Source organism: Pteronotus mesoamericanus, unplaced genomic scaffold (genome assembly GCF_021234165.1).
Source record: "Pteronotus mesoamericanus isolate MK-2021 breed Mesoamerican mustached bat unplaced genomic scaffold, CSHL_Meso_final contig_164, whole genome shotgun sequence".
In the NCBI taxonomy this organism is placed as follows: domain Eukaryota; kingdom Metazoa; phylum Chordata; class Mammalia; order Chiroptera; family Mormoopidae; genus Pteronotus; species Pteronotus mesoamericanus.
Genome location: NW_026555065.1, coordinates 2,685,057 through 2,947,073, shown reverse-complemented (window position 1 = coordinate 2,947,073; position 262,017 = coordinate 2,685,057). Strand labels below are relative to the sequence as shown.

Genomic DNA, 262,017 nt, shown 5'->3' with positions numbered 1-262,017 from the left:
AAGTTCCAAATTCCAGGTTTAATTATAAAATATTATATTCTTAACAGTATTTTAAAATTAAGAGTGGTTAAAAACACAAGCTCTGGGTCAGACTACATAGATTCAAATCTCAATCCTACCTCTTTACAGTTGTGACTGAACAAATGACTCCTCTGTGCTTTCTTCATCATGGATAAAATGAGAATGATAATATATGTAACTCACTGGGTTGTTATGAAGATTAAGTAATTCATGTTAAAGTATCTGACTCAAAGTGAGCACTCAAATGTTGGCAATTACTATTGTTATTTACTCTTATCTAAGAAGTCAATGGTTAAGACAATCAACTCTACCAATAGCTAAATATGCACTACTGAAGAGTGTAATGTCATCATTCTCATTCTGATAAGATAAAAGTTATTTTCTTTAAAGATTTTATTTATTTATTTTAAACAAACGGGAAGAGAGGGAGAGAAACATCAATGTGTGGTTGCCTCTCATGCACTCCTTACTGGGGACCTGGCCCACAACCCAGGTATGTGCCCTGACTGGGAATTGAACCTGCGATGCTTTGGTTCATAGGCCAGCATTCAATCCAATGAATCACACCAGCCAGAGCAAAAGTTATTTTTTAAAGAACTTTTTAAAAAGATTTTATTCATTTATTTTTAGAGAGGGGGAGGGGAGGGAGAGAGGGAGAGAAGAATCAATTGGTTGCCTCTCATATGCACCCAGACCAGGGACTGAACCCACAACCCAGGCCTGTGCCCTGACCAGGAATCAAACTGGTGACCTTTTGCTTGGCAGGATGATGCCCACCCAACCAAGTCACACCAGTCAGGGTAGATAAAAGTCCTTTTAGAAATTCAATCACTTAATCTCATTTTCCAGTTGTTGGGGGTAGCTGGCTAGCCACCTCTTGGGGTCTTTTTAGACCCAAGGAATACAAGAGAACCATCTAAATACAATGGGGAGGCTCTGTGAGAAAATACTGAAAGTTTTCAAGGGCAAAGTACAGAAAACTAGATAAACCCTTTCAGAGCCCACTCTCACCCAGCAAAATGCAAAATAATTATCCTTCGTATAAATCTTACTGTGAAAATGATGAAGACTTCATAAATTCAAAGCACCAATTCATCATTACTACCTAAAAATTTCAACAAAGGCAATGAATTAAGAGCTGGGTATGGCTGATTTATATTTAGTTTTATGGCAAAACAGGACATACAGGCTTATATTCTCTTCCTGTCCACTGAAGTCGAGCAAATGCACAAGTTTTCAGCGTTCCAGGTTTGAAATCTGGGGATTGTTCTTGACTCCTTTTCCACTCCTTTAAGTCAAATCAACTATAAGTACTATATGCTGATCTCTACTACTACCCCATCCAATCTATTTTCACCTTATTCCACTGGTAGTATAGCAGCCTCTCAATTGCTGTCTGCCTCCAGTCTCTTCTCCCTTTCCAATTATCCTGTATACCACATCAAGATGGTGCTCACTTTTGTAACATTATTCTAACTGGGCTAAGAAGTGGGAAATCTAGGCTCTGCCCCAACTGTTGTCATTGGACACTTACAACTCTAAAACTCAAGTCTCCTTAATTAGATAATGGGACCAACACTTATCCCAGGTAGCTCAGTTGGTGAGAGCATCATCCAGATATGGCAAAGTTGAGGGTTCCATCCCTTGTCAGGGCACATAAAAGAAGCAACCAATGAAGGAATGCATAAATAAGTGGAACAACAAATCAATGTTTCTTTCTCTCTTTCTTGCTCCCTCTGAAAAATCAATAAATAAAAGATTAAGAATATGTTTGAAAATACTTCATAAACTGCAAAAAAATATATCTGCATGATTCACAGAAAAATTTTAAATGGCCCTGGCCAGGTAGCTCATTTGGTTAGAACATCGTCCCAATAGCCAAGATTGCAGGTTCAATCTCTGGTCAGGGCACATACAAGACACAACCAATGAATGCATAAACTTAAGTGTAAAAACAAGTCGATATTTCTCTCTCTATCCTTTCTTCTCTCGAAAATCAATTTAAAAATAAAGAAAAAATTTAAATGTATGTTTGTCCAGTGATTGACAGTTCTTAAATGTCTCCATTTTTTGACAAAACTTAACTCATACCTATTACGAACCAGGCATGGCACCACACCTTGGGGACACGTAAATGATCAATATAGGTAAAGTCTTTGTTCTCATAAAACTTAAAACCACTCTCTGAAGTAGACAAAGTAAACATTGTTCCTCAAAATTATAAAGTACAAACTCAGGTTTACTGACTTGAATATGATTTTACTAAAGCCATACTGTGGCAAAACCAAGACTATTAAGACATGTTTTCTGATTTTTCTAAAAGTGCCTCTCCACATTATAATTCCTCAGAAGAGACGATGATGAATGATTTATCTGTGAAACATTCTAAGATTCCTAACAACATGATAACACTCAGTTTTATAGCTAGTCAACACTACATACAGTGGGTTCTGCATCTGTGGATTCAACCAACTGTGGATTGAAAATATTCAGGAAAAAAATGTTACACTGTTGCTCACGTGTGCTATGTAATTAGGCCTACAATGGTTGCTGCATCTATATTGAACATGTACAGACTTTTTTCTTGTCATTACTCCTTAAACAATGTAACAGCTATTTACTTCACATTTACATTGCATTAGGTATTACAAGTAATCTAGAGATGATTTAAAGTAGCTGATATAGAAATACTACTCTATTTTATATAAGGGACTTGAGCATCTGTGGATTGGACATCTGCAGGGGTCCTGGAACCAATAATCCAGAGCAACTTAGGGATGGATGGCTGTATTTTAAAAAGCAAAGGTCTAAAATAAAAACCAGACATTTCTTACCTCATGACCTTTACCTTTGAATTTTGCCTTATCAAACACATGCCTTAATGCTGGAAGCCCTCTCTCTGAAATTAATCTGTGAACAGAAATATGTTCTTAATTCCAAGTTTTCTAGAGCCATCAAGGCCAAACCATGACCATAAGAAATTACCGGAACTGAAAAAAAACAAATTTTCTATAAATATCTGATCTCCAAATACTCCCAACCAAAAGCTTGTAACATGAGAGGAAAAAAAGATGTAAAGTACAAACATTTAAGGAAATAATATACCTCTGAGCATCCAGCTTGGGTATATTCCTTTTAACTGCTCTCTTTGGAGGTACAGGAATAGGTGCTTCTCTTTCTGACTCTGGTGAAATATTGGAAGATTTAATATTACTTAAATAATTTAAGCCTCACCTATAAAATGTATCATCTCTGAGCTGATAAATGGATAAGTGAGTACAGATCCTTTTTTGGAGCTCTATACAGACCATCATCAGGTTCAGCTCCTTCACCACCTTCTCTCTCTGGAGAAGCTGGAGGTGGGAAAGGAGGAAAAGTTTCATCTTCTACATGCTCATAATCTGGTAGGTCAATCAAGCCATTCTCCTGTGGTTCCAGCATCTTCTTCTCTGGGGGAGAAAAAAGTAAACACTTTTATTCATCCAAGTAGTCTTCCTATTATCCGGTTAAGATCCACCTGCAGCAAAATTCATGTGTTTCAGTTAGTTAAACCATATTTCAAACTCACAAATGATGAAAAGTGTGGATAGTTATGGAACAAAGAACTGGGCTGAAAACCAGAAGAAACAAGTTCTAATGTATACTGTACCACGAAATAACAATATAATTTTGAACACATCATTTTACCTCAACTGTTGAGTTTCTTCTATCATAAAACAACTTGGATTTTCAGAAAGTTCCAAGCAATGGTCCAAATAGCTGTGAAATATACAGGGGATAGGTACCACACCAGCAACTTCAACCAGAGCAGCTTGTAACAGAAATCTGTTTACATATTGATCTTCTAGGTAAGGTTTCCTTTGAAGAAAGAGAAATAATCCTCAGGTCGGAAAATTGAAAGAATGCTTCTCAGTACCATCTTACCTCACCTCTCAGCAACATCTGACACTTTTGGTTAGTTTCTTTTTCCGGAAAAGTCTATTTGCACTGACTTCTGAAACGTAGTATTCACCTGATCTTCCTCCCTTTGGACACTCCTCCTGGATCTTCTTTGAAGATTCATCTTCCTCTAACCTGGTAAGTATCCAAGACTCCATCCTAGGCCCTCTTCACTCATTTACGCACATCGTTTCAATAAGCATTCACAGATTACTAATTTTTTTTACGTTCATCCTCGGCATCAAATCTGAGTTCCATATCCCAACTTTTCATTCTACAGCTCTCAAATTTCTCAAAAGCACCTATAACACATCATGTTCAAAACCAAACTTCTCATTTTCCCAATTCACTGAATGACATCTATCCAGCTATGCAAGTCAGAAACCTACACGTCATCCTTGACACTTCCTTCCCTCTACCCCACATACCCTGTCCACTTTACCTCCTAAATATCCCTTGAATCCATCCATTTCTCCCTGTCTCCACAACCACTTCCCAACACTGCTACTTGGATTACTCCATTACTCCTACTTTTGGCTTTTCCAATCCATTCTCTGTATTACAGCAAAGTTGAACCTTTAGAAATGGAAAGCTGATCACTTTACCACTTGGCTTAAATACTTCAATGGTTTCCTTCTGCTCTTAGAATTTAGTGATGAAACTCCAAGGCTCTGCATGGTTTGGCACCCTCCTAGTCCTCCAATCTCACTTCACACGACTTGTACCTGCTCTTTTCTTTGAGTTCTTTCAAAGAGCCATAAGAGCTTCCTCAGGCCACTAGACTTTTGCAAAGGACATTTCTTATCTTTTTGTTTGTTTGTTTTACTGACTCTAGAAAGAGAGCAAGGGAGGGAGAAAGAGAGGGAAAGAATCGAAAGAGAGAAACATCAACCGGAGCAGCTGCCTCTTACATGGGCCCTGACCTGACCCGGACTCCAAAGCGCCACCTTTCAGTTAGCAGGACAACACTCAACCAACTGAACCACACAGGCCAGGGCAGGACATTTCCTATCTTGAAGGCTCTGCCTCAATTCCTCATCTCTTTCAGATATCTACTATGACCTCCACAGAAAAGTCTGCCCCAATTTCCCTAAACTAAATCCTCCTATAATAAGTATTCAAAGTATCAAGTACAAGTTTCAGTATTTAAGTTCTCTTTGTTTATTTGATTAATGTTTCTCTCCCATACTAGACCGTAGCTCCAAGGACAAAGATGAAGACCCTGGCCAGGTCGCTCAGTGGGTTGCAGTGTCGTCCTGCACACTAAAAGGTGGCGGGTTCAATCCCCATTCAGGAGGGAGGCAACCAATCGATGTCTCTCTCTCTCTCTCTCTCTCCCCTTCCTGTTTCTCTAAAATCAATGAACATAATCTGGGGTGAGGATTAAATTAGGGGGGTGGGGGTGGGCAAGACCAGGTAGGTCTCTTTGTGCTTCAACATTGCATAACTAAAGCTGGTATACAGTAGATGCTCAATATATATTTGTTGACTGAAGGAATGAAGAAAAGAATTTCCAAAGCTTCCCCAAAACCATGGAACTACTGGAGCTGATGATCTCTAGTCTCTCCAACTCTAAATTTCCATATTATGGTATCATAACCATATTTCCATATTATGGTATCATAACTAAATTTCCATATTATGGTATCATAACCATAATACATAAAAACAAAATAAATATCAACTCGATGATGACCCACTGTTATCTTCAAGTAAGGTTCAAGAACCATCATTTTCAAAATTGTAAGAAAGGTGGCTGGAGATCATAACCTCACAAGTAGCAAGGTTAGCTCTACCAGACTGACTCGATGTCCCTCTTTGCCAACCATTCCTGCCCACACTAAATTCCCCAGCCCATCCGTTCTCTAATACTTTCATCCTCGCTCTCCTGTCTTTCTCTCATTTCAATTTCATTCATTCAACCAACCAATCTTCAAGGGATGCCCTCTATGTTTAAAGCCCATGAACAGAAGCTGGCTATGTGAAGATGTATATGTTACACGTTCCCTCCCGCCAAGACTAGTTTTAGTGAGAGGCGGATCCGAAACATAAACAAAAAGTAAATGTGCCCGCCCTTGCCCCGCCGGTCTCCTCGCCCCATAGGTCGCAGATCAGGCCTGTCCCGTTCCCCTCAGTCCACCCCAGTCCTGTACTCCACTCTCACTCTCCCCTTGCGACTTCCTAACACCTCGGCTTCTCCGCCTTAACTCCTCGGCTTTTTCTCCCCTCAGCGACTTCACTCTCCCATCAACCCGCTCTCACCTCACGCAGAAAGCAGCAGCCACAGCGCCGTGCTTGGCGGGGAAAGCAAGCCGCACTTCTCGCGAGACTAAAGATAGCGCCGCTGACGTGCCTTCGGCGTTTGGCGCCAAATCGGCGCACTGCCGGGTTATTGCTGCCAGATCCTCCTCCCTCCGGTCCCGCCCACCCACCTCCGACTCCGCCTTTCCGGGGGATCTCCCACATCCCACAGGTCCCGCCTACCCACTTCCGACTCCGTCCTTTCACCGGGTACCGCCTATCCCACCGTTCCACTCCCTACAGCTTCCTTCCTCCTAAATTCCTCACAGGAGTTAAGCCTTTTTATTTGCGTAAAGTTCACCTTTGTAACACTCTAGGCATTTTTGACTCTGGAACTAGTTATCAGTTTTTTAGAAAACAGAATTGTGGATGGAATAGAAAGGATAGAGACAATTAAAGAAACCACTGATTCTTCAGAGTTAACAATTCCTAAACATGGAAGTTTATTACTTGTTCATTGAATAATAAGCTGAGGTGAATCAGAGACAGTAAAGAGTGTTGGGAGTGTGGACACAAATAAGAATGTTAAAGATTTGTAACCCTTAATCTTTTTTTAAGTGAGTCCAGATATATTCATATTTGTTTCTATGTACACATGAGCACTCACACAGAAAACTGGAGGGAAATAAATATAGTAACACCTGTGGGGGTGGGAACTGGGCACATGGAACAAGGTGGGATGAGGACTTAACTCCACATTTTTTGAACATACAAATGTATAAACTATTCAAAAAAGTTATCTGCAGCAAATTTAGCATCAAGATCTGACAAACCAACAGCATGAGTGGTGTGCAACATTTTTCTATAGCTTGAAATATTTTATTAAAAATATAAAAGAATAAGTCAAGTGTGTAAAAATCTAAAATAAACTAAGCTCTATCTCTCTAAAATTATGTGTGCAAGTATGTATATATACTACATTTTCTTTAGTTTTATGGTTTACTTCTATACATGCAAGGTAACATTAATATTAAACAATGAACTAAATTTATTAACTTGAACAGGAAATATGTCAGCCTTAAGAGTCTGAATAGCCCTGACCTGTGTGGCTCATTTAGTTGGGCATCATCCTTCAAAGCAAAAGGTCACTGGTCCAATTCCCAGTCAGGGAACATGCCTGCATTGCAGATTTGGTCCCATTTGGGGTGTGTACAAGAGGTGGCCCATAGATATTTTTTGCCCTCTATCCCTCCCTTCCTCTCTAAAAATAAATAAATAAAATCCTTTAAAAAAAAAAGAGTCTGAATAACTGAGGCATGAGGAATTCTTCTAATTATCCAGATAGTCTATATTCTCTACTTTATGTCTATTAAAGGAAATATAAAAGCACTTTGAGAAATTAAAAAGTTATATACCACCCTTCCCCACTCAAAAAAATAAATAAATAAAAAGTCTAGAGCAGGAGCTCTGAGGCTTTGAATCTCAGTTCCATCATTTACTACTTGATGACTTTTGACTATGCTTCAGTTTCCTTATTATTAATAACAGTACCTACTTTGTAGGGTTATAAGGAGGATTAAATGGTAGTACTTAATAAATGTTACCTATTATTATCCATATAACTTTTAGAATGTTTGACCCTTCTAAGAAAATGTGAATATCTTAGTAATTGTTTGCAGGCATGGTTGTTAGGCATTGACATACTATTGTCAAAGACTAATAATTGTTTTTTTTTATTAGGTGAGGAATACTAGAAATATATTTTTCTTAGCAATTTCATCAGGGATATCAAAGGCAGCTTTTCCAGAGACTATATTATTAAAACTTTTAAACAATTTAATATTCTTTAAAAATGAATAGTGCTAATAAAAATAAACTAATAAAAACCAAAGATTGAGTATGGTGTGTAAAAGTTATTCTGGCAAGTAGGGAACCCAGTCTAGAGATGAGGTTTGAAAGAAGACAAAATGGGGTAAATCTTTTAAAACAAAAAGACCATAAACTATCTCTATACCACATTTAAAAAGCAGTCTATGAATCTTGTTGATTGGCTGGTATTATTTGGGGTTATCACTTAGGTAAGCACTGAACTGGCTGGTGGAAGTGATCTGCTGGGTGCTTGAGGACTCCGTCTCAAGGTTATGATATCTATTTGCCCCTGCCTTGTACATGGCAGTTGAGATCATATCACCCAGTCAGGTCTGCCTCAGCATTAGCAGTCAAGGTGGGTAGGCCAGGAATTATGACTTAGGATCTGGTTCAGCTACAAATAACAGAAAAAGTAAACTAAAATAACAAACAGGATAGAAAGTTTGTATTTTGTAAGTCCACAGTTGGCATGTTGCTCCATAGTGTTAGGAATCCAGTCTCCTGTCTTCCTGCTTTATCATGTTAGCATTCCATTCTCAAGATCACCTCATTGTCCAAGAGAGCTCCTAGAGCTCCTAGAGCTCCAACTGCATTCCAGTGAGCAGGAAGGAGGAAGGAGAGGATACAGTCCCACACTTACAGAACATTTGCCAAAGGTTGCACACAACAATTCTGGTTACATCCAGAGTATAATCCTACATAGCTGCAAAAGAAGCTGGGTTTATAGTCTTTATTCTTGGTGGTCATGGCCCAGTAAAAATGTCAGTGTTTCTATTACTGTGGAAGAAGGAGTAAAAAGGATGTTGAGGGACAAATAACAGACTGCCACAAATAACAATATAGAAAAAATTAAACTAATATTAATTCTGCAAACCTATAATCTTGGAGAGTTTCCGAAAATAAATATTAAGAAAGTGAATAGCTAGTACCTTCTCAATAATGCACACAAGCAATTCTTAGCACAAGAGGACTATAACATCACTGTACATTGTATCATGCCTTTTGAAATCTTTCCTAGAATATATCTTCAAACTATAATATCAGCTCTACTAAGAACTAAAATTCTGACCATGATCAAATCAATTTATTGCTCTGTTTTCTTCTTTGTAATATAATAGGTATGGGTTAGATGATCCCAAAGGTACTGTTTTAATGGAGGATAATGAAGAGCAGCAAATCAATAGGCATTTATTGAGTGTTATGTGTTTTAAGTAGTAGATCAAATTGGTCAGATAAGGTAACTTTTTAATACCCTTTCTATGTTTGAGAACTCCCACAATCTTAGGAGTTCATCCCTATGATAGAAGTGAAAATTCAGCCTCGTAGGTTCCATATGGCTGGGTGTATACTGGGTACCCCCACTGCCACAACTGAATGAGATTTCAGGTGAGAAGAGGGTGAAGTAAAGATGGAGGCACTGTTTGCAATCCATTCGAGGGAAAAAACACAAAAACAAAACAACAAAAACGCCCACCACCACCACCACCACCACCACCACCAATAACAAAACCCAGCTTCCGGGGCAGTGGGGCTAGAGGTACCGGTGGTCATGTTCTTGTTCGGCGCCTGGTGTCGGCGGTGAGAGTGGCAGCCCGCTTCTCCCCAATGGGGTTACCAGTAGGGTTTCCGCAAGAGCAGCAGAACAGCACAATTTTGGTATCAGGCCTATATCGCTGCCTACCCTCATTTTCTGCTCGCTTAGAGATCATAGGAGCTATATATATTCTTTAATAAATATATTTTTTGTTTAAACTAGTAATGAGACTAGATTCTGTTATTTGCAATGAAGAAAACTGACATACACTGACTGGTTATAAATTGTATAAGTCAATATAGAATTAAATGCTGATTTGCTTGGAACCCAAAAGTTGATAAACATTAGAAGAAAGAAAGATGAACAAGAGCTGGAGTAGTAAGGGAAGGCTTTTGGAAAGATCTGGAACTTGAGCAGAACCTTGGAATTAGGTATGATTTGGATAAACGTATGGGAAGGTGCTCTAAGATAAGAGAAATAACAGAAGCATAAAAAATGATTAAGCTTCCACCTGGCCGAGTAGCTCAGTTAGCTAGAGCATCATCCCAACGTGCCAAGGTTGCAGGTTCAATCTCCGGTCAGAACACATACAAGAATCAACCAATGAATGCATAAATGGGCAGAACAACAAATCAATATTTCTCTCTCTCTCAAAATCAATTGAAAAAAGTAAAGAAAAAAATGATTAAGCTTCAATAAGGAGACTGATCTAATTATCTCAGATTGCGTTCCCAGGAAAAATGAAAAATAAGGTTAGGACAGCTATTTTGAACTGGGGGCGGGGGGTTCATAGTAAGATTCTTTCTTTTTCCATAGCCCCTTCTAAAAGGTTTTAAATGTTTTACATAATATTTGACACCAACAAAATAGTATATGTAATATTTTTGTATGTTATAAAGCACAATAAAATATACACAACTGAGAATATACCATCCAACCTGAGAACTAGCCAGTATTTTACTTCTAGCTATATGTTTATCCCTCTCCCATTCCCCTGAATCTCCCATCCTACTGCAATCAGCACTATACTGAATTTTGTGTTCGTCATTCTTTTTAAAAATAGCTTTAGTATATATATATACAGGCCTAAACAACATAAGCAACGTGTTGTTTAATATTACTTGTTTTTGAGCTTTAAAAAATGCTATCAAATTGTATGCAATCTGCTTGGGCTTGCTTTTCTCATTCAATATTTTTTCTATGATTTTTCCATGTTTTTTCATACAGCAGTGGTATTGAAATCTGACAGTGTTATATACTTTTTTTTAGATTTTATTTATTTTTAGAGAGAGGGGAAGGGAAGGAGACAGAGAACGAGAGAAATATCATTGTGTAGGAAAGAAACCTTACTGTGCAAGAGAGAAACAGTTGCCTCTCACATGCCCCCAGCTGGGGACCTGGCTTGCAATCCAGGCTTATGTCCTGACCAGGAATCAAACCGGCAACCCTTCAGTTTGCAGGCAGGCACTCAATCCACTGAGCAACACCAGCCAGGGCTACTATATACTATTTTATTATTGAATATACTACAGTTTAACCATTCTCTTGTCGATAAACATTTGGAATGGTTTGAAGTTTTCTGCAACTGTGAACAGTGCTGCTATTAGGCATTCTTATATGTGTATTTTCTATATGATTGTTATGCAAGTTATATGTACAGGGTGGGGCAAAAGTAGGTTTACAGTTGTTTATATAAAAACAATACAATTAATAATAATACAAGAATAAACTCTGTTTTCTGTACTCACAGCTGTAAACATATTTTTGTCCCACCTTTTACTGATTGGTATATATAAATCAAAGGAGCAAAGGCCTTAAAAAGATGGGGGGAATGGGATCCAGGTCACAGGTGGAAGGGATAGCCTTTGATAGGATGATGCAGCCCTTCCTTCCACTCTAATGTGAAGGATGAAGAGTTTAGCTGTTAAGTGTGTTATTAGGTTTGTTATAAGAAAGGATCAGAGAAGGTGACTGGGTCATTGCAGCACTGAAGTTTGCCCAGATAAGCACAATAGGAAAAAAAAAAACCACACACACACACAAGGAGGAATTTGAAGTATTTGCAGGAAGTGAACCTTGGAATCTGAACTGGTTGGAGTAATAACAGGAGGAGACTGAATGAAGGAGGAGAAGTAAATGAAGGAAACGAATCTGAGCACTGGATGGTTCTAAGGTTTGTTTCCAGGAGAGCACTTGAGCAAGTAAGCTCATCGTGGTCAAAAGCTACTGTTAAACTTGTGATATTGGAGGTTGCACCATTTCAGAATCATTCAAAGGTCCAGGATAAAAACAATTGACTCAAATCTCCATCACTTCACTGCCTGGGGAAATTAAGGGCCCTCCCAAGATTTTGTAAATACTCAGACCTAGAATTCCAGGTTTATCTGGGCCTCAGATCTTCTAAATCTCACATATTATTTTTGTCTTGAATCGCTTCAGGGTAGACCATTTCTTAACTTTCAACAATGAATGTCTCTTGTTCAGTAGATGTAGCTCCTTTGTGGGGTTCCTGGAAATCGGGTTATATCATACCTGGCAAAGCCTTCATCTTCAAGCCACTTTTCCCACTCTTCTCTCTCTTTCCCATCTCCTCTGTTACTGAGACCACTTTTCTGTTTCTGTAAGCTTGGAGCAATTGACACCCTCAGAAGAGGAGGAGGAGGCAATGAATGTGGGTGCTCACCAACTTTAAGCACTTATTAAAATGTAGTATTCTTCCTAACAAGAACATTTCTCTCCCTTGGAGGACATTAGTGCTATTTGTTAAGGTAGTAAAATGTTCTTTACCTCCATCCAAATAGAATTTAATGAAAATGAAGGGTGATAAGAAAGTATAGTCTTGCACTTCATAATGATGTTTCACTCAACAAAATATACAATGGTGGTTTGATAAGATTATAATGAAGCCGAAATATTCTTATCACCTAGTGATGTCCTAAAGTTGTAGCATCAGCAGGACCTGGAGTGTGGCTATGAGGTTGGCTTAAAGTTGGCCTTGCACATCCTACCTGACTTTCTTCTGGGACTCACCCCTCTCTCCTTCCTTCCCTCCTTCCTCCTCTTCCCCTTTCTGTTTCTCCCCCAATGTACGCAAGTACAGCTGGGGAGAAGCCGCTGCAAAGCCACACCCCTCCCCTCAGGGCCTTGTATACCATTTTAGGAACTTGATAGTCTTAGCCCAAGACATTACTCATGTGTTTGTGGTGATGCTGGTATAACCAAAGCTAACTGTGCCAGCAGTCATATAAAAGTACTATACTTACCATTGTATTACAATTGCCTCTGGTACTATATAGTAACATGCTGTCGAGGTTTGTGGCCTAGGAACAATAAGCTATACCATAGCCTAGGTGTGTAGTAGACTAATACCATCCAGGTTTGTGTAAGTACATTTTATGATGTTTGCACAAGCTGGAAATCACATATTTCGCAGAACATATTCCCATCAGTATGCAGCACATGACTATATTTCCAAGATGGGGTGGAGTCAGAAGCAAGCAAGCATTCACCATCTGACAGATTGAGACCAGCACTATTTGAATTTCATGTCTCACATTTTCTAATTATTTCTTCTGCGTTCCCAAAAATAAGAAATTTTGCAATTCTGAAAAATATTTGGAAAAAAAGAAAAACACATTAGGTAATTTCTGACTCACAATTTAAAAGTGTTTTATGTTCAGATGTTTTATAAGAGCATTGTCACCAGATGAGGGAGCTGGGGAGCGGTTCCTTAAGCATTTTCATGACCAAAGAGCATGTTTTAAAGATTCAAAGTTTAATAGATATTATTCAAAATATGGAAGAAAATTTCCCTCGTAGCATTAAAATGGCAAAAGTTTCTTAACTGAAACATTAAAAAACATAAACTACAAAAGAAAAAGATCAATAAATTGGACTTCACCAAAATTAAAAACTTGTTCTTCAAAGAAAATGAAAATACAAATCACAAGTTAGGGAGAATATAGTTGCAAATCATATATTTAACAAAGAATTTTTATCTAGAGTGTATAAAGAACTCTTAGAACTCAATAATAAGACAAACATCCCAATTCAAAAAGGGCAGAAGATTTAAACACTCACTTTACCAAAAAAGATAAATGGATGCCAAATAAGCACGTAAAAGATGCTCAATATCATTAGTCAGTAGGAAAATGCAAATTAAAACCACAATGACATACCACCACACCTCTGCTAGAATGGCTAAAATTTAAAAAACTGATCAGACCAGATATTGGCAAAGATGTACAACATTGCTGATGGGAATGTAAAATAGTTTAAATAGCTTGGAAGTTTCTTATAAATATACCTACCATATAAGTAAGGCATTTTACTCTTAGGTGTCTACCCAAGAGAAATGAAAACATAGCCATGTAAAGACTTGTACACAGATATTGATAGTAGCTTTATTTGGCATAGCTAAAAAACTAAAAAAACAAAGAGAGAAAAAAAGAGAGAAAGAGAGAAAGAAAGAAAGAAAGAAAGAAAGAAAGAAAGAAAGAAAGAAAGAAAGAAAGAAAGAAAGAAAACTGGAAAGGACATAAATATTCATCAAAAAGTGAAAAAACAAATTGTGCTAAAACCATAAAATGACATATTACTCAGCAATCAATAGACTATGGAAATACACAACAATATGGGTGAGCCCCAGCAATGATGCTGAGTGAAAGAAGCCTGACTAAAAAAGAGCAAATTAAAGAGTACATACTGACCTGGCCAGTGTGGCTGAGTTGGTTGGAGCTTTGTCCCATAAATGAAGGGTTACAGGTTCAATTTCAGGTCAGGACACATACCTAGGTTGCAGGTTCGTTCCCCTGTTCGAGGGCCTACGGGAGGCAACTGATCGATGCTTCTCCCTCACATCGGTACTCCTGTCTCTCCCTTCCTTTCTCTCTCAAAAGCAATGAAAAAATGTCCTCAGGTGAGGATTATAAAAGAAAGAGTGTATAGCATACAATTCCAGTTATATAAAATTCTAGAAAATGCAAACTATTATGGGAGCAATAGGCAGATGAGAGAGGGATTCAAAAGGGGCCCGAGGAAATGACTGGAGGTGATGCATGTGTTCATTATCTTGATTGTGGTGATGGCTCCTCCAAAAATGTCAAAACTTTTCAAATTTTACAGTTTCAATGTGTGCCATTTAACTTATGTGATTATGCCTCAAGAAAGCTGTAAAAAAGATTCAAAGTGTAAGCAATGTTTTTAAAATATAGAGGAAAATTCCCTCAATAGTGTTTAAATTAGTTTGATTATATTTATTGGGCTCCCAGTTACTGATACACAGCACTGATTTTGGGACCTGTTACTTTATAGAAACTGAATGAGTAATCATTTTTTGTCTTTAACTTCTTTACAGTAAAAAGCGAACAAAAACAAAACAATAAAAGTATTTTAATTTTAAGTAGAGGAATAAAAAGGGCCATGGGAATTAGCTGATTATTTTATTTTATAAGTGTTTCTTCCAATGGTCTTAACCCTTTAAGGTGAGACTGTTTCTTTTTATGTTTACATTGCAAACTGGCTAAATGGCTTGAAATAAAACAAAATAATTTCATATGAAAAGAAACCATAAATGTATGTGTGTGTATATATTTTTTATCACCAATGAGGGTGAAAAGCTGTGACAAAGAGTTTTGAGTAAAAGCCTTGGAATACTTTTTTAATGAGAGCACTACAGCACATCACAGAGTTTGTTTTAGAAACTTACTAAAATTTTTTCCTTCTCTAAAATTGTACAATTGTATATTTTTACAAGGAGTATAGAAAAACCCATGAGGAGGATGGATTCTTTGGCTTAAGTGAGTTCTCAGGTTGCTGTGCTGTGGAAGGAGCCTGGGGCTAGTGAGACGCTAGACTGGGATCCTGTCCAGTCTTTGCTAATGATTTACAGTGTAACCCAACCTTTCCTGGCAACCAGCATCTTCAATAAAACAGAGATCACATTGGATCATATTAATGTGCCTAAAGATGTTGTTTACAGGATCTGATCAGAAGGAGAAGGGAGAGAATTATTCATTTGACAAATATTTACTGTCTATATGCCAGGTGTGGTTCTTGGAGCCGGTGATGAGACGGGAAACAAGAGAGATCAGATCCCTCTCTTACAACATGGAACCAGAAAATAAATAAGTAAATAAATAAAGAAGATAATAAAAGAGGAAAATAAAATGGCAATGTGACAGAAAGGGATTGGAGGAACAATGTAGAAAGGGTGAGAATGTGATATTTGGCACAGTCCTTTATTGCAAGAAGTGGGCAGCCAAGCCAAGGGCTAAGGGAAGACTACTCCAAACTGAGCAAACAGGAAGAAGCCCACAGACTCTGAGGTGAGAACAAGCAGGAGTGTTCAGAGAGAGGAAAGAAGGTCATGGTGGCTAGTTTGGTGACTGGGGGGAAAGTAGGATGAGATGAGACATGGAGGAGGCAGAGCTGGAAAGTTCTGATAAGGGGTTTGAAGATGGATCCACTGGGGGACCTTAAGCAGTATATTAATGTTTGTTTGGCTTTTTTTTTTCCCTCCAGGGAGAGGGGAAGGGAGAAAGAGGGAGAGAAACATCATGTGTGAGAGACATATCGATCGGTTGCCTCCTGCATGGCCCAGAGATGAGGACCTGGCCCATAACCCAGGCATGTGGCCTGCTCAGGAATCAAACTGGTGACCGTTTGGTTAGCTGGCTGGCACTCAATCCACTGAGCCACACCAGCCAGGGCTGTTTGGTTTTTATTTTTGTTTTCGCTTTTTTGTCTTCCTATCAGAATAAATGGATAAAATGAAATAGCGACACCACTGTACGCTGGTTGGTGGTGGTAGGAGAAAAAGGCACCAGGTGTTACATCAGTGGCGTTATACTGGACTTTGGTTCAGCAACCTTGGCACTTGAGTTCTGGCTAAGAAAGAATTCAGAGCCAAAACTCAAACTATAAGAGAAAGTTTATTTAGAAAGTCACAGAGGTAGAAGCGGGCTGCAGAAGAAATGGGCTTAGGAAACAAGTTACAGAAGCAAAAGAAGGGCCCTTGGAGTTTAAGAGAGAAGAAGGTAAAGGTAATGTGCCTGGTGGGGGGAAGAAGAAGGGCAGGGGAAAGACTCTGGCGTGCTCCCTGGGAGGGAGAGCCACCCTAATGTTTGTTTGTTTTTTAAGATCTTCTAATTGTCCTATTGAGAATGGACTATCAGGAGGCCAGCAGGAAAGCAGAGGGCCAGTTAAAATTATATATTTGGAAGATAAAACTTAAAGGCAACCTCAACACTGATGGCTGCAGGGTTTAAGGCAAGAGAACAAATGGAAGCCCAAACCCAAATGCTTATTTATGTAAAAATTATAAATTAAGCTGAAGACCATGAAATAACATATGCTCTATCCTCCTACCTTGAAATATATACTTTCATAACAATGTGGAAGTTTAGGTTGGAATTTAGATTTCTCAGATTCCCTGGAATGCTGTAATGGAACATGGGGAGAGCTGGCCCCTTACCTTCCTTCCTCTGTCTGTTCCCTCTTCTCTTTTCACCTCGAACTCCATCCCATACTGCAAGGCCCTTCACCCATAGGTGCATGGAAATCCAGCTCACCAGCCAAGCTCTGCCCATACATTCTTAGCAAAAATGTCCTTTGCTCACCTCTCGGGGCTAGACAAGTCTATGCCCGAGTGCAATGTGCCACTCCGCCCTCAGGAGGATGGACCAGGGGAAGAGGCCTCTGCAGGCCCTGGGAGCAAGCTTTGCACTGTTTGGACAGGGAATTCTGGAATCTTGGGTGGCAAGAGAATGGTCTGGAAGAGAGGCCACAGGCTCTGTGCAAGCATGACCTGTTGGCCCTGTGGACTTCACAATGTGAGCAGGGGTGTGAGAAGATAAGGACCAGAGTGGAGCCTCAGAAGCCACCACCCAGAACAACGCCTCAGAATTTTGTGACAGGTTGGATGTGGATAGTGCTGGTTAGAGAAGAATCCAGGCGGTCACAGTGGGTAAGGGAGTGGAATCAAGTGCTCTAGTTCAGATGTTTTGAGTTTGAGACATCCATTGATATATCTAAGTAGAAATTCCAAGGAGCCAGTTGACTTTGTGTATCTGAAACTTAGGAGGAGAAGTCTAGCCAGAAATAATAAAATTGGGAGCTCATCAACATGTATTGTAGATGGTAGAGATCACCTAAGCAGGGAGTGTAGACAAAAAAAGGGACTAATAAATGTCCAGTAATGAAAAATACTGAAAAGCACAAAATAAAAAATAAAAATCTCACTTATATTTTCACCTTCTAGATAGACATAAACACTGTCAACATTTTGAGTTATTTCCTTTGCCTTTTCTCTCAATTTCTCTGTCATGCATGTTTACATTGTATTTTAATAATATAATGGTGCTCATATGTAATACATACCTTTTTTTAGAGAGAGAGAGGGCAAGGTGGGGAGAAGGAGAGGGAGCGAAACACCGATGTGAGAAACATAGATCAGTTGGCTCTTGTACGTACCCTGACCAGGAATTGAACCAATGACCTTTCACTTTGCAGGATGATGCTCAACCAACTGAACCACACAGGTCAGTTATTATATGTACTTTTTGCAAGTGCTTTTTTCATGTACTGTTTTCAGACCATTTACCCATGCTATTACCATTACACTTTTAAAGAGAGATTTTTTAAACTGATGCATTGAATTTCATCACAGAGATAATTATAAAATCTTCTATTTTTGGACATTAATTTTTAAGATAATATAATTTATTATTTTTTCAACATAGAGAACTCCAAAGAAGGAAACCAAAAATTGTCCATCTTCTTCCCACCTAGGAAATATCTGTTGATGTCTTTGAAGAAAATAAAATAAAGTAGTACATATTCAGGGTAGGGTAAAAGTAGGTTTACAGTTGTATGTGAAACAGAGAGTTTATTCTGCATTATTATTTATTAATTATTGTATTATTTTTCATATGTACAACTGTAAACCTACTTTTACCCTACCCTGTCTGTATATGGGCATAAAAATCAAACAATGAAAAAAAGCACAAAATGAAAGCTTTTCTTTCCGCACAGCAATTCTTTCTTTCTAAAGGTAATTACTGTTAACAAATTCTTGTAGTTACTTCCAACAACAACAACAAAAACATAGTGAATTTAATAAAAGAGAGTAAACAAGTTGAGTATAAAATTAATCTGTGTCTACATCTTACTATGAGTAATGCTGAAATAAATATCCCTATTGTATATAAATCTTTGTACATATCTCTAATTATTTTCCTAAAATAAATTCCTAACTTTGAACTGTATGCATTATGGAATTATATAAAATTGCTCTAAAAAAACAGTTTATAAACTAAATTTGAATGGCAAGAATCTAGATTTATCAGTTTCTAAGTTTGACCCCAAATTCACAGAACTCAAAGGAAGTGTGGGCTATGAGCTATCTAACTCTATTGAACTTATGCCAAGTATGGTTTGATATTACTTGAAATTGATGGTAAGTATCAAAATTAGAGAAAAGGATTATAGATAAAGGAAAAATAATTATATTATTCTTATTTATGGTATTACCAAGATTTTAGTGTCTTTATAATTAAAGATACATGAAAATATAATGGCCAAACTAATCTACCCGATGGCTATTGAACAAAGTAAGTTTACTTACCTACTATTTGGCAAAGTACCAAGACTTTTTAAATGCTCACCAGCTTGGGAATTGGAGAATATATCCCTCTTCTACCCCTAACTAGCTGTGTGGTGTCAAAGGATACCACTGAACCCTTTGAGTCTCAGTTTTCCCATTTATAAAATGGGGTGATTGGATACCATGGTATCTCTAGTTCAAGTCTAAAATTCTAAAATGAACAGTCTGTCTTTCTCTACATGCTGAAGCCCCACATCAGGTGCCATTCCCTGATCTAGTTATAAAGGTCTCTCTATTCAGAGAAAGCACACACAGAAGCAAGGATAAATAACCATATGGTTCAGCGGTAATCACAATTACATAACAAAGCTATCATTATCATAAAAAATTTTTATGAGGCTATACAACTAAAACAATCTGGCACATTGCAAAGAAGAGGTTCCTGACCCCTAGGAGTATGTAAAACTACAAAACACACCAATGTATCAATAATTATAGTTTATAATATCTTAAAGTTTACAAAAACCCAGATCTATGTGTCATTTACAGTTCATTGTTGGAGATGAAACTCTTTCAGGCAAATTTTCAGCTCTCTACAAGCTGTCCTGGCCTCTAAACAAGTGTGAATTATACAAATGATTGATAGATTTAAGATGGCTCTGTATGTGTACGTCCCATATGCTCTTATCATAGCTCCCAGCCCACTGTGTAGTTCAAATGGTCAGTCTCATTTTAAATTTCCTGCTTGTCATCTTTGCAAAGCACTTGGCAGGAAAAAGATGATGCAGGGGTTTTCCATTGAATCAAGAAAGCATTAAAATTTTTTAAAAAGATCAATGATAACAAGAATTCAAATGAATGTCCTGGGAAAGAGATTTGTTTAATCTCAGACCAGATATGAGAATAAGAATATCCGGGATCCTGTACTGTGATTCAAAAGAAAGTCAAGACTTCCCTGGTTACAGCTGCTGTCCAGGGAGCTGGTATGTCCAAGTATATCTTCTTTCAAGGGTCAAAAACAAAGTACCACATCTCCTCTTTGGAATGCCAAGCCAGGGCGAGGTCCCTACCCTTCACTCCCTTCCAGAAAAAGGAGCTCTATCTGCATCCTGTCTGGTTGAAGCCACATCCTTAGAAAGCAATTGAAACTGCATCATTCCTCACCTTGTTGAGGCATCTTTTCCTTTAAACAAAGGGCAAGTGACCATTAAAAGTGGCTCCCAAAATAACCTAGTGGTTTCACTGCATTCAGAACGTATGACATCCAGAACAGAGGAAGCGGATGTACTTCCTCTGAAGGGGAAAAAGGGGTAGTGTTACCCTCCACACAGTTACTCAACAGAAACAGCTGCCAAACTCACAAGAGCTTAAAAATCTAGATATGGGATCCTTAGCTATTTATTTAAACATTTAAAAAATTAGCCCCACCCTGAACAGAATGAATTATAGGCATACGGAGTTAATGATAGTAAAGCATTTAATAAAGAATCAGAGTTCTCTCATGACTAGAGATTTGGAAAATATAGTATTAAGAAGTAGAAATATGAAATAACTCTGTTTACAATAACTAGACAGTTTTTTATTTTGAATATCTCAACTTAATGTTTCATAATAAGAGAATAAAAGATCTTAATTTTAAGGAGCAAATATGGACTTGTCTCTAAAATAAAGCTCATAAATTGATAATATAAAATGAAATGATATAATATCAACTGTGTTTGAGTATGGCTAAGGTAAATGCAGGACTACATATTGCAAACAGAGGTGATCATTGAGTAGTGTATCAAGAATGGTTTTCATGATCTTTTGTAGTTTCCTCCCACATAATAAGCTGATATTATTTATATAATTTTTCAAAAATGAGCAAAATTGGAAACAAAAACAAAATGTTCAGAAGACGAAAATGTTTTAATGTAAGAAGGTCCTGTATTATTCTTTCCCTTTAAAAAAAGCAGAACAAATAAAAATTCATTGTGGTTATTCTGTCCTGTTTTCTGAGGAAAAAAATGTCTTACTGTAAATTTATTTCTCTTTTCTATAGTAATTGTTTTATTGAAAGGGTAACACATATCCAGAAAAGTACATAAATAATAATGGAACACACCTGTGTTTATTTATATATAAAGTCATATTGCTTTCTTGCATGTAGCTTCTTCTAATCAAGAGGATGTTTGTGAGATTTGTTCATATTATTGGAAGTAGTTATTGAATATTTTTCACAATGCTATAAAATATTCCATTGTATGAATTTACCACAATTTATCTATTTACTACTGATGGACATTTGGGTTGTTTTCCTAACAACTATTATATATTGTGTTGCTATGAACATTCATATTTTTAAATTGTTTATTGGGGCAACATTAGTTAATAAGACCCTATAGGTTTTGATTGTACATTTCTGTGATACTATATCTGTATATTGTACTGTATGCCTACCACCTAAAGTTAAACTATCTTCTGGCACCATATATTAGCCCCCCAACATCCCCACCCCCCACCCTTTCCCTCAGGCAGCCACCACATTGCTGTCTGTGTCCATGAGTTTCAGTTTTATATCTCATGTACGAGTGAAATCATATGGCTCTTAGCTTTTTCTGACTAATTTATTTCACTTAGCATAATGTTCTAAAGGTCCATCCATGTTGTCAAAAATAGCAGTATTTTGTCTTTCCTTATGGCTTAGTAGTATTCCATGTATATATACCACATATTCTTTATCCAATCCTCTATCAAAGGACACATCAGTTATTTCCATTGTACATGTTTTTTGGTGAACAAATGTTCATATGTTTGGTGAACATACTGATTTATAAAAGTAGAATTCCTGAGTCTTGGGTAGGTGTTAAGTTCAATCTTAGGAAATATTTCCAGTTTTCCAAGCTAGTTGCATAAATTTATACTTCCACCACAGTGTGCATTTCATTTTGGTAAAATATTCATAACAAAAAAACCTATCACTTTGACCATTTTTAGATGTACAATTTAATGACATTAAGTACTCACATGGTGGTTCTAATTTTCCTTTCTCTGATAACTAAGGAAGTTCAGCACCTTCTCAAGATTATTGACCACATGGATATCTTCTTTTATGAAGTGCTTGTTCTAGTCTTTTGCCCATTTTTGTATTGGACTGTCTTTTTCTTGTTAATGTGTAGTTCTTTATACATTTTGGATATGAGTTCTTTCTTCAATATATACTGTGAAAATTTCTCTTTTTACCTTTTTTAAAGGTCAGAAATCACTAACTTTAATGTAGTCCAATTTACCATATTTTCCTTTATTTTTTTCCATATGCATATGTAATTGACCCAGAACCATTTATATAAAAGAACTTTCCATCACTGCACTGTATTGTCATATTTGTCATAAACTGGGTGATCAAATACATATGGGTTTGTTTTCAGATTCTCTGTTATACTCCCTTGGGTCTATCTGTCTGTCCTTGTGCCAGTGCCATATTGCCTTAAATACACAATCTTTAGATGGACCTTGATATCTGGTGATGTATCTTGAGCTTTGTTCTTCAACCCTGTTGTGGCTACTCGCTATTTTATTTTTCCCTTAAATTTCCTTGTTCATATAGTTGTTTTAAAGTATTTTCTATTTTAGAAATAAAAAATAGAACCAAGTTTTCTATTCCTCCACGCTGCCCTTCCTTTGGATGAGAGAAGGGGTCCTTTTCCAGATTTTATTTTGTTATTTCATCTCTGTCAACGTAAAGTAGCCCGGAGGACTCCAGTCACCCTAGAGGAGAAGGCAGCATGGTAACGCCAGCCGGGACAAATTCACCCCTGCTCCCTGTGGGAACGAGGATGCACGCAAGACCTCCTTTCCCGGTGGGTACACCTGGACGCCTCCGGCTAGTAGAGGGCGCTGTGGAGACCCAGCCAGACTCCGCCTTCAGGGCTGTGCGCCGCGCCCCCGTGACGTATTTCCGCGTCATCTGCCGCCGAGGCTTGCTCGCATTGGCTGTCTGAGAGGCAATTGGGGCGGAGCCTAGTGGGTTCGAGGAGAAGGCAGCGGTCCCTTTCCCCGCCCCTCCCCCACCCTCCACTCCCTCCCAGGGACCGCTGCGCCGAGCTGCTGGGGAGGGCGGCGGCGGCGGCGGCGGTAGCTGTACTTTTCTGGGCTCTGGTTGGAGCAAGATTCTGGTGTGCGCGCGGTGGAGCCGCTGGAGCCCGAGGGACCGGTTGGCTAAGGGAGAGAGGGAGGAGGGAATCCCGGGCTGCCGAGCTGCGCCTGCTGGGAAGTCCTTGCGTTCCTTGCGCGTCGAACTGAGCCCTGGGCGAGTAGGGCGGGGGTCCCACCAGGCGGCCACCGGTCCCTTGGCGCTGACTGGACCGCGAGGGGCGCACCGTCGCCCAAAGGCAGCGCCTGGCTCGCGGCCCCGAATTGGTTGCGCGCGACGGGCGCGGGACGCTGCACAGGGAGGAAGCCAGAGGGGCCGCCTTCCCCTCGGAGTTGGAAGCGCCTTTACGGGGTTCAAAATGCCCAAGAAGAAGCCGACGCCCATTCAGCTGAACCCGGCCCCAGACGGCTCCGCGGTTAACGGGACCAGCTCGGCGGAGTAAGTACGGGGAGGGTGGCGAACGCGGGGCACGACTGGGGAGGCCCCCGCTGGGGCGCAGAAAACAGCGGGTGTGCGCCGCGCGCTTGTCTCCGCTCGAGTTAGTCACGTACGTCTCGGGCTGGCAGGGGCGAAGAACTGGCCGCCGAGGTATTGGTGACTAAGCACTGGTTGTGCTCCTGACTCAGACCAGTTAGTGAACCTAGCGAGTCTCGATATTTCCCCCTTTTCCGACCCTTTCAGTCACCCCTAGCCATGAGAAAGTAAAAACTAGCTCTTCCACCGCCCTTCCTCAGAGGTTTTATAAATGCTATCCTGTGGGATTCTGGCCTGTAATGGGGAGAAGGGACAAATGTCATGGAAAGAATGAAGATCGCATCTGCTTCTTTGAGACCGGCTCAGTATGGAGTGGAGTTGGGACCAGCTAACCGCATCCTCACCTTGGTGCCTGACACCTGTGAGCCGGGAGTGCGTCGTTGCTGGACCCCTGCCTGGCCAGCGGGGGCGAGTGTACACCGGCATCCCGATGGCTCTGCCATTGCCGACTTTGGGGGCTCCCGGACCTTGCCAGTAATCCTGGAAACGATCTGATGTTATAGGGAGCGGCTTCCTCTTCATTTGAGTTCATTCATTTATTCAGTCATTCATCAAATCACTCCTCACCTTGCCCTTGAACCCTAAACTCCTGACCTGAGACATGATCACTACTGCCATGGAAACTTCACACAAGGTGCTCCGTCTTTGTATCTTCCAGTGTTGCTCAGTACATTAAATAATGATGAGATTGTTTCCGGGGGCTTCTGAGCTCCCACAACTCTTTGGAGTTTTGGGTAAGAGACAAGAAAGGCTGTGAGGAAGAGAGACCCTGCTAACTGGAGGATTTGGCTCTTAATCTTTTACCCAAACACTGGAGACCTTAGGAAGGTACCTAATGAAATGCATAGAGTAGGCCTGGACCTTCTGCTCTTTGGTGACATCTATAACTTTCCTCTTTGGATTTTAATATTCCAGGGACCTGTTGGCTTGGTGAATGCCCATTCTTTTAATGATCATAAGTCCATTGGTGAACCTGTGGTGTGAGCTCAGCCAATTTCCTAACACCTGCTCCCAACAAACCCTCTTTGATACTGTAGTGTCTATTTTGCATGTTACTGACTTCTACAGGTCATTGTATTGCTTTGCAGATATTTGTTCAGTTTTAGTTTGCAAGAATTTTATCTCCTTAAAATAGACTGAAAACCCCCAGAGATGGGGATTAGTAACCATCACTATTTTTAGGTCAAACTTTTGACTTTTTGTTTTACCACAGTAGATTCTGGCTAAATGATGTGACCTATCATCCTGCTCATACTTGGTTTGGAAGAAGGATTTAAGTGGAAGTATCTGTTGTCATCATGTTAATTGTGACACCCGCTGTTTTCTTGTAAAGGGGAGAAATTTCATTAACAGAAAACAGGACAGGAAGGAAAAGAAGAAAGTGCCCTGGAGTTGGTGGCAGGAAAATTTGGGTGGGACTGGGAGAATTCTAAAATTTGGGTGGATAAGAAGTTGAACTCTGAAGTCAGGTTAAGTTGGAAAACTTGCTGTTACTTGTGGTTTTTTTTGACTTGGGACAGATGTTTCTCTCTAAGGCTTAGGTTTAGTTTTTTCATCTGTGAAAATAGGTCTAATGATAAAACTGATTTAGGGTAGTTTTGAAGATTAATAAGTTAATACATAGTAAATCTTCCATAGATGTTAGCTGTTGGTACCTTTGTTACTGGGTGAATGTTGAGAAAGCTGAAGGAAACTGGAAGGTAATTTTCATTCTTGGTGGTGGATATGTGTATTAAGGTGCCTTTGCTTCTAGATAAATGACTCTCTCTTGCTTAGTTTTCTGTGCCATATGCATCTACCTCCATGACTCATTACTGTGTTACAGTAGGAGGCATCTTTGTGTAGGCTGCCTGATACAAACAGGGACTGTCCCACTACATTTCCTGGTACTAAGAGGAAAGCTGTACACATCTTCATCTTTTACCTTCAAGAGTGTTTCTCAAGCAAAGCTACTGTTCTCATGATTTCTGTGATTAGACCAGGGCATAATTCTGAATCTATCATACAGTGTAAACTAAAGAAGAAAAAAAAAACCATTGACAGTAGAGAACTCTTGATACTAAGTTGGCAAAGTTCATTCTCCTCTGTGGATCCCTTGTACCTTGGGATTTACCTCTGATGTAGCACTTACCCCCTTCAGATTGAGCTGAGTTATATGGGACCTGAAGTTTACGCAAGTTCTGGGAGGTCCTTGAAAAAAAATGAATGCAAAAATGTGTGATCATATTGCAAGGGTACTAAGTTTTAGAACGAAATAAATTGGAAATGAGATCATATTTCCCTGTTTAATGTTTTCATGGTCCTATTGCAGGTAGAATAAAGTCCAAGCTTCTTATATTGGGATGTGAGACTAGGAGTGATTTGCCCACTCCCTCCTCCCCCTACTAGTCTCTTTATTCACATTTCCTGCTGCTTTTTTTTTCCCCCACCACACTGGTCCTCTTTCACTTCCTCCAGGGGATGGGCCATACTTCCACCAGGCCCATGCCCATGCTGTTCCTTTTGCCTGGACCAGATCATCCCTTCCTCTTCCCAAGCTAGGAACGAAGCAATCTTTACCTCTCTGAAATGTCATTTCCTCAGAGGTGTTCACAGAAAACCTAGTTTAAAGTAGATCCCTTTTTCTCATGTCACCTCATCTTTATTTTTTTATTTTTTATTTTTAAAGATTTTATTTTATTTATTTTTAGACAAAGGGAAAGGGAAGGAGAAAGGGAGAGAAACATCAATGAGTGGTTGCCTCTTGCACACCCCCTACTGGGGACCTGGCCCGCAATCTGGCATGTGCCCTGACTGGGAATCGAACCAGTGACCCTTTGGTTCTCAGGCCGGCACTCAATCCACTGAGCCACACCAGCCAGGGAGCACCTCATTTTTAAATGACACTCATTCACTGTCTATAATATTTTACTAGGGTATTTTAAATATCTGTCGTTTCTGTACACCATAAACTATAAGCATAGGGCTGCCATTTTTTGATTCACAGCTCTGTAAGTAGTATTTAGAATACAGTACCTGGCACATAATAACTGCAGTGTTTGTGGAGTGAATCAGTGAGTGAATGAAGTCTGTAATGTTTGTACAATATGGTTAACAAAACTGTCTATACCTTTTCATTTTTTCTTTTATTTTACCTTTTACTAATTTCCCTATCCCCACTTTCTTTTCTTTCATAGTTACCACTCACCTACTCTAGGGTATTTAATAGATCCTTAAAATTCCACACATTTGTTGGGGATATGGGTACCTTTGGGAGGTAGATAATACTGTTTTGTGTATTTCTGTGCATAGATTGCTGAATGCTCTTGTGCTACTATTCAGCCTTAAAAAAGAAGAAGGTCCTGCCATTTGTGAAGCATGGATAAACCTGGAGGACATTATGCTAGGTGAAATAAGCTGGGAACAAAAGAAAAATGTTGCATGTTATCACTTAATATATGGAATCTAAAAAAGTGGAACACATAGATGCAGAGAGTAGAAAGATAGTTATCAGGGGAGGAGAGGTGGGGGAAATAGAGAGATGTTGGTCAAGGTGTACAAAGTTGCAGTTATGTAGAATGAAGAAGTCTAGAGATCTAATATAGAGCATGATGACTAGTTAATATACTGTATTGAATACTGAAAATTAGCTAAGAATAGATTTTAGATGTTCTTACTACATACAAAAAAATGGTTATGTGAGGAGATGGATATGGCTAATTAGCTTGACTCTAGTAATCCCTTCACTATATATGTGTATATCAAATCACCATATTGTATATCTTAAATATATTAATTTTTTATTAAAAATGCTATAAGTCTGCATTAGTCAGAGTAAACTAGGTTATGTTGAGGTAACAACCACAAAATCTTATTAATTTAACACATTTGTAGGTCAGTGGGAAACTTTGTTTATTGAATTCCATTAAGGACCAGACCGATGGCAGCAGCATCTCTGAAATACACTTACATGAGAAGGGAATCTTGAGAATCACATTTTGGCTCTTCAGGTTTCTGGCCGAAAGTGTCACATGTCACTGCATATAACATGGCTGCATATAACATGGCCGCACTGATCTTCAGGTGGGGGTCTTCTTGGAATCAGGATGTTTGAACAGGAGCAGCAATCACCCCAAACTTTTATTTGATTGTCTTACTTTTTAATTTTAAAAACCAAACAGCATGTTTCTGAGCTCTATTCATAATGCTTTTTTGTATCTAGTTTATTATTTCTCTCAGCTGCAGAGCAGTAAGTCATGTGCATGTACCATATTATACTTATTCCCCTAGAATTAGACCACTTTGTTGTTTCCAACTCCTTGCTGCCTCAACAGTGCAGCCATGACGGTCTTTGTACCATAGCTCCTTTTGGATCCTGTGAGAGTTCCCTGTGGAAGGCACTCAGAAATAGGATTGCTGGGTTGTAAGGTACCTTGCCTCTCCTTTCAAGATGAAGCACATACTTATTCTCTTTCTTTGTTTTTTAAAGAACATTTTTAATTTCACCAAGAGAAGCCTGAGACCTGAGGAGAAATCTCAGTCGTAACACAGTGTACTTTTCAAGACCTCACTTTTTCTTTGACCTTAGGCAGCTCCTCTGTATCCTGACTTTTAGTTTTCTTGTCTGTAAAGTGGAGATGATAGTTTACAAAATCTTTACCTTAATGGTTTGTAATGTCCTACCTAATCAGGTCCTTTGTTTTCTTCCACTGTTCCCTTCACTCATGCACTCCATCTAGCCACACTGTTCTCTGTGCTGTTCCACGCTAGGCTGGGCCCATTCCCATCTCAGAGCCTTTGCAATTCCATACCGTCTATGTAGAATGCTCTTCCAGATACTCACATGACTTGCTTCCTCACTTCATTCAGACCTCTGCTCTAATGTTTCCACAAACAGAATAACCTGATGGCTATTTAACACTTCCTGTCATTCTCTACTCTTGTTTTGCTGTATATTTCTTCATAGCACTTGCCACTAACATTGCATTGTGTACAAGTATTTATCTGCCCTACCCCAACTAAAATGTGAGCTTCATGAGGGTGGAGACTTGGCCTTGTTTCTTGCTCAGTGTGTAGAACATAGAACAGTATCTGGCCCCTGGGAGGTACTCAGCAGGTATCTGTTGATTAAGTAGTCCTGTCTTAATATGGAGTATTGTGAAGATTAAATACTCTAAGCACTTTGACAACTGTAAGGTGCTGAATAAATAGGAGGGTTGCATTACTTGGCTTTGGTGTCATCTACAAATATTGGATTTTCAACTGTTTCAGGGTAACCCTGAAACACTCACACTTAATTTTCATATTCAGAGTATAGTTTATAACATGAGCAGTTCTGCTATGCTTGTAAGGGACACACCTCTGTTAGTGTGTGAGGCCCTTAAGGAAGGGAACACAAAGGCTGTGATAGGTTGATGTTCTTTTTGGGGGGATTGTTCTCTTATGGTCTTTTCAGGGATGTGCACTATCATAACTAGGAGCTTTTGAAGCGGTTGTAACTGATTTTGTAGTTTTGAACTTAGATGGTTCTGTCGGTTTGTTGCTGCAATAACTAGTGGTGGTGGTGTCTTTTGAGGACAGTTTTGGTGAAAAGAAAGGAAAGCTGAAGTCCATGTCCTTGGGAAGAGCATCTCTCCTTGCAGCAGATAGAGGAATGGCAAATGATTCATAAAGATGACCTAGCCCATGACAAGAAGATGTGTGTGGAGCTCTTGTCTGAATATAGAAGACTTACAAAATTCTACTTTCATTTATTTACACATTTTGGAAGAAAGGGAGAAAATACTTCAGGAGTAGAGTAGCTGTACCCATCTAGTTTAATGTTTCTCTCTTTCCCAGTTCACCTGCTTTTGTCCATACTGAGTAGTTCCTTTACTGTCCTCCCCCTGGTCTCAGCATACTGCTTCTTACCTCTCTTTAGTTTTGCACACAGCATTTCCTTTGTTTAGAATGCCCTCCTCTGCTTTCCTGTGTGATTTTATTTTTGTTTTGTACTTTCCACCACACTTTAGTTTCTGTGAGGGCAGGGACCATGACTGTCTTGTGTACTGGTAGTTCCTCGGCATCTAGCAGTGTCTGGAATGAATGAATGTGACCCAGCTTTCAAGACACAGCATGAATTCTGTCTGAATCTCCATTGTCCTCATTAGTAAAGTAAGAATGATTATATTGGGTTGGCCAAAAAGTTCCTTTGGTTTCAGTAAGGTAGCTCTAGTAGTGCTTAGTTGTCTTAAACTTCATTTGAAACAATTTTTTTAGATTTTATTGTGACAGCTGTCATATGAGCGTGCATTTAAAAAAAACTCACTAAAATTGGTGAATTTTTGTGTAGCCATTTTAATATTGAAGATGGAAGAAAATATGCAACATTATTGGCATGTTATGCTTTATTATTTCAAGAAAGGTAAAAATGCAACTGAAACACAAAGAGAGATTTGTGCAGTGTATGGATAAGGTGCTGTGACTGATCAAATGTGTCAAAAGTGGTTTGCAAAGTTTAGTGCTGGAGATTTCTTACTGGATGATGCTCCACAGTTGAGTAAACCAGTTGAAATTCAAATGGAGAGATCAAATGGAGACACTAATTGAGAACAATCAATGACATCCCATGCAGGAGATAGTGGACATACTCAAAACATGCAAATCAATAGAGCTGTTGGTGAAAATGAAAAATGTGTCTTTTATTTTACAGAAAAAAAATAAATGGACTTTTTGGCCAACCCAATAAAACACACTTGTGAGGGAAGGTGGGCAGGTGAGCATCATCTGAAATAATGTATAAGAAAGCACTTTATGATTATTGGAGTGCTATGCAAATGGGAAGTGTTATTAAGGATGCCAGCTCTATTTTCCTTCTGAGAAAACTGACTCTTATACTTTGTTCTTTATACCAAATTGCAAATGTTGATAAATCACATTAATTTGGATATTTTATATGCTGTCCATCCTTTTAAAATCTAACCCAGTCCTGCATCTAATCAAGCCTTGAGACCTCACTTCCTATTTATGGCAAATACAGGGACAGAGAAACAAGTTAAATGATACCAGGAGGACACAATCAAGACAAATCCAGGATGTGGAACATTCACAGTCTCTTTAAAAAGTCAATGTCATAAGGAAAAAGGAGTAGGTAGGGAATAGGTAGAGGTACTCTTCTAGAATAAGAGACTAAGGAACATGCCAACTAAATGGAATGCATGAACCTCAATTGGGTACTGGGTGGAAAAATGAAATAGCTATAAAATGCAGTCTTGCAACAATTAGAGAAATTTGAATATAGAGTTTTTGCTATTTTTAAAACAATAGTATCATGATTACGTAGGAGAGTGTTGTGGTAAGTGGTGCATAAAACTTTAAATGGTTTAGCAAAAAATACATATACACACAGTGGATAAAGCAAATGGGGCAAATGTTCACAATCATTTACTTTAATTGGTTAGTTTATGAGCCTCACTGTTTTAGCCTTTGCATTTTTCTGTGTTTGGAAAAATTCTTTTTCCAAAAAAAAGTAATACTTTTTTTTAAGTAACCAAAGAACAAAATTCATCTTAAGTGTTATACCATTTTTAATGCTAACTCACATTTCTCTCCTTTTGAAGTTTGGGGCTAATGTTGCATAATAAACATCACAGTAAATGCAATATCATTTTTAATCATAATCCTTTCTTGATTATTAGGAACCATACTGTTTTGGACCCTGAGTCTTATAATACTGTTGATACCAAATAAATAATTTTTGGTAGAATGGGCAAAACCAAAATAATGTTTAAGCAAACAACTTCTTGCTAGGTTTCGTCTATATCAATTGGTAGTTATTTCCAACATATCCACAGGAAGCCCAGGTCAAGCAATGGTGAATCTTTCTGGCATGCTGAGAAAACAAATCCAGAGAACCCACAGGCTGGGAAGATGAGGTGAGCCAAAGAAGAAAGCTTAGGGTTTTGTTTCTGTTGTTTTCCTTCCAGAAGCTGCCAATTTTGAAAAATCATCGTGGTCTCTTACTGACACTTGATTGTGGTTTTACTTTATGTCCTGTGTCCTGCTTCTGTTGCCTGAAACCCCGAACTGTTTGGAGGCTCACAAACCTATTTGCAAAGTTAACACCTCCCACAATGAATGGTGTTTTGTTTTAAAGTAGCAGGTGTTCTCTGAATCCTGGTGCGGGGCGACTGCTAAAAATGCTGATCCTGCCTCCAGTTTCTTTGGTGTAGATCCCAGGGGCATCCTGCTTTGATGTCAGCAAGGGAGTCAGATTTAGAATAGGTTACACGGGAGTTGAAGAAAAAGTGGCCAAGATAGAGTGACCTCTTTCCCCCTCACTCTTTCTCTGAATATTTGCCGGCTTACGCAGAGCTTTAAAAAAATTTGTATGTATAAATACCTTTTAAAGAAAGAACTTACAGACATTAAGTTTCCTAGTTTAACTTTTGGCTTTTCCATTATGCACATATTTAAAGTTGTGATCAGCTGATGAGTCTTCTACTCCCCTTCCCCCATCCCGTTTGCCAGTTTTTACACAGGGACATAATCCTCATGCTTCTTATTTATTTTTGGCTGAAGAGTAGATTTTGATGGGGTCTGGTTTCACAAATGATACTTTGTTAATTATTTTGGTGGCTTCCAGATTTTTATTATTTATTGATACTTTTGTAAATGTTTTGAATCTATTTTGTTCTGCTTTCAGATTACTTCCTATACAGAATCAGAGGCCATGAACCATGTTACCATTGTTGTTACACATTAACAGAATATGTTCCAAAAAATATACAGCTAACTTACAATGTAGATTTCAACCCTTTCCTCAAGAATCAGGAAGTATTTTATTCTTTTTTTTAAGTTTAGTGATCTCTGATAGTTTAATAGGCAGTACAAGGGCTCCTTTAAAGGTCACTCTGCTTTACTTTAATAGTTAGCCAGGCTGTGTTTTTGAAATGGGATTATTTTTCTGTATTTTACCAGTTCAGTTTCATATGTAGTGACTGCTTACGGAATGTAATTTACTGTGCTGGAAGCTGTAGGTAGGTAAGCCTGTTTGTGCCTCCAAGGATCTTAAAATCTCACATAGGAGGAAGAGGTTGCAGGGGCACCAGAAGGAAACAAGTGGCTGTAGAGTAAGAAAAGTGCCCTAAAAGAAGAGGTACAAAGAAAGTACTGTCGGAGCTCATTGAGAGGAGGAAGACGCACATGCAGTGGAAGAGATTAGGAGAGCCTTCATGGAGGAGATGACATTTGAGCTGGGTCTTGAAGGATGGCTAGGATTTCCATGGGAATGGCTGGGGAGGGAGGAGGCAGGAAGAGAGTGAAAATGAGCCAGTTTATACCAGTGGGAAAGCTTGGGATGCGTGGAAGAGCCGGTTAGTATAGTTCAGCGTGCCTGGAGCATCAGTGCAGGTCGCGGGAGATGAAGTTAGAGAGGTAGGTGGGATGGTTTTGTGGTGCCAGCTGGACATTTTGAACTTACATGAAAACTTTCCTCACCCGCTAACTATATTTAAAAATATGTTTGAATAGTTTTTATATGCTTCGTATTTATTTTTTTCTTAGGTATGCCTTTTGTTAACCTGTGTACTCTGTAATTACTTACCTTCTGACTTACTGAAGCAATAGGTCAGTGTGCTTTGTATTTTAAAGTTTTATATATTATGTGGTTACTACATTGCCCCGTTGTGATGTTTTCCTTTCATGTTGTATTAAGAAAAAAAGTATTTTAATCTTCAAAAGCATGTCTTTTTTAACCTTAATATTTAGACATCCATCATCTCTTCATAACTAGCAAGAGCATGTGGCCTCATTTTCTTCCAGCCTTTTCTTTCTCTTAAATGGTTAACTTTTTGTCCCATGTGGAATTAATGAATTAATGTGTTTGACAATTAATGTGTTTGAGGTATGGATCTAAGTTAATTTTCCCCACAGTGAGTTCTAGTATTTTACTGGAGTTTATTAAATATGATTTATTTACCCATCTGTTATAGTTTCAAGTTTGTCTTTATTTGGTCTTTATGATATCTTGTTCTATTTCTAAAATTTCCTTTTAACTCTGATGCAGTTTTGATAATATTGTTTTTAAAATTTGATAAAGTTAAAATTTTAAACATTTTCATGGTATGCCTTCCTATTTATTAATGTTTCCTGTGATGGTGTTACAGTTTCTTCTGAATATTTCTCTTGAGTCTTGAGTTAATATTTCAAATACTTAACATTTTGATGCTGTTGTGATCGAACCTTTTAAAATTTGTTTTTCTGGCCTGACTCAGTCAGTCATCGCATGGACTGAAAGGTCACTGGTTCAGTTCCTGGTCAGGGCACATACCCAGGTTGTGGGTTCTATCCTCAGTTGCGGCATGTATGAGAAGGCAACCAATTGAGCGTCTCTCTCACATCGATGTCTCTCTCTTTCCCTTCTCTAAAAGCAATGGAAACAAAATGTCCTTAGGTAAAGATAAAATTTGTCTTTCCATCTTCACTGTGGTTTGATTGTATGAATTGTTTATTTCCTACAGCTTTGTTAAATTTACATGTTATATCTAGTAATTTTTTTATTGAATATATATGCATTTCTAGATTTACTAGTGTCATCTGCAAAACACAATCTTTCCTCTCAACACCTTTTATAGTTTACAGCCGTCTCGTCTCATCTTTCATTGCTCTCAGCTGCAGTTTTTGTATTCCAAGGGAACACTATTAAGTATAATGAAGCTTCCCAAGGACCTTGTGGGCCAGGGACTTTTCTCCTCTTTCGAAGGAGCCATGAAAATAGGACGCAGCTGCTCAGCTTTAGAGAAGTAGAGCCTGTAAGGGCTAGATGGGAACTTACAGGCCCTCTAGCCCAATGCCTTTGTTCATGAGACCATTCCCAGAGAGGGAAGGAACTTCCTGGGAGTTCACAAAGCTGTAGTGGAAAGATTTGGTTGCGCTTTCATCCCCACTTATTTTTCTTAAGGTATTTATATTACATGTTTTAATTTTGGACATTTACTTGGTTTGAAAATTTTCCCAGTTTACCCAACCCTGAATTTTGGTAGCCTTATCCAATAGCCTAAAGATTTTTTTTTTTTAAACTTCTTTTCTTTATTTAAAAAATTTTTTAATTTAATTTATTTATTTTTAGAGAGAAGGGAAGGAAGGGAAAACGAGAGAAATGTTGATGTGTGAGAGATACATCAATTGGTTGCCTCTTGCATGCCCCCAACTGGGGACCTGGCCCACAACCCAGGCATGTTTTCAGACTGGGAATCAAACCGGCAACATTTCAGTTCTCAGACCAGCACTCAATCCACTGAGCCACACCAGCCAGGACTTAAGATGTCTTTTCAAGTAATAATTTGAAGCTATGGAGAAGATACCTATCTATTACCACTCTCACAGGTGTTGGAAGGGAAAGGGAAATAAGGAAATGGGGGGAGGAAAGAGTATGTTAGTCCAGGATCCTTAGTAGGGGGGCCTATTTTTAAGCTTCATAATGTTAGTTTTAAAAGCAGTGGTTTTCAGAATAACCACAGACAAAAGTCCCCTTGAAATGAATGTCTTTCTGGAATTGACCTATTTTGAGTTTTACCTGTACCAAGAAAGGTTCAGAATCTTGAAAGCTTTTAAGTGCACAATTGAGTTAGGTGAATGATCTTGGGCTCTAGATTCAGGTGAAATCTTGAAATTTGGGGAGTTGGGAGTTAGAAGAAGACATGACTAAATAGCCAGCCATTTTGGTGTATTCATAGGTTTGTCTTGATCCAGGTGGTTTTCTTTTTTATTAAGTTATAACTTACATATCCCAGATAGTTTTAAAAAATTAGATGAAAACTTCATTATATATGACAGTCCAGAGTCAAAATTTTTTGCCCTATTTGATTTCATACCATCCTTCAATAAATGATCATTCAAGAATGACTTTGTTGGGGGAGGCCTCAGAAGTTAGCACGAATTCCAGCCTACATGTAAACCTTTGTTTAATGGCTTACTCAAGTCTAGATTGAAATCCTGCCAAATGCCAGTCTATATTTCAGTCCACCTCTCCTGGCCCCTCTTTTCTGTTCCTTCTGCTCTCCATGCCCTGCCTCAGTGTGGAATGATGGGGCAACTAGAGCAGCTTAACTTTCCAACAGTTATTAATAAAAGAAAATTTATCCTGCTTACCTTAGCCATTTGTGTTCACTTGTGTAAACCTGGTCATTTAAACCAAGGAAAGGTCCCATTTACCACAGGAAGGACCTGTGGAACATTTGGACCAGGCTCTTAACACATTATATTAATTTAGGTAGAGATTGTAATTCCTACTATTTTACTGGAACACTCCTTCTAAAACAGTCTCCTTTGCTTTGTTTTAATTTTGGTAACTAAACTAATGTTGGGTTAGCCATAAATGTAGTTTGCTGCATTTCTTTTTCTGAGTGAACTGAACAATTACAGAAAGAAAGAAAATAAAATAGTTGTAAGCATTTCTAAATTTTAAGAAGGCAATAAAATATTTATGAGGGGAAGTCAAAGGCAGAGTTAGTGAGGAAAGTACCAGAAACCACCAACAGGTGTTTTAGTTGCATTGAATAAAGTTTTGGCTTGATAGGCAATCACAGGGAGGAGTTTTGTGAATTCCTGAATGCTGATACGAGGCGGAGGGGATGCACAGGGTAAGCGGAAATCAGCAGTTCCGGAGGCGCAGAGAACTTGGGTTACAGAAGGCTCACCCATAGCTGAGGACCTGGAATGATTCCTGGATAAGTTGCTTTCTTTTTGAAAGACAAGGGCTGCAGCTGTAGGACCACAGCTGTTAATCTGTAGGCTAATAATTAAGTATGGGTCCTAGATTAGGAAGGAATGGCAGAATGAAGTCAAAGGACATGAAATTTTTCTCCCTGAAGGACATCATAACTGGAAAAATAACTATTATTTATTGAGGGTCTGTCCAGTCTATTTACAGCCATTATCTTGAATTTGTGCTTAAATATCTGCAAGAAAGGTCATAATATTCTATTGTACAAATAAGGAAAATGAAGTTCAGGGAAGTTAAGTAATTTGTACAAGGCTGCACACTAGTAATTTGTGGAACTAAGTTTCGAACTCAGGTCTGTCCTACTCTAACACCCATGCTTTTCCCATATGCCCTCCAGAGACTGTATAAAATGCTAGAGGTCTTTTGAGAGCTCTACCTTCCAAACTGTAGCTACTAGACATATGTAACTATTTAAATTTAAATTAATTAAAATTAAATAAAGATTAAAAATAATTTCTTAAGTTGCATAGCACACTTCGGGGGCCCAGTGGCCAGTGGCTACTATATTGGTGAGCACAGATTAGAACATTTCCATCATTGCAGAAAATTCAATTAGTGCCTAAGAGGTTATTTAATTTTAACCTTTAAAAAAAAATTATTGATTTTTGAGAGAGAGAGGAAGGAAGAAAGGCAGAGAGAGAAACATTGATTTGTTGTTTTACTTATTTCTACAAATTCCTTGGTTTCTTCTTGTATGTGCCCTGATCTAGGATGGAACTTGCAACCTTGTCTTATTGGGGACAATGCTCTAATTGAGCTAGCCAGGGCTAATTTCACTGCCCACCCCGGCCGTCCCCTTTTTAAGCGAACATATCCTCAGGATTTTATTATCACATAATGAAACGAAATACAAAGCTTAGACCTGTATTACTTGGCCCTTTCTCTTCTTTTCTCCTCCTAGATCAAAATGCTTGCATCTCTTAATAGCCAGCATTCTCTTAGATCTACAGTTAGGCTCAGTGCATTCAACCCTCAGCACAGTCTTCTTTGTAGTTTTAACTTCTTTGTGAACAGCTTAGTCTGCCCACCATAGCCATTGCACTTCTTGTCATAATGCTGCTTTCCCTGCGCATACAGGGAATCCTTGCCCTTATTACTGTATTACTTCGTGGGGCTGATGCTTGCCACACTACAGAAAGTCCAGCAGGTTTTAGGAATGTTCACAATGTTTGCGAGAGTGCTATCAGCAAGGAAAAGGCCAATTTTATTTTGTGAAGGAGAAAATGAAGGACTATGTCAGGAAGGAACTTGTTCATTGTCATACATCTAATTAATCCACGTCTTTGGACTGGTGGTTTTCCCTTGCTCCACACTCCTTTAAAGAAAACAACAACAAAAAACCCAGAATGGAGATACAAATGCAGAAGGAGTGACTCCCCTACTCTCTCAGCTTTGCTTGGCCTTCAAACTAGGTTTTTCCCAAAGGACAGCCCTGTGTTTTCCTAAGTTCAAAGGGCATGTCTGGATTGGTTTTCCCTAGGGAAATGAAAGATGTTTGTTGGAAAGAAATTCTACACTTAATATATAAAATAGCACTTTGATTTTGTCTGGTTCTTCCTCTGCCTTCCTACCAAACACTTTGTAATAGAGCTTGCAGCTGCTAACCATTTGTCTTCTGAATAAGAAGACAACTTCAACACAGGTCAAGTGACAGAGGTATGTATACTTTGAATGCAAGCAGCTGCTTGTTATTTGCTGTTGATTTGAATGACATTTGTGTTGAGGTCAAATAGATTTAGATTATGACAAAAATTTCTGTAGATTTCTAACTTATGTGTTAAGAAGATAAAGATGTATTTACATTGATTTAACTGATAATTTAGCACATACCTAGTATATACCAGGCAGTGAGCCGAGAGATGGACAAAAAGGGCTTTTGCTCAAAAATGAAAAGGATGCCAATGTTATGGGCAAACTGAATGCATTTTAAAATCTTGTCTGAATTTTGTCAGCTTTTGCCATCCACATATTTATTTAGTCCTGAAATTAAGTAACAGCTCCATTTTGGATCATAGCTTTAAAGTAAAGCGAAGAATCATGTACAAATGTCCTTTTATTAGATGCTATTAAAGACACTTAAATTACACACTCCAGTATCTAAATGACAGTCTAAAGTATATGTGTGTGTTTGGGGGATAGGCATGTGGGAACAAAAAGGAGGCATTGTGCTGGGGTAATATTTTTAGGAAACCTAAATGTGATGTTTGATTTCATTATAATAGACTCATGATTTAGAAAGTTGTCTTTCAGAAACTGAGAAATTAAAGTTTTGGGGTTTTTCCTGAAGAATTGTTACAGTCATGTGTATGAATATGCTCAGAGAGTAAAAACAGGATATCTAGGGAAGTGCCTGTCTTTCCTACAATCCTCTCTTCCAGAGGGGCCTGAAAGTCTACAGGCTTTAGAATTTTTAGGCTGCATTGCTTTTGAATAACAGTGCCTAGTGTAGGGGAAAAGTGTGTGATCTGAGCTCCTTCGCTGGTGCAACTGTTATCTCACCACATGACCACTCTGTGCCTGCTGCTTCTCTGCAAAATGGGGGTGATGGCAGTGCTTTGCTACCTTTGGGTTTATGTAATGAACTCCACATGATCACATGTCACCACTGAGCACACGTTCAAGCTCTACGATACTAAGTAGATTAAATTTTATTGTTGAAAGGAATTTTGGAGATCTTTTGGCAGCTAAAATAATCCAAGACTGCAAAGAAGTGTTAAAAGAAGCTGTCCTTATCACACAGCAGGTTCTATTTGAATAGTGATTGTGACTTTTGAGAAAGTGTAGCCTGGAGATGGTGTGGCACAGCGGAAAGGCTTTGGAGCCAGCAGACTGGGGTTTGATTTCCAACCCGATCTCTTACTGAGTGATCTTGTCCAAGTTCTTTCAGATCCTTGAGTCTATTTCCACATTTATAAAATGGGAGTAACAACACCTGCCCAGCAGAAAGGACTTATAGACATTGTGTAAACTGCCTTTTTTGATTAATTGGACTAATGGTAGGGTCCAAGACCAGATTCCCAGGCCAGGGTGCCTTATTCTCTATGAGGTGAAAAGGAGAGAAAACTCTTAACCTCCCAAGAACTTCAGTGATGGGGCTCTTCACCTGTTCTTTATCTGTGCAGACTTAGAATGGAGACAATGCTGGGCATACTTGGAATATTTGGGGACGTGCAGGAGGCAAAATAATTATTTTAAGTGAACAGGAGGCTGCTGAAGGTGACTGAGAAACAACTGTCACACATTACATCCCATTGTAGACTCCTTCCAGCTTCTTTAGGACCGCAAGCACCACCCAGGAAACTCAGCTTTCCTCTTCAAGAGTTTAAAGAGGATTTCCTGGTCTGTGCATGTGTGTGTGTGTAGGAAGGAATAGGGAGGGGTAATCACTGACATAAGGAGAAGATAACACTCCCTTCCTGGGGCTCTAGCCAGATTTGGGGATCAGTTCTAGGTAGACCTTGGATTCAGCTTCTCCATGGTTTATCCACACATCTTCCCCAGTGGGCTTTGGCCTCTGTTCATACAGTGTCATCTTCTGGAATTTCTCTCTCCACCCTCAGTGCATGTTGAAATCCTAATCTTATGTTGGAGCTCAACTTGTAGGTTGCCACTTCTGTAAATCTGTCACAGACCCCTCTTCCATCCCATTTCAGGCACTGGTCATGTGCTCCTTCCACAGCACTCTGTATATATCCCACCACACTTAAGTTGTTTGTGTGACTCTATCTAGTTGGACTGGGTCTTAATCTTCATTATCTCCAGTACATAGACTGTTCCTTGGCATCTGATTTGGTAAAATTTAGTTGAATGACTAAACAAGTCTTGAGATGGCAGTAAAGGCAAGACAGAAGATGGTCCACTCCTAAGATCAAGGCTCTGCTAATCCCTGCAAAGGCTTTGACTTTACTGGTGGTTGATTATTTTCAGTTTATAGTATTTTGGCACAAAAGGGTCCAGTGTTGGTGGTAATCACATCATTTGTTCTTCAAGGCTCTGTATACTCTTCATTGTTTTTACATCCATTTATTTCCTAATTTAACCACATGAGACATGTGGGATGTGTGTTTATTCCATAGATAGGAAACTGATTTTGGTTAAGGGCCTTGTACAAGTCATACAGGCAGCTAAGAGTGCCTGTAGACCTCTTTATTGCCTTTTTAGCCAACAGTCAGTCTCTTACGAGCCCAGAGGGGGAACTGGCGGTGACATTCTGTGGTGTTCTCTCAGCCCCATGCCTGGCACAGAGAAGGCTCAGGGAATGTTTGGAACCGGATAGAGGATGGATGACAGAGCCTCTTTTGCACGCCGAGCTGAATACTTATCCCCAGCACATGCTGGCTCCTTGATGGATATGTGACATCCGTGGCTGAGTATGCCTGGCACCTGTGGCTTTTCACACTTTCCCCCCACGCCTCTCTAGGGACTCAGATAGGACAGATGGCCAGAGACATGGGATTGTGAGCTCTGCATCCTCTCTGCAAATCACATTTGGGAAAAAGTTAAGTTTGTATGGTAACACAATTTCAGTATCATACTGCTGGTAGTTGTTTAACACTGGATAAATCACACTTCAGCAGAACTCATTTGGGAACAGAGTTTAATTTCACTGTAGGTGGCCGTGAAATTCCCACCCACCAGTCCTCCTACACCCCTCCCCCTTCTCAATAAATCTAGGCTGATAAGGTGAATGTAGCATTAAGTGAGGCAGGCTATTCCTGGGCCCAAGATTGCATTAAATTTTATTAGTCATCCTTTTCACCACCACCACCTTTCATTCCTTCTTGCCTGAGTATAGCTGCCTGTCTTTAAATGTTAGGAATGGAAAAGATCTTGATAGTTCAACCTGCTGGAAGTATCATGAAGAGGTTGATACCCAGAGAGGTGGGGCAGCTTACTTGGTGTTAAATGGCTAGTGAAGGCCTGGATTGAGGTCCAGGGCCCCTGACTTCTTCTTAGCTCCTGTTTTCTCCCCTGCCCTTCTCCCCACCCTTTGATCTAGCTTACAAAAAAGGAAGAATTTGTACGTTCAGTTTAAAATGAATAAAGGGGACCAGTTTTTGTTGTTGTTGTTGTTGTTTTATTCAGTTGGTCATTGTTAAAGGCCCCCAGCACAGAGTGAATTTGTGCTGTTAACCTCACAGACCTTCTTTGACATATCTTTGGTAAGGGTTATTTAAGTCTTGACATATTTCTGTACAGTCAGCTGCAGCCTAGGGGTAACACTGTATGGATCTGACTGATAGGATTTAACTTTTAGGGAAAAAAAGAAAAAGAGGGAAGGATAATATGTACATATAAAGGGAGAGAAAAAGTATTGTTAATTTTTTTTCTTTGTAGTATACCTTTAGCTCTTTGGCCTTGAAAATCAACAGATTTTGGTGTTCAGACTGCTGTAGATTATTTAAATGTAGTGATAGGTCCAAGCTTGGAGCTTGAAAAAAACAATACTTCTCATTTGTCATAGAAGCTTCAGTGTTCTACGTTTCCCAGCTAATGGACTTGGGGAGGCTTGGGAGCTCAGGAATTATTATGCCATGGACTGGTCTCTGGTCCTCCTTTATTGGGGGTGGGCATACTCTTTGTTCAGGTGGGGACTTTTGGGAGGGGCACACAAGCCTGGCCATCCAGAGGGGCCCCATTAACCTGCACTGGGGTGATGACTGTAGCAGGAAGTCCAGTCGTAACAGTAGATGATGATAATTCTTTGCACAGTATCTCATAGATAGTAGTAGTCAGTGTTGACTGATTTCTTGATTTAAAAAATCTTTCTTTCTTGATTACAAAGATCTTAGTCTCTTTAAGGGGAAGAGAGGAGTAATTATGCCCTGCTCCTCTTCAAGTACCAGCTCCCCCATAGACACAAACTCTGTTCTGGCTCTTAGTGTTATAGGAGTGATCTGTGGAGGCAGGCAGCTGAGGTTGGAGTCCTGGCTTCACCCCTAAACAAGTTGTGTCAGTAGGGCTCATTACTTAACCTCTCTCATACCTAGCTTCCTCATTAGTAAATATGAAGGTGATAATATTTAACTTGTAGGGTTGTTTTGAGGGTTAAAGGTCTTTGGCATAACACCTAAATCACTCACTGTAAACACTCAGTAAAATGTTACCCACTATTTACAATTCATTTGGGGTTTCTCCTTCAAGTTTAGTGCCAGTGTTTGAGAATCACCTCTCCTTTAATGTTGAAGCTGGATATTATCTTGACCACGAAACTGCCTGGCCTCCCTTGGAAAGGCTCCACTGGGATTGTCCATGAACTACTCAGGAGACAAACCACTTGTGAATGTATGTGTGTGGTGATCTTCATACATATCTGTGTGTTTCACCACCGGAGATGTTCTGGAGATCAAGTGTTCAGTCTCTATGCCCTGTCCCTAGTCCAGGTATGGCATGGTGATCTGTAAATGTAGAATGAATGAATGTTGGTGTCAATATGCAGACCTCACATGGGACAGGAGATTTGCTCTATAGGCATACTTTAGAGATATAGTGGATTTGGCTCCAGTCAACAACAATTATGGGAGTATTACAATAAAGTGAGTTGTAATTGTTTTTGCTGGTGCAGGGTCTTGCCTTCAATTTGTAAAAAACATGTCATAGAACCGCAATAAAGTGAAGTGCAATAAAACAAGATATGCCTGTATTGGATTTTCACTGATATCAAATACAATGTTATGTGCATTGATTTTTTTGATAACTGTTCTTAAGTCATTTCTCCTTTATGTTTTTATTTTTATGTCTTAATAATTAAGCAAAAGCTGGGCTAGTTGCAGCCCCAGATGGAACCGAGATGTAGCTTCTACCTGACTTTGTTGTAGGTGAAGTGCTTAATTCAGTGCCTGCATGAAGGAAGTTGGGAGTATATTTTTTTAAGGATTTTTATTTATTTATTTTTAGAGAGAGGAGAAAGGAAGGAGAAAGAGAGAGAGAAACATCAATGTGAGACATCAGTTGGTTCCCTGTCACACGCCTCCAATTGTGGACCTGGCTCACAATCCAGGCATGTGCCCTGACTGGGAATCAAACTGGCGACCTTTTGGTTGGCAAGCCAGTGCTCAATCCGCTGACCCACAGCAGTCAGGGTGGAAGTTGGGAGTGTTAGTTGGCCAAGTAGAGAAAGTCTAGTTACTAGACTGTATGAGTATGGTGGGTGGTAGGGATGTCATAAATATACTAGTGGTTTAGGGCAGCGATTTTCAACCTTTTTCTTCTGATGGCACACATAAATTAATTACTAAAATTCTGCAGCACACCAAAAAATATATATTTGACAATCTGACAAAAAATACGTATAATTTTGATTGATTTAAAATGATAACAACAACAATAATATTTACCTACTGTTTTTTCTCCAAAGTGATTTTCAAAAAAAAATCAGGTGCCGCCCTGGCTGATGTGGCTCAGTGGATTGGGCATTGACCTGCGATCTGAAAGGTGATTGGATCTATTCCCAGTCAGGGCACATGCCTAGCTTGTGGGTCGAGTCCCAGTTAGGGGTGTGTGAGAGGCAACTGATAGATGTTTCTCTCACACATTGATGTGTTTCTCCCTCTCTTTCGCCCTCCCTTCCCTTCTTTCTAAAATAAATAGAGAAAAATAAACTGCTCCTAAAAAGTATTAAAAAAAATCAGGTGGCTATACTTCTATATAAGGATTTCTGGTATCAAGAATTAATCAGACACAATCTTATTATGTGACACAACCATTAAGATGCAGCTCTATTATATATCCTATATATTTATGGTTCAAGACAGGGTATTCACACTGGAGAGCTATTGTTGTATTGGCTGTTATCATTTTTTAACTTGACAGTCTAAGGGAAAAGAGGTCAGTGTCCCTGACTAAATTATTCAGGTATTGAGTATTTTAAAAATTCTTGCGGTACACTGGTTGAAAATTGCTGGTCTAGGGCATAAAAGTGCTAAAAGCGCCTCTCAGAATAGCCCAAGCAGCTCCTAGGAAGTAGCTTTAGAGGCAGGATGTGGCAAACCAGTGGGTAAATGAGAGCCTGCCTCCTTTGGAAGAAAAGGAGGTGGGTGGGGAAAGGTGAAGAGGAAGAACTTGGCAGACAAATCTTTTTATGTACTGCTCTAAGAACATGTATCCCTGATGAATGCCAGGCAGAGCCTGTAGATTTTTGACTCAGAGTGACCAAGGTCCAGCGAATACTTAATAATGCTGGTTTTGCAGTTTTCTTCTTTTTCCTTCACAGCTCAATTTTAATACATTTGTTTAATATGCAGTGGAGTATTCTCTTGGTAGATTTTGTTTGTGACCTTGATCATTGGTTTATTCTTTAATGCTCTTTGAGGATTCACAGTTAATGTGAGATGTCATTCACAATTGCACTCTTTTCTAACCAAGAATAAGTTAGAAGAAAGGCTGTTGGTTTTTTTTTGTTTGTTTTTTGTTTTTTGTTTTTTTTAGGGAAAGTATATCGTCAGCTCTGGCTAGTGTGGCTCAGTGGACTGAGTGCTGGCCTGCAAACCAGAAGGTCCCAGTTTGATTCCCAGTCAAGGCACATGCCTGGGCTGTGGGCCTGGTCCTCAGTTGGGGGCGTGCGAGAGGCAACTGATCGATGTATCTCTTGCACATTGATGTTTCTCTCCTTTCTCCCTCCCTTCCCCTCTCTCTAAATAAAGAAAATCTTAAAAAAAACAAACAAACATATATATATATATCTTCAGTGTGTGTTATCTGTGTACCTGTTTCAGAACACATCCTCACCCATTCTCTGTCCAGGTGCTCCTAACAGTCCCTTGCGATACAGGATAAGAGTGTGCCTCCATTGGTTTATTTTTTTCCCAGTTTTTCAAAGATAGTTTTTGCTTTATTCATACCCTTTCCCCCACTTTTGTGGGATGATCTCAACAAGTTTCAGAAGAATCAAGAAGACTGATTTCTAAATCATCTGGAGTGATTCCAGAGGTTGGAATTAATTATGATGAGGCAATTCATAAAATATACAGTAGGAAAAAGCAGAAATTGATGAGACTTCATTTGCAGTGGGATTTTTTTTCATAGCATTTTTCTGGCAATGCCTTTCAAAGTTAAATGTGTATGCTTTAATGGTGTGAAAATAGTTTGTGGGGTTATTAGGTATGGGTATGAATTATGTGCAAATAGCCCTATGTATATTTTTGCAGATAGGCTATAGGTTTAATTGGTGTATAAATGGGAGACTTAATGACTATAGCAGAGACCTCAACTTCATCATGTTTTTTAATGTAAAAACTACCATATATTTACAAAAAATCCATTAATGTCATGGTATTATGAAATGTTAATATCAATATAGAAAAATAACAGGAATATATTGAGTATAAAAATGACATTTTTGGAAGGAGTGCTTCCATTTAGTGCAGATGAGGGATGTTCAAGATTAGATAACCAATTATCAGCATAGTTGATGGAGGGTACCAGATCTCCTGACTAAGTTCAGGGTTATTTCCTTGGACCAGTTAATGAGAGGTTAATTACCTAAAAGAGAAGACCCCTGTGGGCTTCTAAGTATCTGGAAAGCTGAGCTCAGCAGCTTTTAGATTTCAGATTTTTATACACTCTTTGTTCCCAGAGTTATGTATCTCTTGACTCCATTTGAATGAAAGTTTCAAATTAGAATTTTATCACTTATCCAAATGTCTACGTTGCATAAGCACATCATGCGTGATTTGACCCCAAAACTTCATACTTAAATTGCATCCTAGTCAAATTGTGATATCTTGCATGAATTTTGGGTTTTTAAATATAGCAGTAGGCAAAGGTAAGTTTACAGTTGTGAGTATGTGAAACACGGAGTTTATTCTTTTATTATTAATTAATTGTATTATTTTCAATAAGAACAACTATAAATGTACTTTTTCCCATTCCTGTATTAAAACAAGTACTCTTAGGACATTTTTTAGAAGCCAAAATGTCAAGCTGCTCTTTGCTGAACCCTAACTATTTTGAGGCATTCTAGGCTATGACCATCCTTTTTTTTTCTCCCACTAAAGATTTTAATTTATTTTTTTTTTATTGAGGTATAATTGACATAAAACACTGTGTAAGTTTAAGGTGTCCAATGTTGATTTGACACATTTATGTATTGCAATCTGATTACCGCCTTAGCACAAGCTAACACCTCCATTGTGCCACATAATTATCATTTCTCTTATGTGATGAGAACATTTAAGATCTAGTTTCTTAGCAACTTTGAAGTATATAATTCAGTATTGTTGACTATAATTACTATGTTGTGCATTAGACCTCCAGAACCTGTCTGTTTCTCTTCTAACTCTCAAGTTTGTACCCTTCAACCAACATCTAATCAAAACCTAACTTTTTGGCATGGTGTACCACGCCCTTTATGGTCCAGCCCCAGCTTACCCTCCAGCCTCATCTGGGCTCTCTTCTGGATACATCTACTTTCTGGCCACTCGGTAAAGCTTGTAACTTTCAGTACCTTTTTGTTCATGCTGATGCTCAAGCCTAGGTGCTTTTTTCTCTGCTGCAAAAACTGATATACTTCAGGACTAAACTTGGGCATTACTTATTCTGATTTTCGTTTTCGCTTCCTCATCTTAGATGGAATTGGGGTCTTTTGTCTGTTCCCATAGCCCCTTGTGCCCACCTTCCACATTATGATCTACTTTACCCTGCAGTTGTTGCTATACTTCTTAGTATCCTCTGTGTTTCTCTTTTTCATCTCTGTGTTTCTGTCTCTCTATTAATACACATAAACCAAGATTGGCTGGTAAGAGCAGGGACCTTGTCTTCCTCTGCATCTTTCTGGCCTCCAGCATAGATAGTGCTTGTCACATAGGGGATGCTCTATAATAAATCTGCATTGCATTTTCACAGCTACAAGCATAAATGGGTGTAAACCAGATGTCTGCTCCAGTTCCCTATCCGTTGCCCTTCTCTAGTTTGGAGCAGTTTTAGAGGTTTATATTCTCATGGTTACTTCTGTTTCTGTGGGACTTACAGTTCCCTTTCTGTGGTTTTTCTCTTCTTTTTGCTCTGCATTTAACCACCTTGGAGTTTGGTCCCCTTTTCTTGGTTTCCACCAAGCAACAATAAGAACAAAATATATGCAAAGTGATTAGTGTGCATGACAAATTGGATTTAAAGTCTGGATGAGGAGAATTATAGCAATAAAGACAACTTAAAATCTAGCAGTATTAGGTATTTTTGGTCTTAAACAACCTTTGCCACTCTGCCATGGTAAGTTTTTTTCTTCCTCTCTTGCTATCTCACAGCCACTTATAAAGCAAGCTTCTTCCATTTTATTCTGCAACATAATTCAGCTCTCCAGCTCTAACTAGAGATTTTGCTGCTCAGGCCTGCTTCTGCACATGCCAAAGCTCAGGACCAGGCCCTTCATGGACAAGCCTCCTGGTCCTCTGGTAGCTTCTGCTATGAGAGGGTTAGTTAGCACACTTATTTTTCCACCCTGCACTTTATTTCAGAAGACAGAAGCAAGCACTTTCAGTTTTGGTTTCAATTACATTTTGTTTTCTCTGGTTCATAGTATTACTCCTACCAGGTAGGTTTTGACCCTACCAAGCCAACTGTTATTGATTTAAAGGCCTGACTAGTAGTTTTCCACACTGTAGATTAAGGAGTTGAGTTGCCTAGATGAGCACTTACTTGTATGGAATCTTGAGATCAGGATTCCCTGGGCATTGCTAGAGAGTGATCTAGGGAGTGGGATTTTCCCCATAGGTGACATATGCTCAGAGACAAGGTTTGCTCACCCCTCCTCTGTGTACTTTGGGCAAAGGGGAAGGGCCAAACATGTTGGTTTTGTATTTCAGGAGGAAACAGTTCTGGGAAATTAAGAAACCTCAATGTTGACTAGAATTGGAGAGGTTTTGAGTGCTGCGATTCTTCTGACTACATGTCCTGCCCTTCGCTGTGCTTTTGGGCACTTCCTAGTGGTTGATCTTTTTGTCTTGATTTGATTGTTCCCATGGTTTTGGGTTATGAGGTGTAAGATTATGGTCACATTGCGTCCTGTATCTTCCCCCTTATTGAAGAGCAACTTGCATCTTTGATTTACAGAGCAGTATGGGCCACTATTATATAAGGTGATTCTAAAAGGTTAGGTTTTCAAGAACAGGGAACACATGGTGTCAAATGTTTCTAAGGCCGCAGTCAGTCAGCTTGTCTTTTCTTGAATGGCCAGCCACACCCATTCTGTGGCCACCACCAGACCCAAGGCTCTCTTTGTTTTCCTGATGATGACTGCACATTTATTGGACTTTCTGCCTGGGTTGTCCTTGGTGCTTTCTTCCTTTTAACATTCCCTGCCCTTTCTCCTTACCCTTCCTTACTGCGGCAGTGTCCTGTTTCTCTCCTTTCTACCCCAGTCAAAATATGTCAGCTTTGGATGTTCCTCTGAAGGGAGTTCCTCTTTGGGTAGATGTAATTTGTTGTCCTTCCAGGACCTTTTAGCAGAACACAGTTCTTTACCTCAGAATAGTAGGTCACTAATGGGTAAATACTTGGTGTTAGGGATGAGCTGGTGGGGGATTTGTTTGAAGGACACGAGCTCTTCAGCCAAGTGTGGAGAAAAAAAATCAAGCTTTTGGAGTTCCAGCTCTCACCTTGGGTGACTTACTTAATTGTCTCTGGCCTCCATTTCCATATCTGTAGACTGGGAACAACATACCTTTTTTTTAATGTTGTTGTGAGGGTTAAATGTGTTAATGGGTGGCATTTAGGAAGCTCATCTCCTAAATGCATCTATATTTCATTCTTTGCCAGCTTGTTATGTCCCTCTTTTGCTCCTATCAAGTGAACGTGATATTCTGTTTTGTCCTTTTTTGATGTTTTTTTTCTTCTCCCTCCAAATTCCTTTTCATAGTGCTAGAAAGATTGATCCTGTATGAATTAATTCATAGGTGGCTAATATGAAACAAAATTTGCCCACTGGAGCAAAAAGAACATAGGCTATAAGTTCTTTTTAGGCAACAATATGACACCATCTCTCTGATTCAGGATATTGTTCAGTATTAAGAAGAGTCTATGTGAGTTGGTGGTACTGTCATTCCAGAGGTTCCTCTGTGTGTGTGTGTGTGTGTGTGTGTGTGTGTGTGTGTGTGTGTTTTAGTGAGTCTGTGTTTTAGTGAGTCTGTGTGGAAACATGGCATGGGAAGGTAATTTATATGATTTCAGAAGTCTGTTTGATTCCAAGGGGTAAGTTGATTTTATTTTTTTAAGGATAGGAATACGTGATTCTTATTTGTCTCTTTTTAATTAAGCCAATTTTCTTGACTTTTAAAAATATTTGTTCATTGGCTTGGAAGTCACTTCCAAGTGACTTTTGATTTAAAGTGAAATTAAAGATAAACTTCTGTCGTAATGCTTATCTTTATTTTTACTTTTTGCTTTATTCCCCCAATCCTTACTCTTTGCTTCTAATATTCAAACCCCAGTCGTATACCATTGTCTACAGAGTGGACCTTACTAGAGTGCCCTTTTTACTTTCTCTGATATAGAAAATTTTTAAAAATGTTAAATTTGTTGGGGATAATTTTGGTTGATAACATAATTTTCAACTGTACAAGATTATAATTTCACATCTGTTTAAATTTTGGGTATTGTCTAGACCAACTCAGGTCTCATTTTCCTACAAAACTTAGTCTGATTACTTTAGCATATCTTGAACTACAGAGCCATCTGTGTCCTAGGTACCTTGTGAGAATTAGGGGAACTGTGGGACAATCTTTGTTCCACAGTCATTTTTGGGAGTGGTGGTGAAAACCAATTAAAAGTAATAAAGGTAGTATATAACTAAATTGTACATTTTTTTCAGATTACTTATTTATTGCATGAAAATTAGGAATTTCATCAGTAAAATGGGGCTAACAGTAGTAATCACATCATAGTAGTGTTAGGCAATTAAAAGAACTCATCCACATTTAGCAGAATACCTGGCATAGTGCATATCAATGGTAGGTACTATTAAATGTTATACTTATTAACTAATAATTAGCTGACAATAGAATAACAATATTAAGAACTTTTCAGCATTTAAAATGATTCTACCTTTTTTTTTACATTATAATCTCATTTAACCTCTACAACCACCTTTTTATCATCACATCATCGTCTTAATCTGTACTCTTTTCATTTCACGGAGGGCCTACTCATTGAAATGCATGCATTCTCAGAGAAGATCAGGGAGGATGAAGCGATCGATTTAGTCTCAAAGGAAAATGCAGTAAGGATGAGATAACTGTCAGTGGGGTTTATATTTGGACAAAAAATAATGACCGAGGCCTCAAACTGTACAACATGGGAAGCTAACCACTGTGTTTGCAGAAATATGTGGTACTTAGCAATAGAGTTCTATCTTTGGAATGTTACAGGAAGAATCTGATACTAGGATTAGAGAATTTTAGCACTAAAGAGTACCTTAAAGACCACATAGTTTAACTCCCCTATTTCACCTATGAGAAAAATTGAGAGGACTTGCACAAGTTCACAGAGCAAGTAACTATCAAAGTTGAACCCAGGTCTTGAATCCCAAGGCCTTCACACCTATTTCCTGAGTATCTGGCAGCCACATGCATGTTTTTCTATTTTCTAGTGGTTTCACTTGCCATTCGTTATAAAGACCAACTCTTTTATAATGACCCAGAAACAGTTGATTTCCTGCATATATCTACAGCCCTGGAAGTGGGTCAGGGCACTGCTTTCAAGAGTGATGTCTGTGAGACTCTTCTCATCTACACATCTGTCGCAGGCAGAGAAGAGTAGGCAACCAACATGTGAGCAGCCTGTACCAAGGAAAAGGAAACAAATACCTCTGCTAAATTCAATGAAGTACGTGATGAACCATGCCAAAGAATGCTCACACTGAAGCATGGCTTTCCACAGTTGCTTAAGAATGTAAGCCCAAAGGTGGGCTCAGCACCCACAAGTAGAGGTCTACAGAGGTCTGTCATAGCTGGAGGAGGTATTGGAAACTTTCTTCTGCCCAAGAATTACCACAGATACAAGATAGAATTTAGCTGCCATGGAGAGGAGGGGAAGCCCATGCTCACAGGGCCTGCTTAAGGCTGAGACAGAACCAGGACAAGAGAGAATCTAGTACTGTCTTCCTATTCCTGCCACAAGCTTAGCACCAGATGAAAGTAATTTCAATCTACCCCTGGAGGAGGGACAAGAGCATGGAGAAATACCCCACTCTGTGAGCAGGCATTAAGAAACAGTTCAAAGCGGATGGAAGAATAGGAACACTGAGGAAAAAAACCTATGCAGTTCAGGCACTGTTCTTAGCACAAGATGAAACTCGGTGCTGAAGAAATTTGCAGCCTTTGATATGTTAACGCTAACAAGAAAACCCAAACCTAGCTCTACTCCTGAGTAATACACACTAACAGCATGACAGAAGAATATGCCCATTATTAAGCATAAAAACAAATTACTTCAGTCTCTTTTCTTCTGTAATAATGCCCAGCATTCAGTCAAAAATTACAAGACACAAAAACCAAGTGAGAGGGGGGGGGAAAAACCCACCCAGCCTATTATCAAGAGATAAGGTAGTCAACAAAACTAGGCCTAGAGATGTCTCAGATTTTGGAATTATCACACAGGGGCTTTAAAAACCATGATTAATATGTGAAAAGTGGATAACATGCATGAACAAATGAGGAATTTTAGAAGAGATGCAAGCTAAAAATAGATTCTAGGGGAAATGTTAGAAATTAAACAAAAAAAAAGATATCAAAGGTCAACAGACTTACCAGACTGAATGGAGCTGAGGAGAGAATCAGAGACCCTGAAGGTGGGTCAATGGAAATTATCCAGAATGAATTACATAAAGGGGGAAAAAAAAAGAATTAATAGATACCAGAACACTGCATCTAAGATCCAGATACCTACCTACCTACCTACCTGCTTACCTCCATGCATCCATCCATCTATCAGTCTGTTTATCCATGGGGAGGGAGAGAATGAGATAGAGGAAACAGATACTGACTGGGACTTTTAAAAAAATTGGTTTATGTGCTTGTAGAAGCCTGGACAAGTCCAAAATTTCCAGTGTAGTTGGCAGGCTAGAAATCTATGGAAGAGTTGTAGTTTGAGTCCAAAGGCAGTCTGCTGGCAGAGTTCCTCTTTCTTCAGAGAGGTCAGTCTTTTTTCTCTTAGGGGCTTCAGCTGATTGGATGAGGCCCACTCACACTATGGAGGGTAACCTACTGCTTTACTTAGTGTACCAATTTGAATGTTAATCTCACCACCCTCAGCAAAAAAAAATGCTTTCATAGAAACATTCAGAATAATGTTTGACTAAACATCTCAGAACTGTGGCGTAGCCAAATAGACAGAAAATTAACCATCACATGGCTCCTTCTAGTTACTACCCTTCCCTACAAAAGGTTATCCCTTTTCTACTTTATAATTGCATAGATTAGTTTTGGCTTTCTTTGAATTTTATGTAGATGGAACAACATAATATGTATTCTTTGGCATCAGGCTTCTTTCACAGAGCCTGTACATATGTATATTCTTGGAATTTTATTACCTAATTAGTTGACCAGCCCTTCCCAGAGTGGCCTACAGAATTGAGGTGTGAGCAGGCATAGCGGCCCTTCTTTATGTTGTCTGAGGCTGGCCCTAGCTGGCCCATCTGCATCCTCTAACAGAGATGGGCTAGCCTAGAGTAGACTGTGAAAGTTGGTTAGTGGTGCCTTTGGCATTCTTTGCCTTCCTCCTTCAGGACCATTCTCCTTTCATCTCTTACTACTCTGTAACCACCCCCACGCCCTGCTGTCTTTGGGGTAACTCTGCCAGTTTTCTTTTTTCCTCCCATTTCCCCACTGCCTGTTGAAGCTCCTCAGCCCCTCAACCTGAACACACCTCAGCCTTATTCTGCAGCTATTCAGCTGTTTGTCACATCAACAGGCTTGGACCTCAAAGGTATTTAGACAACTGTTTCCTCCCTCCTCTTGTCCTCCCCATATAGTTTTATTAATGGGTATGGAAACTGATAACCAGAAAGGGATGTAACTTGCCCAAGATCTCACAAATGAGGAGTGATACAGGGATTGTAGCCTTAATTTCTGGGTACTGTTACCTCTTAGCTTGGGTCTTTCTGCCTTTCCTTCCCTCCCCCTGCCCCAGTAGCATTCCTACTTGCCAAATGCCACGGAGGAGAAAGAACTTTACATATTGGGCTCTCTGGTAAGGACAGCCACCTGCACTGGGACCCTTTCTCTCCTTCCAGAACAGTGATTGGTTGTCATCCTTTGCTCTATACCCTCTGTGCTTCTTCCTGGCAGAGAGAGACAGGCCTGCCACCTAGAGCAACCTTGTTCTGACGGACTAGAGCGAGGCTTAGGTTGGTGACGGTTGGTGTTTGGCATGCAATTGTGGCCCATTTCTGTTTAGTGTGTGGCAGTTTGAGGACCCCATTACTTTCCTGGACATCACCTCCATCCCCTATCAGCCTCTTCTCCTCCTCCTCCTCCTCCTCCTCCTCCTCCCCCTCCCCCTCCCCCCTCCCCCCTCCCCCCCCTCCTCCTCCTCCTTTTTTAAAGCTTTTACTTACTATTTTTAGAGAGAGGAAGGGAGGGAGAAAGAGAAACATCGATGTGCAAGAGAAACACCGATTGGTTGCCTTTTGCAGGCCCCCAACTGGGGACCTGTCCTGCAACCCAGGCACGTGCCCTGACTAGGAATCAAACCCAATGGTGACCTTTTGGTTCCCTGGCCAGGACTCAGTCCACTGAGCCACACCAGCTAGGGCTCAGTCACTTCTTTAAGTCAGCTTCCCATTTCAATGACTGTGGGAGCTGAAGGTGGCAGTACGGGGCCTTGAAAGGAGCTCTGTTCCAGGAGTTGGGAGACCTGCTGCCAATAAGTTGTATGACTTGTCCTCTCTGGACCTCAGTTTTATAACCTGTAAAATGAGTTAGATCAGGCTGTCTTTAAGGTCCCTTTCTGTACTACATTTTATACTGTTTCTTGATTTAAACCACTGAGCCACAAATGAAAGATTCCAGTTGTGATAGTGTAATTAGGCTTAGTAAATGGGTGAGATGAGAGGGAAGGAGATATTCTTGCCCATAGGATTATTTTTTCCCTATCCACTTCCTTGTGCCTCCCGTGGTGTTTTCAGAACACAAATAACAACCCTTGTTTTTCTCCACGTTCCTTGTTTTTCTCTGTGTTCCCATTTCAAACCTATAATCTCCTTTTATTTCAGTGAACTTGTGTTCACTGTAAGACAACAGTGGTGCAAAATTCATGTAGCAGTGTTTGGTTTTCTCTCTGCTGTGGTGAACTTGATAGGGGTTAGAGCTCATCACAGCTGATCCCTGGAGGGCTTTCTGTGTGTGAGAGAGATTTATTGTGCTGGACTCCAGTGTCTTTTCTCAAACCCCAGTTCTGATTTTGCTGTTTTTCAGTTAAAACCAAAAATTATGAAGGAAGTAGGTTCTTGCCCTCTGAGGTTTTGGAGATTTGTGGTATAGCTTAGGGGTGAGGAGCCCCTCTCTTTTTATTTCTATTTCCTTTGCTTGGGGCGTTTCCTCTTGAGAAGGTAGAAATGATCTTTGTTGAACATCATTGACTCCCTGTGCAAGAGAGAGTAATACTGAATACTGGTGACTTACTGAGTGATTTCTTTTTAATGAGTGCTGAAAGCCATTTTGATGCCAGAATTTGTTTTCGCCTTCAGATAAAATCGTGTGTCTTTCATTCTCTGAAACCATTTAAAAAACTTTTAGAGGGTTTTAATAATTATTAAATTAAAGGAAAGGCAGGATTTCTGGATCCTTCTGTTGCTGCCTTGGCACCTGCTACTTATCCAGCCTACCCCCACATTAATGTAGAAACAAGTTAAAATTCCAGTGTTTCTTCCCATTAGTTTTCTATTTTGATCCACCCCGGTAATGTAGGCATGAGTTGTTACTCCATTTTACGGAAGAGAAAACTGAGATGTGTCAAGGTTAAATGACTTGTCTGTGGTCACACAATTAGTTAATGACCACCATTTCAGGATAAGAATCCAGAATTTTTAGATTTCTAATGACTTGTTTATTTAGCAACACTATTCCACCTCTAGTCATTAGGAGAGTCTTGTAACCTCAGCTTATAATACAGTCTTTGCCATGTCTTACCCTGGCCCCATCTTCTGAAAGCAAAAAGCAGGAGTCATTTCCTTACTAGTGGGGTGTAGGTGTTTAGACAGTACAGCATAGGAGGCAGAGGAGGGAGGAAGGTGGCACAATGCCCAGATTTAGTTTTTTTCCCTAAAGGTGGGAGAATCACTTTTTTCTACAGAGAACTGGGAAAATGAACAGAGTCGTTATTCCCCTCCCCTTATTTCTTTTCTCCTCTAAATGAGTGGTGTCCCACTGTGGAGTAAAGGTGTAATGGCCACTGTAAATGAGAAGATATCTTAAGACCAACAAACCAAGCAGGCAACTCCACAGAATGTAACAGAGTTTATGATAGGGTAATTTATGGGAAGATTGGGTCCGAAGGGAAGCAGATTATTCTCCATCAACAGACCCCTACTACTCTTTTTAATAGTATAACTCAGGTGTTAGATCGACAGGACAAAGGGAAAAAGAATGCAGTAGTTCCAGGGGCCATCCCTCCTGGTGGTCTCATGACAGATAGTTGTTTATAATTGATATTATCATCAGTTTGTTATTTATCTCAGTTGTCGTGCCATTCTGGCTATTACTAACAAAAATATTCATGGCTACATCTTAAGGAATACAGATAATCATCAACTAGAAAGCTTTGATATGCTTTACTAATAAGGTCAGTGAAGTTGGTCAAAGGTCACAGGAAACTTAAAAAATGAAATTAAATCCAGGACACAGAGATGGAGTTAGTTTTGTTCACAGCTACATCTATCTAGATGGGATTTCTTGTGGCAACTGTTACTTGCAAGGCAATGTTCAGATGACGTTCAGGGGAAACTAGATTGCATCTGAGGCAACAGGCTTTTCATGTAGGTACACTGTCTTCATGTCTGATTGAGACTGGTATGTTAAATGTACTACACTAGGATCTTAAACATGTTTGCAACTTGCCTCCCTTGAAAGTACTGAATTTTTTGAAGAGGTTGTATAGCATCATGGTTAAGGTTAGAGATTCTTTCTGCCCAGGTTTGAATCCTGGCTCTGCCACCTACTTGCTTTGTGATCTTAGACAAGTTATTTCACCTGCCTATGCTTGAGTTTGCTATCTTTTGTAATTGTCAGGAGTGAGTTGAAAGTGTTAATACATACAAAACAGAAGAATACACAATGTTGTGAGGAGAGTGGTTTTCCTTCGATCCAGCTCTCAGTCCTCTCTCATATCTATGGGGCGGGGGGGGGGGAGAGGGAGGGAGAGGGAGGGAGAAGGAGGGAGAGGGAGAGGGAGAGGGAGAGGGAGAGGGAGAGGGAGAGGGAGTTGTAAAAGGAAAATTCTACCTTTTAGAATTGCATTTCCAGCTGGCCTGATGAATCCTCCAGGCAACTGTAACCTCAACCAAGTTATAGCTATGAGGTCTGTCTGCATTTGAAGTGTTTCTAAATGTTGTCATCAATGGATTTATTTGTGGAGAGACCTGAAAGAAAGGAAACCAGAGGTGTGTACTTGTGCATTCTAGTCACACTGTTTTGGGTCCCCAAACCTGAGGGTGTAGGGGCAGCTGAGACTTAGTTGAGCCTTTTAGCGAGATGAGAATATTATCCAGCTGTCTTAGCCCACCTGGGCTGAATAATAAAATACCACAGACTGAGTTGCTTAAACAACAGAAATTTGTTTTCTCACAGTTCTGGAGTCTTGAATTCCAAGATAAGGGTGCCAGTGTGGGTAGAGGTGTAGGGGGAGGAGGCCACCTCTCTTCTTATAAGGCCACCAATCTGGTCTGGTTAGGACTCTACTTGTATGACCTAATTTAACCTTAATTACCTCCTGAAAGTCTTATCTCTAAACATAGTTACATTTGGTGGGGTTAGGGCTTCAACATATGAAAGGGGGGGCCCAATTCAGTCCATAGCATCAGCTTTCCTCTCCCCAGAGTTATTACCCAGTGAGGAAAATGGGTAAAATCAGCCTTGTGTCCTCTTTGGCTCCATGTGCTGTGTTATTTGTAAGACAGTGTTGGATCTTCCCACACACTGGGGAGGCATTAGATCTCCATCTTACTGCTGTCTTGAAGATTGGAATAGAGTGCGAATGAAGAGTAGGTTATGCTTACTCCTACCCTTCAAACTCAGAAATGGTGTGTATATGTGTGTGGGGGGGACCAACATTCTGGTGTGGGATGAAGGCCTGTCCTGTCACCTTTGTTGTTTGTTTAGACTAGGGACTGAAATAAAATGAAACACAGTGGAAGTTCTTTTTACCACCCTCCTCGTAACAAACTCCCAGGAGTAATGAACACTTTTCAGTTCTCTGTGTAAAACACACTTAATAATGCTCACAGCATGCTGAGTGCACAGCTAGCAGGCTGTTCTCTGCCTTACCCACTCGCTTCAGCACCCACTGGTTGAATTATGTGCTTACCAAGGGCCAGTTTGTTCCCAAAGCCATTTGTGCAGTTTTAGCTGTTATTGTAATTAAATAATGATATATTTAAATATTAGACAAAACTGATGAAATATGACTGCAAATGAGGTGGTTTTCATTTTTTCCGTCTGTGAACACTAGTTAAAAGCTTTGGAAAGGCTCAAGTTCAAGTTACTAAAAAACATTACTACTGTCGAATTGGATGAGCATTAAGATTGGGGGAATTATAAAATTCTTAGAATTTTATTCTGATACAACTCTGTGCCTGCATTTTTACTTCACTTTAAAGAATCAGAAATTGGAAATGATAGACAATGTATTATGTTTTGGTTCATGTAAGAAAGATGATGCGAGGCTCTTATCAGTGTGCCCTTACTCAGAGAGAGGGCCTTGCTCTATGTTAGAAGATGGGTGAATGAGTGTATATTTATATGTATCATGCAGGAATAAAAAATTTTAGGTATATCTTTTTAAGATTTCTTGCTTTATTTTGATTAACCTGGTTCTTGGCTTGATCATATTGGAAAAGAGAGTTTCTGTTCTTGAGATTCTGTTTAGATCAACATTTACATGGTGATGTCCTGATGATTTGATTTGGTTCCAGTTTAGTGGTTTTTGGTAATAAGTTTTATTTTGTATATGGTGTCAACTTAATACAACCGACACTAGTGGGGCTTTTGAAATTGGGGTTTTAAAGCAAATTAAGGAGGCTCATCCTGGAGCCACCTCCATTTTTTAGTAGATTCTCTGGCTCCCCTTGTAGACTCACAGCATATTGAGAGAGACCTGATACCCTTGTTTTACAAATGAGGAAACCAAGGCCTTATCAATGGTGAATTGTATGGGGTAGTGGAGTGAAGAGGGCATAACCATAGTGATGGAACCCTTCTCCCCAGCCTTTCTTTGGATGGACTCCTCTGGTGACAGCATTGACTTGTGCTCCCCTCTTTGGGACAGGACCAACCTGGAGGCTTTGCAGAAGAAGCTGGAGGAGCTGGAGCTCGATGAGCAGCAGCGGAAGCGCCTTGAGGCCTTTCTTACCCAGAAGCAGAAGGTGGGGGAACTGAAGGATGATGACTTTGAGAAGATCAGTGAGCTGGGTGCTGGCAATGGTGGTGTGGTGTTCAAGGTCTCCCACAAGCCATCCGGCCTGGTTATGGCCAGAAAGGTGAGGCTGCTTAAAAAAACGGATTGAATCAAGTTGACTTGAGTAACAGATAATTGGTTTATCTCTTAGAAGATGTGGCACGAGCTCAGCTGGCAGAGGCATTTCCTGGGTTGCAGCACCTAGCTGAATTTGGGTGGTGGTGAGTGACATTCTCTGTGCGAGCATCCGGAATTATAAGGCCATGTACAGAGATATGAAAAATGGCAATAAATGAAAGTGATACCATCTTTAGTTCAGCGTCCTTGGCTGTGGAATATGTAGATTCACTTGAGAATCCTGAGAATACCAGAGAATCCTCTGCAGCAACCATTTAAAAATGCTTGGAACTGTATGGTGAGCAGTTATACAGGGTTCCAGATTCCAACATGGGGGTCCTGATAGTTCATGAGGTTCTTTATTTCTTGTTCTGTTTACCTGGGTTTTTGTTTAAATTTATATCTTACATGAAAAAGTACAAAATTCAAAAGGATAAACCAGAAACATGGGAAAACCACTGGAAATTGGTTTTAAAGAGTACTTTAAAGTACTCTTCTTTAATCAGTTTTGTATCCAGCAGCCTTCCTTTGATTTGTAGAACTTATTATTTTTTAAAGATTTTATTTATTTATTTTTAGAGGGGAGGGGAAGGAGAAAGGGAGAGAAACAGCGATGTGCGAGAGATCAGCTGCCTCTTGTGCGCCCCCAAGCGGGGACCTAGCCTGCAACCCAGGCATGTCCCCTGACTGGGAATCGAACTGGTGACCTTTTGGTTCTCAGGCTGGCGATCAGTCTACTGAATCACACCAGCCAGGGCTGATTTGTAGAACTTACTATTTTATAGAGTATTTCAATATTTCTTATGGTTGGAAAAGTATGCCAGGATGGTATATGCTTTTGGCAAGGTGCTTTGGTTGTGTGGTGATTGAGGGTACCTGGCACTATTTCCTATATAGATTCTTATACCACAAAAAATATATATCTATAAATATATTCACAATGTTCATTATCAGTTTCAGGCTCCATTTGGAATGGAAGCTGAATATGCACATCCCCTGGAAACCCTAACTCTTGGAACTAGATTTTTTCCAGTGGAATCATTCTTGTATATGATCATATAGTTCTTTGGGCATGGGTGACCATTTGTTTGCTGGAAATTATTGATGTCCGTAGTGGTTATGATATTCCTTTCAACCCTTTAAATTTCATCCCTTTAAATTTCACCCCTTTCTATGCTGGTCCTCAGCATCGTGATTTTCATCACATGAACTTCATTGGGTGCTTCAACATTTACATGGTGGGATGGAATTTTTGGACCAGACCCTCAATCTATGGCCTGTACTAAAAGGACGAAGGAGATTGAGAAAAAATCTGAACAAATATTTATGTAACAGTTTAAAAAAAAAAAAAAAAAGACCTGGTGGCCTGAGGACAAGAATAGAAGGAAGACTGACTTTTCACTTAGTACCTTTTGTGCTGTGTGAATGTGAAGCTCATATTATTTATCAGATTATAGGTAAACACATTAATAATGTGTTAGTGTCTTTATCCCATTCCCAAATTGGAAATAATACCAGGTGACCCTTTGTTAGCATTCTCTATGTACTGGAAATAATACTAGGGTGCATGTTTATTATTTATCAAGTGCAGGAGAAGCTGCTCTCATTTACCCAGCCATAATGATGCATAAAACACTCATTTCATGTTGTTTCCCTGTGCCCCAGCCCTGCCAGTAGTTTCCCTCATTTCCCTTCAGTATAACATCTCAGCTCCCCACCATATGGCATGTCATCTTTAAGCTGCACTTCCTCCCTTTCTCCCCTGGGTTCTTTTCTTTCTGAACAACAGCCCCCTGCTTCAGTGAAGTTGGGCTCTTTCAGCACACCATGTTCACTCCTGTCTATATATTTTCATTTGTGCTGTTCCTTTTGTGATTTCAAAGAGTCTGCATCTTTAAGGCCCACCTCTTGTCTGGCTTGCACTAGCTGCAGCAGCCCACACTGATAACCAGTGCATCCATGTCCTCTGGCACTCCTTGTCTGTGGCTCTTTTTAGAAGTTCAGTTTTATTCAGAAACATTTTCATGTATGCCATCTGTCTCCACAGCTGAAACAAGGGACAAATTCAGATAAAACCTGAGGGCTTCACTAAATCTCAACCAAATTAGGCTCCTGAGTTCAAAGAGTAATCTCTTGGGCAGCTTAGCATATCCAGTTCCTCATTTCTTTCTACTCCTACAACCCTTTAGTATCAACCAAGTTCTCATGGCCACTTTCCCTTCATCTCTCAGCCTCACAGGTTTTGGAGGAAACACTTCATTTAACTTTTTTTTTGGGGGGGGGGTGATTTTTTTCCTACCTCAGTCTTGGCTCCTAGTTGCAGAGGCGTAGCTGGCCCTCTCCTGGTTATAGGTCCTTAAGTGCTAATACCTGCCTTGGAGTGTTGGCACTTAGTGCTTTGGTTGGGCAGAAACTTGTTTCTTAAAACTTGCCTGTTTCTTCTTACCCTACCTTTAAGAGCTTAAGCATTTAAGAAAGCTTCTATCCATCCATCTCTCCATCAATTTATATATTTCTAAAGTCTCTCTTTCTCCCAACTTTCTTTCCCCAGCTAATTCACCTGGAGATCAAACCTGCGATCCGGAACCAGATTATAAGGGAGCTGCAGGTTCTACATGAATGTAACTCCCCATACATTGTGGGCTTCTATGGTGCATTTTACAGCGATGGCGAGATCAGCATCTGCATGGAGCACATGGTATGTGACCATCTGTTGGCCTCTGGAGCCTGGGATTTGGGTGACTCTTGGCTGATACTTAGTCTGAGAGGCAACGAGCTGCTTTCTGCTTTTTCCTGGATCCCCACACTCTTTTGGGCATCTGGGAAACCTGACTATAGAATTTATAATAGTCAAAAGATGAAAGCTTCCTTCTAGATCCCTGCCTCGCTTCAAAGAGAGGTGGCAGCACCCAGTTATCCCTTGTGGGTGTTCTAGAGCACATCTCCCAGTCTTCTTGACCCCAAGATTTTGATGTGGGTAAGTTTGGTTAATATAGTTCAAATCCATTTATATATGCAATGCTATGTGCTAGGTACATGGTTCTGGGATTATGAAGATGAGTGAAACAGTCCCTGCCCTCAGAGAGACTATAATTTGCTTTAAGGGAAGCCCGAAAGGGTTCTTAGGGTGAGTAGAGAAGCAATCCCACCTCATACACAGTATAGCATGTGGGAGGGCATTTATGGGCTAATCATGTGTTTGAGCTGCCAGTCTTCTTACCATTAGTTGCCTGGAGTTGCTTTTTTCTCTTCCCAGTGACTAATAGTAATAATAACAAAAATAATGTTAGCAATACTAACAGTGATAAACACAATTTATTGGATGTATATCAGGTACCACCCTAAGAAAATTACTATTTTATTACATTTTCACAACAATCTTATTGTGTGGGTATGTTATCCCTATTTTACAAATGAGAAAACAAGCTCAGAGAAATGAAATAACTTACCCAAGGTCATACAGCTAGTAAGTGGTATTGTAGATTTTAAACTTATGTAGCCTGACCTCAGTGCCTGTATTTTGATGAATCCACTGGGTAGTGATTGGGGCTCTGTTTCCTTCTTGATGCCTAGAACTTCAAAGAGAGAAGCTGGCTTCATGGTTACTTTTTCCTCTGTCCCCATTAGGCGGCATGGCATGGGAGGCTTTGGAATCTGAGGTATTTAGTTCTATCTTCCTTCTTCACAAAAATCCAAGTAGGCACTTTCTTTTGTTTGCCACTGTGCCTCCAAAGCCCAGAATATTCCTGGCACACAGCAGGTACTCAGTAATTATTTGTTTACTGGTTGTCACTGCTACATCCATGTCCTTGGGCAAGTTATCATTCTGATTCTCAGTTTCCTGGTTTGTAAAATTGCCATTATTACACCGGCCTTGTTATGGTGAGGATTAATTATAATAACAGATGTATGGCTTCCAGCACACTGTCTGACTCGGAATGTGTCTTTTGCAAACATTAGCCTTTCCTTTATTCTCACTGGGGCCTTTATTCTTTTCCTTTATTCTTCAGAGATACAGGCTGACATGATTGACCTCCATACTCTGTGACTGCCGTGCTTTCAGTCCAGCAGTAGTGTCCCTCAGCAACTTCTTTACTTCCTTCCTGACTCTCTAGACCTGCCCTGGCCTCTGGAATTAGAGCCCGGTGTCTGGTCTTAATGAACTCCAGGAGAACATTTGTGTCCCTTGCCCTGTGTTTCCCCCATCCCCTCCTGCCTTCCCTTCCAGGAGGAAAAGATGACATGGGACATGACAAGAGATGTCGTCTTATTCTCTTGGCCCATTTCCAGTATCTGCAGGTCATTCTCCCCCCTGCCCCCCATGGACCTCGCTCTGTGGAAATAATGGGATCATCCCACACAAGTCCCTGAAACAGAAGGTATCTCTGGAATTATCCTGGGGAGCCTGAGCCTGAAAAACAACTGGCTCTCAGAGGCTGCGAGGGTTAAAACATTTTGAGGGCCAAGCAAGTGTCTGGCACCTTTTAGGTGGTATGTGTTGAATGACTGAATGAGGGAGGCCAGGATGGGGGAAGGAATGGTCAAGCTGGGGGCTCAGTGTGGGAGAGGCTTTGGAGTCAGCAATAGGGCAGTGTGTTCCTGGGTATACATAGGGTCAGGGGGCAGCTAGAACAGTCTCTTTATACTAAGAGAGAGACAGGACCCTATGGGGAAGCAGTTGTGACCTGAAGTTCAAGCAGCCGTGAGTACCGGAGTAGCTTTCTGCTCCAGCCCTGGACACTCTTATCCTTTTGTTGGTCCCTGAGGAGGTTCTCCTGCAGGAGAGTTCCTGCACCCGCTGCCCCTGATGGGAAGACTCTGACTGCTGGCTGCTGCTTGGGATTTCTGCTTTGCATCAGATTCTGCATTTCAAAGGTGTTGACATGTAGAGCTCTGTTCATTAGTCATATCCCAACTTTTGAGGTTCTTTGGTCCTCTCTGTGGTCCCAGTCTTTGCATGGTATTTGTTGTCATTAACATTTTCCCCCATGCTTACTATGAAAATTTGAAAACAAAATTGAAGGAATTGTATAAGGTGCACCGTAAACCCATCACCTAGATTCTTCAGTGAACATTTTGCCATATTTGCTTTACCACATGTTTTTCATCTATTCATTGCTTAAACTGGTGTTTTTGGATGTATTTTAAAGTAAATTGTGTCATTAACATTCATTGAGCCCATTCTTCTAAAGCACTTGGCTAGAGTCTGACCTCTCCTAGAAATAAATTGTGTGTGCACTGCCCAGTCTGAATTTTGAGACCCAAGGGATAAATGAGTTCTCCCTGAACAGAACAGGAATGCTCTTGTCTTTGGGGAAGTAATTTTCTGCTTGGGTGGTAGCTGGGCAACCAGAGGACTGGGGTCTCAGAGTTGATGGCTCTCTTGCAGGAGTAAAAGCTTCTGAGCTCTTTCTTTTCCCCGCCCCATAAATCATTTATCTCTTCTATAGAAAACCTTCACAAAAGCACCATTGACTTAGTTGATAATCAGCTTCTAAAAATAAGCACTGTTGCAGCAGCTTTAGTCAGTAAAGGCAAGTCCTTGGCAACAGTGAAGTAGAATTTAAAGGTTGTGAGGTGAGTTGCAGGCATCTCTGGGTAATCCTGACTGTGGTTCATGCGTCTTAAATCTTGTTAATTCCATTGTTCACACTATAACTCTGTTTATAGTTTAGAAGGAGGTTAAAGGGAAGAGAGCCAAGGTTTCTTCCTTTTTATTAGAAATATTTACCACAACTCCCAGAGAAAGTGTAAACCAAGACAGTTGGCTGGGCTGCCCTCTGTCCTAGGCTGTGGAACCTGAGCACCACAGAGTTAGCTTTTCTACTTCACTTGAATCAGATTTTGACAGACTTGTTTAATTATCTTAAGTCCTCCCTGAAAATTAGGCAAAGCCGTTCAAACAAAGGATCTGAAACCACATTCAGTCGGAAGCAAAACAGAAAAGATCGGGAAACTTTGGCACTGGAGCTTCTCTTCCCATCAGTAAAGGAAATTCAGAGGTGCTGGCTGACTTGGGTGTGGTTACCTGGATGATTATGTTGCTCCGATTTGGTCACCAGGACCCTGTGGCATTTCAAAGGCAGCCAGGCTCACAGGATGAGCCTGAGTTGGGCTCTTCTAAGTGCTCTTGGAAAATAAATGTGCTTACAGGGAGTTCTTTTGGTTCTAGATTACTAATTCCACTGTTGTATCTGTGTGGAGATTATGCACATTTGATTTTTAGGTTGAATTTCAGAATCGTCTACCATGCTCTTTGGTGGACTGACCCACTGTTAGATAGTTGTACTAGGGAGTTTATTATTATTAGAAGTAAAACATATTTAAGGGTGTTAGTGTGCTTTTGAGAGTCCACACCTGACTACTTTCTTTTTCCATCTGCATGTGTGATCCAGAGTTGACGTGACAGGAAGTGATTGGTCCAAACTGTCTCTTTTTATAAATGAGCTCAGCACTTAGAAAAGGTAAAATATTTATTCATTGTAGAAAATTTGTCAGCAATAGAAAAGCGCAAAGGAAGAAACTGTCATGCAACACAAATCCCCAATAATCTTACTATGTTGATTGGAAATAACCATTGATAACATTTTTGATGTTCTGGTTTTGTGTGAGTGTACAGAGACTTTTTTACTTCTTTAGTATATCATGTTATGCATGCTCTGTGACTTCGCATTCCATGGCTGCATCATAGACACTTGGTGATTTTGGAGAGAACATCTCTTTGGTCTTGCCCACCTTCAAGCTCAGCTTCTGTGTAACTCCTGTTGGGAGTCCTTCCCTTGGCCACTCTGAGGAATCATTTCCCCCTCTGAACACCTGTAGCAATGTCTGTTCTTTTCATTCAGCTATTTGTTCCCTGCCTTGTTTCAGAGGAGGATTTAAGGTGCTTTGCCTCTTTATGATTTGTCCTATCTCCACAAGCAGAGTGGTTTTTTTTTTTTCTCTGTATAGTTTTTTCATCCCTAGTTTCTTACATCTCCCTGTGCCTTACTCAGAGGTGATTAATAAATGATAGGTGATGATACTCAGTGTAGACATGATACTTTAGAAAATTAGTCTGAGTTTACAGGAATTATTTTGCCTTCTGAGGGTAATTTTAAATTGTGGCTGATAATTGGCTACCCCTGAAGCCATAGGGGCACAGACTATTTGTCTTGACATGAGGTTTCTCTGAGTGAAGCTTTTCCTTAAGATCTCAGGTTAAAATGTAGGATCCATAAACAGAAAGGCCCTGCCTGGTGTGTGAGCCTTGCAGAGGCTGGCTTCACACCATGCTCGTAGCCTCTCTTACACTTTCCCTTTCCGCTACCTCTGTCCAGGGTCCAGCTCATGTCATCTTCCCATGATATGCTCCTTGCTGATTGCCTTGCCTCTTTCTCTCAAATGAAGTTCTTGCCATTCTTAAAACACCCTTGTGGGATTCCTATCCATCTGCCTCCGTCAAGTCAAGTCTTGGTTCCTTAGTGGGGCTCTGTGATCTGGCCACAGCTCGACATTTCCAGCCAGATCATCACTGCTTTCTTCATGCACCCACTGTGAAATGAACCGCATGTCATTCCAGCAGTACAATGCAATTTAATGCTACTGTGCTTTTGATCTTATTGAAATACCTGTTTTTTCCTCCCCTTGTTCCTCACCTGTTCCTGGTATGGAAATCATGCTTATTCTTCAAGTAAGATTTCAGCTCAAATGCCATTCTTCAAAGTGAAATCAAAATTACTTCTCCTTTTTCTGCACATCTACAGCACTTTTCTATACATTTATTTCATTTTTAAAAATTACTTTATTAGGAGATGTATATTTTCTGTTAGTTTGTAAATTTATTGAAAACAGGAACTAGGTCTTTTTCATATCTCTATTTGCCATAGAACCTAATATAGTCCCTGGGACTTGGTAGGATTTGTGAAATGAATTTATTGCATTCTCTAACATTTTTAAAATTTTTATTAATTATGATTTATTAGGATAATACCAAATGCAAGTTGTGACATACGGTGATAAAATGGCTGATATTGATTGAGCACTTACTTTATGCTAGAGATTGTTAATGTTCATGCTGTGTATTAGCTCATTTAATACTTATAATAGTGCTATGATTATTTTAATAGCCTTATAATTATTATAATCCCCAATTTATAAGTTGGATAACTTGGTCAGATTCCCCTGGATAGTCAGCAGCACAGTTGGGATTCAAATTTAGACAGTTTGCCTCTGTCTACAATACAGTGCAGATCAAGCCCTTTTCTTGACCACTGAATTAGTAATTTGTTTGATTATTCATAGGATCTAAGTTACTAATTATTTGATATCCCCCACAATATTTTGCATTCATATAATATTTGATGTCTGGAACAGACAAAAGGGTACCCTTTTAGGAGTCTTCGCTGTGTGAGATTCACTTTCCTCATGAAGTTTAACACTTGAAAGGTAGAAACATTGTCACTAAATGGGCTGGTATTCTTATTCTTAGGATGGGGGTTCCTTGGATCAAGTCCTGAAGAAAGCTGGAAGAATTCCAGAACAAATTTTAGGAAAAGTTAGCATTGCTGTGAGTATATCATTAAGTTTTTTTTTTCCCAAGTCCCCTTATTGATAAGTTAATGAGTTAGTAGGAAATAGACAAGGGAGGAAGCTAGGAAGTCAGTAAGGGAAAGTTTGTGAGAAAATGGGGTTTACTCACTAGCGTATTACCTATCTAGATTCTCTCTCATTAAAACTGGAAAAGCGACTTACTCTATATTAAAATCTGTCTTGAAGAATATGATAGAGTATCCAAATAATTCCCATTTGTGGCATCAAAAAGCCTCTTTTTAGATTGCAGATTTAGTAAGAAATGGATGCAAGTGTTTTTTAAATGTTGTTTAAACTTGCAATAATCAGTTTTACTTAAAAATAATACCCTATATGCCATGTGAAAAAGATGGTTTCTTGGTAAGGGAGGTTAAACAAAAACAAAAGAAAATAAAAAATAAGAGAAGGGGCAAATTGATGATGTGAGATAAAATAGTTTTTAGATTATTTTAAATTACAGACATTGAATGTTTTCTAAACACCACTGTTTCCATTTCCTAACTTTTTACATTCTTTTTCCTCTAGGTAATAAAAGGCCTGACATATCTGAGGGAGAAGCACAAGATTATGCATAGAGGTAAGAAATTACTTGCTAGTGCCCTGGCCAGTGGGGCTCGGTTGGTTGGAGCATTGTCCCGTAAACCTAAAGGTTGCAGGTTTTGTCCCTATACTGGGCATGTGCAAGAGGCAACTGATTGATGTTTCTCACATTGATGTTTCTCTCCCTTTCTCTTGCCCTTTGTCCCCCTCTGTAAAATCAATAAACATTTCCTTGGGTGAGGATTGAAAAAGAAAAGAAATTACTTAGTTGTTATTTTTTAAATCTTAAATTTTAGTGGAAATCTAAAAGTTGCTGTACCCTCTTTTGTGTTTTGGTGTAGAAGTTGATTAATACTATTTTAAATTTTTATTACGAGTCTTCGGCTGTTTAGCTTGTTGGCTGGAGCAAGTTCCACCCTCTTCTTGGTCTGTGGTACGCATGTCACCTGGAGCTGTAACAGGCATAGATGGCAGGCAGCCCAGGCCAGAGGCTCTGCTAGAATTTAGTTACCCAGCGCCCTGTGTCACTGTCTGTCTGCTGGACTAGATTGTCCAAAGCCATGACAAACCTCCTGGATGTGAGATTGACTATAAAAGAAACTCTCTTTTTTTTAAAAATAAAGGTACATATGCATTTGCTATATGACCATACCACTCTTAGGTATTTGTCAAAGATCTGTAAACAGATGTCCACATAGACTCATGTGCAAATGCTTAAAGCAACTATAGTTATCATAGAAACAATCAAAATGTTCTTTAGCAGGCAAAGAGATAAATTGTAGTATCTCCATATAGTAGAATACTATTTAGCAGTGCAGTGAAAACAAATAGCTACTGATACATGTAATTTTGATTAATCTCAAAAACATTTATTCTGGATGAAAGCACAAAATAAAATAGTACAAACTGTTTCCATTTATATAAAATTATAAACAAAACAACAACAAATTTATAGTGACAGAAAGTAGATCAGTGGTTACCTGAGGGTTTAGAGAGTAACTTTGAAGGGATGTGAGGGGCTCTGGCTGGTGTGGCTTGGTTGGTTGGAACATGGTCCTGTACACTGAGATTATGGTTGTGGGTTCGATTCCCAGTCACGGCACATAGCTATGTTGCGGGTTCTCTCCCTGGTTGAGGTATGTAAGGGAGGGAACCAGTCGATGTTTCTCTCTTGCATCCATTCTCTCTGTCTCTGTCACACTCTCTCTCTTTCTGCCTCTCTGTCTTTCTCTCTCCAAAAGCAATGAAAAAATGTCCTCAGGTGAGGTTTAAAAAATAAGTAAAGGGTGTGAGATAACTTTTTGGGGTGATGGAAATGTTGTATTTTGATTGTGGTGGTAGAGACATGGGAATATGCATTTATCAAAAGTCAAACTTTCCATTAAAGTAGGTGCATTTGACAGTACATAAATTATACCTCAATAAACAAAAAAAGATGAAGAAGCTAGAAGAGGGAAGACTGGAAAGTGCTGTAGACCATGACCCTTCAGCTACAGTGTGCCAACAGAGGAGGAAAAGCAGGGAAGACTGAGGAGGGTGAAGTGGAGTGGAGCCAGACCGGTGGAATCGAATGGCTATCTTAGGAATAATTATATTTTTAGGTGATAAATTCTAAACTTTTAAGTAGGCAGTTTTTTTAATTCAAATTTTTTAAAATTGTGGTAAAATATACATAAAATTTGCCATTTTAAACAGTTTTAAGTGTACAGTTCAATGGCATTAAATACATTTTATATTGTTGTGCAACCACCACCACCGTTAGTGTTGTTAAGGTGCCCGTTTTGCTTTAGATTGAAAGTCATACCATCAAGAATCCCAGCAGCACTTTTTTTGTAGAAGTGACAAATTGTGTCTAAAATGTATATGGAAATGCAAAGGGCGTGAAACAACCAGAACAACTTTGAAAAAGAAAAATTTGTTGACTTACACTACCTAATTTCCAGATTTGTTACAAAGCTACAGTAATAAATAGAGTGTTGTATAGGTGTAAAGCTAAAAGTAATAGCTCAAATAGAACAGAATGGAAGAATTCAGAAATAGACATATATAGTCATTTGAGTTATGACAAATATCACAAGGTAGTTTAGTAGGGGAAGAATAATCTTTTCAAGAAATGATGCTGGAACAATTGGATATCCAGTGCACAAAAATGAAACTTTATTACACCCTATAAAGATGAACTGTCAGTAGATCCTAAGTCTAACTGCAAGAGTTAAAACTATAAAACTTCTAAAAGAAAGCATAGGAAACTCTTAGTGACCTGTGTTGTAACAAAGTTTTTAAATAGGACAAAAGAGGTACAAACTATCAAAAATCAATAAACTGAACTTCAAATTAAAAACACTTGCTTTTCAAAAGACACTGTGATAAAAATGAAAGGACAAGCCACAGACTGAGAAAAAATATTGGCAAAACATATATCTGTCAAAGGACTTTATCTAGGATATATAAAGACCTCTTACAACTTAATAATAAAAAGATAAATAGCCCAATTTAAAAATGGGTAAAAGATTTGAACAGAAACTTTACTAAAGATACGGCAAATAAGCACATGAAAAGCTATTTCAACATCATTAGTTATGAAGGAAATGTAAATTAAAATCCCAGGGAGATTGTGGTTTTAACTACATTAGAAAACACCCAGATTTTAAAGAAACTGACTTACATGTTTTGAGGATGTAGAGTAACTAGCACTCTCAGAAGCTGCTGGTAGGAATGTAAAATAGTACAATTATGTTGGAAAATTGCTTATCAGTTTCATAAATGTTAAACATGTTCCTACTGTACATTCAGCTGTTTCATTCCCAGGATTTACCCTAAAGAAATGAAAGCACATACCCAGTCAGGAACTTGCACACAAATGTTCATAGTGGTTTTATATATAATAGCCGAAAACCAGAAACAACCCAGATGTCCGTCAACAGTTGAATGGATACACAAATTATGTTATATCCATATATAGCATACTACTTATCAATAAAAAGGATAAGTTGTTGATACATGGAACAGTACAGATTAATCTTGAATGATACTGGGTGAGTCAGACAAAAAGCACATACTATGTGATTCTATTTATATAATTCTAGAAATTGCAAACTAATTTGTAATGACAAAATGCAAATCAGTAGTTACATGGGGAATGAGGGAAAAAGGAGGAAGGGAAGAATTACAAGGGAGCATGAGGGACATTTTGGGTGGTAGATATGTTTATAATCTCAGTTGTGGTGATGGTCATATGTATTTATCAAGTGATATACTTTAAGTATATGGATTTATTTTATAAAAATTATATACCAATAAAGCTATAAAAAACCAAAAAGAAAAAAAAGGTCAAGTTACTGAAAACCAGTGATAAAGAGAGATTCTTAAAAGCAGCCATGGAAAGGGACAACCACTTTGGAAAACAGTTTGTTAGTTTCTTTACAAGTTAAACCATGGAATTGATCACCCCCACTGTTTAGCATTCACTTAAGAGAACATGAAAACATTTGTTCACACAAAGGCTTGTGCACAAATGTTCATAGCATCTTTATTCCTAATATACCCAAACTAGAAACAACCAAAATGTTTATCACCAGATGAGTAGGTAAACACTTTGATATATTCAAACAACAGATAACAGCTCAACAATAAAAAAGAACACTATTGATAAACACAGATTGGATAAATCTCAAAAACATGTTAAGTGAAAGAGGCCTGACTCAAAAGAGTACATATTTTATGATTCCATTTATATAACATTCCAGAACAGACAAAAGTAATCCACAGTAACAAAGTAAATCAGTGATTGCCTGAGAGTCTTGAGGGTAGGGATGGTAGTGTAGGCATGGCAGAGGGAACTTTCTTGGAGTAATCAAAATATAAATGTTGATTTTGGCGGTGGGTTTGCAGATATATACATTTTTCCCAAAATGCATCAAATTATACACTTAAAACACAGAAATATAGAAAGCCTTCTGCTTTTCTAACCTCACTAGCTGGTTATCATTTGGTCCTCTTTCCACTGATAATTTAAAAAGTGTCAGTAGGAGATATGTTAAGGCTTAAGCTTGCCTTTAGAGGAAAGCAATTTTCCAGCAGTTTGTGGCCCTTAATCTGTGGTTAAGATCTGAGTTCCACGTTAGACTATTGTAGTGTATTAATTTCTAGGAAATAGAAGCAGCTGAAAGGAGAGGAAAGATGAACATTTCTTGAGCATGGGGCTGTGTTCCAGGGCTGTGATTGACATATGTAATCTCACTGAGAGGGATCCATGAAGTCAGTGTTAGAGGGATCTGGTGGAGCAAAGCCATTACGTTATCGATAAAATGGAATCTCCATGCCTACTTCTAGGTTGCTGTGAGGATTAATGATACTATAAGAAGAAGCACCTGGCAAAGTATTTTGCATGTGGAAGGTCCTAACAAATACTAATTGCCTTTCTTATTCTTTTATATAATTTGTGAGGAAATGGAAAGTGAGATTAAATTCCTTTTTTGGGCTCTACCTCTGTGTGTGTTTGCCTCACCTTTGTTCTTACTACTACTTTTCTAGGGAGTACTTCCTTCCACATCCCCACCCGACCCCCTCGTGCTAACCTTTGCTAGACTGAGACTGCTCGTCCTTTAAATAACAGCACTCAGGCTGGGGAACAGCCAGTTGAAGTTCAAATCCTGACTCACTTATATAAAAGGGTATATGAACTCTGAGTTATTTATTCATCTGTAAAATGAGAATAATTCATGCCAAAGAGCAATGATTGTGAAATACATATTTTTATTTCACATAGTTGTGAGAATTAGTTTCCCTCATAAGTCATTAATAAATTTTAGCTATTAGTAATATTAGTATTATTTAGCTCAGGCATCTTCTGAGAAGCTTTCCCACGAACCATCCCCTGCCCAGAATGGATTAAATATGCTGCCTCTGTATTCCTTTGGCACAGTATCCATTTCACTCTTATTGTAATAAATAACGATCATTATTTATTGAGGACCTGTTATGTACCAAGTGCTCTGTTATGTGCTTTATGCTACTTATCTCATATATTGTTCATAATAACCTTGTGAAATATATTTTTCTTAATACTACACATGTGGAAAACAAAGCTCACAGAGTTTATAGGTCTCTCACTAGTCTTTGAGTTCCTTTAAATCAGGAAACATGTCTAATCTGCCTTTGTATCCCCAGTCCCTAACAATTGCAGAAAAGAGCTTCTCCTTTAAAGAGTTGTTAGTCTGAACACACAGGAATCAACAGTGAAACTGGGCTAAGAGCCCATCCATGTCGTCTTCTCCTAAGAGTCATTAAGCTAGTCCTGTGTTTTTTTCCTACCGTGTGCCTTCCCTGTGGTTTTGATAGAAAGCTCTGAGTCTAACTCATGTTTCCATTCTGGAGAGAGGAAGGTTTCAGCTTTTTCCTGGAATAATGAGCTTGGTTTCTCCTTTAGCCTCGGCGCTGCCCCAACTTTCCTAGGAATTTCTTTTCTGGATTCACTAGTTATTGCTCTTTGGCATAAAGAGCTGCGTAGTTAACTAGACAGGTGTCTGGATAGATGTCTTTGATGCAGAGTTCACTGCTTGCCCAACCGAAAAAGGAGAAGTCACTAGAAGGATTTCTGCCCCAATGAGCAGTGTGTGCAGGCTGGCCTGGCTGCTCAGCTGTTCAGACTCCTGCTCTTTGTGGGTCTTCTCCAGAAGTTGTGAAAGAATTTTTTGTAAGGCCTGGCCTCTTCTACAACTCGAGTCCTGAGCAAGAAGCACCATGAGTGGATGATTCCTGGAAACCTGAGTTAGGATGAGAATGAGAGAGAGTGAATCCTCCTGCCTCTGTATTTAGGTGTCCTCACGGCCACTAAGTTCTTCCTTTGTTCCAAATACAGGGTCCAGCAATAATTGATAGTTTTAATTTGAACATTTCACCTAAAATGTCATGTGGTATGCCTGAGTGTGATATTGTTATGCTACAGAATTACATGCTTATGATTTTGTAATAAAAGATTTTGTAGTAAAAAAGGGGTGTTATTTGTGCCAGAGTGTATATTCATTCCTGATTAAATATAAACTCTGGTCTTCTCATTCTGTCCATAAGGAAAGATGAAGAATAAAGAGGTTTTTCTCTGCCTCAAATTTTTACTAACTCCTACTTGATGCTATTGATTTGCTTGTGATAGCTTAGTGATAATCAATTAGTTTTTGCTATCTAATAAACCACTTCAAAACTTAGTAGTTTAAAACAACAGTTTATTTCTTTCTATAATTCTTTGAGTTGGCATGGCCTTTCACCCCATGTTTTCACTCATCCTCTGAGAGGGTGAAGCCCTTGTTTCTTCCCCCAATGGTTTTAGGGTTTTAGGAGCAAGAGTGGATAACCCCAGTAGTCACCCACCATGTGAGTGTCTGCTTGCATCGGGTTCATTACTGCCCTCTTGGCTAAAGCAAGTCTAGCGGTCAAGCCAAGAGTCAAAGAATAGTGTGATAGACTCTTACCTTGTTGGGAGGAGCTACAAAATATTATGGCCAGTTTTTCCACTCTGTCACAGTGATGAAAACTCAGGGTTTGAATCTTGACCATGTAACCTTGGGTGGGTATTTAACTTTTCCAGACTTCAAGAAAATGAAGAAAATAGAGCCTACTTAAAGGGTTGTGAGGATTATTTTAGATAATACCTACAAAGCACTTGAATAGTAGTTGACACATAGTAAACACTTAATAAACATTAGCTGCAGCTTAGCAGATGAATTGGTAGAGGTTTTTATGATTACCAGCAACAGAAACCAATGTAACTTGGTGTAAGCTTCTCAAAACTTACTCCTTGGAAGGACCCTGGGAAAGATCAGAGAATTCTTTGAAAAACTGAACGCATAGACTTCGGTAGGGCAAGAACCAGGGCTGCTGTGGTTGTGAAGCTGGGTCACTCAAGCAGAACAGCAGCTGCCCCAAGGCAACACCTACCACAGGGGGCTGCTGCTGGGCCGTTTGGTTCTTCTAAGCCTCAGTGGGGAGTGGGCTGTGGGCTTGGTCACTTCCCAGAGGGGTCAGGGGTCAGTGCCTGTGAAGCATACACTCCCACAACAATCAGGAAGTTAATGGTGTCAAGGGATACCATCCCCTCCTGTTGAGTGTTGGAGGCAGGTTGGCACCCCGTTACCTAATTTAACGTGCAGTGGTGACACTTGGGATTTTAAATTATTAGGTTGAAAGTGATTTATCAGTGTGCCCTGTTCTAAGTAAAACTAATGTACAAAAATAGCTTATAACACTAGTTGCTCCAGGGGCAATTCCTTGCTTTTTAAAAACATTGACTATAGGATCTTTCAAATATAATAAGTTTTCATAGAATATTCACAAAGGCAGACAAATTAATTTGATTCAGACATTTCTTTTTACCATGTGGCCCTCAAAGCCTAAATTTTTGCTTTCTGGTAGTTTGCAGAAAAAGCTTCCCAACCACTGAGTTAAGGGGAAGAAGAATCCCCTACTTGAGGAAACTTTAGAATTTAACCACAAAACTCAGCTTTAAGTTCATCAGCTCTAAGTTCTTGATGAAAACATGATGGATGACATAGGTAGGAGAGAGGGTTTTCCCCCTGACCCTGGAGCTCTGGAAGAAATTAGCTACAAAGGTTTCTGTGTAGTTTTTCCTCTTATTATGGCAGGAGGTTGCAGGTCCACTTCATCTAAAGCTGAACCCCAAGTGGTTAGGTTCTGAGTTAAAAAGAGAGAGAGAGAGAGAGAGAAAGAGAGTTGGGGTAGTTGGGGGGGTGGGGAGGGGGTGGAGATTAGGATACAGCTCTGTTTCCTGCCATTTAAAGCAGTGATTTGCATTGTTAGCCTGCCATTCTTCTTAGTCCACTCTAATTATCAAGATTTTATTTTGGTCAAGACCCTAAAGAGAAGCATTACATGATTTAGGTCAATACAGAGTTCATACAACTTAGCCCGTAAATTATTTCTGCCTTGGAATTGCTGGCTGATGATCAATAAATGGCCAAGAACATTGTTAAATTGTGCCTCAAGTTGTTTTTCTTTCCCTTTTATCCAATGAAGCAGTGTGTAACCTGCCTGATGCTTATGCCCAGTATTGAATTAGTGGCTTGAGCCTGTCAACTACTGAGAAAGCCAGCTTAGGTTTTTGAGCTGTAATTGGAGCAAGCTGTATGGCTTTCTTCAGAGCTAGAGTAGTTTGAATCTTGGGGCCATTCTGCTTGAAATCCACTCCAAAAGAGTCCTTGTTGCTTAGAATAAAGAATTTTATAGAAACAGGGAGCTCTCACTTCAGAAAGAAATTCAAAGGTTCTTCAGAGACTGTATGAGTGTTTTTGGATCCTAGTCCTGGGGACAGTTGGGCATCTCAAAAGTACCTCATCAGTATCCCAGCAGCAGTCTTCAGAGGAGCTGGGTCCTCAGCCACAGCCAAGGTTTCAACTTCTGAAGTCTTCTCACTTCAGTCAGGCTTGCTGTTGGAACTTATAGGCAAGGCCTGCAGTGGCCTGAGACTGTTTTTGTTTTGTTACTGTTTTACAAGCTGTTGGTAGCAGACTCGTATGTATTGTGTTTCTGAGTAGCTTCTGCAACCCTTAAAGGCACTTTACTGTGCATGCCAGGCTTTTCCTGGGGTATTGCCAGGCTTCCCTGAGCGGAGGCTGTACACAGGGTTCTGCCCTGAGTAGTGTCCTCACGCAGTTCTGCGCGCGCGTGTGTGTAGATATTGACTGTGCCTTGATCCGTAAATTGGTCCATAGTATTCTGAGGGTGGTCGTGGCTGCACCTCTTCTTCCTTTGCCCACCTGTCTCCTTAGCCATGTGGTGACAGCCTCAAGGTGACAGTGAATCGACCGGGAGACCAGTTTCTTTGGACTCTGACTAGACTGCCCCACCTTACAGATGGAGAGAAACAGTGGCTAGTTAGTAGCTGGAATCCAGCATGCTGGTCTCTTGGTTAGAAATGAGAGTCACGTTCTCTCTAGAATTACCTCAGCTGCTAGACCCATAGCAATGATTATGGCTGCAGAGGAGTTTGTCTCTAGCTCTTCAAATGAGGCAGGGGGGAGTTGGAGGAGGGGGAATGTTTCCTCGGGTCCTTTAAGTTTTCTACCTGAAGCATTGGCTGGAGTGAGGAAGGAGCACTTTTTCCAAAAAAGTGTGTGTGGGGAGAGGGTTCTCTCAGTAAACTACACAAGGAATGTCCATTACGTTTGGCTTACATTTGTCCTGAAATTGGCAGACACATTTGTCTAGTGCTTTTCTTTAGGGGTTTGTCCCAAACTGAGGTACAAATGACTGGTGAGTAGCCTCCTAACCTCTCCAGACTTCTGCGGTGAATCATGTTGAGTCACGACCCAGGCACAAGTGGTAATGCCGTACTTCAGTGGAGCCTGGATTGCCATAAATAGAATGATGTTACTAGGAATGTTCTCCCACTGTGTTTAAAAATGAACAGATTTTTGATTTGTCTCTGCCTTTGCTTTTCCATTGTCTTCATTTTCCCTCTCTTCCTGCAGAGCAAAGTAAGTCTTTAGCAGGTCAAAACAGGTGTTTAGTTAATTTTCCTTTCATGAATAGCAGATGATGAATGTCCAATTTAGCCAACATTGTATTCCTGCCCACTTGGGTTGATTGGCTTTGTGATAGATTACATATCTACATGTCTTCTGAAGTAGCCTATAGTCTGGAGGGGGAAATATACTACATTAAGCACGTTCTTTTAACTGGAAAGGTTATTTTATGATTTTTGGCAAAAAACTTCACTTGAGCCTTAATTTCTGTGTCTGTAAAGTGGGGCTGCTCTGCCATGTATTATAGATTATTAGAAATGAGAGATCAGGGAATCTAGGAGCCATGAGCATTTTCCTTTAGTGTGCCTCTTTCCTTCCCCTCTTTAGTGTAACCTCTATATGTTTTGCTCTTGCTTTTGTTACATCCTATTTTAAAACGTTAGGCCATTTCTTAGAATGGTGTGTGTTAATGAAAACCAAATCCTGACTTACAACATCCTCTTCTGTTTAATTGTCAGCATTTGTGCTCCGTATGAAATGAGCAGTAAATTTGCAGAGAGGGGTGTACAAAGGTAGAGAATGAAAGCACTTCAAAGCTAATGAACCTTGGGAGGGAAGAAAAAGATTTTAAATGCAGTTACTAGATTTGGTTGCAAAAATCTTGAAAGTGAAGAGAGAGAAAAATAGCTGCTTGTTAGGACCTGGCATGCATGCTTTGAGGGCTCCTTGTTGAACTAGGTTGTTAATCAGAAGGAGGTGGGAAACAATCTTTAGCTTTGCTTTTCTTTTTTGCGGTTTGACTTGTCAAGGAGGATAATGAGCTGGGGCTGAGAAGGAAACACGTGCTCACTAAACCAGAGTAGAGAATTTTTTTCTCTCACAACCAGATTTTAAGGATTTCAACCTACCCCAAGTCAGATCCTATTCCCTATTATGAGAGTGATCCCCTTCCCCAACCACAACTTTTAAAAAGTTGAGATACAATTGACATATAACATTGTCTTGGTTTTATATGTACAGCATGGTTTGATACGTGTATATATTGTGAAATGATACCACAGTAAGTTTAGTTAACATCCGTCACCATATTATAATTACTGTTGTTTTTTCTTGTGATGAGAACTTTTAGGATCTATTCTTCTTAGTAAGTTTCAAATATACAATATACTATTGTTAACTAGTTACCATGCTGTATGTTACATCCCTGGGACTTGTTTATCTTATAACTGGAGGTTTGTACCCTTTGACCACCTTCACCCTCTTAATAATGGCTTTTCTGAAACTTCTGAGTGCAACTCACTAAGATTAGCCATTTGATCTGTTGCCTAAACCCAGATTATTTAGGCTCTGGATAATCAGTCTAGAGTCTATGAGTTCTACTCTAGCCTCTGACATTAGTTCACAGTAATTTTGACAAGTAAAACTCCTGGACTCTGGGCCTCAGTGTTTCTCATCCCCCCTCATGCTTACTTCACGTTATTGTGAGAATTAAAGCAGACAGTATATTTAAAGGGCCTGGGTAGTAGGTGCTCAGTGACGCAGAGCTGTTGTGGCGCCTTCCTAGGTCTGCTAGGTTTGCCGGCCCCCACCCTCCCACCCCAGTCCTTCAGCTGCATTTGTTTTCCTTAGCTGGGGGAGGACAGCGAGGGGAGAAGGCTGGGGCCTCTTTTTAATGCTCTTGGGGAAGGTTGGGTGGGAAAAAGAGGTTACAGTTCATGGCTAATTGAAGGGTTTGGGATTTTCTCTGAATTTTAATTATATTTGCTGCTTAAGTAGCTCCCTCAGGCCATGAACTGGAGGTGGCTCCGTGGAGACTTGTTAAATGACTTCTCAGGGTCAGCTACCTTTCCCTTCTGTTTCTTCATCTTTAGAGAAGGGTTATTAAGGCTCTGCCAGGGTTGCTAAGAAGAGGTCATTTAACGCCTAGAGTCACCATTTGAAAATTTCATTTGCCTTTTTTCCTTTAACCTTTAACTCTCACTTATCCAATATTATCTTACATTTGGATTCAGCCTTTGTCACAGATGAGCCAGAGCCTGGTGTCTAAGTGTCCTCAGCTTCTCTGGGGCCCTCATTTCTTTCCTCCAAGAGCTCTTCTCTGTTTCTCTTCTCATTTGCCTTTCCTGCTCCTCTGCCCTTTTGTTCTTCATGTTTTACCTTTTTCCGTCTTGCCTTCCTTCCTCTCCCCCCACAATAAGTGATGCATTTTGTAATATTAGCCTAAACCAAGCATAATGAGGTTACTCAAACGTAGTAGTGTATAGGGGCTGATGTTCACCTGCTTCATCCGCCTGACAGGGCCTTGCCACCTAGGCAGGCTGGCATCGATCCTGGCTGGTGGGAAGAATTTAGACTAGCTGAGACTACAGTGCCCTGACCATTTCTTTTTTTGCCCTTACTGTCACCCATGTGTGCACATGTTCTTGTTATTTGTTTGATTCTCCCTCCTGCAGTGGTAGTGGCTTTGAGGGCAGGGACAGGGACTGTGTCCTTTTTACTCATATCTCAGTACAGACATTTTATAAATGTTTATAGAATAAAACAAATGACCCACTGACTTAATTCAGACTTCAAAGATGATCTTAGAGAGGTAGAACATGTTCAGAAATTAAGTTAAAATCATGTGCTCTTGTGGGTAAGAACAGGGGTTTTCAAACAGTGGTTATTTCTGGGGCAAAAAATATCAGAGAAGAACATACTTTCTTCTACTTAGTTTTTCCAAAAAGCTCATTGTTCATTTTTGTAGAAGGGGTGTTTATGTGTCTTCATTGTTGCAGAGGCTGAGCAGCATGGGACTATTAATAAACCTTAGCATCTTGTGGATTCCCTAGGGGGGCTTGTAGCCTGGGAGCCTAGCAGGGTGGTGGGTGCTCCCCTCAGAATGCAGCATAGCTGACCAGGCACTGGGGTTCCTCCTAGCCTCACCCTCTTAATATTGAAGGGTTAGGAAGAGAACTTAAGGCACAGAAGGCCTGAGGAAGCAGGGAGAGACCAGGGCTGTGATTTGAAAAATGTATGAAGTTGCTGCTAAGAAAGATATGGGAGGAAGTCAGTTAACTCTGGACTCCAGGAGTAGGACATTATTCCACATCGGGAAAGGAACTCAGAAGAACTAGGCACCTGGAAGTAGAGATGAAAAGGGTGGGTGGTAAAGTAGGATGCTTTAGATGCAGGTACCAGTACAAGACCAGCACAGTAAGAGAGGCAGGCAGGCCTGAGCCAGGAGGATGTGGACATGGAGACATGTTGGAGAGGTAGGGAGGGACAGTGGAAGGCTTGGAAAGGCAGGCCAAGAGGCTTGGACTGTTACCTAAGGCAGACAGGAGCCATTGCAGGCTCTGTGCAGGGGCTGTACCACTGAAGGGGGAAGACATTGGGAGTAGGAACAGAGGAGGGAGGGGTCGCGATTGTAGAAAGCAAATGTGGATGCTGACAGTTAGAGGGAACACTCTCTCTCTCTCTCTCTGGTTTTATCAGACATGCATCTCTTTTGTGTCCCCAGAGAAGAGCCCGACTTGGCTGGGGCTGCCAGGGAGGAGCTTGCTTCAGCCACATGCTATGGAGTTGCCAGGTCTCAAAGCAACTTATCAGGCTTCCCCGGTCATCAGGGGCAGCCATGTGTAGTACATCTGGCACCCAGAATATATGTGGTCTGAGCAAGGAAATGCCCCTCAGGATTTCCCTCTGCTCCTCTCTCACCCTGCCACCATCATGGGTCTTTGCAGCCTCCCAAGCAGTGCTGTTCCCTGGAGTGGGTGGGGGAAGCGGAGCTGACAGTCAGGGATAGAGGAAAATGTGTTACATAAGTTTGAGAAAAAGGCTTGCTTGCCATGTGAATAGAAATCAGATACAAGGACACCTACAGAGGCAGTGCAGCCACTCCTGAGCAACAGCTACAGCCTGGAGAGATGTGTCTGAGCCAGCAGGGGAGGCGTCCCCAGGCCCTGGGGAGGGGAAGGGACTGCTGCTGTCTTGTCTTGGAGGGCAGCCTGTGAAAGAATCATTGTGTTCCTGTAACATGATGTGCTTCTATTATTTTAAAGATTTTATTGATTTATTTTTAGAGAGAGGGGAAGGGAGGGAGAAAGAGGGAAACATCAATGTGAGAAACAGCGATCAGCGCCTCTCACCTGCCCCCAACTGTGGACCTGGCCCACAACCCAGGTGTGCGCCCTGACCAGGAATTGAACCAGTTACCTTCTGGTTTGCAGGACGACACCCAGACCACTGAGCCACATCAGCCAGGGCTGGTGTGCTTTTTAAATGCCCGCACTTCATAACATTGATCCTGGTCTCCATCTGGTGAGGTGGCAAGAGCTGCGATTGCTCTCAACAAGAGCTGCTTTACTGCTAGGCAAATCACAGACCAGAGAAATGAAGTGACTTGCTCAATGCCTCATGTATAGCAGGTGGTAGGCCAAGGATTTGAATCCAAGTGCATTGTTGCTTTAGTTTCTTCCACTCTTTTGCTTAAAAACAAACCCTAACTGGCCATTTCTAAATAGGCCATGGGAGCATTTGGAAGGTGAGGCAGCTGAGGGCTTCATGTCCAGGCTCAGGGATGAAGGGCTGGGGCGTTTGGTGGGAATGTGGGGGAGAGAGGCGCATGTTGGCAGGCCCCGCGTGTGCCCTCCCCGCCAGGCCCCAGCAAGCACTGTCACACGCCTAGCTCTTCCAGTTCTGTCCTGTGACTCAGCATCACTTTCCACATACTAAACACTGACTTCCAGGTGCTAGTCCTCTGTCCTCTGCTTGAGAAGGGCCACAGTACTGTAGAGAGAAGGACCTCCTCGGCTGAATGGGTTTGCCTGGGCTTGTCCTAGTGTTAGGCTTGGGAAAGAAACAAAAGGAAAATTAGTCTCTGACCTCCTAAAGTTTATAATCTTCCCTTGTGCTTAAATTCTCCAAAAGGTCACACAGGATGTTGCTCAAGGGTCATCCCCACAGCGAGGCCTTCTCTCATTGTGTTGTCACAGCAGCAACCCCACCCCCACCCATCTGTGCTCTTTCATGGTTTTGTCATCATTGGTGCTTGAGACCATCTGATGTTGCACGTTGGTTTGTCAGTTTGCTTTTGTATCCTCACACTAAAATGTAAGCTTCATTTTACACTGCACACTTGATCGGTTTGCTTGCTATTGTCTCCCTGGCACCTGCATGGTGCCTGGCATATAGTAGGTGCTCAGGGAACACAGGTGGATGAGTGAACCAGTTGAGTAATGTGGCAGTAAGTTAAGTGGGAAGAGGACAGGGGCAGGCATCAGAAGGCCTGAGTTCTAATTCCAACTTTACTCAGTTTTTGCTGTGTAGCCTCAGGCAAGTCCCTGGACCCCTCTGGGTCTTAGACATTTAATCACCGCCATGAAGGGGAGGAACCAGATGCTCTCTAAGGCCATTTCTGATGCCGATGTTCTGGAAAATTGTATGTAGGAGACACCAGGTTGCTGAGGGGTTTGGAAAGGTCTCATATTGTATGTTCTTTTATCCTGTGACATTATGAGAGTGAGTCTTACAAAGACTGCACAGATAGCTTGGAATGTGTGCATTGGTACACCACGAGTTTAGATCCATCATTCACAGTGTTTTGGAGTGCCTGCTGTGTGCCAGGTCTTGTCCTCACTCGGGAGTTGCAGTGGTGAGGCAGATAGCCAACATTCCTCTCCCTTGGAGCGGATGGTAAGTGGAGAGAGTCTGGAGTTGGCCAGGAGCTGGGGTCGTGACCCCCCTGGGCTGAAGATGAGGGACTAGGTAGAGGTTGGGCAGGGGGAGGACTTACTGGAATATGAAAGGGTGGGTTGTGGTTTTTGGGTTTTTTTCCCCAATTTACTCTTGGAAAGATTCTTAAATAGGCCTGTTAGAATCTCTTTAAAAATAAATGCTTTCACATGAGAGAATCAAAGGGAAAAATAAAATGTTAATACCAGTTCTGCTAGGTTGGAATTACGGGAATTTGTTGTTTACTCTATGATTTTACAGACGTTCTATATAGTGTCTATATTACTTATGTCAAAGATTCCCTGTCATGGTTTATGACTTTGTTCCTGGGTGCGACCTGCTTGAGTGGGTCTCATGTTTGCTGATGTCCACAAAGTCCTGGCCTGGGGACATTTACTGAGTCCCAGCCTCAGTTTTCCTACCTATAAATGAGCATAGTACTTGGCCCTGGCCTGCCCACTTTGCAGGGCAGCTGTCTGAATCAGAGGGGACTGTGAAAGAAAATATTTGGAAGTTTACCTCTCTCTGCAAAGGGAAGGGCCAGTGGACTAGCAGTGGTGACAGCAGCTAGGACACGATGTGAGGAGAGTCTGTGTGCAGGGAAGGGGGACGGGGCTGGTATTAGGAGAACTGCCTTGGCCACAATGAGGAGCAGTTTTTCAGGCCGTCCTAGTTCTCCGGCTCTCCTTGACTAACAGGTGGACACAACTCTGTAGGCTGTTAGGGAAATGACTTCAGTGAAAGACTCCTGTCAGCTCCTAACTACTGCCACACAGAGGGGTCTGTCCAGAAAGTATCAAGCCATGTACTATGAAAAACAGACATTTACCTAAGAAGATAAAAGAAACATTGTAGATAGAACAATGATGCTTCAGTCCCCTTCAAAGTAGGCACCTTGGGACTTCACAGATTTTTCCCAATCACCATCTGCTGCCCCATCATATTTTCCTGAATCTCATCAATGGTCTGAAATCTCTTCCCTTTCAAAGGTGATTTTAGTTTTGGGGAAGCCAAAAGTTGCAGGGCGCCAGGTTTGGGCTGTAGGGAGGCTGACTCACTTGGGTGATTTGATATTTTGCCAAAAAACTCTGCACGAGATGTGATGCATGAGGGGGTGCATTGTCGTGATGACGTTCCCAATCATCAGTTGCCCATAGCTGCCGACTTCTGAGTCATCTGAATAGTTTCTGCAAAGGAGTGTTCAGGCTTAATACAAAATTTAATGCAGATTTGTTGCTTTACTTATTTTGAATACAGTGGCCACACAGTACATGTGCTCAACGGTGTCTACTGACCCCCACTGACTAATACACTGAAGTTGTCATTGTTCACACATGCACATTCCAGTCCACTCTCTTTGGTTGCCAGGTTACATGGATGTCGCGCAAACTGTCCTTGTGATATTAACAATGGTTGGACTTTTTCCAGGCATACCTCATATTCATGAAACCCACATGCTCTGTGCTTGTAACCAAGGTCAAAAACAGGAAGTACAACCCCATTCCATTCCTCTTTAGTCTTTGGTCTATAGCCTCAGCAAGTGTTTGAAGCAACAGAGTTTGAAATCTTTTTTCTTTTTTTTAAAAAAAGATTTATTTTTATAGAGAGGGGAAGGGAGAGAGAAAGGGAGAGAAACATTGATCAGTTGCCTCTTACATATACCCAGCTGGGGACCTGGCCCACAACCCAGGCATGTGCCCTGACCAGGAATTGAACCAGTGACCTTTCAGTTTGCAGGCCTACAGTCAATCCACTGAGCCACGCCAACCAGGGCAGACTTTGAAATCTTGATTATTCATGGTAACTGACTCCTTCCATGGGTCATCTTGCCAAGTCTGGATTCCTAAAGAGTTGAAATTTACTGTCCCACTGTTCTTCTTTGACAGCAGCTTGTCATTTCCTCTCTTTCCTTGAACCCTGAACAAGGGGGAATATGGGGTCTTAGTGTCAAGTTGTAACTGAAAGTAAGTTCAGCTGCCTGCCACTACAAAAACCAACACTCAAGAGGCAGGTGCTGATGTGAAGAAAAGTTGTTTATTCAGATGCTGGCCATCTGGAAGATGGGGGACTCGTGTCTCAAAGCCCATCTCCACGTCTCAGTGGAGGCAGAGGTTTTTATAAGAGGGAGAGGGGACCAGAACAAAGAGATCAAGGGAAGGGGCTGAAAAGTTCTCAATGTGCAAATGAGCACAGACCATTCTGATAAGGCCAGTGGTGGTCCAATGTGTGTCATCCTGGTTTAGTCATCCTGGTTTTACATCTTCCAGCTTCACATCATCCTGGCTTCATGGTTGAAGGTCAACAAAACTCCCAGAGCTGGGATGCCTGAAGGTCAGAGTCTATCTTCTGAAGTTAGTTCCTAGGATTCTTATACAAACATACTGTTTACCTGCAAGCTACATATTAGAGTTAACACTTACAGGAACAATGTCAAAAGAATGGTGGGGTGGGTAACAATTTCCTAGTGTTACAATTTTCCACAATTCACAAAGTATTTGCAAACTGTGGGCTGGCTCTGTGATGGAGGAGGGTGTATGTCAGGTGACTCATGACCTAGTTTGTCTGTAGGGCACTGACTCTTCTCCCAGTCAGAGCTGTGTCAATTCCCTACTTTTCAATTTTCTTTTCCCTGCAGATGTCAAGCCTTCCAACATCCTAGTGAACTCCCGTGGGGAGATCAAGCTCTGTGACTTTGGGGTCAGTGGGCAGCTCATCGACTCCATGGCCAACTCCTTCGTGGGCACAAGGTCCTACATGTCGGTATGAACAGCGGGTTCCATTTTTTGAGCTTCAAGTCTGGACAGGGACAGGAGCTAAGTGGCTGGGTGCCTTTCCTGCGGAGCCAGAGCCTGGTTAAGGGATATGGGAGAATGATCGGTGAAGACCTGTGATCCCACCCTGAGGAGATGGTCTCCTCCTTTCATAGGGCTTGGAACATAATTGGGGTTCTGGGCCTCTTCTCACTAGAAGAGATTGTCCAATCACAGCCTGATCTATTGCTAGTACTCGGATTTTCCCAGAGCTTGGCTTCCATTCTGAAGAGATTGTGAGCTCCAGCTACTCTCTGGACACCTCTCTCTGATTGTCTTCAGAACTTCGAACCCGACAGACCTAGACATGGCCGCACCCCATATTGCCCCATCTTTCCTATTAGCAGTAAATGGCATTACTCTTTCCTTGGTTTCTCAAAGTAGAGACCTGAGCATCAGCCATTAACCTCCCTTCCCAGCTCTCCAGCTGCTGTGAGTCTATTAAGAATTGTTTCCTCAGGCCAGCCTCTTTTCTCCCTCTTCACTGCATGTCTCCCAGTTAACTGCTCCTACCTCTCACTGCAGCACACCTGGCATGTCTCCTGGCTGGAGTCTGTGCCCTAGCTGAGCTGATACCCCATCACGAAGGTCTACCCTCCTGCTTCCAGCTCTGGTGGTTCCCACTGCCACCAGAGCTCTGTGTGTGGCTGTGCCCATGCCATGGTAATAGTAGCTTGCTCTCTTCCCATTTCCATACACTGAGGTCTTTGGGGGAAGGGATAGGACCATAGGTGTCTGTTGTCCCTGGGGTCTGGCTCAGGGCCTGGCACATGGTGGGTGCTCAGGGAATGGTTGGTGAGTGGGTGAATATTTGGTTGACTGAATGGGTGGGAAATGGCTAGCATACTCCTCAGGGTGATTCAGAAAGGGGAGACTTGACTGGATGAATGCTGAGCAGGGCAGAGTAGAGGAGCGGTAGAGGGAGCCGGAGGTCCCTATGGAGGTGGATGTGCGTGCAGGCCTGGATTGCAGGGGCCGGGCACAGAGGCTCCGGGCATTTTGCATATGGGATGTTTTATGGGTTGTCTTTCAAGCATTTTCACATCTTGGAGTGACCGCATTTGATCTATGTAGTTATCCCAGGAAGTAAAGACTATTGTTCCCATTTTAGAGATGAGGAGATCTACTTTGAGGGAGGTTAAGTGAGCTGCTCACTTAACCTTGCACAGCCAAAATTGTAAGCTAGATCTCCTTCTTGCCGGCCAGTCTCTCTTTCCACAGCATGCCCTCACTCACTTCTTAGGGTGGAGGTCAGCTGCTCCTGGCCTCACTGCGTGGAAGTGCATGTCCGCATCTTCATTCCTTCTTGCCTGCTGCCTACGCCACCATGACTCTGGTCACTGTCAGTGTCACTCAGCCAATGCTGACCCACTTCTCCACCCTCCACTCCAGTGACTCACGATCTTAAGAAATGTGAAACCCCTGGGCCCTTCAGAACTTCTACTCTTTCCCTGCCATGCCCTCATTGCTTCTTTGCATGTCTAAAAACCGGGCTACTCAACTGCCAACTCTCAAATTCAAAATCAATTGACAGGCTCTGGGACTTACTGAATCCAGGGGTTTGTTAGTGGTTTGGGTTTTTGTGGTCATATGGTCAATTCCAAATAGTCCAGTTTTGGAGTTAGGGGAAAATCCTACAGGAGAAGTCATTGATGTCTAAATAAATGTGTGATGGTCAGAATAAAGATTTTTAAAATATAGTCCTTGAAATACCTGTGCTGTTTAGAATAATGCTTTTATATACACTATATATTTTTTCCTTCGCCTCTTCCCACCAACAACTACTCATATTTGTATAGCATTTTGCAACACACAACATACATTTTCATTTGCTTTGACCTTTCTAATAACCCTACTAAGAAGAGTGGGTATTTTGTTATTATTGTTGTTACCATCATCAGCATCCCCATTTTATAGGTGAAGAAATGGAGGCTCAGGATCAGGTAGCTTAGAAGTCCCAGAGTTTAGATATGAACCCAGGTCTTCTGACCCCATATCCTCTGCCTTCTCTGCCATTCATGTTATCCAAGAACAGTGAGTCAGTGGTAGAGCTGGGCTTAGAACTTCTTTCTGTCCACAGCACCATCTTATTCATGATCCATCTACCAGAAGCTTCATGCTTCAGACTCAAGTAACAAGATGAGTCTCGTCCTGGGCTCTGGACAGGCTACCCCACACATGCAAGACACTGGCCAGGCTGGCAAAGCTGGAACCACAGCTGAGGCGACAGCCAGGGTTCAGATGGGCTGGATGCTGTTTAGGTTACAGGGGAGACAGAGAACTGAGGAGGGATCAGAGCCATGGGACCAGCTAGGACTTGGTAAACATATTATTTGGGGATAGGCAAGAGGCCAAATTTAAGAGGTTAGTGGAAATCTTAAAAAGGGATTTGAATTCTGGAGAGAGAAAATGAAATCTATCAGCAGATCCAGGGATGGGAACTGTGGGGAAGCCCACTCCCCTGCAGTGCAAGCAAGTCTCAATGTGGCAGGAAGTCCTGAGATTTCCTTTGAGCATCCGTGGGGACTCATCCATCCTCCTTTTGTGTGGGCCCAGGTTAGCTCACAGGTGATTGTAACCATTTCTGTCTCTCCCGCAGCCAGAAAGACTCCAGGGGACTCATTACTCAGTGCAGTCGGACATCTGGAGCATGGGGCTCTCTCTGGTGGAGATGGCGATTGGGAGGTATCCCATCCCTCCTCCAGATGCCAAGGAGCTGGAGCTGATGTTTGGGTGCCAAGTGGAGGGAGATGCGGCTGAGACACCACCCAGGCCAAGGACCCCTGGGAGGCCCCTTAGCTGTGAGTGTCCTGGTGTGCCTCAGCTTGGAATGTGGGGGTCCCTTACTTACTGTTGGGCATTTCTGAAGAGCTCATACTCTGTACCCTCTCCCAAGACTGGTTCCCTTTCTCTGGGTGCCAGGCTGGGACTGGGGGAAGCAGAGCTGAAGTCTCCAGGTAGGTGTAGGAAATTACTGTTACAATTGACACTTCTACCGTTTGTTGCGTGCCTACTGTGTTCCTGGCACTACACTTCGCACTTACACGCATTATTTAATTTTTGAAAATCATGACATTTTCCTTCTTTTTCTTTTAAGTACTTATTTTTAATGAGATAAAATTCAAGTAACTTAAGATGCACATTTTAAAGTGTTCAGTTCAGTGGTTTTTAGGATATTCCTCCATGTATCACAGCTATTGCCACTATGTAATTCCAGAACATTTCCATCACCCCAGAAAGGAACCTCATCTCCATTAGCATGCACTCAGAGGTCCCACCACCCCATCCCAGGCAACCACTAATCTGTTTTGTATCTCCATGCATTCGCCTATGATTATAATCTCCATTTTAGATATGAGGAAACTGAGGCACAGAGCACTTGACTTGCTGGGGCCACATATACTTGTAAGTGTCAAGCTTGATTCCAAGGTGGTGAGCTCTGTGCAGCCCTGCCCACCTCTGAATGTAAATACTGTGAAACAAAGCACACACTCAGAAGCTTCTGACCCAGCTGTCTTCTTTTAATATAGTCCCTGCGAGGACAACCCTGTCTGATCTGGGAGACATGGCTGGCCTTCACCCTTCTGAGGCCCGCATGGGAGAGAGCATGTATGAAAAGAGAAGCATTGAAGGGGCTGGTGGCTGTGGCCCGTGACTCTGGGGTGTAAAAGGAAAAAACCCAAGTTCAGGGAGATTTAAAACTAAGTTTTTTAGTTGGTTAGTATCATCTCATTTGTTTCTCTCAATATAAGGAAGGGAGAAAGGGCACATGTAATTATTATCTCTACTTTATACAACTCAAAACTAGGCCCAGTGGCAATTGATTTGCCCAAGGTCAAAAACTTTGGATGCGGCAGAGCCCAGATTAATACCACAGCCGGCTTACTCTGGCCTTTGGTGTCCCCTCTGTTCTGGCCTGATCTGTGGCTGCTCTGCCTCCATCATCCACTACCCTATTCTGGTCCCTGGGGTCCATGCTCAACATCTAGCCTCTTATTGGCAAATACCATCCTTTCTATTTCTGAGAAGTGTGTTCTTCTTTCTTTTTATAAAAACTGTAGCTTATGGAATGGACAGCCGACCTCCCATGGCAATTTTTGAGTTGTTGGATTACATAGTCAATGAGGTAAGTACTGCATGGCTTCCTTCACTGTAGAATCTGTTTGCTCCTCATAAGAAAAAACTCAGAGCTGATTTGATTGGGAAACCCATGGGTTGTTCCCACAGTGTGGGCTGCTAGGGCCTCAGGATTCGTGGGTTCTACTTTGTGCATCATGCTTTTGGAATCAAGTGGCTGGTTTAGAGACTGCAGCAATTGTCTAGGGATTCCCCAGAGTTCATCTTCAGGTAACTCTGAGTCCCTCCTCTTTTCGCAGATTCAGCAGCCTCCACTTTATCCACTTAAATTCTCATTCCTTCATTCACCAAGTATTTCTTGTGCACTTACTATGTGCTGAGCATTGTAGGAATGAGCTGGGGCTCCAAAGATGGAAAATCCAAAGTCCTTAGTCTTGAAGACTCTTAGGTTGTGTAGGGGAGGCAAGGCAAATGCATTTTTAACTGCAATATTAGGTTTTGTCTTGTGCCATTAAAAAGCAACAAACATAAAAAAGCGATAGTGTAGAAATAATGTATGCATATATAAAGTCTGGAAAGTAATACACTACAGATGGAATTATAGGTGATTAAAGGTTGGTTTTTTTTTTTTTTTACTTATTGCTGTTAACTGACTTTCATACAAGGAACACGTATTATTTGTAAATATGTATAACAGTTATGTTTAAATTTAAAAAAGGGATCAAGGGAGGAAGACACTGATAAACATTCATCAAATTTGGGTGGGTTTGAGGGGAATGGGAAGCTGTGGACAAGCTCCATGGTTGCTCAGAGAGGGTAGGGCAGGGCTGGAGGAGCTGGGCTGGGGCTCAGGACAGGATTTCAGATGACAGGGCCAGCACCCCTGGTCTCAGGAGCAGCATGGTTAGTGGACCAGGGTAAGCTGCTGGCATGTTTGGGTGGCAGTTGAAGGCCCCCACTCAGCCAGGATGCATGGTAGAGGGCATCACCCTGTTCTCGTCCTCCTTCTCAGGAGACTAGTGGAGTAGCTTTTCGTACTTCCTTACTGCTCTCTAAAACCAGATCCCAAAAGGCTCAAAAAGGTCCCCTTTTCTATTACAAACTCAACGGGGAAGATTCTGGTAACCACCGACTAAACCACTGGGTCACTGTCTGCCGGGGAGGTTAGCGACCTCTCTCTTCTGACTGTACAGTGTTAGGCTAAGCACCATGGGCCATAGAAAAGAAGGTCAGGATCTGATCGTGGCTGCTTTTGGACTTGAGGAAGGCCCTGTGTGTTGCATTTGTGGTAGTCAGGAAAGCCATCCCCTACTGCTGGGACCTAAGCTGAGGGATGCTGGGTGGGAGCCACAGTAAAGGAAGAAATGGCCTGAGGTTATATATGCAGCTGCCAGTCACTTAGTGTGCACTGCTTCCATATTTTCACATTTTCCTAACCAGGTCTCAGCACTGCTCAGGTAGGTCAAATTGGTTTTGTTATGCTCTTCATACAGGTGAGGAAACTGAGGCTCCAGGATGAAATCTCAGGTTCTTCCCACCTACTGCTATTCCTTCCTTTCCACCTACTTCTCCCAACTCACAGCCCTCTGCCTGGGCTTCCCAGGAGGCTGGGACACATGGTGACCGGCGCAAGCACCTCACACTCTGCTGGCACACAGTCTCTCCTTTGCCTGGCCCCCTCCTACTCAGGGCTAGCCTGGCCTCTGGAGGCCAACCTGCTGGTTTTGCCCTTGAATGTTCCCTTCATATTCCCTGAGCAGCAGGGATGATCTGCAGGGTGGGCCTAAGATCTTGGTTTTAGTCGTAGACCTCAGATCAGGCTTATGCACCTGCTATTCTCATAAGGTATCAGGGGAAGAGAGTTAGGCTGGGCTTTTTTGATAGTGTCAGTATTTAATTTTTAGTCTCAAATTACTTGTTTATTTGGGCAACACATCAAAGCAATGGCATCCTGGGCAGGGTCTGGAGGTAAGCTCACAAGGAAGCTGCACACAGCCCCAGCACAGGTCACAGGGGCGGTCACGTTTCCTGAGGAGCTGTGTGGAACACAGGATACTGCAGGGCCTTGTCCTGTGTAGCCCTGTGTGATGTCCACCGTGCACCCTGGGAAGGTGAGAGCTGTGGCCAGTGTTCTTGCTCTGATGCCTGCAAACAGCTTCATTCCTGGAGTGTAAGTGCAGCTAACATTATTCCAGACCCAGCCCTCTGCCAGTTAATGTTTTATTAACTTTGCTCTTTCCTTCGGGGCTCAGAAAGGGGATATATATTTTATTAGTTAGCTAGTTAGCCTTATGTGACTTCCACAAGTGCTGTCTGGGCTGGGCTATACCTGGTGGTTTGCATATGCCTGTAGCTGCTGCTCTGAGTAACTGCTGGTTGTTTGCATGCCACACTATCTGTTGTAGAGTGTGAGCTGGAAAGGGTCATTAAGCCTTCCTCATTTCATAGAAAGGTAAACTGAGGCTTAAGAGGAACAGTGATCTGTTCAGAAATTAGCTGAGTGGTAGAACACTGACCTGGCTCCCGTTCTAACTGTGGTTTGAGACCAGCGGTTCTACCAGAGAGACCCAGCAGCCAGCCACTGGCCTCCCACCCCTGGCCTTTACTGGACTGGGTAAGAGCAGCACTCCTCAGAAGGGGTTGGGGAGGAGAGACGGCTGGGGCAGGAAGCCCAGTGTTTATGTGTTGACATGTATTTGCAGCCTCCTCCGAAACTGCCCAGTGGAGTATTCAGTCTGGAATTTCAAGATTTTGTGAATAAGTGGTAAGTTGGCTCCTTGTTATATGGAAGAGTACCCCATTTTTATCAGGCTTCCCACCCCATCTTGGGGAGCATGTCTTTGCTCTTTCCCCTCCTCTGATCCTGTTGGCTGCTGCACTTCTTAGGTGACCTGACAATTGCAGTTGGTACAGTAGCTGCTGCTCTTGGCCCTTGCTCTACAGGGACTGGTATATTGCCTTTTGATCTTACTTAGTTCAGCAGGCATTTACGGACCTGCTGTGGGCATGGCATTGTGCTAAGAACAGGAAGGTGAATAAGGCTCAGGCACTCCTCAGAGCCTGCAGGGTTTGGGGAGAACAGGCAGGTAAACATAAGTAATTGGAGTTAGAAGCAGCTTCAGGCAATAGCTCTCATGTTATCTTTTTTTCTTTAAGCTTAATAAAAAACCCTGCAGAGAGAGCAGATTTGAAGCAACTCATGGTAAGTCCACTTATTTCAGATTCTGCTTCATCTGTTTATCTCCTCTCTCTGTCATCCATCTAGTACTTCCTGAGTCCATTCCCTGCTCTGCCTTGACCAGGGCAGTGCAGCTGACCCTTCTACAGGATCCCAGATATCTGTCTCCTCTGTCCTCCCATCAGTTTAAAGGAAAACCTGGGGTGGCCCTGCAGCCCTGGTTCCAGGCAAAGAAGGGGCCAGCCCACCCCTTCACAGGGACAGGGTCTTTTTCTCATACTGACCAGCTCACTTTACATTTTGCGCCCTCCCCACGCTACTCTCCACTTGCTTCCTCGTTTGGTGGTGGTGATAGAGGGCAGTTGGGAAGTAATGCTATAAATACCTGCGCTTATGTCTCCTGTAGAGCCTGTACAGTGTAGCATGCACTTTGAAGCCCATCAGTTCCTCTGTTCCATCTAACAGTTGGAGGCACTGACGGCAGAGCCACTGTCCCCGTGTCACAGCTGGAGAGAGCAGGCCCAGGGAAGTGAGCCAGTTGCCCACGGCCTCACAGCTGGTGTAATTGGCAGAGCCAGGCAGAGGTGGTCTTTTGTCCAGCAGCTCGTTCTGCTTTCCTGGTCCCCACTGCTGCTCAAGAGCAGGCTCCAGGAGCTACTTCCAAGTGGCACAAGCTCTAGACCTACAGGATTCTTGAATTGTCCTTCATGGTGATTTTTTAACATTATTTCCTCTTTCCTCACATGTAGGTTCATGCTTTTATCAAGAGATCTGATGCTGAGGAAGTGGATTTTGCAGGTTGGCTCTGCTCCACCATTGGCCTTAACCAGCCCAGCACACCAACCCACGCAGCTGGTGTCTAAGTGTTTGGGAAACAGCAAAGAGCAAGTCCCCTGCCCAGTGGCGTGTCACGTTGCTTTTGGGCCTATTTCCCATGCCTCTGTTCAGACATGCATTTTACATATGACAAAGGATGAAGAACACAGCATGTGCCAAAATCCTATTCGTGTCATTTTTAATACAACTGTCTTTATTCTTATTATTATTCCCCTAAGTGGATTGGCTTTGTGCTTGGGGCTATTTTTGTGTATGTTGATGATCAAATCATGCGCAACATTGAATTACAGTGAAACTTTGGTGACTGTGGGTAGTCATTTTTACTTAAAATTGCACTGCTCTCCCCTCACCGTGATTGGCTGGCCAGCCACCTGTATTTTGGGGATTCTTTGACACTTGGTGGTACTTCATTCTTGCCAGGCGTACTTTCTCTACTTGAGGAAGGAGCCTTGTAAGATCCTTCACAGGCAGTGCATGTGAAGCATGCTTTGCTGCTATGAAAATGAGCATCAGAAAGTGTATATCATGTTATTTTATTATGTTTTTGCCTTTGGTGTAGAATTCAGCAATTTCCATCAAAATCCAGTCAGAGCCCTTCACTGCCATGATAATTGGGGCTTCACCAGTCTATCTACTCTGATGATTTGTAGACTTCTGGTTGTATTTCTATATTTATTTTTAAATATTCTGTGTGGGATATTTAGTGGTATATGTCTCTTTAAGTTAGGATTAGTGTTTCTAAAATGGTGGAGTTACTTTGAACATTACAAGTGTATCAAGGCATTAAAATGTATGAGATTTATCTTTCCCCAAATCCAAATACTGATGCTATTGTAAACAACAGTGTGTATAGTGCCTAAAAATTGTATGGAAATCCTTTCAACAACTTTAATCCAAATGTTTAACAAATCTAATCTCTTATTCTAATAAATATACTACCAAGTTAAAAGGCTGAAAGATATTTCTACTTTTGAGTTAGGATATTCAGTGTTTCTAATACACAAGAAATCAGATGATTTAACCAAGCATTATTGTGAAGGGAAAAGATAAAGACAGGAAGGCGGCTGGAAGGTGGAAATGCCACTGTGAGGACAAATTTGGTGCTTTGGACTAATGAGGCTTCCTGAAATTCCAGCCTTGGACTTTGTCCAGTTCTTCTCAGCAAACACCCTTATCTGTGAATCTTCTAACCACCTTTCCTGTGGACCTGTGAACAGATCCTACCTATTATATATGGGAAAAGCAGTAGGTGGGGGTAGCCAGCATGCTCACAGGAGCACCTTGCTGGTGGTCAGCACTGCCTGGCTGGCATTGCAGCCTCCCCTGCGACAGTATGTCTGTGCTGCTTTACTCCACTGTGCACTGGTTTCTCCTTTCACTAGTTACACTGAACTACTCCTTTCTGGAGAGGAGGAATGTGCCTGATGCCAGTTTTGTTATGGCTATGAGGTGGCAATGAGGTCACAAAAAACAAAGCCAGGTCTCAGCTGGCCACTGATACCCTTTCCTTCTTTGCAAAGTGACTTGGAATTTCAGGTCTGTGTCAGGCTGCCTGGTCAGCACCTCTTCAGACTTCTTCTTTGAAAGGACAGATTATAGAAAGCCAAAGTAAATATGTATTAAAAAAATAAAAGGCCTACTTTCAAATTACAAAGAGAATTTGGTGCCCTGGCTGGTGTGGCTCAGCTGATTGAGTGCCAGCCTGCAAACCGAGAGGTTGCCGGTTTGATTCCCAGTCAGGGCATGGGCCTGGGTTGTAGGCCAGGTCCCTAGTTGAGAGCGAGTGACTCTCGCACGTTGATGTTCCTCTTCCTCTCTTTCTCCCTCCTTTCCCCTCTCTCTAAAAGTAAATAAAATCTTTATTAAAAAAATAAAAAGAAAATTTGTGTAAATCTGAGCAGGTAGGTCCACTCTGGATCTACCAGAGCTTGGAATATAGCCAAGATTTTTCAAACTGGTCAGTGTTGTAGATACTGCTGCTTCAGTTAGTCAATTTTTTCTTGTTGTGAGGCTAGAAAGGACAGATATTAATCTGTCCTAAGTCAACAGTCTTAACATACTTTTTGGTACACATTCACGCTAAGGTTTAACACCCACACCTTCCTGATCCTATCTTTTGCTAACAGAAAATGCAACCACTACTGAGAATGTCTCATTAAACTGGGCAAATTCCCCCTAAGGAAGGAAGGAATGGTGTAACCTGGAGTCTAAAATCTAGATCTGAACGTTTTCATACTCATTATCTTTTGAGGGCTGCTTTTAAATTCTCTCTTCACATCCAAAGATACAACATTTTGAGAGGCAGATTTTTCCCCCCAGTAATTACTTAGAATTATCTCATTCTCAAGAAAGATGTTCTCTGAATCATTCTTGCTGTGTTTTAAGTCCCTCATGCCAAATTCCTTCCTCAAACTTCTGAGACAGTAGTTGGATTTTTCAGTATCTCATTAGCATCTCACAGAGTAACCTGTAAAAATTAGTAGAGCAGGTACGAATACCCTCATTTAACAGAAAAGCAAGAATTCAAAGATGTGAGAGGGCAAGTGAACGGACAGTGGAGCTAGGATTCATAGCCGGTTTTCTAGCTCTTACAAAACCCTTGCTTGTATTTTAAATTAGACCCCAAAATATATACCTTGATGCTTTTCCTTGATGCAAAACTATCTTCACACTGTGTTTTCCAAGAAACATGTTCATTTAAACTTCCTGTGAGACTAGCTCAAAATAACATCAATGAAACGTTGATTAACATACCCATGTTCTCTTCTGGAATAGTTACATTCTCTTCTGGAACAGTTACATAAGAAGTTCTGCTTGAGGAGGTTCTTTGTGTTTGGCTTTTCTGTTGCATGGACAGGGCAAGTTACTTTTATAAAGTTAAATATCTAACCAGTACATTCAGTGAGAAAGAGTATGCAGAAATCTCAACTTCAAAAACCAAGTTTCAACAACACTTATTCTGTAACTATCATCTCTTTATTATAAAAATCCAGTCTCCCAAGCATAGTGATTCCTTCATTAATGACACATTTCCTTCTAAGTCCAGAAGTGGGTCTTAAACCATCCTGCTGCACTGTTTTCCCCAGGTGAGGAACTGATCTGTTTCCTTGTTGCTATCTGGAAACCAGCAGCTGCATGATGGCTACTCATCTAATTCATTTCTAAGCACGTTATCAGTGATGTTGCAACCCAGATGTGATGACAGCCACATGAAACAGTCTGTAGTGGGCAGTGTTTTAGAACGTCATTGAGAGATGTCAGCTTGTGCTCTCAAGTGACCTTCTGTCCTCCTGTCATCTTTCTTTCCTAGACTTTGTCTATGCTTACAAGGATTAAAGGGTATGCAAACAGCCTTAAATTGGTTTGCTTACAAGAGGCATTGTTGATTGCAAAGGCTGGCTTGTACTTACACTCTGCCCTTTTGGCAAATGTCAGACTTTCTCAATAGCACTTCAGAGGAAATCTTCTGTTTTGAATACAATTACTGGATCTGAGCAGAATACAGACACAGCACCACCCATATTGCTCAATGCTAAGACATTGCATCTTTGCTTTTCTATGTGTTACTAATTTTTGTTAAAGCATTCTGAAACTTGAATTATTGATGGTACCATTTTTACAAGTACACATCCTTCTAAAGTTCTTGCTTCTCTTTAAAGCAGACCATAGAGGGCCCATTGCAAGAATTTTTGCAAGAAAGTTTCAGAGACTTGGAAATTTAATTTGTACAACTTATCCTGGCTCTTTCCCCACTTCAGGAATCTGATGATTCTTCTTCCTCTTCCTCCTCCTCCTCTTCTGTCACATGGCTCCTTGTGCCCAACTCCAGTGCAGTTTGGTTGATTGATGCTTCATTGTCTACATGCACCAACATCTGCTTAAGCCAAGGACATTATGGATTAGTAGGAAGGACACTGGCCTCAAAACAGCAAATTTTAAAAAATGGTTTAAACCCAAATTTCAATTGTGTATTCATTCCCAGTATTTACCACTAAGAGGTATGACCACATTCCTGTTTCTCTAAATTCTACCTCAGCCTCCCCTCCAACCTGCACTGCTAAAATGGGAGGTTAAATGCCCAAGATTTGACAGAATGTTACCTGATTTACAAACATGGTCCTCACATAAGAATTACACTGGCTTAGATGTACTTCCAAATGGATTTAAAAGGCTTCACACACAACTGGGAGAACTGTTCAAATATGGTATATTTAGAAAGATGATGATTTTACTGATTTAAGTGAGTGCATTTGGCAAGATGATGATACGATAAAGCCTAGAACTCAACTTTTCAGCATCATGTTTTGTAGTTGAAGCCACATTATTTCTGAACCCCAAACTAACTTATTCACAGAGCAAGAGGTCTGACATGTTCCTGCAAAGATCTCTACTCTCCTGTGTTCATTAAAATAACTTGAGAAGAGAGATGGCTAGGATGGTATAGGCAATATAAGTACCTAATTAATAAATCAATCAAGGTGTAATCAGCTGGGCTGTTCTTGCCTAAAACAGTAATACTGAAGAGCCAGTTTATCAAACTAGAAAATTCTTATCAGTACTTCCCAGAGTCCTTTGGGCTTCATAATATTATAATTTACAACAATTTTTTATTTCCAAGCAGCATGACAGCAGAATGGATCTTGCATTCTCTCCCTACTCCAACATTTTATTAAGCTTACATCATGTGGCTGTTCTTGAGCAGCTTGAGAAGACAGCAACTCATCCCCTCTTCTAGAACTAATCATTGATTGGAGGGCCAGTTCTTCAACCTAGAAAAGAAGAGTTAAGGACATGTTCCTTACTATTTCACTAGGCTACTGATGTGGGACAATTTTACGGCCCATGCTTTAAAAAGTTGGCATCATGAGAGGAAGTAAAAGCAGTGTGCTCTCTCTGCAGCTCTAGAGAGCAGGGTAGAGCTCTTAAGCTTTCCCTGGTTTCTAAGGACATAAGCAAAGAAAGCCTCCAATCCCCTTCCCCTGAGTATAGAGGTGCTGCAACTGAGCCAAGGCTTCCACTCCCCCAGACCTCGAGGCTCTGGGAAGACAACAAAAGTTGAGTCCTTAAAAAAAACCAAGTGTCATCTTCTGATTCCACAGAGGGCAGATGCCTTAGGTTTGAGCTCATCTGTCTAATAATGAGAAACTGAAGGCGGGAATGAAAAATAGAAATGTTCTCAGAAACATAAAGAAATTTAGGCTTTGGAGTTCATTATCAAAAGACACACGTTAGGTACCTGTATAGGTACTGTGGTGCGATGAGAACGTGAATAAGTGTGGGCAACACAACTGTCCTGAGAAAAAGTGCTTATTATTTTGATATGTCATAGTTGTGTTCAATGCTTTTCAGCTTACAATGGGCTTCCATAACCCTCATCTCATTTGGACTTAAAGATCCTGAAGAAGGGTGCTGAGCACGAAGTATCAGGATCATCGCACTGGGGCTGAAGGGAGTGAATGGTAACGCACAGGCCTGGGTAATGGTCCTGGTGGGCCTGACTCTCTAGTCCCAGTCAAGGCTGTGGAGTCAGTAATGGCTCCGGAAAGAAAAACTACTGCGAACTCTGCGACAAGTCGCTTCTCCTGGGCCTCGTTGCCCTTCTTTGCACAACGGGAGAATGTGCGAGTCTCTCTTCTACTTTTGCAATACTAGAGCTGTTTCAAGTGGCAACACAAGCCAGGACACAGTGGCTAGCAAAAGCTGCAGGAGCTTGAGAGGAAGAGGTCGGTGGGCGGGGAAGGTCGACCTTCTTGTGAGAACCGCCTGCATTTCCCGGAGGTCTGGTGTGGGAATGAACTCAGCAAACGTGCAGATTAGATGGCTGGGCCTCAACCTACTACGTGATCAAGGTTCAGAGCTGGGCCCATAACCTCAAAACAAGTTCACCCGGGGCTTGTAAGCCACCAAGTCAGTGCCCCAACCGCCAGGTGAGAGAGACCGCCAGGTAGAGCCAGGCTCGGCGCAGTGGCAGGGGGGCAAAATGATGGGGCGGGTGGGGGCTGTGGGGTCACCTTGAGCCGATTCAACTGGTCGTGCAGTGCCGCCTTCAACCGGAGCAGGGTCTCCTCCTCCTTGCGCAGCTCCTGGAGCCTGCTGAGCATCGCGTCTTCTCACGCAGCCCAGTCAGCTGGGCGCTCGGTGATGATGTCACCAGCCCGGTGCTCCGGAAACGGAACCATAGGCTGACTGCACGTGGGGCAGGGCACTTCCTGCCCGCTCCGGCCCAAGGACTCCGACGTTTTCAGTAGCTAAACCTAGATTAGAATCAAAATTCCTAGAGCGCAGGCTGTTGGTACCGTACAGAATTGGGAAATGAAAATGCTGTATTGTTTCCAATGCCTCAGCTGAACAGTACGCGCTGTAGCGCACTTTTAGTATGTTGCAGTGGTTTTTAAAAATTGATTTGGGAAACGTTAACCTATTGTTCCACTTAATCATGCATTCAATGGTTGATTCTGGTATGTGCCCCAAGGACCACCGGCAACCTTGGTGTATGGGAACCACACTCGAACTGAGTAACTGACCTAAGGTTAAGTGGTTAGCATTCAGCACAGGCAGACTCCCTACAAGTTGGTTTTTGGGAGCAATAACTCCTAGTTCCATCAACTTCCCGAGGACAACTTAAGTGAGCATGAAAATAAAGCCTCCAACAAACTGGGAGATAGTGCCTTCACATGCTAGAACGCTATCTCTTGAATATGCAATTAGATTATACATCACCCTTGCTATGGATTTGACTATCAATAGGAAGGGAGGGGGGGAAGTCCTGACTTGAAGTCAACTCTAGGATGACATTCAATGATAAAAGCTTTAGGAAAAAAACATGCTGTGAGTACATTCTTGACCAATATATTCCCTAGTAAAACTGAAAAATACTGGCACTCTTTTGTTTCTAAGAGCCAAAATATCAAGGGTGGCAAGCATATCCTCCAACAGCATTGTCACAGGTTCAACAAGAACACTTCTCTGAGGAAACCATGTTTCTTACTGCTGCATCTCAAAATATGCATTGATTACACCCTTGTATTTCCTTAAGGTTTTTTTTTGGGGGGGGGGGAAGCTAAATTCTAACAGTTTCTGTGTATTTCTGAGACAAGTCTTTTAACCATCATCTTTCCCAAAACACTGCTTACAAAATGCATTGGACTTTGTATCTGGATATATGAAGCATCCCTCCTTCCATTCAACAGCATGGATTTTGTATAAATCCAATGATCCATTTTAGACCAGACTGTAACAAATGAATGGCTAGGGTTATGGAGAACAAAGTGTCATCAAAAACAATTGTAACCAAGATTCACACAACAGATGCAACAAGCCATGTTTCTCACTGCCTCTGACATATTTATTCAAAACTAGCTGTCCATAGTGATTTGACCTTTATGGAATAAACATTAAGTTTATGCTGCAGGCTTCTTTTCTTCTGTGGTGGGTTTCTTTTCCGCAGGCTTCTTCTCAGCTGCTGGTTTCTTGGTAGCTGCAGCCTTTTTCCCCACCAAAGGCTTCTTCTGCTTCTTAACGCCAACAACCTTCTTTCCTTTCTTCCCTACCACAGGCTTCTTGCCTGGAACCCCCTTCTCATCTGATTTGGCTTTTAGTGCCGCCGCTGCTCTATCCACCCGGAGCTTGTGCTGCAACAAATCAGGAAGAAAATTTTAAAAAATCACATCTTTCTAAAAACTTACTGTATCTGCAAAACCCAAATTATTGCTTACATTCCTGGCCTGGCGAAGAATAGTGTTCCGGCGCATGGTCTTTGCATATGGGTTTAACTTCAACATGATTCTCAGATTTTTCAGTGGATTCTTCTTTAGCACTCTACGATGAATCTTCTTGCTATAAAAAGATAGACACTGTATTAACATTTTATTCCATTAGCCACATTTTAAAAAATTCTCACTCAGGGGTATGCTTTAAAAACAAAATGACTTGAGGAGAGAAAAAGCAACTGGCTGCCGCCTCCCATACACACCCCGACCAGGGATCAGACCTGCAACCTTTTGGTGTATGGACTGACACTCGATTAACTGAGCCACCCATCTGGGGCTAAGTTATCCACATTTAAAAAACCAATTATACTGAGGTTGGGGCAAGAATTATTACAAATAGTACAACTTTACCGTGGTGCTCGGAGGGCTCTTTGGATCTCTGGGCTTTTCAAGATTCTGCTAAGGTCTGTATTGAGCATCTTGTGCATGGGAAGGCTGGAAAAAAAAATCAAGAAAATGTTGGAAACAGATGCCCAATTCTTATTTCTTATGTGATTAAAAAGAACCTCAACACAAGTTAAATGGTTAACCATTTGAAGCTCCCCAAATTAAATTAAAATTTCCAACTACACTATCACTCCTCAGAGCATCTCACCATTTCAGCATATTGCATCTGTATATAAAGGGAAATAGCAATAAAACACAATCCATTATTTTGAAAACATGAAAACCAATTCTGAATATAAAGACACTCACTTGTAGTTACTCTTCAGGGAGGCCGCTTTACGCCAAGTGCCATACAGATCATCTAACTTGCGGAAAGCACTTTCAGTCCAAATGCAGAAACGGCCCACATGCCCACCAGGAGCAAGTTTCAAAATGTTCAGTTTGCTTACATTAAGCAGAGTAATTCCTTTGAAAGGGAAAGGAGTTAGGGCATGTGTATTTCAACAGAAGAAATACAAATTGTCTTGATAGCGTATGTATCACATAAGATAACTGAGAACTACCATTAATAATTATGAAGTTCCAACCATTGATAGTGTACTCATTCAGCCAAGAATCAGACATTCCACAAATCATGTGTTTCAGAAACACGGACCATGAAGTGGAATCTCATCATGGTAAAAGTTGAGTAAGTTTGCATAGTTTGGGCTATCAAACATGTAAAAGTAAAAGCATTACCAGGAATGTTTCTGAAGGCTTTGATGATACCATTGTCCTCATTATAAATGATGCAGGGTCCCCTGCGCTGGATACGACGACGGTTTCTCATTTTGCCCTTGCCAGCTCTCATTCGCTGAGAGGCATAGACCTACAAAATGAGGTTTAGTATTCTGATTAAGATGATCCCTGTAATAGATCTTCAGATTTAAAAACGACTTATAGGCATTGGTATACCATATAGCCTAGGTGTGCAGTTAAGTAGGCTACATTTCATCTTTGTTTAAGCAGAGTCACATGATGATGAAACCACCAAACAATTCCTTTCTCAGACTGTACCTATCGCTAAAGCAGCTCATGACTATAATATGGTTCCTGAGTACTTGTTCTCATATGTAATAATATCTAAGACTTGTAGTTAATACTGCCCTTCAATCTTTTTAAAAAAGAAACTGATATTTTAAAAAGAAAGAATCAGAAATATCAATCTGTTGTTCTGCTTATGGATGCATTCATTGGTTGATTCTTGTATGTGCTGACTGGGTAGTGAACGTGCAAACTTGCAGGAGTATCAGGGCAACATTCCAACAGAGTTAACCCAGACATGACAGCAATGTTTTAAAAATCAAATTCTGACAAATTTGTGTGAAGGACTAACAAATTGCCAATGTGTTCATTAAACCTACCTTTTTGATATCATTCCAGGCCTTTAGCTTCTTAAGAAGCAAAACAGCCTCCTTGGTTTTCTTGTAGCTTTCAACTTTATCTTCAACTACCAAGGGAAGTTCAGGAACTTCCTCAATACGATGACCTGACAAAGCCAATTAACACTGACCTGGTTACTCTGAACCTTTTGAAAAATTGAGAAACATTTTACATAACCCACAAAAACAAAATGGCATACAATTTGCCAAATCAGAACTTCCACAAATATCATGTGTTTCAGAAACACGGACCAATTAAGTGGAATCTCATCATTTTGAAAGTTGAAAATATAATAGGCAACATGAAGTTTAAGTGAAAGTTTTCCAATATACTAAATCATTGTATTTGAATTACTTCCATGTTACACAGCATTCACTAATGACTGATTTGTCAGACTGAAACACAACTAATATTTAGTAGTAGGACACTCAGACACTCTAGGATGAACACAATTTACACAGGTTATTATTAACATGAATGAAAAGGTTCAGGTGAAGGAAAAAAGGGTATTCTGTATCACTCCTGTAATACAAAATATATCACAAACCTTTAGACATGACCAGTGCTGGTAAGGCCGAGGCAGCTAGAGCAGAGCATATGGCATATCGCTTCTGGGTTGTGTTCACTCTGCGGTGCCAACGGCGCCAGATTTTGGTTGGTGCAAACATGCGGCCCCCACGACACATCTATTTTTCTTAGTTAAGAATCACATTTCTCAAATGTTAGAAATTTAAAAAGGTTATGTCTTGCTCAGTAAGAATTTTCGTCACCCTTCTGAACCAGCTTACTGACAGCAGGCAACTGTCGCTGAGAACAGAGTAAGACGCAAATTACGACATCATTGCAAGTTAAACTTTCTAATGTCAAGCTCCTGTTAGATTCTTCCATATTTCTAATCTGCCTACAGTTACCTGGACACTACTAGTATTTTGGACAAAAATATTTTCAAACTAACATGAATAAACCAGGCCCAGCCTGCTAAATTCTGTGCCAAGTGACAAGTAGTTAATGACAAAAAAAAAAAAAAAAAAAGAAAAAGAAAAAAAAAAGGATACGTTTCCAAAAGCACCCTGGCCAGAACGATGAGTTCCACCACCTCGAACTCTGGGAATTCGAGCCACAGCTCTGCCAGTACCCCAAGACTCAGCACTGGTTTGATGTCCTGAAATTGCAAAGAAATAAAAAGTTTTAGCTACCCAACCATATCAATGTGACAATTGTGCATGGTTGCAAACAGCATCAGAACATCCAGGAAAATCATCTGATTCAGAAACACGGACCAATGGAGTGGAATTTCATCACTGCTGTCAAGCAGCTCTTAAAACATTAAACCATGAAAGATCTAAAACCATACCTGCCAATTCACTGACAGCATAGGGCTGTCTATTGTTTTTGCGCAAATTGGTGTGAACGAAGTTCACAATATCTGGTCGAATGGGAGCCTTGAACACAGCAGGCAAAGTGACATTTTTGCCAGACGATTCCCCCTTTTCGGAGTACACTGATATCAGTGGACGAGCACACGCCTGGGAACAAGGAAAAAACATTTATATGGACAAGAAATGTCAGAAGTACTCCTCATATGCAATCAATGCCATTAAATGCTCAGTTACAAGAGTATAGAGTGTGGTGAGATAGACATTGCTTAAAGCTGAAACAAAGGCTACTTTACAAACACAGCAAGTCTATTAATTTCAATAATTCTTACCTGGAAGAACACTTACAATCAAGTTCTGCCACATAATTTTCTGAGAATAGTTTATCATTAAGCTTTCAAACCAGGGTTTAAAGTGTAGTGATCAAAACACTTCAATGTTTGAGAATGCAGGTTAAAACTACTATTTAAACTTTCACCCCAAATGTCGGCAAATCCTGTCTACCACAACTCTTTCTTCTCCAAACTTCTCTCCTTGCCCCGTTCACCCCATTCTAAACACATTTGCCAAAACTTACTAGTAAAAACGCTGGTTGTTACTTTTTGCTCAACCTTGTCCAAAGACTTACCACCTGAAAATAAAACTTACAAAGTTCGGAGGATGGCCTACCCAATCTGCTCAACCTCCTGCCCACTTGCTTCAGGTACTCAGGCTAATCATCACCCTCCTCCATCAGTGTTACCAAGTGTTCTCCCAAGACACTCTCAAGTGGGCTGCTTCACCTCCTTCAAGCTACCTTCTTTAGGTTTCTGATCATTGTTTAAAGCCCAACTACCGCATTCTTTCCAATTCCGTATGTGAACAAGCACTCATTACCACCAAACGTTACTGTGAATTTTTGTATCTAACTCAATTACGATCCAAACACCAGAAGCAGTTTTTTGTCCATTTTGTTCATTAGCGGTACTATGAGCTGGCTAAATTCTAAAAGACTTAGGAGACACCAATAGCAAAATTCTTCAGAGAAGCTTTTGATAGATGAGATTCTTAAGGTCAAGAGACGAAAATTCAGGTAAAATGTGGGAAAACAAGTATTTTAAAACAAATCTTCCTCTTAAGACTAAGTATTCTTTACCAATCGGCACTTGGAGACTCACCACGACTCTTGGGACTCAAGAACTTTTAAGTCTTCGGTAGAGCTCGTGCCTTCTAAGATCAAGGAAAACGAGAATTCCAAAAGACCCTCTGCGCCTGAGAACCATCTGGCGTCTCGTGCTGTTTCCAGGAGCAGGAGTGCCCTGTGCGTAGAGGCCCACGTTGCCTCTAAAATGGCGGCCGTATACCGCACTATCTAAGTCCCCTCGACAAACAGACGCATTTGGCCCTCATCTCCTTTTTCTTGCTTCCCCTCCTAAAGACTTTATGCTCTCAACCCCTGCAATCCACTCCTGCCGGCCCAACAGCAGGGCAAAGACCAGCTGAGAGAAGTTCTACTCACCATGGCGTGGAGAGGGGAAAGCACACTCCTCTCTGTCCGGTGACTGCCACAGGAAAAGGAAATACTCAGCACTTCCTCGTTCTATATGTAACCTTCAAATCGTCTCCCATCCTGTGCCGCCTCAGAACCAATCCAGAGACACAAAGTATCTGTCTCCCACTCGAAAAAAATAAAAAATACAGTATTATTTATTCATCTGCGTCAAATCATGGTATCTACTGACATCCAAAATAAAAAATAGCGCTTAGAAACGAGGGACTCCTTTTCGCGGAATAATTCTTAAGTAGGAGTGGCCAACTCTCGCGAGATGAGGTGTCTTCCCTTCAACTAATATAACGTATTATAACTTTTTGTGACGGAAAAGAAAAATAATTGGGACAGGAAGAATCGCTGTGTGCTATAAAACAAAAACTTAACTTGTGAACAAACGGGACCTCTTGTGGTGTGGAAGTAGTCCCGGCGGGGGTGGGGTCATGACTTCGGACGTCAGCATCCGGCGCGCAGTTTAGTTTGGCGGCACTGGATCTGCTGTCCGACTGAAACGGGATGTGGTCTCAAATGAACAGAGCTGCTGAGGAGTTTTACAGTCGTCTCCTGCAGTGAGTTGTAGCCCCTCTTGTAGGCTAGGGTGTGCAGACAGCGTTACTCCCTCGCGGTATATTGAGTCACCCCACCCCACCCTTCGCCCCCAAGCCTCTAGTCGCAGCCTTGGGCGTTAGCGCCTTTGTCAGTTGTTAGTAGCGCGTATGTTATAGACTAAGTCAGTTTACCTGGGTCCGGGAATTGGGGAGAGGCCGGTTATCAGCTCCAGTGTGGAGCTGGCCCCGTGGAGGTTTGGTTGTAGTCTAGTTTAAAATGTATATATATACGTTATCGATCGCGATGGAGGGTGAGAAGATTTCCAAGAGACACTTGATTCATTCTGAAAATGCACCCAAGTTGCAATGTTAGAGACACCTTACAGTATATGGAATACTAGATGTTGGCATCCTTCATCTGTTTAAAGCCTTGTTGGTGTGAACCGTATTGTTATAGTCTATTCAAGAAAGTTATCATATGAGCTACAGTTATAATGATAACGTGATGGTGTGTTAGCTTTTTAAAGCACCTTTATTTCACTTTGCTCTAAGATTGCGTTTTATTCTCATAGTTAGGTATTAGTACCAAAGGGGATTCTGCCTAGTCCTGCATCCAAGTAAAAATTGAATCTGGTAGTTCTCAAATTTGAGTGTGCATCGGAATCACCTCGGGGCTGTCAAAACACAGTTTGCTGGGCCCCATCTCCAGGGTTTCTAATTTAGTAGGTTTGGATGGGGCCAAACAATTTGCCTTTCTAACAAATTACAGGTGAAGAAGATGCTGCTGTCTTGACACCACACTTTGAGAACCACTGATATAATCTAATCCCTCATTTTCTAAATGCTATAAATTTTCATTGTTTATTGCTTTTCTTCTGCTTACAAAAGTGGTCGTTCTTGTCAATTTTTTGATCTTTGTGTGTGTGTGTGTGTGTGTGTGTTTTTAACTAACAATGTCTTGGATAGCTTTAGTATGAGAGCCTACAGGTCTGTTTATTTTTTTTGTTAACTGCTGTATAGTTATTTCATTCTATAGTTTGAGAAATATACACATGCTTGAGAAATGATTGTTGAGTGATTGACTAACATCCCTTAGTTATACATTAAAGACAAACATCTTTAAGAATAAGGCACAATCTTGTCCAAAAGGGCAAAAATGAATTAGTCTCAAGCCTTTGTCTCCTGTTTTTATTTTAATAAGTCATAGAAAAGACACAATAATAAATGGTATCCTGAAACAGTTCCTTTGGGTTCCTTTGGTCTCTGAAGATTCTTCTTTCAGAGTGTAGAGCAGGCTGATGTGCATTTTGGTATGTTAATGGTTTATAGTTCTACATGCTTTGGGATCACTGTTTTAAAACTTTCTTGACTGAAATGATAATTGTTAAATGATATTCTAGAGATTTTTGCTTACATTTTTAAGAGAAAATTGTTTAAAATTATCAAATTTACTAATAGTAACAGCTCATAAATGTAGAGGGAGGATAGATGCTTTGATTTTAGCCGTGAAAGTCTAGGACCTGGGACCCTTAAATAACTTCTCCGTGGTGGCTCACTGATTCATTGGCAGGTCAGAATCCAGTAATTTTCACTTCCTAAAAGTCATGTGGTAAATTACCTTTTAGTGGTAACTAGTAATGTGTTTTAAAAAATTGAAGAGTAAAGGTAGATACTCTAATTTACTCCTCTCTCTTAGCAGTTGTACCCAGTTGTGGGCTGCAATCTATTGATCTCTACTACATCTCCTTTTTCTCTCTTTTTCTTAACCTAATACTCTTTTTCTGCTTTTTTTTTCCCCTCTCTTCCCAACTTAGGACTGCCATGACTACTTTGCATTTTGCTTTCCTCACTGTTGTCACATAGAAATGAAATGATGACTAACTCCTGAGTTGAAATGACAGTACTGTAGCTCTATTTTTCACATGTGGTTCTGCATTACAGGGAATTTGATGAAGAAAAGAAAGGAATCTGTAAAGACCCATTTATCTATGAGGTATGAAAAACTTGGTTTTTCAACACAACTCAATAATCCTAAAATTGTGAGTTTTAAATAGTAGGGTTTATTGAAGTTAATTTACATATAGTAAACTTCACCTTTTTAGAGTATAGTTCTATGAGCTTTTACAAATACATTCAGTCATATAATCAAGATATAGAACATTTCTAATGCCTCCAAAAATTTCCTCATGTCCCTTTATAGTTAACCCTTTCTTCTGTTCCCAGTCCCTGGCAACCACTAATCTGTTTTTTATCTCTGTTTTCTGTCTTCTATTTTGCCTTTTTCAGAATTTCATGTAAATAAAATCATACAAAATGTAGACTTTTGGATTTGACTTCTATCAATGAGTATAATGCATTTAAGATTCATCTATGTTGTTGTATATATTAATAGTTCATTCCCTTACATTGCTGAAAAGTTTTCCATTGTGTTGATGCACTACAATGTGGTTATCCATTTACCAGTTGATGGACACTTGGATTGTTCCCAGGTTTTGATAGTTTGACTATAAACATGTATGGATTTATTAAGCATATAATATATGCCAACCATTTCATAGGTAAACTCCCCATAGAGTTTAATCCATAAAAAAATTAGTAAAGTAAATTATATACTAAAAGAGAAATAAGCTGAGAAAAAATAGTCATAAATAATGAGGGTTAATATCCATATATAAAACACATATGATTTCAGTTAAGATGGAGGCATAAGTAAACATGGCTTGCCTCCTCACACAACCACATCAAAATTGCAACAAAAATATAGAACAACCATCACTCAGAACAGTTAGAAATTGAGTTGAATGGAAGTCTGACAACTACAGAATTAAAGAAACCACATCCATCCAGATTGGTAGGAGGGGCAGAGACACAGAATGGGTTGGTCCCACATCCATGTGTGGTGGATAAAAATTTGGGAGTGAGGATTCCACCCAGCCCAAGGTTCTAGTGCCAGGAAGATAAATCCCCATAACATCTGGCTGCAAAAACCAGCAAGATTGAGTCAGTGGAAGAAACTGCTGAAGTCCTAAGCAGTTCCCCTTAAAAAATCCACCCATGGACTTAGTCAGGCTCACTCCCTCTGAGCTCCAGCACTAGGGTTGCAGGTTGAAAGGCAAGGCACCAGTGACATATAGGGAAGAACTGAAGTGTCTGGCATCAAGATGGGAGCTGGAAGACAGCTTTCTTCCAGGAAAAAAAGGCAGGCAGAGGCTCTTGTCCCTTTTCAGAGCCTGCACCCCACAGAGCCACAGAGCCAGCAGGCAGGTGCCAAATCTGAGACTCCATCAACCTGGCTAACACTATTTGCCCTACCATGGAGATCCCAAGACTCCATTCACCCAACTTATGAGTTTACCCAAAATGTTAACTGTTACTTTTCCATATGAATGGCTGATCTTGGCCCATGTTTCACAACTTCCTAAATCCTATCAAACAAGCAACAGCCAACCTCAGTAAGCACCAAGCCCCTGTACCTCTTGCTAGGTGTCCCAAGACCTGGCTGGCACTAGCAGCAGCCAGCCAGTCTTCACAGCCTGGCTTTGCCTGGGAATCTCCAAGCCCAGCACAAGTATAGCAGCCATCTCAGATTTCTTTATAGCTCAGGGAATGTGGCCCTGACAGGAACACAGGTGAGGGCTGACCTTGGATTGCACCACGTGGGAGACCCCAGAGCCTGCACACTCTGTGGACAGCTACAGACCATGTTGGAGCGCAAACACCCTGCCCCTGCACAGCTGATACTCCATGGAGGGCGGAGATATGTGGTCAGTGGTCATGGCCAGTCCTTACAGCTGACTGGCCTGGGTAAATCCCTTCCGTTGACCTGCCAACAACAACCAAGGCTCAACTATAAGAGGAGGTGTACTCAGCCTACACAAAGGGCACACCTCGAGTACCCAGGTTGGGGGATGGGGGATGCTGTGCTGCTGGACCCTACAGGACACCTACTACTTTGAGCCACGCTACCAAGACAGGGAGTCATAGCAGCTCTATCTAATACATAGAAACAAACACAGGAAGGCTGTGAAAATGATGAGACAAACATGGCCCAAATGAAGAACAGGTTAAAACTCCATGAAAGGGCTCCATGAAATGGAGATAAGCAACCTATCAGATGCAGAGTTCAAAACACTGGTTATAAGGATGCTCAAGGAACTCAGTGAGGACCTCAGCAGCATAAAAAAGATCCAGTCAGAAACAAAGGAAACACTAATTGAAATAAAGAAAAATTTACAGGGAGACAACAGCAGAGAGGATGAAGCTGAGAATCAAATCAATGATTTGGAACATAAGGAGGCAAGAAACAACCAATCTGAACAACAAGAATAAAGAATGCAAAAAAATGAGGATAGTGTAAGCAGCTTCTGGGAGAACATCAAGAGGTCCAACATTCACATCATAGGGGTGCCAGAAGGAGGAGAGAAAGGGCAAGGAATTGTAAATCTATTTGAAAAAATAATGAAAGAAAACTTCCCTAATTTGGTGAAGGAAATAGACATGCAAGTCCAGGGAGCACAGAGAGTCCCAAACAAGATGGATGCAAAGCAGTCCATTCCAAGACACATCATAATTGAAATGCCAAAGGTTAAAGATACAGAGAAACTCTTAAAAGCAGCAGGAACAAAGCAGTTAGTTACCTACAGGGGAGTTCCTATAAGACTGTCTGATTTCTCAGACGAAACTTTGCAGGCCAGAAGGGATTGGCAAGAAATATTCGAAGTCATGAAAAGCAGGGACCTACAGCCAAGATTGCTCTACCCAGCAAAGCTATCATTTAGAATTGAAGAGTAGATAAAGAGCTTCCCAAACAAAAACCGAAGGAGTTCATAGTCACCAAACCATTATTATATGAAATGTTAAAGGGACTTATTTAAAGAAAAAAAGGTCAAAACTATGAACAATAAAATGGCAAAAATACATATCTATCAACAATTGAATCTAAAAGACAAACTAAGCAAACAAGAAGAACAGAGACAGAATCATGGATACAGAGAGCGTTTTGATGATTGCCAGATGGAAGGGGGGAGTGTGGGGAAATGGGTGAAGTGGTGAGGGGATTAAGAATTATAAATTGGTAGTCACAGAATAGCCATGGGGAGGTGAAGTACAGTATAGGAAATGGAGTAGCCAAAGAACTTATACACATAACCCATGGACATGAACAATGGTGTGTGGATTGCTTGAGGGAGTGGGGAGTACTGTGTGGAGGGAGGCAAAGGGGTTAAAATTGGGACAACTGTAATAGCATAACCAATAAAACAATTTAAAAGAAATATTCAGTCATCATTCATTCAGTATATATTCTGTGACTGTATAATATGTGTTAGACCAAAACAAACAAACAAACCATACAAAAAGCTCTTTAAAATCAATAAGAAAAAAAGACAAGTATAATAGAAGGACACATGTAAGCACAGGAAGAAAAATACAAATATAGTTATCTTTTACTATCTGAATCCTCACTAATCAAACTCAGAAGTTCATTATATCCAGGTAAATGTATTAATCCCTCCCTATATGAGTTCTTGCCTCTTGATACCTACATTAATTTCCTAGGGCTACTGTAACAAAGTACCACAAATTGGTTTGCTTAAAACATCAGAAATATATTCTCTTAATAGTTTAGGAGACTAGAAGTCTGATGTCAAGGTGTCAGCAGGGCCATGTTCCCACTAAAGGCTCTTGGAAATGTTCTTTCCTTGCTTCCTCCTAGCTTTTGATGCTTTCTATCTGCCCTTTGCTCTCTGAACTTGGTATCAAAATACTTCAATATCCAAAATAAATTAAATATTTAAATAATGAAAGATACTTGTCAATAATAAGCGTATTAAAAACTGTTCACCTCCATTAGTAATCAAATAAATGAAAATTAAAACAATAACAGCATACTTTTTTTTGCAATGAGATGGTAAAAATAATGAAAATACTTAAGAGTGTTGATGTAAGTGATAGGAATGCAAATGTGTGGGTATGGTATATATGAAAGGCAATTTGACAATATCAGTATGATTTATATATTCATCTGAAGAAAGTAATCCAAGATGATCATGACCAATTGTTTATTATAGCAAATAACTTGAAACTACCTAAACGTCAAACTGTGTGAAATTAGTTATATGATGGTAGACCCGTGATACTGGACAGCCAAAGACCATTTAATGGCATGAAATTTCATGGAATATCTTCTTTTTTTATTTTTTTATCCTCACCCAAGGACATTTTTCATTGATTTTAGGAAGAGGGAAAGGGAGAGAGAGAGAGGCATTGATTGGTTGCCTCCCATATGCACCCAGTTCAGGGATCATATGTACCTGGACTGGGGACCTAGCACACAACCTTTCAGTTATGGGACGATGTTCCAACCAACTGAGCCACACTAGCCAGGGCAGGAATATCCTTTTTTTATTATGCAAAATCCTATCTAGGTATCTAAGTAATGGATACATTTCTATTTACACAGATTCATTTACATGCCTGGAAAAAGTGCTGGCAAAATATGTACCAATAAGACTAATAACAGTACCTGGCTAGTGGAATTATAGGTGAGATTTTAAAAATCTTTTAGCTTTCTATTTTCAAACTTTTCTACAAAAACTTCCAGCCAAGATGGAAGCGAAGGTAGATACACTTAGCCTCTCCACACAACCAAAAGAAGGACAATAAATTTAAAAACAAAAAATAAGAACTCCCAGAAAATCAAACTGTATGGAAGTCCAACAACCAAGGAGTTAAAAGAGAAACATTCATCCAGACTGGTAGGAGGAGCAGAGACCAGCAGCTGTGGCAGAGAGGACATGCAGCAAGGCAGTGGCTGGAGGACCAGGTGGGTTAAGCAGAGGATGGCAGACCAAGTGGTTCCACATTTGTGTGTGGATAAACTGGGAGGAACAGCTGGGGAGTGAGAAGGACCACACAACCCATTGTTCCAGAGCTGGAAAAGGAAGCCTCAAAACCTCTGGCTATAAAAATCTGTGGGGGATGCAGCGACGGGAGAAACTCCCAGCCTCATAGGAAAGTTCGTTGGAGAGACCCACAGGGTCCCGGAACATACACAAACCCACCCACAGGGGAATCAGCACTAGAAGGGCCCAATTTGCTTGTGGGTAGTGGGGGAAGTGACTGAAAGCTGGCCATGAGCTGAGAAAGTGACATTATTCCCTCTCTTACCCAACCCCCTCATACAGCATCACAAAGCAGCAACGTGGGTTGTCCTGCCCTGAGGAATACCTAAGGGTTCCACCGCTTCTAATGTAACAGGTGTGCTGAGACAAAAAAAATGTAGCCCAAATGAAAGAACAGATCAAAGCTCAAAAAATAACTGAGCAATGAACAGATATCCAGCCTATCATATGCACAGTTCGAAACACTGGTAATCAGGATGCTCATAGAAACGGTTGAGCATGGTCGCAAAATGGAGGAAAAGGTGAAGGCTACGCAAAGTGAAATAAAGAAGAATATACAGGGAAACTGCAGTAAAGGGAAAGAAACCGGGACTCAAACCAATGATTTGGAGCAGAAGGAAGAGATAAACATTCAACCAGGTGGAGGGGAATAAAGGGGAGGAAAAAAATGGGACAACTGTAATAGCAAACTCAATAAAATATACATATAAAAAACACTTCTATAATAAACGTGTATTTGTAATTGGAATGAAAGACTGCATTTCCTATAAACTGATAAATTCCATATTCTAATCGGAAGAAAGGATAATATTTTGTAAAGGGTTAGTTTTATGGTGCATAACAAATTCAGAAATGATTAGAGGAAAAGGCTATCAGCGTGATCCTAATTTTAAAAAAAAGGGGAAGGATCCTCAAGGAACATGTATAAAGCCAAAAGGGGGTGGTATCAAGAGTGGGAGGAGTGGTGGGTTGGGAATGAAGACAACTGTAGTTGAACAACAAAATAATAAATAAAAATGAAAAACGAAAGGCTTTACACGGCAGGGTGTACTTTAGGTGGGCCTTGAAGAATGTGTAAAGATATGAGCTATATTTTTTAAACAAGAAAAATAATATTGGAAAAAAATTACTTGCGTAGAATTGGTCTGTATATATTTAAATATTTGTACAAATATTAAAACGCATAAAACATTGCTTGACATAATCTGTTTTTAATAGGCTGATGTTCAAGTGCAGTTGATCAGCAAAGGCCGACCAAATCCTTTGAAAAATATTCTAAATGAAAATGATGTAGTATTCATCCTGGAAAGAGTGGTAAGTAGTACTTGGGCTTTGTGATTGTTTTATTGTTAATTTGGTTTTGTGGGAATAATCTCAAGTATATACATATTTTTCAGCATATTTCAAAGCAGATTCTAATTTTCTTAGGAATAAGTACAGTGATGTTCAATAGAAATATGTGAAACACATGTAATTTAAAATTTCCTAGTAGCCTCATTAAAAAGTAAATAAGAGATATTATCATATGGTAATATTTACTTTTAAGAATGTTATAAATGGAATCGTATCTTGTTTAACTTTTTGAGTCTGGCTTTCACTCATTATAATACCTTTGAGATTCTTCCAAGTTGTGTGTATCAGTGATTCATTTCTTTTAACAGTGGAGTGGTTTCTCATGGTATATACATACCGCAGTTTTCTTATCCATTCACCCTTTGAAGGACATTTGGTTGTTTTCAGTCTTCAGTGATCCTGAAAAGAGCTACTATGATAATTTTTATTCAGATTTTTGTGTGCACATAACTTTACAATAAATACTCAGGTGTGGGAATGCTGGGTCTGAAATTAGGTTTAGTAATTAAAAAAAAATTTAATCTAATATATCTGAGATAATTTCAACATCTAATTAATGTAAAAGTCATTAACGAGATGTTTTCAAGTTCTTTTTTTCCATACTATGTCTTTAAAAGATGGTGTGTATTTTACACTTATATCCCATTTCAAGTGCTCAATAGTCACATGTGGCTAGTGGCTACTGTATATTAAACAGCACAACACAAATAGCTATGACTCATGAAGTTCTATTTTAATTTTTTTAACTGTAACAAAAGGGAACCTCTTATTTTGTATCACTTTATAATTACAACCATAAACCTTTTTATTCTAATTATGGTAACTGTTTTGGCAGTTTTTATTGAGGGCTGATAATGCTGTCACATTACAAGTTTGCTTGGAGCAACCATTCCTTTGGTTATATCATTTCTTGAAGTGGGTAGGAACAGGCTCTAAAAAGGGAAAGTGGATGTTCCTTTAGAAGGAACACCTCCATCTGCTTTAGGACCCTCTTGCTGTCTGGACAGGTATTGTGGTAAATGAACAAGCTTTTTATTTTAAATACACTCACATGAAAACTGTTCGAGGAGGGGACCTACTTTATCTTTTATGTTAATAAATGGGTGTTACTAGTTTTTATCTGTGGTGGACAAATGCTTGGAAAAATAAGTTAATTATGTGGTTAAATTTAGGCTTCTGTTATGGGGAGAAGAGGCAATGTATGTATGTAGAGTAAAAGCTGAAAAAAAATGAAGTTGGTCAGATGAGAATAAATTATCTTGAAGAAGGTAAAGATGAACAGAGGGCATTTATGGAAATCTGGGCTAGGATACTAGGGAGAATGCAGCTTGGAGTTAGGAGTTACCTGGAATTCATTGAGACCTTGGCATTTTTGGGTGGGGAACAACTAAAATGGCCTTTGTTTCTGCAAAGATCAGTAGGGCTTAATGCATGAATATTAGATACACAACTGTTGAAAAGTAGAACAGAGGAAAAAATGGTGTCTCTTGGGTACCTCTAGTTTTAGGTACCTATAGTTTTAGGAAAGCCAGGACTGGAAGGGAATGATATCTAGAATATGGCAAAAGAAATTCAAAGTTGAGGAAGCATCTAGGTCTGATTCCTATTAAATTGGCAGAAGACTTACAGCTAGAAGAGACTACCTAGATTCAAATGTTGGCTTTGCATTTAGCAGTTCTGTTATGTTAGGCAAGTTATTTAGCCATTCATTACCTGTTTTCTCATCTCTAAAACAGGATTAGTAATAGTATCTATCTCAGGGCTTTTATGAAGAATAAAAGAAAACAGAGTGGTAGCTTTGTTGTTATTATTGGCAAGACTAAGCTAGTTATCTAGTTAAACACATAGGTATCAGAACCATGTAACGCAAATGAGAGTTGATAGCCCTAAGAATAGCTTTAAGGAATCTTTGCATTTTGAGAACGAAGAATCTGACAAAATCAGAGAGTTTTCCATGGGTTTCCCTTGGTTTTTGGTCTTTAGCTCATCATTATGTACATGTTAGAGCACTTTTTTTCTAATGGCATCAGATGATTCCTTCATCAGTAGCAACTCAGAACAGTATCTCCAGATAGGAAGTACTTCTGATGGCAAGATATGTTGGTACCAAACTGGTTTGTAGCCATGACTTTTGCCATAGCCAAATCATTGTGCTTCAAGTTTTAGATATCAATGAATTACATTCTAGCTTAATGAAGAGTTGACCATTGTTTTCTTTTTTACCTGGTTAAATAATTTTAAAACATGTTTTAAAGCCTTTAGAGAAGGAAGAAACAAGTCATTTTGAAGAGCTACAATCTGAAGAAACTTCTATTTCTGATTTCTCTACTGGTGAGAATGTTGGACCACTTGCTTTACCAGTTGGGAGGGCAAGGTAAGTCTTTTTCTTAGTATCAGGGTAGGAATAGAGGTGGAGGATAGGAATTTAAATTGAAGCATTCTTATAAACATTGGGGGAAAAGATGTATCTAGCACAGATCCCTCTCTCCTTCCTTCCTCCTCCGCCAGATATGTATATCCAGCTCTCTACTTAATATCCCATTGACCATCTCAAACATGACCAAGAAGGCTGCAGTGATCTTCCTTTCTCCAGTCTCCTATATTTCTAAAATGTTGTTGCTTATTAAATGTTTTCCTTGTGTCTAATCTGGTTCCCCTCCAGTCTTTCTCCCTCAGTGCTGCCAGGAAAGTCTGATCTAGTTTCTTCCCTGCTTATAAATCCCTCAGCGGTTCATATTGCCTCATAATAACATCCAGATTCCTTTTGAGTGACACATAGGAGCCTTCCTTGTCTAGTCAAGAGGTCTTTCACCAGGGGTACCATGCCCACTGGGCATTGGAAACTTCAGGGGTACTCTTTGGTCATCATAATGATTGAGGGAAGCTACTGGCCTGGGCCATGGATTGTAAACGTCCTGCAATGTATGGGGTTCTCCTGTCCAAAGAGGAATGATCCTACCCTGATAGAAAGCCTACTGCCTCACTGCCTTGCCAGCTTCACTTCCCGCCTCCTCCCTGTGTAGCCATATGCAGTTCTCTCTGCTTAGTCTCCCCCATCTCCAAAACCAAAAAGTCCTTGCCATCAAGGAGTTCTGGAGAATATAGTCATAAAAATAACATTTAGAGAATAATGACTATAATAACAATATTCACAAAGTGACCTTTGTGGTGGTTTTCTTTTTGTTTTGCTCTGTGAAGCTTTTAACGTTTTTATATAGTTAAATTAATCAGCATTTTCTTTCATGACATCTTGATTTTGAGTCACATTTGACCTTTTTTTTCTTTTCTCTCCCACAACTTCAACATTATTTATTTATATTGTTTTCTCCAGCCAGTGTTTGTTGGGATTTACCCATATGCTTATCATTTCTTTGCTCTCCATTTCTTCTTGCATTTCAGACCTTCCTTCTGGGATTATTGTATTTCCCTTTTGAAGTTCAGTCCCTTAGAAATTCCTTTCCTGAACATCTGTTGGTAATAAATTCGGTTTTCATCTGTTTAAAAAAAAACTAAGCCATATTTTCAGTAACTTGATTTTGATATACTTGCAAATTTACAGAACAGTTATAAGAATAATATGAGAACTTCTGTATGTCCTTAACCCAGTTTCACCAGTTGTTTACATTTTGCTGTATCTGCTTTGTCATTCTTTTATTCTTTTTCCTCCTCCTCCTCCCCTATTCCCACATCTATATAATGTATACATCTTACATACACAATTTTTTTTAGTATGTTGGAGATATTGTCCTTCTTTATCCCTAAATGTTTCACTATATATTTCCTAAGAACAAGTACGTTCTCTTATATAACCACAAAAACAATGCTCAAAATCTAGAAATTTAACATTGTTACAATACTATTATTTAATTCCATTTAATTTCCTTAAAGTGTCCCAATGACTAATAACTTGGAGTATCTTTTCATGTGCTTAATTGGCTCCTACTTTCTTTTCCCCCCAACTTTATTGAGATAGAGTGACATATTGTACTTATTTCCTTAGCTTAATCTCACATCATACTTTTATCCTTACTGTATTGAACGCCCTGCTTCAATAGCTCCAAACCTGTTATTTTGTCACTCTCTGGTGTATGAATCTTGATCTGCCTTGTGTGCCTCTCACTTCTTCATTGGTTGAAATATTTATGTGCATTCTGCCACTTAATTTTCAGATTTTTGTTTCTGGGAGACCCTTCATGATATCTTTGGAAAAGGAAAATTCTTGACTAATTGGCAATCTCTACCTATAACTAATACTTTCTACTCTTGTTTACAAGGCAGTTAATTGGACTTTACACCATGGCTCACAATCCTAATATGACCCATTTGAAGATTAATCGGCCAGTTACTGCCCTTCCTCCCCTTTGGGTAAGGTGTGACAGTTCAGATCCTGAAGGGACCTGTTGGCTAGGAGCGGAGCTTATCACAACAAATAACAGCATTACAGGAATAGTCTTATATGTGGTCAGTTGTAAAGGTGAGAGCTCACTCTTTCTATTCTTATGGGTGTATGTATGTATATTCATTTGATAGTTATTGTTTTGTGGTTTTTACTAAAAGTTAATATCATTAAGAGAAATGCACATAGTAGGACTTGTGTTAGCCACCATGAATCTACTCCAATATATAATTTGCAGCATGAAAGCAATATTCCAGAAACACAAGAAACAGATTTCCAAAAGTCTGGACAGGAGTTTATGGCTGTTTTGTTTGGGTTTCATTTGATTTGTATGATATATTTTTTGGAATTTTCATTACAGGATAAAAATATTAAATATCATGACAATATAATTCTGGTCTCATAATAGGCATACAGTTGTATTTTTAGTGGTAGTATTGACCTTTGATCCACTTTTATTCTTTTATAAACGTTTCTTTCATCTATGATTTAAAATTTAATTTCAACTATTATTAGTGTTAAGTTGTGGTACCTTGAAAGCTTGAATTTTCTATCACTAAGATGTAATTTTGAATCGTACCTTTAATTTTTTTTCTTTCTTTCATGTCCCATAGCTGATAAAAATTATTCTATAAATCTTGAAGAGTTAAAAAGTTCACATAAGAAAAGACATCACTTGTCTACTGTAAGTATTTCTCTTCTCTTATTACTTTCTTCAAACTGTTATTGACCTACCTTCTAGTTTAAAGAGTCTTTTTACTCCTACTATGACTGCGTATTTTTCTGTAGTATCAAAATTTTTGTATGTATTTTCACATCAGCTAATGACTATAATTAAAATATGTGTCTTCTTGCCTTTTAGCTAATCTTTGTGATTAAAAATAATTGTCTTATTTTTCCATTTGAGATGAAAGTATGGCACTTTTTCTTTCTTGGGGAAAAGAATCAAAGTAGTTTTGGAAATGGGCCCTTGGTTATGTGAAAACATAGTTGCTGGTTTGCTGGATGCACTTTTCCAGGTTATAGCCAGGGGCTTTGCCCAGTATGAGCTCCTGAAGTCTACTGCCTTGGATGATACAGTCCCCGCATCACAAACTACGATCACTTTGGACATTTCCTGGAGTCCTGTGGATGAGATTCTTCAAATCCCTCCACTCTCTTCAACTGCAACTCTGGTAGGCATGAGCCCAGTTTTTTGTTGAGTTTACTCAGTGTAGGTTTACTTTTAACTTGCTTGTTGCTTGTGCTGCATGTTTCCAGTCCCAGCGCTTCTCTGACAGCTTGCCCCTGAAGTATCCAGAGAAGCCAGTGGAGGTTTTGCCAAGTGATCTGATATATTGGTTGCCCACAGTACTGCAATTATATATATAACTTAAGAATTTTCCATCGTACTGATTAATAAAATCCTTTTAGTTGAGACAAGTAAAATGATCAAAATGACTCATCTCTGCTATTCTTTTTATTATTTCTTTTTATTTTTATATTACAGCAGGCATTCAATATTATATTAGTTTCAGGTGTACAGCATAATTGTTAGACATTTATAAAACTTATGAAGTGATTTTCTGGTAAGTCTAGTACCCACCTGGCACCATACACAGTTATTACAATATTATTTACTGTGTTCTTTATGTTGTACTTTACATCCCTGTCATCTCTGCTAGTCTTAAAAGAGTGTCTATATTGGCAATATATCAAGAATTATTACACTGTTAAGCCTTTTCACCCTATAAAATTTCTAGGAATCTACCTTAGGAAAGTAATCAGAATTACTAACAAAAATATATGTATAAAGCTATTCACAGTGATATAGCTTTATTTCCAAAATATTAAAAACAAAACCTGAACGTTCAATAGAGAAGAGACTAAAGTAGATTCCTATGATAAATATTACACATTCTTTAGAAATCATTATTTAAAATGCCTTTAATAATAATAGGAAATGCTTAGTATTAAGCAGACAACAGCAGAAAGTACAAAATTGAATCTATAGTAGAATCTCAACTATGTTTTTTAAAAATGTGCACAGCAGCCTGGATAGTGTTAATAGCGGTTCCTGCAGGGTAGTATGGTTATGGATGATCATATTTTTAATGCTTTTCATTTCCTTCAGTAGGCATTTACATACAACAGAATTTAATTTTTTCTTTCTTTTTTTTCACTCCCCTCCTTTTTAAATAATATTTTAGGGTTGTAAAAATTGACCTCCAGGTAGGACAGTACATTGTTGGTTTAGTTAGACGTAGTCTAATGAACATATTTATTAGGAAGATTTTATTTTTAGTTTGTGGTAATGCTAAGTTTATCATTAAGTCTTGAGCTATATTTATATTTCTCCTACTTATCCTTTGGAAGTTCAGTGGGAAAGAGCAGGAGAATGTGTAAAGAGAGCAGTTGTTCCATGGAGGTACAATTGTGGTAAAGAAACAGGATTTGATGGCCTGAATTTAGGTTACTATATTGGGATGGACAGGATCTGTGTTATTCTGAGTGAGATGTTCTAAATGAAGTTTTTGCCATACGTTTTCAATTTATTCATGCTTTATGAAATACATTTTTTAATATGTGGATAGTTTGAAATGCAAGTAACTATGACCTTTATGCTGAGAAGATGCAATTACTGGTGGAAACTGACTTTGGGAACTTTTTAGAATATTAAGGTGGAATCGGGAGATCCCAGAAGTCCTTTGAGTCACCTTCACAGAGAACTGAAATTTCTCCTTGTGAGTATCCTTCAGGAATTTGTAACTTGCATTAAATCTCATGTTTTCATAAAAATGTTTGCTAATATCATTGTTATTAAATTTTGCATTCCTCAAAATTTATTCCAAATGTCATGTATGCATTGGATACTCTTAGCAATTTGGGCAGTTTAATATTTCTATGTAGTAATTGTCCTTACATTTAAAGGGAGCATTAGTTAGATAATTAATAGCTATAGTTCTTCGGCATTTTTTACTGGAGTGTTTGCTTTTATTTATATGATTCCTCTCTTTACAGGTGGGTTAGCTGCCAGTTTATTTCAAATGCATATATAATCTGCTTGTTAATAACTTGAGGTTTTTAAAAATACATATACATACGTGTGTGTGTGTATTTAAATTCTCACCTAAGATGTGTCTGTTGATTTTTAGAGAGAGAGAGAGAGAAATACTGATGTGAGAAACATTGATAGACTGCCTCCTATATGTGCTCCAACCTGCACATAAGTTGCAGGGATCAAACCTGCAACTTAGGTATGTGCCCTGACTGGGAATCAAACCCTCAACCTTTTGGTGTATGGGACAATGCTCTAACTAAGTGAGCCACCTGGCCAGGGCAATAACTTTGGGTTTTGATTGATGCTAAAGATCAATGAACATATGTTTCAAGAATTTTGTTTCAGTAACTTTAGCTCTACTCTACAAATTGATTCTCAGGGAGGTGCCTCATTTTAATGCAGTAGAAATTCCAAGTGTCTTCCTGGCATACAAAGTCAGTTATAGCTAATCACTGCCCTACTTCTTTCTTTTTTTTTTTTTTTTTAAAAAAAGCTATATTGTGATATACGTTACATCCCATAAAATTCACTTGTTCATTGGTTTTTAGTATACTTACAGAGTTGTATAATCATGACCATCTTTAATTTTAGACCATTTTTATCACCTCCAAAAGAAACCCCATATCCATTAGCAATTACCTTCCACACCCACCAACCCCTGGCAACCACTAATGTGTTTTCTGTAGTACTTTGTTCCTTTTTATTGCTGAATAGCTCCCATTGTATAGATATATCACATTTTGTTTATCCACTTATCAACTGATGAACATTTCAGTTGTTTCTGCTTTTTGACTACTCTGAGTAATGCTGCCATGAACAGTCATGTACATGTTTTTGTGTGACATCTTTTCATATCTCTTGGTTGGATTTGCTGTGTCATATGGTAACTCTAACCTTTTGAGGAACTGCCAGATTGTAACTGTTTTCCAAAGTGGCTGCACCACCTTACATTCCTACTAGCAGAGTATGAGGACTCAATTTCTGTGTATCCTTGCCAACACTTAATATTATCTGCTTTTGTTTTTGTTTATAATCATAGTGGGGATAAAGTGGTATCTTGTTATGTGGTATTGCCCTGTTGGCGAATGACTTGCAGTATCTTTTCAGGTTCCTATTGGCAGCTATCTTTTTCTTTAGCTTAATTTAACATCCTACTTCCACTCCCACTGAACCCCTCACCCTCACCATATTGAGCCCCCTGCATGTAGTACCTTCAATCCTGTCATACTTTGTCACTTTCTGGTATGTCTTGATCCACCGGGTGTGCTCTTCTCTTACCTCTTTCTGTGTGAGCTCTCTGTGACATCTTTTTCTTAGGATGATTGCACTGATCCCCTAGAATGGCTTGTGGTGCCTTGCCTTGTGCTGCTATAGAACTCCAACATCTCTTGTCAGAATGTTTATCAATCACAGTGATTTGTCTACTTACCTGTCTTCCTTACTAGACTTCAATGCCAAGTACCCTGTTTTGCCTTCAGCATCTACTGTAGTACCAAGCATTCTAAATAGCTTGGTATTATAATTATTTATTCCTATTATTATTTCTCTGTTTGTGCAAAACTTGGTACTTTTTCTGTCTTTCTCACTTTTCTTCTTGAAAGCTCCTCATCCAGGACCGTTACTGTGAGCCACCATGATATATCTACCTTCATGTCTCCGCCCTTCTCTCTCCACCCTGGTGAAAAAGCTTGTATATTCAGTGATTTGACTAATACCTTTACGAGGGAACTCCAGATCCCTTGTTTAAGCTGATACTAGTTCCTGTCTTCCCTACTCCCACCAAATTACTTACAACTTGAGTAGAGGGCTATTGCCTCAAATTCAGTATGTCCAAAATGAAACATGAAATCTTCTCCAGACTAGATCCAGACTAGGAACCCCTGTATGGTTCCACCATTCCTTCAATTTCATTTATATATTGACCCTTGAACAACTTGGGGTTAGGGGCACATACCCTTCCACCCCCAGCATGATTGGCAATTAATACATAACTTTTTACTCCTCCAAAACTTAACTAATAGCCTTTTGTTGACTGGAAGCCTTACCGATAACATAAACTGTTGATTAACACGTTTTATGTACTATATATATTATACTCTATTCTCACAATAAAGTAAACTATAGAGAAAAGGAAATTTTTAGAAAATTATAAGGAAAAGAATATACATTTGCCGTATTAATGGGAGGGGGGAATCTGCATATAAGTGGACCTGTGCAGTTCAAACCTCTATTGTTCTTGGGTCAACTGTATTTTAATTTAGTAAGAACTATTTATGCCACCACCACTTACTACCACAGCTGGTATCTGCCACTCTACTGTGTACCAAACTATCATGCTAGGTGGTTTAGTTTTTTTTCCTGAGACATCAGCAACTGGTAAGTGGAAGAGCTGGTTTAAAACTCATTCAAATATATGTCTGCGTATCTGACTTGAAAGTCCATGCTTTGTTATAATCTCTCTTATAAATTCACAGAATCTTAGATATGCATAGGGACATAGTCTCTCCAAATTCAGTCTTAGTATTTTTATAAAAGGGTAGGATTTTTTCGTTTCTTTTATTCCACATACATATTTATCTTTCTCTCTCTTCCTGGAATATACTACTTTTTTCTCCCTTTGAAGTTTCACTCACTGTGCCCATCTTAGTTAAAGCTCTTTCACCTCCCTCCTGGACCACTCTAATGATCATTTATTGTTTTTCAACAGGGACATTATCAGCATTTTGGGCAGGACCATGCTTTGTGGTTTGGGACCTTTGTGCACGTTGCAAATTGTTTAACATCTTTGGTCTGTATCAAATTAAATGCTCAAGATGCTCCTGTACCCCCAGATATTGTGACACCAAAAATAATCTGCATATTTTTCCAAATGCCCCTTAGGAGTAGAGGATGAGATCAGTTCTGCTGAGAAATATTTTACCTTCTCTTTTCTTTTGGATCCATCCTGGATGTTTCTGATGGAGGAATTCTTAACTACTTGATTGTGTCATTTTCTTGCCAAAAAATTAAGCAGCTGTTGTCTTCCACATGAAATAAGAAAATATTTTTAAGTGTAGGGTCACTGTTTCTCTGTAGCTGCTTTTCTTTGTAATCTAGTGTTCTCTAGGTGTTCTCTCCACCTTGGCTGGAACCATCCCACCCTCTTCATCTCATTCCATGCTCCTCCCCTGCTCTGTAGCCGGGAGCTCTCACATTTGGAGCTGAGCTGAGGTTTCACATTGTTCCCCTGGCTATTCCAGCGTATCCTGACTTTCTTTCCTTAGTACTTCAGTTTAAATATTGTACGTATGGACATGTACATTTATATTATTTTTATGTAAACTTCCAGTTTGCTTTGCATTTGTTGTTCCAAGTTATTTCATCTGTATTATCAGTCCTTCTTTACCAAAATTACAAGCATCCTCAGGGGAGGCTTATCAGTCTTGAATCCTGTAGCATTTATGCACATGGCATCATGGTTTAGAATACCATCTTTAGATGTATGTTCTCGCACTGTCAGTTACTAATTGTCCTTAAGCAAGTTACCTTAGCCTCTCTTGGCTATAATAAAATGAAGGTAAATAGTAGTATCTGCCTCATAGGGTTTTTTTCAGAATTAAAATGTACTACAGAGTCAGCTTTAGCTCAAGCAGTTACTCCGTCATGGCAGACACTGAACAACATACTGCATATGAAACACTTAGAACAGTTCCTGGACTGTGATTAAACACTTAAGAAATACTAGTATTATTAAATATATCCTTACTGATTAAATTGCTTTCTGCTAACAAGCTTTTGTGTTTTTTGAATCTCCCATAGGTCTTGGCTGATGGGTTGAAGACTGGTATAACTGAATGGCCTGCACCTCTGGAAGCAAAATCTGCTGTTGATCTTGTGCAGGAATTTCTGAATGGTGTTTATTTTCCTAATTCATGCTTCTACATTGTTTATTTTTCTTAATTGGGAATATATACTTGCTATATTTAAATATAAGTTGTCTTTTAGGCTTAATATTCTTTTTGGTTGGGATGTATAAACTATGAAGTCTGTCATGGTGAGAAGGATGGCTTTCATTTTGAATTGCTAATGGTAACAGCTTAAGTAATTTTAACAATAAGATTTAATTTAAAATTTATGTACCATAACCATGTTTTAGATTGTCGGAAAAGAGCGACGGAACAGTAACCTGAACACCTACCACATATGCAACATTGTGTGTCAGGGGCTTTCACTATACCTCAGTTCATCCTCACACTCCTACCCAATGGGTATCTATTATGACTTCCCTTGGAGAGTTAAGTAATTTGCTAAAATCACCCATTATCCTTTTACTGTCCTCATTTACCATTTGGAAATAGGATTAGGATGGAAATAATTTTGAAAGCAGAAAAATAATACCCAGAATTAATAAGCTTTTGCCACTTTCTAGACTTAAACAAGCTGGATGGATTTGGTGATTCCACAAAAAAAGACACAGAGGTAAGTGTTCATTAGTTAGCATTTAGAAATGTACACTGAATATCTTTTAAAATGGGGTTGTACGGTTATCTTTCATGCTGTACGATCCATGTCAAATGGACCTGGTATAGCAGAGGCAGTGTTTTAGTCTTTAATGGCAGTACTGGGGATTGTTCTTATTAAGGACTGACCAATATTTTTAAACAGAACTAATACATGTGTATTATTAATTTTGCAACTGCAAAGAGAAGTAGACATGAATATGTTAAAATACTATAACATGGTATTACTTTAGTATATTAATGTAAGACAGCATGTTAATATGCCAGAAGTGGTATTATTAAATTAAGCTAATTGTGTTGTCATTTGATGAATAGGAAAATGGAAACAACAGTACTTTAACTAAATATTTTTACATGAAGGAAAGTTGATGCTTATTTTTAGGCATTACAAACAATTGTCTATTGGTTTGTAGCTCCTCATAGTGAATGAAATTGTAGAGAATTTATTTACATTTTTCTTTGTACATGTTCATGGGTCCACATTTTCTCAGAGCAGCATTTGAAAGCTTATTGGACTTAAACTATTTCACTTAAAAAAAAAAATTAAACCTAGTATTCTCTGACTCTTTTTCAGATAGTGAAGCCTGACAGTGCTGCATTTGATCGTTCCATCGAGTGCCTTTTCACAGTACGTTGTGATCTCGATTTTGCTGAGCAGCTGTGGTGCAAAATGAGTAGTAGTAGGTGTCCATCATGATTGTAAAATTTTTTTTTTTTCTTTTACTTCTTAGGTTTCCTTTTCTATTTCAAACTATAGGAGAATGTTTATTTACAAAGTCACAGAGGTAAAAAAGGGCCAGCTGTAGAAGAAACGGGCTCAGGGAACAAGTTACAGAGGCAAAAGTAGGGCCCTTCGAGCTTAGAGAGAGAAAGGTGAAGGTAACTGCCTGCAAGGGGGGCACGCAGAAAGGAGGAGGGGAAAGCAAGAGCATGCCCCTGGGAGGGAGAGTGCACCAAGGTTTACTTTTAATTAAGCCTTTTGGAAAGAATACAGTGTGTACTACTACTTTTGTGTCTGAGTCCAGTTCCTGTTTTACAAACCTAGGATGTACTGGCACATTCTACTTAAGAATTGTGCTAATAATGTAAGACAGGTGGTACAATCTATTCTTTTCTTCTTCCTCAAGTGCAAAACTTAGGTGGTTTCTAAGCTGTGTTTACATGAACCAAAACATATGCTTTAGTGCAATTATAATTATTAGAGAAAGGAAAAGATATTCCTCAATCTTTTACTAAGTGTGTTATTTTGTGGCAAGAAGTTTAATTTCTTTCTTTAGAAATGCATTGTCTTTTTGCCATTTTCTTTCCATTCCCCATCCATACAGTACTGATATTTCTTCATTTGTGTAGCCTTAAGATGAATGACATATTTGATTTGCAGAAATACCATGAAAATAATATTACTGACTTGTTTTTCAAGGTGTGATTTCATATCAAGACTTGGTGAAGTGTTTCACATTGATCTACCAGAGTCTACAGCGTGGCGATATACAGCCATGGGTAGGTTTAGTAGTGTGTGTTGCATATTTTCTCAGCAGTATGGCATGATGGTTAAGGACACAGACTCGGGAGCATACTGCCTGTCGTTGGATTTCAGTTCTGTGACTGACTTACTAGCTGCATAAACTTGCACAGATTCCTGTTTCGCTCGGTGCGCTAGTTTCCTAAAATCTGTAAAGTAGTAACAGGAATAATATCTACCTCATAGTGTTGTTTTAGGATTAAATAATTTATGTAAAGCTCTTAGGACCCAGCTAATAGTAAGTGCTCAGTATTTGTAAACTACTAATACTGTCATTGTTACTATTGCTATGAATAACATTCATATACTACTGATAAAGGTACAATTTGGAATACTCTCTGAAAAGCAGTTTTCATAATGATCCTGAAAGTGTGTCATGCCCTTTGAATCAATAATTTTTTTGTTCAGATCCATCCTAAGCTCATACACAGTAATGTGAATTGAGATTTTATGTATCAGAATAGTCATTAGAGCTTTATTTAGGGTCGCGAAAAATTGTGAATAACCTAAATTTCCACTATTTGTGAAATGACTAAATAAATAATAATATAATCACATAATGGCACATGTAATATGTGCTAAAAATGACGCTGACAGCCCTGGCCCAGTGGGTCAGTTGGTTAGTGTCGTCCCAATATGTCAAGGTTACAGACTTGCACCCTGGTCAGGGCGCATACAAGGATCAACCAAAGAATGCGTGGATAAATGGCACAACAAAACTATGTTTCTCTCTCTCACTAATTTTTTAAAAAAGAATAAAAAGAAAGATGCTGACAGATGATGTGAACAAATGCTTATAATGTTCAGTAAAGATAGGAGTATATACTATTGTATTTTAAAAATGTAAATTTTGGAGAGAAAAACCTGGAAGCAGATATGTTAAAATGTTTTAGCAGTTACTTCTGGTATTAAGGTTACAAGTACATTTTTCTAACTGTATTACACATTTCTATGCTTTATGAGTTTTCCGTAATGAATTTATGCTTTTATAATCAAGAAAAAGCTAAGTAAAAAAACTAGATACAAAAAGATTTAATAGAATTATTTTAAATAATGTGGCGGCTGATTCATGGCTATAAAACTTTGAAACTTTCATAGATGTGAACAAAGATACACTCCAAAGCAAAGACATACAAACTCTGCCCCTAACTGGGCATTAGTGATTCTAGGCATTGTTGTTTTGGCCCATGAGTTTTTTCTTGAGAGTTTCTTTGTTTGTGAAATGTTTACACGTATATCCCTGCGATGTGCAATGAGTGCAAATGAAGTAAAAATAGTTTAGAAAAAAGAAAATGTGGACTTGCCTGGAGAGCTCAGTTTGTTAGAACATTGTTCTCAGGCACCAAGATTGTAGATTAGACACCTGGTGAGAGCACATACAAGAATCAACCAATAAATGTATAAATAAGTGGAACAATGACTTGATATTTCTCTTTCTCTCTCTCTCTCTCTCTCTCTCTCTCCCTCTCCCTTCCTCATTCTCTCTAAAATCAGTAAAATTATAAAATGGAAAAAATTGTAAGGAAAATTAGAGATCATAGAGAGACAGTAGTGAGATAATATTAAATATTTTAGATATGTTTAAAATTTATCATTTAACATTTGGAAAATATGTTAGATCTGTAAATTCACAGCCTTTTTTTAATTTGCAAATGATCAAGTTAGGGTGTTGGATAGTGTAGCCAATAAGAAGTTCCCTATGAATCATGCATGGACCATTGAGGGAGAATTTTCTGCAGCAGCAGATTTTCAGTGTAGTTGAAGATGTTTGATTGGGCAAAGATGCTTGGTAGTACTTAGCCAGGAAAAGAGAATTCCTAGTTGTAGAGTTTTAATGGATCAACTCTGTTATCTTCTTGGTGGAATTGCATCTGGGGGTGATAATATTAAACCCTTCTTAATTGCTTTGAACTTGAGCAAATAAAGTAGAAATGGCACTAGAGAAACTAGGTTTGTAACTTAGGGGCTTTTATTCAAACAAATATAGTATCAGGAGAGTAAAGATGCAAGCTAATAATTTTTATCTTGTAGCTAATGCAGTTTGCTTCTCTTTTGCTTATTGGATTTATTTATGGCTTTATAAAATTTTCTTGATATCTAGCTCCATAGTGGAAGTAACAGTTTACTCAGTAAGCTCATTCATCAGTCCTATCATGGAACCATGGACACAGTTTCTCTCAGTGGGACTCTTCCAGTTCAGATGCTTTTGGAAATTGGTTTGGACAAACTGAAGAAAGATTATATCAGTTTTTTCATAGGTAAGTCTCTTTCCCAGCTCAAAATATTAAAAAGTACATCATAGTTGTCAGCTCATAGATATTCTCAGATTTTATCTTTCTACTTGTCCCTAGTCATTTGTAGTCCTGGCTTTGTCCTTGGTTCACTGTGAGACAAACACTTTCGTTCTCTGGGCGTTTAGTTTCTCCCTCCTTAAAGGTATTAGATTAAAGATTTTTATGATGTTTGTTTTTAGTTCAAACATTTTGAGATTCTATGAGGATAATGTAAATAAAAACCCTTTTATGAGATGCTGTTTTAATACCCAATACTTGGTTGTTTTTATTAGGGCAAGCTGCCATCATTTTTAGCATAAGTACCAGTATGTCTTCATAGTGTAAAGTGCCAGAAAACTTGACTACTTCTGAGGAACTATTTAGCTTGAGCATCTCGTTTATATATGAACTATGAAAAATTTTACTTAGGTTCTTTAACATGTAATAGATAATACCTAAAGCTTACTTGTATATGAAAATTTTACTTAGGTTCTTTAACATGTAAAAGATAATACCTAAAGTTTACTTGTATTTTTTCATAATAGGTCAGGAACTTGCATCTTTGAATCATTTGGTGAGTTTATTTTTTTAATCAAAACAGTTTTTCTTTTATTCATTCATTCTATATATAATTATTGAGTACCTAATCTGTGCCCCTCTGCCCTAGGTCCTAAGAAACACACAAATGAGACAGTGCCCTTAATTACTGCTGTCTAGTAACTAGACAGACAAAAAATCCCATTTAGTGTCATTTGTCATTCTCTGTAAATTTGTGATACTGACATATCACTGTATCCTGCTCAAGCCAATGTATTCCCACAACTCTCATTTATCTAAAATGGTTACGGAATGCCTTTCTTTTATAGGCCCTATAAAGGAGTTTTTGTTTTATATCCTCTTGACCTATTTCTGTTACACACATAATCCAAAGAATTTATAATGTTCTTTAATATATTGATTCAAAGGAGACTTCTGTGATAAAAGGAGACTTGACTTGGGGTGGTGAATATACAATACAATATGTAGATGATGTATTATAGACTTGTACTCTTGAAGCCTATATAATTTTATTAGCCAATGTCACCCCAATAAATTCAATAAACAAATGATGGACTTCTGGGTTTCAGGGGCAGGATTACAAGCTTTTGTATTTTTCTAGTGTCTTTATTTAGAAGTTTAGGAGATTGAACAGCATCTTTACTGACCCTTGACATTCTATGGAAGATGCTTTTAGAAAATGAGTCTATAGCAGCAACTTGTTTGTCATTTGTCTCATAAAAATACAAGATCAAAAAACTAACTGTGTCTATTGTGCAAAGTAAGATTCAACTGAATTCTTTTGAGGTATAATTTTTGCTCATCAAATTTTAAACATTTTATATATCTTCTTAGTGGAAACATGCTCTAACAACAACCATATGTATACAAGCTTGTTATATTTATAGCATATATACAGAGGCCAGCACAAATAACCCCTCTTTTTTATTACAAAATCTTTTATTACAAAATCATAACCATGTAATTCTGTGACATAACAATATCACACTCAAATACACCATATGACATTTTAGGTGAAATATTCAAATTCTGTCCATCTCATGTGAGACATTTCATGTACCCTACCAACTACACTAAAGCAAGCCTTCCTTCTGCTGGAAGCTGTATATGTAACATACATATGTTAAAGGGAGGCCCAGAGGGGAAGGGTTTGGTACATTTTTTTAAACTTAGAACACTAGTAAGATTTTTGAAAGTTAGAATTCTCTATAGGGCAAGTACACCCTTACTCTCATCACCCAAATATGAATACTCTAATTTTTATGAACTTCCCTCTTGTCATTTTATATGCATGTTTTTATTTTAAATATGGTTTGACTCCAAACTTCTGACATAATAGTCCTTAAACTTGAGAATCTTCTAGAAGGCTTGTTAAAAGGCTAATTCCTAAACTCCAGTGACTTGGTAGGTCTAGGGCTCAATAGTATGTCTTTTTAAACAAGCCATCTCCTACTCTAAATAACTCTGATGTTTGCCCTTTCTGTAGTAGTTTTCTATTACTGCATAACAAATTACCACAAATTTTAGCTGGGTCCTCTGCGTAGGGTTTCGCAAGCCTGAAATCAAGAGATCAGCCTGCTGCATTTTCATCTGGAGGCTTAAGGAGGGAAAGATCCACTTCCAATTTGTTGTTAACAGAATTCTTTTCCTCGTGGCCCCCATTTTCTTGCTAGCTGGCAGCCCTGTATCAGTCTTGGGTCCTAGAGGTTGCTTGTGGGTCCTCCATGTGGCACTCTCTACAACATTACAGGCAGTTTGTTTCTTCAGAGCCAGTAGGAGAGCATCTCCAAGGCTTCACCTTTTAAAGGGCTCACCTGATTGGTCATAGTAACAAATATAATCTCTCTTTTGATTGATTCACAGTTCATCTGTTAGTAACCTATTCACAGGAGTGACATTCTATCATATTCAGAAGTTCTGGCCTCATGCAAAGGGAAGAGATTATACAAAATGTGCACTCCAGGGGGTGGGAATCTTGGGGACCATTGTAGAATTCTAACTACTATATTCATGATGGCTTATTTCCTTAGGATGGGTTCTCACAAATAGGATTAGAAGATCTGAGCATTTTATGATGCTTGGCATACATGGCCAAATTTTTTTTCTAAAGGGTTGTACTAATTTACCAATAATATATATGAGTGGAGTCTTATCAATATACTTGCTTAATTTCTTGGCACTTAAGGTTTACTACCTATTTTTAGAGGTGGACACTTCCTCAACCTAGCAAGAGTATTGAAGTTAAGAATTATCTTGTGGATTTGCTATTCTATTTGGAGAGGTTGGTGGGTAGCATAGTCACCCCCTTGGGCCTTCTTTATGAAGTAGTTTTGTGATTTGCCTTCATTAGAGAATATGTAGAATGGTTTGCTTAGAACATTCTCAGTGAAGACTTTACTTACAGATTAGAGGAATAGTATTGAAAGGTGGAAAATTCTATCTAACTGCTTCCTTTCCCCCTCTCCCCTATGAATGAAGCATCCAAACTTAGGTTTAACAGGAAAAGCCATATTCTTTCTAAAGATTCTCCTTAATTAACTCCCTATTTTGCTTACACTTTTTTTCTCTCTAGGAATATTTCATTTCTCCATCAGTAGATATACAAGAACAAGTTTATCGAGTTCAAAAACTCCACCATATTTTAGAAATAATAGTCAGTTGTCAGCTTTTCATTAAACCTCAACATGAGCTTCTCTTCTCTTTAACACAGTAAGTATTTCTCTGTTGTTTTTACTTACATGACAGTATTCTCTTCTAAAATAGTTGCAGCCAAAATATGTGCCTATTTTATTACCAGTTAGAATTCAATCTGTGCACCCTGTCTTTACAGTAGCAGAATGGTTCTAAGTCACTCTCATGGGAAGGAAAGGCCTTGAATTCAGAAGGAATCAGTTTAACACTTGGCTCTAGCACTTCCTAATTTCCAGAGGAAGTTTCCTTTCACTGCATTTTGTTTTCTCATATATAAGAGTGATCTAATAACCTTATGTGTTTGTTGTCAGGATTAAATGATGTAATGTATATAAAGTACCTGTCACTTAATAGGTGCTTAATAAAAGTTCCTTTTCTTTTCTTTACTAGGCAAACTAACTACCAGTCATTTATATGGTAACTAAATGGAATTAAATATGACTAGACCTCTGTCAACAGTATTGCTCTAATTTTAGAGATTTCTGCCAAACAGTTTGACTAAAATTAGTTGGGAATAATTCTCACCCATGGATCGCTGGTATCTTAGGTGGGTTGGACATCTCAAACTGGAAATAAGTGAACTATCCAGTGGCAGGATTGGGTTTCTTTTTCCCTGTGAAAGGAAATGTATATGCTATACAGAGTCCTTTTTCAAAATTAAAATTTGTCTCAGTTGTAAAGGGAAAAGTACCAAGAAGTTTTTTATTCATTAAAGATTAGTAGTATAAATAAGTTAACTCTTTAATTCCCCAAACTCTGAAAACCATGGAGTCTATATCTTTCTTTTTTGCCTCTTGGCTTCTTTCTGATAGCTCTGTCTCCTCACGTGATTATGCCTTTATTTGGGCTCAATTAAAATATATTTTATATGTATATTTCTAACTTTTAAAAAGCAGATGATATTTTCTTGAATGGAAAAGAAATAACCAATGTTTTGTGGGAGTGGGAGTATTGTAAATTTTTTTTACTTTTGTGTCTCTGAAATTATTATGTTGTTGATGTTGTGGTTAGTGGTATTCAATAAAATGTTTCCCATATGAGTTTGAGACTACGTGAAAGGCTTTATCTCCAAGTGACATCTTTTTCTAAAAGAGGTTCATTATTTTTTTTTTACATTTATAGGTCCTGCATAAAATATTATAAACAAAATCCTCTTGATGAACAGCACATTTTTCAACTGCCAGTCAGACCAACCGCTATAAAAAACTTATATCAAAGGTACACAATTTAATAAATTGAACTTTAAGTCCACTCATGATTCTAGACAGTTTCAGTATCTGCTCCTTGAGGACCTTATGACACAGAGCTGCTTCAGCTCTGAAACCTGAGTCATCTTATCCCTTCTCTGGCCATAGTCTGATGGAGTTCGCTCTCTGCCTTCTCTGAGACCTTTGGTTTACTCTTTGGACCATTGAGCCTTTATTCTTTCATTTTTCTCTCAATTTATAATTCTCTTGCTGAACTGGGTGGATTGTATAGCCATAAAGGAAATGAAAGATTGGAAGAAGAGTGATCAGGGTATGGCATTGAGAGTGACAGAAGGGTTTGGGATTGGGCAGTATTGTGACGCTAAGGTGACAGATTGGCCATCCACATGGACATTGAGTTTGCCTCAAATGATGCTCTCAAATCCTCAGCACCTAATACATTAGAGTTTCTCTCATACTAAGTCACTCTATTTATACCCTCCCTCTATTTAGTTTTCTCTTATTGAAACACCAGCATGCCCATGAACCTGCTCTGGCAAAGGTCATCAGCTGCCTTCTAAGCACCATATCCAGTGGACATTTCCCAGTAAAACAGTATTTTTAGCTCCTGGTGGAATTAGAGGGCCCACCAATTCTCCTTTCAGTAAACACTTGTAAGGTGGTTTGGCATTTAACACAATTGCTTTCTCGAACCTATTGCCTTTTTTTGTTTCTGTGACATAGAATTGTCTTAATTTTAATTCTACCTACCTGGCCCACCTCCATGACTGAGAATAGCTCTCTATCAAGGTCTTCTTCCTCTGCCTGCTTTTTTATGTGAGTTTTCACCATAGCTCTATTCTCTGCCCTCTTTTTACCTTTTCTGGGTGATTACATTCGTACTCAAGGCTTCAATTTCTTTGGGTGAATGAAAATTCATAACCCATACCTCCAGCTTCTCCTGAGATTCAGACTCTTGTTTCTAAATGTCTATTAGATGTCAATCCCCATCTTCAGTATCCTGTAGGTAGGCAGTTCCAACTCTGAAATCTAAGTTTAGAATTGTGACCTGTTTGTCTCTTCCTCAGTGCTTATCAATAAGGACATCACTAAGTGACCTTAGGAGGAAGAAAGGGAGGAAGTAACTAGTTTTTTTCCCTTTGATGTTTTTTATTTCCTTAGTGAGAAGCCACAGAAATGGAGAGTGGAAATAAATAGTGGTCAAAAAAAGGTGAAAACAGTTTGGCAACTGAGTGACAGTTTACCTGTAGACCATCTGAATTGCCACAAACTTGGTAAATATGGTTTGTAACCTATTTAGATAAATTGAAAATGAAAATAGAATTTTACTGGTAGAGATTGTTATTATAGCTCTTGTGCCCAATTTTAAATAATTTTCCTAAACTCTATGTGTAAAACATACTTATTCTGAAAAAAATCATGAAAGAGTGCTTTTTCTCATTATCCTGGATAGAGGAGCTTTTATTAAAAGAGATCAAGTAATAGGGACATGGGAATAAAAATAGATTAAAAGATGTAAATGTCTTACTTCACAGTTTTGTGCGCTGTTTAAGATACTGATATTTCTGCCTAAATGTCTTCTCTGTGTCTGGGATAAAGGCTGAGATTTCTGGTATTCTATCAAAGATAGTATAGTCAAAGAATGTCTTTTAGCCTCTGGTGTTAATTATCTGGCCCACCAAGTCTTCCTCCTTCATTATGCACCTATAAAATTGTTTTCCTCACACATGTGGATTGTATGGTGCTGTCATCTTTTACTTATATAGATCTTAAATGGCTGCATTCAAATATTGCAAGGATTATCCAAAATCAAATCTGGTAGTTGTAAGACAAAATGCAAGAAGATTTCAAAAGCCTATAGTAAATTGCTGCTGGGAATTCAAATAATTCTATGTAAGTGATTGATACCTTGCAAAATTATTTCCAGAAAATGTTTACTCTTCTCCCCAAAATATATTTCAGTTCAAACATAATGGAAACTTTCTATTCATATAGATGAACTGTGTAAGTCCTAAAGAAACTGAAATTTTCTTCTTTTTTCCAAAGATTTTATTTATTTATTTTTAGAGCATAAGAGAGGGCAAAAGAGGGAGAGAAACATCAGTGTACAAGAGATAGATCCATCCATTTCTTCTCACACACCTGCCACTGCAGACCTGGCCTGCAACCCAGGCATGCACCCTGTCTAAGAACTGAACTGGTGACCTTTTAGTTCACAGGCCAGCACTCAGTCCACTGAGCCACACCAGCCAGGGCAAGAATTTTCTTTTTTTTCTTTTTTCTTTTTAATTTTTAAATCATGTTTATTCTATTACATTTGACTCGATTTTTCCCCCCTTAAGGCATTTTCTTAAAAAGAGAAAAATTTTTGCATGGCAAAAAATACCAGAGGCAAAACAACAAACAAATGATAAACTAGAAAAAGAAATTTGCAGCTCAGTTTCAGAAAAGGGACTACATTCTCTAGTAAAGAAATTTCACATAAGTAAGAAAACTATTAATAATTCAATAGAAAAATGATCAAGTAATATGAACAGTTTACCAGAAAGGAAATTCAAATGTCATTTTAAAAATAAAAGGTGCTCGACTCTACATATAATCAGAAAAATGCAAATTTGTTATATATCATGTTACATACCATCTTTCACCTGTCAGTTTAGCAGAGATCGAAAAGTTTTGTGTCACAGTGCTGGCAAGGACGTGGGGGAACAGACAGTCAACCTCACACATTGCTGTTTGGGAGATAAAGGGTGATATCCCCCAGAATTTTACAAGAATATATATTTGGCCCAGCAGTTTCTTTAATAGGAATTTATTTCATGCATATAACCACTTGTGCCAAAAGACCTATGAACAAGACCATTAATTGCAGTATTGTTTACAGTAGCAAAATACAAGCGAAAACATGGAGACTAGGACATAGAAAAAGGTCTGGATGGATACGGCCGAATTACTGAGGTGTGAAATTGTGAGGGCAGCAATGGTTCTCAGCTTTTCCTGAACATTAGAATCATGTGGGGAGTTTTTAAAGTTCTTATACCCAGACCAAGTAAATCATAATCTCTGGAAGTAGAGTCTGGAAATTAGTAATATGTAAGGTTCTCCAGGTGATTCCATTGTGCAACCTAAGGTTCAGAACCACCAATTTAAACATTTTATTTTATCCACATATGTTATTTCAGGAGTTTTTAAAAAAATGTATATATATATTTTTATTAAAGTTTTAAAGATATGAACATACATGATGTATTTTTGAAAAATAGTTTTAAAATTTTATTATAGAAAGATTAAACCTCCTATGAGGAAATTCATGCAAGACTAAACACCTTTTTTCAATGCTGAATAAGTATACTGAACATACCTTTCAGTCTTTTTGATGCAGTTTGCTTCAAAAAAAGAATGAAAGTGATTTTGAATGTTAAGAGTTAAAACAATTTGCTAATGCATTGGTCCAATGACTCCTTTCATGAAAATACAATTTTTTTTAATGAAAGTGTGTATTTGAGAAATATACTCAGCCCTGGCCAGGTAGCTCAGTAGGTTAGAGCATCCTCCCCATGCACCAAGGTTGTAGGTTTGATCCCTGGTCAGGGCACATACAAGAATCAACCAATGAATGCATAAATAAGTGGAGCAACAAATTGTTGTTCTTCCCTCCCTCCCTCTTTTCCTTCCTCTCTGTGTCTAAAATAAAAAAAATTTAAAAAAAAGAAAGAAACACACTCAAACTCCATTTCTACCCATCATATATTCTTGATGTGTTTGTCTAGAAACTATTCAATGAGCTTCGGCCCAAAACAAGACCCACTCTTGAAGGAGGACCTTATTCATATTCAAACAAAGCCCTGATTATAAATTTTAAAGCCCAATAAGGAAAGATCATATGCACTTAAGAAGTTAGACTTTATATTTCATTGGACTGAACACTTTGGTCGAGTACTAGTTTTTCAAGGTATCCAGTGATATAATACTTTTTAGTAAAACAATTGATATCCAAAGCAGGACAACTTAAGAGAGAAAAGTGTACCTTTATCTGCCATGGGAAGAGAGAATAATGATCTGGAGTTCGTTGGGGAGTAAAACAGTGCCCAGTAGAGTGCTGCTCACCCAGGAGGTGGACAGCAAATAATTGTTGATAATGGTGAGAATATGGAAACCAAAATGTTGACCTACAAAGAAGTGGACATAATCTCATCTAAATGTTAACTGTACCATTTATTCTGAAATAACAACAGACTTCAGGAGAAAAAAATGGATACGTGTGTAGCCCTAAGACTACATATCCTAGGTAGAATGTGTTTTCTGAAATACATGTTAAGATTGGGAAAAAAATTGTTTAACTGTAGTGGATGAGGCACAAAAAAATAAAGCAGATGAAAAATTTATAATTAAAAAAACTGCTTTCTGTTTTAATTCGTTTAGTTATGTTTTCAGCACATCAAGAGGGTTTACTATTTAAAGGAATTGTCCTTGCTAATTTTTGTTTTAACAAATTCTCAAAGTAGAAGATACATCATTCAAGCCTCTTCTCTTTTATTATTAAATTCAGCAGTATACATAGTAGAAAGGCCAGCAGGATGGTGAACAATCCTGATCTCACTATCTTTCTAGTTACAGATTTTTCTGAATTAACATTAAACAGTAGCCTGGAAGAAAGGATGTCCTTTACTAACATGGTTACCTGCAGCCTGGTGCATTTCAAGTGAAGTGTGCTGGTCCTCTATCAGGTAGTATGTTCACTTTTTGTTGTCTCTGAATGCTTTGTAATGTGTTAAATACCTTGTGTTTTAGTTCTTTCTTCAACATAAATTCTGACTTAATACATTAGGGATATTGATTACTTATCAGTAATCACATAAAAAGCTTACCAGATGTTAGTGAGTCATGCAAGTTTTTAACTTCCTTTCTACCATCTGTAGCCAACCTAATAGCTCAGTTTAATCCTAAAACCAGAGAAACAAAAACAGTTTTTCTGAATGGTAATATCTTTGTACTTTAAATCTGGATATAGAGAGTTTGATTTCAAAAATGTTAATGGAAGAGAAAAAACCTGAACAGGTATATCGATTTGACATTGAAAGCAAAGATTTGTTAAGAACAATTTTACCCCAGCCCAATTGTAGAACTAAGCCCCGGTTATAAATACCTTTTTAAAAATGTTTACTTAGAGATGGTATTAACCAACCAAAAGGATTAATGGAATAGCATTTTCTAATATCTTACTGGTTTTTTTGTTTGTTTGTTTGTTTGTTTCAGAAACAGTATTAAACAGAATCAAATGAGTAAAATGCCTGATGTTATTCCTTCTTAAGTTGTGTTTTATCCTCAGATAAATGGAGATTAATTTTAGCACAGTTAAGAATAAAATGAACCCTTATTTTAAAAAACAAAATACCTAGTTTCAAAAAAGATATATAAATTAATTATATTTCTTTAAGATATTTCATTGAGTGAAGTGAATTGAAATTAGGAAAGTGTATGTGCTCATTTGCTTGGCACCAACCTAAGCTTTTCACTGGTTGCCTTATGGGATCTACAGACTGAAAGGATTATTGTCTATAGATGATTGACTCTGCCCCTCATGTATAGGATAGTGCTGAGATGGCATTTATGTCTACATTAAAGTTATGTTTCTGGGCAGATTTAAAAATGAAAAAAAATCAAGTTATAAAACAGTTTGTACACTGTGATTTCTTTTTGCAAAATGAAAATAGGTTGATAATATACAGCAAAATATTAACTTCGACTTTGAGAAGGGTCAGATGATGGGTGATTTTTATTTTATTTATTAAATGTTTACTTTTATTTTCTAATTTTTAAATCCTAGCATAAGCCCAAAAAAGAAAAAAAAAATTACAGAGCCTGACACAGAAATGTATGTAAATCTTTGAAGCAGAAAATGAATGAAGATTGGAAGATTCTCTCCAAAAGATGAAGCTGCAAAATGGGGTAACCCTGTCTCAGCTCTGGCTCCGCAAGAGGAGCATTAAGAGAACTGCAGCAATTAATATACAGAGGGCGCAGACTGTAGGTACCATGATCTCCGTCGTCATCTGCATATGACTTAGCAAAGGCTCTGAAATGGGAGAGAGAACACCACCACAAATGGGAATGTGAACATTTTAGCAAATACAGTTTCATCCTGAAAGCTTTACCTGTATTGGAAAAACTTGGAAAATGGCATCGCACTTTCCAATTATTCTCACTTGCTATTGAAGAAATGTTATAAAAAATTATGTGAGGGCTTTGGAAAATATTTCAGAAAATACAGGATAAAGAATGCTTAAATTTGGTTCTTCCATAGGTACTGTAATAAAGTCTAAATGTCTATTAATACTTGTGCTTACCATCATTAATCTCAGACTATTAGCAGGTGTATCCCATGGTTTTTATAATTTTCATTATGGGGATTTGTGAAAGAAAAATTCTTGGGAGACATTTCCAACCTTTCAAAGATGTTATTGTGTATCTTAAGAGGCAAAGGAGTTTCTGTATTGAAATTTTGCGAGGTAATTCTTGCATAGTTAAGTAATAGTCCAGAAGAGTTACATGTTAAGCATATTTTATGTACATGAATACAGTAGTGGACATTGATTCAATACCTGTCTTTAGGTTTTGTTCCGGGGACCGTGGTTACCAAGGTAAATAAGGCAAAGGCCCTGCTCTGAGTTCATATGCTCAACAACAAATTCTCCATCATGTCTGTACATGATAAAAGTTTATTTTAGTTTAATGGAATATACATCTTTAATATTACCTACTTATTTAGATGTGGGAAGAAGGGTAGGCACAGTGGTATACTGGTTTATAAAAATAGCTGAATTGGTAGGGTTTGGTTTACCACTTTCCACCTCCGATACCATATTACAGATGTGTTTGTTTAAACAGGAAGTATATTTCTCTGATTGCCCTTATAGAGATATAAAGACAAAATTCAAAGAAACAAATGGTATGTGTTGACATTTGTTGATATGTTGTTGCATCTTTGTTATTCTACGTCTCTGAGCTTTCTAGATCCCATTTCATAAGAAATGATGCCTTCTATGGGATCAGGGACCCTGTTCAGTTTACTACTATTTCCCCAGTGCTTAGAACATCCCCCTACCTTAGAGTGTGTGCTAAGGATTACTTGCTGAATGAGTTAATATAATAGTTCAAGTGTTCTTTAACTTTATTTTATTTCATTTAGTGTAATAGTTGAATTTTTCCCTCTTTTCACAAGCCCAATATAACAAAATAGTAGATTTATAAGTTTACAGTATGATTTCAGGAAGAATAAGAATAGAGTAGCTAAAATATTTCTCTCTCTGGCAGGTTTTTAAAATACTGTTTTAAATGCTTATAAAATAGTACTTTGAAATTGCTTCAAAATAAAGAAAAAAACATTTTTAATCATGTGGTTTTGGAAGATTGACTTAGAGTAGGTCCATGTTTTGAGATTTTGGTAATGTCATTATCTATATAATTATGTGGTTTAATTATCAAAGGGAAAAATTGAAATATCCTCACCTGCAGCAAGCATCTGGTTGTTGACAGAGCAAGTTTCCAAGGCTTTGAAGTACCAACTTTCCACCTAATAAAAAGCCACTTGGTGATTAATGTTTTTAATCTGCTTGTAGATTAAATTAGTTAATATTTATTAAACAGCAATTTGCATCATGGTGAAGGGTTCAAAAAAATCAGTATTCTTGAGGAGCTTACAGTCGAGTGCTTTTCTAGTGAATGCCTAATAGTGTCCATGTATAGTCTCACTGGAGTCACCCTAAAAGAATGTTAGTAAATAAGTGAAATTTATTTTTTTAATTATTTCTATTAAGATATTATAAATTACAACTTCTATGGTCATTAGCAACATAGAGAACGAACAGAAAAAAGATTGTATGTTACTGAAGTATTTGTTTATATTAAGGTATAACATTTAGCCCCGGCCAGGCAGCTCAGTTGGTTAGAGCATCGTCCCAATGTGCCAAGGTAGCAATTTCAATCCCTGGTCAGGACACATACAAGAATCGATTAATGAATGCATAAATAAGTGCAGCAACATATTGCTACTTCTCTCTTTCTCCCTTCCTCTCTCTCACATCAGTCAATAAAAAGATATATTTTAAAAAGATACAACATTTAGAATAACATTTAACTTAAAGTCTTTATGGACTAATATAACCTAAACAAAGAGGACTCCTGTATTACTGTAGTCTGCCCTTAATAGTCTGCATGTTAAGATTGGGTTTTAAGATGAATTTACCCTGTTCTAAGCAAACAAGCAAATAGGTTGTACAAGTTAGGGTAAGAGACAAAAGGGCCATGCTCCCACATACTCCTGTCCTCTTTCATGGAGGAAAGGGGAGAGAGGTGCTTGCTGAACTCTGTGCCCTACAGCTGCCTAGCTCTTCTAAAATCCAAAATGAGTAAGATGGATATTAGACCTACCTCTCTTGGATTGGGAAAGCCATTGGCAGTGATAATCTTCTTATAATATTGAGCTGAAGCCTTTGGATACCGTGGTTTATTTCTGTTGTTAAATTCAACATAGTAGAATCCATATCTATCTGAGTATCCTTTCTCCCATTCAAACTTATCCAACAGAGACCAGGAAGTATACCCTTTTATGTTAGCACCATCTTTTATAGCTGCAAAGACATTTTATTCCATATTTAATATATTTCATTTACTTGGGAAAATAATATTGTGAAGATAATCTTAAACGTTTTCATTTAGAAACAAATTTTAGTCAGTCGTGCATGAAGACTGTCGTGGTTTGTGTCTCACCTTTTAGCATTTCATTTATATATCCTTTAAGGTATTGAATTCTCCACTTGTCACATAATTGAGTACAGTGTAATTTTTGAGATGCTCCATTTTCCATTACATATATGGGAGGACCACCATATTGAACCTGAAAGTGAGTCATAGTAATGAATATCTTTAAAAAATCCAACTTATAGGGGGGTTTCTGAGTCTGGGGCACATATAGACACATGTTCAGGCCCGCCCTGTTTTGACCATGTGTGTTTAATGTTTAGTAACTGCCAGTTCACAGATTTATTTAGAGATGAATAGAAGCAGGAGGCAAGTTCATATGAAAGAATACATTTCTCAACAAAGCATCATTGTAGAGAAAATGTACTTCAGGTCTTGTTCTTTCCCACATATTTCATTTCAGGTGAGAAGGGCAGCAAAATAACTAAATGTGGGATAGACTTTTAGCTACAGTTATATACATTGAAATGGTTATTCATAGTAGGCATTAGTCTATACGGTCTGTATCAGCCTCTGAAATATGAGTAACTGGATTTATTTTATTTTGTTAACTTTAAATGTAAGCACCTGCACTTAAGCTCTAAGACCGTGAATTCAGGTCAAAAATACCTTTTAAATAACTTAATGTAATGATCACCTGAGCAAAGTTGAGGAGTCTCCTAAATCCCCATGGCACAGAATAAAGCCCCTGAGACCCCATATCAGGCCAATTTGGGTCAATCAGTTCTACTAAGTCACGATCGTTCTGGTAGCTTGGCCCCTGGCGGGAGGGGTAGTTCCTTTCCATGATGTACCGAGTTGTAAAATGGCCTAATCCTAAGAAATCGGATGTGCCTTTAATGTAGCTCTTTTCCTGGAGTGAAAACACTGGTAACCTTGACATATCCAGGTCTTGCTCTGCACTCTTTCTTCCTATTGATAGAGAAAAACAGAATGTAACCAAGTTTTGCCTTCTCACAATCATTTTATGTACTAGGATGATACTGACATGTTGACATAAAACCTGTCATCCAAATCCTGGGCTATAGGATTTATTTGTATGAAAAATGTAACCTTAGCTTTTCAAACTGGAATTTTGACATTTGAATACTATCCAAAAATTTAAAAGTTTATATTGCTTAAAAATAATACTTTCATAGATTATTCAGTAAGTGGTATGTAGACAAGCATGTACCCATCTGGAAAATAGTAGAGTTGGATTCCTATATTGTTCTTTACATCAAAAATTGGTAATTTCAGTTGCCTCTGGGAAGGGAAGTGAAAGGCCAGTGCAGGGTGAGGGACATACGGTCATGTTCATGCATTGTTGTAGGGTAAGTAGTTGGTACCCCTCTTTGCTGAGAAATTTTGTCCTAGCTTTCAAAATTGTAAAAATATATGTCCTTTTACTGGTCAATTGCAAATCTGTTTATCCTACATTTTACCCACGCATGTATAAGGATCTTCATTGCAGATTGAGTAGCAAAAGGTTAGAAACTAAATGTCTATCAGAAGAGACTGATTAAATAAATGAGGGGATGTCCGTCAGCATACAACAGTGCAGCCATTAGAAAGAACGAAGTAGTATTTTGTGTACCAACACGGAAGGAATGCCAGGATACATGTTTAAATGAAACAAAGATGCAGAGCGTTGCCTGTAACAGGTACCCACCTAGCAGGAGCAATTTCACTCAAGTGCACAATCCATGCCCAGAAGTGTGCTTCCTCCTGGGGAGGGTGAGAGCAGTGGGGAGCAGGAGGGACAGAAGATTGACTCTGTACTTCTTGTATTTTAAACTCTTTGAAACATGTATGTCATTGTATAATCTATGCAAAAAGTTTTAAATGAATAAAAAATATTTTTATGAGTTGATATAAAATATAACCATAAAAATGTTTCCACAGAGGCTATTGATTTAAATAAATGAAAAGTTTGTATTATTAAATACCTTTAAACTATTATCATGTTATTACTTTTAGTTAAATTTAGTAACCTGAGAAAAACTGCAAGTTATTGCCACTATACTGCCTTAATACATTAGCCATTTGCCACATGTGGCTTTTTGAATGTGGCTACTATGACTGCATCTTTAATTCAGTCACACTGAAGTACTGAATTTTTAATTTTAATTTTAACAGACAAATTGCTACAGGCTGTCAGTGGATAGCACAGATATATATTATCTATCTGCATAATGTGTATCTATATGTCATCTGTATATATATACATTATTCATAACATTTCCATCATCTCCAAAATTGGTCAACACTGGTCTAGAATTACTTTTGTTCATGTTTATTGTGAATAAAAGGGTGCTAGAGATGCCTGGAAGTGATTTGTGAACAAGATTTCAAGCAGATGCTTTCACTACTAAAGAAAATATTAACTGCCCAGAGGATCTTTCCACATTGTACAAAGGAAAAATTCAGCCCAGTTTCCACTTGAGTTACCACAGAGCTGTCTGGGATGATTGGCCTTAAGCCAAGAGCTGCTCTATGACAAATAATCAGTTTAGCTTTTGATGCGATCATGTGTGGCTCCTGCAATGGCCTCCGAGGTCCCAGGAGAGTGAACGCACAAGCGAATGATGGGACGTGCCCACAGGGACACGGGCACTGCCTGTGCATCTTGAGGAAATTGTTCCCAAGATTTTGAGTGTATGTGTATAGATGTGTCACAGAACTGGTATTGGCGAAAGATTTTTTAGAGATTGTGTCTAATCCTTCATTTTCAGATGAAAAAGCTGACACCCAAAGAGGTGAAGCCCCCTGTCCAGCCCCTCCCTGGTTAGTGACATGAGTTGGAACCAGATAGGTCTGATGAATGGGGCTCTAGAAAGGGGAAGCTTTGATATGTTGCCAGTTCTCAAACATCCAGCATAGCCTTGTTGTGTGAGATTGTAACCTATTTCAATGCCGTCCTTGTCGCCCCCTTTTTTTAAGTGGGGTGTGGGCCAATACCTCTAAATCACACAGATAATATATTTAGATTCCTATGGCCAGACACTGCTGGTTGCCTGCCCGAGTCCCATGCCTGTGCTCTTCCTTGCCCTCTTCCAAGGGGCCGTACCCTTTATGGGCATCCTGGTCCCTCTCTGGCCTCTGAGGTCCTAGTCCTGGTGGTCTAGGACTCCAGGGCATATGGTTCTGTTCCTTGAGCCATGAAGGGGAAGCAGCTTTCGGTGGAAGCTGTTTCTTGAGAAGATTCTCCTTGTTAAAAAAGATAAGACAGAGCTGTTTCCTTTTTTCTGCCCCTGCGTGTTGATGTGTAAAGGTGTGATGCTTGGAGCTGCTGCAGCCATCTTGTGACCGTAGAAGTCGAGGTGCCAGAGTGGAAAGATGGAATGAACCTGAGTCCTCAAAGACATCCCTGAGGGCCGGGTTAACCTAGCCCTGGACCATCCTTTTCTGGACTTGGGTGAGGTGATAAATTCCTTACTTTAGTTTGAGTCTTCTGTTATGTGGCACTTAAATGCATCCAAACTGATACAGCCTTGTGATCTCTGTCTTTATTCCCTTCTCTGACACTGGAAACCAGAGCTTGGAAGCGATTTCTCAAGTTGTCAGAAAAAACTGGCAATAGAACTGACACTGCCCACGACTGTGTCTTTGATTTCTTTCTCCTACTTCACTGCCGTTAAAATGGAGTGGAATGAGGAAGAAAAGAGGACAGCAGAACACAAAAGAGAACAGCCAAGAATTGTTAAATTTTTCTCCTGGGTTCTAAACTTGGGATTTGTTTGGGTTTCTCCCCACCCGCCCACCCCCACACATACCCCTAATTCAAATAACCAGTTCTCGATTATTTTGGGGCTAGGTTATCCCTTGAGTGCCTAACCCTAGCCCTGTGTCTCCTACCCTCTGCCGTTCGGTCGTTTCACATGAGTTCAATACAGTTGCTGTGGTGTCTGAAGTTTAAAAATGGGGCTTGGCTCACCAATACGTTCCTTCATGACTTGGGGGTAGTCACCAGCATAAATTGGGTTGGCGAACCAGCCCAGGCAGAATTGTAGGTATCTCTCTGCAGCTTCTATGTCCTTGGGATTAGTAATGTCCACCGGTTCCCCCCAGTCACAATTTAATGAAATCCCCACCAGCCCTTCAGGAAAAGAAAGAAAAAGGGGTGACAGGAGTGAGATCACTCCTCTGGGCACTTGTCTGTCCTCAGCAAATGCATGGTAGTGACGCTCACCTTGCTGCTTGCTGCGCCATGTGTTGTTGTAAGAATGCCAGACTTGGGCATGGGCCTGAAAGAGGAAGGAAGTCATCAGGGGTGCCTGACCCGTCCATTTCTCTCCTCCCTTTCAGGCTGAGGTGGCCTTTCTTTCCTAACTCTAGAGATCCTGTTGAAGTCCTATCATTTTCATGAGTCTAGCCTTGATTATCCCGATCCAGTCTCCCATCCTCTGATCTCCAGAAGCACTTACTCTCTTTTTACAATACAGGAAACTAGATCTACCTCTAGTGTAAACACATACACCACCACTTTGTGTTATTATTTCTAAGATTTTTGCTGAAGCAGCTTCCCGCGTTCCTGGTTGTTCTCTGGAGGAACTGGGCAGCACTTTTCCCATCATGAGCTCGGAAAGCTAGGAAAATACCAAGCATTTGGAATGGTCTTGAGAAATGGTATATAAAATGTGCCAACCTACCTTCTCTCCATATTCTCTACCAGTGACCCACTGATGTCTTCAGAGCTCTGCCCTTTAACTATTCACAGTTTAAGAGATCATAAGCCAAATGTAGAAAGAAAAAGTTCTCTCTCCAATGTGCATTTCAGGGTCTGGTATGTCACCCAGCGGCCCCTTGCCTCCCTGCTTGATCAGTTGTCCACCTTTTGCCCAGTGTCCATCGGAGTCTCCCATCATGCCTCACATCACCTGTTGGCTCATATATGTCCTGTAATGTGACCCAATTCCCTTCCTTCTCAAACCTTTCGGGGAGCCTCATAACCATGGCGAGGCACCTTCAGCATCTTCTCTGAATGTCTTTTTCACTTCATGCCCTAACTGAGCCTGGTCGTGCTGAAAGGCTGCTTCCCCTGCAGCTCCTTCCAGCAGAGGCCATTTTTCTCCCATGTCCCACACACCTTAGGGTAATGCCTGCCTTACTCTTTATTGCTGCTTCTAAACCATTTTCCTTCCTCCTCCAAAAACCCTAGGTCTTTTGAAGTCCATGCTATCAGAGGAGCGTTCTTCACTTCTTATTACTGTCCTTCATCAACCTCCAGTTCCTTCTGCTCATTCATGGATGATTTTAGCCCGTAGTTCATTGTCATTCCCGCCCCCTCCTGTCACCATTGCACACAAAACAGTTTAGACCTTAGGTGACAAGTTTTCCCATACATGTGCTCCATCCCTTGGCTAGATTGTAAGCCCTAGAGAACAGCCACTGTGTATCATCTCAGCTGCAGTGCGCAGCAGGGCACTCGATGGCAGGACACTCCCGCCTAAGTCCTCGCAGAAGGAAGATGCATGGTGTGAATGTGTTGTGGGATATGCTGATTCTGAGGTGGAGCAGCAGAGGACTGAGCTCAGGCTTGGAACCCTGGGGCATGCTCAGCTGACACTGGGGCTCATCCCTCCACACTGAACCCAGACTCCCCCCCACAACGCCCCATCTCACCTTAATGATGTGGTGTGCCACCTTGTACAGGCCCGTCCCGTGGAGCTTCAGGCCTGGTGCATGCTGGCCCGTCTCATAGCCTTTTTCTGCCATTGTCTAAAGGGATGGTAAATGGGGACCAAAGGACCATGAGCAGTGGCAGGGTACAGTGTGGTCTGGGAGGTGGGTTTTCTCACATGGAGAGGAGGCATGCTTACCCGAGGATCGCTGAAAGTGACCCAGTGCTTCACCCGGTCCCCGAAGACCTCAAAGCACAGATCAGCATAATCAGTGAAGTAGTTGATCAAGCTCACGTTCTGCCACCCACTATACTTAACCTGGAGCAGCTGCAAATAGAGAAGTAGAGAGAGGAACAGGTGCCCCAAGGGTCTGTCTTCAGAAAAGGCGGTGCTGCTTGGTCAAGTGCATGGGAGAAACATGGGTGATTTCAGCTACAGAGGATGTTTAGAGGAGAAGGGAACCAAGATTCAGGGCGTTGAGCGTTAAGACTTGAAGATGGTGGCAACGATGGACCATGATGCGACGTGAATGTGGGTGACCTGCGTGACGAACCTCATACAAGCAAGACAGGGAGCAGAGATGGTGTGGGACTCCTGCTTAAAAGCCACTTGACAGAGTGAACATTCCAGAAAATTTGCCAAGGGAAAGAGGTCTGATCATGGGGAAAGAATCTTGACTATAAATCCTGAAGAAATAAGATACTGGGCGTGAAAGCTTTGGTTAGGATTCTGAGGGTCGTGCGGATGTCAGAAACCTCAGAGAAGCCTCTGTTAGGAGGGTAGATTCTGCCTTCTTCCGCAAAGGGCTCTCTCCTACCCAAAGGTGTCCGCGTAGGGGGCCGGTTATCCCCAAGATTCATTATGTTACCTACCAAGCTCTCCTTGGTGGGCTGAGGGGATGCTAAAGAGAAAACAATCAGCCAAGGAAGAAGCTGGGAGATTGTTTCCAGTTCATCTGCCTAAAGCCTGTCCTCTGCCCCTAGCCCCAGCTTAGAGGCCTCGGGTGACTCCCCTTCCCTCAGAACAGACCGCAGTAACCGTAGCTCCACAGTTGAGGCCTTCCGAGTTACTCCTCCGATCTCTATCCTTCCCCCTCCTGCCTGCTCCCCAAACTCTTATCAAGTCACTTGCCCAGCCCCTCCCTGCCTCTTTGCCATGCCCCTCTAGCCAAAATACCCCTTCCTCCCACCTCATGCCCCAGCCTTTCAGAGGGCCGATCAGAATCCATCTTCTCCGGACATCTCCCTGAAGCCACATCTCTATCCTCTGGCCTCCCTCCATCCTGTGTCACAGAGAGTTACATATGTGGCCCCTCTCCCAGCTAGGCTGTGATCTCTGCGGGCCTTGTTGAATGAACGAAACAAGTTGCCTGAATAGTGATGTCTAACAGGGGTGTTCTTAAGCATGTCGAGACTTGATGGAAATTGCTTGGGGAGGGTGGGGCTCATACAGGAGCACATGTGGTGCTGGCTCAAACACACTGGGGAAAAAAGGCTAAACAAACTTGTTATTATACCATGTCATCAGATCTTACTCAAAAGATGTTTTTTCTTTATAGTTTGAGTTTTTTAGGACAAATGTTTTGGAAAAACATCAAAATGCACACTTTTTACTTATTACAAACATCAGTTAAACCAGCGGGACCTCCCTGCCGTGGGTGAGTTGGAGAGATTTCTTCTTCACTCCTTCCCATGTTTTTGCCCAGACCCATCTTTGCCCCACCTTGGCTGCCCCGGGTCTCCCGGTCAGGCTCCCTCCTGCCGGGCTGCGCGCCCCGTGGGCCTCTGAGCCTGCGGCAGCCCTCACCTGCGGGAGATCCCAGTGGTGCAAGGTCACGATGGGGGTGATGTTGCTCTTCAGAAGGGCGTCGATGAAGTCGCTGTAGAATTTGATTCCCTTCTCATTCACATGGTCACCTGAAGGTGAGATAAAAGAGGGCTTGATGGGACGGTGGCCTTGGCCTTCTGAAATGCAGCACTCATAGGCCTGAGGGCACCTCAGCCCACCAGCACTTGGCCTCAGAGGGGTGGCGTAGATACTCCTGTGAGCCCCGCTACCTGTGGAGCCTGTGAGCGCTGTTGCCAGAAGAAACCATGTCCATGGTCTCCTCCCCAGGACTCTGTGTGTCCCTGCAAAGCCCACGTGGCCTAAAGGGGCCATGCTTACCTCGGACACCAGTGGGTAGGAGCCGGGGCCAAGACAGGGAGAGTCGGTAGTGGTTCACGTGCAGCTCCCTCAGCAGAATGATGTCCTCCTGGACAGACAGAGCGGGAGGCAGGCAGGGTCACCTGGGACCCTGGGGCGGGCAGGTAGGGGTCACATGGGGGGGCTCCCAGGGCAAGGCTTATTTATGATTATACCCCCAGTGGATGAGGAAGCAGCCATTTCCTCATCTAAACAATAGGTGTGATACCACCTGCCCCCACTTTTTCCTGGGGGTATGCCAGGGGTTAAATAAAATGCAGGATATGGGGGCACTTTGAGAAAGCCCTCAGGGTATTCCTAATAAACTTGGGTGATGAATTCCACCAAAAGTCAAGCAGACTTTTGGAGCAGAGCGACTGAGGATGAGCCAGTCCCACTCCCTGCACAGGGCCTGATGCACATACAGGGATCAGGGATTCAGGCTGCTGTGGCCTATAGGCCATGCGTGGGCCATGGCATCTGCCCTTCAGCTACCCATCACTCCGGTGCCCCACCGAGGCCTGGCTCAGGTAGGGCCCTGCTTTCCTTTCCCTCTACATCTATCTTCCCACATCCTGCACACACCCCTAGACCTCAGTCCCCACTGGCCCTGCCACCTCTGATGGGGAGTATTTAGCAGAGCACCGGGTTGACATTGTCACCTGGATTCCCCCAGTATGTCATTGCCCACCTCTTAGCTAGCTGCGTGTTCAAACGCCACCCATTCCCCCCACCCCTGGCCACACACACACCCTTCACTCACCTGGACCTTGTAGTAGCTGTTGCAGGCCACATCTGCTGTCTCATCCTCAAGCACCTTTCCTTTCCCGCTGTGCGTGAAGACATCCCAGATGCTTGGCCCTTTCCCATCCTGGTCCCAGGCACCCTCCGTCTGGAAGGAGGAACTGCCCACGCCCCAGGAGAATCCTGCAGATAGCGACCCCAAGCTGGGCTGTGGGCCCTCCCACTCCCTGCCCAGCACTGGGACTATGGGTTATGCTTCCCTGGCACAGGGCGGACCCCCTCCCAACACCCTGCTGCTGTCTCTCTAGGAGTGGGAGTGTTGGGGTGGGGAGACATAATGCATTGAAAACATTTTTTGTACAATCATAGCTCCCGTTAGTATATTATCTGTATAGTAACTTTTTAAAAATCTGTTAGAAACTTATTTTATTCTTAGAACAGATACATGGAGCTATTTTCCACATTCTACCTGTCAGGAAGCTAAAACACAAAACTTGTTGGCAAACCAGCCAAGGTGGGCAAGCTGACAGATGGACAGACCAACAGAGGAATGGACATACCAAGTGGGAAGGTTCCGTAGTAGAAGGAGGCCTCTTCTGGGGATCCCTGCCTGGTGGCCCCCAGCCCGGACACCAGCAGTAGCACCCACCAAAGGGTGACAACTGGCACTGGCTTCATGGCACCCAGCCCTCCTCCATTTCTGGAAAAGCACACCTGACAGGGGGAGGCCCGTGCAGCCAGGGCTGGGGGTCCAGACCCCAGCTCGTGGCAAAGGCCAGCAGGGGAAGAGGACCAGAGGAGGATGGGAGGAGGTGGAGGCATCTCCTCTAGAGAGCGTTGGCTCTGCCGGGACCCACCAGCAGAGGCTTAGGCTGAGGCTGGGCACCAGGTATAACTCCTGTGTGAAACACTCAGGGGGGAGATGAACGCAGGGCTTGGGAGCTCTGGGTCTGATGGGGAAGGCTGCAAACCAACCCCACTCCCTGCATGAGGGGGGAGCCCCAGCTCACACCCTGTGAGAGGCCCCGATCTAAGGCGGAGACCACCTGTGCCTTAGAAAAGCTCCAGTCCATGGGGGAGGTGGGAAACCACAGAGCTATTGCAGCACCCCCACTTACACAGGGGTGCCTGCGGAGGGATACATACCCCCTCCCCAAGCTGGGGACCATCAGCAGGGTTGCTGTCCAGAGGCTTCTGGACCTGAGGGTCAAGACAATGCCCCCCTCTAGGAACCCCTCTCTGATGCCAGCCTCACCATCTTACCTAGGATTGTTCCTGGTCCCGGGCACCCCCAGAGCAGTACCTCGTAGCCAGAGGGCTCTCAGGTTGACCCCCAGGGCTTATGCTGCCTCCTGAGAGCAGAGCCCACGGCTGTGTGGAAGGCTCTGGTTGGGGGCGTGGTCAGTGGCCTAACCCCCATACAAAGAGCTTCAATAGCCCTATTCAGTGGGGTGGGGGTTGAGGGGGGGCGGTGGCAGGCAGGACTGCTGAGCTGGCCAGTGGGGCCTGAGTCAGCAGCTGGGCAGTTGGCCCTGGATCCAGGGGAACATAGGCCCCTCCCAGGGCGGAGGGGCAGCAACCCAGTCCCCCTGACCCTTCCTGGGCCTGATGTGCCACACTGTCACATGATAAGCTTAAGGTAGGTGTATGGGAGTAGGGATCAGTGTGTGTGGGCATCTGTCTCTGTGTCGATCTCTCCCTGCTGCCAGAGGGAATTTACTGTAGAACGTAAAGTTGGTCTTCCACATTGCCTTCCTCTCTTTGGACGCCTCGCTTATTCCTTCACTCCTTCAACCAGGACTACCTGCTGGAACACACCTTCCCTGCAGGATTAGCCCTCCTGCTCCCTACCATGGCTGCCCAGGTCGCCCGCTGGAACTTCTTGCACTCCGGTGCCTCCTCCTTCCCACCCCCTCCCCGTCTCACAGCTCCCTTCACCTCATACAACCTGCATCCTTCTTGACTTTAGCTGAGCCTTCGTTGTGGCTCTCTCAACTGGGAGGAGTTTGCTCCTTTTAGTTGATTAATTTCTTTCTACTTATCCCTCAACTCTCCTATGGACTGCAGCATCTCCTCCAGGAAGGCTTCCAGAACCACTCTCCCCAGGTCAGGTTAGGTGCTGCAGGTTTACCCCTCCAGCCTTACACTTCCTGTCTGCTGTTTATGTATCTGTGCCCCCTGCCCACTTGTAGACTCCTGGGAGGAGTCTACACGGCCAGGGATGTGCCGTTTGCACCAGAGCCTGGAGGCAGCCCTGCTCTGATGCCTCTGCCGCTGCCAGACCTGTTCTGAGCTCCCCCACCATTTCCCCCTTGTGCCCCTCCAGGCCTTACCACCCTGGAAATTGTCCAGAGATTTGCTGAGGGGGTCTAGGGGCAGGTGTCTGGACACAGGCAGGGGCTGCTTTCCCACCAGCTTCCCCTACCCCTGCCCCATGGGCCTAGCTAGGGGCTAGAGCTGGCTCCCTGGGGCTTCTTCTGCCAAAGGCTGTGGTGAAGGGATTAAGGCTCTTTCCTCCTAGATTCGGAGTCTCCCCGGGCACATTCATGGGGGCAGAAACTGCTTCTCGGAGTGGATGTCAAGTCTGGTCCCTCAGCAAATATGCAATGAAGGGATAGGGTTGCTGAGTAGCGCTCTCTCCCCACTACTCCTCATCCTTTCCTTTGTAAATACTTTCTGAGTCTCCACTGAGTGCTGCAAGGGTCCCTGGGGACCACAGTGAAACGGGACTCGGCCTGTGCCCGCCCGTAGCTCTGGTCTGGTGGGGGACAGGGAAAGGGAGGTGGTTCTAAACCCAGTTCAGAGTGATCAGGCCTCTTATGGGAGAACAGATAGGACACTGTGGAGGCTCAGAGAGGTGGGGCTGGTTTCTCAGGGTGAGGGGCGGACAGTGGACATTAGACTTGCAGGATGGGGAGGTGTTTGCTATATGGCATGGAGTGGGGAAGGCAGGGGAAGCAATAAAGGAGACAGCACGAGCAAAGGCCCTGAGGCCTGTCTGGGGACCTGGGAGATCTCTTTTCTTGTAGCTGTCCCGCAGAGGCAGGGCCGTGTCCTCAGGGTGAGCAGGCCGCTGGACAGCCACCGTCTTGGCCATCTCTCCTGTGGGTGGGTTACTGTGAGTGTCCACAGCCAGTGACGTGCCGTTTGCACCGGAGCTAGTGCCTGCCTCTCCAGGCTCATGGGCCCTGGGGACTCTGCTCTCTGGGCCAAAGTAGGCAGGAAACATAAAACTTTAAGAGCTGACGTCACCTCTGAAAAATGCCCCCTTCTCGCAGAGCCAGGGGCTCAGTGGTTTGTGTTAGAGGGTCTGCAGGTTGGCCTGGCATGGCCAAGGCTGCTTGGGGTCTGCCTGTGGACATAGTCTCCACTGTCTGGTCCTGTTCCTCCATGGCTCTGAGCCTGGCTCTGGCTGGAAGGATGTGGGTCTCACAGCTGGGTAACCCCCATACTGGCTCCCTCCCTGACATATACACACTCAGGGGCTGCTTGGGCCCTCATGCCTGGCGCAAGCAGGGCAGGACCCTTCTCTTGGATTGTGGTCTGAAGTCCCCAGACCAGGTCTGGTTGAGAGGAGGTGTGTTGTGGGAGGGGTGGCTTTTGAGCCCTTGTAGCTTTCTCCTCTTCCCTCCCTGCCAGAGGCTGCAGAGGCAAGAGGTCCCTGTGCGGCCCAGACCTGTGAATTCTCGGGAGGGACATCTGGTCTTAGGTCCTGGGGAGCACTGATGGGTTCCACGCATGCAAGTATAGATGTGGGGGAGGCGTAGTTCAGGAGTTCACCAGGCCATCTGAGCCACTCTGGGCCTCAGGGCCCTTCAGAGAGAATCGGGGGAAGTGAGAAAGACACTGGGGATTCAGGAGAATGGATTTCTGCCTCTGTGTAGCCAGGAACTGGCCGTGGGATCCAGTGACAAGCACTTCCTCTCTCTGGAATTGAATCTCCTGTCTGTGAAATGAAGGTCGCTCTTTCCGGGTCCTCCTGGCTGACAGTGCAGGGCCCGGCCATGTTCTACCCTGGCCAACAGAGCTTGCCTCTCTTTCTGGGGGGGGGTTTCTAGGTCCCACCCACTGCTTCCGCCCACCCCAGCCCCCCTTGCTGCAACAGCCCTGAAGCCCACCTCAGCCGTGCCCAGCCCAGCCGAGAGGGAAGGGAACAAGCCCCAGGAGACAAGGCTTGTCCCTGTGTGCTGTGTGACCCTGGGACTGCCCCTGCCTCTCTCTGGCCTTTGTTCTCCTCCTCGGCAAAAACTAGGGAGCCCAGCTATCAGCTGTCTGAAGTCTTAGCTATGGGATTCTATTAAGGAGGTGACAGGCTATTTTCAAGTGTCTGGGTTTGGATTTTGCACTAGGCAGGGAGGCTGGTCCAAACAGCTTCCGGGGGAGCAGAAGTTCAGGGGCAGGAGTGGGGTATTTGGTTTAAAATGAGCACCCTGGGCCTGAGTCAGACTTTCTTCTGACCTTCCTTCTGAGGCCAGAGCAGAGACAAGTCTGTGACAGGCCTTTGGGGGAACGGCTCAGGGAGAAAGTGGAAGGGATGGGGGAGCAGCTTCTGGAGCAGAAGAGGGCAGGATTAGGGCTGAAGCCTCTGGAGTCAAATAGAACTTTGAATCCCAGCTCAGCATCTGCCAGCAGAGTGTTACAAACAAGTTACTGAACTTTTCCAAATCATTTTTCACATATAAATGGGAATGACAATAGTACCTGTGTCATAGGGTTACTTAAACATTGAATGACATATAAATGTATGCAGTGCCAGCAGAGAGAAAAGCCCCAATAAATAATCCCCGTCATCAACGTTATCATATTGTCAAGGCTGAAATCGAACTCTGCCCTTTATAAGGGTGCTCTGGACGAGGCACACCTCCAGAGAGAGCTGCTCCTTGATGGCCTGACAAGAGGTTTCCATGAGCCGAGTGCTCTGTCTGGGAGATGCCGCCCTGCTATGGGCTCTGCCAGAGCCAGGCACCTCTGTTGCTGCTGAAGCCAGAGCTCTGCACCCAAGAGCCCCCATCTCTGCGCATGGGCCAGGCGCCCAGGGGGTCAATTGCTAGCTCTGGTTCTGTGAACAAAACTCAGGGCTTTTCACTTTCTGGGTGTCAATGGTAACTGCCAAAGTCCATTTCATTTCTTAGAGCCTCCAACCTTTTATTATATAAACGTTCAAACACAGAACAGTTGAAAGAATTGTACAGTCCACACCGTATGCCCACCACTGAGACTATTTTACTATGCTTGCTTTATTGTATGTCAATCCCTCCATTCTTCCTTCCACCCAGAAATTCATCTTACTTTTTCGATGCATTTCAAAGTAAGCTGAGATGTCAGTTCACCCCTAAACACTTCAGCAGGCATATCATTAACTCTTTGTTTATATATTTTTTTTCTTGAGGTAAAGTTTGCTGACAGTAAAATGCACAAACCTTAAGTGTACAATTCTGTGAGTTTGACAAATGCAGTCATTTGTGCAACCAAATGATTGTTAAGTTATGGAACACACATTTGTTCCTTTCTAACTCTGAGTCACACTGCATCTTCTTGAGGATTTTGGGGGGAAATTCCCGCAGATCTCAACAGCAGGAACCCATGCCATCTTGTTTCCCTCTTAGCGCTGGCTTCGAGATATATCTGTGGCCTGCCTCCAGCATGCACACAGGACTTGAGTTAAGCATCTCTCGTCTCCCCGAGTCCCTTGTCTGTTATTTTTAAATCCTCTGAAGTATATACAACTCTGCAAGCTGGTTCTCAAATCCTTCTTTTGGAACAAGACTGAAGGAGTGCTGCATAAATAATCATATTGGAATTTTCAGGATATTTCAATGGTTTGTGGTGTCCAAATATGTGAAAATTGAGGCTGTTCCAGTAAATCTGGAATGAATTGACACCCTATGCACGGAGTACAAACCTGTGTGTATAATATGCCGTGTGTACATGCGCACGCGCGCGCGCACACACACACAGAATTCTTTTCAGTCCAGATATTGGCATTGGAAATGAAACCATCCGTTCTGCACTGAAAGATCCCACTCAGCAGTGGCCTTGCTGCACAGGATCCCTGAGGGTGGAGACTGGGGAGAGGGTGGTGGTTGAATAGTGGCCTTGGATGGCCTCAGGCCAGCGCCTGTGAACAAGAGATGATGATGGTGACAGGTCTGGAACCAGCCTGCCGTGGTGGACAGCACATTCTCACCAGGGCTCTTTGGTCTGAATTCGTCTGCTGCAATTTCCTGGGTCTGACCTCGCATTTTCCCCATCACCTCCTCTTGTGGGGAATCCCCAGGGCGGCTGCTGAAAACACCAGCCAAATCCTTGGGTTTCTGTTCATGAAAGGTGGAAAGGATGAAGATGTGGGGTGGGGAGAGGGGAAGAGTCTCGAAGAAAATGGGGGAAAACCCTTCTCAGAAAACAAACAAAAAAGAAACAACAAAACCCCACCAAAAAAAAAAAAGAGAGAGAGAGAGAGAGAAAAGAAAAAAAAAAAAGCCTCCTTGGCTTTTTTCTCCTCAGGACATTCTCTGGGGAGAATGTCTTCCAGAGTGTCCGTCAGGGACCTCATTCCACTTTTATTTAGGTGGCTATTAGAGTCTGTCTCCCCACTAGATTCTAATGTTGTCTATTGTTATTCACCATTGAGGCTTTGTGGTTTTGCCCAAGGCAACATTATTTATTTAAGGAGGAATGAATTAAGGGTTTTTTTTCTTACATCCCTGCACAGATGATGAGAGAAAAAGCTCAACGGATCATCCCTGGGCAGGCAGCAGGCTTGGGGTAAGGGTTCTGGGGTCCTGGTCTGACCAGCCTCAGAGGTATGCACAACCCATCATCTTGGAGGAGGCACCATCTTGGAAGAGGGGAGCCTGGTATTTCTACAGAGAGATGACTCCATCCTCAGGAACAACTATTCATGGGCCCAATGATGATCTCGGAAGTTTTCTGAAACAATAGGCAGGAATTACAAATTTTAAAGACAACAAAAGATTTTTGCCCTGGCTGGTGTGGCTCAGCAGACGGTGCTGGCCTGTGAACTGAAAGGTCACCGGTTTGATTCCTGGTCAGGGTTTATGCCTGGGTTGCAGGCCAGGTCCCCACTTGGAGGCGTGAGAGAGGCAACTGAACTCTTGGACATTGAAGTTTCTTTCTCCCTCCCTTCCCGCTCTCTAAAAATAAATAAATAAAATCTTTAAAAGAATACAGTGGAATATTTTATATAATTACATAAAATTCAACTAAACAATACAAATACAACTACATAAACTTAAAAATATAAAAATATAGTTAAAATATAAAAATTACCATTTATATACATAAATTTTAAGTTTTAAAAGTTTTACAGAAAATATAGGAATATATTTACATCACATAGAAATGTCAACTCCTTCCCATGCTACCCAGAGAGGTTGTCCATAATGCATCTTTCTGCTCTTCCCTCACAACTTAAAGGGAGACTTGTACAGTGACCAGAGCCACCGAGGTCCTGACAACAAACTAGGAGGATGTCCTTAAATTTCTGGCAACAGGAACTCACTTAGGTGGCACCAACCTTGACTTTCAAATGGAGCAGTTCACCTACAAAGGAAAACTGAGGGCGTCTACATCATAAATCTGAAGAGACCCCGAGAGAAGCTGCGGCTGGCAGCCTGTGCCAATGTTGTTGTAGACAACTGGCTGATGTCAGTGTCATATCCTTCAGCAATACCGGTCGGCAGCCAGTGGCTATGTTAAAGTTCGCTGCTGCCCTGGCGCTACTCCTATTGCTGGTGGCTTCACCCCTGTAACTTGGCACTAACCAACTCCAGACAGCCTTCCGGGAGACGCTACTTCCGGTGGTTACTGATTCCCTGGGTTGACCCCAGCTGCTCACAGAGGCATCTTATGTTAACCTGACTGCCATCGCTCTGTGTAACACAGACTCTCCTCTGCATGATGTGGACTTTGCCATCCCCATGCCACAGGGGAACTCACTTATCCAGTCTAAGGTGGTGGGTGCTGCCCGGGAAGCTCTGCGCATGCGTGGCACCATCTCCCATGAGCGCTCGCGGGAGGTGTTGCCTGTTCCTGAAGAGGCTGAGGAGAAAGCAGGCCGCTGTTGAGAAGGCTGTGCCTGAGAAAAAGTCTCAGGAGGACTAGACCTCTCCAGCTCCCAAGTTTACTGCTGCTCGGTCTGGAGGCATGAAGAAGCCCTTGGTGCCTGTTCAGCTGTTCCCTACTGACATCCCTTCTGCTCAGGCCTCTGAATGATAGGAAGGACCACTGAGTGGCCTTAAGCCATTCTTTCAGACTCTTCAACAAAAATGGAAATAAGGTTGACAGAAACTAAACAGTTTTTTTGAAGGAAGGAAGAAAGAGAAATGACGGCCGCTCCTGAAGTATATGGAGTTAAAAAGGGTAAGGCCCTTGTCCCTCTTCTCACCTTCTATTCCCCAGATGCCGCTTCTAACATCTGGCCTATCCCTCTCAATTTTCTCTGTATTTTCATACAAGTCAGGTAATATATATGTATGTAGCTTGGTTTGATTTCCTATATTAGTGGATATAGATAGGTAATATTGTTTGGCAATTGCTTTTTTTTTGTTTTATGATATATGTTAGAGATCTTTCTGAAACAGTTCACCCAGCATTGCCTCACTCATTTTATTTAAAAAAAAAGACTTTATTTATTTATTTTTAGACAGAGGGGAAGGGAGGGAGAAAGAGGAAGAGAAATATCAATTTGTGGTTGCCTCTTCCGCACCCCCTACTGGGGACCTGGCCCACAACCCAGGCATGTGCCCTGACTGGGAATTGAACCGCAACCCTCTGGTTCACAGGCCGGCACTCGGTCTCCTGAGCCACACCAGCCAGGGCATCCTCATTCATTTTAACTGCTCCACAGCATTTTATTATATGGATGTTCCATAATTGACCTAACCAGTCTCCTGTGAGTGGACATTTTTTTCTTTACAATGCTTTGCTTTCACAAAGAATGCTTCAATGAATATGTCCATACATATATTTTTTTTTTTTTTGCGTTTCAGTTGCATTTTTACCTTTTTTCATACCCGTGTGTGTATCTATTTTTAAAAGTGGAATTGCGGAGTCACTTGTGTGGTTTTCTTGTTTAATTCTTAACTGGGGATATGCTTATTGATTGATTTTAGAGAGGCGGGAAGGAAGGAAGGGAGAGAGAGAAAGGGAGAGAAACATCAATCTGAGAAACATCAGTTGCCTCTCCTACGTGCTCCTACCGGTGATGGAACTGGCAACCTACGCATACACCCTGACCTGAATCGAACCTGTGACCTTTAGGTTTTCAGGATGACATTCCAACTGAGCCATACCAGCCAGGGCCAATTGTGATTTTAACAAATGTTGCCAAATCATCTTTCATTAGAGACAACTTCATTCTTTTTAACCAAAGAGTATTCAATATCAACATTTATCCAACATAACTATTCAGTTGGCCAACAAGTCTGTTATTTTTTTTTCCGTAGAATGGCTCTAGTACTGTTTAACTGTCTTTAACCTCATTCAAAACAATTTTGTTAGATTGCATTACAACAGCTATCCTATCACCTTGCATTAAAAAAAAACAACTTATCAAGATTGTGTGCATCCATTTTAATATTGAAGACAGAAGAAAATATGCCACATTCTCAGTGTATTATGTTTTATTACTTCAAAAAAGGTAAAAATGCAACTGAAATGCAAAAGACAAAAGATTTGTGCAGTGTATGGAGGTGCTGTGACTGATGGAATGCGTTGAAAGTGGTTTGTGAAGTTTCTTGGTACTATTGACATTTTGGTCAAATAATTCTTTGTTGTGGGGCTGTCTTATGCATTGGAAGATGTTTGGCAGCACCCCTGGCCTCTACCTATTAGAAGTCAATAGCGGGAGATAGCTGATATACTCAAAATATTCAAATGAGAAAAGTTACTGGTGAAAATGAAAAATGTATCTTTTATTTTATGGAAAGAACTAAATGGACTTTTTGGCCAACCCAATAGTTAAAAATGATACTGGAACTGTGGCTTAGGATGTGGTGGTTGGGGAAGGGCTTGACTCCTGCTGGGAGCTGAGTGGTAGAGGGAATATTTGCTCTAGTTAACCCCTGAAGAAATCCACACTGGTCCAGAGCTTTATAGTTTATAGAATGTATTTCTGTGCATAGTCAATCTCATTTAATCATGTTGAACAAGGAAGGGCAATATTACTTATTTTCATCCCATTCTCTGGATTAGAAAACAGCCTTAAATGAGTCTCACAGTCAAGTGACTGGCAGGCTCAGATTTCAACTTTCGGGTGTTTTTCAGCTGTGTATCAGCTGCTTTTCCCTTTTTCTATGGGTTACTTCTATCTCCCCATTCCTTGCCATGCTCTCTACAACCAAATCCTCCCCAAACAATGCTGCCTTCAGGATCACCCCCAAAGCTCACTGCTCAGGCTCTAGTAAACCCAGAATGTGCAGTGAGATTAGAGGCGGTTAGGATTTGCCTAGAATATGTCCTGAGGCTGTTCCAGTATGAGAATTTGTAGCTTCCTATTGCCCCACCGGCTCAGGGACTGAAGGCGGGCCTTGGACTCCTTCCTACACAGTCCCTGGGCTCCCACGGCCAGAAAAAGAGTTCCTTAAGTTTGGAGAATAAATAATTGTGGAGGCGAGGGTATGCATAAATGAGTACATGTGTGGAAAAGCAAAAGACTCAATTTATAAAGGTGCTTTATCACCCAGACCCTATTTGATTCTGGTATCTGAGAGGGTCTTAGAACCAATCCCCCACAGAAACCAAGGGACAATTGTACAGCTAAAATGAAGGGAGGTCACTTCCAAGATCAGGTTATAGGAGGACTGCGTGCCTTCCTTGGCGTGCCAACTTAGGTTGCTCACTTGCTCTGAGGGAAGCCAGGGGCCATGTTGTGGCTGCTCTGTGGAGGAGCCCACAGGTTGAGAAACTGACTCTCTCAAGAGCCAACAAGGACCTGAGACTGCCAACGGCCATGTGAGTGAACTTGGAAGTGGAGAGCCTTCCAGTCAGATTTTGAAATGACTGCAGCCCCAGCCCACACCTAGACTGCAGCCTCCAAAGAGGCCTTCAGCCAGCGGCACCCAGCTGAGCTGCAACTGGCTTCCTGACCCACAGGAACTGGGAGATAATAATAAATGCTTGTTAAGCCACTGAGTTTGAGGGTAATTTGTCACCCAGAAATCGGTAGCTAATACACATTCTATATGGTCTAGGTTTTCTTATTGCTGAATATCTGGACTGTGTTTAATTTTTCGTTAACATAAAATTATTTAGTGGACATCTTCGTGTCCTGCAAGTCTTTTCTGAATTTAGGATCATTTCTTGAGGGTGACCACAGCAGGGGAACAGTTGAGACCAACATTTGAGCATGTAAGATTTTTCATAAACATCTCCAAATTGCTGTCCTCCAAGGAGGGGAATGACCACGGTGGGTCACCAGGAATATCCAGGAATATCCATTTCCCACACCTTTGGCCAGCATTTTCTTAGTCTTCCTGATTATTAATGTCTCCAATAGCAATCAGGTAATTACATTACTTTCCTTGCCTACCTCTCAGCACTATTGTCTGACTTGAAATCAAAATCATGTAAATGAAATGTTTCCTAGAGGCTGCACTGTGCTCTGTAAGGCTGGGAGAGGTTATGGTTTTTCCTATAACCCCATTGCCTCTTGGTCTCATAGGAGAGGAAGCGGGAGATCTGGGATGAACAGGGGTTTACTCGGTGTCACACGGGAATTCATGGTGAGGCTTCAGCAAGGTAACGAAGGAGCCAGCATAGAGCTCCTTCCTCCGACCTGCACAGTCTACCAGCTTGCCAGCTTTGCCTGAACCAAATATCCAGGAGGGATTGCAGGTCTCTTCTTCAACCTGAGGACTCAGAAAATACCTACATTTCAAGAAAAGCTGGCCCCTAATTGTTCCTCCCTTTGCTGACCTGGCCATCCAACAAACCACCCTTGCCCCATCCACAAGGCCAGTAAACCACCCGTGTGGTTTTGCCTGCTCAGCCTCCTGCATCTCAGGGCAGGCCGGCCTCACAGCTCAGCCTCCTCCTCTATCTAGGGCCCCGCTCCTAGGCCATGAACCCCAGCCCAGGCTGTTTCCATCCCCCTGTCACAGTGGCCAAGAAAACAGGAAGCATCTGAGTCACCCATTGTCCCTTGGGCCTTGGCTGTCTGGGCCTGAGTTTTAGAGTCAGGGAAGGACAAGAGGGGAAGAGGTTGGCCTCATTAGAAGCCAGGACTGTCTGTGGAGCCCATTCTTCCAATATTCTTTCAGCTTGTGGAACCCCAAATAGCTAATGGTACAGGAACCTCCCAAATTCTTCTTGGGATAAAAGAAGAGCATTATTTTAAGATTTGGAATTCTAGAGTTGGCTCTGCTTCCCACTGGCTGTGGGCCTTGAGCTTGTCCGATGGTTGTAAGCATGGTTATATATTAGAATTGCCTGGAGAGCTTTAAAAAGTACTGACACCTGGGCTCTACCCCAAGTGATTTGAACTTATTTTTTAAAAGCTCCCAGGCGATTCCAAAGTACATCCAAGTTTGGGAACCACTGCGCTAGTCACTCCCTAAGCCTCAGTCTCTTGCCTGTCAAGTGGAGCTAATGATGCTTCCTCTGCACAGCTGCTGAGAGACAACTGCGAGCCTGGGTGTGTTCGGGCACATTGAAAATGCAGCACTAGTGTAGTAAGTCTTTATATGTCCACCCATGGTAGGACTTGGGTGGAACTGGGGTACCTACCCTGAAGGTTCCCTAAGCCTTTAGAATCCTGGCCTAGATGACAGTGCTAAAACAGTAACAGGATATTGATTAGCATGATGAGCAAGCTTGTCTACTGTCCAGCTAGGGTCGTCCTCCACAGTGCCCAGCACTGGGCAGAGGAAGTGCAAGATGAAAACAGGAGGGGTACCCCAGGCCCATGCCCCAAAGAGCTCTTGGTCCAGAGGGGAGAGAGGCTGGAAGACTACAGCTCAAAATATAATGCAGAGGGAGAAAAAGGTTCCAGGAAAGGAAAGTAATAGGGAAGAAAGAGATGTGTTCTGGCTGGAGGGCGTAGGGAATACCATATTCTATTCCTATAGAATATGGTATTCATATACCATATTCCTATAGAATATGGTATTCTATTCCTATAGAATATGGTATTCATCCCGGGGGGCTCCAACAGGGTCTGGGAACCCCTGCAACAAAGGCATAAAGGTAGGAATGAAAGTGCAATGAAGACTTCCAGGGTCACCTCGGGGTGTGAATTGTGAACGAAGAGGATGGGATAAGCAGGTGGCCAAAGCGCTGAGGCCGGCATTCTCCTCCAACACTTTCCTCTTGGAAACATACATATAGGACATACTGTATAATTCCTTTTACAAAAAACTACAAACACATTTGTGCTACAGCATGATTATTCCATGTCTCAAAGATCTGTTTTTGATATTTATTGTTTTAGCTACTCCTTGGTTATGTTGTCTTGTCACCTGGTGTGTCTGGTTATCTTTGCTTGTAAAATGGACATTTGTTAGAAAGATTACCTTGAGAAATTACTAGAGGCCTAAAATGATGTCATCTTCCTAGTGTTTGGAGTTTAATTCGCTTCTGCCAGTCATCTGGGGTACTAGCAATCCAGGATCACCGTGGTCCAAGTTCAAGGCTTGTGGCTTACCCAGATAATCCAAAGCCAGAGTATAGACCTTGCAAGAGCCAGTGTGCTTCCAGTTTGCCTTTGCTCTTAGAACGCAGCCCCTTGGATGTTCCAGTTCTGTGCCCTAAGTTCTGTTCCTTGACTCCCTCAACGCTCTCAGAGGTTCTGCTCAGCTTCTCAGCTTTCTCACTCTGATCAGCCAACTCCATCACTACAGCAGTGCCTCCCAATGCCAGGCTTTCTGGTCTGGCAACTTCTTTCTATCTTGCTAGTTTTTTGATGCTCTTAAGATTATTAAAATATTGTGGCCAGTTTTTTTTTTAAGTTGCCTTCAGTAGCAACGTCGGTCTGAGGCATCCAAGTCTGCCTTTACTGAAAGTTGAGGTCCTCTCCACTTTGATTCTAACATAATAGTATTCCTACTTAATTTTTGATCTTATAACTATACCCCTTTTTCTTTTAATTTGAAAATTCGATATCAAAAAATACTTATTCACTTTGTTCTGACAACACACAAAAGAGTTCAAAACAATAATACCAGTATGAACAATAAACCCCACCAGCATCCATCCAGACGCAGTTTGCCCTAGGTCGTTCGTTACAGCCCCTTGGGACCTCACTCCAGCCTCTCCTCGAGCAGCAGTGGCTGCCCCCGGGCAGCGCCGTGCCGTCTGGGCTACCTTCACCAGGGGTTCCCTTCTAGACTTTAAATTCAGCTTGAAAGTTTTACTGTTCTGTTTATGTACCGCAGATTTTAACAGTCTTCTTTGACAGCTCTTTAAGTGATGTTTTTATCCTAGTTTATAAACTTAGTTAATCAAATATCTTAAAAAATTTTAATCTTTACTTAAAAATTAGACTTCTTATTTCAGCACAATTTCTGAAGACGAATGAGAGCTTTCTTCCCAAGTCCTAAATAATATTTATAAAACCAATGAGTTAAATTTATAAAAAATAGAAACTAAATAATAGTGAAAATTTAAATATGGCAAATTTACAGTTCTCTTATGCATTCTAATATTCTGTATAAATTCAGTATGAGTTCAATTTAAAACCCTCAGTTTAAATTATTCAATTGTACACTTTCAGTTATTAGTTAAAAAGCCATCACTCTAAAACACCAAATTATTATATGTATTATAAACATTATGGAGTACCAAATATACATAGACTGTCACTTAATACAAAAATATTGGGGTCACACAATACAATTTACAGATGATGTATTACAGCATTGTACACCTGAAACCAATATAATTTTATTAACCAATGTCACCCCAGTAAATTAAATTCAATAAATAAAAACAAATACCGAGAAAAAATCAGGGTTAGGTAGCCCATATCCTTGTGCCAAATTTCCTACACACTCCCCAGGTCTTCTGGTGCAGCTCCCTCTCAGGTTGATAACCTAGTTGGATTTTTGAATCTTCAACTAGGTGTGCATAATACCCACCTACCCCCAAAGATGTCCACATTCTAATTCCTAGAACCTGTGAATATGTTTGCTACCTTACATGGCAGAAGGGACTTTGCAGATGTGATTAAATTGAGGGTCTAGAGATGGGGAGATGAGCCTGCATTACCCAGGTGGGCCCAATGTAATCATAGGGTCCTTATCAAGGAAGGAGGGAGGCAGGAGAGTCAGAAAGAGAGATGTGATAACAGAAGCAGGGATTGGAGTGATGTGATTGCTGGCTGAAAGGGAGTCACGAGCCAAAAAACAAGAGCAGCTTCTAGAAGCTGGAGAAGGTAAGGAAACTGATTCCCCCCTAGAGCCTGCAGCAGGAACTCAGCCCTGCTCACACCTTGGTTTTTGCCAAGTAAGACCCATTTGGGACTTCTGTTCTCCAGGACTGTAAGATAATAAATTTATGTTGTTTTAAGCCACTAAGTTTGTAGTAATTTGTTACAGCAGCACTAGGAAATTAATATATTATATAATAAAATTTTTTTACTTAACCCTAAGACTTCTGAATTCCTTGTGATCCTAAGATATGTAAATATCCATTCCATTGAACTTTAAGGACTTTTGAATGACTGTAACAATAAAATTGCTGAATAAATGGAAGCACCGTGTTTTCTATGCAGTTGTGCTTGCCCAGCACACTGCACTGAAACCATGGACTTGTATTCCTCGCAATTCCTCCTTCTGTGTGGCTATTATGTAAGCACTCACCGATGAAAGTGGTTTGGTTCGTTTCTAACCAGTGTTCGCTTTCCGCAGCTGACAGTCCTAGGTTCTTGGAAGTTGGTGTCTGTGGCCACTTGGCTTCCTTGATGATATTCGGGCAACAAGGAACAGTGGTAGAAATCAGTTCTGAAGGCCACTTAAGAGATAGCTTCCCTGCATTCATTCTTCAAGCACCCCCAGAACACCCAGAGGAGGGACACAGCAGTGAATGGGGTGGGTCTGCACCCTCAAAGCACTCTTCTGTAGGGGGAGCCACAGATAATCATGGTATGATGCCGTAAGAGGAGGAACAGCAGGGGTGCTGAACATCTATCCAGCACAGAGCAGAGGGTGGGGAGGAGGGTGTGGTCAGGACCTTAAAATACAAGGGCTGAGAAGGGACAGCACACAGGCTGTTTGAAATCAGACCTGGCCAGGCTGGGAAACAGGAATGAATGGTTGCCATGCCTGAGGGCCCTCGGTGGGGACGCAAGGAGACCTGGGCTGGTTCTTCCATCAGCCTACACTCAGGCAGGCTGGGTTCCAGTCCTGGCCCTGTCTGGTGACCTCAGTTTCTTCATCTGAACAGTGTCATTCATAATAGAACTTTCTTCTCTGCAGGAAGGCAGGAGACTCCTGGAAGAGCTGGGAGGATGAACTATGTCCAGGAGGCTGGACCACTGATATCAGAAGGTAAGCCAGGCTCCAGCCAGTGCGTCCATGGTGGTCTGAGCCCACTCACCTTTGAGGAAGTCCCCTGCTTACTCCCCACTCCTTGAGGCCTAGAGCTACGCCTAAAGTTGCACTGATGACAAAACTGTCAACCAACCCAGTGAAGAGTGTGCGAGAAACAGGAGTCAGGCTCCAGCCTAGACCAAATGAACCAGAAACTATATGTATGTGTGAAGGAGTAGGTAGTTCTGGAAATCTGAAACCCAGGGTACCCTGGAGCCCCACTAGGACTGAGAACTGCTCAGTTACAAGCCCAGGACTCAAGGATGGGTCCACATGGGATGTTCCTGACCACTCCCCTTTCCTTGGCAGGTGCACACCTCAGGCCTGGCATTCATTGTATTATCATTCTCCAGGTCTGCCTTCCCATGGTGACTTTGGGGTTTGTGCACAGCCCCTACCCCCTTCCCCCTACCCATACACAGTGTCCCCATACTCAGTCACACTGACAAAGCCCAGTTAAATTTTAATTTCAGATGAGCAACTTATATTTTTTTAATATAAGTATGTTCCAAGGATTGCACAGGACATACTTATACTACAATTATTATTCATGGTTTATCTAAAATCCAAATGAACAAGGCATCCTGTATTTTACCTGGTAACCGTACTTCTTAGTCCTGAGGCACCTTCCTGGGGAAGCCTTGAAGAGTAAATGGAAATGAAGCCTGGCAAGGTGCCCCCATAAAGGGACTAGGCCTGAAGAGGGCGCCCTTCCCCCACAGGTTTCAGAGCCTACCTGCCTGGTGATGGTAGTGGTGGTGTGTTAGAGATAGGTCAGGACCAAAAAGAAGACACTCGCCCAGGTCAGATGTTCTTAACCTGTCAGATCTATCACCCTCCTCATATAAAATGCTGGGGATGCAGCTTTTACCATGCTGAAAAAAAATTCACAGATACCACCACCAATCCAGGGACAGGATGAAAAAGCAGACATACTGCCTTAATTGTAACATAAGAGAAATAAAAAGAAAGCAGTTGAAAATAAAATACAATATATTTCAACCTGTAAATGTTTAAGCATTGGTACACTATAAAGACCTTGTAATTTTTCAGTGCCTCTGGCTTCTAGTTATAAATAGAAGCACTGAGCATGTGACTGGTGAAATGCAGGTGGATACAGGGATGTTGTTCTGGTGAGTCAAATACCTGACATGATTTTCTGGAAGAGGAATATTTCTTGATAAAATTCCAAACTAAACACAGTACCTGTCTTCCCTTGATTTACAGAGTGGTTGCATTCCAGTGTATGCTTTCAATAAAAAGCCATACAACAAAATACTTGTGTTGATATGTAAGACAGAGTTAGGTTCTAGACTTGGAGATTTATACACAAGTTTTTCACCAATATGGGGCCTGGGACAATTTTTTCACCACCACTGATGCTCTGCCTCCCATCACTGAGACAACCAGCACACATACCCACAACTCTATGGGAGGTGCCCTGGGGGCAGTGTCTGCCTCAGGGTCAGCACCAGGAGGCCACACAGGGAACCCAGAGCTCCTGGCTTCCAGCTTGGCCCCCTGCATTGCAGCCTCCAGCTGACAGACACCCTCAGAACTTGGCCAGCACCTGGCGTCTGTGCCAAAGATGACAGCCCTGTCAGTTGTTTGAGGTGGGAGGAGGGGGGCAAAGAATACAGAATTGATTCAGCCTCTATGTCCCCTTGCCTCCAGAGACTGTCTGGAGCAGGTGGGGGAAGTGACAGACACATGACAAGTTGTGGTGAACAGGGAGGTATGCCGTCCAGATCCCTCTCCTAGAAAGGACTTGCTGCCCCAGCTTTTGGAAGCACTGTGAGGCCTTCAGGATGGCCCCAGCCACTACGAGCTGCTTTGCTAAGGTGTATCCCTTCCCCCGGTGGCCCACATCCACTGACTTACTGAGGCAGGAATTTCAAGGCCTGCCACTTCAGCCCCACTCAGGACACCTTAGAAGGGCACACGGGCTCCAGAGCTCCCATGGGTGGGACCAGCACCACGGCTCAGCTTCTCTCTCTGCCCACTCCTGCTTCTGTTCGCTCCCTTCCACAGGTGTTGATCCCAAAGGCCTCCTTAATAAACCCCCTGCACCTTAAACTCCATTTTAGAGTCTTCTCCGCAAACCCAACCTGTGACACATGGGCAGTGTTGGCGAACTGTGTGACCCAAGAGCTGGAAAAGGGGGAGCATGACTGCTGGGAGCACTTGTGAGGGCCCGTGTTAGGGTTCTTCAGAGAAAAGGAAATGTATAGATTTATAGAAAGGGATTTATTATGAGGGGTTGGATCATGCAATTATGGAGGCTGAGCGGTCCCACAATGTCACCTGCAAGCTGGAGCCTCAGGGAAGCTGTTGGTGTAGTTCCGGTCCACATCTCAAGGCTTCAGGACTGAGGGAGCCAATGGCGTAAGTCCCGGTTTGAGCCTGAAGGCCCAAGAACCGGGAGCCCTGATGGTTCCTGGGGAAGGGGAAGATGGATGTTCCAATTAAAGCAGAGAACTAACTTGCCCTTCCTCTGTCTTTTTGTCCTGTTCAGACCCTCAGTATGAGGCCTTGGATGAGGCCCACCAGCACTGGGGAGGGCCATCTTCTTTACTTGTGTCCTGATTCAAATGCCAATCTCTTCTGGACACACCCTCATGCACACACCTGAAATAATGTTTTACCAGCTATCTGGGCATCCTTTAGCCTAATCACATTGGAACATAAAATCACAGTCACAGGCCCCCTAGAAGAGGTGAGATTTGGGCCATTGTGAAGGAAAGTAGGACTTTTGCAGCCTGAGACTGGGAGGAGGAGGAAGTCATTTTACCTGATCACTGTTATCGTCGTTAATGTTGTGCCATTGTGGTGGCACATGACATTTCACATGAGCGCAGAGGCTGATGGGGGAACAGTAAGGTGGGGGTGACCTCTGAGGCCCTGATGGAAGAGAAGACTAAATTGAGTCGGGGGCTGTAGCACATGTAAGAGCTATATGTGCCATGTGTGATGTGGCATTTGTGTGCACTGTGTGTTGTGCATAGGGCTGTAGTCACTTTCTATTGCTGTATATCAAACTATTACAAACTTAACAGTAAACCGACATGCATTGATTAGCTCACAGTTGTGTAGATTAGAGGTGCAGTTGGAGATGTTTGGGTTCTCTGCTTAGGGTTTCCTTGCAAGGGCAAAATCAGTTTGTGGCTGGGCTCTTCTCTGGAGGCTCCAGGGAAGAATCCACTTCCAGGCTCATTCACGTTGTTGGCAGAATTCAGTTCCTTGTGGTTATAGGACTGAGGTCCCATTTCCTTGGCAGCTGTCCGCTAGGGATAGTCAGCTCCTAAAAACCACTCTCTGGCCTTACGTGTGGTCCCTCCATTTATAGGTCCAGGAACAGTGCATTGAATCCTTCTGGAGCTTCGAATATCTGACTCGTTCTGCCTCTAGCTGGAGAAAACTGCCTTTAAAGGGCTCACATGATGACATTATGCCCACCCAGATAATCTCTCTTTTATCATGTAATACAGCATAACTATGAGAATGAGATCTCATTCACAAATACCACCCACACTCAAAGAAGAGGGAATCCTGTAAGGTCAAGGGTCGTTGAGTGTCATGCTTAGAATCCTACCTCCCATAAAAGCTGGGTCTGAACACATTTGACTCTAGTCCCTTCTCTGCAAAGTAGGGATAATTATATTCAAACCAGGATATTGTGAGGATTACATTTACTAGTTCAGATACTTAAATATTTGTCAAGCGCCTACTCTGTGCCAGGCACTGGAGATATAACCACAAATACTACAGGTGCAGATAACACGTGCATGAAGTTCCCTGCAGCACATCTGACATCCAGTCTGTGCTGGGGCAGTCATCACAGAGTTGCTGGTTTTAGAATGACATGGAAGGCCCTTATACTGAGGCCATTTCATTTCCCAAGTCTCTATGCCTTTACCATCCTTCTTGTCCCTGTTGCCTGGCAGACAACTTCCTGACACAGGGAGGACATAGTTACCTCTCTGAGCTCAGGCATGAAAAAGGAGGACAGCAGCAGCATCTCCATCATCAGCTCCATCCCGGGATTCAGAGAATTCATCCACAGATGGCTCCTGGGACATTTAAAGAAATTAAGAAAAGTATCTATTGATTGCTCACTCTGTGCTGGGTCTATTTCCTCCAGGCAGTCTTTCCTGATTGCCTGCACCAGGGCATGATCCTTCTGGCCAACCAAAGTCTGATCTGCCCCTCTCTTGCAGCACCTTGTTCCCCTACCTCATTTCACGGGCGGGGCGAGGGGCCGGTTGTAGCTTATCTCCATTCCTGCTCCCAAGCTGGGAGGGCTGCTAGGAAAAGTTGTCTGAGGAGGCAACTGATTGAATTCGTGCACATTCCAGCTTTGACCCCCTGCACTGCCCTCCACCAAACACTGGAGGAAATAGAGGTCAAGATAGAGGCTTCTATTTTGGGGTTGTGGTTCTAATGCCGTAAGCTCTTCTTTTTCTTTCCCTGTTCCTCCAACCTAAATGAGTTCTTAATCCACATCTGCCTCCTTTCCCCCGCATCTTCTCTCTGGAATCTCCAATCCCAGTCCTATTACATTACCTGCTATCAACCAAACTCAAAGACCCTCTCCAGTTCCCCAGTCCTAAAAATTCCTCCCTCCATCCCACTTCACAGAGATCTGATTGAATAACTGATGGTGGCTGATGAGCACTGGCGGCTTTTGTACCACGGGACTATGTGACTGTGGGAGAGTCAGGCACTTTGAGCCTGTTTCCTCGTGGATGAAATGGGGGGTTGTATTTATTGTGGTAGGGTCCTTAGAGTGATTGTGATACAAATGTGTTGGAGTACACAGCTGTGGAGAGGGCACTGGAGGCTACTTACATAAGGTCAGAGAAGACCCTTGGACATGAGTCTGGCAAAGGAACATGGCCCAGGACAAAGCTTAGCTCTCAGAGAGGCGGGGTCATCTGGGCACAGTGAGACTCACTGGGTGAGGGGGTTTCTTAAATCTGACCAGTGGAGGTCATGGAAAAAGGAAAGTGTTTGAAAGGGTAGAACACATTCTTAAAAAGGGAGGCCTGCCAGAGATGTATAGTAGCTACTTTAGGAAAGAAAGAAAGCCCTGCCCTTGATGCTCCAACCCTTTATCTGCTAAAAAAACCAAAAGCTTTAAGCTACTTAGGAAAGAAAGGGCAAGTGTTCAGGACACAGAGGGAGACCTAGTGCAGCTGGGGGAAGGGAATAGTTAAAAAAACCAAAAACCATATCTATGGGGGAGAGATCGAAAAAGGAGTGGGTCGAGATCATTAGAGAACCCTTATTGCTGAGAAGGACAGGGTCACTGAGAATAGAAAATGTGAATGCCTCCATTCCTCATCACCAAGCTAGCAAGCAACGGATAAACAGTGTCAGCAGTATAGCGCTGGAGGACACTGAGGCGAAGCACCGAGGAAATATCTAAAACAAGGCTACCCACTCTTGCCATTCTCGTCAACATTATAGTGGAACTTTCAGGCCGTGTAATAAGGCAAGGAAAAGAAAGGTACAAAAATTGGAAAAGGAGAAATAGCAAAATTCACATATAAGATTGTGTACATAGAATGTTTCCCCCAAAATCTACAAAAAAGCTACCAATAGTAATAAGTAAGTTTAGTACGATCATAAGATACAGGATCACTATTAAAAAAAAATCCATCCTAATGCTCTGCAGTAACAATAAACAATTGGAAATTGAAGTAAATTTTTAAAAAGCACCATTTACAACATGGGATGCTTAGGTGCCAGATCTATATGCTGGAAACTACAAAATGTTGAAATAAATCAAAGAAGATCTAAACAAATGGGGAGATACACTATGTTCATGGACAGGTGGACTGAAGGTTGGCAAGATGTTACATTTTCCCAAACTGATCTATAGATTAAACAAAATTCCAGTTAAAGTTCCAACAGGCTATTTTCAGTAGAAATTTACAAGCTGATTCTAAAATTTATACAGAAAATCAAAGAAAATAGAAAAGTCAGAACAATTTTGTAAAAAGAAGACAAAATTGGGATATTCACACTACCTATTTTCAACACTTCCTGTAAATCTACAGTAGAAAAAAGAAGGTAGAAAACTCATGCGTATTCACTGTTCTCTCCTGTGAAATTACATGAAATATGCTTTGGGAACCTAAGACATAGTTAGGAGAACTGGACAGGGGATTCTACAGGTGGCCTTGGCAGATGGGGACCACAGCCTGTGAAACATGGATGGGTAATACAGATTTGAGCTTTAAATGACATGACATCACCAGTACTGGCGACCTCTCTCTGGAGAGCAAGGGCTGCTGCTCCTCCCTGTCCATGGGTCCTGTAAAGTCCAGCAAACACATAGCCCATAGCGGACACCCCTAGTTATAGTTAAAGGGAATATATGCACATGCATACTCTGTGTCTGTGCTGGTCATCATTTTGGAGACTGTCTCTGCCGCTTTTCCTTTGGCCCAGATAGTAGAGAACTGGCCCAGCAGAATGGATCTCTGAGTATGTGTAGGTCCTCTGTGACTGCCCAGAGTAAGAGGCTGCTGACTTCAGGGAGGAGGAATGCAGTCTGTCTGAAAGCGCAGTGATGATGGATGAAAGGGAAAAGGCTGCATTCTTTCCTAGCAGAGAGCTGCCAGGCGTGAGCACGTGCATGTGTGCGTGCGTGCGTGTGTGTGTGTGTGTGTGTGTGTGTGTGTGTGTGTGTAGCAGGAACCCAGGAGAATGACATTTCAATGGCTGAGCTCCAAGTCAACTCCCAAGAAATTTTTAAATTAAAAGACACTTAGGGTTTTGCTTCCTGCCATATCCCCGCTGGCTGGCTGGCTGGCCGGATCTCAGGTACTGAGGCAGGGCAGCCGGTGCTGCTGGTATGTGGGCCAGGGCTCCTGTTTGGAGTGACCCTGTCAAGTGCCCTGCTCTTTGTCCAGAGGTCTCCTGAGGCTCCTTCTAGTTTGTGGCTCTGTCATCCTCAATGCCTAGCCTCCATCTCAAGGCCTAAGCTGACTGTTTGTCACATCCCAGCAGCGGGAAGGGTAGAGGGGGATGGAAAATGTGCCTCTCCCCTTCAAGGGCAGATGGAAGCTCTGCCTGTCACAGGTGCTCACACTGGGGAGCCAGAGCTCAGTCACATGGTCCCACCTAGCTACAAGGCAGGCTGGGAAAGGTGCCCAGCCAAAACTCAGGGGTTCTGTTAATAGAGAAGAGGAGGATGGATATTGGAGAACACTTAACAGTTTTATCCATAAAACAAGAGATGTGGAGAGTGGATTGGAAAACCTGAAAGTACAGGCAGGGACACCAGGTAAGAGGTCATTGGACTAATCCAAGCGAGAAATTATGATGGTCAGGACTGAGAAGAGGCAGCTGGGATGAGGGGAAAGGAAGGATTCAAGAACTATTTAAGAGTAGAACCAATAGGATTTGGTATTAGTTAAGTATTGAGGGTGAGGAGAAGGAGGAATCAGGGATGACTTCTATGTATCTGGCATCAAAATCTGGCTCATTTATTCAGCAAACATTTATTAAATCCATCTGACATGGCAGTACCATACCTGAAGATGTGTAGCAACACCTTTGTCCTTGCAGGGACATTGGAGGGGAAAGAGTAACCCCCAGGACACAAGAAGAGAGCTGTTAGATGCTTGGAAACCAGGTAGGACTGACAGTGGGTGGACAGGATTTCAGGGGAAGCAGAGTTCACCTTCAGGCATGAGGGCATTTGGCAGGACTGAGCACTCCTAGAGGCATTCCAGGTGAGTAAGCAGGAGGACCCAAGACTTGGAGGCAGCCTAAGTTTTTCAGGAAAAACTTTATTGTGATGGCAGTGATGGTCACAGTGCAGCAGAACAAGCTCTAGTTTGGAAACCAGATGGACCTGAATTCAAATTCTGACTCTGTGCTCACTTGTTGCTGGTGGAATTGTAAATTGGATCAATCTGTAGTGCAGATTATTTGACCTTATCTATCAAAACTACAAACACACATATTCCTTAACCCAGCAATTCAACTTCTAGGAATTTATCCTGCAGATATACTCACACATGTATGAACCAAGAAATATATAATGCTATTCACTGCAGCAGTACTTTTGTAGTTGCAAAAGATTGGAAATAACCTAAATGTCCATCATTGTAGGATTGGTTAAATAAATTGGTATATTTATGCAATGGAATCCTATATAAAATAGAATGAAGTTATTCTATATTAAAATGGAAAAAAATCTCTAAGATATGTTGTAAGTGTTAAAAGTAATACACAGATCAGTGTATATAGTTTACTACCATTTGAGTAAAGAACAAATATGGAGAGGAAGGATATCTATCTATCTAAATGTGTGTGTAATATTTTTTTTCATATTTGCTTGTATATGTGTAAAATATCTTTGGAAGGACATACATGCCATTTACTTCCAGGACACTGAACTTGGTGGCTGGGAGTCAGGATCAGAGACAGACTTCTTACTGTATTCTATTCTATATTTGGAATTTCAAATTATGTGAATGTTTTTTATATATATCCCAGACCTTCCATTTTGTAGCTGTGTGACTTTAAGCAAGTCACATGGCTTCTCTGAGCCTTAGTTTCCTTTTCTGTGAAATGGCGGTAACACCATTGGCCTTATAAGGATGATCAGGGTTGCCTGGCACAAGGGTGATGCGACACATGTCCTTCTCATCTCTTCTTTCCTTCATTATCTGGCTGCTAAGCCTTGTCTGGCCCACATGCTTGCAGATGTGAGCTGCCCACCCCAGACTTGCTGATGTCTGGAAGTCAAAGGGAGGGACACTTACAATGATCCCCACAATTCCCAACATCAGCCAAGATGGGAGGTGCTCAGGAGTAGGAGCAGGTTTGGAGGCACAGAAGGTCAGGCGGAGGGTGGCATATTTGATGAAACTCAATGTCTGGGCTGGTGATGAAGATATGAGGGTCTTCAGACTCTTCTACTTGGAAAGAATCATAACTTTAATAATAACAATTGCTGACATTTATTGAGCATGTACATGCATTAAACCTCTCAGCAATCCTTCAAGGTGACTATGATTATCTCCAAAGTTACCCAGTTAGGAAATGATGGGCTGGATTTCAAACCAGGTCTGTCTGACTGGAACCTGGGACCCAGATATATAGCAGATCTTCAAAATAGTAACTTTTGCATTGGTGAATGTGTTTTATAAAGGGTTAGAAAGTAAATATTTTAGACTTTGCAGGCCACACATTGTAATAACTGTTCAACTCTGTGATTATATTGTGAAAGTAGCCATAGGTAACCCATAAACTAATGAGTGTGGCTGTGTCCTAATAAAACTTTATTTAGGGACACTGAAATTTGGATCTGATATAATTTTCATGTATAATTAAGTATTCATCTTATGATTTTTCCCCCCAACCATTGAAATATGTAAAACCATTCTTAGCTCATAGGCTCTACGGACAGTCCTCTAAATCCTCTGATAACCAGGAAAGGTACCACTGGCACCAGCGCCTTCTTCAGTCTGGTTTTTGCCTTCCAGAGGCCAGTGGCCATGATGCTAGCATCTGTCCCTCTGTCTGGATGCTTGTTTCCAGAATAAGAGGGGAAGGGGAAGGGGCAAGAGAAGGGGAAAGGGCAGGCCCGGGCCCTGTTCATTCTTAAGTCCAGGCCCTTTGAAGACCCAACTCCTTAAGAGAGAAACAGGTCTTCTCAAGGGCCTGGCCCTGGCATGTCTGGCATCTGTCTTGGGGCAGAAAGCAGGGACAAAGGTTGGCCCCAAAGATGCCCCTCTTCTGCCTTGTTCTCCACCAGTTCCAAGCTTGCCTTTGGGCCAGCGTGGAACAAGGCCAGCTCAGGTAGTGTCAGGGTGCTGCGGGCTCAGAGAGGGGCGGAGAGAGGTCTGGCCAGGGCTGCAGGGAAGGCCGGCAGCATCAGCTGGGGCCTTCCTCTGGGAGATTTTCTTTGAAAACCTACCTCAGAGTGTGGAGGGCTCAAATGAGCAGGCCTGTACTCTTTTTCTCCTCTGTTCTCTATTTTTGGCTGGCCTTCTCTTCCCAACCCTCTTTTCTCTCTCTCCTCTCTTGCTCTCTGCACCCCTCCAAGCATGACCTGACTCTACTACCACTGAGCCTTTGCTCAGACAGCCGCCTCCTCCTGGAAGGCCCGTCTCCCTTCCCTCCCATTTCGGATAGCACCTCCTCCTCTTCCTAGGGGGGCAGTGGTTTGGGGCTGGGAGTCCACCTTCCTGCATGATGGGTATATGGAGCTGGCCTAATGAGAACCACTTTCCAGATTCAGTGCTCCCCAGTGCTGAGAAGGCAACTCCAGACCCCCCAGTCTGCTGTTCGAGGTTTCTCAGGGTCTTTCTCAGGATCTTTCTCAGGCTTTGTTCTGGCCTGTACTGCCCTCCCTGCCCTCAGAGGCTCACAGTCCAGTAGGGAGGAAATACTCAACCCAATGCCATCCAACAGAAGTATAATGTGAGCCACAAGCTTGAGTTAATTGTTTTAGTAGCCACATTAAAAAAGTAAAAAAAAAAAAGTAGACTGATTTTCATAATATATTTTCTTTAATCCATTATGTCCAGAATATTATCATTTTGACATGTAATCAATATAAAAAATTATTAATGAGATTTTTATATTCTTTCTTTTCTACTACGTCTTCAGGTTCACATGTGCATTTTATACTAACAGCGTATGTCAACTCAGACTGGCCACAGTTCAGGTTCATACGGGGCAGGTCGCCCCACATTTGGCAGCTCAGGCCTATCCTAACCCAAACCCCCAACTGTTAGCCCTAAAAACTGCGTAAGTAACTACAAGGCACGTGTAATAGAAGGTCCTGTTGGAGATTAAACTTGTACGTTTTCTTTTCTTTTTCGCTTTGATTTCTCAGGGAAGATGTAAGTGGTGCCTATTGGAAGAAGCTTCGTGTGTATCTTGAGTCATGGGTCCCACAGGGAGCAACCAAATCTTGTCCAGGAAGTGGAGAATGGGCAGCCCTTTGTGTGTGAAGGTCAAAAATGAGCAGCTGTGCCCTGGGTCCCTAGAAGAGAACCAGGTAGCTGCGCTGGGATGGGGTTGGGAATGCTATGGGCAGCTCACTACCAAGGAGGACAAGGCAGTGGGCTCTTCTCAGTACCAAGCTCTGGGTCGCTGTGGAGTCCGGGCTGGGGTAGCCGCTTCCTGTTTGGGGCAGCAGGGAGTGTTTCTAGAAGAAGGCATTGTCCGAGCTGGGTCTCTGCCCTTCTCCTTATAGCTCCTCCTCCGATCTTTTCTCTCATGCCCACTTCCTTTCCTTGTCCTAGAGTTAATGAGGTGGGTGCCCAGTGCAAAGGCTATATTTACCTGTTCCTTCTTTGAATGCCCAGGCTCTCTTGGCTCTTGAGGAGCATGCTGGTAGAAGCTGGATTCCGCCGTCCACCTGGATGCCTGACCTCACTTGTGGGTGGCCCCACCCCCATCTGTGCATTGTGACCGGGGAGGCAGCCCAGCCCACCTGTCTGTAGCTTCAAACACTAGCCCCTTCCACTCAGAGTCACTCATAAAATGTGTGTGAGTATGTGAAGGAAGACTCCCAGACAGAGGGTGGTGTAGGGGGCTGTCTGGGGCACAGGGTTGATTACTGGGGTCTGTAGGACAGGTCTGGTATAAAGGGTCATTCATTCCTGACAGGTGTGCTCTGGGTGCTTGGCCTGGCCAGGGCCAACCAGAGCTTTCAGCAGGATTTAATCAGGGCTGGGGTGGGCCCCTTGTGGGCCCCTCCTGCCTGACAGCTGGAGCTGCGCTCTGGGAGAGGTCACTGTTTCTTGCTGGAACCCTCTGTAGGTGACAGAAAGCCAGCCTGACCCAACTAACCCTAGAGCCGGAAGGCCACCTAGGTGACCAGCTGGCACAACCTGTTCATGGTACAGAGAGGCAAAGGTCCCAGGGAAAAGAAGGAAATGGATACCTATTCAGGGTCACTGCATGTGAATTAGCGTATTTAAAAGTCCTTGATGTGGGATTGTTATCCCTGTTTTATGGATGGGGAAAATCAAGGTTCAGAAGCTTTATAAGCTTGGCAGAGGCTTGTGGCTGGCCAATGGCAGAGCAGGTATTCAAACCTCAATGCAATAATGCATCTATGCCTTCTGATGGGGTTCATCTTTCCCTCAGCTTCTTTATCCTTCTTTTGGGGCTTTGTCTGAAGGGGTTTGGGGACAGGGAGGTAGCATTTCAGGGCATGAACTAGGCAACACAGTAGAAGTCTCAGGTCAGCAATTCAGGTGAGCAAGAAATAGAAATGAATGTTTCCATCATTCCACTCACTGTTTTGAACCCTCCTTGGGAAGGGGAACGGAACGGGGAAGTGGTGCAAATCTAATCTTTGGCTGTTTGGGTTCTCCTTTTCCCCAAAGGGTAGTCTCAATTCTATCAGCAGCTCTCTCCTGACTTAGTGCCACTGTTGGGGCCTGTTCTGAGGCCTCTCTGGGACCCAGAAACTTCTGTGATGTGCTCGCAGCCCTGTCTGTCTAGACATGCTCCCCTAGAGACTCCCCTCCTAAGGGAGGCTTCCTTGGTGCCAGGATCCTCACACGTATCTCCGCCTCAGCAACTTCTCAGGATACCTCAGATTTCATCAATGGATTCTATCATCTATCTTCCCTGCAACCCAGGGGCTGGGGGTTGGGTGGTCAGCAGGAAGTTGTCCTCGGGGCTCCTGGGGACTGGCCACCAGTGTGGGCAGAGCACTCGCCTTGGTCCCTGGCAGCTCTGCTGATGGGATCAAAGCAGCAGTGTTCTCAGGGCCCCTGAGGGTCAAGGTGACCTTTCACTGTCTTTCTGGGGAGCTGCTCTGACATCATTGATCAACCATGAGCTCCCAGAGCCATGGGGCTCTGTGACCCAGCCAGGCTCTGAAAGCCCTCTGGGCTTCATTTCCCTGATCAAGCCCAGGAAAGAGGTGCAGGCTGGCTTTCTTGAAGGCGAGAGGGTAGCTCTGGATTGTCTGTTCCTGGTTTGCAGTTCCTGGGACTAAGGAAACTAGGAGTCTTAAGTAAACTGAGTTGAGCTATCACCCTACCTTTCCCCTCCCCTCCCCTCAGCCTGGTATGGCTGGCCTGGGGAGGGGAGAGCCGGGTCAAAGCCCCTTCATTTCCATGTTCTGTGCTTGGGTCAGGATGCCCGGCAGACCAGGCCTTAAAAGTTGATTACGGGGGATGAGACTCCTTGGTGAGATCAGCTCTAGCCCTCCCAATATTTTTGGTGTCCCTGCCTCCATGCTAGGTTGCTGCCAAGCTGACCTCCTGTTGAAGGCCGTCCCAGGGGCTTATGAAGCAATAGGGCCAGGAAGCAGAGCCCCTGGGCCCATCCCCTCTCACTTGGTGACTTTGGTCACGTCACTGCACTTCCCTCTGGCCCCTAGTCTCCTAGGGTGTGAAATGGAGGGTTTGATTTAGAGGTCGACTAAGCCCCACCAGCTCTCAGAATTTATTTGAGCCCACACAGATGAGCACTCAACACTTCTCCCCATATTAGCCCTAGAAACCCCAGCAGGAGGCCAAAGGCTTGAGCTATTAGGCTTTGGGGAGTATAGGCTAAGGACACTGTCCCATGGGCCTGGGCAAAGAAATAAATTAGTCCTGCATCAAGTGGCTAGAGGCAGGGTTCCTCACTTCTAGGAGCAAACAGGCCCACAAAGGGAAAGTGAGTTGTCCAAGGCAACGCAGCAAGCGGGTGACCTAGTGGGCATTAGATGCCTGGTCCCCTGGCTCCTCACCAGGGCTGTCTCGGTCCCTTCTCAGGATCACTAGTATTACTAAGTGCTCTTCGCACAGAGCGTCTCCTCCTCCTTGACCCCGTTTTGTCCGGCACACCCCATCCCTCAGCTTTCTGAACCTGAAGCACTGAGACCTGGACGCCACAAACGCGGGGCTGTGGTTCGCCTCTGAGCTGCTGGAGGAGCTGTGTTGGAACTGGTGCCCTGATAGAATGGGGGAGCTGTGAAGCGGGGAGCAGCCAGAGAAGCTGGGGGTGTGTGGAGCCAGGGTTCCTAATGGGTGTGGGGTCTGAAGCTGGGTCCTTCTCATTAGCAGGAGCTTGGCACCAGCAGAGGTTCTTAGAATTAAGAGTCTAAAACCTTTAATGATAATAACAAAAGTAGTAATAGTAATAAAAGATTCCGTTTATCGGGAGCCAGTGCTGTTTCAGGATCTGTTCTGAGTCCTTTGCATGTATATAATTTTCACAGCAGCCCTGTGGGAGAGGGAGTATTTTTATGGCCATTTTACAGATGAGAAAACTTGGCAGAAAGAGGTAAATACTATCTATCACATGGCCACGCCACTGAAGATGCGGGAAGGCAAATTCCTATTCCCAGGAGGCTGAAGTAGCTTGAAAGGCTTTGTCCTACATTTAAAGCAGTTTGTCCTCTAACACTCCTCTGTGACAATTTTTAATTTAAAAAGTGTTTTAAATGACAATTTTTATTGACTAAATCTTGGCATCAAATTTCCTGGGACACTTGGATGAGCCACCCCCAGGGGGCACTCACGACCCATCTGAGCAGCATGTTCTGGCCAGAGATGCCTCCCAGGCCCATCTGCAGGCCCCTCAATTAATGATGCTGATTTGGAGGGGCAGGTGATGTGGGTGGGAGGGGTGGGGAATGAACTTTCAATTCCATGATGTGATTTGTGCCCATGAAGAGAGCTCCACTCAGGGTCTGCCCTGCCCAGAGTGGTACAAGGGATGGGCTTCAGGGAATTTGTGTGCAAAATGATGTCAAGTAGCCTTCCACTCTCTTTCTTGGGAGCAGATCACATACTGTATAGAATATTTCTGGGGGGAGGCTCTGGCTGGGTAGCTCAGTTGGTTAGAGCATCCTCCCAATACATCAAGGTTGTGGGGTCAATCCCTGGTCAGGGCACATATAAGAGTCAACCAATAAATGCATAAATGGGTAGAACAACAAACTAATGTTTCTCTCTCAAAATCAATTTTTTAAAAATTTAGAAGTTTTTATAAAGTTTTAAAAAAAATTTTTTAAAAGGGATATTTCTAGGGAGAGAGGCATGGTTTTCATTAAGCATCACAAAAAAGGCTGGTACCTACCCTCATGCTTAGGAACTCTGCTCTGGGTACCAGAGTCCCAGGACAGGGGTGCTACCTCTTCAACCATGGCCAGTCACTTGATATGCCCCAGGTGGGGCAGGCAATGTGAACTTTTCTGAGCACCCTGAGAAAATGCCGACAGAGTCCCCAACTCTCCTCTCCAAAAGTGGGAGCCTGACCGAATACACCCTGTTCCTATTGCTCCATCCCCCCTGCTCCAGCCTGGGCAGTGTCTGGGACCCCTGTTTGAGGGCAGGAGAGAGCCCAGGCCTGCAGCTTACATGCCTGGTGTGTTTACCTTCTGAGCCTCAGTTTCCATACCTGTAAAATTAAGATATAAATACTTGCTTTGTAGGGTGATTTTGAGAACCAAAGGAGATGATTCTCATGGGTGGGGGTCTGTTACCCCTGCAGAGCTGAGTCCAGGGGCCCTTGGGGTCACTCCTGGATGATGATCCTTCTTCTCTAGGGACAAGGCCCTCTGCCCTGTGGAGCACAGATTGGGCAGAACATTTTTTGCTGACCAGACCTTCCCACTGTACTCCCCAAAAAGGTAACAGTAAGGTAGTATAATTAAGCTAGAACATAAGCTCCATGAGGGTAGAAGTTTTGTCTGTTTTGTTTACTGCTCTGTCCTCAGGGACTAGAACACTATCTGGCACGTAGCAGGTCCTCAGTCAGTATTTGTTGAATAACAGATGGAGCCATTGAGAAGGGCAGCCAAACATACCCAGAAAACTGTAGGAAGGGGCTGAAACATTCTCACTCAAAGGCCCAGTTTTGGCTCTGCCACCAACTTTCTGGACGACAGTGGGCAAGTCCTTTCTCCTCTCTGGGCCTCTTTTCCCATGTATAAAACGAGGGCATTGTTCCAAGGAGTCTCCAGGTTCTAATCCAGTTCTGACTTCCTGTGCATTGGTGGGAAGCATGACCCCTGCCCCCCACCCCCCACTCTGTGTTAGGATTTGATAGAAGGAAGAGGGATGGGCATGAGAAGCTCAGGAGGGGCTGACATTGTCATGGAGGGGCATGGCAGTTGGCCACTCATTCTATGGAGAGACCCAGACCTTGGCAGCTGGGGACTGTGAACAAGTTTCTGCTGCCACCCACAAGGGGCAAGCTTTCCCTACCCACCCCTCTGCCTTGCTCCAGCCCTTCACCTGCTCAGCAGAAGGAGCTATAGGCACCTGCTTCTCTTCAGTTTGCAAATTGTGCGAACACCAAGATGCTGCCCTGGTCCAGGATCTGGAGAAAAGAGGTTCTGTCTCTAGGTAGGACCCTGCTCCACCCCTTGGTCCCTTCACATCCCCCTGGACCCTGGAGGGATGGGGGATTGATACAGTGGAGATTTCATTTAGCTTTGTATTAGTATTAGTATTAGTATTGAATGTTATAAACCATTCAATACTAATCCCCACCACCACTACTCCCCTTTCTCTATATTCTTTCCTGAATTTCTTCTTCAAGTGAGCTGGTAATTATTTTTATTCTATAGCCTGATAGAAAGACATGTAATTAGAAATATTTTTATCACTTAATTTAAACAATGGACCGATGACTATTAAAATGAGATTTCCATGTGTCCTAATAAAATTCTAGCATATTGCCCCACCTCAAACCAGCACTATCTCCAGCAACCACTGAACTAGTACTAAGTGTAACCCAATTGCATTACAAATTACTTATAAGAAAAGCAGCATGTGCTTTTGCATGAACATTGCAGAATCATGAGATTTAAAAAAAAAAAATCCCCCTCCATTTCATTGTTTAATATTGACAACTTAGTGTACCATGCAAATATATGCTCTATGCAAATATTTATATCATCTTTTGTACAAATATAATCATAACTTACATGTTATTCTGCAACATATATATCCTTCTAAATCAGAACACGTGAATCTCCTTTACTGTCTGAGTGACCGCAGTAATGGGCATTTGGGTTATTTCCAATTTTCCATTTGCAAACAATGCTGATCTGACATTTTGTACATAATCTTTGTGTACATGTATGACTTTATCTGCAAAGTATTTATTGAGTCAAAGAATATATGAGTTTAAAACATTCATAGATGTCACCAAACTGCAAAAATCAAATTTTGTAGCTTTACATATCTACAAACCATGTGTATAATTGCCTATTTCCCTGCTCCGTGACCAAGTCATTATTTAAATCTTTACCTGATGGGTGAGGATTGTATCCCAGTATTTTTAAATTTGCTTTTCTTCAACTATAAGTGTAATTGAACACCTGTTCTTATATTTATGGGTCTTTTATAACTTTTCTGATATCCATTACTCACTTTTTTTTTTAATCCTCACCCAAGAACATTTTCTTCACTGCTTTTAGACAGAGAAGAAGGGGGAGAGAGAGGGAAACATTGATGTAAGAGATAAATGTCAGTTGGCTGCCTTCTTGTATGCATCCCAACCTGAGTATGTGCCCTGACTGGGAATTGAACCCGCAACATTTCAGTTTATAGGATGACACTCCAACCAACCGAGCCATGGTGGTCAGGGCCATTGATACTTTTGAGTTGTTTGTTTCTTATTGATTATAAAGTGCTTTACATATGAAGGACATCATCAAGTTAATCTTTGGCTTGTCATAATTATTGGCATATGTTTTTCTTATTTTTTTTTGTTTGTTTATGTTTTATTTCCAAAATCTGTGTAAATCCAGTTATCAGTATTTTTTTTAGTGGAGTCTTGAATTCTTGCTGAGTTACATTTTTAATACTACAGCTTTAGTGAGTGAGAAGGTCCTTAATTCACATACTGAGATTTAGGGGAGGAAGGGTTTTGCTATTTGTAGCCGAAGACGGAGAGGTGCAGAGAGACCTATCCTTCGCCTGATCTGGAACCTCATATCTGGAGGGAAACAAGGGCACCCAGGAGATAGCATGGCGTGATGGAGAGAAGCCCTAGATTTTAGTGTCCTCCATGGCTGCCCTGTCATTCCTTGGCCTCAATTTCTCTGAATACAAAAAGAGGGGATTAAATTGGTTGAATTCCAAGGTCACTCCCTGTTTTAATATTTGATGAGCCTTTTCATATGTGGTGTGTTCTCAGACAGGTAGGTCATTTCTCCTCTTGGGAACTATTTCGTGTGCTCCATAAAAGACAGAGTTAGAACACTGTAATGGGACAGGACTGTTCCAGAACTGGGGAAACATGGCTCCACAACAGAGCTCTCCAGCCTTCACTGACTCTCAGATGTACCTCTAGTGTTTTTGTCCAGAGGGAGCAGTCAAGAATACCGGTCCTGGCCACGCCCCAGGACAATTAAACGAGACCCTCTGGAGGTAGGGCCTCAAAAGTGTTTAATGCTCGAAGCTGACTAATGGTTGGTTTGTCTGGAGTGGGCCTGAGAGTCTGCATTTCCAGCAAGCTCCAGGGGATCCCCCTGATGGTGCATGTTCAGCTCCCCACTGTCAGCAAGAGGTTGGCAGCACCAGTACCACTGGGCAGCTCTTTAGAAGTGCAATGGCTCTGAGTCCTAGATTGATCCTTCTCTCTGGCTTCCCCAAGTGCTTTTGGGCTGCTTGGGTGAACAGATTTATTTTCAAAAGCAGGGCTTTGTAGGTTACATTGTTGTATTCATTTTTTGATAATTATTGAGCTGTACAATTCTGATCTTGCCAAGGAAAAAGGGACAGGACCAGGTCCTCTTAGACTCTAGAGGGATGAGGAACCCTGATACAGCTGCTCTTTGCAGTACAGGCTGCACATAGGGGCATTCCTGGGGAGTCAAGAGGATAATGCTATTGGGTGCTTTTGCTCTCTTTCCAACATGGAAGGAAAGAGGGTGAAGGGGTCCAGCGCAGCTACAAAAGTGTTCCCTGGGCCTGTGGATATATGAAGTGGATCTTGTGTGAGCTTCAGTTTTTTAATCAGTACTGTGGGGGTAGTGATTGATACTGCATTCTCTAAGTTACTCAATTTTAGGTCAAATAACACTTAAGAAAAGCAGTTAGCCTGGCACATGATAGGAGCTCAAGTCAATCCAAACCAGCTCATGGAGGGGGCTTACTATGAAACAGGTCCTGGTGCTGGGGCCATGTGTTGTACCTTTCGGGGTCAGACAGACCAGGTTTGCTCCTTACTAGCAGTGGGACCAGAGATGAGTCATTTCATCCTTGCACCTCTGTTTGCGTGTCTGTTCAATGTAAATAGTCAAACCATTTTGGCAGGGTTATCATAGGATTAAATGAGGTCATGCATGTGAAACATGGAGGCCTGTGCCAGGCCCAGAGCTGGCGACTCTGTCAGGCTGAGTTCAGGCTGTGGGCAGCTGTCTCCCTCCCACCCTGGGGGAGTCCTGGCGTCAGAGAACAGAGTCCCCTTTGATTCTGCTGGCCACCGAGGTCATTACACCACAATCGCTGAGCCCTGGACAGCAAATATTCCCTGTCAGGTCCAGCCTTTTTCTTGGCTACGGCCCCTCTAGTCAGCCAGGTTGGGGTTTGGCAGGGAGGGTGGCTGGGCTTTGATGTGAGCCGTGCTGAGGCTGGAAGATGGAAGTGTGGGCTCCCAGCCTGCGTTGGTGGCTCAGGGCCAGCTCCTGCTTTTAAACCCCAGAACCTAGCAGGTACCAGCCACCTTGGGCCAGTGGAGGGGAGCATGTTGGTACCAGTAGGTCCTCACACCATCCCCCAAGGGCATGATCATTATTCCTATTTTATAGATGGAGAAACTGAGGAAATTGCTCTGCAGTTCTGATGACCACCAGGGCACATGGGAAGGCAGAAGTGCCTCCTGATTGGGTCCTGCTGTGGGTCTGAAGGTCCAACCCATTCCCTGGGAGGGGCTTCATCTCCAGAGGACCCTACTTAAATGGGCACATCGGACGCTAGAAGGGCTAACGCATGCCCATGCAGGTTTGTTGGGCATCTGGTTTGTGCCTGGCCCAGAGCCCATGCCAAGGGAGCAGGCAAGGTGAGTCAGACACAGCCCCTGCACGAGCACAGGTTTAAATCCCAGCTTTGCCGCTGGCCAGCTACAGGCACAGCCCCTCTGAGGGTCCTCAGTTTCTTCATCTGTAAAATGGGGTGTGGGGAAAATGAAATAAAGTATTGTGTGCGGAGTGATTTTTAAAACTATACCGGTATATGCAAGTGAGGCACTATTAAAACTGCAGAGCTATACCCAAGTCTCTGTCACTGAAGCAGAAAAAGCACAGGAGAGCTTGGCTGAGGGGCTTTGGTGAGTGGTCCAAGTAGGGGTACGAGTGGGTTTGTTGGGGGAAGGAGGATGCACTTCTAGTCAGGAGGCTGGAAGGGGCAGAAGGCTTGTCCAACCCTTTCTGCTAATTTTTCAAAGGAGGAAAAAAGACCTAGAGGAGGGTTGTGCCCAAAGACTGTGGAGAAGCAGGAGCCAGTCCCAGCTCTTGGCAGGAGTCCCTCTGGACTTCTGGGCCATTTGAGAAGGCTGTTTGGACCACTCTGGGCCTCAGTTTCGCCCTCTGTCAGTCACAGTGAGGGATGTTGGGGGTGCTGTGCTTCTGAAGGACTGGGGCATCATTTGTATAACATGGCCCCCTTGCCTTATGGGATAACCCAAGGGTCCACTGAGGTGGTGCCCCAGGACCAGGCTTAGGCTGTTCCAGTCATCATGGAAGGGGTCAAATTGGGGAGCCTGCCTCAGTGGGGTCCCATGAAGGAGATGGCCTTGTGGAGGACAGCAGCTTTGTCTCCTCTGACTCTGTTGAGGACAAGGAGGTCCTGGGTCCCTAGGAGGGAGAAAGAATGTGAGGATCCCAGGGGACCCACAGGCATTCTGATCCTAGGGTAGGACTTGAGGCAAAGAGAGAAGCCAGTCTGGGGCTGGGCCTGGGTGCCCGTGGGGAGGAGGAGGAAGAGGCAGGGGACTGCTGCCAGTCAGGAAATGTCTGCCGGCTGGCATCGGGCGTTCTTGAGCTAGCGTGCTTCCTGTAAGCAGTGTGCACGAGCCCAGTGACCTCACTGCTCAGACATTCCGGGACAGCCCCCTATTCCAAATAGGCCATCCCATTGTCCCCTGGAACTGCGAATGGGTGGCGGTGCCGACCTTTCAGCATCCAAACAACATCCATTCATTCAACAATGTTTACCAAGCGCCCACTTTGTGTGGGCACTGTGCCAGGCACCAGCGCACAGAGAGAAACTCTGGAGCTCAGCGGCTAATGAGTCTATGTTTTCCAGACAGGCTCCTACGCCTGGAGCTGGTGCAGACCTCCTTACTGCACTTTGGGTTGGGACATGGAGCCATCACTGATGAGGAAGATTCCCTAGAGTGGGTGAACTCCAGGGTCAGGGGTGGGGGTGAGGTGTGAGGGAGGGCCCACGAACATGAATTCAGCCCCATGTGTGCTAAGCGCTGCATTGGGGATCTGTATTTATTATGTCATTTAAGTTTCTCAACAACCAATAGCGTGTCATTGTCCTTATTTACTAAAACACAGTCTCAGGTGAGTGAACTTGCTCCAGGCAACATAGTTCATAAGAGTCAGAACCAGGTTTCAGACCCAGGTCTTTCCTAGTCACCAAGACCTCAGATACTGAAACTAATACCACAGAGCCCCTGCCTTTGGTTTGAAATCAGCTTAGCCTCTCTGAGCCTCAGTTTTTCATCTGTAAAATGGGGCTCAGTGTGCTAATTGGTAGGATTGTCGTGAAGGTAAGTGGGACAATGAATGTAAGAGTCTCTTCCCTCTGGCTGATGCAAGGGGCTTTAGGAGACCTTGTTCACTGGGGTTTCATCTCCCAGAATTCTCTGGTCAGGCAGGACCTGGAGAAGTCCCGAGCCCACTCCTCGGCCTCTAAGTCTAATCACCCAAGGTCATCAGCAGGAACTGACAAGGCACATACCATTTTGCTTGGCATAATGGGCAAGGACAGATGAGGAGTTACAAGAGGAGGGAAAGGTACAAAGAAAGAATAGGATACAGCACCCTGCCACCCTTCCTGTCTTCCCTCAGGTGCTTTAGGATGTTGGGGGTGAGGAAGAACCATCTTGTGTGAATAATGAGACCAGTGGAGGCCACCATCTCTTTGCTTATACATTGCTTTATGAAGATGTCTCATGTTCTAACTCATTTCATCTCAAAGATAGCTAATATCCCCATTTTGCATATGAACAAATAAGGAAACTGGTGCTTGTACAGATTTACTGGAGGCCACGGAGCTAGTAAGTGAGTGGGATTTAAGCCTTGGCTGGTAAGCCCACCTTTTCTGGGAGAGGCTTCCAGAGCCAGACAGTGGAGAGAGTAGGTCCCCAATGAGGAAAGGAGAAGGCCTTGCTTTTTACAACTATGCAGCTCCAGCAAAAGCCTTGAGGGAGGTAAAATAGGAGCCACTGTAATAAACAAATCAACCCTTCAGATGTTTGCTCTTCCCCACACTCTCCATGTAAGAAAGCCCTGCATCAGATCCACCCTGAAGCCTTCTTGCCTCAGATCCCACAGCCTTGCCTGGGCTGATGGTCATAGTCGCTGTGCCATCAGGCTGGCTTTCCCATGGCATTGCACCAACCCCAGGATGTCCAGACTATGCCGGGGGCCTGGTAAGTGTCCTGGTTGCCACCACTAGCTTGATGGCCTTGAGTCCAATCCAACCTCTCCAAGCCTCAATTTTGTCCTCTATTAAATGGGGATATTGATAAATGGAGCGATAAGAAGACCACACTGAGCACAGCCTAGAATGGCTGGCATAGCAAGCTTTTTGACTCCCATTCTTCCCTCTCTCTAAGGAGATGTAGCTTTCCCCCTTTCCTCCTGCTTGAAGACAGCATCAGAAAAAGGGGAGACAGTTCCACTCTGTGTAAAGAATCCTGGGCATTGACTGTACAGAGCAGAGCTTAAAACCTGACTACCCCTTGTTTCAGCCCTGATAAGTGTGTTAGTTCTCTAAGTCATGGTTTTCTCATTTGTAAAATGGGGATACAATGCCACCCGACCTGAGTGATCGCCCTTCATTCACCTAGAGCTGCTACCCACCAGAGGAGAGATTCACCATCGGACTGATGAGTCTATGGAGAGAGGGCAACGCTCAATCCAGAAGAATGCCTGGAAGTTGGCGACATCTCAGAGCAGTGGGGGAGCTGTTTGAGGGGGAGGGGAGGGGAGGGTTTCTAGCACTTCTTAAAATCCAGTCACCCACATTATTATCTACTTAGATAGAAACCTAGTTTAGATATTCAGAAAGGGGGACCAAGTTGTTCCAAGAAGGAATATGGCTCCCAGGTCACAGAATGCCAAAGCATGGTGGGGAGAGAGATCCTGAAATGGAGGTGGGTTGGAAGCTGGGTGCCTTCCAGTGTGCCTGCCCTAATTTAATCCAGGCCAGTGCAACAGAAACATTTCAAGCTTCTACTGTGTGTAGGTACCATGCTAGCCACTTTGTAGGATCAAATGAATCATGACTCAAACATTAACTCTGCCCTTAAGAAGTTCACAGTAGAGTAAAAAGAATGAATGATGATATGAATAAGATATATCCATGCACCCTCCCCCCTCAACTGCCTCACAGGCATCTTACTCAGAGCCTGGTACATAGTAGGTGCTTGGTAGATGTTCACTGAATGTAACTAAACTATGAACTACAATAGGGAGCAGACCCAGGGTGGGGTGGTTTCCCTGAGGTAATTTATACTAGACTTTGACAGCTGCCTACGAGTCCTCTGCTCCTCCATCTGTCTGTTGATCCCCCATCAAGGCTGCTGAAGAGCACAGAGGGCAAAACCCCAGCTTCTCCTTGCTCCTGCTCAAGAGCCCTCATCTGAACTCTGAAGAGTCTCCGGATGCGAGGAGGAAGTAGCCGGGCTGCGGAAGGCAGGCTCATTTCCAGTGTGGGGCTGGGCCGCCATCCCTGGGTCCTGTTTACACAGCAAGGCGGACAGGCCGACAAGACTTCTGCCTCTGAGAACAGAAGGGGCTGGCAGAACCTGGCCAGGCCCAGCACAGGGAGTCCTATGCCAAAGGGAAAGTCGAATGTAAAGAGTGTTTCCTCCTGGCCAGGCGGCCCCAGACTTTTGTCTCCAGTCTGCAGGCAGTTCCTCCAGTGATTCACAATCAGCGGGAACTTATAAATAAACCCCACCTCTGCCTTGCACCATAGCCTGGCTGGGACCTGGGCTAGAGTGCGGTGGGGGCTGGGAAACAGGGAGGCTGAGGAGAGGCCCTGAGGAGGCCTGGGGACTGGGTGAGGCTGGCCACTGGCCCCGGCGCCTCTGGCTTTCCACGGAAGGATTGCAAGGCTGTTTCCAGCAGTCACGTTTTCCACCAGACGACTGGGGAATTGGGCCACCGGTCTGGAGCAAAGAACTCTGAGAGGACTGGGTTTTCATCTGCTCCCCAGGAGTGTGTACAGGAAACTAGAATTTTGAAACTGGGCTTTAAAATATTTTTTGATATAATTTAAAATTTATGAAAAAGTTGCAAAACTAGAACAGAAAACTCCTGTATAACCTGTATATCCAGATGCATCGATTGTTTATGTTCTGTTCCATTTTGCTCCATTATTCTCTCTTGCCTGTATCATTTCTTTTCTTGGAACCAGCTGAAAGTAGTCTTCCAGCATCGCGCCTCTGTGCCCCTTCTGCCTTGAGTGTGCATTTCCTGGAAGAGCCAGTGTTTGAATTACTGACTGACCACTCTGTAAGTGTATTCCAGAGCAAGCTGTGTCCTCCTCCCTGTGTCCTGTGTCCTCCGCCATGAAGCAGCGCTAGGAGGGCCCCTCACTTTAGAGAGGATAAGAAGTAACAGGGGAAATATCTGCTGAAGTAATAATGATAAGTGCAGTTCATTATTATGTGCAAAGCAACTTGTACACATTGTCATTTGATCTGAACAGTATCACTCCTTTTCTGATGAAACTGAGGCTCAGAGATGGTGTGTAATTTGTACAGTATCACACAGCAAGCTAGACTTTGCTGCACACATTAAGCACTGAATTACCCCTGGAACCTGTCCTCTTCCCTATTAGCTGTGTGATTGCTCTCAAAGGCTGGGCTTTCTAATGCCACAGTCTCCCCATTGTGCTATGGGCACTGGGGTCTCTGGGGTGGGATGCGAGATGCTGCCACAGCAGCCTGGCCCTCTGCATCCCTGGAGACCAGGTAGGAATAAACCCTTCCTGTGTCTGAGCCAGAGTGGAAGCTGCTCCAGCGGCCAAACCAGCTTCCTCTGAATTCCGGCTGCATCATGATCTGGGCTGAAAACTCTTGCAGATTGTTTCTGGAAACTCTGGGAAATCCGACCAGAAAACCCTGAGCCTCCCAGCCTCTGGAGCTCCTGCAGTGATAAGGCTTGGCCACCAGATGGCCCCATGCAGGACATTGCACTCTCCAGAAAGAGGAGCCAGTTTCATCCTGTGTCTGTTTTAGAGTGGCCTCTCTCCTCAGGACACTCCCCAGGACCATCCCATCCATTGACCTCCAATCACAGCCAGGGAAACTGAGCCCAGGAGGGGCAGCGACCTCCCATGGCCACTCAACTTGCACTTTGTGCTCCCCGGGTGGTTACTTTGGTTGAGCAAGGCCCCGGGACCCTGACAGAGTTGGGTTTCTCTAGACCAGCGATTTTCAACCTTTTTCTTCTCTTGGCACACATAAACTAATTACTAAAATTCTGCAGCACACCAAAAAAGAAAAATTATATATATGTATATATATATATTTTGCCGATCTGACAAAAAAAAATAGTTATAATTTTATTAATTCACGCCGGATGGCTATTGTGTTCGCTATTGTCATTTTTAACTTTGACAATCTAAGGGAAAAGAGGTCAGTGCCGCTGACTGAATAGTCAGGGATTGCATATTTAAAAAATTCTTGCTGCATACCAGTTGAAAATCGCTGCTCTAGACCTCAGTTTCCAAATTTGCAGAAAGGTATGAGTCGCTTCTGCTTGGCTTTCTTCACAGGGCCTGGGTGTCGGTACTAAGCCTCCTCAGAGTCTGTGACATTGGTATAATAGTAGAGGTACTTTTGTGTTGTCCTGAGGATGAATAGCAGCCCACCTCTGAAGTGATCTGAGGCATTAAGCCGGCAGACCAAAGTCCAGCCACGTACGGGTGAGCTCTGGGTCTCTCTTCAGCTCCCAGAATAGCCTCTGAACTGCAGCACAGGACTTTAGAGTTGGGGGAGACCCCAAGGCTCATCTCATGCGCACTTTTTATTCCTCAGATGGAGGAAAGTCCAGAGAGAGCAGCGGTTTTACCCAAGGTCTCACAGCCCCATCTGACCACACCAGAACTCAAGTCCATTATGCCTGGAAACAGCTGTCATTAACTTCCTCACCTCTGCCCAGAGCCCAGCAAAGAAGCCCGTGTAGCGAAGGGCTGGTACTGGGCAGGAATGAGCACTCAGGGGGCCACTATGAGCTGGAGGCCAAGCTGCAAAAGAGCCCAAGGATGCCCCTTCTCCTAAGGGACAACCGCTTCCCCCCTTTCTCCAAGGTCTTCCATGGAAAAGCCCCTCAGGGCCCAACTGCCCAGACCCTGGGGGGAATATTTTTAAATGTTTACACACTCTCCAGGGAACATTCTGCATTTCTACTCATACAGTGTATCTATGCTTTTATTTATGAAATAAAAAGGCTTCTGTTCTCTGTTAATTAGTGGGCTCATATAAACCCTCTTTCCCAGCTCAGGATGTGGGGGGAGGGCAGGGGGAAAAACCCAATAAAAATATAAAAATATGGAATTCCAGATGCACTGGGCAGGACCAGCCTTCCTGCCTAGGGAGAGGGAGGGATGTATTATCCCAAATTAGCTACTGTCCAGAATCCCAGGCTGATAACAGGCATCTTTTGGGAGGAGCATGCTAGTAATTTGAACTCATTCATACTCGACTGACTGTAACTGACTGATGGAATGGCTTGAACAAATTTGAATGTGGTGGGGGTGGGGGTAGGGGGGGGAGCAGGGTCCTGAGAGTCTAGGGGTGGAGGGGAGGGAGGAACAGGACTGTGCACAGAGAATGGAAGCCCAGGGCCCCAGAGACTGATGGTATTGTATTGCCCATGTACCAGAAGGAAATGGGAGACTTATTTCCAGGAGACCCCTGCCTGGGTTGCAGGGGGCACAGATAACTCGGTTTCCATGAGCCAGTGCTTGTAACCTAGGGGAGAGGGGCATACCTATAAACCCAATATCTCCAGGAGAAGGCACGGGCCTGTGGGCCCAGCCTCACATCCTTCTCTCTGCGGAGCCCCACAGCTGCCCTGGGAAGCAGGCCCCATCATCACCTTCATTTCTCTCCCAGGTGATTGAGGCCCAGAGAAAGGGAGGGACTTGCCTGAGAGCAGTCACACTGAGTAAGTGCCAGAATAACTAGCAGAACCAAGGTCTCCTAGTCAGTTGCTTTTAACTCTTCTTCTGCCTGAATCTGTAATCAATTCCTGGCTCTGTGACCCTGGACAAGTTAATGAACCAGTTTTCCTCATGTAAATGGTAGTGATAGCACCTATCTCCTGGGGTTGTTAACAAGATTTGATACTGTATAAAAGGGCCTGGCACACAGTAGGCTTGCCATCAACCATAGCTGTGTTATAGAGGGTATGGTTCTTAAGGCAGTTCAATTAAAAATAAAAAAACTAAACAAAAAAAACCACCTCCCCTTGAAAATCCCTTCAGAAGGTACCATGAAGAGTTAAACCCTTATGGGGGCGAGTAGGGGAGAAATAGGAGGTTTTAGGATTGCCAAGAGGGCAAGGGGGCCATTGCAGCAGGCAAACTGTGTACAGTGGAAGGGGTGCCATAGAGACCTGGCAGGTACAGGAGAGTCAGCGCCAGGATGGGCAGGGCCTTGGATGCCAGGCGGAGAAGTCAGGGTGGTTTGCTGTTGTCTAGAGATGTTTGGTATTAGCAGTGGAGTGACTAAAGGGAGGTTCCGTGTGTGTGTGTGTGTGTGTGTGTGTGTGTGTGTGAGAGAGAGAGAGAGAGAGAGAGAGAGAGAGAGAGAGAGAGAGAGAGAGAATTTCCACCCACCCCCACAGCTGTCTCTGTGTAGAGGGCTGGGGCCAGTTTATGGCTCCTGGCGGCCCCTGTGCGGCCTCTCCCAGCCCTCCTCCTCCCTGGCTGTCTGGCAGCCAACTGAATTTTTATGTGGGGAATTTGAGGAATTCGAAAAGGCAGAAAGCAATGCCACTGTTAGAGATTTCCCACCAGCCCTTAAGGGGGAGAAGCCCCTCTCTGGGGGGCAGTGGAAGACAAGTGTGGCATTCTGGGTTGTGGACCCTGTCCCGATCTAACCCTCCAACTGTGGAAAGGGGTAACGTCACCACCACCTTCCACTAGCGCCCTTGGAGAGCCAAGCTCGGTAACAGAGACGGGTCCTTGTACACTGCAAAGCGCTGTCACACGCCCCGTGCTGAGGGGTTATTGACGATTCCTCAAAGTCCCCGTTTTACAGACCAGGGGATTGACGTCCGAGTAGAAAAATTTTGTCTGGAGTCACGGGGGCAGACCTGGGCCAGGGCGAGGGTCCCTGCACTGACGGGGGCCTATTGGTGGCCCGGCCGCACCCCTGCGGCCAGGCTGAGGTCGCGGGGCGACCCCGGACGTGCACGTCCCTGGAGCCTCCTGGCCGTGGGCGCGCCGGTCGCCCCCGGGCCTGCCGGTTGCGGGCGCCGGATCCCGGGACCGGGAGCCCCTCCCGGGCCAGGGCGCCTCAATCTCACGCGGCAGCGGCGTCTCCGAGTCTCGGCGGCCCTAGCTCCCGGCGCGTTATCTGCTCTCGCCGGCCGGGCCCCTTCCCGCCTTCCCGCCTTCCCGCCTGGCCGGGGCCACCGTGGTGACGGGCCGCTCCCCCCTTATCGGCCTCCCCCGCAGGGGCTAAGGCCTCGCGGGCGCCGGGATGGGGCAGAACGGGCCCACGCCTTCCCCACCTCTCACCCCTTCCCACCCAGGGCTGGCCCCTCCCCTGGCTTCCCCTATCCCCGGCTCAGCCCAGCTGATGGGAGCGCTTTCCCCAGGGGTAACCGCAGCAGAAAAGGGCTTTTGTCAGATTTGCCCTTTCCTGAAAAGACAGGCTTATCCACCAGATCTCTAAAATGCTTCTGCTCCGGACTGCTTAACGGGTTAAATGTGGCACCTTCTGGGAAGCTCAGTTAGTTTCCCACCTGAATATTTGCATCTGTAGGACACGAAGCTCCCTGCAGTGCTGGTGGCAGAGAATGTGGGTGCAGCCCTTTGTAATAACAATTTGGCAGTATAGATGGAAAGCCATAAAAGTATTCATACTCTTTGACTCACTCTGGGACTGTATCCCAAGGAAATAGTCCAGCAGTACAGAAAAGAAAAAAACAAAATTCTGGTTCATCAATGTGTTGTTTGTGAAGCTAGTGAACATATCTTTCTAAGGGAAACATTGGAAGACGCGAGTTGGGTGGAACTGGGCTTGAACCCACCGTAGTCACCTGCAAACCTTGGGTGAGAGGCTTAGTCTCGCTGAGTTTTCGTTTTAAAGTGGATAGCCCACCACTCAAGGACCTTTTTTAGGGATTCCAGGAGACGACCTGTGAAAGCCTCTAATACATGGTTTAGGGTAGAGGAAGAACATAAGAAATGTGTGTTTTTCCTCTTTCTCCATCCTTACACAAATGAAAGTATGGGATATTTCAGGTCATATTTGTAAATATTCGAGAAAGTGCATATGGTGGTTAAGAACTTGGGATTTTTTAATCCTTTCTTCTTGGATGGGATCAGAATCCTAGCTCTGCCACTTATTTCCTAGCTGTATGATCTTGACAAGATGTATTTCCTCATTTACAGAAAGAGATAATAGAACCCAGAACTGCCGTGAGGGTTAGATGAGCTAACATGTGCAATGTGTTTAGGTCAGTGCCTGGTATGTAATAAGCACTCAATAATGGTAGTTATTATTAAAGGGTATTTAAAACTGGAGATAACTTCAATGTCCAAAAATACCCCAAGTTAAATAAGTTAATGTATCTTTCAGTGGATTACAATGTAGCATTTAAAAAGAGTGAGATAATCAGTATAATCTAATTATGAATGATGCACATGATAAGCAAAGATAGAAAGTTATATCAGCCTGGGTAAATGACCTAAATATGAAGAATTGGAAGTAACATATAAGGTAAATATTTAGGAAAAGTCTTGTACAATCTTGGGCATAGGGAGGACCTCCTCAAAGCAGCCAAGAACCCAGGACTATAAAGGAAAAGGCAGATTAGATCATATAAAATGTTTAAATGTCAACATGATAAGAGACTCCATAAACAAGCCTAGAGACAATAGTAGATGGGGAGAAATATTTGTTGTGTATAGGATAAAGTTTTCATGTCTCATACCCTTCATAAGTCCTCATATAGAATTCCTACCGGTAATTAGACAAACAATAGAAAAATGGGGGGAAAAGTCAAACAAAACACTGAACAGAAGAGGAATGCAAATGAGAAAAGCACATGACTTCTTCAATTGTAAGGGAAATGCAAATAAAAATGCAAACAAAAAACCGTTTTTCACCAAGCACCATTAATACAGAAATGGGTATGTCCTTTTCCCCACTTTCAGAAATTTATCCATAAAAATCTATCTATACAGTTTTTAAAAAAAATTGCAGTGTTCTCCATAGTGACAATCTGAGTCCACCTCTAGAGTTATGGGTGAATACATTTGGGGACTATTGTGGACTACCAAGAATGAGCTAATTGAAACTACATGCAGTGACTTTCATTGTAGTTTACATTCTGTTAGGCAACAAAAGGTGATTGTGCACTAGTGTGTAAAGTATGGTCCCATTTTGAGTTAAGAAAAAGTGTTTGAGCCTAAAGGAAAGTGGGTACACATATTGAAAGAAGTGGTAAGTGATTTTGCCCATTTTTCTTTTTTCTTTTTTTGGTTTAATTGAGATGTTCCAGACATATAACATTGTATAAATTTCAGGAATACAATATAATGATTTGATATATGTATTCATGAGGGGAGACCCCAAAAAACTGTGGAATTTATTTATAAGAAATTGTGTATTTATTCTTACACACTTAAACTTCAGTCACCTTCAAAGTACTCTCCATTTGATGAAATACACCTATTGAGCTATTTTTCCCATTGCCAAAAACAGTTTTTGAACTTGTTGATTTGAGGCTTTTTAGTTCTTCTGCCATTTTTTGTTTCATTTCTTCCACATCAGCAAAATGTTTCCTTTTGAGGACTTTTTTCATCTGGGGAAACAAACAAAAATCGCTGGAGGTGAGATTGGATGAATAGGGAGGGTGGGGCATGAAGCTCACAAAGTTTTTTTTTGTCTAAAACTGCTGAATCCTCAGCGCGGTGTGGGCAGGTGTGCTCGTAAATCACACATCATGAAATGGATAAACATGTTGAAAGAGGCTTCAAAAAAATTCACTGAAGTTGAACACAGCCTCTTACAACAATGCCAGCTGGTACACTGATAAAGATGGGTTCCCAGAACACTCACCTTGGGAAGGAAGCCTGTACTATAAGAGGTCCGCCCTCTAGAAGATAATCGTGGTTTTATGGGGACCCCCCTCATATTGTGAAGTGATTACCACAATAAATTTAATGTCTATCACCTCATATAGTTACAAGTTCTTTTCTGTGATGAGAACACTTTAGATGTACTCTCTCAGCAACTTTTAAATAGACAATACAGTATTGTTCACTACAGTCAGTATGCTGTACATAACATCCCCAAGACTTACTTATCTTATGACTAGATGCTGGTACCTTTGTACCCCCTTCACCCACTTCTCCTACCACCTCTTGTAACTACCGATCTGCCCATTTTTTGACAGTTTGGCTTTTTTCCATTCTGTTTATAGAAATTGTACATATGAGGGATATGAACCCTTCCTTCCCTGCATGTGAACCTGAAGAAAGGTTTCTGCCAGCCTGGTCTGGATAGTCGCTGGTGGTGGGAGGAGAGGGGTGGCACATTCTTGGTCCCCATCTCAGTGACTTTCGGCTTGTTGCAGCGCATATGTTGCTGTTATAGTTTGAAGAATCGCAGTTCAGTAAATTTGATCACACACAAGAGAAGGAGAAAAGTTGCAAGGTAATAATAACTAAACCCTGTGGTTCTATTTGTGTGAAGAGGAAGAGCCTGTGTTTGCAAGTATGTAAAAGAGGCTGGGAAAGGACGTGGCTGGCTGTGGGAGGCCATTCTTAGCTGTGGGGTGTGCTGAAGTGCGTTTTTATTGTTACATGTCACTACTGTTTGCATTTTTCACAATGAGCATTTTTACTTTGTCAATGATAAAACAATAGAGTGTTTTCCCCCCTGAAGTACACAGTGGTGATTGTGTGCTGCGGTTGCAAGGAGGAAATGTGGGCAAGAACCAGAAAGTGGAATAGGATGGTGGGATCTTCTCCTTAGAATTTTTTTTTAAATATATTTGTGCTTTAAATTTTTTTACTGTGGTAAGAAACACATAACATAAAATTTACCATCCTATTGATTTTTAAATGTATAGGGCCATAGTGTTAACTACATGCATATTGTTGTGTAACAGATCTCTAGCACTTTTCATCTTATATGACTGAAACTCTGTACCCATTGAACAACTCCCCAGCTCCTCCTTCCTCCAGCCCCTAGAAACCATATTCTGTTTTCTATTTTTATGAGTTTGACTACTTTAGATACCTCGTGTAAGTGGAACCATGTAGTATTTGTATTTTTGTGATTGACATTTCACTTAACATAATGTTCTCAGGGTTCATCCATGTTATAACTTATGAAAAAATTTCCTTCTTTTTTAAAGGTGGAATAACATTCTGCATGTGTAGACTACATTTTGTTGATCCTTTCATCTTTTGGTGGACACTTAGGCTGCTTCTATCTCTTGGTGATTATGAATAATTCTATAGCAAAAATGAATATAGAAATATAGCTTTGAGATCCTGTTCTCAATTCTTCTGGATATATGCTGCTATGGACTGAATGTATTCTCCAAATTCACATGCTGAAACGCTAATCTTCACGTGATGGCACTTGGAGGTGGGGCCTTTGGGTGGTAATTAGGCCATGGGGTGGAGCACTCATCACTGTTATTAGCGCCTTTATAGGAAGAGACCAGAGCACTAGCTAGCTCTCTGCTTTCCACTAGGTGAGGATGTATTGAGAAGTCAACAGTCTGCAACCCAGAAAGGGGCTCTCCCAGACCTGATTGTGCTGGCACCCTGACCTCAGCCTTTACAACTGCGAGAAATAACTTCTGTTGCTTGCAAGCTGCCTGGTCTATAATACTTTTTATTTTGCTGCACACACATGGACAAAGACATATACCAAGAAGTGAAATTGCTGGATCATATGTAATTTTATTTTTAATTTTTGAGGATCCACCACCATAACAGGTTTACATAGTGGCTATATCCTTTCACATTTCCACTAACAGTGAACAAAGGTTTCAATTTTCCCCCAGCCTCACAAGCATTTGTTATTTTCTGTTTGATAGTGACTGTCCTAACAGGTGTGAGGTGAACTTGCATTGTGGTTTTGATATGCCTTTCTCTGATGGTTAGTGATGTTGAACATCTTTTCAAATGCTCATTGGTTATGTGTATCTCTTCTCTGGAGAAATGTCTGTTCAACCCGTTTGCCCATTTTTAAATTTGGCTATTTGTTTTGAGTTATAGGAGTTCTTTATTATTTTGGATATTAATCCCTTATTAAATATATGGCTTATGAATATTTTCTCCGATCCTGTAGGCTGCCTCTTCACTCTTTGATTGTTTCCTTTGCTGTGTGTGAAATTTTAAATTTTATTTATGTAGTTCCCTTTATTTATTTTTGCTTCTGTTGGCCTGTGTCAAATCCAAGAATATGTGTCAAATTGAATGTTATGAAGCTTCTTCCCTATGTTTTATCCTAGTAGTTTTATGTTTTCAGGGCTTACATTTAGGTCTTTAATCCATTTTGAATTCATTCTTGTATGTGGTGTAAGGTACAGGTCTAACTTCATTCTGCATGTGGGTAGCCTATTTTCCCAGCAACATTTGTTGAAGACTCTATCCTTTCCCTATTATGTAGCCTTGGCATCTTTGTCCAAGATCATCTGATCATATATGGGAGGGTTTGCTTTGGGGCTCTCTATTCTGTTCCATTGGTGTATATGTCTGTCTTTATGCCAGTACCATATTGATTTGATTAGTGTCATTTTATAATATCTTTTGAAATCAGGAAGTATGAGACCTCCAACTTTGTTCTTTTTTCTCCCCTGTATTTTAATGTGGCAGATTTCTATCAAGTAAATTTTCTTTCTTTTTTTAACATTTTAGAAAGGATTTTATTTATTTATTTTTAGAAAGAGGGGAAGGAATGGAGAAAGAGGGGGAGAAAAACATCGATGTGAGAGAGAAATATCGATTGGTTGCCTCGCATGCTCCCAACCAGGAACCGGGCCCATAACCCAGGTATGCACCCTGGCTGGGAATCAGATCGGTGACCTTTTGTTTTGCAGAATATCCAGTCCGCTGAGCCACACCAGTCTGGGCCATCAAGTAAATTTTGAACGGGTATCCCTGGGTGGCTAGGAAGATCCAGGGGAAGAAGATGGGATTGGATCCCCAATTTAGGAAGCATCTGTTTGTACAGATTAAGCAGATAACATTGTTTGCCCACGTAGCCCTCCGCCATTGTGTCTCTTGGTCTCCTGGGCCCACACCAGCCCCATGTTGGCCGGCGGCTGATGGGAATAATGTTACTTTCTGGTTTCCTTCCTTTCTTCCCCCCTCCCTCCCTCCATGTGTCCTTCCCTCTTTTCCTCGCTCCCTTATTTCCCTCTCCTTCCCTCCCCATTCCAGCGCAGTTGAACTGGGTGACATGCCTAAGCAACTTAGGAGTGACCTATAACCTAGTCCTCCCCACCTGTGTCCCTCCCCTCAGGGAGGTGAGAAAAGGAAGGAAGGAAACACCTTGTCTGTAAGAGGTGTGCAGACTCCCTGGTAGGTACTTTGCTCTCACCCATGGTGTGAGCTAGGTTTATTGCCTTCATTTCCTCATCTGTAGATCTGTAGGTGCGGAAACTGATGCTTAGAGGGCTGGCACCTGCCTGAAGATATGCAGCTGCGCACATCATGGCTGTTCATGGTCCTAGGCAAGTGCCCCCCGTGGACCACCTGCATGCATCTTCCTAACAGCACTGTGAGGGTGGGGGTTGTTCCCCCATTTTCCAGATAAAGAACAGGAGGCTCCAAGTGCAGGCTCATACAGCTAGCTAACAAAGGAGCTGGGATCCCTCCCTGACCATGGGTGCTCTTAATCACCTCCCACAGCCCCAGGCTCTGCTCAGCTCCCCTTCCTGACTCACATCCCCAGATCTCCTGACAGAAGCCACTCAGTCAGGTCTCCACAATCCTTGTGATTATGTTGGTGATGACCGGTTTATTGCAGCTGATTAGGTTAAGGTCTGATTGTGTTACTTGTCGTTTTTTTAATTACAAATGATAAATGAGGCTGTAGCTTCCAAGGTGCCTGATCTCTCACACACAGGGGCAGGTGTGAGTCACAGGAGTGGGAAGGCCTTGAAGAGCATTGGATCTTACCGTGTTGTGGGGAAGGGCATCCTAGGAGGGTGACACAACATAAAAATGATTTAATACCAGTCATTACTTACCGGGTGTTTATTCTGCATCATGACTCTTCTAAGGACTTTATATATTCATTGAATCCACAAACAATTTTATGAGCTAGGTATTATTATTCTCACTTTAAGTATGAGGAAAGAGGCTCAGAGAGGTTCAGAAACCTGCCCAAGGACACACAGCCAGAGTGAAAAGAGAGTTGGGTCAGGGCTGAGGTCTCGGGACTACATGTTGAAGAGGAGGCTGTATATGTAGAAAAGCCTTCCTTCCTTCCTTCCTTCCTTCCTTCCTTCCTTCCTTCCTTCCTTCCTTCCTTCCTCCCCTCCTCCTTCTTCCTTCCTTCCTTCCTTCCTTCCTTCCTTCCTTCCTTCCTTCCTTCCTTCCTTCTTTCCCTCCTTCCTTCCTCTACTCCTCTTCCTCCTCCTCCTTCTTGTCCTTCTACTTTTTAAAATAAAAGAGGTCCTTTGTTGAAGGGGCAGCTTTGCAGAGCTCCTAGGCCTTTAGAAACCAGGTAATCAGTCCTCTGGAAGCAAGCCTGTAAAATGGGGACAATGATTATTGCTCCTGTAGTTCCCCTTTCCAAGCCTGCCCCCCTCTGCTGACAGCAGAGAGAATTCTCAACTTTGTAACAAAGCTCTGGGGCAGTAGAGGTGACGGGGCTGTTCCCAGGAGGGTCCCCACTGCAGCAGCACAGGTCTAAAGCAAGGCATCCTCAGGTCCCGGCCAGTCCTGTGTCCCTGGCAGCATTGCCCTCTGCAGGGCTGTGGGAGCCTGGGGGTTTTTTCCCAGCCAACTCTTTGTCTGCAGGAGCCCATGCAGGCCAGCCTGGGTGACCCAGAGTAGCCTGGGTAAAAACCCTTGAATCCTTGTTGCACCCCTCACTCATTGTGCTGCCTTGGGCAAATGCCTTAACCTTCTGGAGCTGCCTTTTGCTTCATTGGGTTGTTGTGAAGATTAAAGGAGTTTATATGTGTAATGTACTCAGAACAGTGCCAGCATAGAGTAATTTCTATGTAAGTGGGCTGCTATTTTTATGCAGTAAATACTTATGGAGCCTGTAGGTGCTGGAGACACCAGGATGAATAACTCAGAGTCCTTATTGGCTCTGGTGAAGCTTGGGGTCTGCCAGTGTGACCAACTGCCCTCAGGCCCTGACAATGACAAATGGGGGGAAAGCCCATTTGTCAGGGCCTGAGGGCTTTCCTGCAATGTGGACTGACCCATACCCAAACTGGGAATGACTGTGGTAAACTGGGACAAGTTGGTCACCCAACTGTTGAGTGGGGGCACAGATAATTAAACAAGCTATTCCAGGTAGACACGGTAAATAATAAAAGTTTAGGGTGTCATGGAAGCACCCAGCAGGGGAGGACAAAAGCCTGAGAATTGGGGGTATAGGGAGTGAGGGGTGGTAAGGAGAGGGGAGGAGTGTGTGCCAGGCACGGAAGTGGCCTGCGAGCAGAGCTGGTGGCCAGTGAGAATGTGGCATACATAGACCAAGGTTTGTCCAGAGACACAGGGACGTGCATCCAGGACACCTTCGTGCAAGTGCTGGGGGGAAGATGCATGGGGCAGCAAGGTAGGGGTAACACATATATATTTGCTTGTGTATCTACAAGTCCTACACCAGTGGCAGCCTCTGGGGAGAGCGCTGGCAAAGGGAGTGCTGGAGATGAGGGAGGGAAACCCTATGGAACTTTTGAACTGAGAGGATGGAATACCTACACCAAAGATGAAGCAATGTAAACCAACAACCACGCACACCTGTGCTCACCCCTAGGCCCAGCTCACTCTAGTCAGGGCCTGGAGACAATGGCGGCAGGACCCTCTGGCAAGGGCTGTTCCAGCCTCGGGGGCACCAAGCTGGCCCAGGAAGGGGAAGAGGCTACAGCCACACTGTCTGCCGCCTGGGCCTCCCCCGCAGGCCTGCGGCAGACAGAACTAAACAGGCCTTATCAGCTGTCGCCACTGTGTCCCACCCGGCTGAGCTGGGTACAGTGCTGGGAAAGTGGCCCTCAGTCCTTTGCCAGGGGCAGCATTGGCCCAGGGTGGGGAACTGGGGTGGGGGGGCTGTTTTCCCAGGGATCAGCTTGGGGTGGAGGGGTCTGGTGAGTATGCAGAGCTAGGCATGAGGCACCGGAGTTGCTCTGCCATAGACTTATTGTAGGGTCTTTAAAAATGAATTTTTGGTGTTATTTTAAAATTATATGAGTGATCCAAAAATGCATGCGCCTTATAAAAATAATCAGTACATGAATTAAAAATTCCCCCTGTTGGGTACCCGTTTAAGCTATACTTCGTATTCTCCAGGCACTCATTCAGCCCTCCTAGCCCCTGGGGATGGGGAGGTGCAGTGGGCACCATGGTTCTCATTTTCTGGTTGAGCAGACCGAGGTCCATCCTGGTGGGTTCAGGTTTGTTCCGGGCCCCAGGGCAGGGGAGAAGCAGAGCTGGCTCCAAGACACCGTCCCACTCTCTTCCAGGAGCCCTGCAGTGCCTCCTTATTGAGAGGTGGGGACACAGAGGCCAGAGGGGAACAGGATCAGAAAAGCATCATCAGGCCTTTCTGGGCCTGAGGGTCCTCATCCAGCTTTGGGGTCAGACATCCTGGCCGTGCTCTCAGGGTAGGTATGCGGGTGGTCTAGGGACTCTGCTGTCTGTGTGCTGAGGGAAGAAGGTCTGGAGGCTCCTCTGTTCACCTTTCTTCCAGGTTCTGTCCTGGGGGTCGCCCAGGGGCATTGGGGGGTTGTCTCTGACCACTGCCTTTGTCATACGAGGTGTGTCAGTCCCCACTGGGCTTGGTGATACAGCTCGCCTGGCATCTCCTGGCTGCCTCTTGCCTTCTTGCCCAGGGAGACCAGACTTCAGCCTAGCTGGCCTGGTGGGCCAAACCCATGTCTGGGGGTGGGAGTTGGTGCTGGGAGGGGGAAAGAGGGAGGGAAGGAGGAGGGGTCTTCAAAGCCCGCTAGAGCTGCGGGGTATTTGGAGCTGAGACTGATGGAGGCTGGAGGTGGAAGGTGGAGGTTGTGGTTGTGGGAGAGTCAGGGCAGAGGGGAGGGCGGGGGCTGGGCCCCACCACCGCCAGGGCTCCCACAGGCCCCATGAGACTTGTCCAACACGGTACTCATCACCTCCCTCCAGACCTGCCCCAGGTCTTGTGGAGGTGTACCGCCATGGGACCCAGGCTAGAATCTGGGTGTCCTGCTGGCCCCTCGCTCCCCAGGGACTGCTAGTCACCAAGTCCTCTGACTCCTGCCTCCCCAATATTTCCTCAGCCTGTTCTCCCTCCTCTGAGAAGCTCAGCCTCTTTTCCCCCTATTAGAATCCTGACCCCAGTTCCCCAACAAGCCTTCCTTGCTCCTAGCCTTGCCCACCCTTCCCCCCAACTCATTCATACTGCCCTCCAGAGTTCCTCAATTTCCAGCTCCAAAATGCACCCATTTACACCCCTATTTAAAACCTTTAGCAGCTCCCCACTGCCTAGGGGGACTGTCTAAGCTACTTAGCATGGCTTTTGAGGCACCACCTGCCGGCCCCACTCATCTGCTTCATCTGCTTACGCCCTCCCCAGCCTGCCTGTCTCAGTCTTGCTGATGCTTTCTAACCTGGGATGGGGAGCTCTTTCAGGCCCCCATGCCTTTGCCCCTGCTGTTTTCTCCCCTGGGGCCCCTCATTGCTTCCCCCCTTCCCTGCCCTCTCCCCAAGTCCTGCCCAGCTTTGGGTCCACACATACAGGCATACTTAGCCAGGCAGCACAGAAGGGCTCTGTCTCCTCTGTGGGACTGGGCGGCCCTTGAGGGCAGGGCTGCTTTTTCATCTCAGTGTTCCCAGCACCCAGCATGTGCTTGGGCAATGGCCTGTCCTTCGCACAAAATGGGGTTGGGGGCAGGTTCTGTATTGGGAATCTGGAGAATTGGGACCCCACTGGGCCCTGAAGAGTATGTGGCCTTGGCCTCCCTTCGCCTGTCTGGCTTCTAGGTGAGGAGAGATCTGCGTCTCAGCTCTATTCCCAAGTACTCTGTTCCAGGCTGTTCCAGGCTCTGAGCCCAGCCCTGGGTCACCAGACTCTACCTCCTTCCCAAAGGCCCACTCCTCCCACTTGTAGAAGGCTAGCCTCGAATTCCAGGGCTTGGGCCCTGACCCCTGGAGGGTTTGTGTGTGTATGTGTATGTGTGTGAGGGAGAGATTTGGAAAGGACAAAAAAAACCCCTTTTGTCAACAGGGGAGAAACTACATGGGGAGTATTCCTGGTAGGCACACGGGAGTGTGATGCTGGCCCTAGGTCTGGTGTGGGCACCACCAAGCCACAGAAATGTGCTTCTAATTACAGCATGGATGTGGCAGGCTGGACCCAAGCGTTTTACAAGCTCCTAGGGGAAGGAACCCTAACCAATCCCTCCTATGGTGGTCTTTGGTCAGAGGGTGGACTGGCAGATGCTGCCGGCCAGATTGGAAGGGAAGGCAGGGAGGAAGTGAGGTGGCGATGTGATGTGGAGGAGACAGGAGAGAGTGGAAGGGACATCCTCAGGGAAAGAGCCCTGACTGGGGCATCAGACCTGAGTTTGAACCTAGACTGGCCTGCTTTCCCCCCAAGTGACCTTGGGCAGGTCACTTACCCTTGTAGCTGCTCAGAGCCTCAGTTTCTCCATTCAAAACTGGAGACAAGAGGTTTTTTTTTCTTGAAAGGATATTATGTGTCTATATCCCTGAGTACTAAAAATAATATAGACAAAGTATTCAGCATAGAGCCTTTACATTGGAGGTGAGGGGGGAAAAAATGAAAACCTTTATGTTCCAGAGTAAGAATCAAAGATTGGAGTTCTACTAACTTTATAATTTTGAAAAAAAATGATTTTTTTCTTACTATAAAGCAACATGATCAGTGTCAAAATATCAGTATATAGAGATAAGAGGGAAAGCCCCTGGTAGTTCCTTTGCTAATTATTATTGATTATTTTTATTTATTATTGGAGTGGCCTGCCCAGGCCTCCTCTCAGCAGGGCTTCAGTGACGTGCAACAGAAAAAGGCAAAGAGTTAAGGGTTTGGAGCCCCACAGACGTGGGTTCCAACCTAGCTTTGGCTCTAAGATGCTTTATAAAAACTTCTAAAATTATTTTGATAGACATGATGCAAGTGAGTGTAAAAAAATTTTTTAAGCGTAGTAAGGTATGAAGAGAGACCTACAAGCCCTACCACCCAGAGGTAGCCATGGTTATCTATGGGGGAGCACCTACCCAGTCATGTGTCTATGCAGATAGAGGTGTGTGTCTATTCACCTTCACATGAACAGGATCAAATGATAGATGCGGTTTGCACGACGTGTCAGGGCGCTCCCCTAATTCAGCCTGACAAAGCCACCTGTAGGGAGGTTACCAATGGGATGCTGGTGTTATATTCCTGATGTGTACCCCCTCTGTTGTGTCTCACTCAGGGGCTGGGATGTGCCACTTGTGTGGGTGGTAGGGGAAGAGGGGCAGACAAGGAGTAGCAGGAAAGCTTACAGCTGAGACAGGGGTTGACAGTCTCATGTATCTGGGGCCATTCTCTTGGAAGCCAGAGCAACATGGTGGTTAAAGAGGGTCATTGCTGGTGCCAGGCTGCCTGGGTTTAAATCCCAGCTCTGCTGTTTGCCAGCTGCCTCACCTTGGGGCATGTTTCCTGCTCTCCCTGCGCTTCAGTTTCATCATTTGCAAACCAGGGGATGATAATAGAACCTTCATGATAGGGTTGCCTGAAGTTTAAATGAGTTAATTCAAGTAAAGCACTTAGCATTTCTGACACAAGGTGAGTGACTTGTAAGTGTTGGTTGTAATTAATACCACTATTATTATTCTGTGGTCACATTGCTCAGTCTGTGGAGCTAGAGGGCAGCTCCAGGGCCACAAGGGCCAAGCTGGTCTGGGGCCAGGTGCTCTAGGCTCCCATGTGGCACTGTCCCTTCCTCCTTGGAACCTGCCCTCTCTGGGTCTGATAAGCCACCCTTTAGCAAGTTTGGGGAGGCAGGAATCACACTGGGTATCTGGGAATATGGTAAACCTGTGAAGTCCTGGGCCCATGTGAGCCTGCTGTTATGCTTGGCTCCCCCTGGCTTTCCATTCACAGGCTAGAAGCAGAGCCAGAAAAACGGTTGTTCTTGGGGTGGTTTTTAAAAATTGGCCCTTCAGGGCCCTCTCACCTGACCTCCCATTTTACGTGGAGGAAACCTGAGGCCTAGAGAAGTGAAGTACCATCTCCAGCTGTTAAGTGGAATGTGCAGGCTGAAAGGTCTCTTCCAGGCACTGGGCCGCGGTCTGCCTGGGGACCCTCTCTGTGTCCACGGTGCAGCAGCGGTGGTGCCAGCACGTAGTCTGAACCTCTCTGAGCGTGGCTCTGTGCTCCGCTATTGCTTGCTCCGCAGGCATGCAGAGGTGTAGCTTCCACTCTCTTCTTGAACAGAGGCCCGGAGCGGAAGACTGGCTGACGGGTTTGGGTTAGCCACGGTGGGGGCGGGGGCACAAGCCTCGTGCCCAGGCCAGTGCTGTGCCCACTTTTCCTCCCTGCTTTTCTGTTCAGTTGGTGCACTTGTTGAGCACCTCCATGAGGGAGCCAGGGCCCTGTGCGGAGTATGTGGGAGCCAAGAAGGAGGGGTGGGAGAGGATGGCTCTTGGGGCCAGGCCTGAGGCATAAAATAGAGAGTAGGGTGTGGCTCAGCCCCAGCCCACACTGCAGGAGGGGGTCTCTCCAGCCATCTTGGGATGGAGGGGTGGGCAGGGAGAAGGCCAGGCTTGTTCCTGCAGCTGAGGAATTGTTTGCTCTTCCGCAGCTGAGAAAACTGAGGCGGAAAACTTCAGAGCAAGTTATTCATATTCTAAGCAATCTTCTCTCCAACTTTTTCTCCTGTTAAGTTATTGGCACACATGTATCCAATCACTATCCCTACACTGCTGCTGAGTCCCAAATAGGTATCTCTGGCTCGGAGCAGCAAACCCAGGTGTTCACCTGAATATTGGACATTTGGAATGAGTTTACAGGACCTCAAACTCAATATGTACAAGACAGAATTCATCACATTCTTCATCTAGCTCAGGGAATCACACCACCATCTAGCTAGTTGCTGAAGCTGGAAACCTAAATGTCAACCTTGATATTGCCTTTTCTGTCACTTCTGAGCTGTCAAATCCTTCACTGGTCCCCACTGACGTTGTAATGACCTTATTTCACAGCACTATCATCTTTTACCTCATGGAAGGCAATATATACCTACCTGTTCCCCATGCCACCAATCAGCTGCACACCCTCTGGACAGAGTGACCTTTCTAAAAGTCAAAACTAGTTATGTAACTTCCCTGCTAGTAGTTTCCCACCAGCCTTTGGATAAAATTCAAACTCCTTAATGTGACTTAATTTTCCTATCTGACTAGCTCTTGCTTAACTTTGTAGTTCTCATCATTCCTTTAAGCTTTACCACACACCCCAACACATTTTTGTTGGTTAAATCACATTTTTTTTACTTTGTGTCAATTGTGCCTCTTTTGCTTCTAAGTCTCTCTTGCTTTGCTCTTTCTCAAAAAAAAAAAAAAAAGTGATTCTTAGAGGTCCAGAAGAGGCCATCCCAATAACTTCTGACTTCCAAAGGTCTGGCTCAGGAACCCCAAGTTCCCAAGGGCACCCTCAGACTGGAGAGTCCAGAGGCAGGGGTAAAGCCCTCTCTTCCTCTGACTTGCAGGGTGACTTTGGAACAAGCCCAGCCCTTCTCTGTGCCTTGGTTTCCTGAGCTGCACAATGTGGCGATGGCAGTCACTGGCCCCACTCATCCCCTGAGGCCTGATATAATTGATGTAACTTTCTTTGAAAATTATGAAATGAAAGGCGTGTGCGAGGTTTTTGGAAAATGAGAGGGCTGTGGGGAAGATAGGTTACAGTCACCCAAGGAGAGAGGTTATTAAATGAGGTGTCCAAACCATGTATGTTTTTATCATTACTACTAATTTTTCACATTTGCTTATATAGTCGGTTTGTCTTTTTATTGTTTCCAAAACAGAAGGAGATAGAAATGGAAAGGAAGGAAGGAAGGAAGGAAGGAAAGAAGGATGGAAGGAAGGTAGGAAGGATGGAGAGAAGAAGGGAGGGAGGGAGGGAAGGAAGGAAAGAAGGAAGGGAGGGAGGGAGGAGGAAAGAACCCATCATGCCAACTCCCAGGGAAATCACTGTAGATTCCGGTAGATCTTCTTTTTTCTATGCATGCAATTCAAAATATCTGTATGTATATGTGTGTTAAAGGCTATAGAATAACATTTTATATGTTTTTAATAAAATTTTCTCCTTTTTGCACTTACCAACATTTTTATAACATTTTACCTTGTCAGCAAGTGTCCATCTCCAGCACCCTTTCCCCCTCATGGCTGTGGAGAATCTTGGATGTCTGTATGTACTGTGGTTTGGTGAGGTCCAAGGGGTTTAAGTGACAGACACTGTAACACCCCAACGTTCCTACCTCCAGGGCTCTTCCCTGGGTCTGAGTCTGGGAGTGGAGTGAGAGGCCCAAGCTTGTTCTTGGGGCATCTTGCAGAGCTGGGGGTGGTGTCCCTAAAATAGACTGTACCACTTTGCTGAGCCAGTGCAGCACTGCCCCCCAGCCAGGGCTGCCCCGGAGTGGGCAGGCAGCTGTGGGAGACGCACAGAGGTGAGTGTGGCCTAGTGCTTGTCTTGTTCCCTACTCTGCTTTGTTTCATGGCAAGGAAGCCAAAGATGGTTCTGCTGCACCTGAAGGAGGCCTCAGAGGAGCAAGGAAGAGGAGAGAGGTAGCTTGTCCTGGTCTCAAGGGTCATCTGTCCTTACCTTCCCTGTGGCAGGTGGGGACACTAAGGGCCAAGGTCCTGCCAGTGATGGAAGTGCCAGGCCAGATAACCAGCCATCTTACCTACAGTAAAGCTTTGCCGATGAGATCAGTTCCTGGACCAGACTCCCTGGGGTTGAACCCTGGCACTGCCACACACTGTCATTGCCAGATGTGTGACAATGGGCAAGTCGCTTAACTGCTCTGTGCCTCAGTTTCCTCTTCCCTAAAGTGGTTATACAAATTGTCACATTTGTCATAGGATTGATGTGAAGCTAAAATAAATTAATACATGTAAAGCACTTTGAATAGTGCCTGCACACAGTAGGCGCTCATAAATGCCAGCTAATTTCTTTCTGGCACTCAGGAAACAAACGTAGGCTGACTTATGTCCCCCTCTGTGCCCTCACCAAAGCCTTCAGTCCCAAAGTTTTCTGAGTGGCAGAACTCACTGGCATGAGGACGTCACCTTTTAGGTGCACTCAGCTGAGGGACTCAAGATCATCTTTTTGAGATTGTCTTCTCCCTGGATGTGCTCTCCTCTAGAAGCCTGGAATTTATGGATATTTTTCTTTGTGTGTCACCTGAGATTATCACTTACCCTCTCTTGTAAAACAGGAGTCGGACTTCAGGATGGTTATAGCTCCTTCCAGTGCCAGAGCAGAGAATTCTGGGATGGAGCCCAGAGCAGGGCAGCTTGGCAGATGCAGACTTAGTGGATATTATGGGCTGAACTGTGCCCTCACCAAAATTCATATGATGGAAGTCCTAACCCCTAGTACATCAAATTTGGCTTTATTTGGAGACTGGATCCTTAAAGAGGTAACTAAGTTAATATGAGGTCATTAGGATGGACCCTTACCTAATATGACAGTGTCCTTAAGAAAAGAGGAGATAGGACATATGCACATAGAGGAATGACCAAGTGAAGGCACAGGGAGAAGACAGCCATCTATAAGCCAAGGACAAAGGCCTCAAAAGAAACCAGCTATGTTGACACCTTGACCTTGGATTTATAGCCTCCAGAATTGTAAGAAAATAAATTTCTGTTTTTTAAGCTCCCCAGCCAGTGTTGCTTAATGGTTCTTTGTAATGGCAGCCCTAACAGGCTAATGGGTTAGATGTTGTCTGCTTGGTCCTAGAAGGACTGTATTTGATTCACCAGGCTATCAGGACCTGTTGAGGGCAAGAACCAGTGTGTCCTCAGAGCTTCCAGAAGAGCAGAGAGGCCTTAATCATTGGGTCTGTGGACACTGGAGTCTGCAGGATAATAAAACTTAGTCCTAAAGTGTGCCCACTCCTGGCCATTCTTGTTTCCCTTAGTCCTCTTAGCCTTCAAGGTAGATATTCTATTCTTAGTCACATTTTTCAGAGGGGAAAACAGGCTGGGGAAGTCACCTGCCCAAAGATCCTGGCCTTGATCTGCCTGGTCCCCACCTCAGGCTTTTTCCTGCACACCCTGGTACCCCTCCAAGAAGGCCTCCCACCATGCCCTGGGTGAGCTTGTGCCCTTGTCACTGAGTGGCACCCCAGCACTCCTGCACCCCGGGTGCAAAGGAGATCTGGGTAAGTTCCAGGCTCCAGGCCGGAACACCCTACTCTCCCACCCCCTTCCAGCTTTCCTCAGTTCTTTTTCTGTTGTTTCTTTGCTCAGCCAGCCCCTGTTATCTTCCTCTGAGTCTGACGCCTAGTTCTTCCTGTTTAAATTTCAGACTCTGGACTTTTCCTTTGGGGGCGGTTCTGTGTTTGTTTTGTGTTTTGGATTCCCCCCCCAGCCCCTATCTCTGGCACTTTAGGCCACGTGGGCTCAGCACTAACCCCATTTTCAGTACCCCAGTGCCTGAGTGACTGCAGGGTCCTCTCTGCCCAACGTGATGGCTGGGGTACTTGGGTAGCAGACGAGGAGGGAGGAGCCTGTCACTTTTTCTCTGGCTGTAATATCCAGGGTCCCTTAGCCCTTCGCAGCTACCTCCTTTTTACCCATGGCCCCTCCTCCACCCCAGCCGAAGCTGAGGGTCTCCGGGCTCCCGGCAGCACTCTGCTTTGAGCTCAGCAACTCGCAGGAAGGAAATTCAGCCATAGAATAGGGTGGATGTGAGTCACCCTGATGAGCTCTACTCCTAGGAGTAGAGACAGGACCCCAGAGAACCTAGCTACCTGCTTGGGAGAGGGCACTGAATCAGGAATCGGGGGCCTGGGCTCCCATCTTGGCTTTCCATCCCATGCTGTGTGAGCTTGGACATACCATGCTCCTCTCTGGGCCTCCGTTTTCTCATAGGAAGGTGGCTGGGGAATTGAGTCAACTGGCCCCTGAAGGCCTCCCAGCCTGAGGAGCTGTACTTTTAGGTGCTGGTGAGGTGTCCTTGGGGACTCCAGGTGGGGCGATTGTGGGAAGACACAAGGGACAGAGAGCAGGCAGGGGGTGAGGTGTGTTTGGCCTCTGAAGCGCAGACCGAGCGCCACCTCCTCCAGGCGGCTCCATTTCTTTACAGCCCTGCAGTACTTCCTGACCCCACCAGGAGCACTGGGAAGGCTTCAGGCCTGGAGTGAGACTTTGGGAAGGTCCTTAACCTCCCTGAGCCTCAATGCGCTCTTCTGTCAAATAGAGGAAATATCTGCCTTGTCGGGCTGCTGATGGCACCTTGCACGTAGGAGGTGCTGTGTGTGTGATCGGTCTCATTGTCACTGTCTCCTGGTTGGAGAATGTACGTGAGGGATCCTTGCTGGCTGTGAGCTCCTAGAAGGAAGGCATCAGGTCTGCTGCATTCTTGGGTACCCCTGGCCTGGGGACCATTGACTAGTAGGGATGTGTCTCACTGAACAGGGTGTCATGCACCTCTCAAGCCCACATCACGTCCTCTCAGCTCATCTTTGCGTGCCCGCTCCTGCTAAGGCATCTGGCTCTGTGCAGGGACATGCTGATGGCCCCTGGCCTGGCAGCCCAGCTTAGTGCTTGCTTTCTGCCCAAGATGATGAGAACCAGTGGGTAACGTTCCCCTCCCAACCTGCAGGGGGCTCATTCTGAGTGCATTCTACACAGCTCCCCTGGGGCCCCAGCAGGATGGAACCCCAGTTATTCACAGCTGTGACCAGCTCGGTAATGCCCTTAGGGTGACTTTCCTTCCTCCCCTGTTCCGCTCATACCAGTCCTCACTTCTGATTTTGGGAGGCATCTGGGAGAGGCCAGAGCCTTTGGGAAAGGTCCTCAGAGATCATGGTGAGTGCGTGAGCTGTAGCTGGCATGCCTGAAAACCGGAGGCTGAGGCCAGTGGGCTGGAGCTGGGGCCTGAAAGCAAAGTCCAGCCCTGCGGAGAGCCTCTGCCCAGACCCTCTGCTCCTCTCATAAGCCCGGCAAGCTAGGGATCCATGGCCCTGTCTTATGGATGGAGCAGCTGAGGGTAGTAGCAGAGCTGGGGGCTGAACATTCCCAGTCCACTCAGGCACCATTCATCCCATTGGGACCCTAAGGAAGGGCCAGGGCCAATACTTCTTCTCTCTGTCTGGAACTTTTAGAGTATCTTTACTGGTTCCTAATTTTTGGGAAAAAGTCTAGCTGTTCTTTCCTGTCCCTCAGTCCCCTTCCCTCCAGCCCTCAGGGAAGGCCCCATAGCTCCAGGGCAGGGGCCTGAGAGGCCACCTTCCTTCATCTCAGGGCCCCAGGGCGCCCACCCCCAGCCCAGACAAAGGGGAAAGCTGGCTGCTGTGAGAAGGCCTTGCAGAAGCCCAGCCATTAGGAACATGGGCTCTTATTCCAAGCTTGGTTCCTTGGGCATGTTAGAATCTCTCTAGGTCTCAGTTTCGTCATTTGTAAAGCAGGGATAATAACATAGCCAATCTTACAGGGCCCTTGTGAGATTAAGTCAATGCTCGGTACATCGCGAACTAGGTCTATTCAATTTCTGTGTTCTGAGTAGTTCCTTGCCTTCTCAGACAACAGAATCAGGTTTTGGCAGACATGGTGAGGTGGGGGGTGAGATAGCGCCTGGCGTTTGGAGCCAGAGACCCACGTCCCAGCCTGGCTGTGCCAATGACTGGCTGTGTGACTGTGGCCCCATCAGAGACTCCAAGACACCCCTGAACATGGGGATAATTGTGGGGAGGCTCCAGTGAGAACGTGTGCTCTATGGAGCCTGTCCCCTCTGGCCTGGTCCCAGCCCCCACCCCAGCCAGTCTGGACACCAGGATAGGCAGGCACAGTGACCGCGGGCAGCGGGCTCCCAGCATCCTGCCGCCAGCTCCCCAGGCTGCCCGTCTGCACGTCCTGCCCTGCCCAGCCCGCCAGGGTGGCTGAGGCTTGGAGCCGATGGAATCAGTGTGCCCTTCCCTCCTTTGTCTGCTGGTGCTTCCTTCCCTTCACAGCGTGCTTTCTTTTTTTCTCGTTTATCAGGCCCTGGGGAAAGCCGGGGCCAGCCAGGCTCCCAGCCGAGCACCCCTGGGAGGCCGCCAGCTAGGAGCAGACGTCTTAGTCTCTGGGGCTGGCGGCCCAGCCATCCCCTCCCTCCACCTGACCCCAGCAACTCCAGTCTGGCGGTCAGCCCCCTCCCAGCATGGGGGAGGCCACCGAAGCCTCCTTCCAGAGGGTCGAAGCCTTGGGGTACTTAGGATACACTGAGGCCCCCTCTTCACTTTAGGAGAAAGGAGACTGGAGCCCAGGAGGAGGAAGGGCCTGGAAAGGCCTGTCTCCTAGTTTAGGGCTCCTTCTCCTTCCCACACAGCTGTCTGTTGTCTCCCTCAAGGTAACTAGCACGTCAAGGGACCTGTGTTCTGCAAGTCCCAGCTGTGTATCCCAGCCATGCATCCCAGCCCTGTCACTCGCTAGCTGGGCAAGTTAACTAACACCGGTGCCTCCGTTTACACACCTATACAAAGGGAATAATGGCGTCTGCCTCTGGTTTGAAGGCTGGAGGAGACAATGTGGGTGACACCTTAGCTTAGAACAGGCATTTTCATGAGGTGACATGGGTGCACAAGGGGCAAAAATTGGTTCAGGGAAGAGGCATGGAAAAAATCTTAAATCATGGATATACATATGGAACTTAAATAGACATATACTGTACTTGTGGCATTAGAATTTTGTACTGGGGAGTGAGTAGAAAAATAACTGTCTCTAAATGCTCTTGGCAAGGGAGGGGGTCAACGCATGACATTTAGGCAAAAGATTGAGAATCACTGCTCTTGAGTTAGAGCTCAGTTGTTCATCCCTCTGCACAGCCTTTTCCTTGCTTCTCTGGCTGGCCCTACCCAGCACTGGCTTTTCAGTAAGATCAGGAATCAGGTTATGCTCACCTCAGCAACTCTTGAGAATGGTTGGTGGGATCCTCCAGGTTTTGACATAGGAAAATTCATTCATCTGACATTTGCCCAAGGTCAGAAATCTCCCCCTCAGAGCAGGATGCAAAGTGGGAAATGACAGCCTTGATCCCAGCTCTCAACCAATAGCCAGGGCAAATGGGGTGAGGGTGGGAGTGGGGGGCAGGAATATGGCGAGCCCGTGCTAGAGGTGAGACCAAAGCCCTGTGGGCAGGCTAGCTATGGTGGCAAGCTTGTCCAACTCAGAGAAGAAGGGATCTTTCAGGTGGGCTTTGATGGATGGCTAGGAGTTTCTTAGGTGGAAAAGAGCAGAAGCAAGTCCCAGGTAGAGGAAACCACCCAAACACAGACACAGAAGAGTGTCTGAGAACTGCGAGTGGAATGGCACTGTGGTGAGGAGGCGGAAGGTCAGAGGACCCCTGTGCAGCTTCCCAGGGCAACCTTATCTGTACTTCCTCTTTGTTCTTATTTTCCCCCTATAATATCCTTTTTATATTCAATTCATGTGCGTTCTTTATAGAAAGGTTGGAAAACCTTGAGAAGTGAGCAGAAGCCCCAGTCTTCCACTTCAGAGGGAATTTTTGCAGGAGTTTTGTCTTTTGAACTTGAACCCCCTGCTACAGTGATGAACCTGCCTTTCAGGAATAGGGGAAGGGCACGCAGATATATCCTCATCCTCTCTCAGAGCCCAGAGCTATGCTTGCTGCTTTACATGCATTACTCAATTTCCTGCCAAACTCTGTGGAAAGGGTAGTCTTCCCCTCCCTTTCACAGTGGGAAAGTTGCGGCCCAGAGCTGTGAAGTGACTCAAGGTCACGTATCTGGGGAGTAGTGGGCCTGCCTTGGTACTTGGACCTGCTGGTCACCTGAGCCTCCTCACACCACACCGAAGACCACAGACAGGCCTCAGGGGTTTCAAGAACTGCTGCAACTACAGGAGAAATCTGGATAGGGGGAAGTTTTTTGGGGACAGGTTGACAGACTTTGTTAGACTCCCAAACAGGTCCATGCCCCAAATCAGAACCACTGTGGGTCCCCAAAAGCCTCCAGAGCTCAGGGCCCTTCTCATGGGAGACTCAGACACACAGCTTCCTTGGGGTTACCAGGGTGGGTACCAATGTGGGACAGGAGAGAGAGCTCCAAGCCAGGAGAAAACTGGGTCCTATGGGGCTTCTTTTCTGGCCTTCAGTTCACACCTGGCTTTGCCCACCCTTAGAATGTGCTTCCTTACATCTACTCTAAAACTCTCTTGCAGAGGCTCAAGCATGTTTTATCCTGTGCTACCTAAAAGTAGAAAGAGGACCGCGGAGTAGAAAGAGCTCCAGGTTCTTGGCTGCTTATTTTAATAGTAATGATAACTAACCAAATAAAACTAAGCCATAAAAAACAAGCACACAAACAACTCCTTGTATGTTCCTTGGGAAGAGACAGGCTTTGCCAGGGACACTTGGGTTCAGTTGCTCCTGAACCTGAAGCCTTTGGACAGCCAAGCCTGGGGACTCATACCATCTGTAACAAAGTTTTCAGGTCCCTCCTCCTGCAAGGCAAAGTTGGCTGCACTTGGGCTCTGTCCAGGCCACAGCCTCCAGCTCTATAACATGAGGGGATGGGACAGAATTGATATCTTTGGATTTTTCCAGTGTTCACTCTGATTTCCATGATCGACTCACCAATCACAGCTTTTGTTCCCACTACACCCTCTGCTAGGATGTCCTAAGTCCCTTCTGTCTGGCCTACAACCTACCCTTTTTTTCTCAAGGCCTGCTTCAAAGGCCTCTGCTTCTGGAAAGTCTTCCCGGATCTTGCAAACTAGAAGGGTTCATGCTTTACTCTGGATCTCACCTCTCATGCGTGTATCTCGACAGCACCTCTGGGAATGATGTCCTTACCAGCACAGGAGCAACCTAAGATTGTTTTGCTCAGTCTAAATCCTCAGCACTAGCACAATGCATGACATTTAGACAATGCTCTGTGAGTTTATTGAATGAACAGACCAGTGAATAAATGAGTCAATGAGTAGATGAATCTCTATGTACCTCCTTCCACACCCCTAAGAGCGTGGCCTCCTTCCAGGCTCCTAAGAGTCAGAGGCCTGGAATGCCTTCTCCACAGCCTGTGTCTCAGAGTCTTAGTGCAATTAGCCTATAGTTAGTATTTGATGTGGCTGAGCTGGGAAGGCTGGGTGAAGTGCATGCACCCGTTTATTTGACTTGTTTGGCCTGTCATGGTGTACAGTGCTGCCTTAATCCAGGGAAATGGGATAGGGAAGGCTTGCACTGGTCTATAGATTCTGACCTGCACTTGGCTGCCAGAGTCACCAGCCACCTGGGCCAGCCTCCTAGCCATCTACATGTCTCTAGGGGCCAGGGCACAAAGCTGGAGGCCACCAGTTTCAGGCCAGCAGACAGAAATGACTCCTGAGAGTAGCTGTTCCAACTCTGAGCTTAGAATACAGACAGGGAAACTGAGGCCTGGAGGCAAAAGAAGACCCCTGCGGCCCTGGCCTGGTGCCTTGGTTGGTTGGAGCGTTGTCCTGTGCACCAAAATGTTGTGGGTTCGATCCCCAGTCGGGGCACATACATAAGTTGCAGGTTTGATCCCTGGTTGGGGCATGGACAGGAGGCAAACAATTGATGTTTTTCTCACGTAGGCATTTGTCTCACATATAAATGTTTCTCTTTCTCTCTCTCTAAAAAATCAATAAACATGTCATTGGGTGAGGATTTCTTTTTAATAAAAAAAAAAACAGCAACAAGCCCTGGCTGGTGTGGCTCAGTGGATTGAGTGTCAGCCTTTGACCTGAATAGGTCACTGGTTCAATTCCTGGTCAGGGCACATGCCTAGGTTGTGGGCCAGGTCCCCAGTAGTGGGTGTGTGAAAGGCAATTGATCAATGTATTTCTTGCATATCTATATTTCTTTCACTCTCTTTCTCCCTTCCTTCTCCTCTCTCTGAAAATAATTTTAAAAAATTCTTTTTAAAAGCCCCTGCTCCAGAGCCCATTATCAGTGTGATAGAATTGTAAAAGATGAGTGGGCTGGGGACACAAAGGTTATATAGTCCAATTGTCCAATTCTATGAGTTATTTTTTCTACATTTGTCCTTGAAAATGGGGGTGGTTTCTGGAAGGCCACACAACAAATAACTGCCTTTTGTCTTGTGGTTGTTACATGTCAGACATAAGGCTAAGTGCTCCACTTGTAGAATAGTGTTCATCTTATAAATGAGGAAACTGTGGCTCAGAGAAGTTAAGCAACCTGTTGAAGGTCAAACAGCTGTTAGGCAGTACAATCAGGACTGAATTCAGGTCTAGATCATCTTGTACTTGGACTTCTGACCATTTGGCAATACAGCCTCTTTCTTGCTCAAGGTCGATTTGTGGATGAATTACATTACTTGATTTTTGTTTATCTGTATTTTCTAATTATTCTTCAATGACCATGGAATACTTGTAAATTCAGCTAAATGGAAACAGGAGTTTTGTATGAGTTTGTATGTATACGTGTGTTTTAGTGATTTTAAACTGATCATAGGGAGTGTATGCAGTTCTAAGTGTCTCTAAGCAACTCTGTATACCCTCCCCTAAGCCAGCTGTGTTGTTCTTTAAGCAGCAGTCCACCTCCAAAACTTACTAAGACAGGCTCTTCAGTCTTCCCTCCCCAGAGCAAACTCTGAAGTCACTGGCACCTTTAGGAAACACAGCTCCCACTAAATTCAGAATGTTTTCATGCCTAGGCACCAAGGCAACAGGGAGAACACTGCCCTGGTAATAAGGAATCTTAAAGTCTGACCTATTGCCCTGCTCTGGAGCCCTGAGTTTCTCGACCTGTCTATAAGGGGCTATACCAGGCGGGCTCTGAGGACCCTTCCTGCCCTCATGGTCCTGTTTTCAAGTGTTCTGTCAGCCACAGAGCAGAGGCGGGGTTGAGGTCACTTCAAGTTGGCCCGTGTCTCTCTTAACACTAGGAATTTCAATAACCTCATGCACCGAGCTACCAACAGAGCAAAGCAGGCAACCCACTCTGGGAAACAGCCTTATAGGTAATCCCTCCAATGTGTGTTTGTGAACAGAGTTTATCAGGGTCCTGCTTTTGTGTACACAGAGTGTTGAAACATAAGTACCCTGCTATAACACAGCCTTACACTGTCTGCCGGCTTATCAGGTTTGGATGGTTGATCTCTAAGGGGGATCTAGCAAGAAGTGGCTGTTCAATGTATATAGCCTTTCTTGAAGAGTTTGATTTGATCAGAGAAGATGGGAGGAAAATGCTTATTAGAAAGGAGTGGAAGTCTAAGGGGATTTTAAGGATGGGAGATGGGCAATGTCAGATGTCTTCCTGAGGCTCCCTGAGGCTTCTGTTCATGTAAGCCAAGTCCAGTTGGTATGAAGAGTTGTAGGCCAACGGGGTGTTCCCATCTTTAAATAGGCTCCTATGCAATCATCCTGCTGGTCTAGCCTGGGGCTGGGCTTTCTGTGTCCCTGATGTCCTATCTTTCTGTGGCTGTGACTGCTGGAGCCATGACTACTAGGCCAGACTTCTTTTCCAAGTAGTTCTGATCATATAGGAAGGGCAAATCTGTCTTTCCCATCTATTATCAACACCAAGTGGGAGAAATACAGGAAGCAAGCAGAACCAGGAGTCAAGGAGGCTCTGCAGTCTGCAGATTGCAAGGCAGAAAAAATGGCTTGTGCAAAACTGTGTTTGGGCTTTGGTCAGGCAGCTCAGTCGATTGAGCACCATCCCAATATGCCAAGGTAGTGGGTTTGCTCCCCAGTCAGGGCACGTACAAGAATCAACCAATGAATGCTAAGTAAGTGGAACAACAAATTGATCTCTCTCTCCTTCTTTCTCTAAAAAGAAGGGGGAGGGGGCAGTGTGTCTGCAGAATGGCAGTGTGAGGCAGGAGGGCTGGTAGGAGGTGAAGCTCTAAATCCTGGACCTTGGAGGCCATGGGAGCTGTGCTAGGAAATCTGGGCTTCTTCTGAGGCTCATTGAGAACCAGGGAACCAGCATGGAAGGGATCTGAGGACAGATCTGTGTTTTAGAAAAGCAGTTGTATGGGGAGGGAAAGGAGTGGATGAGTTTGAGGTTTGAAGGGGGACTTGTGGGGTCAGGTGTGTGAGAGAGTGGGCGGGGTTAAGGAGGGCTCTATGTTTCTGGCTGAGGGAGTGCAAGGGAATCTAAACATGTCTTTTGGGGTCATGATGCTCTCAGGGAGCCAAGGAAAGCTGGGTGGGGTGTCGAGTGCAGAGGACAAAGGTGTTTGGAGCAGAGGGGGAAGATATTTGGAAGTCATCTGTGTCCAGGCGGTGGTTGAAGCTGAGAGCGTGGGTGAGCCTGTCTTGAGAGAGTGAGGACAGAAAGGTAAGCCTCAAACCAGTGTGTCCTGACATTAGGGGCAGAGTAGAGGGACAGGATCCTCTTCAGGAGCCTGTGCAGAAGTGGTCAGAAGGTGCAGAGGGAAGGTACTGGAGAACATGGGCCTTGGGATGCCAGGACAGGAACAGTTTAGTGAGGGAGCAGCCAGCTGGTCCAACAGCACAAAGGGTCATGTGGGATTGCTCACATGGAGATCACTGATGAGCCTGTCAAATGCAGGTCACCAGATGAGGCCAAGTCCCTAGCATCTCCTTCATGGGCAGCTACCACTACTTCTGTCTTCTGGTCTCCTGCTTTGTCCTCAACCCTACAGTCCATTCACCATACAGTGGCTATGGGGGCTTTAAAAACACACTCGGGTCACTGTGCACCCAGCTTTCTAATGGTGTCTTGCCTTCCCACCACCATCCTTTCCACGGACCACCATTCTCAATACCTTTTAGCTTCTGCCCCACTCGCATTCATATTTTGGATCCCTGCTCTGAACAGGACACCTGCTTCAAGCTTCTCTGACCTATGGAGATCCCCTCTGGCCTTAGTACCTCCACATGGGATACCCCCTTGGCCCACACCGTTACCCGCTTCACCTGGTTCTACCCTGCTTTTAGATTACTGGCACTCTGCCTTCTTAAGAATGGTCCCTGAACCAGCCTCCTGCCAACACACACTCCAAAGTAGGCTTTTGTTTTGTACACACTGTACTTGCTATAGAGCACTTCCCACTGCTGTTAATAAATTTTTAATCGTGCTCCTTATCTTTCTCTTTAGAATATGAAGTACTGAGAGGGGCAGAGGCTGGTTCTGCTGTGTCCTCCATAAATTGCAACACCAGGCTTGGTACCTGGCATTGAGTAAGGGCCTAGTGAATTTTAATGAATGAGTACATGAGTGAATGAAAACACAGATGCAATAGGATTAGAGAATGTGCAGGCCATTGAGAAGTTTGAGTGAGAAGTTGTAAAAAGGAGAGAGTGTGATACTTGTAGGGGACAGGGGCTGTAGCCAAGCCGAGCCAGTCTCTCTGTGTATTTTACAGGATGATATTTACAGTGATAACTGTTAGACACACGGTATGTGATCAGTAAATGATGGTACTTAGACCTCACCCACTTCCGAAGTCTTAAAGTGCAGCTCTTGTTGGGCTGGGGGTTAGGTCCCATGCACCATCATCTCAGAAAGGGTGATCCCCCAGGGAAGGAAGCATTCCCTCCTAACCCCCACCCTAATGGAAAGACTCTCTCCAGACAGGCTGAGGAAAGCCTGCTGGCAGTGGGGCGTGGAGCCTGTGGCCTCAGGATGCTCCATTCCAAGTTCCGAGCAGCCCCCCACTACACAAGTTCCTGGGCCCCACATCCCCCAAGGCTGAGAGCAGGGAGGGGAGCTTCTGGTTCATAGCCTGTCAGTGGGGCACAATAGGGTTGACCTCCCCAGTCCCCCAGCCCCCTGGAGGCGGGGGCAGTGTCCTAGCAGGGTGAAACCACGAAGGGAGTTGCGTGCACCCCACCCGCCTGAGTGGGTCCCCTCTTCCTGCCCTGCCCCACCCTCCCTGCGCCGCCGGATGTTTGAGTTCGGTTTTTGCGACCCAGTGGGATGGGAGGGGTGGCCTGCGGAGCCGCCGGCTTATCGCGCCTGTCTCCGCGCTGTCTCCTGCCTGCCGGCCTCCCAGGCGGGCCGGCCTCTTCCCCCACCCGGCTCCCACTCCGGCTCCACACTGGCGGGCTGGTCCCTCTGGGCTCCCCCAGGGCAGAGCTGGGGTGGGAGTGTCCCGCAGAGCAGAGAGGAGGGCTGCCCCCAGTCCCTTGGGCCTGGGAGGGTGTGGGAGAGGGTGGGGCTGCTGGTGGGTGGAAGCCCTCCCTCCAGAACGCCCTCCAAGAGGGTAGGAGGCCCTAATCACCCCTTGGCAGCCCATGTGGGAGGAACTGGCCAACTTGGAACCGGGAGGACCTTTGTGGGCGATTGCCCCATCCCCATTTTATAGAAAAGATACTTGGGGCCCAGAGAAAGACATAACTGGCCAAAGTCACTCCCTCCCCCAACCTCCTATCAAGATCTTCTCCATCCTGAATCTAGAAGGCTTTCCTTTACAGAGCCTGGGTGCCAGTGGCAAAGAGGCAGGGACAACTGAGCCCCAGAATGTGCCAGCCTCTAGTGAGGACTGTGGGGTCAGGCCTTGATCCAGCAAAAATGACTGGGTTCCTTTTCACTGGGGATGGAGACAGCCAAGTCCCCTTTCCTACCATTGTCTCCCTATTCTAAACCACACTGACCGTCTTTGCTTTGGTTGTTCCCTCTGCTTAGGCTGAATGCCCTCCTCACCTCAGCTTATAGGAATCCTCTCTCCCTTTGGTGCCACCCAAAGACTGCCTTCAGCCTGTAGGTGATGGGTGGGACTAGAACCCATACATGCAAAAAGGACGAAAGTCACCTCTTCACTTCCTCCAAGCTGCAGATGGTCTGAAGTAACCCAGGTGGTTACAGGTGAAGATATTTGGGATGGGGGGAGGTGGTATAACCTGTTCTTTGGGGCTCTAAGGTGGGTCGGCCCTGCAGGGGATACCTGCAGGTGAGTCTGAGCCCAGATGTCATGCAGCCACCAAACAGCCTGGTTCCCACCCCCAACCCCCACTCCACCCTCGGCCAGTGTCATGTGTAGCCTAGGGGGCTGTTGAGCTGAGAGACAGTGGTGAAGAGCTTGGGGAGGAGATGGAGGAGGCATTATGGGGTCCTGGGTGAGGAGAGAAGCCAGGGAACACCTAGGAGGGGATGTTTGAGCTGGTCTTGGTGGTTAAAAGGAAGAAGGCAGAGAGCCCAGCATGGGCAGAGGCCTGGGGATCCATGTGAGAACGTGGGGTGTAGCAGAAGGAGTAGGGTGGTTGGGGGAGGTGGCCATAAAAGGTAAGCTAGAGCCAAATTGAGAAGCTCTTAAACTTCAAGGCAAGGAGAGAAGAACAGGTTTCCTATTACATGTTACTTTACCACATTAATAAAATGATAAATAATAATAATAGGTGTTATACCCATCTTACTATTGAGCGGTCTTAGGTCAGGGAGATGTCTTTGTCAAGACTACGCCAGTAACTGGGAGAACTGGAATTTGAGCCCAGATCATCCTATTGCAGAAGCCCAGGCTGCAGCCTTCCTGCACAGCCCCCAGGGATGGAGCTGTGGAGAGGCCTTTGGTGCCATTTGCTCCACCCTCATTTCACCATATTTTTATGGATGAAGACACCCAGGTCCCAAGAGGGGCCAGGCTTGGTCTCGTTTTCCTTCTTCCTAATTTGACACCGCAGGTGTCCTCCCGATATTCCCAGGCCAGGAGCTGGTTAATAACAGATTTTCATCCCCCTGCCCAGCCTCCTGCCCTCCCACTTGGTGGGCCCCAGGCAGGACCTGGGAATCTGTAGTTTTGGCAAGCATTTTGGTGGTTCTCAGTCTGCTGTTTGTCCTCAGTCATTTGGGGACCGTAAACTTTTCCCTCAAGCCTCTCATCGAGCCCCTTCCTGGCTGGCTGCCTCCCTTCCCCCTCAGCCTGCCCCCCAAGGGCACACATTCCCCCCACCCCCTCCACTTGTATGCACCCCAGGCCCTTCCTTTTCAGGCTCCCCCTCTCAGAAAAGTGGAAACACATGGTTTCCTAGGCAACTGCATCCCTCCTCCCAGCTTGCCCTGAGACCTCCCAGCGTCTCTCAACCACTCAGAAAAATATTTCAAATACCAGCCTCGCCAGGCAGGGGCTGACAAAGGCTGAGTTCCCCTCAAAGCCTTCTCTCTGAAGAGCAATGGCCCTGCTCCACTTGAACCTGGAGGCCTGGCATCTCAGGGGCAAATTCCAGGCCATCACTTTAGTTACCACCTGGGCCACTTTGCACACCAGCCCTCAGCCAAGAAGTTCAATTGCTATTTGGCTGTAGAGATCTCTTTAGATGGGGAAGCCAGAGCCCGGAGAGGGAAGGGACTCACCTAGCTCACAAGACAAAACTGTGGCCTGAGTAAGGGACTGAAGGGAAAGGAAGTAGGATTGGCTGAGTACCTGATACCTGCTGGGCACAGCGCTGGATGCTCTGGAGACATTAACTTGTTTTCTCTCCCCATAATCCTGTGAGGTCAGTTTTATTCCCATTTTATAATTGAGAAAACTGAGGCTCAGAGGGATGAAGTACCTTGCCCTAGGCCACCCAGCCTGAGAATGGCAAAGCAGTTTCAGGAAGCCTGGTCTCTCTCCCCAGTAAGGCCATGGTCTCTGCACTTAGACTGTGCTGTTCTCAGGGCTTGGCAGAGGGTGGAGGAATTATGGGGCTCTGTGGAGTCCTTCCTGATTATTATTTTTACATTTTCTTATTAGAAAAGATTTGGGAAGTTCTTTGGTGGCTGGGTTCCAGATGAGTTTCTCTCTCCCATCTTTTCTCTGCCCTGACCCCCTGGTCAATATTTCCCATTCCAAGAGGTCTTTCACTGAGTAGGAAAGGACACAGAGGTGCTATTTATGCAATCCATGCCTTCTCTCTGGGCCTCAGTTTCCTCACTGGTAATGTCAGGAAGGGTTGGAATTGAAGACTTTGAAGATCCATCCTAGCTCAGATGTTCTTGAATTCTCAATCAAGTAAATGTGTGTAATTGTGTGTGCAGTTGTAGGCAATTAGCTTTGTGATTATGTCAGTGACTGTATGATTAGGTGTGTGATTCTGTGTGGGGGATAGTGAGTATGGGGTGTAATTATGTGTGTGAGAGTATATGTGTGTGGATTATGAGTGAATAATTGTATATGTAAGTATGTATGATTAGAGCATGCATGTGATTATGTATGTGTATGGAGAAGGGTGGTTGTATATATGTGTTTGGGATATGTGTGTAATTGTGTATGTGCATATATGTGGGTTGTTATATGTGGGTCTGTGGGCAACTTGGGCTGTCTGCAAGTATGTTATTTTGAGAGATTATATGCATTTGTGGGGGGGGGTGTGAGGTTATGTGTGGGTGATTTATAGTGACTTTGTGTACATGTGTCATGTGTGTTGGAGGGCCATGAAGCCTCTTCTCAGCTTGGTTATTGGGATGTGGAGTGGGCACGGCCCCTCCCCCTCGCCCCCCTCTTTGACCCCCCGACCCCCCATGGGTGTGGCCAGGCTGGGCATAGCTGCCCATGATGCCAGCAGGGCAGTGGAGCATATCCCTCTGTAATCAGCTCCAGACGCAGCTGCGCTGCCCCCCTCTGATGGGAGGACGCTGGAAATGCCTTCTGGCCCCAGCCAGGTCTCTTTGGGAGAAAAAATTAAAGGGAGAGGAAAAAATCCCCAAAAGGCAGATCTTTATTGAAACATTTCGTGACATGCACACCAACTAATTGATTTCCTTATTAGTAGCAGATTTTCTCCCGGCCTTTTCTCCTGCCTGAACTTATAAAAACGAAGGGTGGAGAGCCAGTTTGGTACATTCTCTGGGCCAAGTTTCTCCCTGGATCCTCCCATGGCCAAGGAGTCAGCAAGAGCACGGGGTTTGTTTGCTTTTCCAGTGGGTAGAGTGGGTAGAGGAGGCCTGATCACCTGTGGGATCAGGTTTCAAAAGCCTGAGGAAAGCCCCCTTGCCACTTCTCAATTTCCTTTCCACCCCACGCAGTGGCTGCTGCCTGAAACCCACCATTGGCCAGCACGCTGTGGGACTCTTAGAACCTCATCTGTACAGAGATGCTCCTGTTATTGATGTTACAGGGTGCTTTGTAAATGTAAGTTGTTCCCATTATGATGACCATGACCCTTTCTTAGGTAGCACATATGTCAATGCACAATTCAAGGCCTGAGAGTTAACAAGGGAGGATGGGCCTTGCATTTAGCAGAGTTAGGAGGGGTTGGGCAGCAGCCAAGTTCAGGAGAAGTCTCTCAGGAGATCTTCCCCCCTCCAACAAGAAAGGCAAAAGCTATCCCTCTCTCTGGGCCTCTGGCGGTTGGTGACCCAAGCTTCATCTAAAGGTTAATGAAAAGAGAGGGAAGATATTTTGTCCAAATGGTTCCAAATGACACTTTAGACAGCCATTGTTAATCCATTTGTCATAGAAGGAAACTGAAACACAAGGGAATTTATTTTTAAAAAAAAAAAAAAGATCGCACAACTGTGGGAGGGAAGGCAGACATTTGAACCCAGATCTGACTGGTTCTGAACCTATATAACGCCTCTTGTTCATCTAACAAGAAAATACAGCATCTTTCATGGAGGGAGAGATGCAAAAGACAGCCTGGGCCCCTCTCCCCAGAATATCTCAATGGAAAGACAAATAAGGGAATAGATATTGGGGATCATGGTGTGACAAGTGATATGACAGGGGTGAACATGGCCACTGGAAAGGGTCCCTAGTACTGGCTCATGGGCCAAGCAGGGCTTCCTAAAAGGGGTGGCACCTAATAGGTGGAGGGGGCTGAACATGCAGGGCTGACCTTTAGCTGGCATGCGTTGGGCATGACCATATGAGTGGATAAAATATTAATGCACTTATACAGGTGTTTTAAATAATTGATATCAATGCTCCCCTCTCCAGTGCTCAGACCACCTGGCCCTTCCCCCAATTCCCTGGACCTTCCCATGTCCAGAACCCTTAGTGGCACGTCCAGGACTCTGCTAGAATAGTGGGTGAACACTGTGACTATAAAAAGCACAGGAGGGGCCCCAAGGCTGGGCTGGTGTCCATAATTCTCATCTTGTTACTGCCTTCTCTCATGGGTGGGCGGGGGTGGAGAGGATGGGCTGTAAAGTGGCTGGAAGCTGGAGTCCAGGCTGGGCAGAGAGGCCTGCCACTTGACACGTTCCCTTCCATTCCACAGGGACTTCCTGGAAATGGCCAGGGGCCTCTGTGCAGTTCCTGTTCCCAGCAGCTCACAGTTGCCAGACCCAGGGAGACAACACTCCCTGGCTGTGGTGGGGCAGGGAACAATATGGGGCGGGCGGAGGAGGGCCACAGGAAGTGTGGTGGGGAAACCAAGGAGCTGGCCCCGAGGCTGGGGCTGACTCAGGGACATGTGACTTGATAGGGTAAAATGACTCCAGAGGAAATCACCACAAGTCCAGGGGTGGGGGTGAGGGGGCACCGAAACGGCCAAGACGACGGGATTTCCGGCCCCTCTTCAGGCACTGATTGGTTCCTGAGTCTTCACATGTCTCTGCGCAGCAAAGGACCTTAAACGCTGTCCAACCAAACATGCTATAGTCACTGACCCTGTCGGGTAATTATTAAGATCCCTACTTCACAGAAGAAGAAACTGAGGCTCAGAGAAGTGAGGTAATACATTCCAAAGTCACAGAGCAATGGTAGTGAAGCCAGGATATGCACCGGACAGCTCTGATCTGAGCTTGTGTGCCAAGCCAGGCTTCCCAGCAGCACTGCTCCCCACTGTCCCCAGGAACCAGGCGTACCTGTATTTGAGCCCAGGGCCTCTTTCTGGATCTTCACATCCTTGCCCACAAAGCCAGGGTGCCCATCACGCCCCCTGAAAAGACCCTCAACAAATAGGGCCATTTTGCTGATAGAACTTAGAGCCTAAGAAAATGTTTGAAACTGGGAAAAAAGTACATGTCTTGGCTCACAAATACAACACAACTGCTGCAATAGAATGAATAATCACAGTAAAAATCGTATTTACTACACTATCTGTGGGTTTAATATGCCTCATATGGAGTAGGGTAGGATCTCCAAAATAAAGAGTGCCCAGGGTTGAGAAAAATCTTAAAACTGCCCTGTAACCACTGGTCCTCTTGCTGTGTGAACACTCCCAGGGGCCAGCTGTGGCTGAGAGGCTCAGGCAGCCATTGTCCTAAGGTCAAGTTACTTGTCGCAGCCTCTGCTTTTAGGTCCCTCTCCCACCCCACCCTCAGTTTCTTTCGTAGTAAAATGGGACCACAATAATAGCTCATACTGGGGCGATGTGAGGGTTAAATACAATAATGTGTGCAGAGAGGCTGGCTCCATCGTTGGGGCTCTACTATTGTTCTCACCTCCTCAGGCTGCCCTGCCCAATTTCAGGAAGTCTTTTTTGGCTGGAAACTCCTTAGGATGAAAGAATGTTGGAGAGAGAAGGCCATTCGAGATAAGGCAGAGCCAGCCTCTCATGTGGGAGGGTGACTTCAGGAACTCAGAAGGCTCGTGCCTTTAGCACTATTCTTACCCTAGCTCGTTGCTCAAACTCTGCCCTGCCAGCTACACCCTTCTAGCCTCAGGCTTTGATTAGGTTACACTGTACAGCCCTCCTCCCCTACCCCTCCAGGGGGCTAGAAGCAGAGTCCAGGTCAGGTTTATCTCTGTGCTTCTTTCTTTCATGTTTTAAAAACAACTCTGTTGAAATGTGGTTGGCATACAGTAAATTGCACATATTTACAGTGTACAACATGATAAGTTTTGACATATGTTTATGCTCATGGAAGCATCACCATAATCAAGAAAATGAACATGTCCATCACTGCCAAGTGTCTTTGTACCATTCTGTAATCTTTCCCTCTCCCCTCCTCTCCCCAGCCCCCAGCTCAGTCCCCAGGCAGCCAGTGATCTGCTTTAGGTTACTGTACATTAGTTTGCATTTTCAAGAACGTTATATAAATGGAGTCAGACAGAATGTATTTGTGTGTGTAAGGCTTTTTCCACTCAGCACAACTATTTGAGACTCATACATAACATGTATATATACAGTCGTTAATTCCTTTTTATTGCTAAGTAGTAGTCCATTGAATGATGTCCCACAATTTGTTTATCCATCTATCTGTTGATGGGCATTTGGGATGCTTCCAGTTTTTTACTAATATAAATAAAGCTGCTATGAACATTTGCATATAAGTCTTTGTGTAAACAGTACTCTTGGGTAAATACCTAGAAATGGGAGGCTGGATTACATAGTAGATATATGTTTAAATTTAAATAGAAACTGCTAAACTGTTTTCCAGTGTGGTTCTATCATTTTTGTTCCAACCAGCAGTGTAAGAGAGAATTGCAGTAGTTCCATATCCTTGCCAACATTTGGTATGATCAGACTTTTTGGCTTTAGATGTTCCAATAGGCATGCATCTGTGTATCTTCTTTGGTGAAGTATTTGTTCAAATCATTTGTCTATTTTTTAATTGGGTGGTTTATTTTCTCATCACTGAGTTGTGAGTTCTATAAATGTTCTGGGTACAAGTTCTTTATCATATTTGCTTTCCAAGTATTTTCTCCTTGTCTGTGACTTATCTCATTCTCTTACTAGCGCATTTCAAAGAACACAAGTTCTTATATTGATGAAGTCCAATTTATCATTTTTTCTTGTATCAATTGTATTTTTTTGTGTGTATTTAGGAAATCTTTGCCTAATCCAAGTCCACACAGATTTTCTCCTGTTTTATTCTAAAGCTTTGTAGTATTAAGTTTTACATTTAGGTTTATGATCCATTTTGAGTTAATTTTTATATATGATACAGGGTGATACAGGTTATGGAATAAAGTTTTTTCTTTTTCTTCTTCTTCTTCTTTCTTTTTTTTTTTTTTTTTTTGCACATAGATATCCAATTGTCCCAGCACCATCTGTTAAGAAGACTTTTGCTTCCCCATTGAATTATCTTGGAACATTTGCCAAAAATCAATCTACCATTTACTTTTGGGTCCATTTCTACACTCTCCCTTCTGTTTCATTGATCTATTTGCTTATGGTGAGGGCAATGCCACACTGTCTTGATTACTGTAGCTTTATAATACATTTTGAGGGCAGGTAGTTTAAGTCCTCCAACTTTGATTTTCATTTTGGCTATTTTAGGTTCTTTTCATTCCCATATGGATTTTAGAATCAGCCTGTCAATTTCAACAAAAAGTACCTGCTCGGATGTTGACTGGAATTGCATTGAACCTACATGTCAATTTGGGCCGAATTGACATCTTAGCAATATTGAGTCTCCTGATACATGAAGATGGCGTATCTCTTCATTTATATATGCTTTAATTTCCTCCTGGCACTGTTTTATAGTTTTCGCTGTATAGATCTTGCACATCTTTTGTCAGATACATCTGTATTTAATATTTTTAAATGCTATTTTAAATAGTACTCTTTTCATTTCACATTTTAAATCCTGATTATTTATACTTTCAGGTAGCAGGAACTGGTTTTACCCTGCCACTTAAAAACAACTGAAAAACCAGACAAAATATAAGAAACAATGACTCTCAAGACATTGAAGCAAAGGAGCTAGCAAGGGTAAAGGCTGTGAAGTGGGAAAGAACTTAGAGAAAGAACAAGGAGATCAGGAGTAAACATGGGGAGTGTGGCAGGGGGCGGAGCTAGGAAGGCAAGGAAGGTAGGTTGAGGCAGTTTCCTGACCCCACTGCATGGCCAGCCCTCGCCCAGGTTTATCAACCCCCTCCACTGCTCAGAAGCCTGCCACGGCTCTACTGCCTGTTGCCCCAGCTCCCACCTGTGGTGGTTTTCAAGGATCTCCATTGTCCAGCCTCTTTCTCCTCCAATCTGATTTGCCTCCCTCCCACCCCACCATCTACTCTGAGCAGTTGGAGCTTCTCTTCTCCCAGAACTGCTTGGCATCTGCTCATCCAGGCTCTCCCTTTCACAGGAATGCCCAGAGCCCAGAAATATATGTGACTAAGCCAGGGCTACACAGCAGGTTACAGGCCAAGTCCGGAGCCCAGGTTTTCATGACTTTGTGTTCCAGGGCTTATAGTTTCCTATCTTGGCCATTTTAACCAATATTGTTTGTATCATAGTGTAACTTGAGTTGAGGAAAGGGGGAGAGGCAGGGAATATGAGGAAGGTGGAATCCACTACCTGGAAATGACTTCTGCAAAATCCTTGGTGTCTGGGCCCCTTTAATGCTAAGCACAGCTCTTCCTCGGGGAGAAACCGTTTGCAAGTCTGGGACACAGAGGGAGTAGACAAGCCCATCTGCCTTCGCTTGTGTCTATCCATTCTTACACTAGGAGAGCTGGGGACCCCCATCTGAAAAGTGGTCGTTGTTCAGGCCTCCGGGCCATGCTGGGGAGCAATGGCAGAGACTCCCAACAGTGGCCTGAGGAGGAGTGAGATTTAGAACAGGAGGCAGAGACCTCAGGAAAAATACAATTTACCCCTAGGAAATCTGTATTAGCCTATCAAGACTGTCATAACAAAATACCACAGACTGGCTTAAACAAGAGAAATTTATTTTCTCACAGTTCTGGAGGCTGGAAGTCCAAGATAAAGATGCCACAGGGCTGGTTTCCTCTGCCGCCTATCTCCTTGGTCTACAGACAGCCTCTCTCTTGCTGCCTTTTTATATTTTCTTTTCTCTGTGGGCACATATTCCTTGAGTTTGTGTGTCCAAACTTCCTCCTTTATAAGGATACCAAACAAAATGGATTAGGGCCCGTACTAAGAGCCTCATTTTAGATTTATCACCTCTTTCAAAGCCATATCTCTGAATAGAGTCACATTCTGAGGTACTGGGGTGGGGGGTTCAACGATGAATTTTGAGGAGGACAGAATTTAGCTCATAACGAAACCAAACCCCAATCAAAGCTTATCTCTGGGCAGGAGGAGAAGGACTGAGGGCTCCCAGGAAGAAGCCATCAAGAGCTGCACATTCTGGTACATGCAAAAAAAGAAAAAGAAACTAGACCACCTTCTCACACTATATACAAGAATAGACTAAAAATGGATTAAAAATGAACAAACTGAACTAAAAAGCAAAACAGGGACAGACTCATAGATGGAGAACAGATGACAGCTACTGGGTGGGGGGAGGTTAGGGGGTGCAGGGATTGAGCAAAAAAGAAAAAGGACTCATGAACATGAACAACAGTGTTGTGATTGCTGGAGGGAGAGGGGTATAAGGAGACTAAATAGTAATGGAAAAAATATAATAGATATTATATATTTTAAAAATATAAATTAAATTTAAAAATGGATTAAAGACAAATGTAAGACTCAAAACCATAAAACTCCTAGAAGAAAACATAGGCAGTAAAGTATCTGACATTTCTCTTAGCAATATTTTTTATGATATATCTCCTTGGGCGAGGGAGACAAAAGAAAAAAATAAACAAATGGGACTACCTCAAACTAAAAAGTTTACACAGCAAAAGAAAACATCAACAAAATGAAAAAAGACAACTTTCTGAATGGAATAAGACATTTGCCAATAGTACCTCAGTTAAAAGGGTTAATACCCAAATTTATAAAGAACTCATATAACTTAACACCAAAAAAAAAAAAAACCCATCCAATTAAAAAATGGGCAGAGGACCTGAATAGATGCTTCTCCAAAGAGGACATACAGATGGATAATAGATAAAGGAAAAGATGCTCAAGGTCACTAATCATCAGAGAAATGCAAATTAAAACCACAGTGAGCTATTACCTCACATCTGTCTGAATGGCTATCATCAATAAATCAACACACAGTAAGTGTTGGCAAGGATGTGGAGAAAAGGGAACTCTCATGTACTGTTGGTGGGAATGCAGACTGGCGCAGCCACTGTGGACAACAGTATGGATTTCCTCAAAAAATTAAAAATGGAACTACATTATGACCCAGATTCCACTTCTGGGTATAACCTGAAGAAACACAAAACACTGATTGAAAAGAATACATGCATCCCTACGTTCATTGTAGCATTATTTATGATAGTCAAGATATGGAAGCAACCCAAGTGCCCATCAATAGATAAGTGGATAAAAAAGTGGTGAATATATATATATATATATACACATCCCCAATAAAATGGAATATTACTCAGCCATAAAAAAAGAATGAAATCTTACCATTTGTGACAGCATGGATGGACCTAGAGGATATTATGCTAAGTGAAATCAGTCAGACAGAGAAAGACAAATATCATGCGATTTCAGTTGTTATGAAATCTAAAAAACAAAATAAATGAACAAACAAAATAGAAACAATTTCATACAGAGATCACACTGATAGTTGCCGGAGGGAAGGAGGAGTTGGGAGCCTGGGTAAAAAAGGTAAAGAAATTAGGAAGAACAAAATTGGTAGTCACAAAATAGTCATGGGGATGTAAAGTATAGCATAGAGAATATAGTCAGTAATATTGTAATAACTATGTACAGTGACAGGTGGGTGAAATAGTGGAGGGAGTACTTTGTAAAGTCTAACCACTATGCTGTATACCTGAAACTAATGCAAAATAATATAGAATATAAACTGTAGTTGAAAAATTTTTTTAAAATATATTATTTATTTATTTTTTAGAGAGAGGGGAAAGGTGGGAGAAAGAGAGGGAGAGAAACATTTATATGAGAGAGAAACAACATCAATCAGTTGCCTCTAATACACACCCTAACCAGGGACCAAACCTGCAACCCAGGCATGTGCCCTGACCAGGAATTGAACTAGGGACCTTTTGCTTTGCAGGATGGTGCCCAACCAACTGAGCTGCTCTGGTCAGGGCTAAGAAATTTTTTAAAAGTCTAAAAAAAAATCGGGGTGGTTTTGGCATTCTGGGAAGGTTTTCTGGAAGAGAGAAACTTGGTTTTGGTTAAAAGACGGAAGGACATTCCAGGCACAGGGAACAGCGTGACAAGAGCCTGGAAATATGCAGGATGTGTTTTGGGAACACAAGTTATTTAGTTGTCTCATAGAGTCATAGAGGCTGGTTGTTTTGGGGGTGGGGTGGAATGTAAAAGGGAGTTTAGTTGTGAAAGGCCTTGGATGGCAGGAGGAGGGCTTGAGCTTGAGTCTATGGCAGGAGGGATCCATTGACGATATTTTGAATACAAGAAAGATGGCAGTTGTGCCTTAGGCTGGAATCAGGGAAATTACAGATTACAGCAGTGGTTCTCAAATTTGAGTGTGCATCATAAGCACTAGGAGGGCTGGTTAAACCAGATTGCTGGGCGCTACCTCCAGAGTTCCTAATTCAGTGTGTCTGAGATGAGGCCCAAGAATCTGCAAAGTTCTCAGGGGATCCTGTTAATGTTGGTCTGTGTATTGGAAAACCACTGGAAGCTTTGTTAGGGGACAAGAGTGGGCGTGGGATGAGCATCTTCCTAAGCCTCCCAGGCATTAGTAGTGGAAAGCACCCCTCCCCCTGCCCCCTGCCAACTGCTATTTTTTATAGATGAGGAAACTGAGGCCTGGAAGGTGATGGCCACAGTAAGCAATGACATTTCCAGGCCTCAAGCCAAAAATCCTGGGTCTGAGTCACCATGGCATCTGGTGCCCTGCAGAGGAAGGCTTCTTGGACTTCTCCCTTGGTCTACCAACCTAGGCCCTTCTGACGGTACTGCCATTTTGGGTTAGAAAACAGGCTCTAGTAGCTGGGTCTCCCATAGTTTGTGACAGACAGGACAGCGAGATCAAACATGGCACAAGGACGGATGCCTCTTCTTGTGTCAACCCTACCCCACCACACGCCCCATCCAATGTAGCCCCATCCCATGTGCCAGCCGCCTCCCCACGCTGTGTTGTATTCAGTCGGGTCATGTGTATGGCCACCAGCCTGGCTCCACTGGTCTGGCTGACTCAGGCTTCGGTTTCTGGCATAGTGACCAGGGACAGCTGGGAATGGAGACAGTGAGAGGAACAGGAGAGGGAGGAAGGGTGCGGCCAGGTTGGGGAAGGAGCACTGAACTAGGGGCCCACCAACTAGGCTTCCCTGAGGGTCTAATCTTGAAGGGCTGTTTAACCTAAGAGAACTTGCTAAACCTCCCTGGGCTTCATTCATTCAACAAAAACTTTCTGTGGACTTGGCTGTGACAGGTGCTGGGGATGTGGTAGTGAATAGGACCCACATGGCAAGACAAATCCTTGCTAAATGCATGACCCCTGAATCCTAGGTCTCCATTCTACCAACCCTGGGCAGCAAGATACTCAACCCCTATCTACCTGATTGTCCTCATCTGTAATATGGAAGTAAAACACCTACCTCATAGGGTTGTGAGAATTAAATGAATGTATACTTGTGAAGTCCTAGGAATAGTGCCTATTAAGCACTATTATTAAGTGCATACATAATAAGCTTCAGTGTTAGCTAGTATTATTGTTATCTTCACCCCCTTGGAGCTTATATTCATGGACATCTCTTATTTCAAATTTCTTTTCCATTATGAACTGACATATAAGAAAGAACATAAACACTGTGTCTCCATCCCCCACTACTTAAGAGCTAAGTATTATAAATATATTATCTCTGCTCCACTTTATTTTTTTTTTAATTTTTTAATTTTTTTTTTTAGGGAAGAGAGACATCAATGTGTGGTTGCCTCTCATGCACCCCCTACGGGGGACCTGGCCTGCAACCCAGGCATGTGCCCTGACTGAGAATTGAACTGGCTAACCTTTGGTTCGCAGGCCAGCACTCAATCCACTAAGCCACACCAGCCACGGCTACTTTAGTCAGGCCTTGATATCCCACACCCTGGAAACCTCTAGACTCTCCTGCTTCCAATGCATTCTCAACTGTTCTCACAGTCTGTGAGAGATCCAGATAAATACAAATCAAATCCTGCCATAACCCTGCTTGAAAATCTCCACCTATAAGATAAAGTCAAACACATGACATCAGGCCCTTCACATTTGACCCCTACTGACTCTTCCTTGTTTGGTTTCTCCCAAGACCAAAGTTCCCCTTAACATTTCTTAAGCATCCCTGCTCTTTGCATATGTCATCCCCTCTGCCTAGGGTCCTGTGTATTTCTTTTCTCTTCTTCACTCCCTCCAGGAGGAGTATCATCCTTTGGTTCTCCCAGGCTCCCTGAACATTGCCCCAGTGGGATGTGTGTGTGTGTGTGTGTCTGTGTCCTCCCCTAGACGGTAAGCTCCTGATAGTAGCCCCATGGCTGACTCATTTTCATCTGTTCCCAGTAAAGGAAAGGCGGGCACTACCACACAGTTGTAGCTGAGTGTTGGGTGTGGTGGGATAGTCATCCAGTGACTCCAACACCATCCTTTCCATGGGGAACTCACGGCTCATTAGCTGTAAAACCATTGAGGAAGAACACAAAGGTCATTAAATGGGGCTCTCATTTAAAAGACCCTCCAGCACAGTGTGATTTCCTTCACAGTGCCCAGCTTGCTCCTTCCTGCTCCTTCCCCCTTCTCCCTCGTTTCTCATGCGGATGGGATCTTCCCAGAGACTGTGATGTAGAAAACACAGTGACCATGCCATGACTCCAAGAGGCTTGTGGTTTTGGGGAAACCAAGTGGATGCCAAGCCTGGCTCCAGACAGCCTAGGCTCTAGGAGCAAGGAGGAAGTGCCAGGTGCTTCCAGAGCCAGGGCTCCCAGCCTGTTTTCATCCTGTCAGATGTATTTGCAAGGCAGATTCTTTTCATAGAGAGAGGGGAGCCTAAGTCTCCATTTAAGTAAATTGGAAATAAACTGTGTGTTCAGATTCCAGGGAGATAGCTGGGTGCCTGAGGAGGGGGAGTGGGAGAAAAGGGACACTTACCCCTAGAGACATTTCGAATTTTGCACTACGTTCATGTCTGACCTATTTTCTTAAAAAAAAATGAAAACATATATTAGATGGTAATCAGAAGAGCTGGGTTCTAGTATTGCAAACACCAATTACCAGCCTGCTCACCTTGGTCTCTCTGAACCTCACTTTAATAACCACCCCGTTCTCAAACTCAAAGAGTAGGCACAAGGGAGACCTTTGTAAACTAGACAGGCTGGGTGCATTTAATTATTATTTACTCTTAATTCAATTCATCTCAGTAGACAATAACCAAGGCCTCGCTCTTGGCCACAGCGCCTGGGTCTCAGTGCACGTGTGGGTGTGTGTGTCCGGGCATGTGGGTCTCGGGGGTGTGCCTGGACATGGCAGGGTGGGGTGTGCGGTGACTGTGGAGGCGACCATTACAGGGTCCTTGTTCCAAGGAGCGCCTGGCATAGCAGGACAGGTAGCCAAGTGAACAATTCCTGTCACTCTTGAATTCTGCTAAGGTACAAATAAAGGAATGAAAAATGTCACTGCACAGAGGTAGGCACAGAAATTCAAGCAGGGGCCTTTGCCCTGGCTCCTCTGCTTGGAATGCTCTTCCCCCAGGATCCTCAAAGCCCACCCCCTTGCCTCCTTCAACTCTTTGAATAAATGTTACCTTCTCAAGCCAGCCCACTTGACCTCCCCGTGATAATAAATAGCAGCTCTACTCCACAATCCCCCAAACCCATCCCAGCTTCAATTTTCGCCAAAGCCCTCACTTTCAATATTAGTTACCTATAATAAAACTAATTTAAAATGCTATACATTTTGCTCATTTGCTTTAACTGTTTCTTTCATTTCCTTCATTAGAATGAAAGCTCCATGGGACTGATATGTCCCTAGAACAGTACCTGGCACAGAGTATACACTCAGTAAATATGGTGGTGATAGGGTGGGTGTTCCGGGGCGGATGGCAGCAAGGGCATGGGAGGGAGCCAGGGAGCCGAGGCGGCAGCAGTGGATCGAAGGGGCGCTCCGTGAGGTGGTATCTGGAGGAAGTGTGGAGGCAGGAACGCTCCAGCGAGCACAGGGAGAAAGATGTGGCCGCAGAAAACCTGAGACATTTTGGAGGCTGTTCTACATGAAGTTCCAGCTCAGTGCCCATCGCATCCCACTGGCACTCTGAGAATAAGAGCCTGTTGATATGGGGGAGGGAGATTGAGGGGCCCTGTTGCTTTGTTGGAATAAGTGATGGCGGACCCATTCATAAGAACCAAAGGCCACCTGGAGGTCCCTTGGCTAGGAGAGAATGTCGGGGGCGGGGGTGTATGTGGACATAGAAGGGAAGAGGCAGCAGAAGGCCCTGCTGTGGTCGTGGCTGAGCAGAGATGTTCTGTGAGTCTTGGAGAACAGATAGCAAGGTCCAGGTAGAGAGCACTCTTAGGACCAGGGGCCAGAGAAGAGGCTGAGCAGGCCTTGAGGCCTGTCTGGGAAGGGCCTCGAAGGCCAGGCCAAGGAGTCAGCATAGAATTCTGGGGGCCCTAGGGAGCACAAAAGGACCTGGAGCTGAGAATAGGAGGTGACAAAACAAGGAAGCTATATTCAGGAAGAATTGCCACTCAGGGGTCTTTATCAGCGCGAGTTGCCCAAAGCAGAGGAAGAGACATGTTCTCTGAGTGTTATAGACAGAGAAGGGGGACAGAATGGTCATTTTACTTTGGTAATTCATTAATTCACTCTTTCACTTTATTAAGAACTTAATGTGTGCTGGACTATGTGCTGGGATCTGGGGATACAATGGAGAATCAGTCCTGAACTCCCCCCTGCCCCGCCCCGTGTAAGGGACAGGGCTCCCTAGGAGAGAGGTGACAGCTTCAGGGAGGCTGCAGTAGTGCCCAGCTGAGAGACCAGAGAGTGCTCCCTGAAAGAGGAGGCAAATGAGCTCGGCACTGAATGATGGCCAGGGTTTTGAAAGTCAGCTAATCAGGAGGAGGGGAAGTTTTACTCAGGAGCTCCAAACCATGGGGTTTTAATTCACCCAGCAAGTCTCAGAGAAGGTAGCCAAGGCAGAGGAGGCGACATTTTACAGATAAGAAAATAAAGATCTTGGGACTAAGCCCAGAGAGAGTAAGTGCCCAGCCCCAGGTCACCAGCTTAAAAACAGCAGAGTTGGGACAGGAGCCCAGGGCTGTCGGACTCCCAGCCAAGTGCTCATGCAGCAGGCTCACAGCTGCCACTGGTTATTTTGGCGTTCCATTTACTGCTGTTTACTAAGGTGCTGTGGAGGAGCGGTTAGCCAGTCCCTGACCCCCAGGATCTTGATCTGCCCCTGCCTGACCCCTGAGAGGATCCAGGACATGGACCAGCCACCCAGCCCAGGCTTCTCGGTGGTTGCCTTGAAGGCAGGCAGTGGCCAAGATGGAAAAGCATGCATGAGACTTTGAGTCTGGGGGCTGGTCTCAGCTGTGTTATGTTCTGGCTGTGTAGCCTTGGGCAAAGCACTTCATCTCTCTGTGCCCTTCAGTTTCCCCCTGTGGACACTGTGTACTCCAGTATTCCCCACCTCCAGTAAAACTGAGGGCAGAATGGGCTTGATCCTCCCACAAAAAAGGTAGCTGCTTTTATTATAAGGGACCGGGGGTCACTTGTACCACTAAAATGTTGACAAGGATGCTACCACACTGCATCTACTGCAAGCTAACCTTCACTGAGCCCTTACCAGGCCCAGTGCTAAGTGCTTTATGTGCCTTAATTCACTGAATGAAGTGCAGATTGGAAAACATGGGAGGGAAAACGATCATCAATATATATGGCCTGTAAAGATGATGATGATGATAGCATTAGCTGGCAAAGCAGCCTACCTAAGTGATTTACAGGTCTTTGAGAGCAACTGAGAGCTTTGCAGACTGTGTATCCTAGCCCCTTGGCACAGCTCTGGGCCTTTGCTTCTTTCAGCGCAGTGGCCGTCATCCTCAGAGCACAGGCAGCCAGCCCCCACCCTCAGCCTCCCTACCCCTGGATGAGGTGTTTAGGCTCCAAGCCAGGTCAGTCCCAAGATTCCTATTCCGGAGCAGCTCGGCTGCAGCCCCAGGAGGGCAGCCAACAAGGGGCCCAGCAGCTTATCGCTCTGCAGAGACTCTCCAGCGGGCAGACTGTCTCCACCGCCGCTGAGCCAAGCTGATAAAGAGGACAGACCCTTGTGTTTACTGTGGCTGGGAGAGTGGGGCCTCCTGGGGGTGGCCCCGTCTCCTCTGGGAACACACTGTCTGTTTGCTGAGATACCATCACATTCCTGCAGCCATGGCCACCCCAGGATGGATGGGGTGGGGGTGGGGTGTGGAGATGGGAGGGGAGGAAGAAATATGACAGCTGCCAGCCCTCCGTTTCTCTGGGGCCCACACTGAGAAGGCCTGAACTGCATCCTCCAAAGAATCAGTGATTTTTAGGCCTGATTGTTAAGCACTTCATAAAGGTTGTTATTAACCAACATGGGCACTTCACTCTAGAGTTTATAAAGCCGTTTCTTTTTTGCTCTTCCAGATAACCTTCCATTTAGGTAATCCAGAGTAGTGGAGTTTCACAGAAGAGAGATGCCTAGCAAGGCTGGAACAAAGGCCAATGGCATGGCCAGACATTGGGGCAGGGAGTCTGCATGACCCTTAGCTGACCAGGCCTACCATAGTAACAGCAAACACTTAAAGAATGCTTGCTGTGTGGTGAGCACTGTCAAAAGTGTGTTAGATGTATTTGCTCATTTAATCTTCACAACAGCCTTTCTGAGGTAGGTGTTATCATTTATGCCCATTGTATAGATGAAGAAATCAAGGCAGAGACAGATTAAGTAATTTGCCTAAATGTCACACAGGCAGAAAATGAGAGAGCTGGGATTGAACCTCAGCAGTAAGACTCCAGAAGCTCCAATTGAACCATTGTGCTACATTGCCAGCTTAAGGTGGATATTTCTATCCTGCTTACAACTGTAGAGACAGCTTAGCAAAGGGAAAGAACTGGCTTTGGGATTTGACTTGGGCTCTACTCCCAGCACTGATGCTAATGAGCCCTGAGACCTCACCTCACCTTCTGAGCCTCAGTTTCTTCCTCTGGAAAGTAGAATCGCATCTGTCCTAGCAATGGGTATGAGAGACATTGTATGTGAAGGGTCTGGCACGTGTTACATTTTCATTAACAAATTACTATTAGTACTTTTGCTGGGGAGGTGGCCTGCCCAAAACTGAGACTTCAGAAGAGTATTTCTTAAAAGAGAGGCCCAATCACTCAGCTCTGGGAGCACAGAGGAGAGATGACATCTAGTTGAAGGGATCAGATAGCTTCATAGGAGGCAGGCAACATAAGCAAGTGGTTGGGACTTTGGCTTCCGAGTTGGGCAGACTTGAGTTCAAATTCCAAAACCCAGCACTTATTTGCTGGGTGGCCTTGGGGGATTGCTTAACCACTTTGAATCTGCAAAATCAGAGCACTAATAGAACCTTCTCATAGGGTTGTGAAGAACAGATGAGATCATTTTGGGAAAGAAACCCTGGGCACACTGACAGGCACACAGAAAGTGCTCAGCAAATGCTGCTGTTGTTATTATTCGTGGGAGTGGGGTGTGGTAGAGAGAATAGTGCCCCTTCTGTGTTGTAGTCCCTGGAACCTGTAATTAGGTTATATGACAAAGGTGAATTAAGGTTGCTGATCAGCTGACCTTGAGATGAGAGATTATCCTGGATTATATGGGTGGCCCAAAGTATCATAAGGGTCCTTGGAAGTGAAAGAAGGAGGCTGAGTTAGTGTCGGAGTGATGTGAATGAGAAGGACTCTAGCAGCCATTCCTGACTGAAGCCGGATGAAGGGGCCATGAGTTGAGGAATGCAGGCTGCCTCTAGAAACTGGAAAAGGCAAGGAAATGGATTCTCCCTAGAGCCTCCAGAGAGGTATGCAGCCCTGCCAATGCTCTCGTTTTAGCCCAGAGGCACCCATTTTGGACTTCAGACTTCCAGAACTATAAGGTAGTACAATTTGAGTTGGTTTAAGCCACTAAATTTGTGGTAATTTCTTATAGCAGCAAAAAGAAAACTAATTGTGGTAATTTGTTATAGCAGCAAAAAAGGGTGTATAGTGATCTTTGAAGACTGGCAGGATGGTAACAGGCAGAGGTGGGGCCAAGACACAGAGGAAGAGGAAACTGTGCACCCAAAGGCCCTTAGGCTAGAAATCACAAGGCGAGGGGGACCAGTGGGAAACCCTGTGTGGTTCTTTGCAAAAATGGACCTGAATCTCCATCCTTGCCCGTATCTCCTTTACAGTGTAACTGGGCAGATCTTCAGATCAAGAGATGGAGTCTATTTCCCCATCTTCGAATCTGCATTTGGCCCTACATTCACTGTTGCTGTTCTTAGAACCCTGCCACCAGGGTGTGACCAAGCCCAGGTGTGACCGGCAGGCTCTAAAACAGCCCCAGTGATCCCTTCCTCCTGGGGTTAACATCCTTTGTAATCCTCTCCCACTGAGTGCTGGCTTGGACCTAGTGCCTTTCTTCTAACGAACAGAATACAATAGACATGGGCTGGCAACTCATGACATTAGGTTATGAAAAGACTTTGTGACTTCTGTCTTTTTCTCTTGCTGGCAACTTTTGAGGGACTCCAACGGCTATGTCGTGAGTGTCCTATGGGAAGCCCATGTGGCATGGAAATGATGTCTGCAGTCAATGGCCAGTGAGGACCTGAGACCTGGCAAACATCACACAAGTGAGCTTTAGAAGCTGATTGTCCCCCATCTGAGACTTGCTTGTACTCTTGTGAGAGGCCCCAACCCAAAGATACCCAGCTAAATGGCACTTGGATTCCTGACTCGCAGAAACTGTGAGGAAATAAGTTTGTTGTTTTTAGCTCCACAATTTGTTACACAGCAATAGATAACTAATACATCACCAGACTAGTGTGCTGGATGATTAGTGACATGTGAACCAGTCACTTTCTTTCACCCAGCCAACAATCAGACAACCTCCAGACATGTGAGAGAGACCTTCCTAGACCACCCAGCCCCAGTGAACCTGTTAGCCGCTTGCAGACATGTGAGCCAAGCTGAGATCTGCTGAGCCTGGTTCAGATCAGCAGAACTCCTGGTTGACCTTGGAATTGTTAGTGATAATATAGGTTGTTGTTTTAAGCTACTGAGACTTGGGGTGATTTTTTTAACCCAGAAATAGTTGATAAAACCTACATAGCCAGAGGGTTTTATGTGAAGTAGGAACTGAGCCTGGATAGCAGGGTAGGGACCTGAACATGGAGGGCTTTGATGTCAGATTAAGGCATTAATTTGCTGGCAATAGGAGGAAGTATTGGAACGGGAGAATAAGATTATGATCAGAGCTGTGGGTAAGAGTTTTCCTGTGGCAGCAGGGAGAGGCATGAATCAGAGGCAGTGGGATCATTTAGGAGCTTGAAATCACGAGTCAGATAAGCGGTGATGGAGCCCTAAAATTAAGTAGGGGGCAAGGAAAGGGACAGAGAGAGTAGAAGCGGAATCAATAAAACTTGGTCTCGATTGAGTTGGGGGAAGGGCAGTGGGAGAGTGGAAACAGACACGCAAGTTTTGATCCTCGGAGGCTAAGTGGTTGGTAGTGCTGTTGACAGAGATGAGGAAGTCAGCATGGCAGGTAGAGAGATGCATGGTATTTGGGACAGACTGAAGGTTAAGTGCTAAAGGGACCTTCTGGGAAGAGGCCCAGGAGACAGTGATTTGAGACTGCAAAGGGAGCTTTATCCCCAGCCTGGAATATCAGGCAGGTCTGGGGAAGGGTAGAAAATAGCACATTCATGCTGGGCAATTGAGAGCAGTGGATACAGGACTACTTACAAACGTGTGCAGAATTTGGGCATCCCAAGAGGGGTGGTGGAATAGCCTGGGGCTAGCAGTGGTGGGGCGCTATCCCCTCATAGGCCTGAGGAGCCCACAAAGGAGGGAGCAGGAACTAGGACCAAGAGAGAGTATGGTATGGAAAGGGCTGTCTTACAGGTACTTGGCCTTTAGTAGAAGATGCCGATAATCCATGGCAATCCAGCAAGGAGGACACAGGGGAAGAAATTCCCAGACTGCCCCCTTTTCCTGTTCTGAGAGCACTTTCTGGTGTTCCCCACTGGCTGAGTTCATCCTGAAGTGGGAGAGCAAGGTTACATGTTGATGCAGTAGGACAGAGAGAGGGTGGAGAAGGGGAGGGATGAATGGACACTATCTAGCTCCCTTATCTGATGACATTACTTCAGCTTAAGTCAATCAGTGACCCTATTCTGGAAAATGAGATTTGAAGGGACATTTGCCGAGGAAAGTTTCTTTACTCTTAGGAAGGAAACAGCAAGAAAGATGTTCACCATTGTGTTTGACTTGGTGCTTGGAACTGAAGCAGCCATTTTGCAGCTGTGAGGGAAGCCAGCCTAAGTCAAAACTGGCTCACTGAGGAAGGATAAACAAAGAGATGGAAAGGACTGGGTTCTTGGTGACTTTGTGGAGCTTCTCAGAGAACCTGTCTACCTCTAAGTTATTTTTTTCATGAAATAATGAAGGTTCTTGTTATTTGAACCACTTTGAATTGGACTACTTGCAGCTCAATGCTTCCTAGTGGACACAGCTCTTGCTCACCATGTGCAGGCCTTCTTGGCTCCCACAGACTCCCACAGACCAAGCCCTCCTGTTTTCCTCTGCTGACCATGGGCTTGCACTGACAGCATCAAATTCAGTACAGAGTTTTAGATGCTTTTCCAGTCTGTGAAGAAAGAATCAGAAGCAGGAGATGGACCCTCTGTTAGGCTGCCCTGTAGCTACAGATGGTTTCTGGTGGTGGCACTGACTACAGTAAAGACAATCCCATGGAGGCAGGTGGTATGAAGTAGTTGCAGGGCACAGGCCTTGTCAGAATGGGCCTCAAGTCTAGGTCTACTGCTTTCCAACTGTGTGACTTTGGGCAAGTTTGTTAATCTCTCGGAGGCTTGGGTTTTTCTTTTTTACTGGAGATAATAAGGGTTAAATTAGATCAAACAAACAAACAAACAAATAAACTCTGATACAAATCCTAGTCTTGAGAGGCTGCCCTCAAAGGACTTCATCCCTCTCTCCTTATTCCTTTCCACTGCTAGGCTGGGTATGAGGGAGGTTAGAAAGGGTCCAAAGGGACATCAGAAAGAGAAGTAACCCAACCAGAGCAAGGATGTGAGCTCCCAGAAAGCAGTGATTTGACTTGACACATAGAAGGACCCTCCATGTGTTTGAGGTATGAACATATGAATGAATGAATGGGAAGAAAAGAATGAGTAAAAGGGCTAGAAGGATGGAGAAATTTCACCCCAGAAACAAAGTCTGAAGGAGGACTTCATAAAATTTTAATGATCAATATCTAGGGTGCATATGGCAGATCAGTCAGGACCAGCCAGGTAATGTAACGAACACCCTCAAGTCCAAGTGGCTTTACAATCACCTTTATTTCTTGTTTGTACACTATTTGGTGGGTTATCGGGGTGCCCTGTTCTTCAAAGTGACTCAGAGATCCAGTCGAAGGAAGCCCCATGTTGACATGCTTCCGTAGAACTGTGGCAGGAAAAAGAGAATGTGGCAAACCCAAGACCGGCTCTTAAATCACCTGTTCAGAAGTGCTTCACATCACTTCTGTTCATATTTCGGTGACCAAAGCAAGTCATATGGACACAGTTGAGTTCAGGGGAGTAGATAAGCACAGTAGAATCCTTCTATGTTCCCAGAAAAGAGAGGACTGGCCATTTGTCAACAGTCCTAATAACTGCCATCAATGGTATAGGCCGGGGTGGGGGGCTGGGAGGAGGCTTGAGCTGAATGCCGCTCAGACATGGTTTGTTTGGCCTGTTCAGTATTTTAACCATTTTTATAAGATTACCAACATTTATGACATCGATATGTTACCTGCAAATCTATATAAAAAGTTGGATAACCTGGTGATAGTGAGCCCAGTTGTATTAATCAGAATCAAGTTGGGCAAATGATAACAGAAAAACACAAAATAACAGTAGCTTAAATAAGATAGATGCTTCTTTCTTATATAAAAAAAGCCAGGAGATGAATAGGCAGCCCAGGCCTGAGGTGGTGGATTAAAAAAGTCATCAGGGGCTTAGGCTCTTCTCTCTTTCTGCTCTATTGTCTTCAGTGTGTAGCTCCCGTTTGCAAAGTTTGCTTCACAGTCCATGATGGCTTCCAGGGCTCTAGCCGTCACACTCATACTCTAGGGGAAGAAAAGTTGAAGGCAAAAAGGAAGCCTTCCAGCTGAGCCAACTCTCCTTATGTGGCCTTCCCAGAATTCCTGCACAAACTTCTAATATTTTATTGGCCAGAAATAGTCACATGGCTATACCAAATGCAAGGGAGTTTAGGGATAGTCATGTGTCTATCCTCAGGCCAAACTAGTCCTTTTTTCCTCTCTAAAAATAATTCACCATTCTGCTATTAAAGAGAAAGGGGGAGAACTGAGGTTGCCACAGCCACCTAATAGTCTCTGCCAGGGGCCTGCAGTCCCGATTGTCTGGAGTGAAGTAGCAGATACTGTGCTTACATTGGGCCTGAGTTCACCAATTTACCACAGGTCCTACCACTCCCTAATGCCTCTCAACCACTCAGTGTCAGTTACTATTTATCATTGGGCTTGTGTTGGCCTTTTTTTCCTTGTGGAATTAAGAAGAGAAAAAATATATATTTTTTTGATTGTTCGAACACATTTGTCTCCATTTTCCTGCCACCACTTTCCCCTGCCCCTCCCACTCGCACCTCCCACTCTCAATCCTTCCTCACTTTGGCTTTGTCCATGGGTCCTTTATACATGTTCCTTGATTTGATCCTTTCTCTTGTTTTCCCCATTACCCTCTTCCCTCCTTCCCTCTCGTTACTGTAGGTTTCTTTTTACTTCAATGTTTCTGGTTATATTTTCCTTGCTTGTTTGTTTTGTTGATCAGCTTCCACTTATAGGTGAGATCATATGGTATTTGTCTTTCACCCCCTACCTTATGAGAACAATATTTCTATACCTATGTCTCTATTAAAATAAAAAAATAAAAGATATACCAAGAGACTCATGTGTTTTAAGAAAAATGAGAGTGGGAGTATATTTCTTTGGGGAAGAGAAAAATATTCCTAGCTGTGTATCATGCAAACAAGGTGTGTTGAAAAAAAAAATGCAATTTAACACACCATTATAAAATAGCTTTACTCACCACTCTGGCCTGGCAGGCATTTTGCTGGTTGTGCAGCTTCCTGGGAAGACAGTGGGCCTCAGATTTCCCTGGTTCTGCACAGCTCACCCCCTTCCTGGGAGAACAGTCTCATTTTGTCCAACCTCTCCTACCCCTCATTTGGAATGATCTTGCCCTTCTTTGTATTCAGGGCTTATTTTGAGCAAGTTCAAAACCGCCTCACAAAGTTCAAGATCATTATAACAGGCAAAAATGCAGTGAAATAGCACACCACTGTCAGTTAATTACTAAAAATCCTTTAATAGCTGACATTATTATAAATTATATACCCATTATGACAGGGACAATTGGGCTTTCTGTTTTTCTTGCCCTGCATTGGAACCCCAAACAATGCCGTCTTGTTGGGGAGAGCGCCCTGGATGCACTTGGAGGCAAGAGGGGAGTTTACATAGGCTACCTATGCTGACCACAGCAGCCTGTGGGCCTCTGAGGCCACCCTGTTCCTGGGTGAGAGTGAGGCAGTGGTCTGACAAGATCCCTGGCTCCCCACTGCTCTGTCTACAGGAGTTTTTCCCCTATGCCTCCCCACTGCCTCGCCCCTGTTCACTGCTCCTCTCCCTGGCTAGGCCCAGCTCAAAGAGCCCCTTTTCCAGGCAGCCTTCACTGATTCTCCTTCAAGTTCTAGACACATAGTAGGTTGTTACTCTTTTGTTTTGTTTTCAAATAGATACAGAAAGTATACATCCTAAGTGTAAACCTTGATGACTAGTTGACACATGTATATACAAGGTCTGTCTGGAAAAAGTTCAACTATTGTTAATAGGACAAGACTGGTGTGTGCAACATCGATGTCACCTGGCAGCTAAGGAGAGTGGACTGGAAAATGCATACATGAACAATGATGACTTCACTGTACGAGTCAGTGGGGGCAGTAGATGCCGTTGAGTGAGCATGTGTACTGTGTGGCCCATCGCATTCAAAATAAGCGAGTAAAGCACCAAATCTGCATCAAATTTTGCATTAAGCTTGAACATTCCTCTGAGGAAACTATTCTGATGACTTAAAAGTCTGCAGTTATGGGCAACTAGTGATTGGCAGCTTCATCACGACAATGCGCCCACTCATGCATCATGTCTCATGCAGTTTTTCAGCAGAACGTCAAATCACCCAGGTGACTCAGCCCCCTACAACCCAGATTTGGTGCCCTGTGACTACTGGCTTTTCCCAAAACTAAAATCGTCTCTGAAAGGGAAGAGATTTCAGACCATCAATGAGATTCAAGGAAAATATGACGGGGCAGCTGATGGCAATTGGGAGAATTGTATGAGGTCCCAAGGTGCCTACTTTGGAGGGGACGGAGGCATCATTGTCCTATGTACAATGTTTCTTGTATCTTGTAGCTTCTTCAGTAAATGTCTCTATTTTTTATATTACATGGCTGTATATTTTCTTGTATTGTGTAACCCCCCCTTCCTAACCAAGTTGTAGAACACGGGTCCTCTCTTAACTCAAAAATATTCCTGTGCATGAGAATCCCCTTGGAAGTATGTGAAAAATGCAGCCTCTGGCCTAACCCAGAGATGCTGGTTCAGCGGGTCTGGGATGACACATGCGGGTGGGGTAATAGCATCTAGGTCTTCAGGTAGAGGGGCCTGCAGCCCACCCGTGCTGGAGTAGGTCCTGTGTCTTCATTATTTTCCCCTTAGGTGGGGGCATAACCCTTAGAAGGCATCTGGTCCCTTTTTCTTTAAATCCTCACAGGAGGATTTTTTTTTTTTTCATTGCTTTTAGTAAGAGAGAGAGGGAGAGAGAGAAACATTGATGAGAGAGAAGCATCGATCGGACGCCTCCTGTATGCATACGGACTGGGGATTGGGGATCAGGGACTGAACCCACAACCTAGGTACATGCCCTGACTGGGACCAAACCCACAACTTCTTCGTTACGGGACAATGCTCCAACCAACTAAGCCATACTGGTCAGGGCACATCGAGTCCCTTTATCTCAGGGTCCAGCAAGGTTCTGGGCTGAGAGTAGCACCCACAGGGGTGGATCCAGGCTGGGTGCAGCCTGAAGCTATGCAATTTGGGAGGCTGTGTTTAAGAAAAAGAATACTCTTTTGGGTGCAGGGCCTTGGAAGGAACCCCCCTACAAGTGACATTTGCCCTACTTTCAACCTGCCCCTGGCTGCCACCAAGAGTGTGTGGTCTTAGATGTTGTTGGAGTGAAAAGTTGTCTGCTGGACAAGACAGATGATTCCACAGCTCACTCCTTCCATCCACAGGAATAGCCATGGGGATGCTTCGCCTTGCCCCATATTAGAATCACCAGGTGCAGCTTTAAAAAATACACCACACACACCCCAACACACATACACACCCCACCCCCCCCGCAGGTATTTTAATTAATAATTGACTTGGAGTGAGAACTTAATTTTAGCATTTTTTAAGCTCCCAGGTGATTCTAACATGGTCCAGGCTGAGAAGCCCTGGGCAATGGCCTGACTCTAAATTTAATCTTTCTTTACCTGCTCCAGACTTACACTACGAGAAGGCTGGTGAGTGTACCTTCCACCACCACCACCTTCCTTCCACCTCTACTTCTGAAGGGGCAGGACTCCTGGCTGTGTGCTGTCAGTGTCATTGGCATCAGCCACATCCCTGGCCCATGTCCAGGGCCCTCCGTCCAGCCTAGGGACAAACCAATCAATACTGTTAGGCTAAGCACCTTACATTATTTCTAATCCTCATTGCAACACTGCATTTTAACAGGGAGGAAACTGAGCTCAGGAAGCCTTGGAGATTGCTTTCAGAGCCCTTGTGGGTATTGCTGGAGCTGGGATAAAGCCCCCATGTATTACCCTGGCCAGGCTGTTGCTAGAAGCTGTGTCTGTTTATTGAACACCAGAGAGGACCGGGGCACAGGCCCAGGGCAGACATCCATTAGACACAGCAGACACAGTGCCTAGGGCCCATGATAATTTTAGGGGGCCTATGAAATGTTTCAATTTTGTTTGAAACCAGAAGAAAAAAAATGAATAATAATGTGTAACAATGAACTCAGCTCGGATTACATTTATCTTTATGCCAATACACTTGAAAAAATACTTTTCTCTCTCTCTATATATTTTAAAGGAAAAAGGGGCCATGTAGACAAAGGTGTCTAGAGCCCATAGAAGTCATGATGCAGCCCTGCACAGCCCTGGGCCTGGGAAGGCCCTTCCCAGAGCATGGCTAGTGCTAGTGGGGATTAAGACAAGAAATGTTTATCATATACCTTCTGTACGCCTAGCTCTGGGAAGTAAACAAGAGCATAAAGTCTGCCCTGGCCTGGCTCGGAAGAGAAGATGTACACACAGGAAATCAAGAACAAGAAAAGACAGAATGCTCTCTCCAACTGTTGTCAGTTCTTACTTACGTCTCTTCTTGTTTTTGTCATTTCATTTGTTACTTAGTTACTGCTTGCAGGTGATTGAAGTGTTTCATGTATTTAATTCTTTAATCAACTAGTCCTTTGTTGATTTAGTCCCTTCTTCAACAAACGTTTACTATTTTAAGAATATGTTTTTTAGCCCTGGTGTGGCTCAGCAGATTGAGCGCTGGCCTGTGAACCAAAGGGTTGCTGGTTTGATTCCCAGCCAGGGCACATGCCTGGGTTGTGGGCTGGGTCCCCCGTGGGGGGTATGTGAGAGGCAACCACACATTGATGTTTCTCTCCCTCTCTTTCTCCCTTCCTTCCCCTCCCTATAGATAGATAGATAGATAGATAGATGATAGATAGAATATATATTTTTATTTTTAAATACTTGATTTAATTTCTTTTGAATGGGTAATTCAGCCTGTCATGCAAAACTGAAGAATGTTAATGAAGAGTACACATTAAGAAGGCTGGAGGCAGAAGAGAAATGGAGAATTATTTTTACTAACCCTTTGGTCCTGTAGACTTTGTACCAGGTGCAAGCATTACCTATTTAATAGAATAAGGTAAAACAAGCAAGCAAGCACACCAAAAATTCAAACAAAGTATGGGCTGAATAGTTAATCTCCCTTTTACCTGGCTTCCAGCCTCCTGGTCCCACTCCCAAGAGATAGTCATCTCTACCAGTTTCCAATGTATCTTTACAAAAACATTTTATGCACACCCAAGCATATATGCTTTGTAATATTTACACAAATTGTAGCATAATGTATACATTGTTGTTAGCCACTTAGTATTTTGATCTTTCCATACTGAGGGCTGCCTCATTTTTTTTCAACAGCTGGATGATCTATCATAATTTATTTAACTAAATTCTCTATTGATAAAGATGGTTTCTAATTTCTATCCTTTTATTATAAAGTAACATTCTGGAGCATAACTCCCACTCTTTACGTTGTATGTTTCTTAATGGTATAAAGACCTTATTGAAAGTACATCTGTATGGTATATGTGTTAAGTGGACCTGTGGTGTCTACAGGTGTGGGCATTGCTATAGGGACAGGAAGTTGGTACAACTTCTGTGGGGAGACCAGTTTGCCCCTGCTCATCAATTATTAAATACCCTCTCCCCAAACAATTTTTGGAGCCCCTCCTCGGTGTTGGGCTCGGGGCACCGACAGGAGGAGCACTCAGGCTGTGCTCTAGGGCCTCTCAGATGCAGACACATCATTTCCAGCCCTGGGAAGGAGGGATGTACAAATGCCAGGACAGTGCAAGGAAGACAGCCTTGGGCCTGTCTTTGAGGAGAGAGAGAAACACAAGTTTGCTCAGAGGAAAAGAAGGAAGGGCATTCTAAGTGGGTGGACCAGCATATGTGAAGGCTGAAGAGCAGGGCTTTGGCCTGTAGCAAGTGCCCGGTAGAAACATTATAGCCAAGCATAAAAATGAGCCACATCCTGGGCATCATCTTTTAAATGGGGGCTCCTGTATCATCGCCCTACAGGTGGAGGGGAATGAGCTCCTTCTGGGTGGAGGGGTTGGTGCTGGGGTCAGGTCAGGTCTGGGGCTGCAGTCTGATGCTACTCACAGCAACTGTGACATTCTTTAAAAGTCTTTCATCTCTGTCCAAAACTCATGGAAATTTTGCATTCTATTCCATGATATGTCTGGCTTAGCTTTAATATTAAAAATGAAATATAGTAGAAATATAATATACAAATAAATTTCCCCAACATCTGTGAGTCAAATTAGTTTTCCTGAATAATCTTTTGACTTCAAGAGACTCCCCCACCTCCAGTTGCCCCATCTGAGAAGGGTGCAGTAATCCAGTTTCACTGTAGCAAATCCACCAGCCCTCACACTGACCTTTGTGCTACCCCTCCAGTCTTCTCAACAACCGTGAGACCCTCTCTTCATTCAATCACTGGGTATTTCTGAAAGCCAATAATGTGCAGGGTGTTGCCCTCTCCTGTGGTATTCACAGGAGCAGAATGACAACCATAGCTCTAAATGTGTTACATTTTATCTCAATCAATACTCACAATGACCCTATAAGGTAGGTACTGTTATTATTAAGCCCATTTTACAGATGGGGAAACAAATTGAGAAAGGATAGGTAAAGTGACAAAGACCACTGTGTAATAGGCAGAGCCAGGATTTCAGGACCCAGGCAGTCTGACCCCAGAGCCTGTTCTCTCACCTCCTGCACGACAGGCACTGCTCAGCTGGGGGCGAGAAGCCTGAAGTACTGGGAAAAGGGGCTAGAAGCCCTGGGAGTCAGCACTCTCTGCTCAGTTTGCTGCAACCTCCAAATGACCCTGTGATCCTGGACAAGTCATTCTCCTTTCCTGGATCTAGAATCTACTCAGGCTCCCCCTCCCTGCTCCATTCTGTCCTGCACTCATGAAAGGCTATATAGACAGTAGAAGGTTAAATGCAGCCCAGGCGGTGTGACCAGTAGCAACTGGGCCTGAAGTTGCTGATGGTTCCCTTACACGGCCCACCCTCCTCCATGTCACTTCCCCGATGAGCTGCTGAGTCCTACGGTGTGATAGGACTTTACTCATTTAACTCCCACCTTAGGCGAAGAGGTCCATTTTATTGATGAGGAAATTGAGTATCCTAGAGATTAGGTAGTTTCCAGGGTTAGTTTAGTGGCTTAACCTGGTAATGATTGATTCCATTTCATTTAACTAATAATAGCTACCATTTCCTGTACACTTATTAGATGCCAGATGCTGTGCTAAGCATTTTAATTTTCAAAACCTTTCAATATTATTATTACCGTTTAAGTCTCAGACTCCCCCTCTGTAATCTATAACATGGGAATTATAATAGTACAATATTGGGTGTTGTTGCAGGAGGTGAAGGAAGTTGCCCAAGACCGTATAGCTAAGAGGTGGCTAAGCAGGATTTGAACCCATGTCGGTTGGCTTCAACAAAGTAATGGTTCTTGACCATTACTTTGCTCTTGACCACTCTGTATTGCCTAAGCACAGGCTGCCTGGAGTGGCAATAATAAAACTAGCAGTTGGTAATAAATAATAAAACCAGCAAAGAGACTATGGTAATGGACCCCATAGCTATATACAGGAACAGGAAAGTCATTCTCTCTGAGGAAAAGTAGTAAGAAGCCAAAAATAAACACACAAAAATCCTAAAAGTGAGATTAGAAATTGGTAAAACCGCTATTTTCAACATTGCATGTATCCTCGTGGTTCCCAGAGTAATTTTAGGTGATGTAAAGATAAACATATCCTATTTTATATATTTATATAAATTGATAAATATACCAGCACAATTGTGACTTTATGGATATCGCTGCTTACAATAAGGTTAAATACACGAGGTGAGGTGATTTGAAATATTAATAAGCATCAATATCATATGTACTGTTCATATATTCTCTCACTCTCTTGGGTATGTAACAGCAATTATGCTGGTTCTATCCTCAAATATGTCCAAGATCCAACCACTTTTCCCCAACCCATGGCCTTTCCTGGACTACAGCAACAGCCTGTTACCAGACCTCTGCTCCAGCCAGCCCCCTGCAGTCTATTCTTCACATGGCCACTAGAGGGAGCCAGTTAAAACAAGGAGGTTCATGCCCCCCGCCCCAGAACCCAGGGGCTCCTAGCCCGCTCAGAGGGCAAGCCAAAGAGCCAAGAATGTCCTGTATGAACCTAACCTGCCCCTCAGTATTTCTCCCATATCAGCACCTCTTTGTTGGTTTTGGAACATGTCAGGCATGCTCCCACCTCAGGACTCTTGCTGTTCTCTGTGCCTGGAACATTCTTCCTCCAGATAGTGTTGTAGCTGTGCACCCATCACCATCAAGACCTTGCTCAAATGTCACCTTAGGGAAGCATTCCCTGACTACTTTCTCTGAACCACACCTACCCTCTTCTAACATTCCTCCTTCCCTTCTCTGCTTTATTTTTGATCTTGGCACTTTTACCTTCCAAAATACTTTATACCTGATTATTTTGGTTATGGTCTGTCTGTCCTTCCACTAGACTCCTTGAGCTCTGGAATGTTTGTGATTTGCCTACTGCAGGATTCCTAGCACCTACAGCACAGCCTGTCACCAATAGGAGCTCAATAAGTATGTGTTAAATGAATGAATACAAAGTTCTATTTATGCACGTGTACATTTTTCCAGAGAGAGGGGGTCCATAGCATTCACCAAAGCCTCAGAACGGTTGTCTACCACTCAAAGGTTTCCCAGCTCCCCCATTTTGGGCCATGTTGGCCAAGCAGATTTACCTTCCAGAGGCGCAGACAATGTTGCTTAGCCAGCTGGGGCTTTAGTTATTTTCCATGAGAATTAATGAGCGCGGCCTTGCTTTATTCATCAGTCTCTTATGAAGTGGGTTGGGATGAACCAGTCTCCCGGCCAATCCATCTGACTGCAGTGAGAGGCAGCCCAGGCTCCCCCTGTGATGGCCCTCTGTTCACACACCGTGGCCCCTAGAGCACACCCCTTCCCACCACCAAGACGCAAGCTCTGCCTTGTACAATTTCTGTTTCATGCCTTTTATCTTCTCAGCTACTGTGGGTACTCCCCAAAGGCAAAGAATCATGTTTTCTTCTCTAGGACCAGGTGTTAAGATGAACACTTACTTCAAGCAGCCCTGGGTTCAAGTCCCAACTCTGCCACCTATTGGCTGTGTGAACAGAGACAGATTACTTTCCTTCCTGACTCCTTCTCTAAAAAGTCAGGTCTAGTAAGAATAATTTTTTCATTGTGTTGTTGAGGGCATTTCCGAAGATAGTGCATGTAAGTGTGCAGTACAGGATGATAGTGAGCATGGAACCTGGTGAACTGACGGTTTTCAACTCAACTATGTGACAAATATTTAGAGTGCCCACTATGTGACAGGCATAATGCTAGGGACTGGAGAGAAAAAAAATGGGGCCGGTGCTGTCTTGTGTGTATTAGCTTCTTTGAGGGCATGCAGGACGGCATCAAATGGCCTACTTCTGACTACTCGCTCAGTGCTGCTGCAGGTGGCCTGTGCTTGAGAGTTTCAGCATCTCTGTCCATGTGGGGCTTCCATTCTAGAAGCAGCATAGAATGACAAGGAGTTGTTTGGTTGCAAATTGTGAGAAGCGCTCTATGGGGGAAGGAAGCACAGGGTGCTTTGGGGGGGGAAACTGGAATTACGGGGAAGGGGCAGATTTGAATCTGAGGGGTTAGTTACTTCTTTGCGATTTACTTTGTTAGTGACTCAGCTACAGACCTCTGAGGAGCAGCCGCTGGACCCCAGCTCCCGTATCTTCTATGCCCCCAGACTGGAGCTTGTTCTCTAGGAGGGTGCCCTCAGGTTGTAACTCCCAGGCCCTGCCTTTCTGGGCCCCTGCTGCGCACACCCTCTAGTGGTCATACTGAAGGCCGGAGCTGGGCTGGGCGGGCCTTGGGAAGCTAAGGACTGTGGATACTATCTCCCTTCAGAAGCAGCCTTCCCGTAAGATGGAACGACCCTGGGTCCTCATGTCCTGATTTTGGTAAGCACCTCGGGTATGATTCCCATGCCCATTTCACAGATGAGAACCCCAAGGCTTACAGAACTGAGAAAGGTTCAGTAGGGTCTGTAATGAACTCAAGCCTAGCACACTCTGGGTTCAGTGCTCTTCAGGCTCACTCAGCTGGCACCTAATGGCACCCTACCCCCAATTACACTGGTGAGCAAAAACCTAAGCCATGCTTGGTCTGGGTTACTGCCCAGGGAAGAAGGCAGCCTTCTCAGGAAGGCCACTGCTTGAGTCTCTCCTAGGCTTGAGGCTCCAGCACAGGCCCGACATCCCTCAGAGCAGTCCCAGAGGAACACTGCAGAAAGGGATGCTGTAGTACCTCAGGGAGGTGGGGGGGATGGCGGGGAAGGAGTCACAGTTCACATATTTGCCCCCAAGAGTAGGTGATGAACATCTGTGGAAGCTGATCACCCATTTCCTGCCTGCTATTCCATTCCCTTTGCTTTCCGTGAGACACACCTATCCCTCCCCCCAGTCAGGCTGGCTGGGTTCAAATTTCACCTCAGCCACTAATAAATAATAAGCTTGTGCAAGTTCCTTAGTGTCTTGTGCCTCAGTGTCCCTATCTGTACACTGGTGGTAACAATCATACCTACCCCCAAGGTTGTGTTATAGGGAATTCTGGGCCTTTCCCAGTAACGCTTTGATTCAGCAGGCCCAATGGATCACATTTTGAAAATCACTGCCCTGAAGGGTGTGCTTTGACCCACACACCACTTTTTTTTTCCTGAGTGAGAAACATTGATTGGTTACCTCTCATACCTATCCCAACTGGGGACCTTGCCTGCAACTCAGGCCCATGCCTTGACTGGGAATCCAACTCGTGACCTTTTGCCCTATGGGACAAGGCCCACCAACTGAGCCACACTAGTCAGGGCTCCTCCACACACCACTTTCTAGCTGTTAGGTGTGAGCACCCATACTAGTTTTAGCATTTAGCACTCTTAACACTATTTTCATTTCAATGGCAAATTGAAAGGGCAAGTTCCTGCGCCCCAGTTTCTTCATCAATAAAATAAAGATAGTAGTACCTTTTCAGAGTTGTGAAAATTAAGTGACTAAAATCTTTGTAACACTCTGAACATTGCCTTGCCCATAGTAATGACTCAATACCGTGAGCTATTATTGTAATCCACAGCCAAACCAGCAAACCCTGATAAAAGAAAATATATTACATTGAGTTTCTTCTTGTATTTTAAGACACATTAATTTCCCTGAGGGCAAGAAGTGACTAAAAGGGGCTTCTGGGGTGCAAGTCACATTGTCTTCTGGGTACTGGTTACACAGGTATCGTGTTCACTTGTGAAAATTCATTCTGTGGATCATTTGCAATTTGTGCATTTAAAATGCATTATCTCCTAGGATCTATATGGTTCTGTGTAGAACGCAAGACAGGCTTCACCCTCATTTTCAAAAATAATTTTAAAAAATTATTAATGGGGGTGGGATGGGGAGAGAAACATCGATCTGCCGCTCCATCCATCAATGCATTTATTGGTGGATTCTTGCATGTGCCCT

General features: G+C 43.2%; 6 protein-coding genes, 4 non-coding genes and 1 pseudogene across 10 annotated transcripts in view; 3 read left to right on the top strand and 8 right to left on the bottom strand.

The window, feature by feature from the left end:
• Positions 1-6,284, bottom strand: part of TIPIN (TIMELESS interacting protein) — a 14,784-nt gene extending 8,500 nt beyond the window's left edge. Inside the window, exons 1-5 of the mRNA XM_054564383.1 lie at positions 6,223-6,284; positions 3,709-3,879; positions 3,330-3,470; positions 3,127-3,205; positions 2,856-2,931 (exon numbers count right to left, since the gene is read on the bottom strand). Of these exons, the coding sequence (XP_054420358.1) occupies positions 2,856-2,931; positions 3,127-3,205; positions 3,330-3,462 (288 nt within the window). The 5' untranslated portion in view covers positions 3,463-3,470; positions 3,709-3,879; positions 6,223-6,284. The remainder of the gene's footprint in view (positions 1-2,855; positions 2,932-3,126; positions 3,206-3,329; positions 3,471-3,708; positions 3,880-6,222) is intronic.
• A 16,963-nt stretch (positions 6,285-23,247) lies between these two features.
• On the top strand, positions 23,248-95,543 carry MAP2K1 (mitogen-activated protein kinase kinase 1). Its single transcript, XM_054565246.1, has 11 exons — positions 23,248-23,778; positions 59,087-59,297; positions 61,884-62,030; positions 67,803-67,880; positions 68,429-68,480; positions 86,270-86,394; positions 89,044-89,245; positions 90,506-90,570; positions 93,224-93,285; positions 93,678-93,723; positions 94,449-95,543. Exons 1-11 carry the CDS (start codon positions 23,699-23,701, stop codon positions 94,560-94,562), a joined length of 1,182 nt encoding a protein of 393 aa, XP_054421221.1. The 5' UTR covers positions 23,248-23,698; the 3' UTR covers positions 94,563-95,543.
• Positions 59,445-60,664, top strand: LOC129064412 (methylsterol monooxygenase 1-like; annotated as a pseudogene).
• A 1,947-nt stretch (positions 95,544-97,490) lies between the features above and the next one.
• Positions 97,491-100,679, bottom strand: SNAPC5 (small nuclear RNA activating complex polypeptide 5). Its single transcript, XM_054564371.1, has 3 exons — positions 100,548-100,679; positions 99,216-99,305; positions 97,491-98,410 (listed from the first exon to the last, which is right to left on the bottom strand). The coding sequence occupies exons 1-3, from the start codon at positions 100,635-100,637 to the stop codon at positions 98,291-98,293; spliced, it is 300 nt and encodes a 99-aa protein (XP_054420346.1). The 5' UTR covers positions 100,638-100,679; the 3' UTR covers positions 97,491-98,290.
• Positions 100,680-101,859: 1,180 nt separating this feature from the next.
• Positions 101,860-107,111, bottom strand: RPL4 (ribosomal protein L4). Its single transcript, XM_054565245.1, has 10 exons — positions 106,989-107,111; positions 105,469-105,640; positions 105,170-105,276; positions 104,662-104,800; positions 104,096-104,220; positions 103,431-103,560; positions 103,002-103,158; positions 102,657-102,740; positions 102,252-102,372; positions 101,860-102,167 (listed from the first exon to the last, which is right to left on the bottom strand). Exons 1-10 carry the CDS (start codon positions 106,989-106,991, stop codon positions 101,937-101,939), a joined length of 1,269 nt encoding a protein of 422 aa, XP_054421220.1. The 5' UTR covers positions 106,992-107,111; the 3' UTR covers positions 101,860-101,936.
• LOC129064516 (small nucleolar RNA SNORD18) lies at positions 103,305-103,373 on the bottom strand. Its single transcript, XR_008528493.1, has one exon. It is a non-coding gene; the product is annotated as a small nucleolar RNA SNORD18 (small nucleolar RNA).
• LOC129064515 (small nucleolar RNA SNORD18) lies at positions 104,321-104,392 on the bottom strand. The gene has a single exon (XR_008528492.1). It is a non-coding gene; the product is annotated as a small nucleolar RNA SNORD18 (small nucleolar RNA).
• Positions 104,862-104,960, bottom strand: LOC129064518 (small nucleolar RNA SNORD16). Its single transcript, XR_008528495.1, has one exon. It is a non-coding gene; the product is annotated as a small nucleolar RNA SNORD16 (small nucleolar RNA).
• LOC129064517 (small nucleolar RNA SNORD18) lies at positions 105,350-105,420 on the bottom strand. The gene has a single exon (XR_008528494.1). It is a non-coding gene; the product is annotated as a small nucleolar RNA SNORD18 (small nucleolar RNA).
• Positions 107,112-107,506: 395 nt separating the features above from the next.
• Positions 107,507-142,327, top strand: ZWILCH (zwilch kinetochore protein). The gene is made up of 19 exons (XM_054564344.1): positions 107,507-107,587; positions 109,508-109,559; positions 115,687-115,782; positions 118,077-118,195; positions 120,096-120,295; positions 120,832-120,902; positions 121,237-121,392; positions 122,869-122,940; positions 127,056-127,149; positions 127,666-127,715; positions 128,331-128,436; positions 129,177-129,256; positions 131,380-131,536; positions 132,097-132,125; positions 134,682-134,818; positions 135,923-136,018; positions 137,170-137,282; positions 140,620-140,735; positions 141,836-142,327. The coding sequence occupies exons 1-18, from the start codon at positions 107,535-107,537 to the stop codon at positions 140,712-140,714; spliced, it is 1,776 nt and encodes a 591-aa protein (XP_054420319.1). The 5' UTR covers positions 107,507-107,534; the 3' UTR covers positions 140,715-140,735; positions 141,836-142,327.
• On the bottom strand, positions 141,960-153,977 carry LCTL (lactase like). Its single transcript, XM_054564355.1, has 13 exons — positions 153,860-153,977; positions 153,319-153,482; positions 152,538-152,625; positions 152,178-152,287; positions 150,570-150,698; positions 150,373-150,468; positions 148,940-148,994; positions 148,685-148,846; positions 145,406-145,680; positions 144,778-144,904; positions 144,439-144,638; positions 143,518-143,581; positions 141,960-142,084 (listed from the first exon to the last, which is right to left on the bottom strand). The coding sequence occupies exons 1-13, from the start codon at positions 153,975-153,977 to the stop codon at positions 141,969-141,971; spliced, it is 1,704 nt and encodes a 567-aa protein (XP_054420330.1). The 3' UTR covers positions 141,960-141,968.
• Positions 153,978-262,017: the final 108,040 nt, after the last annotated feature.

What these genes read in the sequence shown, in the direction of transcription:
- MAP2K1 (XM_054565246.1), top strand. Translation starts at nt 23,699, where the DNA reads ATGCCCAAGAAGAAGCCGACGCCCATTCAGCTGAACCCGGCCCCAGAC. An exon ending in GCATCTGCATGGAGCACATG is followed by an intron (nt 62,031 to 67,802) that starts GTATGTGACCAT and finishes TCTTATTCTTAG; the next exon opens with GATGGGGGTTCCTTGGATCA. An exon ending in TAGGAAAAGTTAGCATTGCT is followed by an intron (nt 67,881 to 68,428) that starts GTGAGTATATCA and finishes TTTTTCCTCTAG; the next exon opens with GTAATAAAAGGCCTGACATA.
- SNAPC5 (XM_054564371.1), bottom strand. Translation starts at nt 100,637, where the DNA reads ATGCTCAGCAGGCTCCAGGAGCTGCGCAAGGAGGAGGAGACCCTGCTC. An exon ending in ACCAGTTGAATCGGCTCAAG is followed by an intron (nt 99,306 to 100,547) that starts GTGACCCCACAG and finishes CTTCTTTTCTAG; the next exon opens with GTTGAAGAACTGGCCCTCCA. An exon ending in CTCAAGAACAGCCACATGAT is followed by an intron (nt 98,411 to 99,215) that starts GTAAGCTTAATA and finishes TGGCTTAAGCAG; the next exon opens with ATGTTGGTGCATGTAGACAA.
- RPL4 (XM_054565245.1), bottom strand. An exon ending in AGCACTGGTCATGTCTAAAG is followed by an intron (nt 104,221 to 104,661) that starts GTTTGTGATATA and finishes TGGCTTTGTCAG; the next exon opens with GTCATCGTATTGAGGAAGTT. An exon ending in TTCTTCGCCAGGCCAGGAAT is followed by an intron (nt 102,168 to 102,251) that starts GTAAGCAATAAT and finishes GATTTGTTGCAG; the next exon opens with CACAAGCTCCGGGTGGATAG.
- ZWILCH (XM_054564344.1), top strand. Translation starts at nt 107,535, where the DNA reads ATGTGGTCTCAAATGAACAGAGCTGCTGAGGAGTTTTACAGTCGTCTC. An exon ending in AAGACCCATTTATCTATGAG is followed by an intron (nt 109,560 to 115,686) that starts GTATGAAAAACT and finishes TGTTTTTAATAG; the next exon opens with GCTGATGTTCAAGTGCAGTT. An exon ending in TTGCATCTTTGAATCATTTG is followed by an intron (nt 132,126 to 134,681) that starts GTGAGTTTATTT and finishes TTTTCTCTCTAG; the next exon opens with GAATATTTCATTTCTCCATC.
- LCTL (XM_054564355.1), bottom strand. Translation starts at nt 153,977, where the DNA reads ATGAAGCCAGTGCCAGTTGTCACCCTTTGGTGGGTGCTACTGCTGGTG. An exon ending in TCACTTTCAGCGATCCTCGG is followed by an intron (nt 150,469 to 150,569) that starts GTAAGCATGCCT and finishes CCATCCCTTTAG; the next exon opens with ACAATGGCAGAAAAAGGCTA. An exon ending in CAACCAGATGCTTGCTGCAG is followed by an intron (nt 142,085 to 143,517) that starts GTGAGGATATTT and finishes CTCCCATTTCAG; the next exon opens with AGCCTTTGCTAAGTCATATG.